At 43.1% G+C, this 288,358-nt stretch overlaps 4 protein-coding genes and 1 pseudogene across 4 annotated transcripts; 2 read left to right on the top strand and 3 right to left on the bottom strand.

Moving 5' to 3' along the window:
* Positions 1–14,516: 14,516 nt before the first annotated feature.
* Positions 14,517–18,197, top strand: LOC135525028 (interleukin-1 receptor-associated kinase 4-like; annotated as a pseudogene).
* LOC135524538 (twinfilin-1-like) lies at positions 18,071–32,624 on the bottom strand. Its single transcript, XM_064952157.1, has 9 exons — positions 32,514–32,624; positions 30,131–30,211; positions 29,745–29,923; positions 25,849–25,944; positions 25,381–25,485; positions 20,333–20,458; positions 19,784–19,934; positions 19,491–19,612; positions 18,071–19,244 (listed from the first exon to the last, which is right to left on the bottom strand). Exons 1-9 carry the CDS (start codon positions 32,536–32,538, stop codon positions 19,077–19,079), a joined length of 1,053 nt encoding a protein of 350 aa, XP_064808229.1. The 5' UTR covers positions 32,539–32,624; the 3' UTR covers positions 18,071–19,076.
* A 7,797-nt stretch (positions 32,625–40,421) lies between these two features.
* On the top strand, positions 40,422–129,476 carry LOC135525302 (transmembrane protein 117-like). Its single transcript, XM_064953010.1, has 8 exons — positions 40,422–40,693; positions 43,820–44,126; positions 82,264–82,396; positions 106,325–106,424; positions 116,950–117,047; positions 119,108–119,267; positions 124,452–124,581; positions 126,735–129,476. Exons 1-8 carry the CDS (start codon positions 40,604–40,606, stop codon positions 127,412–127,414), a joined length of 1,698 nt encoding a protein of 565 aa, XP_064809082.1. The 5' UTR covers positions 40,422–40,603; the 3' UTR covers positions 127,415–129,476.
* On the bottom strand, positions 67,378–75,001 carry LOC135524862 (P2Y purinoceptor 1-like). Its single transcript, XM_064952719.1, has 2 exons — positions 74,542–75,001; positions 67,378–68,384 (listed from the first exon to the last, which is right to left on the bottom strand). Exons 1-2 carry the CDS (start codon positions 74,999–75,001, stop codon positions 67,378–67,380), a joined length of 1,467 nt encoding a protein of 488 aa, XP_064808791.1.
* A 7,502-nt stretch (positions 129,477–136,978) lies between the features above and the next one.
* On the bottom strand, positions 136,979–241,491 carry LOC135524539 (protein kinase C-binding protein NELL2a-like). Its single transcript, XM_064952158.1, has 20 exons — positions 241,148–241,491; positions 240,714–240,842; positions 228,157–228,307; positions 226,151–226,324; positions 224,389–224,485; positions 222,269–222,341; positions 221,975–222,057; positions 217,809–217,937; positions 212,287–212,389; positions 205,050–205,141; positions 198,347–198,452; positions 197,823–197,951; positions 190,069–190,194; positions 180,215–180,337; positions 179,794–179,889; positions 146,038–146,178; positions 145,075–145,268; positions 144,169–144,345; positions 137,688–137,912; positions 136,979–137,478 (listed from the first exon to the last, which is right to left on the bottom strand). The coding sequence occupies exons 1-20, from the start codon at positions 241,194–241,196 to the stop codon at positions 137,437–137,439; spliced, it is 2,439 nt and encodes an 812-aa protein (XP_064808230.1). The 5' UTR covers positions 241,197–241,491; the 3' UTR covers positions 136,979–137,436.
* Positions 241,492–288,358: the final 46,867 nt, after the last annotated feature.

Raw genomic sequence — 288,358 nt, forward strand, 5'->3', positions numbered from 1 at the left:
TTGGGGAGCTACCGTTCCTAACAAAAATAGCACTATACCACTCCTCAGGGGCAAAACATTTTAGTGGCCCCCAATTGACAGCAGAGAGAAACATTTACGTTTTAAAGTACATTTCCTGCAGTTCTACAAATATTGCCATGGGGCATAGAGAAAATCTTGCAATTTTATATCACATTTCATGCAATTCTACACATTTTGCCATGCGGTGTAGAGAACGTTTTTCAGTTTTAAAGCTAATTCACAGCAACTGTCCCCCTGGAGGTCAGGGCCCCTGGACATGTGCCCTGCGTGCCCGCTTGGTACTTGGCTATGATTATTACAAGTTTAGTTGGCTAGACTAATTTACCAATCTAAAAATTGTTAGCTGACATGGATAATTGAGTGACTGTCAGTGACTGACATTAGAGAAAATGCATGATGCACTACCAAACTTGCACCTTGTGTATTCTACTATTCTAACTCTCAACAATAAGTTAAAACCCTGACTGAGTTTCTAAAAAACATATATATTTGTTTTGGGGGGGATCTGGGGCCTAAAGCGACAGCTTTATGCCCAGAGCTAGCCATGGATCTGCACACTCTCACAGCCAGGAGCAATGACAGACAGGGTGTGTCCACTGCCTCAGACAGAGCAGAAGAGCTAAGGGGCTGAAAGACTGACTGGAGGGGCTAGAGCACGACAGGCCATTCAATGCGATTCATCTCCAGTCTACTCTCTGAGGAAATTGGCCCACTGACCATAACTTACACTAACCCACACTTTGAAGTGGTTGTGAATGGCACCATTTACATTCTTGTGACCACGTGTGTAACAACCTCTCAACTTCTGGGAAATGGTAAAACACAGACCATGGTAGTTATGTTGTCTAAACATCACGTGATGAGCATAAAAGATAATGGAGGTGAATCTCCGGTTGACTGCTTCTTTACGGGAATGACAGGAACTGAGACACACAGACGTAGCACAGATTAACTCTAATGAATAGGATTTTTTGGAGACATTCTGACTCACCTATGACAACTTTAACCTATCTTTAGTCCTCCCAGAGGTTTCTCATAACACATCTACAGGAGGACTTGCACCTCATTCAGCTACAGTGATGATATTCTAAGGCCGATTATCTCCTGAACACAGGTATGTTCCCAGCAGTCCTACTGCAGCTCTGTCTCTATACTGGCCTGGCTGACACTTCTGGTACCACTGCTGGCTGTGCTTTTCATCTACTCGTCAATTACAGCACTTCCATGACAAAGATGTTTATTGAAGTTAAAAGCATCCACACTGATAATTTAGCAGCATGCTCTGGGTATTTTAAACATCCTTCTTGTAAAGTATTGGGTTTCGGTTCATTTCTCTACTATAAGAGGAATTATACCACAACTTTACAGAATGGATAAATGGGCAGAAGAACAGTTCAAAGCAGCACCACAGCAGTCAAAAACACCTTGCTCCAAAACACCTCTGGCTTTGAGATGATAGCCAGGCTGTGGAAAATGGGTCCCTTGGTTTGCTCAACTACAAGCCTTTCTTTATGTGCTATGTTTTCCAAAGATGCAAATGTGAACATCTGATTGACTGTTGGCCTATTGAAAGACACTACCCTTTCTCTGGAGACAGCATGGGGTTCAGGTACAGGAAAGCATGGCTGGATTAGAAATCTAAACTTTTATGAAGATTGTGCAAGGGTGATTTTACATATCAGACTGTGAAGAATCCCCCCATGTCAGACAACAAAAGTCTCCTGCTATTAACAAATTGGGGGTGAAAAAGCACATAAGGGCGCCGTTTTCCGGGACCCTGATTAAGCCTATACTTGGACAAAAGAATGCTCAATGGAGAATCCCCGTTGGACATGAGTAGGCTTAATCTGGGTCCAGGAAACCCGAAACCCAAGAAGATTAATGTGCATACTGTACTGTACTACCACATGGACCACAACCATGCTGGCCACCATTGTGTAGATTAATCCATAGACGTAGAGGTGTGTTAAATCCTCCATATCATCATAAGACCACCATTATATTCCAGTCTATACTGATTTCCCCTCCACCACAAATGTGCCCATTAAGAGAGTGTTTTGTATGGAGAAGGATCAGCGTTGGTTGGGATTAGGTCGACTCAGCAACGTGGTGCTGACGAGACTTTGGGCGGCCGGCGTTAACGATAAGCATTAACGATACGCAAGAGAAGGCTTTGGTGTTTGGAATCAGCCAGGATGTAAACACTCGGACACGGCTGGTTTAGCGTCATAATCTCTTCCGTGGTACATAGAAACTCAAGAGCCATGCCCCATGCTGTGGTTGACACGTCACTTCTCTACATCTGTGTCAAGTATCTTTTAAACCTGAATAATACACAAGACAAGGCCATTTGACAGAGAAATTATACAGTATGTGTGCTGTATGGTGATTATACAGTATGTGTGCAGTATGTGTGCTGTATAGTAAGGTACAGTAAATAGATGTGTTCCTAAATCCTTTCCCTCCTACCCACATTAGTGCACCAGATGGACACAACACAACTCTATGACGAACTCTATGAACTCAATGATGTTTCAACACAATATTTTATGTTGGTTCAGAAAACTCAGTTATGGATGATTGGAATCATTTTTTTGAAAAATAGAAAGCATATCCATGGGAAAAACCATGGGATATTGTTCAACCAATTCATTCTACCTTCATTCTCAAGGTGTGGAAAGAGACCATTAGCCAAACTAAATCCATTTACAGGTTCTGACAGGTTTCCAAGGGAAAGTGAGGAAGAACCAATAATACGGTACATTGTTTTATTGTTTGAAGAATAAACCACCTGTGTCTCTCCTTTGTAATATGTGAGCCCATCATGTTCCTAAGACTGAGGGGCTTGAACCTGCAGCTTTGAAGTCTCAGTCAGAGCCCTATAAGCTAATGGAGGGTAAACCAGTCCAATTCTCCCTGGGATATTTACTCAAGGAAAGATAGGTAACCATCTCCTTTCAAAATGCTACAATTGAGGTGACAATGAAAAGAATGAAAACCGCAGGAACAATAGCTGAAAGGGTAATACCAACAAAATAGTAAGATAAAAAATTATGGAGAGCAATTTAGCTAGACGTTTAGAATGCAAGAAAACAAGTTATTGTAAGGGAGGGAGGTTGACTTTTGAGATGGGAAGGTAGGTTTCCAAGCCCACCTGGAGAAGAAAGCATCTACATAACCTGAGTCAAACATGACCTCACTAAATACGTGTGGGTGTGTGTGCATGCGTGTGTTTGTGACTATGTGTGTGGTGGGGGGTATTTGCATGTGGGTGTGTGTGCATGCGTGTGTTTGTGACTATGTGTGTGGTGGGGGGTATTTGCATGCGTGTGTTTGTGACTATGTGTGTGGTGGGGGATATTTGCATGTGGGTGTGCGTGCATGCGTGTGTTTGTGACTATGTGTGTGGTGGGGGGTATTTGCGTGTGGGTGTGTGTGCATGCGTGTGTTTGTGACTATGTGTGTGATGGGGGATATTTGCGTGTGGGTGTGCGTGCATGCGTGTGTTTGTGACTATGTGTGTGGTGGGGGTATTTGCGTGTGGGTGTGTGTGCATGCGTGTGTTTGTGACTATGTGTGTGGTGGGGGTATTTGCGTGTGGGTGTGTGTGCATGCGTGTGTTTGTGACTATGTGTGTGGTGGGGGGTATTTGCGTGTGGGTGTGTGTGCATGCGTGTGTTTGTGACTATGTGTGTGGTGGGGGGTATTTGCGTGTGGGTGTGTGTGCATGCGTGTGTTTGTGACTATGTGTGTGGTGGGGGATATTTGCGTGTGGGTGTGTGTGCATGCGTGTGTTTGTGACTATGTGTGTGGTGGGGGATATTTGCGTGTGGGTGTGTGTGCATGCGTGTGTTTGTGACTATGTGTGTGGTGGGGGATATTTGCGTGTGGGTGTGTGTGCATGCGTGTGTTTGTGACTATGTGTGTGGTGGGGGGTATTTGCGTGTGGATGTGTGTGCATGCGTGTGTTTGTGACTATGTGTGTGGTGGGGGTATTTGCGTGTGGGTGTGTGTGCATGCGTGTGTTTGTGACTATGTGTGGTGGGGGTATTTGCGTGTGGGTGTGTGTGCATGCGTGTGTTTGTGACTATGTGTGTGATGGGGGATATTTGCGTGTGGGTGTGCGTGCATGCGTGTGTTTGTGACTATGTGTGTGGTGGGGGTATTTGCGTGTGGGTGTGTGTGCATGCGTGTGTTTGTGACTATGTGTGTGGTGGGGGTATTTGCGTGTGGGTGTGTGTGCATGCGTGTGTTTGTGACTATGTGTGTGGTGGGGGTATTTGCGTGTGGGTGTGTGTGCATGCGTGTGTTTGTGACTATGTGTGTGGTGGGGGTATTTGCGTGTGGGTGTGTGTGCATGCGTGTGTTTGTGACTATGTGTGTGGTGGGGGTATTTGCGTGTGGGTGTGTGTGCATGCGTGTGTTTGTGACTATGTGTGTGGTGGGGGATATTTGCGTGTGGGTGTGTGTGCATGCGTGTGTTTGTGACTATGTGTGTGGTGGGGGATATTTGCGTGTGGGTGTGTGTGCATGCGTGTGTTTGTGACTATGTGTGTGGTGGGGGATATTTGCGTGTGGGTGTGTGTGAATGCGTGTGTTTGTGACTATGTGTGTGGTGGGGGGTATTTGCGTGTGGATGTGTGTGCATGCGTGTGTTTGTGACTATGTGTGTGGTGGGGGATATTTGCGTGTGGGTGTGCGTGCATGCGTGTGTTTGTGACTATGTGTGTGGTGGGGGGTATTTGCGTGTGGGTGTGTGTGCATGCGTGTGTTTGTGACTATGTGTGTGGTGGGGGATATTTGCATGTGGGTGTGCGTGCATGCGTGTGTTTGTGACTATGTGTGTGGTGGGGGATATTTGCGTGTGGGTGTGTGTGCATGCGTGTGTTTGTGACTATGTGTGTGGTGGGGGATATTTGCGTGTGGGTGTGTGTGCATGCGTGTGTTTGTGACTATGTGTGTGGTGGGGGATATTTGCGTGTGGGTGTGCGTGCATGCGTGTGTTTGTGACTATGTGTGTGGTGGGGGATATTTGCGTGTGGGTGTGCGTGCGTGTGTTTGTGACTATGTGTGTGGTGGGGGATATTTGCATGTGGGTGTGCGTGCATGCGTGTGTTTGTGACTATGTGTGTGGTGGGGGATATTTGCGTGTGGGTGTGCGTGCGTGTGTTTGTGACTATGTGTGTGGTGGGGGATATTTGCGTGTGGGTGTGCGTGCGTGTGTTTGTGACTATGTGTGTGGTGGGGGATATTTGCGTGTGGGTGTGCGTGCATGCGTGTGTTTGTGACTATGTGTGTGGTGGAAGATATTTGCGTGTGGGTGTGCGTGCATGCGTGTGTTTGTGACTATGTGTGTGGTGGGGGATATTTGCGTGTGGGTGTGTGTGCATGCGTGTGTTTGTGACTATGTGTGTGGTGGGGGATATTTGCGTGTGGGTGTGTGTGCATGCGTGTGTTTGTGACTATGTGTGGTGGGGGATATTTGCGTGTGGGTGTGCGTGCATGCGTGTGTTTGTGACTATGTGTGTGGTGGGGGATATTTGCGTGTGGGTGTGCGTGCATGCGTGTGTTTGTGACTATGTGTGTGGTGGGGGGTATTTGCGTGTGGGTGTGTGTGCATGCGTGTGTTTGTGACTATGTGTGTGGTGGGGGATATTTGCGTGTGAGTGTGCGTGCATGCGTGTGTTTGTGACTATGTGTTAGGTGGGGGGTATTTGCGTGTGGGTGTGCGTGCATGCGTGTGTTTGTGACTATGTATGTGGTGGGGGATATTTGCGTGTGGGTGTGCGTGCATGCGTGTGTTTGTGACTATGTGTGTGGTGGGGGATATTTGCGTGTGGGTGTGCGTGCATGCATTTTTTTTACTCTCTTGCTAACTCATCATCTCTATGGTGGGGGAATGTTGTGTTGGGTAAATGTGTCCCGGGTCTTTGTAACTGGGGAGACCAGGATTAGTATTGACGAGCCCCTGGATTACATGGTCCCCGCTGGGATGTCAAAGAGCCACGCAGGCTCCTTTCACCTCCCCCTCCGAGGAGAAAAGCACCACTGCCAGGGGTCACGTACCATCAAGGACTTGCCTAAGAAAATCAGAAGAGCCTTTGAATGATCTGGGTCGCTGTTGACCTGCCACCCCTAGATTCCCATAGATTACCCTGGCCGAGTCTATATCCTGTCAGGTCCTCCTAATCACTAACTACGAGCCCCAAAAATGGACCCCAAACAAATCTGTCCCTCACAATGGGGGTTATAAATTCAAGCTCCACGAACTACAAAGCACTTTTCTGGAGTTGACCCTCAGGAAGTGGAGCATTGTGGTGGAACAAAGGGATCTGGCAACTGTCATTAAAAAATATTTGTAGGACAAGCTATTGTTGTATCACTTCTTGTCTGTAGTTGTTAATATCGTCTCTCTAGACCCTTTTTTACGTGGTTGACATGATATACTAAAAGGCCTTGTGTGTGTATGACCTTCAAGATGTTTTAACCAATTTGCCCGGCCTTCTCTATGGCTAACGTGTGCCCTCAGAGTAGTGAGGGTGGCAGCCAGGGAGGGAGGGTGACTCGCTTCAATGGACAGATCATTTGGGATCTGAGCCAGAGGTTTAGTGGGAAATATGAGAGGCCAACCTCCTGCAATCATGCAGTGTCGGTGACTACTGGACTGCAACGCACCAGAGAGCTGCCTCTCAATCCCCGGCAACTGTGTCAGAAAGCTTTGGCTGCTTTCTCTGTATTTATCTTTGGTGATTATGAGTTGTAGATGATCTAAATGCTTTGTACTTTTTGGTCAGTCAGTGTTCGAATACAGGTAACATTTATGCAGGCCACTACTGCCCTCTATGTCTACCCTTGACAACTACAATAAGTCATATAAAGCTCTGCTAACAAGAACAAGGCGTGTGTTATTAAAAGAGTCTGTACAGTGTGACAACAATAAACATTTGATAGCACACTAATAAAACACATTTTAATATAAAAACATATCAAATACATCAGTACCTAAGATAATGCAATGTAAAGTTTTCCTAACAGACTTCTAAGTGCCTTTGCATTAAGGTACTGCTTGTACAGTATGTAGCATGACAGCGTAGTAATGCCATTATCAAAACAAGACAACAGAATGGTTTTCAGATTATTATGATAAACAAGAGAGAGAGAGAGAGAGAGAGAGAGAGAGAGAGAGAGAGAGAGAGAGAGAGACCAGGAAACATAGTTGAGGAACTTAAATGTCTGTCAGTGGTATTCTGCCAAGTCCTTCATATGGCCAGACAGTCTTCATACAGACTCCTCTATGGTTCTGACACGGTGTCCTATCCCCTGTTGCTCACTCTCTGTACAAATGAGTCTTTCCATTCAGTTGGCTCATTTACATTATCAGATAAAGGAATTCTGATCCAGCCTATTGACCTGCTACATCGCCTGACATGACTTGATTTCCCTAGATACATAGCCAATGTATACAGTATGTTAAAGCTGTTATATGTCTGGTAAATGTATCTTTAAATCACATGTGTTTGTACAACACCTGATTTCATACGCTAACAAACCAGCATGGTCATAGAGCAATGTAAGGTCAAAGAGTCAAATTCTGTATCTCTATACATGAGAGTAGAGTATCATGGTCCTTCATTATCTTGCTCTATGTACTCTTCATGCTCTGCATGCTCTGTTCAAATGGAGCGAGAGGTGCCAGAAAATGACTGCTATCACAAGGGCCGTGTACGAATACCCATACTTGCGTACTACATACTTAAACTGCACACCATTTACTCATTGTTACATTCTATTTAGCAAGTACTGCTTAGTAAAAATAATGCAGTACGCCAAGGCCGCAACACAGTAGCGGCTCTTGGCTGCCTGAGTAGGTGGGCGGGGTCGAATGCAGGTGGATTTTTCCAAATTCAACAGACATGCATCACATTAACCAGCCTGGCCATTGCTCATTTCCAATCTTTGAAAAGACTCATGCTGGTTATAGGCAGACTATCACATTTATCACACCGTAGTAGAGCATATAGCTCATCTATCCTATTTAAAAAGGACTGGAGACAGAAACGGATCATTTGGTTCCATACACGGGGTGTACAAAACATTAGGAACACAGATCTTTCCATGACATACAGTAGACTGACCAGGTGAATCCAGGTGAAAGCTATGATCCCTTATTGATGTCACTTGTTAAATCCACTTCAATTAATGTAGATGAAGGGGAGGAGACGGGTTAAAGAAGGATTTTAAAGCCTTGAGAAAATTGAGACATGTATTGTGTATGTGTGCTATTCAGAGGGTGAATGGGCAAGACAAAATATTTAAGTGCCTTTGAACGGGGTATGGCAGTAGGTGCCAAGTGCACCGGTTTGAGTGGGTCAAGAACTGCAACGCTGCTGGGTTTTTCACAACAGTTTCCTGGGTGTATCAAGAATGGACATCAAAAGGACATCCAGCCAACTTGACACAACTGTATGGAAGCATTGGGGTCAACATGGGCCAGCATCCCTTTGCTTCCATGTTGCTTTCGACACCTTGTAGTCCATGTTGCTTTCGACACCTTGTAGTCCATGTTGCTTTTGACACCTTGTAGTCCATGTTGCTTTCGACACCTTGTAGGCCATGTTGCTTTCGACACCTTGTAGTCCATGTTGCTTTCGACACCTTGTAGGCCATGTTGCTTTCGACACCTTGTAGTCCATGTTGCTTTCGACACCTTGTAGGCCATGTTGCTTTCGACACCTTGTAGGCCATGTTGCTTTCGACACCTTGTAGTCCATGTTGCTTTCGACACCTTGTAGGCCATGTTGCTTTCGACACCTTGTAGGCCATGTTGCTTTCGACACCTTGTAGGCCATGTTGCTTTCGACACCTTGTAGGCCATGTTGCTTTCGACACCTTGTAGGCCATGTTGCTTTCGACACCTTGTAGGCCATGCCCAGTCGTTCTGAGGGCTAAAGGGGCTGCAACTCAATATTAGGAAGGTGTTTCTAATATTTTGTACACTCAGTGTATTTATTAGTTAAACCACACACCAACATTTTTCAACTCTTCAAATCAAAAGGCTATTGCACAGAAAAACGTGTCTGGTGCGTTGCAAATTCAGAACCGCTGGACAGCACCATAATAAACTAAAGAAATGATCATTGGGAACAACATCAGAATGACTGCTAAGGCTTGATACATACAGTTGAAGTCAGAAGTTAACATACACTTCAGTTGGAGTCAATAAAAATGTTTTTTCAACCACTCCACAAATTCCTTGTTCACAAACTATAGAATTTGGCAAGTCGGTTAGGACATGTACTTTGTACACAACACAAGTAATTTTTTCAACAATTGTTTACTGACAGATTATTGCACTGTATCACAATTACAGTGGGTCAGAAGTTTACATACACTAAGTTGACTTCGCCTTTAAACAGCTTGGAAAATTCCAGAAAAATATGTCATGGCTTTAGAAGCTTCTGATAGGATAATTGACATAATCTGAGTCAATTGGAGGTGTACCTGTGTATTTCAAGGCCTACCTTCAAACTCAGTGCCTCTTTGCTTGACATCATGGGAAAATCAAAATAAATCAGCCAAGGCCTCAGAAAAAAAAATTGTGGACCTCCACAAGTCTGGTTCATCCTTGGGAGCAATTTCCAAATGCCTGAAGGTACCACGTTCATCTGTACAAACAATAGTACGCAAGTATAAACACCATGGGACCACGCAGCCGTCATATCGCTAAGGAAGGAGACGGGTTCTGTCTCCTAAAGATGAATGTACTTTGGTGCGAAAAGTGCAAATCAATCCCAGAACAACAGCAAAGGACCTTGTGAAGATGCTGGAGGAAACAAGTACAAAAGTATCTATATCCACAGTAAAACGAGTCCTATATCGACATAACCTGAAAGGCTGCTCAGCAAGGAAGAAGACACTGCTCAAAAACCACCATAAAAAAGCCAGACTACAGTTTGCAATTGCACATGGGGACAAAAATTGTACTTTTTGGAAAAATGTCCTCTGGTCTGATGAAACAAAAATAGAACTGTTTGGCCATAATGACCATCGTTATGTTTGGAGGAAAAAGGGGGAGGCTTCCAAGCCGAAGAACATCATCCCAACTGTGAAGCACAGGGGTGGCAGCATCATGTTGTGGGGGTGCTTTGCTGCGGGAGGGACTGGCGCGTTTCACAAAATAGATGGCTTCATGAGGTTGGAAAATTATGTGGATATATTGAAGCAACATCTCAAGACATCAGTCAGGAAGTTAAAGCTTGGACGCAAATGGGTCTTTCAAATGGACAGTTACACCAGCTCTGTCAGGAGGAAAGGGCCAAAATTCACTCCACTTATTGTGAGAAGCTTGTGGAAGGCTACCCGAAACTTTTGACCCAAGTTAAACAATTTGAAGGCAATGCTACCAAATACTAACTTCTGACCAACTGGGAATGTGATGAAAGATATAAAAGCTGAAAGAAATAATTCTCTCTACTATTATTCTGACATTTCACATAAAGTGGTGATCCTATTGGTTAGAGCCTTTCATTGTAACCTGTTGTATTCAGCGCACGTGACAAATAAACTTTATTTCATAACTGGCCTAAAACAGGGGATATTTACGAGGATTAAATGTCAGGAATTGTGAAAAACTAAGTTAAAATGTACTTGGCTAAGGTGTATGTAATCATCTGACTTCAAAGACCCCAGCCACCCCGGTCATAGACTGTTCTCTCTACTACCGCATGGCAAGCGGTACCGGAGTGCCAAGTCTAGGACAAAAAGGCTCCTCAACAGTTTTTTCCCCCAAGCCATAAGACTCCTGAACAAGTAACCGAATGGCTACCCGGACTATTTGCATTGTGTACCACCCCCTCCCCCAAATACTACCTCAATTGGGCCAACCGACCAGCCGACCAGCCGACCAACCAGCACATATGCTAACCGGGCTATCTGCATTGTGTCCCGCCACCCGCCACCCGCCACCCACCACCCGCCAACCCCTATTTTACGCTACTGCTGCTCTCTGTCCATCATATATGCATAGTCACTTTAACCATATCTACATGTACATAGTACCTCAATCAGCCTGACTAACCATTGTCTGTATGTAGCCTCGCTACTTTTATAGCATCGCTACTGTATATAGGCTGACTTTTTACTGTTGTTTTATTCCTTTACTAACCTATTGTTCTCCTAACACCTTTTTTGCACTATTGGTTAGAGCCTGTAAGTAAACATAAATGTTTTGTCACACCTGTGGTATACAGTCATAAATACCACAGCTTTTAGCCAATTAGCATTCAGGGCTCGAACCACCCAGTTTATAATCCCAATTAAGAAGCCTAGTTTTGGCGTTGGCTACTTGAAGAGAACTTGGGCCTATCACTCGCAGCCCACCTTTTCCAATGCATTGTGGAAAAAAGAGCCAAAATTAGTATTACATCCTGGCATTTAAATCATACTTGATTTTAGAAATGTCACACACTATTAGACATTACCTTTTTGCATACTGAGAATGTGTCATGCATGATTTCATTGTTTCCTGCTATTCATTGATTTCGGTAGCGCATCTCCATATCTAATTGATCAGCTGTTGTCAAAGCCGAAATTAGTTTGACATCTGGGAATTTAAAGTATACTAGATTTTTGAAATGCCGCACACTATTAAACATACTCAAACGCCTACTATTTAGGACACAAGTATGGGTATTCGGACACAACCAAGGTCTGGGTATGTGACAAACCGTAACCTAGCAACCCTGGCAATGTGGCTCCTTCACCGCTCCTTCACCGCCACAACACACATTTTTTTCACTCATGGAGGTCCTTCCATCACATGACTTAGTATGACCACATTGTACTATAATATATCCTGGGTTGGCACTTCTCTCCTCTGCCCTTGTTCCTAATCAGTAGGAGGTTCCCCTTGTCTCCCTTCAGTTCAATTCGAAGGGGCTTTATTGGTATGGGAAACGTGTTTACATTGCGAAAGCAAGTGAGATAAACAATAAACAAAAGTGAGAAGACACAAAACAACATCAACAAAAGTGATAATTTAACAGTAAATATTGCACTCAAAAAAGGTTTAAAAAAGACAGACATTTCAAGTGTTATGTTATCAGCTATGTACCAGGTTTTATCAATGTGCAAATAGTTGTAGTATGAATAATAGGGGAAGATAAATAAACAGATAAATATTGGTGGTATTTACAATGTTGTTTGTGCTCCACTTGTTGCCCTTTTCTTATGGCAACGGGCCACAAATCTTGCTGCTATGATTGCACAACTGCAATATTTCACCTAACAGAATTGGGAGTTTATCAATGTTTGATTGGTTTTCAATTTCTTTGTTGGTCTGTGTGATCTGTGGGAAATACAGTATGTATCTCTAATGTGGTCATACATTTGGCAGAGGGTTAGGAACTGCAGCTCAGTTTCCATCTCATTTCGTGGGCATTGGGCAGAAAGCCTGTCTGCTGTCAATAACAAGGCTATGCTCATTGCCCCAGAGTCTCCCTCCTCTCTCCTTAGAGTTCCCCCTGTCCTCTCCTCAGGCTTTTGGTCACTGTGAATTAGAACCCTGCTCTGGATCCAGACTGAGTCCCACTACTCTCTCTCTCTCTCTCTCTCTCTCTCTCTCTCTCTCTCTCTCTCTCTCTCTCTCTCTCTCTCTCTGTTGTTTATCTCTTCCTCTCTTCCTTTTTCCCCATTTCTCCCTCTTCCTCTGTCTCTCTCTCTCTCCCTGTCTCCCTCTCTCACTCTGCTACAAGAATTAACACAAAGAAGAAACCAGAGCTGGCCTTACTCCCTGCATCTGGGACTTTGCGTGTGAACGGTAGTGAGATCCTTGGGGAAAAACACAGGAGACAGTAAGGGACTTCAAAGGGGCCCTGTGTGCAGGTGTGAGGGCCGTCTGACACAGAACTCTACTCTGAGGGCCCTGTGTGCAGGTGTGAGGGCCGTCGAACTCAGAGCACTAATCTGAGGGCTGCTTGTCAGTTGCACACCCCTGTCAAACATGGAACTCCTTTGAAGGTCTCTCAGGCATAATGCAATATCTTTACATTCCAAACAACACACCTAGTTGGTTGCACCCTCCAGCTTGCACACACGCACACACACACACACGCACACACACACGCACACGCACACACACACACACACGCACACGCACACACCCGCACAGCAAACACACACACGCTCTTGACTATATATAGTACACAGCAAACAAACCCAGAACAATGAACTCATAAACGTGTTGTATTTTGTCAAGGAAGGCCTCTATGAGAGACCCACATTTTCGGCCTCCGCCATTCTGTTAATGGTTTAAATTATGTTGTTTCATAGAAAATAAAAATAAATAAAAACAATTTTACACATGGATGGTTTGCATTGTTAATTCAGTCCTCATATGAGTTATTGTTGGTAGATGTAATCAGTAGTAGTCTCTATGAGGTGTCGTAGAAATAATTATGGCCCCTGTGGGAACAGATACAAATACAGTGTTGACAACGGAGAGTGTCACTTGGTCCCTTATGCAGGCTTAGTAAACAGAGTAGAGCATGTCAGTATTTCTCTGTCCTATCAGTATGGGTAAAGTACATACATCTTTATTCATAGGTGGCCATGGGTGGCCCTGTGGCCTCAGGGTCACAGTCAAGTTATGATTGTACTTCCACATATCAAATCAACCACAAGGTTCATAACCAGACACTGAGGCTATGAATCATATGCACAGCACAACATCTAATCTATTCCAACTACAGAGTGGACCCTGGGCCTCTCCTTCACTCTCAACCACCCAGTCAGCCATACAACCTACCAGCCAGACCTACCCACCCACAACTCCAGTCATCCATCAAGCCAGCCAGCCACCCTGCCAGGCTACCAGAACCCAGCATCAGCATGTGTAACTGATCATAAATCCTCAACCAACACACTCAGAGCAAAAAGCAACTAGCAGGCCATAAACAGATCAGGTACTGCTTATAAAGAGAGAGATAATTAGTCTCACTAACTTCCAATTGACAATCAAAGAGCAAGCATGCACAGCATTCTGTCATGGTTATTTCATCATAATTGTTGATGTGTAAGTATGCGCCAGACCTCTGGACCTAATCACAACAGCATCTTGACTTGCATGCTTCCAACATTAATATCAGATACAGGAATGGAAAGTCTGTCTTCAATACTATACTGGTGGAGAATAGTGGAACTTTAAAATCCCTGCAGATATTGCAAGATTTCCCACAAGAGGGCACTGATGTTAACCTACATGCTACAGTAATGACGAATGTGAAACCATGTCACATGGTGAGCCTATAATGTTACACTTTAGGGATATTGCTATTTTTTTAAAGAGTACCTCAATGAACAAGGAAATAAATTATTTTGATTTCTACTCCATGAGTTTGCAAAATTGTAACATGACATTGTAACGCTTGCCTTTGAAGTGAACCTTCTCGTGTAAAAAGGAACTGTCCAACCAACATGTGTGATCATTATTTTCCAGGATGAACAATACAATAAAGTCAGCTACATTTATTCGGAACCTCCACTATGGGGTTCAACGAACATTCTCAGACTTCTTGGACCCTCAAGAGAGCTGGAAAGACGTTCTTGTTTCTATACACAAACCCACAGGGGAGCCAAAGTACTCTCAGGTACTCGCATTTAAGGTCATGTGCTGGTCATCTACTGTACTTCACTGATAGGAGTGACACCAAAGTTGTCATCTTTCATGACAAAATTGTAACCTTCTGTTAAAGCTGTCTGTTACATTGCAACATTAGCATTGTAATCATCAGATGCTGGTTTTTGGTTGTTCCGGTCCACGGTCTACTCTATTCTTGAACCTACCTTCAAAGGACAGGAGATTTGAAGCTGGGGGACATCTAACAGCACTGTGGGAGAGGTGGCATCTTGATGAGCCACAGGTTAATGGCTGCAGCCAGTATTCTGCTACCGGGTATGCTACGGTCAACGTGTGTGTTTCATCAAAGAGCTTGTATTGACTGTCTATTCCACTCGCTGGTTTTGATCGTCTTGTATAGATTTCTTAGCTATGATTTCACCCAAACATAAAAAACCTCCGCTCAACCATCCCCCAGCCACATCCCAGCCACCTGTGTCTCCTGGGGGAAAAGAGACAGTAAACAACACTGAAACCAGAACCTTGGGTAGGACAGATGAACAGCCACTTCCAGACAGCACCTCAGAGCAGCAGGAGGTCGAGGAACCCAATGACACTTCAGGTTTGGACCAATGTATGACTTTCATATGAATGTGTTATAAGCACTTAAGGTGTTATGAGCGCCCAAAACATAGTAATACATGGGGTTATATAGATTATAGGTTATTTTACTGGTGGTTTAATTACATAGATGTAGTGACAAGAAGCTATTATAGATTGTGTTGAGTGAAATTTGACTGATCGTTTGATCCTGTTCAGAAATGTGTCGCAATGCACAAAATATCCAGTAGATGGCAGCATTTACCTCAAAAAACGATGGTAGTATACCAAGACTGTCCCTTATGAACAGGTTAATAATCCATTGATTCTCAGGTTTTCTAAGGCTTTCTTTCCACTCACTGGCCTTGGTGAGGGCAGCTTTGGAACGGTCTACAAAGGCCTCATCAATGGTAAATCTGTGGCAGTGAAGAAACTACTCTCAGTAGGTGCCAATATTATCTGTGGCAATAACACTATTCATATTGTACACAGAGTATACAAAACATTAAGAACACCTGCTCTTTCCATGACATACTGACCAGGTGAATCCAGGTGAAAGCTATGATCCCTTGTGCCCAAAATCTCTGACTTTGGGCTGACATGGGCCTCGGCCATGCGGTCGTCTTTGACAGCAAAAAAATCTAATCAAACAGTTTTTGGGTGGTACGTTGTACTTTACACCAACACACATCTATGGAACTAACACAATATGAAGACATTATACAATGTTGTGTGAAAATCCACACCAGCACTGATTTGAATATCACCTGAGTGACACTACATGACTGTCACGCCCTGACCTTAGTTATCTTTGTTTTCTTTATTATTTTGGTTCGGTCAGGGTGTGACGAGGGTGGTTTGTTTAGTTTTGTATTGTCTAGGGGTTTTTGTAAGTCGAGGTGTTTATATGTCTATGGTTGCCTAGATTGGTTCTCAATCACAGGCAGCTGTTTATCATTGTCTGATTGGGGACCATATTTAGGTAGCCATATTCCTTGGGTAGTTTGTGGGTTCTTATTCTATGTTTAGTTGCCTGTCTGCACTAGCCATATTAGCGTCACGGTTCGTTTTATATAGTTTGTTCATTGTTCTTTCCTTCATTAAAGAAGTATGTACGCTTACCAAGCTGCGCCTTGGTCTCCTCCATATGACGACAATGACAAGCAATTGAGACAGCACCTCATGTGGCTACACCCCTAAACATTATGCCATACAGCTCAAGCCTTTCACACTATCACTTTAAATACCTAAATATAACCCAGAAGATACAGTGACAACAATATTGAATTGATGATGAAACTGCAACGTAAGTCAAACTCATAAAACTGAATTGGCAGTTCAGCAGTTTTCCTCAGTGCCAGACTCCAAAACCTACTGACACACAATTGTTGGATCCTTAAGTGAGAATTGTTTTATTTAACTATCCAAGTCAGTTAAGAACTACCCCGGCCAAACCCTCCCCTAACCCGTACGACGCTGAGCCAATTGTGCGCCGCCCTCCCGATCACGTCCAGTTGTGACACGCCTCTAGCACTGCAATAGTGCCTTAGACCACTGTGTCAATCGGGAGAACTGCACTGAAACATGCACCTGTGCCCGTCTACCAGCCAATTAATTTCAAATGAAAGGTTACTGCTCCTCAATGATAAATAAAGAAAAATGTTGATGGAGGCTTATAATGGAAATGTGGGAACAGTACTGCATGACATAAATTATGGACTCTACTGTCAGCAGTCCAATATGAGGTCAGGTCTTCTGTGTGTTGAACTGATTGAACCTCATCATAAACCAACAGCTACTGTCAGTGTTCAGCCTGAACACTGGGAACAGTAGCATACAGTATCTTAGACATAGCCTGCTATATTATTAATGAAGAGTAATAGAGGGCTGTTGTTGGCTAGAGCCAGAGCCAGCCAGGTGGTTAATCTAAGGTCTCTGCATCCACAGGTGTTGCTAGAAATATTGTCTGGAGTCCTGCCAGTTGATGAAAATTGTGATCCTATGTTCCTGGTGAGCAAGCAGAACAATGGAAGCTTTCTCTTTAGTACTCGTCTGTCTTCATCATACAGTGGGTTGAATGCATATGATCTGAAGAAAGAAAATATTTCACTTTTTGTATTTACTATGCAGTGTCAATCAAAAAGCTAATTACGCAGCATTACTTAGTTTCTACTCTTCGCTCCCTGTTCAGCATAAGGCCACATTTGGACAGTATACAGTAGATGGCAGACAGCGTTGTATATCTCATCTGTCAGTGTAGTTACCACTGCAAGCAGTAGCTGAAGGATGTGTAGCTGCTGTTGATTGGTATGATTTGTTATGACTGTCACAGATGAACAGGAAGGATGAGATAGATGAAGAATAAATGGCCCTGAAGAAAAAGAGAATGCTGTCTTAATGACAGAAAGAACAAACAGACACTGACGAAAGAGGTGTGTGATGCCAGTACAGTTGCTAGCACTTTAGTTGACAGTACTGTCTCCACTGGTATATCAATGGGTACTTTGTGCTTCTTAGTTATAGCTGGGAGCCAACGCTTACTACTATGTGCTTAATTGTCTTTATCGCATTGAAATAATGTATATATTTTAATAGGTCCTGACGGAGCTTGAAGATGTTGTCAAAAGCATTTCACTAGAACAGCTGGGGCCTGAGAGGGAAGCAGACAACATGGAAGACGACCCCTTGCCTCACACCTTTTCCTTAAACAAGGTTACTTTGCTCTAGAGCAGTGACCAACATTTTTACAAAGTCTTCTGTATTTTTTTGTTGCTTTAGGAATAAACAGCATTTTATATATATATATATATATGGAAAAACAGAGCATACTGTATGTTTGATGTAAATATTTTTATTTTCCTTTTTAAAAAGCAGCTGTTTTAAGAAAAATAAACAACTTAAGACCAAACAAGACAGTTCTCATGAGAGTGTATTCCCTTGTCCGAAGATGGTGTTAAACTAGTGATTTGCCATACAATAAATCAGTAGACAAGTGACTGTGGCAGAAAGAAATTCCATTTGGAATCACTGTCTCTGGGACTCCCACCTTGCATTCACACCATAGGAGCTGGCACAGTAGCATACTTAGCTTCCTTGAATGCTAATCAGAGCTATGAAATAGTGGAAGCCCCTGTTCTCTCCATTACGTGACCCTCATTGACACTATAGATAGACAGATCAGTACAGACAATACCTTTTCATCACAGACAGAGCAGAACACCTACAACATGTACAGCACTTGCATAGAAAAATACGTTTCTCAGCATATGTGTTTTATGTAAACCACAGTTATCAAAAAAGAAATGTTCCAATATTTTTTTTAAAAGAAGAAAAATGACAGGAGCAAATATTACATCTTTAAGTGGGGTTTGGACCTCTTCAGAACTGTGCCCACATATTGATGGAGACATTTTATCAACTTTAGGTACAGGAAACACATAACAAATTGGCATTGATCTAAGAGGAGTGCAAGGAATGATTGCAAGCATGTGAACTCAACTCATGGAGGATTCGTCACATTGGCACAGTTCACATTAGTCAAACTAACATGTTTTTATTCTCGACAACAGTGTAAAAACATTCCTTACTTAACTTGTTCTAACCTCTGAATAGCTCAGTAAAATACTTTGAATGAATCGCAGGTTACAAATGGACATTCTCAAGTGTGTTTCAGCTCAGTTGTCCATTGGCGTGCATAGTTCAGTCTCTGGGTGAGCTTAGAGGGTTTAGAAGTTTTTTATTTTATTTTTATTTTTTACAAGAGGTTGTTTCAAATAATCTTTCCCTCCATCACTTGGAATGTTCCATTATGGAGCGTGTGGGTGTGTGTGTGGGGGTCTGTTTAGTCATCCTCTTCTCCATCTCCGGGCGGTCTGGTGATGCGGCGTCCTCCCTTCTTCCCAGCGGGGCCCTTGGGCTTGGCAAAGGCCTGCTTGTGTGCGTGCTGCTTGGGATGGACTTCCTCATACAGGAATTCACCAGTCAGCTCTTCCCCACTTTCAATCTCGAGCTATGAACAGTCACACACAAATAGTGAGGCGTTGGACTGTTAACCAAACCAGGGTTGGAGTCAATTCCATATCAATTCAGTCAATTTAGGAAGTAAACGCATTGAGAAAAAAATGTAATAATAGTGTCAGTTTACATCCTGAATTTAAACGAAATTAACCTGAACCAAACCTACTGACTTTTTTAATGAACCCTAAGAACACTTGTATTGGTGTTAACACCAATTGTTTGATCTTTCAGTCCTTACCTTCTTCAAAATGTCAATTTGCATGTTGTTCTCCACCATGTCCACCAGGGGATTTTTGCAACTGGAATAGAGCATCCTCTCTTTGATGCTGCACTTATACCCCGGCATGGAATAAATGAACACTGCAAAAGGCAAAATAACAATGGAGGATGTCTCATCACAATCACAGATATACAATGCAGTAAATATGAAATATGTATTTTGTATATAGGTATGATGACAGCTGTGCTTGGTGTCTCAGTTGGTTCTCTTCTATTGTTCTTTGTGAAAACAGTGAATGTAAATATATTCACCTGTGGACTCCAGGTAGTCTCCCTCGTGGGAATGATTGTAGCGGAAGAAGTGATAGCGAGCAGACTCTGTGGGGATCCTCTTGGGCAGGTCTTTCACCTCGGTTGGTTCAGTGTTAGACAACCTAATGAGTTCTTTGGCAAAGTCTATTTCCTATCGAGAGTAGATATGAAACCGTACTATGAATTAACCAGATATGACAGTCGGACAATTACGCTCTAATAAAATGTCATTTCATCTTTGTGTGATTTATTGAATAGCTCTTTTGATAACATGCCCATTATGAGAAAAAGGCAGAGCCGGTTCGACGTGTCACAATTATGCCTTTGTCCCCAAATGTGATCTTGTGACACAAGCCCTTGAATTTCAATGAGAACTGACACAATGACACTTGGGGAAACAAAGAAGAACCACATCGTACTGTTCTCAATAGAACTCCTGACTCCAAAATTCCTTTGACAGTCTACAGAGAAGCCTGAGGATAAAAGTGGAACAGAACTTGTTCTCAACTGACTCACCTGGAAAAGCGACAGAGGAAGAGAAGTACTTACAAGTTGTACGTAGTTGACTTGCTTATCTCTGAATCGTTTGAGCGCCTCGAACGCGTCTCCATGCATGGGGAACGCCACCCCCTGCAGTGTCTGCTGCTTGGTGTCTACACTGATGTCAGTCTGCACCTGAACACAACACAGAGAAAACAACGTAAGACAACTTAACCTTTACCATAGTCAGCGCACAGCTCGCTAGTGATAGTGCTAGTGATTCCATCAATATTTGATTTAACCAGGAAGTCCCTTTGAGGATAACTGGCCACCTTGAATTAATATGAAGTAGATATGAGGCAAACAAATCCAGAACATTTACTTCCTTACTTCCTCCTGTTCAGATTCTCCACATTGGGGATAATGACTGATGTGGCTGATGTTTCTATTTCTGGATAGGAGAGACAGGAGTGATGATAAAATCACCTTAAAGACTGGAAATGGAAGGGGATGATACTGATGGATTGCACCTATTTTTAGAGCCCTGCTGGTTCCCTCGGAATTAGAAGCACTGTCGTGTACACATGATTGAGCAGCAGTGCACCCACCTCATGGACCAGAAGGATTGTGGGGTTTATCCATCAATTTAGTCAAGGCAGTCTCTCTCTCTCTAGGCACATAAATGATAAATACAGTTGAAGTCGGAAGTTTACATACACCTTAGCCAAATACATTTAAAAACTCAGTTCACAATTCCTGACATTTAATCAGAGTAAAAAAATCCCTGTTTTAGGTCAGTTAGGATCACCACTTTATTTTAAGAATGTGAAATGTCAGAATAATAGTAGAGAGAATGATTAATTTCAGCTTTTATATTTCTTTCATCACATTCCCAGTGGGTCAGAAGTTTACATAGCCTGAATTAGTATTTGGTAGCATTGCCTTTAAATTGTTTAACTTGGGTCAAATGTTTTGGGTAGCCTTCCACAAGCTTAAAACAATAAGTTGGGTGAATTTTGGCCCATTCCTCCTGACAGAGCTGGTGTAACGGAGTCAGGTTTGTAGGCCTCCTTGCTCTCACACGCCTTTTCAGTTCTGCCCACAAATTTTCTATAGGATTGGAGGTCAGGGATTTATGATGGCCACTCCAATACCTTGACTTTGTTGTCCTTAAGCCATTTTTCCACAACTTTGGAAGTATGCTTGGGGTCATTGTCCATTTGAAAGACCCATTTGCGACCAGGCTTTAACTTACTGACTGATGTCTTGAGATGTCGCTTCAATATATCCACATAATTTTCCAACCTCATGATGCCATCTATTTTGTGAAACGCACCAGTCCCTCCTGCAGTAAAGCACCCCCACAACATGATGCTGCCACCCCCGTGTTTCACAGTTGGGATGGTGTTCTTCGGCTTGCAAGCCTCCCCCTTTCTCCTCCAAACATAACGATGGTCATTATGGCCAAACAGTTCTATTTTTGTTTCATCAGACCAGAGGACATTTCTCCAAATAGTCCAATCTTTGTCCCCATGTGCAGTTGAAAACCATAGTCTGGGTTTTTTATGGTGGTTTTGGAGCAGTGGCTTCTTCCTTGCTGAGCAGCCTTTCAGGTTATGTCAATATAGGACTCGTTTTACTGTGGATATAAATACTTTGTACCCGTTTCCTCCAGCATCTTCACTAGGTCCTTTGCTGTTATTCTGGGATTGATTTGCACTTTTCGCACCAAAGTACGTTCATCTCTAGGAGACAGAACGCGTCTCCTTCCTGAGCGGTATGACGGCTGCGTGGTCTCATGGTGTTTATACATGCGTACTATTGTTTGTATAGATGAACGTGTTACCTTCAGGTGTTTGGAAATTGCTCACAAGGATGAACCAGACTTGTGGAGGTCTACAATTTTTTTTCCTGAGGTCTTGGCTGATTTCTTTTGAATTTCCCATGATGTCAAGCAAAGAGGCACTGAGTTTGAAGGTCGGCCTTGAAATAAATTCACAGGTACACCTCCAATTGACTCAAATTATGTCAATTAGCCTATCAGAAGCTTCTAAAGCCATGACACCATTTTCTGGAATTTTCCAAGCTATTTAAAGGCACAGTCAACATAGTGTATGTAAACTTCTGACCCACTATAATTGTGATACAGTGAATTATAAGTGAAATAATCTGTCTGTAAACAATTGTTGGAAAAATTACTTGTGTCATGCACAAAGTAGATGTCCTAATCGACTTGCCAAAACTATAATTTGTTAAGAAATTTATGGGAGAAATGCTTGCCTGTTTTCGCCTGTCTAGCTTTTTATTGGTTGTATTTAGGAGTGTGACTGAATGCTTCTCAGACCACTTCCTTATACAGCAACTAGGTTGTTTCCTCTTTAAGAAGGCTGACTTTGGTTTGGTTGGAATCATGAGCCACTGTGTGTTACTTTCTCTTTGGTTAATCACATCTCACAACTACCAAGAAAAAAGCAAACTTGACAAGCTTCATTGTTAGTAGCAAGTCAAGCACTGGCTATCACATAACAGTTTACCCTGATCTTATCAGTGGAGCCAAACCCAGGCAGTGGTGTGACCTTGTCCAAGTGCTTTCCTGGACAGAATTATTGCAAAGTATCAATGCAAATGAATGATCATTCATCAACTTTCAAAGGTGGCCCCTCGTGTAGGCTGACTATACAGAACATTTTAGTTCAAGACCAGTGTATTTAGTGGGAGATCTCAACAACAACATCCTATTGCTTACAGTGCATTGTGACTTTTTTTTTTTTTTTTTACACACACAAAAAACACCTATTTATATACAGTGCCTTGCGAAAGTATTCGGCCCCCTTGAACTTTGCGACCTTTTGCCACATTTCAGGCTTCAAACATAAAGATATAAAACTGTATTTTTTTGTGAAGAATCAACAACAAGTGGGACACAATCATGTAGTGGAACAACATTTATTGGATATTTCAATCTTTTTTAACAAATCAAAAACTGAAAAATTGGGCGTGCAAAATTATTCATCCCCCTTAAGTTAATACTTTGTAGCGCCACCTTTTGCTGCGATTACAGCTGTAAGTCGCTTGGGGTATGTCTCTATCAGTTTTGCACATCGAGAGACTGAATTTTTTTCCCATTCCTCCTTGCAAAACAGCTCGAGCTCAGTGAAGTTGGATGGAGTGCATTTGTGAACAGCAGTTTTCAGTTCTTTCCACAAATTCTCGATTGGATTCAGGTCTGGACTTTGACTTGGCCATTCTAACACCTGGATATGTTTATTTTTGAACCATTCCATTGTAGATTTTGCTTTATGTTTTGGATCATTGTCTTGTTGGAAGACAAATCTCCGTCCCAGTCTCAGGTCTTTTGCAGACTCCATCAGGTTTTCTTCCAGAATGGTCCTGTATTTGGCTCCATCCATCTTCCCATCAATTTTAACCATCTTCCCTGTCCCTGCTGAAGAAAAGCAGGCCCAAACCATGATGCTGCCACCACCATGTTTGACAGTGGAGATGGTGTGTTCAGGGTGATGATCTGTGTTGCTTTTACGCCAAACATAATGTTTTGCATTGTTGCCAAAAAGTTCAATTTTGGTTTCATCTGACCAGAGCACCTTCTTCCACATGTTTGGTGTGTCTCCCAGGTGGCTTGTGGCAAACTTTAAACAACACTTTTTATGGATATCTTTAAGAAATGGCTTTCTTCTTGCCACTCTTCCATAAAGGCCAGATTTGTGCAATATACGACTGATTGTTGTCCTATGGACAGAGTCTCCCACCTCAGCTGTAGATCTCTGCAGTTCATCCAGAGTGATCATGGGCCTCTTGGCTGCATCTCTGATCAGTCTTCTCCTTGTATGAGCTGAAAGTTTAGAGGGACGGCCAGGTCTTGGTAGATTTGCAGTGGTCTGATACTCCTTCCATTTCAATATTATCGCTTGCACAGTGCTCCTTGGGATGTTTAAAGCTTGGGAAATCTTTTTGTATCCAAATCCGGCTTTAAACTTCTTCACAACAGTATCTCGGACCTGCCTGGTGTGTTCCTTGTTCTTCATGATGCTCTCTGCGCTTTTAACGGACCTCTGAGACTATCACAGTGCAGGTGCATTTATACGGAGACTTGATTACACACAGGTGGATTGTATTTATCATCATTAGTCATTTAGGTCAACATTGGATCATTCAGAGATCCTCACTGAACTTCTGGAGAGAGTTTGCTGCACTGAAAGTAAAGGGGCTGAATAATTTTGCACGCCCAATTTTTCAGTTTTTGATTTGTTAAAAAAGTTTGAAATATCCAATAAATGTCGTTCCACTTCATGATTGTGTCCCACTTGTTGTTGATTCTTCACAAAAAAATACAGTTTTATATCTTTATGTTTGAAGCCTGAAATGTGGCAAAATGTCGCAAAGTTCAAGGGGGCCGAATACTTTCGCAAGGCACTGTAGCTATGAGTCTCGACCCATACAGGGGAAATAGAGAAAGGGGATACCTAGTCAGTTGTACAACTGAATGCATTCAACTAAAATGTGTCTACCGCATTTAAACCAACCCCTCTGAATCAAACAGGTGCGGGGGCTGCCTTAATCGATGTCCGCGTCATCGGAGCCCAGGGAATCGTTTCGGTTGGAGCTAACTGCCTTGCTCGAGGGCAGAAGGGCATTCGAACCAGCAACCTTTCGGTTACTGGCCTAACGCTCTTAACCGCTAGGCTACGTGCTGCGGTTAGTTGTCCATCTGCCAACTTCCTGTAGTTCTAATGAATCACAGCACCTATCCAGTGACTCTTAATGCCAGTTCGGCATTTTGCACAGCTGTATTGCTGACCTTGTGGTCTTATGGGGGTTAGGTATCACCAGCAGTCATTAATATTCAAGACTGTCTTTTGGATTGAACACAATTCAAAGCATATGCTATGAGTTTACCGTACATGTTGCTATGAGTTGCTCAGAATCACTCCCACTATTAAGAGAAATTTGTCTAGATGTATTGGTTTCAAAGCTTAAAGGTTTGAATCGACACCCATTTAACAATGACACTTTCAACCAACAGAATTACTTTTGCACAGAATCACTTTTAAACATCACATGAAGTGTGAATACTGTTCTCTCTGTGTGTGCGTGTGTACCTCACTGAGTTTGATCTGTCTCAGTTCCTCCTCAGCAGCAGTGAGTGGTAGTGGTGCGGCCTTGGTCACCAGGTACTTCTTGTAGCCACTCAGAGACACATCCTCCTGGGGGAGTGGGGATAATCAGGAGGGGAGAGAGGATCACATACCAGTTAGCCTTTTATATACACTATTATAAACTGGGTGGTTCGAGTCCTGAATGCTTATTGGCCGACAGCCATGGTATATCAGACCGTATACCATGGGTATGACAAAACGTTTAGTTTTACTGCCCTAATTACGTTAGTAACCAGTTTATAACAGCAATAAGGCACCTCGGGGGTTTGTGATATAAAATAATTTTCATATTTCCATTACAACAACCTGAATGACAAAGCAGACAGAAAATCTGATCTTCAAAGTTCATTTCAGAAAGGCATAAGAGGATTTCACAACACAATCTAGGCTAATACAGATAATCTAACCAACCTTTGTAGTGCCAAAGAGCTCATCTTTGATAAGCCCCCCACCAAATTCCTTCTTTAGTGTGGCCCTGGTAGCAGCGTATAACATCTTATGTCGCACCTGTTTGAAATAGAATGTATTAGTGAATACACAAAGGGTACTGGAAAAGCAGTCTGTTTACATTTAACTATACTATCCATTTTCTATAACTCAATGACATTCAGTGATTTTTTTCATGTTTTTTATTGATTTCTGATTCTTATCTTGCTGCCGCAACATAAGCCCCCATTCTTTTTCCCCATTGGAGAGTAAACTGTGCCTGGATGAACACTAAATAAATGCATCCCATTTGGATGTTTCAGTGAGTACTTTTACATGCACACTAATCATTTCTATATTAAACTGATTATGGCAGTAGGCAGATTATGCAATAGTAATGTAAACAGTATCTCAAATTGGAGTCAGGTCAAAATCGAAGTAAGCATACGCCGATTAAAATACCTGGTGTTCTGTGAAATCTTGAATTATTAGGACATGTGAACAACTTAATTCACGTTCCAGCGATGTATTTGATCTGCGCATGTGTGAGCAACAACCGAGCGAGCCTCCCTCATTAGCGCGAGTGCAGTGAGTTCAGAACAACTGAACGTATACATTTTAGAAGTAGTTCACACAAACTTTATGTGTCCGAACTCAGAATAAAATTTGCTTCTCAAAAATAGTATGGTCGCTGTGTTATAACATTTATTTTGATTGCCAATTTTCTGCATCAAGTGGCCTGATTTCAGATGTGTCCATGTAAACAGGACTATTAGGGAAATCATTATTCTTGAAAAGCATGTAAACATTTTAATGAAAGTATTATATTAATCTGACTATCCACAATAAATCGGGAGTATTGTGTGCATCAGGGTTTCCGTTATGAAAAGGTGGCACCGGACAATTGAGAAATTTCCCAGACCCATATGCATTGGGTGTGTACCCTGATTTGGGTGTCCACCCATGGTGTTCAGAATGACAGAAATCACCTTTACATTATGGTAATTATTTGTAACAAAACATGCAAATCGAGGATGCAATGGCGTGTCCTTACCGCCCACTTTGAAGATGTTAGAATAACTGTCCACATTCACTTTTCCTCAGCCAACAAGACGAGCAGCGAAGAGTAAAATCACTAGCCTATGCATAGGCGGCGGGTGAGTTCTCTAGTTTAAGGAAGCACATTTTCAGATCCTCTCAAGCTCTGTCAGGTTGGATGGGGATCGTTGCTGCACAGCTATTTTTAGGTCTCTCCAGAGATTTTAGATCGGGTTCAAGTACGGGCTCTGGCTGAGCCACTCAAGGACATTCAGAGACTTGTCCAAAAGCCAGTCCGGCGTTGTCTTGGCTGTGTGCTTAGGGCCATTGTCCTGTTGGAAGGTGGACATTCACCCCAGTCTGAGGTCCTGAGAGCTCTGGAGAAGGTTTTCATCAAGGATCTCTCTGTATTTAGCTCTGTTCATCTTTCCCTCGATCCTGACTAGTCTCCCAGTCCCTGCCGCAGAAAAACATCCCCACAACATGCTGCTGCCACCACCATGCTTCACCGTAGGGATGGTGCCAGATTTCCTCCAGATGTGACGCTTGGAATTCAGGGCCAAATAGTTCAATCTTGGTTTCATCAGACCAGAGAATCTTGTTTCTCATGGTCAAAGTCCTATAGGTGATTTTTGGCAAACTCCAAGCGTGCAGTCATGTGCCTTTAACTGAGGAGTGGCTTCCGTGTGGCCACTCTACCATAAACGCTTGATTGGTGGAGTGCTACAGAGATAGTTGTTCTTCTAGAAGGTTTTCCCATCTCCACAGAGGAACTCTGGAGCTTTGTCAGAGTTACCATCGGGTTCTTGGTCAACTTCCTGACCAAGGCCCTTCTCCCCCGATTGATCAGTTTGGCCGGGCGGCCAGCTCTAGGTAGTTCCAAACTTTTTCCATTTAAGAATGATGGAGGCCACTGTTTTCTTGGGGACCTTCAATGCTGCAGACATTTTTTGGTACCTTTCCCCATATCTGTGCCTCGACACAATCATGTCCAATTGAATTTACCACAGGTGGACTCCCATCAAGTTGTAGAAACATCTCAATGATGTTCAATGGAAACAGGATGCACCTGAGCTCAATTTTGAGTCGCATAGCAAAGGGTCTGAATACCTATGTAAATAAGGTATTTCTGTTTTATTATTTTTAACGAATTTGCACACTTTTTATTTTTATTTTAATCGCTTTGTCATTATGGGGTATTGTGTTTAGATTGGATTAAATAGAAGTTTCCTCATCATTTCAGAATAAGGCTGAATACCTTCAGAATGCACTGTAAATATAACTAAATCACTGTTCGTAAAAAAGACCGGTTTTTGCATGGCTGAGCACTTATAGCGTAGAAGCCTGGACTATAAGCTATATCAGATACATTTCTTATTTCTTTGCATGGGAATTATACATTTCATGCAATGCTACTACACTTTATATGAACAGAGACATTAGCAGAATCTTAATTTCTTAAAACAACAAATTATAGGGTAGCCTACTCTGCTGACACTGACAAACAGACCAATAAAAACCACGTTGTCCATATAATAGGCCTACGAAAAGGGGAGACACGAATAGAATATGACATCCATCTAAACTGGAGGAAATTATTGTCCAAACAGACTTAAGTGCCACTGACTCAACGATAAAGAGTGAATGTGAACTGCGTACTCACTGGAGGTATGACCGATGCTCTCCGCTGGTGCCAATAAGATAGGCTATAGGCCTACTGTTGTTCGCTCAATTAAGTTACAATTTTGATAACTAAAAGACAGATTATAGTATTTTCATTGTCTTCTCTTTAAAGCAATAACTATTTGCTTTCCAAACAATGTTGTTTTCCCACGATTTAAATGAGAAATATTGCGATACACCTGGTTGGGTCTCTACTTTTCACTGACAGTCGCAACTCAGCAATCATCTATTTGGTATTTGCCGCACAAGCTGCCCAAATTGAGCATGCAGCCTTTCCTTCCGACTTTAGGCAATGCGATTTAAAACAACTTATTCATGTTTTAAGGCTAGGGGAAGGTAATGATCCACTGTATCCTAATCATGCTTCAGTAATATGGTTTGAATTATTTTATTTAGCTCTGTATAGACATGAGTAGGCTAATTAGGCTATATAATTTTGGCAATTTAATTAAATTTACTTAGGGAAAGCTCAGTTTCCCCTAGCCTTATGGACATGCTATACGTTTCCAAAGTGGTGTGTGACGCGATGATGAAGTCTGTTTCTTCTCTCAGACAATTGGCCAGAGCCAATATTATTTATCAGCTTTTCAAAAAAAAAACAATCTTCCAAAAGCCAGCTATTGGAAACTCTGGTGTAACTGTACTCAGTTTTAGAACATGTGCAAGTGTTTTGAAACTTCTGCAGCTTTCCAGACAAGCCTGGACCTGTGGCACTCTGTGGAATGTCGAGCCCTGTCTGCTAGAGTAGGATGCAGTCAGTACTCCCTCGGTCTCTAGTCTCTGCCCCATGTTATTCAGCCTGGTACAGCCAGTGTAGGCCAGGGCACATTTCTCTCCTTGTCTGTGCATAATTAATTTATCTTTCTTAATTGTGCCAACTCATTCAATCTGGTAATGCTAAATTCATTTCAGTCTCTGCCATTACATCAATTTGCAACAGTTGTGATGTTATCTGTATCAAGAAGTGGTCAAAAGCTAAATGTCACATTTGCACTTAAGTACAAACTACATATAACCAACAACAATCAGTAATAAACACAAAACATGTTTTCTACGGGTCTGTTGTGAGTCGTGAGCATGAAGAGACTTGTCATTGACATGAACGTCCAACATAATTAGCAAACGGAAGCTGACATCTGTGTGTGAGAGGAGTTGCTTACAGGAGAGTGGTCAGGTGACCAGGCCATGAAGATCCACTCATAGCCCTGGTTGTTGGAGGAGTCCAGTCGGTACAGGATATAAGATGGCAGGTCGTCCTGTAGTAGAGGCAGGACTAACGAGTCATACTCTTGGTCCCATGTCTTTGATGCTTGCCTGGTCTCGCCCAAAGCTAGCTGCTCTGTAACACAAATATTATCAGAATTTAGTGGCTGAAGATTCAAAGTGAAAACATAATTTTGGTGAATAGAATCTCTCTGTGCTTTCCAACATTTCAGAAACCGTTTTAATTCTAAAAAAAAGATCTGTAATATATCCTTGAGAGACAGCCTTAGTGACAAACATTAGATATGTTTATGGTCAGATCAGTAAAACAAACACATCTTACCATCCTCAATCACAATCTTTAAGAGTCGATATTGGTCTCCACACCTCGCACTGGCAAAGATGTCCTTCACGTCGTTACCAGCTAGAAAAACAGTGGGGGAGTGAGTTTGGTATCAGCATAAAACATGCAATGTGTTCGAATATGGATGTTTCATAGTAGAAGCCTCATCACTGAAATTGGGCTTAAAGAAAAATTTCAAGCTGTTAAACCCATGTTAAAACCTTCCAAAGAACAAACCATGTAATTATCTTCAACCTTATCTATTTAAAACAATCTTTGCCACAGAAGTTTGGTCAACATATACAGTTGAAGTCAGAAGTTTACTTACACCTTCGCCAAATATATTTAAACTCAGTTTTTCACAATTCCTGACATTTAATCCTGTCTTTGGTCAGTTAGGATCACCACTTTATTTTAAGAATGTGAAATGCCAGAATAATAGTAGAGAGAATGATTTATTTCAGCTTTTATATTTCTTTCATCACATTCCCAATGGGCCAAAAGTTTAAATACACTCAATTAATATTTGGTAGCATTGCCTTTAAATTGTTTAACTTGGGTCAAACATTTCAGGTAGCTTTCCACAAGCATCCCACAATAAGTTAGGTGAATTTTGGCCCATTCCTCCTGACAGAGCTGGTGTAACTGAGTCAGGTTTGTAGGCTTCCTTGCTCGCAAACACTTTTTCAGTTCTGCCCACAAATGTTCTATAGGATTGAGGCCAGGGCTTTGTGATGGCCACTCCAATACCTTGACTTTGTTGTCTTTATGCAATCTTGCAACAAATTTGGAAGTTTTGGAAGACCCATTTGCGACCAAGCTTTAACTTCCTAACTGATGTCTTGAAATGTTGCTTCAATATATCCACATAATTTTCCATCCTCATGATGCCATCTATTTTGTGAAGTGCACCAGTCCCTACTGCAGCAAAGCACCCGATATAGGACTCGTTTTACTGTGGATATAAATACTCAGTGATCTGAATAGAGATTTCCTCCAGCATCTCCACAAGGTCCTTTGCTGTTGTTCTGGGATTGATTTGCACTTTTCGCACCAAAGTACGTTAATCTCTAGGAGACAGAACGTGTCTCCTTCATGAGCGGAATGACGGTTGTGTGGTCCCATGGTGTTTATACTTGCGTACTATTGTTTGTACAGATGATCATGGTACTTTCAGGCGTTTGGAAATTTCTCATAAGGGGCCACAGTGGCTTGTGGGTCTGCGTACCAACATCCATACCCCCCTTCCCCTCGTGATACATACATTTAGTTTTAACATTCATTTCCTGCAATTTTATAACTAATTTAATGCAATTATACTAATGTTGCTATAGGGTCGAATCAAATGTGTGCCGTTTTTAATTTGACAACTGATGGTCAATGGGCTCCTCCCTGGTTGGTAATTAGACCATGCTTATTACAAGTTCAGATAGCTTGCCGCTAGACTAATTTACCAATCTAAAAATATTTTGCTAACATGGGCTAATTGAGTGACTGCTGATGGACAATCACATTTCTAAATTGCAGCTTGTATATTCTATTATTTTAACTCTTAACAGTATATCACGACCCCGACTGAGTTGCCCATCCCTGGCCTAAGCCTATCCCTCACATAAGTCCATACTGAGCGAATAGTAGGATGAACGCATGCGACCCACAGCAATCTCCTTCCCACTCATAGATTTGAACAATGTGGCACACCGCTATTTTACATGCATGTCGTCAAGTTCACCATATAAACCTTTTAACCCAAGTCGTGTGCGTGTTGCTTGGTGAGTAGGATCCTCACTCATCCATGTTGTCAAAAACACACACACACACACACACACACACACACACACACACACACACACACACACACACACACACACACACACACACACACACACACACACACACACACACACACACACACACTTCAGTATCACTTGCATAAATATTTCAATAATTGTGCAAATGAAAAATACAATATTGGTATCTGTCATTGTGTTGAAAGCACTCAGATACTTTGGTTTACCTATTTCTCAGCTCATTTTTTTAATGTAAATGTCTGTTACATTTGAGTGCCAGATGTTTCAATGAAGGCGTTGCCCAAGCCAAAATGTTATTTTTTTACTCGAGTAGAAGCAGAGACAAACACACACGGTTCTTTTAGGACATCTAGCTACATAACTACCGTTGCTACTTCTTAGCAGAGCATCAAATCAATTATGACAGATAGTTGCTAGCTAGCTACCGTCGCTAGCTAGTACTTAACGTTACTGTACTACAGTACATAAATAGCAAAACATTGCACATCGATTAAAAACAGAATTTTCAATTAAGATGTATACAGTTCAATCATGCTAAGATAGCGACAATATAACTTAAATGAAATAGCTACCTTGTATGCCCGTTTGGTGGGACATTTTGTATTTTTATCGCAAGAAGGGTTGATGAAACAGAGAACCAAGCCAGGATAAGGAAGTAGGAAGCGGACTAGGCTAAATTCATGTGTCGTCATCATCATCATCAGCAAGGTCACGTGGTTCAACGGTGCAGGGGTGACGACGAGGAATACAACAAATCGTATTATTAAATTCCTGCGTTAATTAAATGGTAAACAACAAATGCGCTTTGACCTCGGGAAGTCTATTGACATTCTACACATACACGCTGGACTGGAGGAGCTAGCTATTTTATAGGCTACTACCAATGACTGTATATATGAAGTCTAACGTTACTACTCTGTCTAGCGTGAGGGGATGCCACATTTGTTTCCATTGTTTCCACTCCAGTCTAGACTGAAATGCAATGTTACATTTGTAACTTTAGTAATGTAGCCTATTGTTTGTGATGCAATGCTACCAGGGGCAGACTGAGACAAAAATTCGTCCCGGGCATTTCAGCCACACCAGCCCACATCACACTTCTACATTCATGTGGATGATAACATGATTATGGATAATCTTGAATGAATTGTGAATAATGAATTACAGACATACAAATTATATATGATATGTATGCCTCTATAACTTTCTCAATCATCAATATTCATGATTTTTTTTCAGAATTATCCATAATCAGGGTAGCATCCACATTAATGCATACGTGTTTAGAAACATATTATATTCTTATTTACAATAAAAGTGACACATGACACAATAGATTATTTACCATTAATTTCTATTGGGCACAAAATTATTCGAAAACAACCAAAACAAAAAGCAAATGTATCCAACAAATTTGTAGTCACAAGCTTCATGTCATTATTGTGTGCTTGGAATATGGGACCAAACACAAAACCTTAGACTACTTTAATACACAAATAAGTGAATTTGTCCCAATACATTTGGTTCCATAAACTGGGGGGACTTTGTAGTAACCTCATTGTATCATTTCAAATCCAAAGTGCTGGAGTACGGGGCCAAAACAACAACAAAATATGTCACTGCAAAAAAATGTGGCAAAGAAATGTACTTTTTGTCCTGACTACAAAGCGTTATCTTTGGAGCAAATCCGACACCACACATCACCGAGTACCACTCTTCATATTTTCAAACATGGTGGTGGCTGCATCATGTTATGCATATGCTTGACATCGCAAGGACTATGGAGTATTTTGGGATAAAAAGAAAAGGAATACAGCAGGAAAAATCTGTTAGGAAAACCTTGTTCAGTGTGCTTTCCAACAGAGAGAGGGAGACAAATTCACGTTTCAGCAATAACAGGACAATAACCTAAATCACAAGGCCAAATCTACACTGGAGTTGCTAACCAAGATAACATTGAATGTTCCCGAGTGGTCTAATTACAGTTTTGACTTAAATTGGCTTGAAAATCTATGGCAAGACTTAAAAATGGCTGTCTAGCAATGATAAATTAAATCAAATTGTATTTTTCACATGCGTCGAATGCAACCTTACAGTGAAATGCTTACTTACAACCCTTTAACCAATGATGCAGTCTTAAGAAACTACCTAAAAAATAAAAATTAAGAAAAAGTTAAGAGATAAGAAAAACAAATCATTAAAGAGCAGCAGTGAATAACAATAGCGGAGCTATATACAGGGGGTATTTGTACAGAGTCAGTGTGTCAATGTGCGGGGGCACAGGTGCCGAGGTAATTGAGATAATTATGTACATGCAGGTAGGGTTGTTAAAGTGGCTATGCATAGATACTAACAGAGAGTAGCAGCAGCATGGGGGGTGGGGTAGCAAATAGTCTGGGTAGCTATTTGATTAGCTGTTCAGTAGTCTTATGGCTTGGGGGTAGAAGCTGTTTAGAAGCCTCTTGGACTAATACTTGGCGCTCCGGTACCTCTTGCCGTATGGTAGCAGAGAGTCTATGACTAGGGTGGCTGGAGTCTTTGACGATTTTTAGGGCCTTCCTCTGACACCGCCTGGTATAGAGGTCCTGGATGGCAGGAAGCTTGGCCCCAGTGATGTACTGGGCCGTTCACACTACCCTCTGTTGTGCCTTGCAGACGGATGCCGAGCAGTTGCCATACCAGGCAGTGATGCAACCCTTCAGGATGCTCTTAATGGTGCAGTTGTAGAACCTTTTGAGGATCTGAGGACCTATGCCAAATCTTTTCAGTCTCCTGAGGGGGAATAGGTTTTCTCGTGCCCTCTTCATGACTGTCTTGGTGTGCTTGGACCATGTTAGTCTGTTGTTGATGTGGGTGGACGCCAAGGAACTTGCAGCTCTCAACCTGCTCCACTACAGCCACGTCGATGAGAATGGGGGCGTGCTCGGTCCTCTTTTTCTGTCGTCCACAATCATCTCCTTTGTCTTGATCACGTTGATTGAGGGAAAGGTTGTTGTCCTTGCACCACATGGTCAGGTCTCTGACCTCCTCCCTATAGGCTGTCTCATTATTGTCAGTGATCAGGCCTACCACTGTTGTGTCATCATTGTTGTGGTCTCATTGTCCTGAGACCACATTTTTTTCAGTTGATACTGGCAAATTGGGATACCTTGGATGGCAAAGAGGTACACTTAATTCTTTATTGTAAAGAAGGATAAATCAGAGAGTATATTAGTAATTTTAATATTTTAATGATAAACTTGAATTATAAATACACATGAAATGTATTAAAACATTCTTTAAATCAAATCTAATCAAATTGTGTTGGTCTCATACACGTGAATAGCAGATGTTAGTGCGGGTGTAGCGAAATGCTTGTGTTTCTAGAGCCAACAGTGCAGTAATATCGAACAAGTGATATCTAACAATTTCACAACATTACAAACAATACACACAAACCTAAAGTAAAAGAAATGGAATTAAGAATATATAAATATTTGGACGAGTAATGTCAGAGCGGCATAGACTAAGATACAGTAGAATATAATATAAAACAGTATACATATGAGATGAGTAATGCAAAATATGTAAACACTATTAAAGTGACTAGTATTCCGTTATTAAAGTGGCCAGTGATTTCAAGTCTATGTATATATGGCAGCAACCTCTAAGGTGCTACTGGTGGCTATTTAACAGTCTGATGGCCTTGATATAGAAGCTGTTTTTCAGTCTCTCAGTCCCAGCTTTGATGCACCTTCTAACGGGGTGAACAGGAAGTGGCTCAGGTGGTTGTTGTCCTAAATGATATTTTTGGCATTCCTGTGACATTGGGTGCTGTAGGTGTCCAGGAGTGCAGGTGGTTTTCCCCCGGTGATGCGTTGGGCAGACCGCACCACCCTCTGGTGAGCCCTGCGGTTGCGTGCAGTGGAGTTTCCGTACCAGGCGGTCAGCCCAACAGGATGGTCTCAATTGTGCATCTGTAAAAGATTGTAAGGGTTTTAGGTGACAAGCCAAATTTCTTCAGCCTCCTGAGGTTGAAGATGTTCTGTTGCACCTTCTTCACCACACTGTCTGTGTGGGTTGACCATTTCAGTTTGTCAGTGATGTGTACGCCGAAGAACTTTCCACCTTCTCCACTGCAGTTCCGTCAAAGTGGATAGGGGGGTGCTCCCTCTGCTGTTACCTGAAGTCCACGATCAGCTCCTTTGTTTTGGTGACATTGAGTGAGAGGTTATTTTCCTGGCACCACACTCCCAGGACCCTCACATCCTCCCTGTAGGCTGTCTCATCATTGTTGGTAATCAGGCCTACTACTGTTGTGTCATTTGCAAACTTGATGATTGAGTTGAAGGTGTGCGAGGCCACGCAGTCATGGGTGAACAGAGACTACAGGAGGGGGCTGAGAACGCACCCTTGTGGGGTCTTAGTGTTGATGATCAGCGAAGTGGAGGTGTGGTTTCCTACCTTCACCACCTGAGGGTGGCCCATCAGGATGTCCAGGACCCAGTTGCACAGGGCGGGGTTCAGACCCAGGGCCACGAACTTAATGATGAGCTTGGAGTGTACTATGGTGTTGAATGCTGAGCTAGTGTCAATGAACACCATTCTTACAGTACATAGGCATCCCTCTTGTCCAGATGGGATAGGGCAGTGTGTAGAGCGATGGCAATGGCGATTGTATCGTCTGTGGATCTATTGGGGCAGTAAGCAAATTGAAGTGGGTCTAGGGTGTCAAGGTAGGGTGGAGGTGATATAACCTTGACTCGTCTCTCAAAGCACTTCATGATGACATAAGCGAGTGTTACGGGGCGATAGTCATTTAGTTCAGTTTCTTTTGTTTTTGGTCCACTACTGAAACAATAGTGGACATCTTGAAGCATGTGGAGACAGCAGATTGGGATAAGGAGAGATTGAATATGTCCGTAAACACTCCAGCCAGCTGTTCTGTGCATGCTCTGAGAATGCGGCTAGGGATACCGTCTGGGCCGGCAGCCTTGCGAGAGTTAACACACGTAAATGTCTTACTTACGTCAGACACGGAGAGGAGAGGAGAGCCCACAGTCCTTGGTAGTATGCCATGTCGAAATACGGACTCCACTTTGTCTCTATACTGACGTTTTGCCAATTTGATTGCCTCACGGAGGGAATAACTGCACTATTCGTATTCGGCATATTCCCAGTCACCTTAAATGCAGTGGTTTGCACGTTCAGTTTTGCGCAAATGCTGCCATCTATCCACAGTTTTAGTTAGGGTAGGTTTTAATAGTCACCGTGGGTACGTTCAGTGACTATACACTTCCTGATAAACTTGGTCACCGTATCAGTGTATTCGTCAATGTTATTTATAGCTTCCCTGAACATATCCCAGTCCGCATGATCAAACAATATTGAAGCGTGGACTCCGATTGGTCAGACCAGCGTTGAATATTCCTTAGCACTGGTACTTCCTGTTTGAGTTTCTGCCTATAGAAAGGGAGGAGGAAAATGGAGTCATGACCAGATTTGCCGAAGGGAGGGCAGGGGAGGGCCTGTTCGGTATCCCAGAAGTTGGAGTAGCAGTGGTCAAGTGTTTTAGCAGCACGAGTACTACAGTCAATGTGTTGATAGAACTTCGGTAGCATTTTTCTCAAATTTACTTTGTTAAAATCCCCAGCTACAATAAATGCGGCTTCAGGATATGTGGTTTCCAGTTTGCATAATGTCCAGTGAAGTTCTTTGAAGGCTGTTGTGGTATCGGCTTGAGGGTGAATATGTGACCATAACCGAAGAGAATTCTCTTGGGAGTTAATACGGTCGGAATTTGATTGTGAGGTTGGGTAAACAAGGACTTGAGTTCCTGTATGTTATCACAATCACACCCTAAGTAGTTAATCATGAAACATACACCCCCACCTTCTTCCTGGAGAGATATCTATTCCTGTCTGCGTGATGAACTGAGAACCCAACTGGCTCTACGGACTCAGACAGTATATCCCGAGAGAACCATGTTTCCGGGAAACAAAGTATGTTACAATCCTTGATGTCTCTCTGGAAGGAAATCATTGGCTTGAGCTCGTCAACTTTATTATCCAGAGACTGAACATTAGCGAGTAATATACTCGGAAGCGGATGGTGGTGTGCACGCCTTCTGAGTAGGACTACAAGTCCACTCTGAATACTTCATCACCGGCTGTGTTTTAGATCAGCTTCTGGAATCAGTTCAATTGCCCTCAGGGTTACGAACAGGATCCGATTCGGGAAAGTTGTATTCCTGGTTGTAATGCTGGTGAGTTACCGTCGCTCTGATATCCAAACGTTCTTCCCGGCTGTATGTAATAACAACAAAAATTCTGGGCTAATAATGTAAGAAATAATACATTAAAAAAAACAAAATACTGCAAAGTTGCTTCGGAGCTAGAGGCATGGCTGCCCTATCTGTCTGCGGCAGTTTTTGTGTGTAAATTGTTTGTGGAACATTAAGAATTATAATGTACTATTATTATTATCATTGTTATTATTAGTATTATACTTGATTCTAATTATGATGTAGCCTATGTGTAATTATATATCCTATAAATAAAATAAAATGGGCTTCATCTAGGCCTATCAGCTCAACATTCTCAACACTACACTGTAGAGGACATTTTTTGTTGTTGAATGAAACCAGAAAGACCTCATCCCTCAAAAATGACAATTCATATTTTCACGATGGTCAAATACAGCAAAATAAACTTTTTTAGTCATCATATACCTGTATGGTTATGAATATTGTCAGCTAGGATTTTTATTGTTAGTGAGGTAATATCTTTCTAAGTAAAATGCAGCTATGCTACTATAGCTTTTGCGAGCAAGCTAGCTGACAGCAGATTAGAGAAGAATGACATTTAGCATTTGATCCTATTTAGAAAATGTATTTCATAATCCCTCAAAATATTTTGTTCTGCATTAAAATGGCCTAGAGGAGTGTCCCAGTTTGACAGTAATAGGTTGTCCCAGTTTGACAGTAGTACTGGGACACTGTCAAAATGTCAATATTCTAAAAAGGTGAGAGTAGTAAGAAAACCATTTACAGTCATTTTGATTTACAATTACATCCCATTACACATTACCCTATATATACAAAAGTATGTGGACACCCCTTCAAAGGAGTGGATTTGGCTATAAAATACATGCAATCTCCATAGACAAACATTGGCAGTAGAATGGCCTTACTGAAGAGCTCAGTGACTTTCAACATGGCACCATCATAGGGTGCAACCTTTCCAACAAGTCAGTTCATCAAATTTCTGCCCCTGCTAGAGCTGCCCCAGTCAACTATAAGTGCTGTTTTTGTGAAGTGGAAACATCTAGGAGCAACAATGGCTCAGCCGTGAAGTGGTAGGCCACACAATCTCACAGAAAGGGACCCCCAAGTGCTGAAGCACGTATCTTGTAAAATCGCCCGTCTTTGGTTGTGACACTCACTACCGAGTTCCAAATTGCCTCTGGATGCAATGTCAGCACGTTTGTTGCGAGCTTCATGAAATGGCTTTCCATGGCCGAGCAGCCAGCGTCAGCTGGATGGTGTAAAGCTTGCTGCCATTGGACTCTGGAACAGTGGAAACTTGTTCTCTGGAGTGATGAATCATGCTTCACCATCTGGCAGTCCGACAGACAAATATGGGTTTGGCAGATGCCAGGAGAACGCTACCTGCCGGAATGCATAGTGCCAACTTTATAGTTTGGTGGACCAGGAATAATGGTCTGTGGCTGTTTTTCATGGTCCAGGCCGCTTAGTTCCAGAGATGGGAAATCTTAACGATACAGAATACAATGACATTCTAGACGATTATGTGCTTCCAACTTTGTTGCAACATTTTGGGGAAGGCCTTCATCCCCAACACCTTTGGGAAGAATTGGAACAATGACTGCAAGCCAGCCCTAATCGCCCAACATTAGTGCCAGACCTCACTAATGCTCTTGTGGCTGAATGGAAGTAAGTCCCTGCAGCACTGTGGAGACTGTTATAGTAGCAAAGGTTGGACCAACTCCATATTAATGCCCATGATTTTGGAATATGAGATGTTTGAGGACCAGATGTCCATATTTTGGTAATGTAGTGTATGTTGTATTGAGACGAGGAATATAATTCCTTCGTTTTTTATAACCATAACATTATTTAACTCAGAACCCTACGCAGTGATGCATTTAGTATGTAAATCACCCTAAATTTGCTGGCGTTCTATAAGAACTCCTCGGTGTTCTGCCACCAGCGTGCTTCCTTCGCCCTCGTGCGACAATGTTTGCAAACACAGAAAGGGGTATATGCATTCCCCTCTGGATATAAAAATAAATATTTGTATGCTCTATGAACATCACCCTGCCATCAGTGGGAAACTCAATGTGTTTGTTATATTACAGTTACATTGCAATGCACTGATGGTATGCGCCAGTCATGGGGATAGAAGCATCCAGCCATTGCGCGACTCTCCATCATCATCATCATCATCATCATCATCACACATAGAAAACTGCGAGCCGCTTCGGCGGTGCAAAGCAGCGCCTCGCTGCCCTGCCACGCCGCTGCATGGACAGACAACACAATGGCAGAGGATTTGGGGGTGCATCTGTTTTTAGCAACAACAGATAGCATGGATAATCCAGCCTCAACCGATTCAGCTCTCGTCGTTACGATGATTAGAGCGCCGCTGTCGGCTCGCCGGGCATGATAGGCAGGAGAGAGAGCCGTGCGGGAGCGGGGCTTCTCGTTTTGACAGTACTTTTTGAGAGGGAAACGCAAAGAAGCGTGGAACAGGTAAGTGCGTGGAGTGTGTGTCTGTGTATGTAGGCCTATCCATATCAAAATACAGGGGATGCTTTCATATTAAATCAATATGTAGATGCCGTGCACACACCATTGTGCACTAAGGTAGGTTTCAATTTTGTAATCAGATAATTCCATTCGAGACTGATAAAGCATATGGATAGAGTATTATGTATATAATGCTATGCTAACTTAATTATGCTAATTCAGTTTCCGCGTGGGCGCAGACATCGACTCTATTAACTTGATGAACTGGATACACAGATGCATCTCCCCATCGGCACAACAGCGGTGCTGTGTCTAATGACAGGGCCCATTTAGCCCACCTCAGATAATACTCAATCCCTACTGACTGGAGTGGATTTAACAAGTGACATCAATAAGGGATCATAGCTTTCACCTGGTCAATCTACCTATATCATGGAAAGAGCCGGTGTTCTTAATGTTTTGTATGCTCAGTGTATATGGAAGTAGTTTTGTGCCAAAAAAAGGGGTTAAATACGGGTAAATAATTTCCTGATCTTTCTTATATCGCTCAGATATACACTACATGACCAAAAGTATGTTTTTTCTGCTCTTTTGCACACCAATATTTCTATTTGCACATCCTCATCTGCACATATATCACTCCAGTGTAAATTGCTAAATTGTAATTACTTCTCCACTATTGGCATATTTATTGCCTTACCTCCTTACTTCATTTGTACACACTGTATACAGATTTATCTATTGTACGCTTGTTTATCCCATGTGTAACTCTGTGTTGTTGTTTATGTCGCACTACTTTGCTTTATCTTGGCCAGGTTGCAGTTGAAAATGAGAACTTGTTCTCAACTGGCCTACCTGATTAAATAAAGGTGAAAAATATATATAAATGTGGACAAATGCTTGTCAAACATCTCATTCCAATATCATGGGCATTAATATGGAGTTGGTCCCCCCTTTGCCGCTATAATATCCTCCACTCTTCTGGGAAGGCATTCCACTAGCTGTTGGAACATTGCTGTGAGGACTTACTTCCATTCAGCCACAAGAGCATTAGTGAGTTCGGGCACTGATGTTGGGTGATTAGTCGGCTCACAGTCGGCGTTTCAATTAAACCCAAAGGTGTTCTAGAATGTCATTGTATGCTGTAGTGTTAAGATTTCCCTTCATTGGAACAAAGGGGCCTAACCCGAACCATGAAAAACAGCCCCAGACCATTATTCCTCCTCCACCAAACTTTACAGTTAACACTATGCATTCAGACAGCTTGGGTTCTCCTGGCATCCTCCAAACCCAGATTTGTCAGTTGGACCGCCAGATGGTGAAGCATGATTCATCACTCCAGAGAACGTGCTTCCACTGCTCCAGTCCAATGGCAGCGACGTTTACACCACTCCAGCCGACGCTTGGCATTGCGCATGGTGATCTTAGACTTGTGTGCAGCTGCTCGGCCATAGAAACTCATTTAATGAAGCTCCCGACGAACAGTTCTTGTGCTGACGCTGCTTCCAGAGGCTACAGTATTTGGAACTCGGTAGTGAGTGTTGCAACTGAGGACCGACGATTTTTATGCACTATGTGTATCAGCACTCGGCAGTCCCATTCTGTGAGCTTGTGTTGCCTACCACTTCGCGGCTGAGCCGTTGTTGCTCCAGACATTTTACAAACTGACTTGTTGGAAAGGTGGCATCCTATGACGGTGCCACGTTAAAAGTCACTGAGCTCTTCAGTACGGCCATTCTACTGCCATTGTTTGTCTATGGACATTGCATGGCTGCGTGCTCGATTTTATACATCTGTCAGCAACGGGTGTGGCTGAAATAGCTAAATCCACTCATTTTTTTATTTATTTTACCTTTATTTAACCAGGCAAGTCAGTTAAGAACAAATTCTTATTTTCAATGACGGCCTGGGAATAGTGGGTTAACTGCCTGTTCAAGGGCAGAACGACAGATTTGTACCTTGTCAGCTCAGGGGTTTGAACTCACAACCTTTCGGTTACTAGTCCAACGCTCTAACCACTAGGCTACCCTGCCGCCATTTGAATGGGTGTCCACCTACTTTTGGCCATGTAGTGTAGAACAGACACTTTAAAACAAACTATCTGTTTTTCCATGTCTGAATGTGTTATTCAATGGGCCATGGGCTGATAGCAGTAAGGCCAAATTCAATGTTTCATCATAAAATGTTTTAATATATATTTTATAACTAAAGGGGTCCTAAAATTCTAAATCAAGTAGCTAAAACTTCCTTGGTATGACCATCTTAACAAAATCCATATGTTAACTTATTTGTCATAAACCTCCCCTGAGTCATAACATCAACAACACCTAAGGTGGCACATTATACCAAGACAAACATGATGCTGGTGAAATGTAATATCTACATAGCCCAGTTTGACACTGCTCTATATCTGGGGCTTTACATCATCATACAAATTCCCAGTATGGATATTTTAGGAAACAGGGTCGGAGGAGAAAATATTTGAGACCGCCAAGAATGTGCACGGCAGTGAGTGAGTGACGAGGTGGAGTCCTGGAGTGAATAATTGTCCACAGATTTGAAAATACAGTGGGCTCACTGTCCTGTTGAGAACTGACCCAAGCACTGCCTGGCAGTGGAAAATATCAGCATGATGGAGCTAAATCTGAGGGTGGGAACAAGACAAACAGCTAGGCATTGAATGTGAGGCAGCTCCAAGAGACTGCCTTGTGTGACAGTGTATCTTTAGATAATTTTATTGATTGAGTGAATGGTTTTAGGAAAACCTCTGACGTCAAAGGTCATCCCTGGCGAAATACTAGATTAAAAGGAAGAGAAATGTAAAATAAATACAAATCTGACACCATTTGAGGAGTAGATGACCATAATGATGCTCTTAAACTATACTGTTGACCTGACTGATAGACGTTTTTCAGATAATCTCAGTCTGGATGATAGACCACTTGTCTGTCCTGCTACTCTTAGTGTGGTGATCACGCTACAGAATAATCTGAGTCGTCTGAATTTAGAATAATCTCAGTCTGGAAGGGCGTCTCTAGTTTTTCCTCTGTAATCTCATGAACTCTGTAATATTTCCACTGTAATCTGTTGCAGATTTCACTCAGGCAACAATATTCTCTCCCTCTTCAGGTGGACTGTGGCTTGGGGTCCTTCAAAATGGATATAGATCCCTGTTTGCGGTACTATTTCCAGCACCCCTGGTCTCGTCTGTTTGTGGCCTACCTCGTCACTTTCTGCAACTTCCTTATCTTTGCTGAGGACCCTGTCTCCCACAGCCAGACAGAGGCTCACATGATCGTGGTGGGAAACTGCTTCTCCTTCATAGTGAACAAGTACCCTGGTGGAGGATGGAGCATCCTCAAAGTCATCTCGTGGCTGATGGCCATTGTCACCGGAATGTTTGCCGGGAAGTTCATATTCCACCGCAAGCTCTTTGGTAAGTCAGTCAATTTAATGTATTTATAAAACCCTTTTTACATCAGCAGATGTCACAAAGTGCTTATACAGAACCCAGAGAGCAAGCAATGCAGATGTAGAGCTACGAAGGCTAGGAAAATCTCCCATGAAAGCCAGGAACCTAGGAAGAAACCTAGAGAGGAACCATGCTCTGAAGGGTGGCCAGTCCCCTTCTGGTGAGCCTTAAGGTGGAATACAGCCCTACAAAGACAACTGAAAAGTATTTTGTCATGTTAGGGTAATGGTTAGTGGCAAAGAAAACCATGTGATATGCTAAACACTGACACACACACACACACACACACACACACACACACACACACACACACACACACACACACACACACACACACACACACACACACACACACACACACACACACACAGAGCATAAACAGGATATGAAGGGATTCATGATCCCTGACTCTATTCCATGTGCTGCTCTCTATAAATATTGAATGTTGCAGTCTTCACTTAGGCCAGGAAAGAGAACATGTCTTGAGTGCTATTATGTTTCCTCTATACGGAAGAATAGGTATCTGATAATGTGGCTACTCTGTCCTTGCACATCTTTCAAGCCTTAATCTATTGAATTACCCTATGAATTACCTGGAGGATTCCACCATTTACTTTTAGACTAAAACTAAATGTCAGAGTTTGAAGCCACTCAGCTGTTTCCTTCCTACACAAAAGCAAGTATCTTAATTGCATTTACAGCACTATAGTTGCGTTGATCTTTCATAATTGCTAGGATTCAATTCAATTCTTCAATCGGCACTCAGCTTGTCTTTCCTTTGAAAGTCATGTCAAGCCTAGCTGCTTGTCTGGTTCCCACCCTCAGATTCAGCACCATTATGGCGCATTATTCTAAGGCACTGCATCTCATTGAAAGAGGCATCACTACAGTCCCTGGTTCGAATCCAGGCTGTTTCACATCTGGCTGTGATTGGGAGTCCCATAGAGCAGCGCACAATTGTCTTAGGGTCGTCTGGGTTTGGCCGGGGTAGGCTTTCATTGTAAATAAGAATTTGTTGTTAAATCACTTGCCGAGTTAAATAAAGGTAAAAATAAATGAGGGCAGTCTATTCAGATCAGAGTTTTACACTTAAAGCCCAGAGCTTCAGGGAACATAGCGGGAAAAGAGAGCAGAGTAGACCTCCCATCTCTCTCTCTCTCTCTGGAGCTGGAGCCAGATAGGGCCAATGCATTTCACAGGCCGCAGGACACAGAGTGCAGGAGGAACAGATGGTGTGAGTGTGTGTGCATCTGTGTGTGTGTGGGCTTGGGTGATTGAGTGAGTGTGAGATGGGGAGAAGTGGGGTGAGATACACATGGAGAAATGGAACATGAAGAGCGATGGTGAGCGATAGACAACATTTTTGCAATGGCATTATGTAATCCCAAAAATAAGAAATGAGGAGAATATAGAGCACTCTATAGAGTACTCTGCAGCTCCTCTTCTCTCCTTTACTACATACACTACAACATGGTAGGCATGCACACTTAGTTAATTACAAGTACTTGTATTTATGAAGAATTCTTATGAGAAATTCACAGTGTATTTATAATTGTAATGAGTCATTTGTCCAATAAATGCCAATCCTTTTATCTGGTCACTGATATTTCAACTTATTCTTTGTTTATTTGTTTTATTTTTCCAAATGAAAGCACTTGTCTTTCCTGCGTAATAGATTAAGTTATTCATGCTGCTATTTCCATTTGTGTTCAACTATGTATCAATTTGTAACTAATGGAAACCAGACAATGTGTTGCTTGCTGACGCATTCCGCTGCATCATTTATAATTTATCATGGCCTAGAAAAAAAATCTGAATATCACAACCACTCATTTTACGTTGAATTACACCAACTCATCCCACTGGCGATGTTTCTTTTTCACAGAGAACTATACGCAATACACCATTTACCATGTTTTTGTTAGCAATAACGTTGGCTGCTACCTAGTGGAATGAGTGGAGGTGGATGGAGATCACAGTGGGTTTGGTTTTTATTCTCCGGTAGCACAGCCAGCCACTTATCAGTTTCTCTCAAAGGTGATGGATGGTTCATGACAGACTATGTGGGTTAAGACTACCCAGCCACTAAAGGCTATATGCTCTCCCATTGAGTGGCATGTCTTCTGGTCATTCAGTGAGAGCTTGTCTGTCTCTGTGCCTTTGTTATTACAACAAGGACATGGGGAATTAGATTTGTATGCCCATGTGAGATCGTATTGTATTCCATTTTGTATACTGCGTTTTCTGTGTTGTAAACCAGTAGGCATACAGTACATGCAGCATACCTTCTTCCTTTCCTCCCTGATCCAGCACAGCACTCAGTATTTCATGCTTACAGCCTTCATTGTAAAGTAAAACGCCTTTTCATCAAGGTAATGCAATGGAATCTGCTTCTCATTCCATGTTGTGCTGCACCAGTTTCAGATTAACATAATGTATGCACCTTTGTTTCCTGTGCATTTTCCAAGACTTGTATTCTCAGTGAATGTTTAGCCTGCTAACAGGAGTAGGTATCACATTGACCATCTTTGATTCAGTACTATGAACACAGGGCTTCTTTGCTTTGGTCATCACGGTGGATTTTCCAGCTCACACAGCCGCTCAGAATAGTATACACCCGTTTGAGAAAAGACTGAAATGGGAGACCCAGTTTTTTTGGGAGACTTTGATGGTTAAAGATATTTTGATGTTAACATCAATGCCCTGCTGTGAATGTGTTACTATTGCCTATGGTTGTTCCAGTGTTAAAGCGCTCTCCAATTATGAATGTTCTTGCCTGATCCTGATCCTTGACTGTAGCTGTATCCTCAGAGATGCCATCTGGACTCTGTCACATGTTGTTACAGTAGTGCATTATGGGTATGATGGCTCTGTGCTGTGGGGGCCAAAGGTCAGAGTTTGCTTGAGCGTGTGGGTTTAAGTGTGTGTGTGTTTACTTTGCATACGTGTGTGTTTGGCCGAGTATGGTTCCCAATCAGAGGCAGCTGTCTATCGTTGTCTCTGATTGGGGATCATACTTAGGCAGCCCTTTTTCCCACTTTCTGTGGTGGGATCTTGTTTTTGTTAGTTTCTGGCGCTCCATTACTTTACGTGTCGTTTATCTTTCTTATTTTTTTGGTTTGTTCATTTAATAAATTGAAAATGTACGCCTACAACGCTGCACCTTGGTCTCATTCCGATGACAGCCGTAACAATTGTACTAGTGCCAGGATTCAAATATTTAAGACATGGACCAGCAGACCGGCTGCTGTGTTGAGACGGATGGGTTGTAATGTAATATTGATGTTTGTAGCAGAGATTTGAGCAGAGGGGAATCGGCCACTATCTTAGACAGTAGCTCTTTCTTACATTAGCATGTTGTTGTTTTAGAGGGAATGTTTAAAAAAAAAATGTTTTGCTGTTTGATGCATTAAATATGCTATAATAAATATGCACTAAATACGCTATATTTAGCAGAATCTTAAATGTGTTCATGATCTATTGTGTCCAGGATCAATTGTAAACAGTGAAGTTGTTTATCCACAAGACTACTATTATATTATTATTATATTACTACTTTACACTCAAAACATTAATACAGTAAGTAACCTCCTTTCTTGTCTTGTATTCAGACAATGTATTCAGACAATTAATTTTTATTCATGAAGTAAACTAACTCTAAGCATCTGTCTGCTTTGAATGAAAGATACAATGGTCCAGGTGTTTGCAAAATACAGGGAGAGGGAGAGATTGAGTGTGAGAGAGGAGGCAAACAATAACTTGGGCGAAGGAAATTGCTTGTTTACTTAAGATTGATGAAGTCTTTGGTACATACTCTAGCTCTTACGACTGGGGAAATTATTTAGCAAACCTCTCTGACAGTAATCAGATGTGGCTGTTGAAACAGCCCCAGCTAGACACTGGAACAGCTGCTTTCCATCTCCCATTGGAGGGAGGGAGGGATTCTCGCTCTTACAAGTACGTCTGCCTGTCTGTTTTATTGGGGAGACTTGTAGTTACTATGGGTGCAACTCTGGGGACCCCGGCAATGTTGTCAGGGTAATTCCAATGTTGAGTGTGACGCCTTGGCCACGGTAACACAGCTGGCGATATAATGACATGGAGCAGGGCTCTCTCCTCTCCTATCCAGCCCATCTAGGTTTGTCAGAGGGAAGCAAGTTGTCTGTTCTATATAAATTTATTTATATATTATATAGCCCTTCTTACATCAGCTGATATCTCAAAGTGCTGTACGGAAACCCAGCCGAAAAACCCCAAACAGCAAGCAATGCATGTGTTGAAGCCTGTTGGCTCCCTAGAAAGGCCAAAACCTAGGAAGAAACCTAGAGAGGAACCAGGCTAGGAGGGGGTGGCCAGTCCTCTTCTGTGCCGGGTGGAGATTATAACAGAACATCGCCAAAATGTTCAAATGTTCATAAATGACCAACATGGTCAAATAATAATAATCACAGTAGTTGTCGAGGGTGCAGCAAGTCAGCACCTCAGGAGTAAATGTCAGTTGGCTTTTCATAGCCAATCATTAAGAGTATCTCTACCGCTCCTGTTGTCTCTAGAGAGTTGAAAACAGCAGGTCTGGGACAGGTAGCACATCCAGTGAACAGGTCAGGGTTCCATAGCCGCAGGCAGAACAGTTGAAACTGAAGCAGCAGCATGTTCAGGTCGACGGGGGAGAATTAGAGAGAGCATACTTAAATTCACACAGGACACCGGAGAAGACCGGAGAAGTACTCCAGATATAACAAACTGACCCTAGCCCCCCGACACATAAACTACTGCAGCATAAATACTGGAGGCTGAGCCAGGAGGGGTCAGGAGACACTGTGGCCCCAGCCGATGATACCCCCGGACAGGACCAAACAGGAAGGATATAACCCCACCCACTTTGCCAAAGCACAGCCCCCACACCACTAGATGGATATCTTCAACCACCAACTTACCATCCTGAGACAAGGCCGAGTATAGCCCACAAAGATCCCCGCCACAGCACAACCCCAGGGGGGGAACCAACCCAGACAGGAAGATCACGTCAGTGACTCAACCCACTCAAGTGACGCACCCCTCCTAGGGATGGCATGAAAGAGCACCAGTAAGCCAGTGACTCAGCCCCTGTAATAGGGTTAGAGGCAGAGAATCCCAGTGGAGAGAGGGGAACCGGCCAGGCAGAAGCAGCAAGGGCGGTTCGTTGCTCCAGAGCCTTTCCGTTCACCTTCATACTCCTGGGCCAGACTACACTCAATCATATGACCCACTGAAGAGATGAGTCTTCAGTAAAGGCTTGGTTGAGGTTGAGACCGAGTCTGCGTCTCTCACATGGGTAGGCAGATTATTCCATAAAAATGGAGCTCTATAGGAGAAAGCCCTGTCTCCAGCTGTTTGCTTAGAAATTCTAGGGACAATTAGGAGGCCTGCGTCTTGTGACCGTAGCGTACGTGTAGGTATGTACGGCAGGACCAAATTAGAAAGATAGGTAGGAGCAAGTCCATGTAATGCTTTATAGGTTAGCAGTAAAACCTTGAAATCCCTTGCCTTAACCAAGCCAGTGTAGGGAGGCTAGCACTGGAGTAATATGATCAAATTATTTGGTTCTAGTCAGGATTCTAGCAGCCGTATTTAGCACTAACTGAAGTTTATTTAGTGCTTTAGCCGGAAAGTAAAGCATTGCAGTAGTCTAACCTAGAAGTGACAAAAGCATGGATTAATTTTTCTGCATCATTTTTGGACAAAGTTTCTGATTTCTGCAATGTTACGTAGATGGAAAAAAGCTGTCCTTGAAACAGTCTTGATATGTTTGTCAAAAGAGAGATTAGGGTCCAGAATAACGTTGAGGTCCTTCACAGTTTTATTTGAGACGACTGTACAACCATCAAGATTAATTGTCAGATTCAACAGAAGATCTCTTTTGTTTCTTGGGACCTAAAACAAGTATCTCTGTTTTGTCCGAGTTTAAAAGTAGAACGTGTGCAGCCATCCACTTCCTTATGTCTGAAACGCAGGCTTCTAGCGAGGGCAATTTTGGGGCTTCACCATGTTTAATTGAAATGTACAGCTGTGTGTCATCCGCATAGCAGTGAAAGTTTTAAAATTATGTTTTCCAATGACACCCCCAAGAGGTAAAAAATATAGGGAAAACAATAGTGGTCCTAAAACTGAACCTTGAGGAACACTGACAAACTGATATCTTTCCAACAGATAAGATCTAAACCAGGCCAGAACTTGTCCGTGTAGACCAATTTGGCGTTCCAATCTCTCCAAAAGAATGTGGTGATCGATGGTATCAAAAGCAGCACTAAGGTCTAGGAGCACGAAGACCGATGCAGAGCCTCAGTCTGATGCCATTAAAAGGTAATTTACCACCTTCACAAGTGCAGTCTCAGTGCTATGATGGGGTCTAAAACCAGACTGAAGCATTTCATATACATTGTTTGTCTTCAGGAAGGCAGTGAGTTGCTGCGCAACAGCTTTTTCTAAATTTTTTGAGAGGAATGGAAGATTCGATATATGCCGATCGATTTTTATATTTTCAAGGTTTGGCTTTTTCAAGAGAGGCTTTATTACTGCCACTTTTAGTGAGTTTGGTTCACATATGGTGGATAGAGAGCCGTTTATTATGTTCAACATAGGAGGGCCAAGCACAGGAAGCAGCTCTTTCAGTAGTTTAGTTGGAATATGGTCCAGTATGCAGCTTGAAGATTTAGAGGCTGATTATTTTCATCATTGTGTCAAGAGATATAGTACTAAAACACTTGAATGTCTCTCTTGATCCTAGGTCCTGGCAGAGTTGTGCAGACTCAGGACAACTGAGATTTGGAGGAATACGCAGATTTAAAGAGGAGTCCGTAATTTGCTTTCTAATGATCATGATCTTTTCCTCAAAGAAGTTCATTAATTTACTACTGCTGAAGTGAAAGCCATCCTCACTTGGGGAATGCTGCTTTTTAGTTAGCTTTGCGACAGTATCAAAAATACATTTCGGATTGTTCTTATTTTCCTCAATTAAGTTGGAAAAAAGGATGATCAGGCAGCAGTGAAGGCTCTTCGATACTGCACGGTACTGTCTTTTCAAGCTGGTCGGAAGACTTCCAGTTTGGTGTGGTGCCATTTCTGTTCCAATTTTCTGGAAGCTTGCTTCAGAGCTTGGGTATTTTCTGTATACCAGGGAGCTAGTTTCTTATGACAATTGTTTTTAGTTTTTAGGGGTGCAACTGCATCTTGGTTATTGCGCAAGGTTAAATTGAGTTCCTCAGTTAGGTGGTTAACTGATTTTTGTCCTCTGACGTCCTTGAGTAGGCAGAGGGAGTCTGGAAGGGCATCAAGGAATCTTTGTGTTGTCTGAGAATTTATAGTACGACTTTTGATGCTCCTTGGTTGGGGTCTGAGCAGATTATTTGTTGCGATTGCAAACGTAATAAAATGGTGGTCCGATAGTCCAGGATTATGAGGAAAAACATTAAGATCCACAACATTTATTCCATGGGACAAAACTAGGTCCAGAGTATGACTGTGACAGTGAGTAGGTCCAGAGACATGTTGGACAAAACCCACTGAGTCGATGATGGCTCCGAAAGCCTTTTGGAGTGGGTCTGTGGACTTTTCCATGTGAATATTAAAATCACCAAAAATTAGAATATTATCTGCTATGACTACAAGGTCCGATAGGAATTCAGGGAACTCAGTGAGGAACGCTGTATATGGCCCAGGAGGCCTGTAAACAGTAGCTATAAAAAGTGATTGAGTAGGCTGCATAGATTTCATGACTAGAAGCTCATTTTTTGTAAATTGAAATTTGCTATCGTAAATGTTAGCAACACCTCCCCCTTTGCGGGATGCACTGGAGATATGGTCACTAGTGTAACCAGGAGGTGAGGCCTCATTTAACACAGTAAATTCATCAGGCTTAAGCCATGTTTCAGTCAGGCCAATCACATCAAGATTATGATCAGTGATTAGTTCATTGACGATAACTGCCTTTGAAGTGAGGGATCTAACATTAAGTAGCCCTATTTGGAGATGTGAGGTATCACGATCTATTTCAATAATGGCAGGAATGGAGGAGGTCTTTTATCCTAGTGAGATTGCTAAGGCGAACACCCCCATGTTTAGTTTTGCCCAACCTAGGTCGAGGCACAGACACGGTCTCAATGGGGATAGCTGAGCTGACGACACTGACTGTGCTAGTGGCAGACTCCACTAAGCTGGCAGGCTGGCTAACAGCCTGCTGCCTGGCCTGCACCCTATTTCATTGTGGAGCTAGAGGAGTTAGACAGGGCTCTATGTTGGTAGATAAGATGAGAGCACCCCTCCAGCTAGGATGGAGTCCGTCACTCCTCAGCAGGACAGGCTTGGTCCTGTTTGTGGGTGAGTCCCAGAAAGAGGGCCAATTATCTACAAATTCTATCTTTTGGGAGGGGCAGAAATAAGTTTTCAACCAGCGATTGAGTTGTGAGACTCTGCTGTGGAGCTCATCACTCCCCCTATAACTGGGAGGGGGCCAGATACAATTACTCGATGCCGACACATCTTTCTAGCTGATTTACACGCTGAAGCTATGTTGCGCTTGGTGACCTCTGACTGTTTCATCCTAACAACGTTGGTGCCGACGTGGATAACAATATCTCTATACTCTCTACACTCGCCAGTTTTAGCTTTAGCCAGCACCATCTTCAGATTAGCCTTAACGTCGGTAGCCCTGCCCCCTGGTAAACAGTGTATGATCGCTGGATGATTATTTTTAGGTCTAATACTGCGGGTAATGGAGTCGCCAATGACCTAGCGTTTTCAATTTGTCAGAGCTAATGGGGGGAGGCTTCGGCGTCTCAGACCACCAAGAGAAGGCTCGGCCTCAGACTCTATGCTTAATGGGGAAAACCGGTTGAAAGGTTCTGTCGGCTGAATGAGCGACACCGGTTGAGCATTCCTACAGCATTTCCCTCCAGAAGCCATGAGAAAGTTGTCCGGCTGCGGGGACCCTGCGAGGAGATTTATATTACTATATGTACTTAGCGGTGGCACAGACACTGTTTCATCCTTTCCTACACTCAAATTACCCTTGACAAACAATTGCGTCCGAAGCTGGGCTTGCAGCACAACTATCCTCGCCGTAAAGCGACTGTTCTCCTGTATATTATGAGTACAGTGACTGCAATTTAGATGGCATCATGTTAATGTTACTACTTAGCTTCGGCTGTTGGAGGTCCTGACGAACCATGTCCAGATAAAGCGTCCGGAGGGGAAAAGTTGAAAGAAAAAAAGTTGAGTGAGGGAAAAACTAAAATATAAATGGTAACTAAAAAGAAAAATGTAAAGTTGTCAGGTAGCAAAGTAAGGTTGGCAACAAAACGCACAGTAACACGTAAAACTTTTATGTGTGTGAGTGGACTAACAACCACTTTGATGGTGCAATACCCCAAAACAGGACACCCAGTTATAGACCCAACAGCATGTAAATTAATTGGGTTATTTTCTTTTCTCCCAGTAAGTTAACTGAGAACACATTCTTATTTACAGCAATGACCTGGGGAATAGTTCCAGGGGATGAATGAGCCAATTGTAAACTGGGGATGATTAGGTGACCATGATGGTATGAAGGCCAGATTGGGAATTTAGCCAGGACACCAGGGTTAAAACCCCTACTCTTACAATAGGATCTTTAGTGACCACAGAGTGTCCGGACACCCGTTTAATGTCCCATCTAAAAGACGGCACACGGCAATGTGCCCAATCACTTCCTTGGTGCATTGGGATATATATTTTTGAGACCATAGGAAAGGGTGCCTCCTACTGGCCCTCCAAAACCACTTCCAGCAGCATCTGGTCTCCCATCCAGGGACTGACTAGGACCAACCCTGTCTTAGCTTCAGAAGCAAGCCAGCAGTGAGATACAGGGTGGTATGCTGCTGGCAATATATCATGTGTGGTATAGAAAAGGAGAAGGTGTAACACATGGAGGGTTGGCTATCTGAAGGCTGTATGTATCAATACAGATATCCTCAAGTAAAGTTATCAAATGTTGTTTTTTAAAAGCTCTATTTGATCTCATTGTGCCTAGATTGATTTGACCACTTTTTCCATGTCCAGCTCGGCACCCTGTCACTGCCAGTAAAATATTTCATCAGTTGGTGTTTTTATCCCCCTGGAAGACTGTGGCAATAACAGTCTGTGAATGCAGCAGGTTATTTTGTATTCGTGGAGCTCTGATATTTTTATTTTAAATTTGTTTAATATAACCTTTATTTAACTAGGCAAGTCAGTTAACAACAAATTCTTATTTATAATGACGGCATAGGAACAGTGGGTTAACTGCCTTGTTCAGGGGCAGAACGACAGATTCTTGTCAGCTCGGGGATTCACTCTAGCAACCTTTCGGTTACTGGCCCAACGCCCTAACTAGGTTACCTGCCGCCCCATATTAAAGGATATTGTTGTCCCCCAACTACATAATTACTATTTCTATTTACTGTTTCATCTTGAAGATGTTAAATTCTAGCAAGGGCCCCAGTTTGAACGTCTGTTTTCTGGAATATAATACTTTCAAAAGTGTTTTGACACTGTTCTTTGGCATCAACTCAACTCGCCGTGTTTGGAGGAGGAGGAATGCTGCCTATGACCCCTAGAACACCATCCCCACCGTCACCATCCCCACCGTGAAGGTGGAAACATTATGCTTTGGGGGTGTTTTTATGCTAGGGGGACAGGACAGCTACACCAAACTGTGTTTAAACGTATCTGGCTAAGGTGTATGTAAACTTCTGACTTCAACTGTACATGACGTGTACTAAGTCATGTTTTGCAGAGGGGTCAAATACATATTTCCCTCATTAAAATGCAAATCAATTTATAACATTTTTGACAAGTGTTTTTCTGGATTTTTGAACAGTCTCTCACTGTTCAAATTAACCTACCATTAAAATTATAGAAGGATCATTTCTTTGTCAGTGGGCAAACGTACAAAATCAGCAGGGAATCAAATACTTTTTTACCTCACTGTAGGTATCAATGGCACAATGCATCATCTATCCTGCTCTATAGATAAACACAGACACTTGACAAAGGTAGAATTTCCCCCCTCTCCCTCCTTGCTTGGCATATCTTTTGTGAGAGACAATCTCTCTGAATGACATGGCAATATGTGCATGGCCAGCACCAGAACTAATCAGTTGGACAGGTGTTTGATTTCCATTGGGGCACCTTTTCTTGACAGGACCTCCTACGTGTGCATGCACTGCACAATTACTTTTAAAACGAGAACCGCTGGGCCTCGATGGACCCCCGCTTCAAGCTAATGAGCAGTCATTCTGAATGCAACATTCTAGCAGTGTAATTAATACACGTCATGTACAGTTGAAGTCAGAAGTTTACATACACCTTAGCCAGATACGTTTAAACACAGTTTTTCCAATTGCTGACATTTAATCCAAATAAAAATTCCCTGTCTTAGGTCAGGATCACCACTTTATTTCAAGAATATGAAAAGTCAGAATAATACTAGCGAGAATGATTTATTTCAGCTTTTATATTTCTTTCATCACATTCCCAGTGGGTCAGATGTTTACATACACTCAATTAGTATTTGGTAACATTGCCCTTTAATTGTTTAACTTGGGTATAAACGTTTCGGGTAGCCGTCCACAAGCTTCCCACAATCAGTTGGTGAATTTTGTCCATTACTCCTGACAGAGCTGGTGTAACTGAGTCAGGTTTGTAGGCTTCCTTGCTAGCACACGCTTTTTCAGTTCTGTCCCCACATTTTCTATATGATTGAGGTCAGGGCTTTGTGATGGCCGCTCCAATACCTTGACTTTGTTGTCCTTAAGCCATTTTGCCACAACTTTGGAAGTATGCTTGGGGTCATTGTCCATTTGGAAGACCCATTTGCGACCAAGCTTCAACTTCCTTACTGGTCTTGAGATGTTGCTTCAATATTGTGGGGCAAAAAAGTATTTAGTCAGCTGCCAATTGTGCAAGTTCTCCCACTTAAAAAGATGAGAGGCCTGTAATTTCACAAAATGAGAAAAAAATATATCCAGAAAATCACATTGTAGGATTTTTAATTTATTTGCAAATTATTGTGGATAATAAGTATTTGGTCACCTACAAACAAGCAAGATTTCTGGCTCTCACAGACCTGTAACTTCTTCTTTAAGAGGCTCCTCTGTCCTCCACTCGTTACCTGTATTAATGGCACCAGTTTGAACTTGTTATCAGTGTAAAAGACACCTGTCCACAACCTCAAACAGTCACACTCCAAAATCCATTATGGCCAAGACCAAAGAGCTGCATTCTGCAGCGATACACCATCCCATCTTTTTGCGCTTTTTGGGACTATCATCTGTTTTTCAACAGGACAATGACCCAAAACACACCTCCAGGCTGTGTAAGGGTATTTGACCAAGAAGAGTGATGGAGTGCTGCGTCAGATGACCTGGCCATCACAATCACCTGACCTCAACCAAATTGAGATGGTTTGGGATGAGTTGCACCGCAGAGTGATGGAAAAGCAGCCAACCATTGCTCAGCATATGTGGGAACTCCTTCAAGACTTTTATCAAAATTGGATTTGTTTTCAAATAATTTGTGGGTCTGTGTAATCTGAGGGAAATATGTGTCTCTAATATGGTCATAATGTCACACCCTGATCTGCTTCACCTGTCCTAGTGATTGTCTCCACACCCTCCAGGTGTCGCTTATTTTCCCCAGAATATTTATCCCTGTGTTTCCTGTCTCTCTGTGTCTCTCTAATTTTGCACGCCCAATTTTTCAGTTTTTGATTTGTTAAAAAAGTTTGAAATATCCAATAAATGTCGTTCCACTTCATGATTGTGTCCCACTTGTTGTTGATTCTTCACAAAAAAATACAGTTTTATATCTTTATGTTTGAAGCCTGAAATGTGGCAAAAGGTCGCAAAGTTCAAGGGGGCCGAATACTTTCGCAAGGCACTGTAGATACTTTTGTACCTGCTTCCTCCAGCATCTTCACAAGGTCCTTTGCTGTTGTTCTGGGATTGATTTGCAGTTTTTGCACCAAAGTGATTTCATCTCTAGGAGACAGAACGCGTCTCCTTCCTGAGCGGTATGATGGCTGCGTGGTCCTATGGTGTTTAACTTGCATTCTATTTTTTGTACAAATGAACGTGGTACCTTCAATCATTTGGAAATTGCTCCCAATTGACTTGTGGAAGTCTACAAAAAATGTTCTGAGGACTTTTGATTTTCCCATGATGCCAAGCAAGGAGGCACTGAGTTTGAAGGTTGGCCTTGAAATAAATCCACAGGTTCACCTCCAATTGACTCAAATGATGTCAATTAGCCTATCAGAAGCTTCTGAAGCTATGACATCATTTTCCGGAATTTTCCAAACTGTTTAAATGCACAGTCTACTTAGTGCATGTTAACTTCTGACCACTGGAATAAGTTAAATAATCTGTCTGTAAACAATTGTTGGAAAAATTACTTGCGTCATGCACAAAGTAGATGTCCTAACCAACTTGTCACAACTATAGTTTGTTAACAAGAAATTTGTGGAGTGGTTGAAAAATAGTTTTAATGACTCCAACCAAAGTGTGTGTAAACTTCCGACTTCAACTGTATGTTCAATAGTTTTTTTCATACTAAAAAATAATATAAAATAATGCCACTGAATTCTATGCAAATCTTGTCTGCTAAATGAACCAGTGTAGCCCACAGCCAAACTATATGGCATAGCCAGATCAGGGCCTAACCTATGGATAACTCAGAGTATGCTATTCTGTTCTTCGATAATAGACTACATTTTCTTCAAATCATGTTTCTAGACCTGTCTAAAATAAATTATGGATTTATTGTGATGGTGTAGGCTTTATTTAAATTGATTTATTAGACTTCTTTAAACTTAGATGTTCCAGAGGTCTGCATCAGTGCCTTGTAGGCTATGCGTGGAAGCCAGGAGATGATAAATGTGTTTATTTTGATTAATGGTCAATTACCGTGAGACCGGCAGTTATTTGCTTGACAATCACCGGCTACAAAATTTAATAAGCACTAGTGACATACATGCGATGCTTACATGTTTCACATAAAGAGAACAAGGGTTGAGGGAATAGGAAATGTTTTTCCAAAACAAATTTGGGGTTTTCGGTAACAGAACTTTTCAGAAACAATATTTTTTTGTGGGGGACAGCCCTATATTTCACTGAAACGATTTGTCCGGGAAGTTGTCTCAAAGGGATTTGTTTTGTTGCCTGATGGTTTCAATAGTTTTCTACACTACTTTCCTTCCATCAATAGCATTTCTTAATATTATGCATTAATTTTGGTCTTGATACCTCCTGATTGAGTATTGCTCTGTTCAAGTAAACTGGGAATTTGCTGGTATCTGATAGGGGTGTCAGTGGGCTAACTGTGAATGCACTGGGTTGAGGTGACAAAGTAATCTACAGTATGACAAAGTAATCTACAGTATTGCTGCCAAGGGATGAGCTGTAGGTGTACCAACCCTAGGAGTCCCCTTAAAGCCTACCATTGACTCTGTACAGACCCAGCGTGTGACAGAGCTGTAGGAGTTGTGACCCGTTTTTGTTGTGTCTAGGGGGGCATATTGGCATATTGGGGTGGGAATGCTGTCACCTCCAGGTACAGTGCCTTCAGAAAGCATTCACACCCCTTTACTTTTTCCACATTTGTGGCCAACCGGCTCGATTTGAAGTAGTGTTTTTTTACATTTGATAAAAGTAAAGACTAAAGCTATAAAATGGTATATCATATACTACATTTGAGGAACAATGGGAAAGTAATTCTGCTTTGAAAGTTGATAAACTGGTAACCTCACTTTTGAGAAAATGGCCCTTGAATGTTTTGGTACCTACTGGAGAACTCTAATTGTCTACACCCATTTCATTATCGTTCACACCCTTTTATGCTTTAGCCCCACCCATCTCTTTAAGAATTCACATGTGAGGCTATGTACTAAAAAATCAAATATTTCAAGTCTAAAGGCTGGCTTATACTACGGGTTGGTTCTGGACTTTTCTAAACTCAGAGCGTTGTCAGATTGGCCGTTTGTAAATTCAGAGTGTTTTGCTCTCGGAGCGCACACTGGACACTCTGGCCGAAAAGTCGGGCTGATCTGAGCGTCCTGACCTAATAACAGCAGTCAAGCACCCAAGCTAACTGGCTAATGTTGGCTAGCTACTTCCAGACACAAGTGAGAGAACAGCTCACTCTGACCATTTTACTCGCCCTAGCAGAGCTGGTTTATGTTATCCAGAGCGATGGTGACTGCAGCTGTGCTGCTGGCAAAAATTTAATTACACTTTTTTGCCAATGTTTACTGACACCGGCCATATTCAACGGGTGTTGAGCGTTCGTAATTTGGCAGTTATTATGCGCTCTGGCACACAGACTAGAGTTCTCTGAAATCGGAGAAGATAGACGTAGCTGGTAAATTCGATCTGGCTATTAACAGTTGTCGCAGTGACATCATAAACATTCTATTGAAATGGTTACTTGCATAGTGGAGTCTTTTTGTTTAGACAGGTAGCTAGTTAGTGTTGGGGATTAATCAGAATTAGTTGGGTAACATAGATAAAATGTTTTATTTTCATAATATGCTTGTGCGATACTTGTCATTAGAATGTATCTCTTTGGACTATTGGGTTGGCAGTTTGCAGTTATCCCTTCTCAGCTAGGGCTCAGTTACTTGGGGCCCAGAGAGGGGAGAGGTCAGGCTTGTCGTATCTGTGAATGTTTCTGTAACTATTCCTAAACCATGCGAAGGGATGGCGTGATTAATGGGGAACCAGTTAGTTGGCTCCACAATGTCTGTATGCCAGTCACTCCCTACTTTTCCCATTTGGGGGAAGAGTATGGCAGTGTCTGGAACTATTGTATGTCCACTCTGATGTTGCCCTTCTCTTGACCTAGTATAAGACCTAGAGGCTCACCCTCCTCCTTGAGCTTGTCCAGGAGGGGGTGTATTTGAGATGGGAGTATCTGGAATTGACATATGCCATTGCGGTGGCATGGTAGTGGTTAGAGCGTTGGACGAGTAACCGGAAGGTTGCAAGTTCAAACCCCCGAGCTGGCAAGGTACAAATCTGTCGTTCTGCCCCTGAACAGGCAGTTAACCCACAGTTCCTAGGCCGTCATTGAAAATAAGAATTTGTTCTTAACTGACTTGCCTAGTTAAATAAAGGTAAAATAAATAAAAATTGGATGAGGTAATGTTTTGGTAATATGAAGTACCAAGAACGAGATTAGAACCTTGTCTTAGAGAGCAAATTAAATGATAATTTATAGCTAATGCCATCTGGCTATGGGATACTCCTCTCAAGTAAAAGTCTTCCTTGGTGCAGTTTTCCTAAGACCTGTGATTCGTCATTGTGAGTTGAGAGGGGTGGATCTTTGCTATAAAAGATCTCAGTTGCCATTATGTTGACACTCTCAGAATTCATTTATAGACACTGAATTGATCTGAGTCAAAGGGCTATGGTGAAGCTCATATTATTAAAATATGAAGTTTAAAGTATAACTCTGACTTGTGTGTGGTTTGTAACCTCTCCTTTCACTTAGTAATACAGGAAATTACCACGACATTAGCTAAACAATCAATCATAATCCCAACTCATAATGTTACTAACCTGCATGAATCTGCTAACCAACCAGGTTCAATGTTAGCTAGCTAACATTAGGCTATAACTATCAATTAAAAGGGCACTGAGATACGAATAATATTACAACACAGATCATACATGTAATGTTAGCTAGCTATCCAGCCAGCTAATGTTAGCTAGCTATCTAACAGTAGAATTTCTGACTTTCTGACTAAATTAGAAATGTGTAATATCTGAAAATGTAGCTAGCTAGACTCTCTTACCCGTATACATGGATGGATGCTTCTCCCTCTGTCATGGATGCCATGGTTGTCCTTAGTTTGAAGATGTAATCTGGAGACAGGTGTTTTATACAACACAGCCTTCTGTGTGATCTCTTTTATTTGCAATCAAACGCCACAATTTTCTCCATCTCCTTAGCTATCATACTCTAATTTCACTGATTTCAAAACTCGGTCCTCCAAAAAGTGGAGAGCAATGCTTATGCAGTTCCACTATGTGATATCTTTCAAAAAAAGCTGCTTTAGAAAGGATTACCTACACATACTGGAAAGCTCATATTATAGACAGAAGCCAGCTACATGGCAGACCAATCCGAGCTCATCTCTCGGCATGTCCAGCCTACTCATTATCTCAGCTAATCATGGCTAGCAGGAAGGTTTCTGTCTTTTTCCATGGCTAAACCAACTAGTCTCGTAATTTAACAATTTTATTCGTATTTACAGATGACATACAAGTTTGTTATTAAAGGCAAAGGAAAGTTCACATGTTCCAGAAGGCATTTCTGCCCCAAAAACGTTCATACGTTCAAATGGTGCTCCTGTGATGTAGTGACGCGCGTTTCCTGAAACAATTCACATTTTGGTGTTACAGCTTGAATTTAAAATGGATACAAATTTAGATTTTGTGTCACTGATCTACAATACCCCATAATGTCAAAGTGGAATATTTGTTTGTGTTTTTTCCCCTCTCAACTGAATAAAAAAAACAAACCTGAAATGTCTTCAGTCAAAAAGTATTCAATCCCTTTTTTATGGCAAGCCTAAATAAGTTCAGTAGTAAAAATGTGCTTAACAAATCACATAAGTTGCATGGACTCATTCTGTGTTGAGTAATAGTGGTTAACATTTTTTTTATGATTACCCCATCTCTGTACCCCACACATACAATTGCAGTTAATTCAGAAAATATTCACACCCCTTGATTTTCCCCCTATTTTGTTGTGTTACAGGCTGAATTTAAAATGGATTAAATTGCGATTTTCTGTCAGTGGCCTACACACAATACCCCATAATGTCAAAGCGGAATTATGTTGTTAGAAACTTTTACAAATTAATAAAGCATGGGGATTTGGGGGTTTCCAAAGCTTCACAAAGAAGGGCACCTATTGGTAGATGGGTAATAATAAAAATAGCAGACATTGAATATCCCTTTTGAAGTGAAGTTATTAATTACACTTTGGATGGTGTATCAATACACCCAGTCACTACAAAGATGCAGGCGTCTTTCCTAACTCGGTTGCTGGAGAGGATGGAAACCGGTGATTTTGGCGATGTCACGCCCTGGTCGAAGTATATTGTGTTTGTCTGCATTTATTTGGTCAGGCCAGGGTATGACATGGGTTTTTTGTGGTGTGTTTTGTCTTGGGGGTGTATAGCATAGTCTATGGCTGCCTGAGGCGGTTCTCAATCAGTCAGGTGATTATCGTTGTCTCTGATTGGGAAACATATTTAGGCAGCCATATTCTTTGAGTATTTTGTGGGTGATTGTTCCTGTCTCTGTGTTTGTTGTCACCAGATAGGCTGTATAGGTTTTCACGTTCCGTTTGTTGTTTTTGTATAGTTCGTTTTTTCATTCATTCATTAAACATGTCTCAAAAATACCACGCTGCATTTTGGTCCGCTTCTCTTCCACCAGACGAAAGGCGTTACAGGTGATTTTAAAACATTTACAAGAGCTTAATGGTTGTGATATGAGAAAATTGAGGATAGATCAACAACAATACTAACCTAAATAACAGAGTGAAAAGAGTGAAGCCTGTACTGATGTAAAAAACATGCATCCGGTTTGCAACAAGGCACTAAAGTAATACTGCAAAAAATGTGGCAAAGAAATTAACATTTTGTCCAGAATACAAAGCGTTTGGGTCAAATCCAACACCACACATCACTGAGTACCACTCTTCATATTTTCAAGCATGATAGTGGCTGCATCATGTTGTGGGTTCACTATAACATGATGCAGGATAATAACCCAAATCACTAGGCCAAATATACACTGGAGTTTCTAACCAAGATAACATTGAATATTCCTGAGTGGCCTAGTTACACTTAAATCGCCTTGAAAATATATGGCAAGATTTGAAAATGGCTGTCTAACAACCAACTTGACAAAGCTTGTGTGCAAAGCTCTTAGAGACTTACCCAGATAGACTCACAGCTGTAATAGCTGCCAAAGGTTGATCTTCCCATCTAGGAAGGAGAAGCTGTCATCATTAAAATATGGGGATTCTCTAGGGGGGATATTGGTAGCACACTTGAGGACATTTTGCTCCGTTGAGTTAATTTCCTTATTTATTTCTAGACAGATGTAAAATGCTTCTGTTTTGACTAATTTAATAGAGTGGGTTAGGTCTGATTTATACCAAGTTAGCATACCCCCAGAGTGTAACGGCATTCTTCGTTTGTCGCAAGAAAGTCGGACCGAAATGCAGCGTGTTGGTTACTCATATTTTTTAATGGAACAAACGCGGTACATGAAATAACTGATACAAATACAAAAAACAACAAAACTGAACGTGAAACCTAATTACAGCCTATCTGGTGACACTACACAGAGACAGGAACAATCACCCACGAAATACAAAGTGAAACCCAGGCTACCTAAATATGGTTCCCAATTAGAGACAACGAGAATCACCTGACTCTGATTGAGAACCGCCTCAGGCAGCCAAACCTATGCAACAACCCTACTCAGCCGCAAATCCCAATACCAACAAAACCCCAATACGAAATACAACATAAACCCATGTCACACCCTGGCCTGACCAACAAATAAACTAAAACACAAAAATACTAAGACCAAGGCGTGACAGAATCCCCCCTAAGGTGCGGACTTCCGGATGCACCTCAAAACCATAGGGAGGGTCCGGGTGGGCGTCTGTCCATGGTGGCGGTTCCGGCTCGGGACGTGGACCCCACTCCATAAATGTCATAGTTCCTCCCCTTCGCGTCCTGGGATGATCCACCCTCGCCGCCGACCATGACCTAATAGTCCTCACCCAGAACCCCACTGAACTGAGGAGCAGCTCGGGACTGAGGGGCAGCTCGGGACTGAGGGGCAGCTCGGGACTGAGGGGCAGCTCGGGACTGAGGGGCAGCTCGGGACTGAGGGGCAGCTCGGGACTGAGGGGCAGCTCGGGACTGAGGGGCAGCTCGGGACTGAGGGGCAGCTCGGGACTGAGGGGCAGCTCGGGATTGAGGGGCAGCCCGGGACTGAGGGGCAGCCCAGTACTGAGAGGAAGCCCAGCCAGGCAGTTGAATCCGGCAGATCCTGGCTGACTGGCGGATCTGGAAGAGTCTGGCTGACTGGCGGATCTGGAAGAGTCTGGCTGACTGGCTGGATCTGGAAGGATCTGGAAGAGTCTGGCTGACTGGCGGATCTGGAAGAGTCTGGCTGACTGGCGGATCTGGAAGAGTCTGGCTGACTGGCGGATCTGGAAGAGTCTGGCTGACTGGCGGATCTGGAAGAGTCTGGCTGACTGGCGGATCTGGAAGAGTCTGGCTGACTGGCGGATCTGGAAGAGTCTGGCTGACTGGCGGATCTGGAAGAGTCTGGCTGACTGGCGGATCTGGAAGAGTCTGGCTGACTGGCGGATCTGGAAGAGTCTGGCTGACTGGCGGATCTGGAAGAGTCTGGCTGACTGGCGGATCTGGAAGAGTCTGGCTGACTGGCGAGTCCTGGCAGACTGACGGCTCTGGCTGCTTCATGCTGACTGACGGCTCTGGCTGCTTCATGCTGACTGACGGCTCTGGCTGCTTCATGCTGACTGACGGCTCTGGCTGCTTCATGCTGACTGACGGCTCTGGCTGCTCCATGCAGATTGACGGCTCTGGCGGCTTCTTGCAGACTGACAGCTCTGACTGTTCCATGCAGACTAACAGCTTTGGCAGCTCCTTGCCGACTGGCAGCTCCTTGCAGACTGGCAGCTCCTTGCAGACTGGCAGCTCCTTGCAGACTGGCAACTCCATGCAGACTGGCAGCTCCTTGCAGACTGGCAGCTCCTTGCAGACTGGCAGCTCCTTGCAGACTGGCAGCTCCTTGCAGACTGGCAGCTCCATGCAGACTGGCAGCTCTGGCAGCTCCATGCAGACTGGCAGCTCCTTGCAGACTGGCAGCTCCTTGCAGACTGGCAGCTCCTTGCAGACTGGCAGCTCCTTGCAGACTGGCAGCTCCTTGCAGACTGGCAGCTCCATGCAGACTGGCAGCTCCATGCAGACTGGCAGCTCTGGCTGCTCCAAGCAGACTGACAGCTCTGGCTGCTCCATGCAGACTGGCAGCTCTAGCTGCTCCATGCAGACTGGCAGCTCTAGCTGCTCCATGCAGACTGGCAGCTCTGGCTGCTCCATGCAGACTGGCAGCTCTGGCTGCTCCATGCAGACTGGCAGCTCTGGCTGCTCCATTCAGACTGGCAGCTCTGGCTGCTCCGAACAGGCAGGAGGCTCCGGCAGCGCTGGAGAGGAGAAAGGCTCCGACAGCGCTGAATAGGCAGGAGACTCCAACAGCGCAGGAGAGGGAGAAAGCGCTGGCTGCGCTGAACAGGCGAGGCGCACTGAAGGCCTGGTGCGTGGTACTGGAACTGGTGGTACTGGATCGAGGACATGCACAGGAAGCCTGGTGCGGGGAGCTGCCATCGGAGGACTGGTGTGTGAAGGTGGCACAGGATGGACTGGACCGTGAAGGTGTACTGGAGAGCCTGAGAGCAGGACTGGCACAGGACGTGCAAGGCTAGGTAGGTACACAGGAGGCCTAGTGCGTGAGGCTGGCACATTTTTCACCAGCCGACTAACACGCACCTCAGGACTAGTATGGAGCGCTGACCCAGGTGCCATTAAATCCCCGACACGCTCCGTCGGACGAATCTTGTACCTAAAGCACCAAACTAGCAACTCCCTCATTACTCTCTCCTCCAATTTCCCCATTAACTCCTTCACAGTCTTTGTTTCGCTCACCTCCAACACCGGTTCTGGTCTCCTCCTTGGCTCCTCACGATAAACAGGGAGAGTTGGCTCAGGTATGTCTCCTGACTCAGCCACTCTCCCTCTGAGCCTCCCCCCAAGAAATTTTTGGGGCTGACCTAGGATAGGATAAGTAATCCTTCTCACCCCCCCCCCCCCCTTAAATTATTTAGATGCACTATTGTAAAGTGGCTGTTCCACTGGATGTCAGAAGGTGAATTCACCAATTTGTAAGTCGCTCTGGATAAGAGCGTCTGCTAAATGACTTAAATGTAAATGTAAATGATTTTCGGGTTTCGCTCTCTGCGCCGCCGTGTCTTTCTTTTCGACTCCATTCTCCTATAGCCCTCTTCGCACTGCTCCAGCGAATCCCAGGCGGGCTCCGGCACTCTCTCTGGGTCGGCCGCCCACCTGTCTATTTCTTCCCACGTCGTATACTCCAAGCCTCTGCTGTCCATAACGTCCTCCTTTCGCTGCTCCAGCTGCCTGTTAACACGCTGCTCGGTCCGTGTGTGGTGGGTGATTCTGTAACGGAGTTCTTCATTTTGTCGCAAGAAAGTCGGACCGAAATGCAGCGTGTTGGTTACTCATATTTTTTTAATGGAACAAACGCGGTACATGAAATAACTGATACAAATACAAAAAACAACAAAACGGAACATGAAACCTAATTACAGCCTATCTGGTGAAACTACACAGAGACAGGAACAATCACCCACGAAATACAAAGTGAAACCCAGGCTACCTAAATATGGTTCCCAATCAGAGACAACGAGAATCACCTGACTCTGATTGAGAACCGCCTCAGGCAGCCAAACCTATGCAACAACCCTACTCAGCCGCAAATCCCAATACCAACAAAACCCCAATACGAAATACTACATAAACCCATGTCACACCCTGGCCTGACCAACAAATAAACTAATACACAAAAATACTAAGACCAAGGCATGACACAGTCTCTTCCCTGTTTCACACCTGGTACAGTAGTTTGGTGGATGGGACTACCAGCTCTCTGTAACCTAGATGGCAACCGGTGGGTCCGTCTCCTCTATACCATGTTTATTGTAGGATGACAATGTCTGTATTTCCAATTTATTTGATGAAGTCTGGGTTCCTGCTCTTTCGCCCAATGGTAGATGACCTAAGACCTTGTATATTCCAGGATGAGATAGCAAAAGGACATCATTAAAATAAATGATCAATATTTAAATATTTGATTTGGTTGGCCAAGGAGGTAAGTTAGGTGTGCCAGGCCCACTAACGCCTGCACATAACACCGGCCCTTGATATGTGTCTTATTAAATCATCAAATAAAACGATCAAACTATTTTGTAGTTTACTAAATGTATTGAATTGAATAAAGCTGACTATAATAGAAGGCCCTTTCCGCTGTCACCCCTCCACCTCTACCCTCCTGCTACGCCTGCAGCATAGCGCCCTGTGGTGGCCCCTCCTGAGGGCCTGCAGTCTCCTCTGGAACCTGTCACTGGCCAGGATGTACAGCATGGGGTCCAGGCAGCTACTCACGCTGCACATGGCCTCGAAGAACTCATAGGAGGCATAGAGGACGTGCACGTTGGCGGGAGTTACCTGGTCGTGGATCCTCATGAACACCAGGGTCATGATCATGACGTGGTAGGGCACGAAGGACACCACGAACACCAGCAGGGCAGCGGTGATGAGCAGCAGGGGTTTCCCCACCCACTGACACCCGCCACAACCCCTTCTCTTTCCCCTGGGCATTCCTCGTAACACCCGCACTGTCATCACATAGAAGGCTAGCATGACACTGAACGGCAGGGCGAAGCCCACCAGAGTCCTGATGATGGAAATGGTTTTGACATAGACGAATGGACCCTGGATGTGGTCCATGCACACGGTCACATTCTCCGGTCTTTGGATAGCGAAGTTCAAGAAGAGTTCAGGGATGGAGCCCAGGAAGAGGAAGACCCAGACGCAGGCGGAGCAGAGCTTGGCTTTGCCTACGTCCCACCACCGGCGGGAGCTGATTGGGTGCACGGTGCCGGCGTAGCGATCGAAGCTGATCAGAGTGAGGAAGAGAATACTACCGTAGATGTTGATGTTGAAGAAGATCTTCTTGAGTTGGCAGAAGGTCTGGATGTCCTTGAGGAAGGGCCTCTGGAGGCTGAAGTAGATGGTGAAGGGCAGGGTGAAGATCCAGGCGGAGTCACACATGGCCAGGTTGAGTAGGAACACGTTGCTGGTGGACAGACTACGTGTCCTCATGAAGCAGGTGTAGTTGAACAGCGCCGCCACGTTACCCAGGATGCCCAGGGGCAGGGTGAAGGTGAAGAGAACGAGGAGGACATAGCAGTACCAATGGCCGTTCTTAAACTGGCTGCAGAATGCTTCCGACTGGTTTAGGGGCAGGAACGGTACTGTGGGGGTGGGAAAAGACAATAGACAGTAACTTAAAAACATATTGATTTCAAACAGCTTGCATTTACCCCAAAACATTACCTCTGTTGTTGTGGGATGGGGACATTTACAAGATCACTTAATACAGTATAAAAACATAATCAAGGGTAGCCTTTCATGCCATATATAATTACATGCATTTCAGTTGATCCACATCAAGGTTATTCTAGCCAAGGTTCAGCCAGGATATATCATTATCATTAAATCAGGTCCCCTGCCTGCCTGTCTCCAAACCTTCTCAACCCCATCCACCCCCTCAGTCCTGCTGTGACCAGTCACCAGGAAGTGACAGCCTGGCTATTGTACTGTATGTGCTGAGAATAATGAGCCCTGGATTTCACTGTTGATCTATTACCTTCAATATAGAAACGTGCTGTTTGCTTTCAATCAAGACTGGCCATGCATGCAAAGGTTACATTAACTTTTATCACATTTCAACATAGTGTCTGTGACGCTGAGAGTGACAGGATAGTTTTTTCACTCGATTTTTAGAGATGTAAAGACTAATTCTGAACTTTATACACATGGAATGTCCTAAATGTCTTAAGTATTTTTTGTGGACATTTAGCATTTTCTGTCATCCTTCTCATCACAAAACTTTACAAACATACTGATAAGCATTTAGCAAATTAATACTATACCCATTCAAAAGACCACATTCGGTGCATCAAAGCTGGGACTGAGAGATTGATAAACAGCTTTTATCTCCAGGCCATCAGACTGTTAAACAGTCACCACTAGCCGGCCTCCGTCGAGTACCCTACAGTGAACCTTAGTCACTGATACTAGCCGGCTACCACCCGGTACTCTACGCTGCACCTTAGCGACTGCTGCCCTATGTACATAGTCATCGAACACTGGTCACTTTAATAATGTTTACACTAATTTACCCACTTTATATGTATATACTGTATTCATGCCTCATCATATATAGCTACTTCAGTATACAGCTTTTCTGTTCATATACTGTCCATACGGTCTATACACACCATTATTTGTATATATATTTATATACATTATACAGTATGTATATATATTTATATTCCGGACTCTGACATTAACCGTTCTGATATTTCTTAATATCTTATTTAAAAAAAATCATAATCATTTGGATTATGTGTGTATTGTTTTGTATTGATAGGTATTACTGCACTTGTTTGAGCTAGAAACACAAGCATTTTGCTGCACCTGCGATAACATCTGTAAATCTATGTACGTGACCAAAAAACTACAACACAAATAACACAATAAATAATGTTTTGATGGCCACAAACTACCGTCATTGCTCAAAAATATATGTATGAATGTATCTGTACAGGTATACACCATGATGTATCAGTGAATCATAATGTGGGTGTGAAAGAATGAATGAGGAGCTGTTCTTACCCTGTTTAATAAACAGCGAGTTATTGATGAGCAGTTGTATCATGATGACAGGAGAGACAGTGTTCGGGTCTCAGGTCTCACTCACTCACTCATTCTGTCACTCACTCAATCATTCTGTCACTCACTTAGTTGAACACCTCCACCAGCTGTGTACTTCTCATCAGTCTGGGGCTGAGGCTGGTGACAGGTTGCCTGTCTGTGTGTGCCGCCCATTGTGCGTGTGTGTGTTTTTGATTGATTGCCTGCTCCAGTTTGCCCATGTGTGTTTGTATTTTAGCTGTCTGGCACCAACGTTCCTGCTTGCATGCTTGTTGACAGAAAAAGATTGGAGGGTTTTTTGTCTTTTTCTGTTTTTGTGCCATGACCTTTGTTTAATGTTCATTTATAATTTATTATTCCACTGATTTGCTAGAATTAAACAGGGGTAACCAGCGTGGTCATGCACATATCACGTTTAACGATTTCCACATTTACATGATGGTCAATATTAATTCTGTATAATTAAAAAAGGGGCTCCTTTTCAGTTCTGTTGTACTATCACTATATCACCACTAGATGGAAACAACCACACATTTTAGAATTTTGATGGAAGCTGTCGTGGTCAAGAGTCAGTCTCAAAATTGAATCAAATTATATTTGTCACATGCTTCGTAGACAACAGGTGTAGACCAACAGTGAAATGCTTAGTTACGGATCCTTTTCCAACAATGCAGAGTTAAAGATAAGATAAAAAATAGAAATTGTGACGAGGAATAAATACACAGTGAATAACAAACAAAAATAAGAGTAAAAATAAGATGGCTCTGTAAAGGGAGTACAAGTACCGAGTCGATATGCAGGGGTACGAGGTAATTGAAGTAGCTATGGACGGCTCATAATAATGGCCGGTATGGAGTAAATGGAAGTGTATGGTTTGTTACCATTCTATTCACTCTATTCCAGCCATTAAAATACATTCCAGACATTTTTATGAGCTGTCCTCCCCTCAGCAGCCTCCACTGCTGTACATATAGGTAGGGGTAAAGTGACTAGGCAACAGGATTGATAATAGACAGTAGCAGCAGTGTGTGTGTGTGTGTGTGTGGCGTCAGTATGCAAGTGTGTGCATGTTATGTGTGTGTGGGCGTTAGTAGTATGTGTGTGGTGGGGTGTGGGTAGTGTGTGTCCAGTGTGTGTGCATAGAGTCAGTGAAAGAGAGTTGATGCAAAATAGAGTAAATGCAGGTTGTCCGGGTAGCCATTTAATTAGCTATTTAGAAGTCTTGTTTAGAAGTCTTATGGCTTGGGGTGAGAAGCTGTTCAGGGTCCTGTTGGTTCCAGACTTTATGCACGGGTACTGCTTGCCATATATTATCAGAGAGAACAGTCTGTGGCTTGGGTGGCTGGAGTCTTTGACCATTTTTTGGGCCTTCCTCTAACACTGCCTGATATAGATGTCCTGGATGGCAGGGGGCTCGGTCCCAGTGATTTACTGGGCCATATGCACTATACTCTGTAGCGCCTCGCGGTCGCATGCAAAGCAGTTGCCATACAGTACCAAGCAGTGAACCAGTCTGACTCTTCAAGATGCCCCAGATGGTACAGCTGTAGAACTTTTTGAGGTTCTGAGGGCTGTCATAACTCTCCCGTGTGAATCCAAAGATCAGGTTACAATGGATCAACATCTACCAGATCACTCTCACCTGCAGAGGGGAGGAGGGATTGATGTAGGGGTTTTGTGACACCTCACACCCAGTTGTAAATTGTAAATAAATTGGACTCTTTTTGGTCTTTAGTAGTGGTGATTGGAATGTTCCTTTGTTAAAGAGGCATTTTGCCGACCAAAAACTCTAATGTCCACAAGTGAACACTGGGACAATATTTCTAACATCTGAATGTGGGGAATGATGAGAGATGGTCTATTGAAAACTAATGTTGATTTTGTGATGTCATTAAAAATGGTATAAACATTTTGACAAAATTATTGTAACTTGAACAGTATACACACTGTATATGTCAGGTTTTCGTCCTTACGCGTAGGAAATATCAAGATGATGATCATATTTATGAATTTGATTTTGAGATATGAATTTGATGAATATGAATATGAATTTGATTTTAGTTTTTAAACGAGATCATAGTTTTGATGATACATTGCCCAGTAAATAGCCATGCTCGAGGGAGCTCAAAGAGTGTGTCAGCATGATGGAAACGCCCCCTTTTTGCCAGTGTATAAAGGATGAGTCGAGAATTAACATATCAGACCAGAAGGACTCTAGCTGCAGCCTAGATCTCCATTGGTTAAGACGAGGTGAAGACGGCAAAGTAGCCTCTCTAGCAATCAATGTTACGGCTGAGTAGCTGTTCTAAGTACTGTATCTAAGAATGTGAATTTAAGTAGGACCACCCTATTACTCTCTTCGAATCCTCATCAACTACACTGCTCTCATCACCCCACTGGGGATCATCGACACAGCTGATTAGCTGCGTTCAGAGGACCCCTCTTCCTGGGAATGAAAGTAAACAATACCCTGTTAGTCTGCTTCAGACTACAGGACAAGAACGTTGTGACCTCTTGTGTACAATCAGAGCCTTACACTTAAGAGCTCGGGAGAAGGCCAATGGAACCCTTTTCACGAAGGCATGTGTCCAAAAGAGATAAACGACGAAGGAGACATCCAAACACGTAAATACATTCATTACTTTGTCGTGTCTTTGGCTATGCCGGATTAAGTGATATGATATGCTATTCTATAAAATCCTTTCTCCGTAATTAATATTACCCGATTTGAGCTAATCATGTAAATGTAATTAACTAGAGAGTCGGGGCACCAAGAAATAATATTTATAGAGCTTTTATCTTCCCGAATAAACTCTTAAGGACCTAGTAATATTTTACATCAATAGCAGTCAATATTAATCGTCACCTTAATTCAGTCTCATCTGAAAGCTGTAAATTCTTGGTTATCTTCACGAACCCTGGCTAACAAGATGAATCAGAAATACAAAATTGGGTTTAATTATTTATTTACTAAATACCTACCTAATCACACACAATTACATATACAAAGAATGAATCATACCTTTATTACAAATTACGTCATTAAGGAAAACGTCCCTAGCGGGCGGAACAGATATGACAGCTGGTTACACAAAAGAAAAGGGGATGGGTTTGCGTGAAAGAGCGGGAAGACTGAGGGACAAAGGGAGAAGCTGTGCTATCGTATGCATTCTAAATGACCGCCCATTTGGAAAAGGAAAATGCAATAAATATTTACTCTGAGCTGCGCTTCGGTAGGTTGGTGGTAGATGGAAGGCCGTGTTGCCAAACCGAGTCCTTTGTCCTTTTGAAGAATGTCTCTGGTGGTCAGTTGTATACGTTGTAGTAACGTTGTTGTGTGGTAGAGGGAATACTCTGTCTGTTCTTTCCTAGCCCACGTTTGCAGCTGCTGTTGCTTACTCAACGGCTAGGAGGTATCACTTCTGTAGTGAATAAGAGTTCAAAGTTCATACCATTCGCAACCAAAGCTCAAGCTGAGGTTGGCTTAGTTCTGTCGTTGACATGTTAGTTCTTTTAACGCAGAGGCTGCAGAACTCACATACTTGGAACCGGAGGTTATATTGTCGTCAAGGCTTTATATAGGAAGGGAGAGGAGAGGTGAGGTGTTTGAAAAGTTTTATAAACCATGTTCCTTTACAGGGGCGGGCCACTGATTGAGCAGAGCCCTAACCTTATGAAAACTCAAATCTCTCATTTGGAAGTTAAAATTACATTTCATCTCTTCACCAAAAATTTTATATTCAAACATTTAAATTGAACAACAATTCCATGTGAATCCGATAACTACAATGTGCAGACTTTCCACTGTAGAGTTTGTCATCTTATCATTGATGAGAATGTCTCAGATGACAAACGAACTGACATCATATTCATTAAGTACCACCGCATGTGTTCAATTGGTCGGACTACCAGAAAGTAGTTAATTTACCTCCACCTTCTGATGTTCCCAGAATCTCTATGTTAACCAAGGGGTTTTCAAATTTCACATCAGTAGGTTAGAGAGAGGAAAAAGGGGAGAAGAGGTATTTATGTCTGTCATAAACCTACCCCCAGGCCAACGTCATGACAACTTCTTACCCCAAATGGGCGGTGGTTCGGGGCAAAGATCATGATTACTTTGAGCGTCGTTCCAAGTATATAAGTTTGTCTCTCTTTGATTCTACCTTTGTTCCTCTCTACCCATCCCTCTTTTGATAAACAAGCAATCATGTTGTTGTTAGTCAGCCATCGTATTAAGTTTCTAATCAATAACCTATACCGTGTGTGTATATCCTGTGTTATCATGTAGTTAGGTAGTAAATCAATAATTAAATAGATTTTTGTGGTACGGAATGATCAGTAAAGCTGGGGTTTGTGCATATGCAAGGAGTATGCGACGTTCAGAGTTATGAGACTTTTACCGATATATATCATCTAAAGTTTAATTTGGGAAATTGTAACTCGTTAAACAACTTCTTCAGTGGTGCCCTAAATCCTAATGAGTTAACTGTTACATGATTCATTTAATCGAGTAACAATTAAACCTAGTTAATTGATTTGATACATAAGTCATCAGATGAATGTTTAGTCACGTCACAACAGGGCCCATGCCAATTCTTTTCAGGCTTTTGAAGGGGAAGAGGCATTGTCGTTCCCTCTTCACAACTGTATTGGTGTGTTTGGACCATGATAGGTCTTTAGTGATGTGCACACCGAGGAACTTGAAACTCTTGATCTGCTCCACAACAGCCCTGTCGGTGTGAATGGGGGTGTGCTCGGCCCTCCGTTTCCTGATCGGTTCTTTTGTCTGACTGATATTGAGGGAGAGCTTGTTGTCCTTGCACCACCCTGCCAGGTCTCTGACCTCCTCTCTATAGGCTGTCTCATCATCGTCAGTGACCACAGTTGTGTTTTTGGCAAACTTAATGATGATGTCCACGCGGCCACGCAGTCGTAGTTGAATAGGGAGTACACTGTACGTCTGACGGGCCCCAGTGTTGAGAGCAAGCATGGCGGATGTGTTGTTGCCTACCCTTACCACTTGGGGGTGGCCCAACAGGAAGTCCAGGATACAGTTGCAGAGGGAGGTGTTCAGTCCCAGGGACCTTAGCTTAGTGATGAGCTTCGAGGGCACTATGGTTTTGAATCTTGAGCTGTAGTCAATGAACAGCATTCTCCTGTAGATGTTCCTTTTTCCCAGTGGGAAAGGGCAGTGTGGAGTGCAATAGAGATTGCGTCATCTGTGAATCTATTGGGCGTGGTATGCGATTTGGACTGGGTCCAGGGTGTCTGGGATGATGATGGTGTTGATGTGAGCCATGACCAGCCTTCCAAAGCATTCTATGGCTACAGATGTGAGTGCTACGGGGCGATAAGGGAAAAGGGGATACCTAGTCAGTTTTAGACAGGCTACCTTGGCATTCTTGGGCACAGGGACTATGGTGGTCTGCTTGACACATGTAAGTTAGGGATCATCCACCAGATTCAGCCGTGGGACGAATGTTTCTTGATTGGATGGTCGGGGGGCCAGAACATAATTACAAATAATTTGTAGAAGCCCAAGAAGCCCAAACAGATATAATGTTTGGCTAAAACATAATCATTTTAAACCTTGCTTACATTTGTATATGATCACATGTTCTCTCTATTACAGTATGTATGGAAATACTTGGGAACAGATTTCTTAAATTAGAATAACTTTGAGCTGATTTCCTGGTGTTTGTAGTCTATTATGTCCAACAATAAAAATTAAAATTAGAAACTTGGGGGGCAAAATAAAATCACCCGCGTGTCAAATTCGGCCCAGGGATTTCCATATCCGAGCAGCCATACACAAGCCTAAGATCACCATGTACAATACCAAGCATCGGCTGGACTGGTGTAAAGCTCACCACAATTGGACTCTGGAGCAGAGGATACTCGTTCTCTGGAGTGATGAATCACACTTCCCCATCTGGCAGTCCGACTGCCGAATCTGGGTTTGTCAAATGCCAGGAGAACGCTACCTGCCCAAATCCATAGTGGCAACTGTAGAGGAGGAGTGAAGGAGGAATAAGGGTCTGGGTCTGTTTTTCATGGTTCGGGCTAGGCCCCTTAGTTCCAGTGAAGGGAAATCTTAACGCTACAGCATACAATGACATTCTAGATGATTCTGTGCTTCCAACTTTGTAGCACCAGTTTGGGTGGAGGCCCTTTCCTGTTTCAGCATGACAATGTCCCTGTGCACAAAGCGAGGTCCATACAGAAATAGTTTGTCGAGATCAGAGTGGAATAACTTGTCTGATCTGCACAGTTTCCTGACCTCAACCCCATCAAACGCCTTTGGGATGAATTGGAACACCGACTGCGAGCCAGGCCTAATCGCCCAACATCAAGCAAGTCCCCGCAGCAATGTTCCAACATCTTAGTGGAAAGCCTTCCCAGAAGAGTGGAGGCTGTTATAGCAGCAGAGGGGGGACAACTCCATATTAATGCCGATGATTTTGGAATGAAATGTTCGACAGGCAGACGTCCACATACTTTTGGTCATGTAGTGTAGATCCCAAATTCACAAATCCAGTAAGGCTACATAAGAAACACTTTAAAAAGCAATGAGTCTGATGCAACAGATCAGAACGTTTAGCTTACAATGTCGATAAACTACTATTTCTTCACATTATAAGCGCAGCAATGCGCACAAGGCAGTAGGCTCCTTGCAAATATTCTTTCCATAATGCAATTAGCGGGGCAATGCACATGCGTGTGATTTCATGTGACAGATAAAAATATGTGTCCAAAATTTAGAAAGCGAGGATATCTAATTGGCTACTTTGAAGCAAGTTAATTGGCTACTTTGAACAATTAAGTTTATTTGTTGAAAAGGCATTGCCTACTGCCTCCAGCTTATTGCAAAGTGCTGATGAAGTTTGAGATGCTGCAGCAGCTGCCTTTGCATAGTTTTACAGATTTTCCGCTCAACGTCGCTGTATCTGTATGCTGTACGCGTGTGATAAATAAGATACATAACGGATATGCTTTACCCTACACACATGCCAATTTAATGCCGCCAAATTATGGAAATTAACCTATAGACGGATAAGCATGACCAGTCAAATGTATTTCCATCGACTGGTATTTCAAATCAAATCAAATCAAATTTATTTGTCACATACACATGGTTAGCAGATGTTAATGCGAGTGTAGCGAAATGCTTGTGCTTCTAGTTCCGACAATGCAGTAATAACCAACAAGTAATCTAACTAACAATTCCTAATCTACTGTCTTATACACAGTGTAAGGGGATAAAGAATATGTACATAAGGATATATGAGTGAGTGAGTGGTACAGAGCAGCATAGGCAAGATACAGTAGATGGTATAGAGTACAGTATATACATGTGAGATGAGTATGTAAACAAAGTGGCATAGTTAAAGTGGCTAGTGATACATGTATTACATAAGGATGCAGTCGATGATATAGAGTACAGTATATAGGTATGCATATGAGATGAATGAATAATGTAGGGTAAGTAACATTATATAAGGTAGCATTGTTTAAAGTGGCTAGTGATATATTTACAACATTTCCCGTCAATTCCCATTATTAAAGTGGCTGGAGTTGAGTCAGTGTCAGTGTGTAGGCAGCAGCCACTCAATGTTAGTGGTGGCTGTTTAACAGTCTGATGGCCTTGAGATAGAAGCTGTTTTTCAGTCTCTCAGTCCCAGCTTTGATGCACCTGTACTGACCTCGCCTTCTGGATGATAGCAGGGTGAACAGGCAGTGGCTCGGGTGGTAGATGTCCTTGATGATCTTTATGGCCTTCCTGTAACATCGGGTGGTGTAGGTGTCCTGGAGGGCAGGTAGTTTGCCCCCGATGATGCGTTGTGCAGACCTCACTACCCTCTGGAGAGCCTTACGGTTGAGGGCGGAGCAGTTGCCGTACCAGGCGGTGATACAGCCCGCCAGGATGCTCTCGATTGTGCCTCTGTAGAAGTTTGTGAGTGCTTTTGGTGACAAGCCGAATTTCTTCAGCCTCCTGAGGTTGAAGAGGCGCTGCTGCGCCTTCTTCATGATGCTGTCTGTGTGAGTGGACCAATTCAGTTTGTCTGTGATGTGTATGCCGAGGAACTTAAAACTTGCTACTCTCTCCACTACTGTTCCATCGATGTGGATAGGGGGGTGTTCCCTCTGCTGTTTCCTGAAGTCCACAATCATCTCCTTAGTTTTGTTGACGTTGAGTGTGAGGTTATTTTCCTGACACCACACTCCGAGGGCCCTCATCTCCTCCCTGTAGGCCGTCTCGTCATTGTTGGTAATCAAGCCTACCACTGTTGCGTCGTCCGCAAACTTGATGATTGAGTTGGAGGCGTGCGTGGCCACGCAGTCGTGGGTGAACAGGGAGTACAGGAGAGGGCTCAGAACGCACCCTTGTGGGGCCCCAGTGTTGAGGATCAGCGGGGAGGAGATGTTGTTACCTACCCTCACCACCTGGGGGCGGCCCGTCAGGAAGTCCAGTACCCAGTTGCACAGGGCGGGGTCGAGACCCAGGGTCTCGAGCTTGATGACGAGCTTGGAGGGTACTATGGTGTTGAATGCCGAGCTCCATCGATGAATAGGATAAAAATCGTTATTTCTCAATGGGATTTTGTTTTCTTCTCCCGGACAATTGGCCGGTGCCAATTTTATTAATCGGCTTCTCCATTTTTTTTTATAGGCCAAAAGCCGGCTATTACCGGCTAATGGAAACCCTGTCCTGTATTGACGCTTCGCCTGTTTGTTAATTTGTCGGAGGGCGTAGCGGGATTTCTTATAAGCGTCCGGCTTAGTTTTCCGCTCCTTGAAAGCAGTAGCTTTAGGCTTTAGCTCAATGCAGATATTACCTGTAATCCATGGCATCTGGTTGGGATATGTATGTACGGTCACTGTGGGGATGACGTCGTCAATGCACTTATCAATGCACTCATCAGCCAGTGACTGATGTGGTAAACTCCTCAATGCCATCGGATGAATCCAGGAACATATTCCAGTCTGTGCTAGCAAAACAGTCCTGTAGCTTTAGCCTCCGCTTCATCGGACCACTTCCGAATTGAGCATGTCACCGGTACTTCCTGTTATAGTTTTTGCTTGTAAGCAGGAATCAGGAGGATAGAATTATGGTCAGATTTGCCAAATGGAGGGCGAGGGAGAGCTTTGTATCTGAGTTTTTTTCCCTCTAGTTGCACAGATGACATGCTGGTAGAAATGAAGTAAAACTGAGTTTTCCTGCAGTAAAATCACCGGCCACTAGAAGAACTGCCTCTGGATGAGCGTTTTCTTGTTGGCTTATGGCCCTATATAGCTCGCTGAGTGCGGTCTTAATGTCAGCATTGGTTTATGGTGATAAATAGCCAGCTACTGAAAATTGTTTGCTTGAGTGTGTAGTTCGCTTGAGTGTGTAGGTTTAAGTGTATGTGCCTGTGTGTGTGTCCAGTCTGGCTGAATGGTGTAGAAGGGGTTCATGAATCACTCGTTATCAGGCCTACACTGATTGGCTCCGAGAGGCTTGCCACCGTGTTCGCTGCCTGGGCTGGCCACTTTAAGAGTCAGATCTGCCTATACTATGCAGGCTGCACCTAGATCAGAGCTAGGGCTCACTGGCACTGTAATTAAATTAATCCACACAGACCAATTCCATTATGGAGCTGTGAAGAATCTCAAAAAAACACAATCCACACTAGGTAGGCACCTGCACATCGATTCGTCTGCAACTTTACAACTGTTTGAATGGGGTTGAACACAATTTGGTTTCAGGGAATATAGCAAATTGAATCTCTTCCTTCAGTATAATGGTACAGTATGTCACCACTGCTTTGTTGTATCTTACACAGTACATGGTGCATTGAGTAGTGGAGACCTCAATTTGTCTTCTGTATAAAGGCTGTTTAAGAATGCATTTCAGCATGAAAACCCAAACACACACAGTGTCTGTACACCTGAAGGGAGATAATGGATATCTTTATTATGGATGTAAAACAGCATTGGAGGACTCCATCTCTCTGATGCAGTCTCAGCGGCTTTGGTTTTATTAGGGAGAATGAGGTGAGCGAGCTGAAATTGAACAGCATGTTCGGCACTCGGAGAGAGGGAGCCTTTGGCCTTGTGGTAATGGGAAGATAAACGGAGCATTGGGGTCCTGTCTTTATGGCTTCTACTCCGTCTGGACACAACACTACACTGCAGCTACATAACACTACACTACACAACACAACACCCCTCCCAGGGGCTGCAACTCTTAGGGAGACTGGGGCAGACCAAAATAAAGAGTTGTCTCTGAGAGAAGCAGGCTGCTGGTACTGGGTTGGCACTGGCTGAGGTATCTGAGGAGGAACCAGAAGCCTGCTGTGTGTGTTAGTAACACCTATATTTTAGAGGTGCCTCCCGGTGGGGAGAGAGTACTTGGGGTCAGGGCCACTGACATGGCATTGTACTGTACTGTATGAGCAGTGAGCAGCAGGAGTGAGATCAAAATTGTGGTATACACTAGCCATCTGATTGTACATCCCCAAAGAAAATAACATTTTCTGTTTTGCAGTTTCATTAGCATAAGCCACTACTCATGCAACAGGTTTATGTTCAGAGTTGTCATATGGATTATATTGCCTGGTTTGAATTTATTCATATTATTGCCATGCAACATTTCATCTGAAATAGATGGCTGTCAAAATGATACAAGCCTTTTAGGCTATGCACTTACTTTAGTCTTTTCTGGGCAACGCAATCCATGGATTAGCTAAACAGATGGATTCATTCAAATTCCAAAATAACAATGTTGTAATGGAACTCAGTGTCTTCATAAACTGTGTAGAGGATCTCTGGCACCAGAGGCCAGCTGTGATTATGTATTCTGGGCAGAAGGTGGACTGCCTGAATCAATCTCATGCTCTAGCAGAGAGATATTTCCCAGTAATTGAATTCCCAGCCAGAAGAATGGAAAACACCACAGGTCACAAATATCAGCATAATCTATCTAATCATGCTGAACTGTCCTCATGGAACACAATCAAAGCAGCATCAGAGGCTTGGAACAACAGGGTCTCAGTCAGGTTGCTAAAAATCATGTACCTGTTTAGACCAAAAAGCCAGTGATATACCAAAGAGCACAGACAAGGCATTGTTTCCCCTATATGCATTCAGCAGTGGCACCTTTGCCGCTGCTAAATCGCGGCCACATTATTGAAGATTTATGTTAAAAACATCCTAAAGATTGATTCTATTTATGTTAAAAACATCCAAAAGATTCTATATCGTTTGACATATTTCTACGGACTGTAACGGAACTTTTGGAATACTGGGCTAAATGCACAAACAAAAATGAGGTATTTGGACATAAATGATGGACATTATCGAACAAAACAAACATTTATTGTGGAACTGAGATTCCTGGGAGTGCATTCTGATGAAGATCAACAAAGGTGAAAAGTGAATATTTATAATGCTATTTCTGACTTCTGTTGACTCCAACATGGAGGATATCTGTTTGGCTTGTACTCAGATTATTGCATGGTTTGCTTTTTCCGTCAAGTTTCTTTGAAATCTGACACAACGGTTGCATTAAGGAGAAGTGGATCTAAAATTCCATGCATAACAATGTTTATTATGAGTATTTCTGTAAATTGATGTGGCTCTCTGCAAAATCACCGGATGTTTTGGAACTACTGAACATAACGCGCCAATGTAAACTCAGATTTTACCGAACAAAACATACAAGTATAGTGTAACATGAAGTCCTATGAGTGTCATCTGATGAAGATCATCAAAGGTTAGTGATTCATTTTATCTCTTTTGCTGCTTTTTGTGACTCATCTCTTTGGCTGGAAAAATGGTTGTGTTTTTATGTGACTTGGCTCTGACCTAACAATCGTTTGGTGTGCTTTCGTCGTAAAGCCTTTTTGAAATCGGACACTGTGGCTGGAATTACAACAAGTGTATCTTTAAAATAGTGTAAAATACTTGTATGTTTGAGGAATTTTAATTATGGGATTTCTGTTGTTTTGAATTTGGCGCCTTGCAGTTTCACTGGCTGTTGACGCGGTGGGACGCTAACATCAACTGTTCAGAGGAGACCGTGTGACTATCTATCTAATCTATTCATTTTAAATTGTTGATTACTTCTCCTTGCTATTATCATTCATAGTGCTCCAGAATGGTCTTTTAATGATGATTTCAATTCTTTAAAGGCCGAGTTTCTGACACATGTTTATTTATGTGTATGAACACAGCCTATCATTTCATCCTTGTTAGTTGAGCCCATATTTGCTGGTACAGCAGACACAGGTTGCATCTAAAATGGTAGCCTATTCCCTATATAGTGCACAACTTTTGACTAGTGGTCCAGTACACTGACTGAGAGAATATAATGCCCAGTGAATGGACCCTGCCACTGAAAAGGTTTGTCGTCCTCATGCCCTCCTCCTATAGGTCGATATCTGCGTCTGAAAATGTTCCGTGAGGATCACGGCTCCTGGATGACCATGTTCTTCAGCACCATCCTCTTCCTCTTCATCTTCTCACACATCTACAATGTGATCCTTCTAATGGCAGGAAGCATGGGGTAAGCCACCGCTCAATGTCTCATCCTTCTCTCTCATTCTCTCACTGCTGCTTTCATTTGTTAGAGCCTCTGTCTCTCAGTCCCATCAATCACCTCAAGACTTTAATTCAGGGGTGGAGGAGATGAAGTTGGGGTGGGTGGGTGGGTGGGAGGGCACCTGAAAGATCACCTTCAGCACCAGCATAACTCTTCAATGATGATCAGGGCAGCCATCTTGGTTTATTGACTACATAAAGTCAAGAGTCAAGATAGCTTCCCTTTTACCTGCTGTTCTATTGGTGTACCTACACTCAATGGATAACCAGCTGCAGAGCCGTGTCAGTCACACACATCAAGCCAGTGACAAGAATCCATTTTAGCATTTGATGTTTCAGTCAGAGAGAAGCTCCCCGTTAACAACAAACGTTCCCACAACTTTAGAGAACGTACCCTTAAGAGTCCCATTAGGTCATTAACTAATGTTTTTAAAGGAATGTTCCCGTGATGTGCAAGCAATGTTTCCAAGAGACCATTCCCTTAATGTCATAAGATATTAATGTTCTAGATGTTCTAGATTAAACGAGAACATTGCAAGAACATTCATGTGTCCAGTTTTTTGTGGGTTAGGAAAATATTTCATCAATGTCCCACCAAACATACACAGAACGTGGTTGCCATGTTCTAAGAATATAAGATATAACAATTCTAGACATATATCACGTGTTAGGAGAATATTCCATCAACTTCACATCAAACAAACGCAGAACATGGTTGCTATGTTCTCAGAATATAAGATATTCATGTTTTAGACATGTTTCATGGGAACTGTGCGAGAACATTTGTGTAAAAAAAATGTCATTACACATTACACCTCTTGTTACTGTCATTACATCACTTGTTACTGTTGCTGAGCCAATCCAAGGCTCTGATTTGTGGACCACTGATCCAGTAATAGATATTTGTCTGTTGGCAAGGTTAGGTTTGTTAAAATATTAAATAATTAAATAATTAAATATAATAATCCATTTTGAATTCAGGCTGTAACAATGAAATGTGGAATAAGTCAAGCACACAGTGCTTTTAACATAGTGTTTTCAACTTAGTGCCTTCAGAACATATTCATACCCCTTGACTTATTCCACATTTTGTTGTTACAGCCTGAAAATTTAACTTTTAAATGTATGTTTTTCCTCACCCATCTACACACAGTACCCATAATGACAAAGTTGTAAAAAATGGTTTTATGTTTTACAAATTTTGTGAAAATGAAATACAGAAATACCTCATTTACATACAGTTGAAGTCGGAAGTTTACATACACTTCGGTTGGAGTCATTAAAACTTGTTTTTCAACTACTCCACAAACTTCTTGTTAACAATCTATAGTTTTAGCAAGTCGGTTAGGACATCTATTTTGTGCATGACACACGTAATTTTTCCAACAATTGTTTACAGACAGATTATTTCACTTATAATTCATTGTATCACAATTCCAGTGTGTCAGAAGTTTATATACACTAAGTTGACTGTGCCTTTAAACAGCTTGGAAAATTTAAGATTTTCCAGAGATGTCATGGCTTTAGAAGCTTCTGATAGGCTAATTGACATCATTTGAGTCAAATGGAGGTGTACCTGTGGATGTATTTCAATGCCTACCTTCAAATTCAGTGCCACGTTGCTTGACATCATGGGAAAATCAGCTAAGACCTCAGAAAAGAAGATTGTAGACCTCTGCAAGTTTGGTTCATCCTTGGGAGCAATTTCCAAACGCCTGAAGGTACCGCATCTGTACAAACAATAATGCACAAGTATAAACACCATGGGACCACGCAACCGTCATACCGCTCATAAAGGAGATGCATTCTGTCTCCTACAAATGAACGTACTTTGGTGCGGAAATGCAAATCAATCCCAGAACAACAGCAAAGGACCTTGTGAAGATGCTGGAGGAAACAGGTACAACAGTATCTATATCCACAGTAAAACGAGTCCTATATCGACATAACCTGAAAGGCCGCTCATCAAGGATGAAGCCACTGCTCCAAAACCGCCATAAAAAGTCATATTACAGTTTGTGAATGCACATGGGGACAAAGATCGTACTTTTTGGAAAAATGTCCTCTGGTCTGATTAAACATAAATATAACTGTTTGGCCATAATGACCATCATTATGTTTGGAGGAAAAAGGGGGATGTTTGCAAGCCTAAGAACACCATCCCAACCGTGAAGCATGGGGTGGCAGCATCATGTTGTAGAGGTGCTTTGCTTCAGGAGGGACTGGTGCACTTCATAAAAGAGGGAATCATGAGGTAGGAAAATTATGTGGATATATTGAAGCAACATCTTAAGACACCAGTCATGAATTTGAAGCTTGGTCGTAAATGGGTCTTCCAAATGGACAATGACCCCAAGCATACTTCCAAAGTTGTGGCAAAATGGCTTAAGGACAAAGTCAAGGCATTGGAGTGACCATCACAAATCCCTGACCTCAATCCCATAGATAATTTGTGGGAAGAACTGAAAAAGCGTGTGCAAGCAACGAGGCCTACAAACCTGACTCAGTTACACCAGCTCTGTCAGGAGGAATGGGCCAATATTCACCCAACTTATTCTGGGATGTTTGTGGAAGGCTACCCAAAATGTTTGACCCAAGTTAAACAATTTAAAGGCAATGCTACCAAATACTAATTGAGTGTATGTAAACCACTGACCCACTGGGAATGTGATAAAATTAATAAAAGATTAAATAAATAATTCTCTCTACTTTTTTTTCAGGGAATTATGACTCTGATTAAATGTCAGGATTTGTGAAATACTGAGTTTTAAATGTATTTGGCTAATGTGTATGTAAACTTCTGACTTCAACTGTAAGTAGTCACACCCTTGAGTCAATACTTTGTAGAAGCACCTTTGGCAGGGATTACAGCTGTGAGTCTTTCTGGTTAAGTCTCTTCTGGTTAAGAGCTTTCTACACCTGGATCGTGCAACATTTGCCCATTTATTATTTTCAAAATTCTTCAAGCTCTGTCAAGTTTGTTGATCATTGCTGGACAACCATTTTCAGGTCTTACAATAGATTTAAGTCAAAACTATAAAACTACTCAGGAACATTCACTGTCTCCTTGGTAAGCAACTCCAGTTTAGACTTGGCCTTGTGTTTTAGGTTATTGTCCTGATGAAAGGTGAATTAATCTCCCAGTGTCTGGTGGAAAGCAGACTGAACCAGGTTTTCCTCTACGATTTTGCCTGTGTGTGGAGGCATTCTGGTTATTTTTTTTACGCTGAAAAAACTCCCCAGTCCTTAACAATTACAAGCATATGCATTACATGATGCAGCCATCAGTATACTTGAAAATATGGAGAGTAGTACTCAGTGATGTGCTGTATTGGATTTGCCCCATACATACATAACACATTGTATTCAGGACAAAAAGTCTCCACCTCCCACTATGGAGGTGGAGGCACCAGACGGACCGCTCAACACGGGAATCCTCACGGGCCAGTTTGGGACGGCCCAGTTAGAAGACCCCAACCTCCAGAACATGAGAGGCCAGGTGATTGCGGTGGATGGTGCACTATTACCCGGGGTAAGTGAGTGGCGCAACTCCCACTTTGCCATCAAGCATAATTTATTGTATCAGGTAGTAAAGCACAATGGGGAGTCAAAAGACTTGTTACTCATACCCAGCCAGTATCTTAGGACTGTCTTGCAGCTCGCCCCCACCCCCACCTGCTCGGGACACATGGGGATGTAGAAAACCAGGGAGCGGATCGGGAATCGGTTCCACTGTCCCGGAGTCAAGAGTGCCATTGAGGACTACTGCCGTAACTGCCCGGAGTGCCAGATCACAGATATATTATAGAAACCCTTTGGTTCCCTTGCCCATTATAGGTGTGTTTGAGCGGGTGGAGATGGATCTGGTGGGTCCGTATGTGAAGACCACGAGGGGACACCAAATACATCTTGGTAATCGTAGATTACGCTACCCGATATCCGGAGGCGATCCATTATGCATGGCGGCAGCGGTTGTTATCGCGCGAGAGCTCTTCCATTTATTCAGCCGGGTGGGTATTCCGCAGGAAATTCTGTAGGACCATGTCTCGTGTAATGAAAGTGGTCTGCAATCTTTTACGAATCAACCAAATGAGGACCAGTGTGTACCATCCACAAACGGATGGGCTAGTCGAACACTTCAATAAGTCCCTAAAACAGATGCTGAAGAATGTCATCGAGAGAGACGGGAAGAAACTGGGACCAGCTGCTGCCCTACCTGATGTTATTGGTGCGCGAGGTACCCCTAGTGTCCACTGGGTTCTCCTCATTTGAGCTCCTGTATGGCCATCGGCCCCACGGACTTCTGGATCTAGCCAACGGAGAACAAATTCCTGGCTACGTGGCATGGGCCCTATGATATTGTCGAGCGGGATAAGCAACGTCAATTATAAGGTCTGCCAACCAGGGTGGAGAAAACCCCTCCAACTTTACCATGTGAACCTTCTAAAGAAGTGGCACACACTAGAGGCGCTGTGCGCAATGTGGACCCGGGAACAGAATCCGCCCTCTGTCGAAGTCTCCATGGGGTAAGACCTCAGCCCGACCTAACGACAAGCGCGCTGAGAGTTGGTCCAGCGGAATACGGCCTTGTTCTCCGAGGTGCCAGGGAGCACGGATCTCGTGGAACATCACATCTACACAAAAGTGTGTAAATGGCCATACCGGATACCAGAATTCCGGAGGATGGTGGTCCAGCGGGAAGTGACGATAATGCTAACGATGGGGGTACTGGAGGACTCCCACACTGAGTGGTCTAGCCCCGTCGTGCTGTTACCGAAACCGGACAGAACCGTCCGCTTCTGCAACGACTTCTGGGAACGAGGTCAGTAAATTCGACGCCAACCCCTCGGGTGGACGAACTGATCAACCGCTTGGGGAAGGCAAGATACGTCAGCACCCTGAACCTGACGAAGGGGTAATGACAGGTGCCACTGCCAGCAGTCTCCCGGGAGAAGATGGCTTTCTCACAATTCCTGGAAGCTAAAAATGTCCCCTTTTCTTCCATGGCCTGCATACTGACCAGATGTGTCACCCATTGATCCTGGTTGGGATGCCCTGGATCGACGTGGGTGGATGACAGCGTGTTCCAGTTCCCACCAATAACCAGCAACTTCGCACAGCCATTGAAGAGGAGTGGGACAACATTCCACATACCACAATCAACAGACTGATCAACGCTGCATGGGGCAAATGGTGGTCACACCAGATACTGACTGGTTTTCTGATTCATGCCCCTACTTTTTTAAGGTATCTGTGACCAACAGATGCTAATCTGTATTCCTAGTCATGTGAAATCCATAGATCAGGGCATAATGAATTTATTTGAATTGACTTGAGTTCCTTATATGAACTGTAACTCAGTAAAATCTTTGAAATTGTTGCATGTTGTGTTTATATTTTGTTAAGTGTAAGTGTAGGTTAGTTTTGTGGAGTAACTACAATGTTGTTGATCCATCCTCAGTTTTCTCCTATCACAGCCATTAAATTCAAACTGTTACGTTCACTATTGGCCTCATGGTGAAAACCCTGAGCGGTTTCCATCCTCTCCGGCAACTGTTAGGAAGGATGTCTGTACCTTTGTAGTGACTGGGTATTTTGACACACCATCCAAAGGTTAATTAATAACTTTTTTACCCATCTACCTACATCGCCTCACAGTGGAGGTGTCATAATACGCATAAAACCTAGCCATCAAACAGTGAAATGGTTCCAATCATTTTTCTACCGTTAATTTCCCCCCTTAGGGGATTTTAGAAACACTTTAAATTAGGTCTGTTTCGAGTGGACTTAACCTGGCAGGCCATTTTGATCATGTAAATCTCTCTCAGACAAGGTGACTTTTAACAATATATTCGGCTCTATTTAATCTCAGATTCGAAAATGCTAATTAGCATCAAAGAAGACATCATGCAAAACTACAAATCCCTGCAAGCCCTTACATGTCATCTCTAGCTGACATCTATGCAGTTACAGTAACAGTTAAAACTAGCACAAGACAGTTTACAGAATTGTCCTTTTTTAAGAAATGTTGCCTATTTATTACATTTTTACATTTAAGTCATTTAGCAGACGCTCTTATCCAGAGCGACTTACAAATTGGTGAATTCACCTTCTGACATCCATTTATTCATTACTACATCTGGCTAACATTAGATAGTTAATACAGCGATTCTTACCTTTGCCTCAATTCATTAGTCTCGTCTGGATCATCATGGAATTTGTAGTTCTTTATGATAGTCACATTAGCAGCAAATTAGCATTTCATTTTGGGGGGATAAATACATGTGAATATATTGATAAAAGTCACCCTGTCCTAGAGAGATGTACAAGACGTCATGCCAGGGTAAGCCAACACGAAACACAGCTCTTATTTTAATTGCTTCTAAAATTCCCTATGGGAAAAATGAATGGTGGAAAAAACTATTGGAACCTTTTCCCTGTTTCACCGCTAAGTTTTATGGGTATTATGACTCATACTGTGGTACTCTATAGGTGCCCTTCTTTACGAGGTAAAGAAATGCCTCCTTGGTCTTTGTAGTTGAAACTACAAAGAGAGAGGAAGCTCAGGACTGAGAGGAAGCTCAGGCAGGTTGATGAATCTAGCAGATCCTGGCTGGCTGGTGGTTCCGGCAGATCCTGGCTGACTGGCGGTTCTGGCAGATCCTGGCTGACTGGCGGTTCCGGCATATCCTGGCGGCTCTGGCAGATCCTGGCTGACTGGTGGATCTGGAAGATCCTGGCTGACTGGCGGATCCTGGCAGACTGTCGGCGCTGGGCAGACTGTCGGCGCTGGGCAGACTGGCGGCGCTGGGCAGACTGGCGCCGCTGGGCAGACTGGCGGTTCTGGCGGCGCTGGGCAGACTGGCGGCACTGGCGGCGCTGGGCAGACGGGCAGCTCAGACGGCGCTGGGCAGACGGGTAGCTCAGGCGGCGCTGGGCAGACGGGTAGCTCAGGCGGCGCTGGGCAGACGGGTAGCTCAGGCGGCGCTGGGCAGACGGGTAGCTCAGGCGGCGCTGGGCAGACTGGTAGCTCAGGCGGTGCTGGACCGAGGGGCTCTGGCGCCTCTGGAATGAGGGGCGGGAGCTCTGGCAGCACCGGACAGGCAGGAGACTCCGGCTGCGCTGGAGAGGAGGAAGGCTCCGGCCGCGCTGGACAGAGAAGCTCTGGCGCCTCTGGACTGAGGGGCTCTGGTGCCTCTGGACTGAGGAGCGCTGGCGCCTCTGGACTGAGGAGCGCTGGCGCCTCTGGACTGAGGGTGTCTGGCGCCTCTGGACTGAGGGGCGGAAACTCTGGTAACGCCGGACAGGCGGGAGCACCTGTGTTGATGGGACGGAGAGACAGCCTGGTGCGGGGTGCCGGCACTGGTGGTACCGGGCTGGGGACACACCTCAGGGCGAATGCCTTGCATACTACGCCAAATCAACTGCTCTCTCTCTTCACACTCTCCCAATTCTATTAACACCTCCTCGAGTGTCTCCTCATCTCCCATCCGTTCACTCTCCTCCATTCTGTCCAATAACTCCTCGACCCTCTCAGACTCAGCCCTCAGTTTCGCCGATAGCTCCGATAACATCCATGGCTCCTTACGGTTAACAGGGGGAGTTGGCTCAGGTCTGGCTCCTGACTCTGCCACACTCTCCCTGTGACCCCACCACAAGAAAATTTTGGGGGTGCCTCTCAGGCTTCCAGCCGCTCTGCCGTGCTAGCTCCTCACAATGCCGCCTCTCTGCTTTCGCTGCCTCCAGCACGGCTTTGGGGCGGCAATATTCCCCTGGCTCTGCCCAGGGTCCTTTCCCGTCTAGGATCTCCTCCCAAGTCCATTCTTCCAAATAGTGCAGCCTCTCCCGCTGCTGCTGCTGCTGCTGCTGCTGCTGCTGCTGCTTCTGCTTCTGCCTCTGTTGCTTCTCCTGCTGCGGCTTTTGCTGCTGCTGCTGTTGCTCCTGCTGCACCTGTCACTTCTCCTGCTGCTGCTGTTGCTGCTGCCTCTGTTTACCATGCCGCTTGGTCCTTGGTTGGTGGGTGATTCTGTAATGGTTTTCTTCTGGGGAAAGAGGCGGACCAAATGCAGCGTGGTTAGTTTTGTGCATCTTTAATAAAGATGAAAGTACAACAATCTACAAAACAAGAAACGTGAAAAACCAAAACAGTCCTATCTGGTAACACAAAGACAGGAACAATCACCCACAAAACCCAACACAAAACAGGCTACCCAAATATGGTTCCCAATCAGAGACTGACTAACACCTGCCTCTGATTGAGAACCATATCAGGCCAAACATAGAAATAGACAAACCAGACGCACAACATAGAATGCCCACCCAGCTCACATCCTGACCAACACTAAAACAAGGAAAACACACACGAACGATGGTCAGAACATGACACTGTGCTTGAAATTCTTACAGATAATTGTATGTTTAGGGTACAAAGCTGGGGTAGTTATTCAAAAATCATGTTAACCACTATTATTGAATATGGAATGAGTCCATGCAACTTATTATATGACTTGTTCAGCACACTTTTACTCCTGAACGTATTTAGGTTTGCCATAACAAAGGGGTTGAATACGTATTGACTCAAGATTTCAGCATTTCATTTTTACAAAAAAAATTAAGAGAACAGAATTCCACTTGACATTATGGGGTATTGTGTGTAGGCCAGTGACAAAAAAAATCTAAATTTAATCCATTAAAAATTCAGGATGTGACACAATAAAAAGTGGATAAAGTCAAGGGGTGTGAATACTTTCTGAAGGCACTATTTTTGACACACTTTAACATACAGTGCATTCGGAAAGTATTCAGACCCTTTGACTTTTTTCACATTTTGTTACGTTACAGCCTTATTCTAAAATGTATTAAATAGGTTTCCCGCCCTCATCAATCTACACACAATACCCCATAATGACAAAGCAACAAAAGGTTTTCTTAAATGTGTGAAAATGTGTGTATATATATATATATATATATATATATATATATAAAAAGTATATATATATATATATATATATATATATATATATATATATATATATATATATATATATATGTGTGATATATATATATATATATATATATATACAGTGAGGGAAAAAAGTATTTGATCCCCTGCTGATTTTGAACGTTTGCCCACTTACAAAGAAATGATCCGTCTATAATTTTAATGGTAGGTTTATTTGAACAGTGAGAGATAGAATAACAACAAAAAAATCCAGAAAAACGCATGTCAAAAATGTTATAAATTGATTTGCATTTGGGCTCTGGCTGGGCCACTCAAGGACATTCAGAGAAGCCACTGCTGCATTGTCTTGGCTGTGTGCTTCGGGTCATTGTCCTGTTGGAAGGTGAACCTTTGCCCCAGTCTGAGGTCCTGAGCGCTTTGGAGCAGGTTTTCATCAAGGATCTCTCTGTATTTTGCTCCGTTCATCATTCCCTGGATCCTGACTAGTCTCCCAGTCCTTGCCGCTGAAAAACATCCACACAGCATGACTCTGCCACAACCATGCTTCAACGTAGGGATGGTCCCAGGTTTCCTCCAGATATGACGCTTGGCATTCAGGCCAGAGAATCTTGTTTCTCATGGTCTGGGACACTTTAGGTGCCTTTTTGGCAATTTGCTGTCATGTGCCTTTTACTGAGGAGTGGCTTCCGTCTGGCCACTCTACCGTAACGGCCTGATTGGTGGAGTGCTTCAGAGATGGTTGTTCTTCTGGAAGGTTCTCCCATCTCCACAGAGGAACTCTGGAGCTCTGTCAGAGCGACCATCGGGTTCTTGATCACCTCCCTAACCAAGGCCCTTCTCCCCTGATTGCTCAGTTTGGCGGCCAGCTATAGGAAGAGTCTTGGTAGTTGTAAACTTTTTCTATTTAAGAATACTGAAGGCCACTGTGTTCTTGGGGACCTTCAGTGCTCCAGACATGTTTTCGTACCCTTCACCAGATCTGTGCCTCGACACAATCCTGTCTCTGACCTTTACGGACAATTCCTTCAACCTCATGGCTTTGTTTTTGCTCTGACATGCACTGTCAACTGTGGAACCTTATATAGAAAGGTGTATGCCTTTGCAAATCATGTCCAATCACTTGAATTTACCACAGGTGGACTCCAATCAAGTTGTAAAAACATCTCAAGGATGATCAATGGAAACAGGATGCACCTGAGCTCAATTTTGATTATCATAGAAAAGGGTCTGAATACTTGTGTAAATAAGGTATTTCTGTTTTTGTTTTTTTGTATACATTTGCAAAATAAAAACAATGAACTGTTATTACCTGTTCATTATGGGGTCCTGTGTGTAGATTGATGAGAAAAAGCATTGATTTAATAGAATAAGGCTGTATAAGGCTGTACTTAATAAAATGTGGAAAAAGTCAAGGGGTCAGAATACTTTCCGAATGCACTGTATGTGATTACATTGTGCATGGTCATTTATACCATAATTATTATTCGACATTTTGTCGCCTGGGATTTGAACTCACAACCTCTAAGTTCACGAAGTTCCGATCTTCCAGGTAGTCAGACTGTTCTTTTATCATTTGTTTCATTTACTAATTTTAGATACTTGTACTAATTGTATAACAGGTAATCAGACTGTTCTTTTATCATTTGTTTTATTTACTAATTGTAGATATGTTAGTGCTTTCTGTATAGTTGTCTTATGGTGGGGCATATTAACCTGTTATAATGATAGTCCTGAAAATCTAGTGTATTTTTACCATAGCTGAGATTTACTTCAAATTGCATTCACCCTATTTCTTACTCGTATCAAGTTGTTCCAGATCTACACTAATGCCTAGGGTTAGGGTTGCTTCTAGACAGGGCAAGACTACACTGGCCCGATAAGCACATACACTAGAGATATCCCTTATTGGGTATTGAGTATCCATCCAGCTGCAAGGTCAAGGGCTTGTGATTTACCATTTGTTTGTTTTGGTTGTAAAACATTCAAATTAAATTACGTATTGCAAACATGCTGTCAGTGGAAGTAGACTGGGCAGGCTAATAGCTAGCGGTAAGGTGTTGTTGTTCTATACAGGGGAGGGGAATATGCTTGTATAATCTGTCAAACTGGCCAGAGCTGTGACAGTGACATCCATCATGCCCGCTCTTTCTGTTTGGCAGGAGGAAGGGAAACGCAGAGATGCTGAACGGAGCAGCCGATCCGCTGAGACGATAAATGTTACCCGCTACCACTCTCCCATTTCATGCTTAACCAAAATAGTGCCTGTACTGTCTTCAGCGAATCATATCAAATTGTATTTGTCACATGCACCAAATACAACAGGTATTACAGTGAAATGCTTATTTACAAGCCCTTAACCTACAATGCAGTTTTAAGAAAAAAAAGTGTTAAGTAAAAAATAGATAGGTAAAAAAAACATTTTTGTTAAATTAAAGAGCAGCAGTAAAATAACAGTGGCGAGGCTATATACAGTGAGTACCAGTACAGAGTCAATGTGCGGGGGCACAGGTTAGTCGAGGTAATTGAGGTAATATGTGCATGTAGGTAGAGTTAAAGTGACTATGCATAGATAAACAGAGAGTAGCAGCAGCATTAAAAAGGGGGGGGGGGTAGCCATTTCATTAGCTGTTCAGAAGTCTTATAGCTTGAGGGTAGCAGTTGTTTAGAAGCATTTTGAACTTGGACTTGGTGCTCCGGTACCGCTTCTCGTGCGATCGCAGTAGGAGAACAGTCTATGACTAGGGTGGTTGGGGTCTTTGTCAATTTTTGGTGCCTTCCTCTGATACTGCCTGGTATAGGGGTCCTGGATGGCAGAAAGCTTGGCCCCAGTGATGTACTGGGCCGTACGCACTACCCTTTGTAGTGCCTTGCAGTCGGAGCCCGAGCAGTTGCCATGGTGTTGATGTGAGCCATGACCAGCTTTTCAAAGCACTTCATGGCTACAGACATGAGTGCTACGGGGTGCTATCATTTAGGCAAGTTACCTTAGTGTTCTTTGGCACGGGGACTATGGTGATCTGCTTGAAACATGTAGGTATTACAGACTCAGTTAGGGACAGGTTGAAAGTGTCAGTGAAGACACTTGCCAGTTGTTCAGCGCATGCTCAGAGTACACGTCCTGGTAATCTGTCTGGCCCTGCGGCCTTGTGAATGTTGAGCTCTTTAAAGGTCTTATTCACATCGGCTACCGAGAGTGTAATCACACAGTCGTCTGGAACAGCTGATGCCTTCATGCATGCTTCAGTGATGCTTGCCTCGAAGCGAGCATAGAAGTAATTTAGCTTTCCTGGTAGGCTGGTGTCACTGGGCAGTAGGCGGCTGTTCTTCCCTTTATAGTCTGTAATAGTTTGCAAATCAAATCATATCCAAATATATTGGTCACATACACATGTTTAGCAGAGGTTATTGCAGGTGTAGCGAAATGCATGTGCTTCTTGTTCCGACAGAGCAGCAATATCTAACAAGTAATATCTTACAATTTCACAACATATACCCAGTACACACAAATCTAAGTCATATATACATTAACAATATATAAATATATGTACGAGCAATGTCAGAGCGGCATAGACTAAGATACAGTAGAATAGTATAGAATACAGTATATACAAATGAGATGAGTAATGCAAGATATGTAAACATTATAAGTGACATTATTAAAGTGACTAATGTTCCATTTAATAGAGTGGCCAATGATTTCAAGTCTATGTATATAGGCAGCAGCCTCTCTATGTTAGTGGTGGCTGTTTAACAGTCTGATGGCCTTAAGATAGAAGCTGTTTTTCAGTCTCTCGTTCCCAGCTGTGATGCACCTGTACTGACCTCGCCTCCTGGATGATAGCAGGGTGAACAGGCAGTGGCTCGGGTGGTTGTTATCCTTGATGATATTTCTTCACCACACTGTCTGTGTGGGTGGACGCTGAGGAACTTAAAACTTTCCACATTCTCCAATGCTGTCGCGTCGATGTGGATAGGGGGATGTTCCTTTTGTTTATTGAAGTCCACGATCATCTCCTTTGTTTTGGTTGACGTTGAGTGAGAGGTTATTTTCCTGGCACCACATTCCCAGAGCCCTCACCTCCTCCCTGTAGGGTGTCTCGTTGTTGTTGATAATCAAGCCTACGAATGTTGTCGTCTGTAAACTTGATGATTGAGTTGGAGGCGTGCTTGGCCACGCAGTCATGGGTGAACAGGGAGTACAAGAGGGGGCTGAGTACACACCCTTGTAGGACCCCAGTGTTGAGGATCAGCAAAGTGGAGATGTTGTTTCCTACCTTCACCACCTCTGGGTGGACCTTCAGGAAGTCCAGGACCCAATTGCACAGTGCGGGGTTCAAACCCAGGGCCTCGCGCTTAATGATGAGCTTGGAGGGTACTATGGTGTTGTAGCTATAGTCAATGAACAGCATTCTTACATAGTTATTCCTCTTGTCCAGATGGGAAAGGGCAGTGTGCAGTGTGATGGTGATTGCATCATCTGTGGACCTATTGGGGCGGTAAGAAAATTTAAGTGGGTCTAGGGTGACAGGTAATGTGGAAGTGATCTGATCCTTGACTAGTCTTTCAATGCACTTCATGATGACAGAAGTGAGTGTTACGGGGTGATAGTCATTTAGTTCAGTTACCTTTGCATTCTTGGGTACAGGAACAATGGTGGCCATCTTGAAGCATATGGGGACAGCAGACTTGTATAGGGAGAGATTGAATATATCCTAAAAAACACCAGCCAGCTGGTCTGCACATGCTCTGAGGACGCGGCTAGGGATGTTTTCTGGGCCCGGTAGCCTTGCAAGGTTTAACGTGTTTAAATGTCTTACTCACATTGGCCACGGAGAAGGAGAGCCCACAGCTTAGTGGCGGGCCGTGGCGGTGGCACTGTTTTATCCTCATAGCGGGCAAAGAACGTGTTTCGCTTGTCTGGAAGCAAGACATTGGTGTCTGACGTGGCTGGTTTTCCTTTTGTAGTCCGTGATTTTCTGGATTCCCACATACGTCTCATGTCTGAGCCGTTGAATTGCGACTCAACTTTGTCTCTATACTGACGTTTTGCCTGTTTGATTTACTTGCGGCGGGAATGACTACTCTGTTTGTATTCTGCCATATTACCAGTCACCTTGCCATGGTTAACTGCGGTGGTTTGCGCTTTCAGTTTTGTGCAAATGTTGCCATATATCCATTGTTTCTGGTTAGGGTAGGTTTTAATAGTCACAGTAGGTACAACATCTCCTATACACTTCCTGATAAACTCAGTTACAATTTCAGTGTTTTCGTCAATGTTATTCTCGGAGGCTACCCGGAACATATCCCAGTCTGCGTGATCAAAACAATCTTGAAGCGTGGATTCCCGAATGGTCAGACCTGTGTTAGCACGGGTACTTCCTTTTTGAGTTTCTGCCTATAGTAAGGTAAGGTAGGAGCAAAATGGAGTCAGATTTTCTGAAAGGAAGGTGGGGGAGGGCCTTGTATGCATCCCGGAAGTTGGAGTAACAGTGGTCTAGTGTTTTTGCAGCTCGAGTGCTACATTCGAAATTTAGGCAGCCTTTTCCTCAAATTTGATTAGTTTAAATCCCCAGTTACAGTAAATGCAGCCTCTGGATATTCCAGTTTGCATAACGTCCAGTAAGGTTCCTTGAGGGCCATCGTGGTATCGGTTTTAGGGGGGTGTACACGGCCGTGACTATAATGAAAGAACATTCTCTTGGGAGATAATATGGTCTGCATTTGATTGTGAGGTATTCTAGGTTGGGTGAACAAAAGGACTTGACCTGTATGTAATCACAATTACACCATGAGTCGTTAATCATGAAACATACACCTCCGCCCTTCTTCCTGGAGAGATGTTTTTTCCTGTCGGCGTGATGAACTGAGAATCCAGATGGCTGGACCGACTCTGACTTTATATCCCGAGAGAGCCATGTTTCCGTGAAACAGAGTATGTTACAATCCCTAGTGTCTCACTGGAAAGATACCCTTGCCCTGACCTCGTCAACTTTGTTATCCAGGGACTGAACATTAGCGAGTAATATACTCGGAAGTGGTGGGTGGTGTGCACGCCTCCTAAGTCGGACTAGAAGACCGCTCCGAATTCCTCTTCTCCTCCGGCGTTGTTTTGGTTAGGCCACCGGAATCAGTTAAATTGCCCTGGGTTGTGAGAACAAAGGAACTGCTATGGGAAAGTCATATTCCTGGTTGTAATACTGGTAGTGCTGATGAGTTACCACTGCTTTGATATCCAATAGTTCTTCCCGGCTTTATGCAATAACACATGACATTTTCTGGGCTAACAATGTAAGAAATAATACATAAAAGAGCTAAATACTGCAACATTTCCTAAGAACTAGAAGCAAGGCAGCCCTCTCTGTCAGCGCCTCCTTGAAACGCCCTGCCACATCCGACGAGCGTCGGAGCCGGTGTAGAACTATTCAATCTCAGTCCTATATTGACGCTTCGCCTGTTGGATGGTTTGTCGGGGGGCATAGCGGAATTTCTTATAAGCATCCAGGTTAGAGTCCCACTCCTTGAAAGCGGCAGCTCTACCCTTTAGCTCAGTGCATATGTTGCCAGTGATCCATGGCTTCTGGTTGGAGTATGTACGTACAGTCACTGTGGGGACGACGTCATCGAAGCACTTATTGATGAAGCCAGTGATTGATATGGTGTACTCCTCAATGCCATCAGAAGAATCCCAGAACATTTCCTGTCGGTGCTAGCAAAACAGTCCTGTAGCTTAGCATCTGCAGCATCTGACCACTATTTATTGACCGAGTTACTGGTGCTTCCTGCTTTAGTTTTTGCTTGCAAGCAGGAATCAGGTGAATAGAATCATGGTCAGATTTTCCAAATGGAGGGCGAGGGAGAGCTTTATACACATCTCTGTGTGTGGAGTAAAGGTGGTCTAGAGTTAAATCTGTTTTACCTCATTTCTAAGTTTCCCTGCATTCAAGTCCCTGGCCACTAGGAGCGCCGCCTCTGGATGAGCGTTTGCTTATGTTTGCTTATGGCCGTATACAGCTCATTGAGTGCGGGCTAAGTGCCAGCATCGGTACTCACTACTGGTGTCCCCCAGGGCTCGGATCTCGGCCCTCTCCTCTTCTCTCTCTACACCAAGTCACTTGGCTCCGTCATATTCTCACATGGTCTCTCCTATCATTGCTATGCGGATGACACTCAGCTACTTTTTTTTACTTCTCCCCCTTCTGACACCCAGGTGGCGACACCTGCGTGCCTGACAGACATCTCCACCGAAATTTCAAGCTTGACAAGCCAGAGCTGATCTTCCTCCTGGAGAAGGCCTTTCTCGTTCCAAGACATCTACATCATGGTTGACAACTCCACGGTGTCCCCCTCCCAGAGTGCAAAGAACCTTGGCTTGACCCTGGACAACACCCTGTTGTTCTCTACAAACATCAAAGCAGTGACTTGCTCCTGCAGGTTCATGCTCTACAACAGGTGTATTCAACTCTTACCCTACAAGGTCCAGAGCCTGCTGGTTTTCTGTTCTACCTGATAATGAATTGCAAGTACCTGGTGTCCCAGGTCTAAATCACTAGAGGGGAAGAATGAAAAAAATGTAGTGAAACTGGCTTCGAGGTCCAGAGTTGAGTTTGAAGGTTCTACAACATCCGTAGAGTACAAACCTAACTCACATAATCCAGGCACTTGTCATCTCCTGTCTGGACTTCTGCGTATCGCTGTTGGCTGGGTTCCCCACTTGTGCAATCAAACCCCTCCAACTTATAATGCTGGAGCCCACCATGTCATCCCACTCACACTAAAATTCACTAGTTTCCAGGCGAAGCTCGCATCAACTACAAAACCATGGTATGGCTTTCCCCTGAAGCTAGGACAGCAGAGTTCCAGCCCATCTTTTGAAATGATCTGAAACCCTAGAATATCTTAAATAATCCCACAGCACCCCCTTTCTCAGGAATTCTAAATGAGTGTGACAATAGGAAAAAATAACTGTCTCTATGTATACAAAGAACAAAGATCTTTTAAACTCTGTAACCTTCTGTACTGTTCAGATAAATGTAAAACACGCATACTGTAGGCCTACACGCTCTCTCTTCCTCCCACACACTTACTCCTGCTATCACACACATCCTCTCTCACAAACACGATAATACACACATCACTCTTGCATATGCAGCCTACCTTTTGATGCATCTCTTTGAGTACCCTACTCATTTTCAGTTATTTCTGTGCCATCCATATCTGTGCATAGCCTAGTTAGTGGTTAAGTTATCAGGTTGCTAGCTAGCTAGCTAGTTTTTCAGGTCCCTTAAAAGTGCTGAGAATGTTCCCAAGCCAAGCAACTATCATTCCCAGAAAGTTGTGGGAAGTTTGTATGCAAAATAACAATAGGACAACCATACTCTCACTAAGCTCTAAGAAATGGTTCTCAGAATGTTATTTGCTAGCTGGGTGGAAAATCCTCATGTACTCCTCATCGTGAGAGGTAAACACTAAATGAACAGAAATACAGTGCAGACACAACGAGCCAGGTACTTTCAATTGGTCAACTATATGTCCCAGACATAAAAAAATAATAGTCTCACTTATGTAACACACTGCCTCTGATCTGACAGTTCCAATGACATCACATAGTGAGTGGCAGGGTAGCCTAGTGGTTAGAGCGTTGGACTAGTTACTGGAAGGTTGCAAGTTCATACCCCAGAGCTGACAAGGTATAAAACTGTCATTCTGCCCCTGAACAGGCAGTTAACCCACTGTTCCTAGGCCGTCATTGAAATAAGAATTTGTTCTTAACTGACTTGCCTAGTAAAATAAAATAAAATAAATAGTCATTTCAGGTTGTGTCTTTTCAAATCGATAGATGGTGCTGTTGTAAAGCAAGTGAACGCATCGAGCCAGCAGCCCACCAAGAGGCATTAGGAGCCAGCAACCAGTCTTTTCTCTGCTCTACTCCTGCTTCCTCCCAGCACCTTGTGTCTTGCTCTTTCTCGGTGTCCTCTTAAGGCTGGCGGTCTGCCAGAGATGACTAGTGTTTGCATCTCTGTTCAAGGCAGTGTTCACATTCTACCAGAGAGGGCCAGGACACGCCTCAGAAGAGATGTGTTCGGGTCTCTGATGGCAGCCAATGCAGCAGTTAGCAGAGAGTGGAGGGAGGTAGAGCGGGAGGAGGATGGATGGAGAAGAGAATGGAAGTGTTCCAGCTCTGATGATGCAGTGAAACTTAAGTCTTTTGATCCGTGTCCAAAGCTTTTCTGCATCCATATCCCGCGTTCCTTTACTCAATATGAGGCCGTTGTAATTTTACTGAGGCAAAGCATAAAAGAGAAGTACAATAATATCCCTTTGTGGCAAATAGGATAGGAAGCCTCTGTGTGGGAATTAATTATGTTTTCCTTTTCATTTTTTGTTCAGAGAGGATAAGGCACAGTTATTGCCAAGGCTCTGTAAAGGCCATCTGCTGGTATTGGTTTCCCTCGGAATAATGATGTCTTTGAAAAAACACACCATGATGCCTTGCGCTCGGCATCCAACTGTGATGGAGCGGTGCAGGAGAGGTCCTACTGCTCCCCCCCCACACACACACACACACACAGCACATATTGTTTCCATCTCACACCCCTTTGTAGATGTCTGGCTGTGTCTTGTGTGTGTCTGACTGTGTGTGTCTGACCTGTGTGAGTGTGGCTGAGGGGGAGGTGTGTCTGTCTCCGTGCTCTGACCTGTCACCGTATGCTGTCCCTGACCCAGTGCTCATTGATATGCTTTCATTTTCTTTGACCTTTCAGACTCCACTGAGCTTGATTCAATGACAGGAATTTATATTTTCTCTAGGAATTGCCTAATACTTACTTACTCAAATTAAATTCAGTCAAATATGATAAATGATGAGAGCGACATGTCATTCATTACCTCCATGTTAGATGTGTCCATCAGAATTTAAAGCTGTCCAGACAAAGGACATTGATCAAACATGTAACCATGAGAGCCATTGTTTAGACATAACCCAGGGTCATCAGCTATCAACCAGTTGCCTTCATTCATATGTAACACCAGGAAAGCATCCCTCCATTGTGGCTCCCACAGCACACAGTGTTATCCAGAGCCATACTTGTTACCGGGCGGTTTTCACATCTGGGCCATTTGCATTTTAATGTAAGTGTCAGATTAGGGGGCTTTTGTTTGTGTGAAAGCAGAGGAGTGTGACCGCCCAGGGAGTTTGACGCCCTTCACCGGTGCTCCGTCACGCTGCCGAATCCCATTCTGGCATTTTACAGCACTATTACCTGCAGAAAGAAGCCCCTAATTAGGCAGTGTTATTTAATTAAGAGAGCCCAATGCGTGGCATCGCACATGTTAATCATGACTAATTTAGATGAGGGGGGACTGCTATTACAAGGCTACACTGCAGCATGGGACGGGTGGAGGTAGGGGGCTGCTGCCTGCGTGCCCCATGTCCTCACCCAGTGGCGGGCGGGAGGGAGGGAGGAAGATGACCACAGCCGCCCCTTTGACTGAGCTGGGTTATAGCAGCACATAAGAACATTGTCTCTGTTTACCACCATGCCTCTGTGTTCCTTGTGTGAGAGTCCCTGTCTAGCTGAGCGGGCATAATGCCATAGACTAGCAGATTTAAAAGGCAGAATAAATGGCATGTTGTGGTATTTAGGTTTTCCCTGCCGGAGTACCAAACATAAACATGACCAGGGGTGGAGAGACCATGCTATTTTCTGTAGCTGAGGGTCGATAGTGAGAGAGAGAGAGGAGAGACGGGTCTGTCATTACCTCAGTATCATAAGCCCACCTTCCCCTGCTGTTATCTGGGACAAGGGGGAGAGGCCTCATTGGGAGTTGGCCTCTTACAGGTCATCCTCATGCAGAGACATACAGACAGCTACTATCAACAGCATAGCACATTAACCTTGACAACTCTATGGGGAAGTCCACTGGGAACTGCAGATAGGAAAAAGCCTAACACAGTGTGTGTGTGTGCATACATCTGCATCAGTGGAGGCTGCTGAGCGGAGAACGGCTCATAATAATAGACGGAGCGGAGCAAATGGAATGGTATCTAACACCTGGGAACCATCTGTTTGATGTATTTGATACCATTCCACTTATACTGCTCCCGTCATTACCACAAGTCCGTTCTCCCCAATGAAGGTGCCTCCAACCTCCTGTGGTCTGCATGTGTGAATCTCTCTACCTTTTCATTATGTTTCACACCAGCCAGTCATGTCATTGATAGCATTTCAAAATCTTGCCTTTTAAGGCTACAGTTTTGCAAGCCCTTTACTATAAATTGTTTGTGCTGCTCTGCAGACAATTTGCGATAAAATATGATTTATAAAATGTGTCCTGACATTTCTAAATGCCACACAGTGCAGAACCAATCTTCCCTTGAGGGACATCAAACAACTTGAAACGTGTCTTTTAATCAATATTTTCAAATTTGTAATGCATCTACAAGCAATAATTTTTTATAAAAGCTTACCACAGTTGATTTTGTGTGTGTGTGCACATGCATGTGTGTGTGCCTGCCTGTGTGTTGATGTGTGACTTTTTATGTAAGTACTTAAGCACTTTCCCATCTCGAGAGGAGGTGGAAAGGTAAACTCAGAGCGGGTCTTGACTATCAAGTATAAAGTCATGATCTGGCTATATTTATCCAGTAAGGCAAAGCTACAAAGCCTGTCTCACCCACCTGTTTGTAGCCTTAATTAGCAGGCATATGCCAGCATCTACAAGCAATACTTTTTAGAAAAGCTTATCACGATTGATTTTGTGTGTGTGTGTGCGCGTGTGCCTTTTATCACTTGTGAAATTGTAAAGCCCAAGTCAAGTGGATTTATAAGCTTCTTGGACTTGCAGACTACATTTAAGACTAGTTTAATGGAAGACTGATACAGTGGACAGATACTGGTGCTGGCCTGGAAAGTGCCTGCTGGTTATTCACTCTCACTCACCCCCTGTATGAGCCAGTAGAGTGATAAGAGACTAGAGAACTCTATCTGGAGGAAGTTTAATACAATATGTGGGCTGATGTCGCTCTGACTAAAAAAGAGGGGGATGGATGGAGATAGAGATTTTAAGTTGCCTTGGGAGATGATCTGGTGATAGGAGAGAGGCCCTTCCATGACAGCTTGATGTTCTTCAGTTAACCATTCTCCAGTCCAAAGCTGTGTACACTGTTAAATGTGTGCTCTTATGTACTGTACACACGGAGGACACAGAAAAAATCTCAATGTAGATGACGGAGGATCCAATGCCATGTTCGTGTACTGAAGTAGGCTAGACACCTCCGAGGCTTCAGAGGTTACACACCTGCAGGTTCTTCCACAATCACGGATTGTGAAATTTAGAGTAACTGTTTGCTACAGACATTTTTGTAAGAAGACCGGTTTTCTGGATGTTTCCTGGTCTGACAAAGAGGACTGTAGCTCTGTCACTTTCCAACGCAGATGTGGAAGGCTGACTTAGGCGGATGTGGTGGATTGAGACGCAGCCCATGCAAAAAAAAACATATCTCTATATCTCTCTCTTAAACTGACGGATTTGGATGTATATATGTTAATTAGATTGATGCACGGATGACTCTTAAGGCATCTTAAAAATACAATTTTGTTCCATAGAGAGTGCAGATTTTGGCGTAACTGGTTCACTGCTTTGCGCTACAGGAGCCATTTTGGATCTGATTATTCATGGTAGTGAGTGTACTGATGTTCCACCAGGAGGGAGCCATTTTGGATCGGATTATTCATGACAGCTACTGTACTGATGTTCCACGGCTGATGTGAAGCCTCTCATTAGGACAGAGGGTTCACGGCAGCCGTGGAATCGTTCCCTTTAATCACACTGAGAGAAGAGTCCCCAAACTCTTCCTCTGTGCTCTTCTGCTTTCCAAAGAAAAAAGGGCAAACATTGCTGCTTGGTAGAAGAGGTCCAATGTTTGCCCAATTAGATAACCGTGGAAGAGGTGGAGAGAGGGCAAGTGTTTTCTCTGATACAGCCAGCTATCGGCTAGATTTAAGTCTGAGTTGTGCTGGGCTAGACAGCGTTTCCAGGACTATCGATTATAATTTTGCAGTGGGTACACGACTCCCTGTGGGATCTCCTAGGCAACTGGACCGGGGCCAAGCTGCTGAGCATCTAACTGACTTAATGCAGGTAGGCCTATAAATCCCCATTCTAATCAAGTTTAGTTTGTTTTATTTACTTACAAGGTGTTAAGTCACCTATGCCATGTCCCTCATGTTTCTGTTAATCAAGCCCTTTCACAGCAACCTAATGAATAGAGTATTGATGTCATATGATTTATATTGGAGCCTACCTTTAATGCAGCATCTTAATTGTATTTTTTTTTCTGTTTTCATGACTACAGAGACTGTCTATGTAGGCACAAGAAAACAGGTGCCATTTGGGGTCAATGGGTTCTAGGAGACACTTGAAACAGGACAGTTATATGGTAGCACTTTTACTCTACACTGAGCATGAATGACAAGTCAGACAAAATGATGGGTAGGAGTAAATTATACCAGACCCTATCATATTTAACACATTCATTTTCAAAAGCAGCTAATTTTTATGACTTCAAAGAACATGAAAACAGCAGAAGAAGACAAGTGCCATTTGGGTTCAGTGGTTTGTCATTGCTGATAGCAATTCTGCCCCAGGACCACCTTCAATTCTTTATTATGTTTTGTTACTAAGGGGAATTATGAGTTAATGGGTGAGAAAAAGGAGAGCAATTATCATTAGTTGGAGATGAATACCTATTCAAGTTTAATTTAAACATGCCTAAGCTCTTTAATAGGATTTAATGGATAATCCTGTACCGCTTTGAAAGAGTTGTATTTTCATTCACAAAAGCAATGTTATGTACAGTCATTGTAAACACTAATAACATATCAAATAAATGCATGGGAAAGTAAAACAGGCATGGTTGTCATTTTCTAGATGCCTCTGTCCACATAGCCAACTAAATATTTCATGGTTAATGTGTGTCAGGTTGGAAAACAGCCAAGGAGCCAACAGAAGATGAGTGGAGCTATTGAGTTCAGAAACGACCCGCTGGAAAACCACATTGACCTGTCAGGGTTGGGAGAGGGAGGGAGGGAGGGAGGAGACCGCACCTACTGTACTTACCGCCCCCCAAAGAGAAGAAAAGAAGGATGAGGGAGGGAGGAGGCCCACCTGCTCCACTCAGCCTCTAAGATGCTGCCAGGAGATCAAACCCCTCCCTCCCTCCCTTATCCTTCTTTTTTTCTCTTTGGGGGGCGGTAAGTACAGAAGGTGCGGTTGTCATATAGACCTGGCTTGTAACCCAGTTTCTCCCAGTGTTATTACCAGGATAAGTTGGAAGATTAATGAATACCCTGAACAAAAGGCTCCTGCTCCCATCTCCACCTACACCAGGAAATAGAGGAGGAATAACTAGGACTTCAGCGAATGCATGTCATCTTTTTCCCTGCACCAAAGACAAACTGCATACCACAAATGGTTTCTTCTCCCATGCCCTTTGTATCAGGGATGTTCTGTTAGTTCCAACAACCAACGGAGACATCTCATGCTTTTGGATAATGCTGATTTAAATTCACCTAGACACTGGTACAAATTTGCGAAATGGAAAGATAATTCCCAAACAGTAGGGGGGTAAACAATTTTATGGAAGCTCAGTGTATATTGTTTACAACCCTGAGGGCCCCACGAAGGTAGAGCTGCTTGCCGCACACTGTTTTCACGGGGCTAGTTTGATTTGGATGGGATCTGACAGTTAGCATCAAGACACTTAGCAGCCGCATTGACCATTTTTCCCCCCCTCCCTCCCTCCCTCCCTCCCTCCCTCCCTCCCTCCCTCCCTCCCTCCCTCCCTCCCTCCCTCCCTCCCTCCCTCCCTCCCTCCCTCCCTCCCTCCCTCCCTCCCTCCCTCCCTCCCTCCCTCCCTCTTTCTCTTTCTAGGCCTCACATGGTGACAGAGTACATGGGTATCAGGAACGAGAGCTTCATGAAGATTGCAGCAGTAGGGACGTGGATGGGGGACTTTGCGACTGCATGGATGGTAAGATGGTACTACCCAGTAGTAGCCCAACACGGATTAGAATCAACTAGAATATCAGCACAAAGACAGTGGGATTAGGGTTTATACCCTTAGCACCTGGTCCCAGGCCAGATCAAACAGAAGTAACAGGAACAGAGCAACAGTACGAGGTCACAGGAAACACAGAGAAACATAGCGGCACAGCGAGGCGTGGAGTAGAAGAGAGACAGTGAGGGGTGGAGTAGAGGAAAGGAGAGACAGCGAGGGATAGAGTGGGGGGAGAACCCCGCACTCCCCCTGCCGACACCCTCGCGCCCCACAGTTTGGGAACCACTGGAGTAGAGGAGAAACAACTTGTCACGCTTACTCAGCCGCCATTATTATTCTACTGTACGAGAGGGAGGGAGATAGCTGAATCCAGACATTACTCTGGCTTTTTTTTCTTCTTTTTTTTTTACAGTTGATTAATTCAATAAGGCACTTTCAAGACGACCTCTGTGTGTCTCCTCGACAGAGCAGATATTTTGAATGTGTCATCGGTAGATGAGTGAGCAGGAAATTGGTGTTTTTGCAACACTGCTCATAACAAAAATGATTAAATGATTTTCTCTACTAGGGCTGTGGTGGTCATGAAATATTATCAGCCGGTGATTGTCAAGCAAACAACTGCCAGTCTCACATCAATTGACCGGTAATTAACATAAACACATTTAGCATCTCCTGACTTCCACGCATAGCCTACAAGCCACTGACGCAGACCTTTGGAACATCTACATTTTAAAAAGTCTAATAAATTCATTAAATATATCTTAGACCATCATAATAAATCCATTACTTATTTTAGACAGGTCTAAAGAAACATGATATGAAGAGAATGTAGTTATTTCCGAAGAACAGAATAGCATACTCTGAGTTTTCCTTATGTTAGGCCCTGCCATATGGCTTTGTGCTACAGTAGTTCATTTAGCAGACAAGATTCGCTTATAATTCTATTGCGGTATTTAATATTATTTTATAGTATGAAGAACACAATTGAACATAGCTAAATAAAATAGAAAGGATATTTTCTCCAAACGATTTCCGAGGGAGTGAGCACATGCGGCTATTCTGTGTTGAGCAGTTAACAAAGAAACAGGTCCTCCTATATGCTAAATTTAGTGTTATTTATGCAACATTAGTTGTGATACAAATGTTGGCTGCATGGCTGATTTGAAACAAGTCGCACGAAAGGCATGAACTCTGCTTTGTTTCTTGTGCAGGTTGCACACACTCTCAGTCACAATTGGACAAGCACTTGATAATATTCTCACCAGGCCCAGAATGTCATGGCACCATCCCCCTTGTGTGGCCGTAATGCCCTTGGGCTGAATATAATAATTATAGCCTAATTCCCTTCTCATGGCTGCCAATCTCCGTGCTCCGAGGCACCTCTCGCTCACATGGCTCTCTCAGATATCTCAATTCTTATTTGCTAATACCCGTCACGTGATCGGGTCCTTCTCAAAGGCATCTCAGTTCCGAAGTAGGCTACAAGTGAAGACAGACACATCTGGGACGCAACTGCACGTGTCTTTCTTAACGAATTCTGAGGCGCATACTGTCCACATTGATTTTTTCGTCAACCAACAAGATGAGTTGGCCTAATGAACAGCAAAAGCATTTCCTATGTCAATCTACAGTCTTGGCCAAAAGTTCTGAGAATGACACAAATATTAATTTTCACAAAGTTTGTTGCTTCAGTGTCTTTAGATATTTTTGTCAGATGTTACTATGGTATACTGAAGTATAATTACAAGCATTTCATAAGTGTCAAAGGCTTTTATTGACAATTACATGAAGTTGATGCAAAGAGTCAATATTTGCAGTGTTGACCCTTCTTTTTCAAGACTGCCCTGGCATGCTGTCAATTAACTTCTGGGCCACATCCTGACTGGTGGCAGCCCATTCTTGCATAATCAATGCTTGGAGTTTGTCAGAATTTGTGGATTTTTGTTTGTCCACCCGCCTCTTTAGGATTGACCACAAGTTCTCAATGGGATTAAGGTCTGGGGAGTTTCGTGGCCATAGACCCAAAATATCAATGTTTTGTTCCCCGAGCCACTTAGTTATCACTTTTGCCTTTTGGCAAGTTGCTCCATCATGCTGGAAAAGGCATTGTTCATCACTAAACTGTTCCTGGATGGTTGGGAGAAGTTGCTTTCAGAGGATGTGTTGGTACCATTCTTTATTCATGGCTGTGTTCTTAGGAAAAATGTGAGTGAGCCCACTCACTTGGCTGAGAAGCAACCCCACACATGAATGGTCTCAGGATGCTTTGCTGTTGGCATGACACAGGACTGATGGTAGCGCTCACCTTGTCTTCTCCAGACAAGCTTTTTTCCGTATGCACCAAACAATCGGAAAGGGCATTTATCAGTCCTCAACAGTCCAATCCCTGTACCTTTTGCAGAATATCAGTCTGTCCCTGATGTTTTTCCTGGAGAGAAGTGGCTTCTTTGCTGCCCTTCTTGACACCAGGCCATCCTCCAAAATGATTCGCCTCACTGTGCGTGCAAGCTCTGTACTGGTGGTCCCCCGATCCTGCAGCTGAATCAGCTTTAGGAGACGGTCCTGAGCTTGATGGACTTTCTTGGGCGCCCTGAAGCCGCCTTCACAACAATTTAACCGCTCTCCTTGAAGTTCTTGATGATCCGATAAATGGTTGATTTAGGTGCAATCTTACTGGCAGCAATATCATTGCCTGTGAAGCCCTTTTTGTGCAAAGCAATGATGACGGCACGTGTTTCCTTGCAGGTAACCATGTTTGACAGAGGAAGAACAACGATTCCAAGCACCACCCTCCTTTTGAAGCTTCCAGTCTGTTATTCAAACTCAATCAGCATGACAGAGTGATCTCCAGCATTGTCCTCGTCAACACTCACACCTGTGTTAACGAGAGAATCACTGACATGATGTCAGCTGGTTCTTTTGTGGCAGGGCTGAAATGCAGTGGACATATTTTTGGGGGATTCATTTCATTTGCATGGCAAAGAGGGACTTTGAAATTAATTGCAATTAATCTGATCACTCTTCATAACATTCTGGAGTATATGCAAATTGTCATCATACAAACTGAGGAAGCAGACTTTGTGAAAATTAATATTTGTGTCATTGCCAAATCCCCATAGTACAAAAGTTAACCTATTCTATTGGTCAACTTGTCCTTCTGTGCGAGAAATAAATATTCCAAACAGTTGTGGAGTATTCCAAACAGCTGGCGGAGAAGAGGTACGTGGAGTTTTAGTCCGACTCAGGATGCGCGCACACCACCCACCGCTTCAGAGTATATTACTCGCTAATGTTCAGTCTCTGGATAATAACGTTGACGAGCTGGGGGTGAGGATTTCCTTGCAGAGGAGACATCAGAGATTGTAACATACTCTGTTTCACGGAAACATGGCTCTCTCGGGATTTACTGTCTGAGTACGTACAGCCAGTTGGGTTCTCAGTTCATTGTGTCGACAGGAATAAATATCTCTCCAGGAAGAAGGGCGGGGGTATATGTTACATGATTAGCTACTCATGGTGTGATTGTGATAACATACAGGAGCTCAAGTCCTTTTGTTTACCCGACCTAGAATACCTCACAATCAAATGCCGACCCTATTACCTTCAAAGAGAATTCTCTTTGGTTATTGTCACAGCCATGTATATTCCCCCTCAAGCCGATACCACGACGGCCCTCAAAGAACTTCACTGGACTTTAACCCAACTGGAAACCACATATCCTAAGGCCACATATATTGTAGCTGGGGATTTTAACAAAGCAAATTTGAGGAAAGTGCTATCGAAGTTCTATCAACACATCGACTGTAATACTCGCTTTGCTAAAACTCTCAACCCCTACCACAACTTCCGGGATGCCTACAAGGCCCTCCGTTACCCTCCATTCGGGCAAATCTGATCATGTCTCCATTTTGCTCCTCTCTTCCTGTAGGCAGAAACTCAAAAAGGAAGTACCCGTGCTAAGGACTATTCAACGCTGGTCTGACCAATTAGAATCCACACTTCAAGATTGTTTTGATTATGTGCACTGGGATATGTTCCGGGTAGCCTCCGAGAATAACATTGACAAATACACTGATACGGTGACTGAGTTTTATCAGGAAGTGTGTAGGAGATGTTGTACCCACTGTGACTATTAAAACCTACCCTCACCAGAAACCGTGGATAGATGGCAGCATTCACGCAAAACTGAAAGTGCAAACCACAGCATTTAACCATGGCAAGGTGACTGGGAATATGGCACACAATCCAAACAGTGTAGTTATTCCCTCCGTAAGGCAATCAACGTCAAAAACCTCAATATAGAGACAAAGTGGAGTTGCAATTCAACGCCTCAGACATGAGACGTATGTTGCAGGGTCTACAGACAATCACGGACTACAAAAGGCAAACCAGCCTTGCGCGGACACCTACGTCTTGCTTCCGGACAAGCTAAACACCTCCTTTGCACGATTTGAGGATAACACAGTGCCACCGACGCGGTCCACTACCAAGAACTGTGGGATCTCCTCCTCCATGGCCGACGTGAGTAAGACATTTAGGCGTGTTAACCCTTGCAAAGCAGCCCGGCCCAGACGACATCCCTTGCCGTGTCCTCAGAGCATGGCAGACCAGCTGGCTGTTGTGTTTACGGACATATTCTATCTCTCCCTATCCCAGTCTGCTGTCCAAACATGCTTCAAAATTGCCACCATTGTTCCTGTACCCAAGAAAGCAAAGGTAACTGAACTAAATTACTTTCGCCTCGTAGCACTCACTTCTGTCATCATGAAGTGCTTTGAGAGACTATTCAAGGGTCATATCATCTCTACCTTACCTGACACCCTAGACCCACTAGACCCACTTACATTTGCTTGCCGCCCCAATAGATCCCCAGACGATGCAATTGCATCGCACTGCACACTGCCCTATCCCATCTGGACAAGAGGAATACCTATGTAAGTATGCTGTTCATTGACTATCGCTCAGAATTCAACACCATAGGACCGTCCAAACTCATCATTTGGCTCCCGAGTGGCGCAGTTGTCTAAGGCACTGCGTCTCAGTGCAAGAGGCGTCACTGCAGTACCTGGTTTGTATCCAGGCTGCATCACATCCGGCTGTGATTGGGAGTCCCATAGGGCGGCGCACAATTGGCCCAGCATCGTCCGGGTTTGGCTGGGGTAGGCCGTCATTGTAAATAAGAATTTGTTCTTAACTGGCTTTCCTGGTTAACTTCATGCGACAAGCAATCCCCGTATCCGGGATCCTATTTATAGCCTCAAGCTCATTAGCATAACGCAACATTAACTATTCATGAAAATCGCAAATGAAATGAAATACATATATTTGCTCTCAAGCTTAGACTTTTGTTAACAACACTGTCATCTCAGATTTTCAAAATATGCTATTGAACTATAGCTAAACAAGCATTTGTGTAAGAGTATTGATAGCTAGCATAGCTATAAGCCTAGAATTCAGCCGGCAACATTTTCACAAAAACAAGAAAAGCATTCAAATAAAATAATTTACCTTTGAAGAACTTCAGATGTTTTCAATGAGGAGACTCTGTTAGATAGCAAATGTTCAGTTTTTCAAAAAATATTATTTGTGTAGGACAAATCGCTCCGTTTTGTTCACGTTTGGCTATGAAAAAAACCTGTATCCAGTTATAGCCTCAAGCTCATTAGCATAACGCAACGTTAACTATTCATAAAAATCGCAAATGAAATGAAATAAATATACTAGCTCTCAAGCTTAGCCTTTTCTTAACAACACTGTCATCTCAGATTTTCAAAATATGCTTTTCAACCATAGCAAAACAAGCATTTGTGTAAGAGTATTGATAGCTAGCGTAGCATTTAGCGTAGCATTTAGCAGGCAACATTTTCACAAAAACCAGAAAAGCATTCAAATAAAATAATTTACCTTTGAAGAACTTCGGATGTTTTCAATGAGGAGACTCTCAGTTAGATAGCAAATGTTCAGTTTTTCCTGAAAGATTCTTTGTGTAGGAGAAATCGCTCCGTTTTGTACATCACGTTTGGCTACCAAAAAAAAAACGAAAATTCAGTCACCAAAACGCCAAACTTTTTTCCAAATTAACTCCATAATATCGACTGAAACATGGCAAACGTTGTTTAGAATCAATCCTCAAGGTGTTTTTCACATATCTCTTCATTGATATATCATTCGTGGAAGTCTGCTTTCTCCTCTGAATCACATGGAAAAATACTTGCAGCTGAAGTTTACACACCAATTTCGACGCAGGACACCGGGTGGACACCTGGTAAATGTGGTCTCTTATGGTCAATCTTCCAATGATATGCCTACAAATACGTCACAATGCTGCAGACACCTTGCGGAAACGGCAGAAATTGTAGGCTCGTTCAGGGCGCATTCACAGCCATATAAGGAGACATTGGAAAACAGCGCTTCAGAAATTTTGCTCATTTCCTGTTTGAAGTTTCATCTTGGTTTCGCCTGTAGCATCAGTTCTGTGGCACTCACAGATAATATCTTTGCAGTTTTGGAAACGTCAGAGTGTTTTCTTTCCAAAGCTGTCAATTATATGCATACTCGAGCATCTTTTCGTGACAAAATATCTTGTTTAAAACGGGAACATTTACATTTAAGTCATTTAGCAGACGCTCTTATCCAGAGCGACTTACAAATTGGTGAATTCACCTTCTGACATCCAGTGGAACAGCCACTTTACAATAGTGCATCTAAATCATTTAAGGGGGGGGGTGAGAAGGATTACTTATCCTATCCTAGGTATTCCTTGAAGAGGTGGGGTTTCAGGTGTCTCCGGAAGGTGGTGATTGACTCCGCTGTCCTGGCGTCGTGAGGGAGTTTGTTCCACCATTGGGGGGCCAGAGCAGCGAACAGTTTTGACTGGGCTGAGCGGGAACTGTACTTCCTCAGTGGTAGGGAGGCGAGCAGGCCAGAGGTGGATGAACGCAGTGCCCTTGTTTGGGTGTAGGGCCTGATCAGAGCCTGGAGGTACTGCGGTGCCGTTCCCCTCACAGCTCCGTAGGCAAGCACCATGGTCTTGTAGCGGATGGAACGTTTTTTTATCCAAAAATGAAATACTGTCCCTAGAGTTCCAAGAGGTTAATAACCCGAAGGGGCTACAGGTTCCCAACTGGGAACACCCCCCCCCCCTTCAGCCCAAACGGTGGCGCAGGGAAAGCAAAAATGTTCTTAAAAAATATTTAACCTCCACACATTAACAAGTCCAATAGCTTAAATGAAAGATAAACACCTTGTTCATCTACCCAGCATGTCAGAATTTTAAAATGTTTTACAGCGAAAACATAGCACATATTTATGTTAAACCACCACTAGGAAAGCATACAATATGTAGCCACATTGCTATGCAAAATAGCACAATCACAAACGCAGGATTAAAAGAAAAATAGTTCACTAACCTTTTGAAAATCTTCATCAGATGACAGTAATAGCACATGTTACACAGTACATTTATGTTTTTTTCAATAATATGCAATTTATATCCATAAATCTCTGTTTACATTGAGCCATGTTCAAAAAATGCAGCAGAAATGTCCGGAGAAATTATAAATAGCTCCGGCAGCTAACGCCAGATAACAGCAATAAACATCATAAACTTTGACTAAATATACATGTTCTACATATATTTAGAAAGATACACTTCTTCTTAATGCAAACGCTGTGTTACATTTATTTTTAACGTTACAGAATTCGTTCACTATTCAATAATCTGAGACGGCGCTCAGGCATTAGCATTATTTCTCTACAATGTTGGATTCGACAAAAATACAATTTTATAACATAAATATTCCCTTACCTTTGATGGTCTTCGACAAGAATGTTGTGGAAGGAGTTATACTTACCTAATATAACGTTTGGTTGCTGTTGGTCTGTCTTTGTATTAGCAAACGCTAACATCTTCAGGTGAATTACCCCAAAAAGGACTTCTGATCACGAATATTGCGCATCAAAACTTCAAATTTACATATTATATGTCGACTAAGCTGGTCAAACTAAGTGCAGAATCAAGCTTTAGGATGTTTTTAACGTACAAAACAATTGGCGATTAAATCAAACATAACGAACTCTCCTCAAGCAAGCTGGAAAAAAAATACCCTTTTCACAGAGCGCGCACCTGAAAACTCGTGACACCTCAGTATTTTGCCCGCCAAGCTGTCAAAGCTCGTGCTATTTTCTCCGTTCCTGAAAGACGAGAGCGCGCAGAAGAGATAGAAACTGTTCCCAGATCCGTAGCTGGTTGGGAAGGGTGGGGGCGATGACGTCAAATTTGGAGCAACTTTCTTAGGAGAGAGAGAGAGTTTGGGAGAATGGCTGCCCTGTGAGTTCTGCTTTACATACAGACATAATTTGAACGGTTTTAGAAGCTTTAGAGTGTTTTCTATTCAATAAAATTATTATATGCATATATTAGCAATTTTTGACATTTCTTTTTTGTTTACTTTGGGCACACAATTCATCCAAAGGGGGCAGTATTGTCCCGAGCCTCAAATTGAACAACAATTCCATGTGAATCCGATAACTCTGATGTGTAGACTTTCCACTGTAGAGTTCATGTCATCTTATCATTGATGAGAATGTCTCAGATGACAACCGAACTGACATAATATTCATTAAGTACCACCACATATGTTCCATTGGTCGGATTACCAGAATATAGTTAATTTCCCCCCACCTTCTAATGTTCCCAGAATTTCTATGTTAACCAAGGGTTTTGCAAATGTAACCTCAGTAGGTTAGAGAGAGGAAAAAGGGGGGAAGAGGTATTTATGACTGTCATAAACCTATCCCCCAGGCCTACGTCATGCCAGTGGTGTCAGGAAAACAACCTCTCGCTCAATGTCAATAAAACAAATGAGATGATCGTGGACTTCAGGAAACTGCAGAGGGAGCACCCCCCTATCCACATCGACGGGACAGCAGTGGAGTAGGTGGAAAGTTTTAAGTTCCTCGGCGTACACATCACTGACAAACTTCAATGGTCCATTCACACAGACAGTGTGGTGAAGAAGGTGCAACAGCGCCTCTTCAACCTCAGGAAGCTGAAGAAATTTGTCTTATCACCTAAAACCCACACGAACCTTTACAGATGCACAATCGAGAGCATCCTGTCATTCTGTATCACTGCTTGCTAAGGCAACTGTACCACCGCTTGCTAAGGCAACTGTACCGCCTGCAACTGCAGGGCTTTCCAGATTGTGGTGCGGTCTGCCCAACGCATCACCGGGGGCAAACTACCTGTCCTCCAGGACACATACAGCACCCGATGTCACTGCCTTTTCACCCTGCTATCATCCAGAAAGCGAGGTCAGTACAGGTGCATCAAAGCTGGGACTGAGAGGCTGAAAAACAGCTTCTATCTCAAGGCCATCAGACTGCTAAATAGCCTTCACTAGCACATAGAGGCTGCTGCCTATATACATAGTCTTGAAATGACTGACCACTTTAATAAATGGAACACTAGTCACTTCTACATATATTGCATTACCCATATCGTATGTATATACTTTATCCTATACTATTCTACTGTATCTTATTCTATGCCTCTCTGACATTGCTCGTCCATATTTATTTATATTATAATTCCATTCCTTTAACTAGATCTGTGTGTATATGTTGTGTTATTGTTACATATTACTTGTTATTGTTAGATATTACTGCACTGTCAGAGCTAGAATCACAAGAATTTCGCTACACCTGCAAATAACTTCTGCTAACCATGTGTATGTGACCAATAAAATGTTATTTGATTTGAGCCTATAGAAATGTTGCGCAACATGATCTCATGGGTTTTCATGAAGTGTTTGATTATATTTTCGATTACATTTGCATTGATGTCAGAGTAATCAGAGGGCCAATAGAGTGCTGAGTACCAGGCAGTTAGCAGGTTTGGTAGACTACTAATGACCATCAGCAGCATCAGAGTTCGGAGAAGCCGAGTTACCGTTTGGAATTTGACTCCGGTCATGACTCGTGACCTCCGGTGTGGCGGTAATACGGTCACCATAACACCCCTATTCTCAACATAATCTTTCTCCACTCTCTCTGCCTGAAGTTGTGGCCTGCTGACAAATAACCCTCGCCTCAATGAAATCCCTTCTCCGAAAGTCTGGATTTGCATAGTTGGGTATTACAACCCTTTAAAATCTAAATTAATGTTGATCGAAAATAAATAAACCTAGATTACTTTTAATGATTGACTGCATAGCATAGGAATATAAACAAAGCAATGCCATTTGAATTGATTATGCCATTCCATTGCGGCGTTCCATCGGCAGAATGGCAAATTCTAAACATCCATTTTAACACTGTATTCACAATGAAATAACACAAGCTCAATCCTGTACGAATGTGATTCAATTAATTAATTTTAGCCTCATTCAGAGATCGCTCAGAAATGAATGATTACTGGAAACACCATCTCAGTTTGATGTTAGTTTATTTCTCTCTCACACATGTCACGTGTTAAATTACCCTGTTTTATTCCCAGGTCACTGACATGATGCTCCAGGACCAGCACTACCCAGACTGGGGCAAAGCTGCCAGAAGGTTCTGGAAACAAGGCAACCACAGGATCGTCCTCTTCTGGTATGTTCTATTCTCCAGTCTAATGCATTTACAGTATGCTGCCTCTGAGCACAATCAGTGTATGTGTACATGTGTGTATGCTGGGGATTATGAGTATGTGTGTGTGGGTGCTAGGGTTCATGAGTATGTGTGTGTGGGTGCTAGGGTTCATGAATGTGTGTGTGGGTGCTAGGGTTCATGAGTATGTGTGTGTGGGTGCTAGGGTTCATGAGTATGTGTGTGTGGGTGCTAGGGTTCATGAGTATGTGTGTGTGGGTGCTAGGGTTCATGAGTATGTGTGTGTGGGTGCTAGGGTTCATGAGTATGTGTGTGTGCATTAGTATGCATGTATTCATTCATGTATTGGTATTCAGACAAAGCCCTGTGCTCCTCGTGGGGTTATACACAGTAACACACAGTCAATAGCCCTGTTAATCTTTCACCTTTTAATTAGAAGAACAGGAAGAGGAAATCAATAGACACAGCAAGGTCATGAGGCCAGCTATACCTCTGCCTTTACACACACACACACACACGCACTCATGCGCACGGACACGGACACACACACACACACACACACACACACACACACACACACACACACACACACACACACACACACACACACACACACACACACACACACACACACTGCTGCCTTTACCTCACTGAGCCAGAGCAAGGTCTATGACCCACTCAAACTGTTACACTGTGCCCAATAATGCTTATTACAAAAGAGCAGTCAATGGTCGTTTTAGACCGTCCTGGTCTAAATCTATCTCACGGTCACCTGTGGTCCCAGAGGGTGTCTCTCCACCAGGTCAGCATGAAAATGGTTTGCTACTGCCAGTCAAACATGACAGGTTGATGCCCTTATCTCAAATCAAAGTTTATTGGTTGCGTACACAGTTTAGCAGATGTTATAGCGGGTGCAGCGAAATTCTTGTGTTATTGGCTCCGAACAGTGCAGTAAAAATTTACACAAATAATCAAAAACAAGAAATCAAGAATGTCCAAACTAATCTAATTAACAACCCCAAAAATACTGTATCAGTAATCCAAATGCAATCTATGCTGATAAACTCAAAAATATATATGTACAGCAGTAGATATATTACAGTGAGTTGTGTCAACAATCCAGTATATAAATATGCAGTGTGTATAAACAGTGTAACAGAAATCCAATGTACAGTAGTATATTTATGTCCCTAATGTTGGTTATTGGACAAGACACTAGGGTCACTACTGGGATGGGGATATTTGAGCTTATGTACAAACATCAACATGTGTTGGAGTAGTTTGTTATTATCTGAGCATTTTGATTTGTAAATTACCAATAAATGGAAGTTCAAAGTCACACTCTCCAATGCATTATGTTTCCCATAGAATTGATTGTTCTTCTATTTTAGGATGCAGAATGTCGAGCTTTAGTCTCTGTGGCTCCTCTGGAAGCATTTGTCTTATTAATGAATGCCCCCAATCTGTGGAGAAAGTATGATTTGTAAATCTCAAATACTGGTTGAGAAAGTATGATTAATAAATATGTTGAGGAATGTATCTTGACATTATGCGGCAAAGAATCTGGGTAAATCACAAATGACAGTGGCAAAAATCAGTCATCTGGACTGGAGGGGAAAGAATCCACTTTAGATTTTTAAAATGCAAACTGTGTCTCACAACATTTGAAATATAATATGATGAACTTGGTTTAAGCTACCGGCAACGCAGCCAGTCACCATGGGGATGCAGCAACCCACACAACACCAGTTCAGTGTAATAATTACTGAATGACATTGAAACAAGTACAAAGAGGAGCCAAATATAGTTTGCTAAATCCAAAGTCCATAACACACGGTTAAACATCAAATGATACCTAACAGAATTATTAACCATCATTAATATTTACATAAACCTATAATAACTTCCTGTTATAATTATATTGTTGTTGAGAAATGAGCAGAAGGCAAATGATTGTCGTCTGCCGTAACAAATGGACTACTAAAGTGGTAATTAGTAAATCTGTGGAGTGTCCCAGGTTATTAACAGGAAAGTAATGTGGTTTCACTTCCTGTCTCCTCCAGGACGGTCCTGATCATTCTGACATCGGTGGTTTTGTTGGTCATCAGCACTGACTGGATCAGCTGGGACAACCTGAACCGGGGATTTCTGCCCAGCGACGAGGTCTCCAGGGCCTTCCTGGTATCCTTCATCCTGGTCTTTGACCTGCTCATTGTCATGCAGGTAGGGGCTCCCCCATGGCCAATTAAAAACTAGGTGGACTCCTATACTCTCCCCCACTTTTTCCTCTATCTCTCCCCTTCCTCACCCCTCCCTCAGCCACAGGGGCGGCAGGTAGCCTAGTGGTTAGAGCGTTGGGCCAGTAACTGAAAGGTTGCTAGATCAAATCCCTGAGCTGACAAGGTTTCTGCCCCTGAACAAGGCTGTAAATAAGAATTTGTTCTTAACTGACTTGCCTTAAATAAAGGTTAAATAAAAAAGGGACACTGTGGTACTTGGATGAGAGAGGGAAACATTTAATCCGTCTGAATCTGCATGTCTACAAACCCCTCTTCTTTACCCTTAATCCACCCAGCTATCCAGCAATCAATCCCCCCATCCGGCCAGGCTTCAGGCAAGGGACTACACCCTTTCCTCCTCCGTGAACCCAGGCCTTCCTTAATGATGACTCATAACATTTTATGTTTTCTTTCCTTTTTTCCACCCAATGTTCTACATCCCACAGGAGACTATACATCATGAAGGATTTGTCAGTGGCATATTCATGAATATGCAAATGTTTTGTCTGGGTAGAAAATGCATAACAGTGTTTCAAAGAGAGAAGGCTTTCAACCCAGTAGCTCCAAGCTAAATGCAGACTGGTTGGTTTGTAACGCTGGCCGGATTTAGTTTGGCTTCTGCTAATGTTTAATTAACATACACTATATATGGATACCCCTTCAAATGAGTGGATTTGACTATTTCAGCCACACCCGTTGCTGACAGGTGTATAAAACCAAGCACACAACCATGCAATGTCCATAGACAGTGTCAGTAGAATGGCCTGTACTGAAGAGCTCAGTGACTTTCAACGTGGCACCGTTATACTGTACTTATACTGGATGCCACCTTTCCAACAAGTCAGTTCATCAAATTTTCACCCTGCTAGAGCTGCCCTGGTCTACTGTAAGTGCTGTTATTGTGAAGTGGAACCATCTAGGAGCAACAACGGCTCAGCCGTGAATTGGTATGCCACATAAGCTCACAGAATGGTCGAGCAGCCACACAAGCCTAAGATCACCAGGCACAATGCCAAGCGTCGGCTGAAGTGGTGTAAAGCTCGCCGCCATTGGACTCTGGAGCAGTGGAAACACGTTCACTGGAGTGATGAATCACGCTTCACCATCTGGCAGTGAACACAACCTGCCCGAATGCGAAGTGTCAAATGTAAAGTTTGTTCCCCCATACACAAAGCGAGGTCCATACAGATATTGTTTGTCGAGATCGGTGTGGAAGAACTTGACTGGCCTGCACAGAGCACTGACTTCAACCCCATCAAACATCTTTAGGATGAACACCTTTGGGACGAACCAGACCTAATTGCCCAACCTCACTAATGCTCTTGTGGCTGAATGGAAGTCCCCAAAGCAATGTTCCAGCATCTAGTGGGAAGCCTTCCCAGAAGAGTGGAGGCTGTTATAGCAGCAAAGGGGGGACCAACTCCATATTATTTGCATATGATTTTGGAATGAGATGTTCGATGAGCTAGTGTCCACATACTTTTGGTCATGTAGTGTCTTTCCACAGCTTTGTTGTTTTAAAGGATATGGAGTAGTCTAATCTGTAGTATCCCTTAAATATATGTTTCTACATGATTCATTATTGAAACTACCTAGTACCTGCTCATGGATAAGTGCACAACCTTATTGTGTCAATAATACCTCAGCCTACCTTATTCTGCACACTTGGCACCTGTTGTTACCACACTTTTATTATTAGCTAACACAAATGATTTATCTGTAGCACAATAACTGACAAAAAAAGAACAAATCCAATATAATGTATTTTCAATGCTATTTCATTTGCCTCAGCTCAGCCATTCAATAGTTTTAAAGGATTGTATTACAAGATTACAACTTCTCACAACTTTTTACCATGCCTGCTTTTGTTTGCATAGGCCTCCTTGCTTTTCACCAGGGTCCCTTTCCATCTCAGAAACAGGCACCATCTTGGTCCTGTATGGCTCAGTTGATAGAGCATGTTGTCTGTAATGCCAGAGTTGTAGGTTTGATTCCTGTGGCCACCCATTTGTAAAATGTGTGCATGCATGACTGTAAGTGACTTTGGATTTAAGTGTCTGTTAAATGGCATATATTATTATTATTATTATTCAAATCAAATCCAAGTTTATTTGTCACGTGCGCCGAATACAACAGGTACCTTACATTCAGCATGCTGTCAGTTTCAGCTCTCATCTCCTGCCTCATGACTACAGCAGTCTCTATAGTATGACATCCCTATTTTGACTCCATGGCCCCAGCCAGTACCCAACTACCCACCAATCACATCACCCCTGCATCATTCATGATTGCTGTTGTTGTTTATGATTGCTAGCATCTTCTCGTTTTCTGCTCTGTGTACAGCAAGCATGTTTACTACGGTTATTTATGATTTCAATCAGTCCCCGCCGGTAGTGCTCACATGGATCTGAGGCTGGCTGTCCATGCACTTTACTCTGGTAGTCAACAAACACTCCTCTACTCAGCCTCAGTCACAGCCTTTGAAATGGCTTCATTCACCTTCATATGTATGTGTTCTGTCTGGTATAGTCTCAAAAATGTTGGGTTGTTTGGATGACCCAACTGCAGGGTGCAGGCATTGGGCCACTTAGTTGGGTTGTTTTCTAAAAAGAGCAAGGTTGTTAGTGCTGGGTTATTGATGCTGGGGTATTGAGATATGACCCAGCGGGTTAGATCAGAAGACTGGAGGTGTGGCTTAGTAGAGTTGTGGTTTTTAGATAGTTATATTTGGCCATTGTTTTCACATGGTAAGGTTGAACACAGACACTTTTGAAGCTTTTCTGAAGATAACGGAGTTCCTTAAAAGCCTATACAAATCTCACATTGCATCACTTTGTTGCAATGTGTAAAAAAATCCTGTTATTAATATTATAATAGAATATGTCATGTGTAAAAATATTTAAGGAACATTTTTATTTGCAGTGTACAAACTTAAAGTGGCACTCCAGTATCCTTTTCACATCATGTCATCTGATTTACAAAAGGCACATCTCAATAGGTGGTCCAGGTAAGTCATGAACTAGCACAAGTGAGGGGGGTGGGCCTTTCCTATTTTGTTCTGTTGTTCCTCTATTGTTCCTCAAGTGAGAGGCAAGGCCGATGACATCATGACTTCCCATCAAACCAACTCTTTGAATGCCCTACTCCTTGAAGTTTGCAGTTGTCTAACCACTATTTTTCTCAAAACATTTTTTTTTTTACCTTTTAGTGTGTGTACTGTATTTATACTTGAGATAAAGAAAAGTAAAAAACATGATGAACATGAATGACATTTACTCTCACGGATGGCCAAAAATAACTGTCGGAAGTCACACCCCTAATAAGCCACAGCTCCTGAAAAGAATCTGAGGATTATGTTAAAAAGACCCAGCTGCTGGGTCAACCCAGCAGGAAAAGGAAAAAAAAACAACTGATGGTTAAATTAACCCATGTTCGGGTTATCCCAACACTTAACAATACATGAATTGCACCATAACGGCGACAAGCGATGCCCAGAAACTGTTAGGGCTGACATAAAGATGTCCCAACAGCACAATGGAGTAAATTCTTACCACCGCACACCTGGCTATCAGCAGAGCCTTGGCTGGCAGTGAAACAATTCATTCAGCCTTGTTTACTGCCTTACTGCCTCTTTGTTTTAAACAAAGCTGATATGGCTGACCATATCTCCCTGGCATATTACATCTTATAAGACATTTTTGGACTCACCTTGTTGTGCGCGGCGGTCCGTCAAAACTTATTATTTCAGTCTGACTTCCCAGTTGCAATGCCTGCGGATAGCCACTGTCACCGATTCCTTCCAAACAACTCCAACTTGTTGTGTAATGTTTATGTCCAATGGCCGATGAGCACCAATACGTTTTATCTATAATTTCTCTTCATTATTTATCTTCATAAGACAAGGGTTACAAATATTGTCGACTTGATTTATGATGATGACTGCTAACTAAGATTTTGAAAGTAAGATGTTGTCCAATCAAAGCTACTGTAGATATCACGTGATTAGACATACTTTTATCTGTGGCCAATGACATTGAGCTTTCTTGGAAGGGCACTTCTAATGCAACTCTATGGCAACACCCAAAGGGCTCACATTCTAGATGTCTACCTTTACTAAAGGCGGGTGACGTAGTGTCCCCATGAGTGACAGAACACTGAACACAGCCAATGTGTGAGTGTCTCTTCCAAAGAATCCATTGTGACCTAGCAAGCTTGTAATTGTTTTGTGTGTTTTTGTGTGTGTGTGCATGCATGTGTGCGTGTGTGCACTGTTTACTACAGTATGTCCTAGAGACTCATTATTTGTTGTGAGGGGGGCACATGACTTAAATGTCAAGCTTATTAGTATCAAGAAACGAAGTACAGTTGAGTAGGTGGAAGGTCTAATTAATATCAAGGGGGAAATTCCTTCTCATATTTTTCCATATGAACATTCATACATATGGATTCTTCATTCACCCTAACATCTTAAAATGTATAGAATTGAATAGCATTAGAAATGGCTGCTGGCTAGGTACGTAACTAGACTGTTAGAATCTGAGGAAAATGCAGCTATTCATAAAAAGATAGAAAGATCTCAGTGTGCTTTTGTTGTCTAAAATGAACAGTATGTCCCTCTATCTGTTCAACATCACATTCTTCCCAGACACCTGTTTGTTTCAGTCGATGTTCCGCCATCTTATATCTATACGATATTGAGTCTGTATTGACTATTCCAAAGCAAAGACTGAGACACAGAGGGCAACTTATAGATGTCTGTGAGTGATTCCTGAGGTGTTTTGACATGAGAAAACCTCAATGCACACAGGCACAATACAAGGCCATGTAAACACACACTATGCACTGCAGCTCACAGTTAAGGCATTTGACCCCTGTGGAACTTACCCATCAATGAACAACAATGAATCCCTAGTTAGTATCATTTTATATATTCAAATAAATCCCTGCTACACACGCACCATTAGACTTTGGAGCCGGTTCAGATTCTTCTTTTGTCTTTGCTTTTATGCTAGGTGTTACATGATGTGTGTTGTTTACTTCAGTAAAAGCTGTCACTATCAGTAAATGATTTTGATGGCCTGATGTATTTTGTATTTGCATTGTTTGATCATATGTTTGATGTCATTAGGATTGGGATTTTCCTCAGTTCATGGGCGACCTGGATATGAACCTGCCTGGCATGTCCACCACTCAGCTCAAGTTCAAACTTCCTGTCTGCAAGAGCATCTTCAAAGAGGAATACCACATCCATATCACAGGTACATATATTAGCAGGCATACTATATAAGTAAACATACTATCCCAATTGATTTAGGTGGTATAGAGGGTTACCACTATTACTTCAATATTTTCACATTCCATCTGACTAGCTGTGTTTTGATGGTTACACCATGACACTGGCCTAAGATGAATACAGATCAGACATACCTGCTCTGACATGTCTTCTTCATCCTACCAGTGTTGCTTGTTTCTGCCCTCCCCCTTCACCTAGCATCCCTGCTGCGTCAGACAGAAAGGTGTATAAGCATATGAGAGTTAACTCTTCCATTTAAACAATCACCCAGGTTTCATTCTGTTCCACAGCATTCCCCAAGTATTGATATTATTAAATGTGTTGCACTTGTTTTCTTTCATTTGAAGTAATTTGGTAAACTCATGTGGGGCGACAGGTAGCCTAGAGGTTAAGAGCATTGGGCCGGTAACTGAAAGGTCACTGGTTCAAGTCTCTAAGCTGACTAGGTGAAATATCTGTGGATGTGCCCTTGAGCAAGGCACTTAACCCTAATTGTTCCTGTAAATCACTCTGGATTAGAGCATCTGCTAAAGTGTAAATGTGACAACCATTAAGGGGGAGAGAAACTAATGTTCCCACGCTAGATGTTAAAATGTTCAAACGCTCCCTGATTTGCACTTGGTTGTTAACCCTAATGCATCGCACATCCATTTAGCATTATGTTAATATTCTTGATTGATACGTGATTGCTTTGACTAAAAGCTTGTTAACGGTGGTGCGTCTCAGGAAAGGGAAGGAATTGTGTCACATGTACAGATGAAGCTATCTGCCTTTAGATCAGTAAACCTGGAGAGATTGCTACCATTAATATTATGACCTCATTTCATTAAGTGTCAATGTTGGACCTGATACCTGCAAATATATTATCATATGCCTTAACACCCTGCCTGCCTGCCTGCCTGCCTGCCTGCCTGCCTGCCTGCCTGCCTGCCTGCCTGCCTGCCTGCCTGCCTGCCTGCCTGCCTGCCTGCCTGCCTGCCTGCCTGCCTGCCTGCCTGCCTGCCTGCCTGCCTGCCTGCCTGCCTGCCTGCCTGCCTGCCTGCCTGCCTGCCTGCCTGCCTGCCTGCCTGCCTGCCTGCCTGCCTGCCTGCCTGCCTGCCTGCCTGCCTGCCTGCCTGCCTGCCTGCCTGCCTGCCTGCCTGCCTGCCTGCCTGCCTGCCTGCCTGCCTGCCTGCCTGCCTGCCTGCCTGCCTGCCTGCCTGCCTGCCTGCCTGCCTGCCTGCCTGCCTGCCTGCCTGCCTGCCTGCCTGCCTGCCTGCCTGCCTGCCTGCCTGCCTGCCTGCCTGCCTGCCTGCCTGCCTGCCTGCCTGCCTGCCTGCCTGCCTGCCTGCCTGCCTGCCTGCCTGCCTGCCTGCCTGCCTGCCTGCCTGCCTGCCTGCCTGCCTGCCTGCCTGCCTGCCTGCCTGCCTGCCTGCCTGCCTGCCTGCCTGCCTGCCTGCCTGCCTGCCTGCCTGCCTGCCTGCCTGCCTGCCTGCCTGCCTGCCTGCCTGCCTGCCTGCCTGCCTGCCTGCCTGCCTGCCTGCCTGCCTGCCTGCCTGCCTGCCTGCCTGCCTGCCTGCCTGCCTGCCTGCCTGCCTGCCTGCCTGCCTGCCTGCCTGCCTGCCTGCCTGCCTGCCTGCCTGCCTGCCTGCCTGCCTGCCTGCCTGCCTGCCTGCCTGCCTGCCTGCCTGCCTGCCTGCCTGCCTGCCTGCCTGCCTGCCTGCCTGCCTGCCTGCCTGCCTGCCTGCCTGCCTGCCTGCCTGCCTGCCTGCCTGCCTGCCTGCCTGCCTGCCTGCCTGCCTGCCTGCCTGCCTGCCTGCCTGCCTGCCTGCCTGCCTGCCTGCCTGCCTGCCTGCCTGCCTGCCTGCCTGCCTGCCTGCCTGCCTGCCTGCCTGCCTGCCTGCCTGCCTGCCTGCCTGCCTGCCTGCCTGCCTGCCTGCCTGCCTGCCTGCCTGCCAGCCAGCCAGCCAGCCAGCCAGTTGATTACCTTAAATTAATTTGATTCATAAAAGCTTTACTACAGAAATCAGTGAATTAAAGAGCATGTCAACGTCAGCTTGGGCACAACAAATACTTTAAAACTGGATTTTGACATCTAGAAATTACCCTAACTGCCCTCCATATTGTTTGTCCCTGCAGGTAAGTGGTTCAACTACGGCATCATCTTCCTGGTGTTAATCCTGGACCTGAACATGTGGAAGAACCAGATCTTCTACAAGCCCTACGAGTACGGCCAGTACGTTGGTCCAGGGGAGAAGATCTTCACTGTGGAGGAGCCCAACACACTGGGCGACTTCAACCGCAGCACGCTCACCTACAAGTGGCGCTCCAGCCACGTGGACCCGCTGACCAACCGCTCGTATGTCCATCGGGACATGTTCCTGCATAGCCGCTATGTGGGTGCCAGCCTGGAAGTCAAGTGCCTGGCCTTCATCCCCAGCCTGGCTGCCTTTGTCCTCTTCGGCTTCTTCATCTGGCTGCTGGGACGTTTTCAGGACAGCGAGACCTTCCCGGAGGGCCAGGTGGACAAGACATATGAGAGGATCAAGAGGAAGTCTCCATCTGAGTATAGTAAGGACATGGGACTCACGCCAGAGGAGGTGCACATCTCTATGAGCGAGGCGCTCAAACGTTCCGGAACCCCCATGCTGCTATCAGTGGACGGGCATCATTTTGCTCTGCACTCTGCCACCTCCACCAACTCCACTTCGCCTGTTTCCATGGAGACCCAGGAGACGCATCCCAGCATTGTCATCGAAGGCACGGAGCCAAGAGAGCCGGCAGTTTCCTTTGATGTTGGCAAACTGTCACCGCCCTGACCTTACTGCCCTGAGGGGAAGTACTGTTATGCTTCTACTGACAGACACACAGCCTGGAGGGAGGAGAGGAGACACAGGAGAGAGACCAAACTGAAACTCAATTTCAGTCTAGATCTTTTTCAGTCTGGGTAGATTTTGACCCCAACACTGATTATTCCTGGAGCAGGAGGATGTAGCTACAATGGCCACTTTGTTTTGCTACTGTGATTATTTTATTATTATTATTTATTTGAATTGTAAAACCTCTAAGCTGACACCAACTCAATGAAAAACAGCTTATTTTAACCTCCCTCACTGTAAAGTTCTATTGTCAACATGGTGCTCTCGCTAGATTTGACGTTTTTACAATATCAAGATGTTTTCTCTTTTATCGTGACATATTTTGGTGCCTATGTGGGGAACTATTTCTACAGTCGATGTTTGACACAATGGTCATGGCTAGTTTATATTGTACAACTTGAGTATTACAGTTGAAGAGGTGCCTTGATAAACCCACGCCCACTAAAGGACAGCAACATAGTCTATACCATAGGCAGCAAAACAGAAGACGTCTGTAACGCTTTTCTTTTGGTGAAGGAGAGGCGGACCAAAACACAGCGTGGTTCTTATTCATGGTACTTTAATACAGAGACGAAACATGAATAGACTAACAAAACAATAAATGTGGAAAAACCAAACCAGCCCTATCTAGTGCAAACACAGAGACAGGAACAATCACCCACAAAACCCAACACCAAACAGGCTACCTAAATATGGTTCCCAATCAGAGACAATGACTAACACCTGCCTCTGATTGAGAACGATATCAGGCCAGACATAGAAATAGACAAACAAGACATCCAACATAGAATGCCCACTCAGATCACACCCTGACCAAACAAAACATAGAAACATACAAAGCAAACTATGGTCAGGGTGTGACAGCGTCTGATAATGTGTGTCTGTCTTGTTTATTTCAATGTTCCACTTCACAATGTTGGACAATGTTTACCCTTTCAGACTTTATCACAGGTTTTTGAATTCATTTGCTATCTTGATAATTCTTACATATCCCATCTTCACGTGCCTCTTCTCTTGTAGTCATAGAAATGACTAGATTGCTAAACATCGTTACGATGATGATAATACTATGACCACCTCTTCATTTTTTGGTTGTATTATCAAATGCAAGATAAAAGGCATAAGCTATTTTCAAATAACATTAAAAAGTCACCTCATGATCGCTTATCTGGTCAAAATACTCAGATATAATGCCAATTAGGTCAGAAAGGTGATTTGCCCTTGGCAGGGTAAATGTGCTTTTGTTATAGAAGGAGAGAGAAGAACACCAAATCTAACTGATGCACCTTACCCATATCATATCCCCCAGCAGTATATGTACCACAAGTACGTCCTTGGTTCGAAGCCAATATTGGGGTACGGATTGGTTTGAGAGAACACATAGAGAATGTGACCTCTTACAGCTGACAAGCAAAAGAGAGTGGGAGTTTTTAGTATTTATGAGAGTTATGAGTGTTATTATATCACATACGTTAAGTGTGCAACTGCTGTATACCAATGCTCTGTTATTGAAGTGTTTTCTAACAGTGTTGTGCGTTTGAGTTTGTGCGTGCGTGCGTGCGTATGTATCAGAGACAGCAAGAGCTGACAATTCTGTGAAGAGGTCAATGTAGTTCATGTAAGTGGCGTATGGTCCTTGGTTCAGTGATCCCCCTTCTACACTTTACAGGTCAGAGTCCTCATTACAGCTCAACTTATTTCATTTTGGAGATACGGCTTCGCAACAAGGCAACAAATTGCTAAATGTATGGGGCAATGGCTAAATGAGTGTGTTTATCTCACTAGAAGTGATCTAGTGATATGTTTGTAAAATATTCTGCTTTGGTTGGAACTGAATGTTCACCCTGCTGTTATACATGGTATTGTGTTGCATAACTGACAGCTATTTTGCATTCTTGTGTGTGTGTGGTTTTTAAACAAAGGATATCTCTTTTTAACATGTTGACGCAATAAATGTCTGCCGAGTAATGGTATCAATAAAATGAATACATTTTGCTACATACTAGGTTGCCGGTGCCCTTATGAACTGATATACTTTGTGGGATTGAAGAATATCAGTGTGAGATAGAATGAGGTGCCTATCTGTTACATAACCTCAATGCTGAAACTAGTTCATATTTTATATACAGTAGATGTAGCACGCATTGACACTGTTGCCAAGCAACTCCTCAGGTCAACTTCATACAGCTGCTGACCCAATTACATGGAATATGTAAGATTACTGTTGCATTGTCAAGAGGGAACCTGCAAGTAAACATTTCATTGGATGGTGTAGACCAGGTGTATCCTGTACATATAACTAATACAACTTGGAAAATGAGAGAGCTAGTATAATTATAGTAGTACTGTATTTACACAAGGTAAGATATGAAAGATATTATCTACACTTAAACATAGCCCTGTTCGTGCCGTTGGGCCATGATTAGCCCTCTTGGTTCAACTTCATGTCTGTGAACTGTGAGTCACCTCTGAATCCACCAGTCAGGACAGAGGCAGGGTGGTTTCTGAAGACAGTCTGTCTGTCAGCTGTGAATCCACCAGTCAGGACAGAGGCAGGGTGGTTTCTGAAGACAGTCTGTCTGTCAGCTGTGTCTGGCGCTGTGGATGATGATGTTATCCCTGCCTGATTCCTACTGTGAGACAGGGGGCTCAGATTAGTCCCTGGGTAGCCTATATCCAGTCACTCGCTTGGAAGAGAGATTGACGGACAACAAAAAAAGTTATTACTCCGATTTGATTTTCTTCTGCTTCCTTTTCTTTGGAATAGAGAGGTGGCAAGAGTTCATTTTTATCAGCGAGGATGAAGTGCTTTGAGTTAAGCAATGGTGGTTGCACACTGGAACTAATACCTGCACATATACTGTATGGCTATGCAGCGGAGGTGGTTTCTCAGCTCGTATAGCCTTGAGTGTTGACACCTCCCTTAATTTACTTGCTGATGCAATACACACTTGTTGGGAGAATCAAAAATAAGTGACTGCAGCTTTAGTGCATTCAACCAACTATTTTGCCAAATAAGCACATACTGCATGTCATATCTAGTTAAATGTAGGCTAAATCTGGACATATAGTGATAATTGGAGGCTTTGCTATACATAGTCAGCACTGTCTTGGATTTACATATGAACAAATTTGCCAATTAATAAAGAGTTGAGGTTGAGTCTCTGCTGCTCCCTCTAACACACAGAGATTATGAACCAGGTCCCCTACAGAGGAATCAAGCTACTGTAGCATTCTACACTGTACGTCCAAGATCTATGAAAGGGTTCAATAATGTCTGATGACTGACCCCCAATACATTACTCTTCTGATGCCTTGAGAGTTGTCAATGCCAACTAACACGCATGTTGTAAACTAATGGTTTATGAAGACTACAGTGTTTACAGATCTCCACGTAAAACTATTGCGCTGCTCCACAGCCTTAGTCCTCCTGCCAATGCCAAACCCAATAATATGAGTGTCCATTAGTAATGAACACAGGACAGGCAGTAATGTGGGTGGAGACATCTGTTGCGGTGAGTTCAACTTACCCCACCATGGAAAATTGGACATTTAGGAGCCAGCTGGACAACCACTCTGCCCCGCTGTGCCACTACCCCTGTGCCTCTGGCAAGGAGCCACCACCAGCTAGGAGCCACTACCAGCAAGGAGCCACCACCGGCTAGGAGCCACCACCGGCTAGGAGCCACCACCGGCTAGGAGTCACCACCGGCTAGGAGCCACCACCGGCTAGGAGCCACCACCGGCTAGGATCCTCCACCGGCAAGGAGCCACCACCGGCAAGGAGCCACCACCGGCTAGGAGCCACCACCAGCAAGGAGCCACCACCGGCTAGGAGCCACCACCGGCTAGGAGCCACCACCGGCTAGGAGTCACCACCGGCTAGGAGCCACCACCGGCTAGGAGCCACCACCGGCTAGGATCCACCACCGGCAAGGAGCCACCACCGGCAAGGAGCCACCACCGGCTAGGAGCCACCACCGGCTAGGAGCCACCACCGGCTAGGAGCCACCACCGGCTAGGAGCCACCACCGGCTAGGAGCCACCACCAGCTAGGAGTCACCACCGGCTTGCAGTCACTGGATCAAAGCCTGCCAGATGGTGCCCTTGCCAGTGTGCTTCCAGCCACTGCGGACGCACATATACACACACACAAACCAGACACGCTCGTATGCGCACACACGCACACTTTCATATTGCAGTCAGGCACACATTCACAGTAGTCTATATTCATCATTTGACAGGTATAACACGTTTTGAAGGAGAGAGAGATGGCAAATGTTCCACTGAGGGAGGAGGAAATGGTAGAATACCAATGTGCTCCATGATTCGGTTCTGCTTTGTTTTTGTTCATGTAAGAAGCTGCTGCTAGGGAGACCCAGGGAATTAGTTGGTGAGTCTTCGGCAGGTACAACTCATTCCTCCAAGCCAGCCTGTATATTGATATACTAATTCTTTTAGGAGTTTTAAGCACTGAACTCTGAATCATACAAGTATTACCATTACCTCTGGAACCAGTGTAAGGAAGCAAAGCAAACCAATTGGGACATTGTATATACTGTATCACAGTATACACAAATGAGATGCTCAATGTATTGAACAAATGAAAGTTCTCAATCAAATCCAGTACTCAATCAAGTACTGTGTGCGTATTGACAAACCCTTAAAATGCTTAAAATCCTAAACTTCAAACACCTTCCAATTATCTGAATCGCCGTTTCCCCAGCCAGCCCATCCACTCACTGGACCCATATTTACTTTCAATCTCTTTTCGATTTTTAATTTGATTATACCTTCCGGTAACCTGCCTCACCCAATGTGATACGGAATCGCTATTATTTTTAGAACACATTCAAGAACCTCCAGAAGCCATAACCAGCTAACTAGCTACAAGCTATTTAGTCATTGTTAGCCACTGCTAGCTGCTTTTACCTTCTGCACAGCCAGCCAGTTTTTTTAGCCTGGATAATACTCGTCAGTCTAGCTTCCCTGTCCCATCCACCGCTGCCCCCTGGACACTGTGATCACTTTTCTACATAGCTGATGCCTGCTGGAATGTCCATTAATCACAGTACTCCATTCTGTTTGTTTATGATTTATCTGTCGGCCCCAGCCGCACTCAGGCTCTGTGTGTAGTTAATCCGACCCTCTCTGCCAAGTCAACGCCATTTTACCTGCTGTTGTTGTGCTAGCTGATTAGCTGTTGTTGTCTCACCTACTGGTTTAGCTAGCTCTCCCAATCAACACCTGTGATTTTTTTTTAAACCTTTATTTTACTAGGCAAGTCAGTTAAGAACAAATTCTTATTTTCAACAACGGCCTAGGAACAGTGGGTTAACTGCCTGTTCAGGGGCAGAACGACAGATTTTGTACCTTGTCAGCTCGGGGATTTGAACTTGCAACCTTTCGGTTACTAGTCCAATGCTCTAACCACTAGGCTACACTGCCAATTACTGTATGCCTCGCTGTATGTCTCTCTCAAATGTCAATATGCCTTGTATACTGTTGTTCAGGTTAGTTATCATTGTTTTAGTTTACAATGGAGCCCCTAGTTCCACTCTTCATACCCCTGATACCTCCTTTGTCCCACCTCCCACACATGCGGTGACCTCACCCATTACAACCATCATGTCCAGAGAGACAACCTATCTTATCATCACCCAGTGCCTGGGCTTACCTCCGCTGTACCCGCACCCCACCATACCCCTGTCTGCGCATTATGCCCTGAATATATTCTACGATGCCCAGAAATCTGTTCCTTTTATTCTTTGTCCCCAACGCTCTAGGCGACCAGTTTTGATAGCCTTTAGCCACACCCTCATACTACTCCTCCTCTGATCCGCGGGTGATGTGGAGGTAAACCCAGGCCCTGCATGTCCACAGGCACCCTCATTTGTTGACTTCTGTGATCGAAAAAGCCTTGGTTTCATGCATGTCAACATCAGAAGCCTCCTCCCTAAGTTTGTTTTACTCACTGCTTTAGCACACTCTGCTAACCCTGATGTCCTTGCCGTGTCTGAATCCTGGCTCAGGAAGGCCACCAAAATTTCTGAGATTTCCATACCCAACTATAACATTTCCCGTCAAGATAGAACTGCCAAAGGGGGAGGAGTTGCAGTCTACTGCAGAGATAGCCTGCAAAGTAATGTCATACTTTCCAGGTCCATACCCAAACAGTTCGAACTACTAATTTTAAAAATTACTCTCTCCAGAAATAAGTCTCTCACTGTTGCCGCCTGCTACCGACCCCCCTCAGCTCCCAGCTGTGCCCTGGACACCATTTGTGAATTGATTGCCCCCATCTAACTTCAGAGTTTGTTCTGTTAGGTGACCTAAACTGGGATATGCTTTACACCCCGGCAGTCCTACAATCTAAGATGCCCTCAATCTCACACAAATCATCAAGGAACCCACCAGGTACTACCCTAAATCTGTAAACAAGGGCACCCTCATAGACGTCATCCTGACCAACTGGCCCTCCAAATACACTTCCGCTGTCTTCAACCAGGATCTCAGCGATCACTGCCTCATTGCCTGTATCCGCTACGGATCCGCAGTCAAAGGAACACCCCTCATCACTGTCAAACGCTCCATAAAACACTTCTGTGAGCAGGCCTTTCCAATCAACCTGGCCCGGATATCCTGAAAGGACATTGACCTCATCCCGTCAGTTGAGGATGCCTGGTCATTCTTTAAAAGTACCTTCCTCACCATTTTAGATAAGCATGCTCCGTTCAAAAAATGCAGAACTAAGAACAGATATAGCCCTTGGTTCACTCCAGACCTGACTGCCCTCGACCAGCACAAAAACATCCTGTGGCGGACTGCAATAGCATCGAATAGTCCCTGCGATATGCAACTGTTCAGGGAAGTCAGGAACCAATACACGCAGTCAGTCAGGAAAGCAAAGGCCAGCTTCTTCAGCCAGAAATTTGCATCCTGTAGCTCTAACACCAAAAAGTTCTGGGACACTGTGAAGTCCATGGAGAACAAGAGCACCTCCTCCCAGCTGCCCACTTCACTGAGGCTAGGTAACACGGTCACCACCGATAAATCCATGATTATTGAAAACTTCAACAAGCATTTCTCAATGGCCCCCCCCGCCGCAGCTACTCGCCCAAGCCTCTCCAGGTTCTCCTTTACCCAAATCCAGATAGCAGATGTTCTGAAAGAGCTGCAAAACCTGGACCCGTACAAATCAGCTTGGCTTGACAATCTGGACCCTCTATTTCTGAAACTATCCGCCGCCATTGTCGCAACCCCTATTACCAGCCTGTTCAACCTCTCTTTCATATCGTCTGAGATCCCCAAGGATTGGAAAGCTGCCGCAGACATCCCCCTCTTCAAAGGGGGAGACACCCTGGACCCAAACTGTTACAGAACTAAATCCATCCTGCCCTGCCCTTCTAAGGTCTTTGAATGTCAAGTTAATAAACAGATCACTGACTATTTAGAATCCCACCGTACCTTCTCCGCTGTGCAATCTGGTTTCCGAGCCGGTCATGGGTGCACCTCAGCCACGCTCAAGGTACTAAACGATATCATAACCGCTATCGATAAAAGACAGTACTGTGCAGCCGTCTTCATCGACCTTGCCAAGGCTTTCGACTCTGTCAATCACCATATTCTTATCGGCAGACTCATTAGCCTCTGTTTTTCTGATGACTGCCTTGCCTGGTTCACCAACTACTTTGCAGACAGAGTTCAGTGTGTCAAATTGGAGGGCATGCTGTCCGGTCCTCTGGCAGTCTCCATGGGGGTGCCACAGGGTTCAATTCTCGGGCCTACTCTTTTCTCTGTATAATGATGTTGCTCTTGCTGCGGGCGATTCCCTGATCCACCTCTACGCAGATGACACCATTCTGTATACTTCCGGCCCGTCCTTGGACACTGTGCTATCTAACCTCCAAACGAGCTTCAATGCCATACAACACCCCTTCCGTGGCCTCCAACTGCTCTTAAACGCTAGTAAAACCAAATGCATGCTTTTCAACCGTTTGCTGCCTGCACCCGCACGCCCGACTAGCATCACCACCCTGTATGGTTCCGACCTAGAATATGTGGACATCTATAAGTACCTAGGTGTCTGGCTCGACTGTAAACTCTCCTTCCAGACTCATATCAAACATCTCTAATCTAAAATCAAATCTAGAGTCGGCTTTCTATTCCGCAACAAAGCCCCCTTCACTCACGCCGCCAAACTTACCCTAGTAAAACTGACTATCCTACCGATCCTCGACTTCAGCGATGTCATCTACAAAATAGCTTCCAACACTCTACTAAGCAAACTGGATGCAGTTTATCACAGTGCCATCCGTTTTGTTACTAAAGCACCTTATACCACCCACCACTGCGACCTGTATGCTCTAGTCGGCTGGCCCTCGCTACATATTCGTTGCCAGACCCACTGGCTCCAGGTCATCTACAAGTCCATGCTAGGTAAAGCTCTGCCTTATCTCAGTTCACTGGTCACGATGGCATCACCCACCCGTAGCACACGCTCCAGCAGGTGTATCTCACTGACCATCCCTAAAGTCAACACCTCATTTGGCTGCCTTTCGTTCCAGTTCTCTGCTGCCTGTGACTGGAACGAATTGCAAAAATAGCTGAAGTTGTAGACTTTTATCTCCCTCACCAACTTCAAACATCTGATACCTGAGCAGCTAACCGATCGCTGCAGCTGTACATAGTCTATTGGTAAATAGTCCACCCAATTTTACCTACCTCATCCCCATACTGTTTATATTTATTTACTTTTCTGCTCTTTTGCACACCAATATCTCTACCTGTACATGACCATCTGATCATTTATCACTCCAGTGTTAATCTGCAAAATTGTAATTATTCGCCTACCTCCTCATGCCTTTTGCACACAATGTATATAGACTCTATTTTTTTCTACTGTGTTATTGACTTGTTAATTGTTTACTCCATGTGTAACTCTGCGTTGTCTGTTCACACTGCTATGCCTTATCTTGGCCTGGTCGCAGTTGCAAATGAGAACTTGTAAACTAGCCTACCTGGTTAAATAAAGGTGAAAAGAAATCCATTCAAAATCAGACTGATCTGGATGGTTCTTGATCCTGCACTGTACTATGTAATCATCACCAGCACCATGTACACCGGCAGCAGTGCAGACAGAGGAAGTCCACCTGCTCAATGAATATTTGATGTGAAAGGTCAGGCGTGATGATGTGTAGGTGCCACTGATAGGCTGTGATTGCTGGTGTCAGGCTGAGTTTCCTCTCCTCTTTTCTGCTCTAAAACACACTGTCACACAAACATGTGTTCTGACATGAACTAACTCTCACCTCGCTATCCTCTTCACAGGAAGTGGGGAGGTCTGGGAAGGCACAGCTCAAGTGATTTCTCATCTGTGTTGATTGAATTTTCGGGTACACGAGACCTGAGAGGATGGGTTTTTGACTTCAAATGAATACAGAGATCGATGGTTTCCAATGACCAATACACAACATCTTAATAAAGACAAGCTCAAACAATTAATGTAAATTGAAATACTTTATTCACCATTACACATTAACAAGCTTGGAAATAAATGTAAAAGATGAATAGAAAATAATGCTAGAGGACCACAAAATATTGACAACTTTAATAGTGTAGCAAATGAAACTTACACTAAAACAACCACTATCTAGGATATCATTGACATTTAAAGAGTTTAGAAATTAGCTAAATGTTTCTACATCGAGCACATTCATGCCAGTATAATAGTATTTTACAGCGTCATGTTGCAGATGATTTGGGGGTGTTCCTCAATGCACACAGGTCACCCTGATTGGTGAGGCTGAACACAGAGGGGGCTTGTGGGTACTGTAGTCCATCTGTGTTCTATGATACATATTTTGTATTTGGTATAAAGAAGTTGGGCTGGAGGGTGGAAAACACTGGTTGTTTTTACATGGATAACACTGTACATGGAGGTGCCTTCAGAGCTTCAGGAACTAAAGGCACATGGGGTCCACTGAGCAACAGATATGTCCATTCTGAAAGAGAGGAGGAGGAGAGAGAGACTTCAGAGTGGGTCACTGTTAGACAAACCAGAATGGTTTTGTTATTATGTTCTGTTATTTCTCACTGAAAGGCTAACTTGGTTTGACATTTAGAATTTCGATAGTCATGGAGTGTTTAGCGCCAACATGGGGTATGGTTGGCTTAAGTCTGCATAGATATAATGAAAATCCATGGCTGTTACCTTGCACAGGCAGAGGGTGCACTCGGTGCTGTGTTTGACCCATGAGGACCCGCTGAAGCGCTGGATGCCGTGCTCGTCCATGCACGTCTTGGTGATGTTGTTGCGTATGGTGTCGGCCTGGCAGGGATCAGTGACGCAGCGGGCACAGCATTCGCCCTCGGGCACCACCGTGAATTCACAGTCCACATGGGGGCACAACAGGGGCCAGCAGTCCACCTGTCCCTGCTGTGGATGGGCGAGACAGAAAGACAGACTGGAGTCATATCACTGGGACAATACAATGATACATACCCATGGAGGCTGCTGAGGGGAGGACGGATCATAATAATGGCTGGAATGGAGCCAATGGAATTGTATTAACCATGTGTTTGATACCATTCCATTGACTCCATTCCAGACATTATTAAGAGCTGTCCTCACCTTAGTAGCCTCCACTGGTATGTGCAGCCCATCACCCCTACAATTGTATTGAATAGATCCTGTCCCTTGCCAAATGTTTAGGCATACTTCTATACCACCCTGATGCAGTCATTATCATGTAAACATAGACATTTTGTCCTGATACATCATAGATGTACAGTACATGGGGCTAAGAATATGTTGTTGTGTAGGAGTAGCAGTATCAGAAGAAAGACATTTTCAGACACTGGTCTAAATGTTCTGTGTTTCCTAATGGAGTTGTTTTGGTCACCCGTTCATTCTCCCTCTTATATGAATCACTACACAGTTGCAGTAGAGAACGCCTTATTGGATTTCTCCAGCAGTCGTTTCAATAAGCCAGTGAATACATGACATATATTCTGGCCAACTTTATAGATCCTGGTTAAGCTATGATTCTGCATGACCTAGTTCTGTTAACATTTTCATCCCTGAGCTTTTGTGGTTTACACCTCCTTGGAAAAAGAGCACACACACACACACACACACACACACAGTATTCATTAGTCGGATTCCATTGTAAAACATTTCATCTGTTGCAAAACGTTTTGCAAAGGAAACCGTTCACTCAAAACGGAAAACGTTTTGCAATGAAAACAAGAGCTTCTATTGGACAAATGCAGGTAGGTCTCTCCATGGGTGGCAGACTGAAATTCGGGGTTCCCCAAAAATGTTTGAAACAATTAAATGTGACGAACAGAACAACAATTTTTATTAGGTTTTTCCATAATAAATTATATTGAACTCAAGTACTCATAAAAAAACACATGGCCAGAAATGTTTTTGCTCATTTATCTATAAGCCAACAATGCCTAACACATCAGCGGAGTCAATCACCACCTTCCGGAGACACCTGAAACCCCACCTCTTCAAGGAATACCTAGGATAGGATAAAGCAATCCTTCTTACCCCCCCTTAAATGATTTAGATGCACTATTGTAAAGTGGCTGTTCCACTGATGTCAGAAGGTGAATTCACCAATTTGTAAGTCGCTCTGGATAAGAGCGTCTGCTGAATGACTTAAATGTAAAATGTAATATCATAGCCATTAACAGATAACAAATCCTAATTGCTAAATTGCCCATATACACTGAGTGTACAAAACATTATGCTCTTTCCATGACATAGACTGACCAGGTGAATCCAGGTGATAGCTATGATCCCTTATTGATGTCACTTGTTAAATCCACTTCAATTAGTGTAGATGAAAGGGAAGAGACAGGTTAAAGAAGGATGTTCACGCCTTGAGACAATTGAGACATACAGTGCCTTGCGAAAGTATTCGGCCCCCTTGAACTTTGCGACCTTTTGCCACATTTCAGGCTTCAAACATAAAGATATAAAACTGTATTTTTTTGTGAAGAATCAACAACAAGTGGGACACAATCATGAAGTGGAACGACATTTATTGGATATTTCAAACTTTTTTAACAATTCAAAAACTGAAAAATTGGGCGTGCAAAATTATTCAGCCCCCTTAAGTTAATACTTTGTAGCGCCACCTTTTGCTGCGATTACAGCTGTAAGTCGCTTGGGGTATGTCTCTATCAGTTTTGAACATCGAGAGACTGACATTTTTTCCCATTCCTCCTTGCAAAACAGCTCGAGCTCAGTGAGGTTGGATGGAGAGCATTTGTGAACAGCAGTTTTCAGTTCTTTCCACAGATTCTCAATTGGATTCAGGTCTGGACTTTGACTTGTCCATTCTAACACCTGGATATGTTTATTTTTGAACCATTCCATTGTAGATTTGGCTTTATGTTTTGGATCATTGTCTTGTTGGAAGACAGATCTCCATCCCAGTCTCAGGTCTTTTGCAGACTCCATCAGGTTCTTCAGATTCTTCCAGAATGGTCCTGTATTTGGCTCCATCCATCTTCCCATCAATTTTAACCATCTTCCCTGTCCCTGCTGAAGAAAAGCAGGCCCAAACCATGATGCTGCCACCACCATGTTTGGTGTGTTCAGGGTGATGAGCTGTGTTGCTTTTACGCCAATCATAACGTTTTGCATTGTTGCCAAAAAGTTCAATTTTGGTTTCATCTGACCAGAGCACCTTCTTCCACATGTTTGGTGTGTCTCCCAGGTGGCTTGTGGCAAACTTTAAACACTTTTTATGGATATCTTTAAGAAATGGCTTTCTTCTTGCCACTCTTCCATAAAGGCCAGATTTGTGCAATATACGACTGATTGTTGTCCTATGGACAGAGTCTCCCACCTCAGCTGTAGATCTCTGCAGTTCATCCAGAGTGATCATGGGCCTCTTGGCTGCATCTCTGATCAGTCTTCTCCTTGTATGAGCTGAAAGTTTAGAGGGACAGCCAGGTCTTGGTAGAGATGCAGTGGTCTGATACTCCTTCCATTTCAATATTATCGCTTGCACAGTGCTCCTTGGGATGTTTAAAGCTTGGGAAATCTTTTTGTATCCAAATCCGGCTTTAAACTTCTTCACAACAGTATCTCGGACCTGCCTGGTGTGTTCCTTGTTCTTCATGATGCTCTCTGCGCTTTTAACGGACCTCTGAGACAATCACAGTGCAGGTGCATTTATACGGAGACTTGATTACACACAGGTGGATTGTATTTATCATCATTAGTCATTTAGGTCAACATTGGATCATTCAGAGATCCTCACTGAACTTCTGGAGAGAGTTTCCTGCACTGAAAGTAAAGGGGCTGAATAATTTTGCACGCCCAATTTTTCAGTTTTTGATTTGTTAAAAAAAGTTTGAAATATCCAATAAATGTCGTTCCACTTCATGATTGTGTCCCACTTGTTGTTGATTCTTCACAAAAAAATACAGTTTTATATCTTTATGTTTGAAGCCTGAAATGTGGCAAAAGGTCGCAAAGTTCAAGGGGGCCGAATACTTTCGCAAGGCACTGTAGATGGTGTATGTGTGCCATTCAGAGGGTGAATGGGCAAGACAAAATACTGAAGTGCCTTTGAACGGCAGGTTATCATATTAGGTGACAGGCGCACCAGTTTGTGTCCAGAACTGCAACGCTGCTGGGTTTTTCACACTCAACATTTTCCCATGTGTATCAAGAATGGTCCACCCCCAAAAGGACATCCAGCCAACTTCACAACTGTTGGAAGCATTGGAGTCAACAGGGCCAGCATCTCTGTGGAACGCTTTTGACACCTTGTAGAGCCCATGCCGACAATTTGATTTGATGAAACCATAATATCAACTGGTTATATTATCGTGGTACACCATCTTCAAAAAGGCAGTAACCTCAGCAATGGCCCTTGCTTGTGGAAGCCAATGGCTGCGCAATGGCACAGCCTTGTTTTGTTAATTTAGCAGACAAGATACTTATTTCCCGAGCCCAGTTCACAGTCAAGACTCACCTATTTTATAGTACAAAACATGACGTAATATAACAGAATAAAATATGACAGAATATTTTTCCAGATGCGCATCTTGCTTTTGGAGCAGTTATTCTCAGAGGGATCAATTGAAAAGGGGGTCAATTTGGCGAGTTGAAAGACCATTTTTCCAGGGTTACAAACCAAAATCGCTCTTCTTTTTGATATAAAGACCTTCAATCTACACTGAACAAAAATATAAACTCAACATTCAACAATTTCAATGATTTTACTGAGTTACAGTTCATATAAGGAAATCAGTCAACTGAAATAAATTCATTAGGCCCTAATCTATGGATTTCACATGACTGGGAATAGAGATATGCATCTGTTGGTCACAAACACCTTCAAAAAATAGAGGTAGAGACGTGGATCATAAAACCAGTCAATATCTGGTGAGAGCACCATTTGCTTCATGCAGCACAGCATATCTTGATCAGTTGATCAGGCTGTTGATGGTGGCCTGTTGAATGTTGTCCCACTTCTCTTCAACGGCGTGCAAAGTTGCTGGATATTGGCGGGAACTGGAACACGCTGTTGTTCACGTTGATCCATAACATCCCAAACATGCTCGATGGGTAAAATGTGCCCTGAGTATGCAGGCCATGGAAGAACTGGGACATTTTCAGCTTCCAGAAATTGTGTACAGATAATCATGCTGAAACATGAGGTGATGGCGGCGGATAAATGGCATAACAATGGGCCTCAGGATCGCGTCACGGTTTCTCTGTGCATTCAAATTGCCATCGATAAAATGCAATTGTGTTCATTGTCCAAAGCTTATGCCTGCCCATACCATAACCCCACCGCCACCATAGGGTACTCTGTTCACAATGTAGGAAATCAGAAAACCGCTCGCCCACACGACGCCTTACACACGGTCTGCCATCTCCCTGGTACAGTTGAAACCAGGATTAATCCGCGAATCAGCGTGCCAGTGACGATCAAAGGTGAGAATTTCCCCACTGAAGTCGGCTCCGAACTGCAGTCTGTGTAACATGATAGAGCAGGAGCTCCTGTCCTGTAGATTTTCACTTTAACACTAATCTAGCACACCTGATTCTAATAATTAGCTGGTTGATAAGCTGAATGACATCAGTCAAAACTGGGGTTGGAGCAAAAACCCACAGGAGGGTAGCTCTCCAGGAACAGGGTTGAAGAACCCCGTGATAGAGTATGTGATGTCCTTCAATCACCTTCACATGAGCCCTGGCAGTTGGGTAAATTTCTAAATAGGCCACTCTTTCTCTTAAAAATAATCATGCTTTTAGATCTCAGTACGCTTTACAGAAGATGGTCCTATAAAAATGCATAAATGTTGCAGCATGTTTCAGGAGAATTTCATTTACCGGTGACTTACATTTGGTTTAGGGAGCTTTGCCAGAAATGTTCCTTGGTTAGACAACAGCGTGGCGAACAACAACCATGTTTCAATCCTCCAAATCTAAGGCGAAAATAGTATCCTATACCCATTACGTCTAATACCTATAGTAGCAACTCAGAGATACATACGTCAAAGAGCCATATTCTGTCATTCAAATATTCACAAAAATGCATGTAATTTAAAAGGGAATTTGTATCTTTGTCTTAGAGAATTGCTTGTCCGTTTCCCTGCTGAGCAGAGCAGGGCAGGTATGGTTCTGGCTCTGCTAACTGTTTCAGCATTCAAGGTTCATTTCACGTCGCGGTCACGCTTCTAGATCCCACGCGTATCTCTCGCCATTCTCCTTCACTCCTCTCTTTCGTGTGCTGCTGTTTATACCATTTTGGCTGGTAGCTGTGTTTGTATGTGTGTGTGTGCAACATGATGTATGTGTGTGCATGCATATGTTAATTACAGAAGGAGAGTAAGGTGGGAAGGCTGTATGTGTGGCTACAACATTCTGTTTGATCTGAGGGGAAAAAGAACCAACGGTAATGCCACTCCTCCGAGGGAACGGGCAGGCGGGGGAGAGCTGGCAGAACAACAAAGCTAAAGATGATTTATGGGTCGACGCAAAGGCAGATTGACACAAATGCAGCTAAGTGTTACTTTTATCTGGGAGTGGAATGGCCAGGGTGAATGCCAAGTGTGACATTTGCATTTAATAAACATATGGCTGGTGGTGAAGAGCGTCTGAAAGGCTTATTGAAGGCGGTAGGATGTGATGTTCTGTCAGATTTAGTATGAAATCCTCGTAAAAAAGCCTTCCTGTTGTTTGAACAGCAGGGATGCGGGAACCTAGGAAAAGGTCAACAGTGGAGAGAGTCAATGTAAACAGTGCGCATTTCTCTGAGTAGATTCAATAGAGAACGCTCTTGACACATCGTAATTCAGTTATATATATTGCAGGGCATAGAGACCTGTGGACATAGAAACCTGTATACAGTACACACACACACAGTATCTCCCATACGTGAATCATGAAAGTACTGGTACTGGTATTCCCTGTATATACTGTAGCTCCATTCTTGCGTATTTTATTTTATTCCTCTTGTGTTAGATACTATTTATTATTCTTTTTTTTAAAACTCTGCATTGTTTGGAAAAGTTCATAAGCAAGAAATTCACTGTAAAGTCTACACCAGTGGTATTCAGCGCATGTGATAAATACAATTTGATTTGATTTAAAGCAGAGTCCAGTACACTGTGTTCTATCTATGTATAGGGGGTGTATTATTGGTACTCACCAGACATTGGCACTGCTGGCAGTTCTCCACCCAGGTGTCTCCACTGCCATAGGTCAGCAGCCCGTTCTGGTGCAGACACTGGCTGCTGAGGCGAGGGTCACACTCTGGACAGCAGAACAGGTCAGCTGTCGGGTTCTCACAGTCACACACCATCCTCCTGCACATCACTCGGCCAGTCTGCACAGAGGGGAGGGGGGCGATACACTGTCTGTCAATCAACTGTCAGTAACTTACTTTTTTAAAACTCTGCATTGTTGGTTAAGGGCTCGTAAGTAAGCATTTCTTGTTAAGGTCTACACCTGTTGTATTCAGCGCATGTGACAAATACAATTTGATTTGAACAACTATTGTAAAGTACATAACCCAAACTCAATATTTGCTAGTTGTTGACCTTGGTTATTGGTTGATTACACACACTGAACATTACAAAACAATAACATGTTTACACATTTAACTGTTTGCTCAGATGTTCAATACTACTAATTCTGACAGGCAGGTTCTCAATTTCTCCAATCAATTAAAATGACTAATTTCATTAAAGCTTAATTTCTGCCCTCCTCTTCAATCAAATGAATAATATGATGCTTGATTGTTAAATACCCATACTAATCCTCTATAATCACCTGCAAGCATTCCCATACACCAGACATTATCCAGAAGTAAACGCTAAATGACTAAACATGACAAGACTGTAGCCTAATAATGATTAGATAAATGTTAGGTTTTTTGCTTAATTAAAAACGAAGTTTTCCAAATAACTGGTTCTAGACACATCTAAATTCTTCAGACCTGTATTAATCATATAACTAACTGAATTAATAAAGTCATCATAATGCTTTACATCAACCAATAGGTCGCCCCTGACCTGATCATAGTTTTTTTCACCCATCATCCTCTCTGTCTCACCTGACAAGAGCAGACTGAGCACCTATCATTGTCCAGCACCCAGATCTGTCCATTGTGTTTGACTTTGTTGTCATGAATACAGTCTCCGGTGCAGTTCCTCCCGTGGGGGCACCTGCAGTCATAGCCCCCCTCTAAGTTGAAGCACACCGTGTCATTGGCACAGGTGTTCCTCCCTGTCTTGCATTCATTGATATCTGTAGGGAGCCAGAGAGATGACTTCAGGCATATGCTCAACAGAGGTCAAATGCTGTAGGTCATGCTTAAATTCACATGCATCTTCCTGCTTTAAAAAATACAAAGGAAGCACATGTATTATATTCTAACAGCTCTCAGCCTCAGTAAACTAAAGTGGGCTTTCTTGTCAAAACACTTCGTAATTTCGTCCCCCCAGAGACCATTTTTCATCAAATTAAAACTGCAGTTGGCTTTGTTCTTCACAATATGTTCACCTCTCTGACAGTCTCTGATGTGCTCTGTGTGGATCGGCTAGACTTGACAGGTAACATTTGTCTATAGCGCAGACAGACAGACACAGAGCTGTAGTACGGTCACTACTGAGGCGTAACTGCATAAGGGTTTCCCTCCATTTTGACATGTGACAAGCTCTTGGCAGGCAGCTTCAGAGAATGTTCCAGAAAGATTGAATGAGCAGTAAAACGCAGACAGGGATTTTGAGGAAAATGTAATGGCATGTCCAGTCCAAACATATTGTTACCCACACCCGACAGCAAAAACAACTGGTCAAAAGAAGACCAAGGACATTTCTAGTTCTGCAATGGTTAGATGTGCTGCTATGATCAATGTTAGAATACACTAGACTAGAATCATGGAAAAACAAACTAGTTTGTAGGTATACTCTATGTGATATCAATATAAATTATCATATGTGACAAGGTGAATAAAGATTGCCTACAACCGCAATGTTTCTTTTGGTCTTGTGATGAAAGGAGTGAATCAACTCACCTATGCACGACTCCCCATTAGTAGAGAACAAGCCGTTGTCGTGGTAGCCATCCAGACACTCGCAGTGGTACCACCCGGGCAAGTTGACACAGATGGCTTTGTCATCACACTCCACGAAACCATGAAAACACTCATCGATGTCTGTCAGAGGGAGGGGGGGGGGATGGGGGGGAGAGAGAGCAGTGAGGACTAGAACTCATCTCCCTAAGTTTGGAACAGCGTATCGAATTTAGCTTCATTCTTGCCTGACAGGCATTTTCAACATTGACCGTGACAATTTATATAGACTACTTGACCATCCATTTATTACAAAGGAATGAGGTGCAAATAAATTAAACATCTCAAATCAACTGGATTTATGTGAGTACTGAAAAAGAAGATGCCCTAATATTTCAACAAATATTTAATTAGACTGGCTTGGCCAGATGAGAGAAGCTTAGCTAGTGATTACAGGATTGGGGCTAAATGTAAGGGCCCAGGTTGCAGAGTGATTAAATGTGTCTGTGTAGGCACGGATGGATTTTTTATGATTGTGTGCGTGTGTGATGCATTATCAGAGTCCCTCATTATGATAATTGCCCTGTACTATCAGTGACCTTCCCATTCAATTCCCCCAGAGTCCAGACAGAATAGAACCCATCAGGATCCCCTGGAGGGCCCAGGTCAGGCCTCCTCGTCCCCTCATCCACTCCTCTACTCCTTCCCTCCATTCTCCTTTCCTTTCCTCTCTGCTCTTCCCCTTACTCCCCTCCCCTTCCGTCTCCTCTCCCTTCCTCTACTCTTGTCCTCTCCCTCTGCCACAGCAGTAATAGGATTAAGATCTATTGGCTAATGAGCATTCACCCGTTTAAAATCATTTAACCAGCAGAAATGTTGTGGATATTAGGCACTTATCAGGGATAATTAACCCAAATTACATATTGGTTTCCTTACACTGTAAGCAGTCTATGGACACGGTTTGACAGCAATCCAGGATTTTGGTTTACTTTGTTTCCAAATGCTAATGTTTTAGGATTTGTGGCAAACATCTCATCCAAGTCTTGGTACATGTTATCGTGTCCAAATCTTCAAAAAGTATCTAAAATTGATTGTGAAACTCAGTCACTTACAGTGCATTTGGATAGTATTCTGACCCCTTGACTCTTTCCATATTGTGTTACATTACAGATTTATTCTAAAATGTATTATATTCCTCTACAGACAATACCCCATAATAACAAAGCAAAAACAGGTTTAGACATTTAAGCAAATGTATAACAAATAAAAAACTTTAATATTACATTTGCATAAGTATTCCGACTATTTACTCAGTACTTTTTTGAAGCACCTTTGGCAGCTATTATAGCCTCGGGTCTTCTTGGTTATGACACTTCAAGCTTGATACACCTGTATTTGGGGAGTTTCTCCCATTCTTCTCTGCAGATCCTCTCAAGTTCTGTCAGGTTGGTTGAGGAGCGTCGCGGCACAGCTATTATCAGGTCTCTCCTGAGATGTTCAGGTGGGTTCAGGTCTAGGCTCTGGCTGGGCCACTCAAGGACAGAGACCTGTAACAAAGCAACTCCCGCATTGCCTTGGATTTGTGCTTAGGGCCGTTGTCCTGTTGGAAGGTGAACCTTCACCCCAGTCTGAGGTCCAAAGGGCTCTGGAGCAGGTTTTAATCAAGGATCTCTCTGTACTTTGCTCTGTTCATCTTTCCAACGATCATGACTATTCTCCCAGACCCTGTGGCTGAAAAACATCCCCACAGCATGATGATGCTGCCATCACCATGCTTCACCGTAGGGATGGTGCCAGGTTTCCTCCAGACGTGACACTTGGCATTCAGGCCAAAGAATTCAATCTTGGTTTCACCAGACCAGATAATCTTGTTTCTCATGGTCTGAGAGTCCTTTAGGTGCCTTTTGGAAAACTCCAAGCTGACTGTCATGTGCCTTTTACTGAGGAGTGGCTTTCGTCTGGCCACTCTACAATAAAGGCCTGATTGGTGGAGTGCTGCAGAGATGGTCGTGCTTCTGGAAGGTTCTCCCATCCCCACAGAGGAGGTCTGGAGTTCTGTCAGAATGACCCCTCTCCCCCGATTGCTCACTTTGGCCGGGCGGCCAGCTCTAGGAAGAGTCCTGGTTGTTCCAAACTTCTTCCATTTTAAGAATGATGGAGGCCACTGTGTTCTTGGGGACCTTCAATGCTGCAGAAATGCTTTGGTACCCTTCCCCAGATCTGTGCCTCGACACAATGCTGTCTCGGATGCTCTACCGAGGATTCCTTCGACCTCATGGCTTGGTTATATAGACAGGTGCGTGCCTTTCCAAATCATGTCCAATCAATTGAATTTACCACAGGTGGACTCCAATCAAGTTGTAGAAACATCTCAAGGATAATGGAAACAGGATGCACCTGAGTCTCATAGCAAAGGGTCTGAATACTTATGTAAATAAGGTATCTGTTTTTTAGATACATTTGCAAACAATATTTTATCAATTTTTGAAAGAAGTGTGGAAAAAAGTGGAAAAAGTCAAGGGGTCTGAATACTTTCCGATTGCACTGTATAGATGATTTGATCTGTGTGTGCGAAAAATGCTAATATCGGCACCATGAATTGGATTTGTGTCACAATGTAGGAAAAAGGCATGTACAGTAAGACAAACTATGTTGAGAATACAGTATGTATATACACTGCTCAAAAAAATAAAGGAAACACTAAAATAACACAATCTAGATCTGAATGAATGAAATATTCTTATTAAATACATTTTTCTTTACATAGTTGAATGTGCTGACAACAAAATCACACAAAAAATTATCAATGGAAATCAAATTTATCAACCCATGGAGGTCTGGATTTGGAGTCACACTCAAAATTAAAGTGGAAAACCACACTACAGGCTGATCCAACTTTGATGTAATGTCCTTAAAACAAGTCAAAATGAGGCCCAGTAGTGTGTGTGGCCTCCACGTGCCTGTATGACCTCCCTACAATGCCTGGGCATGCTCCTGATGAGGTGGCGGATGGTCTCCTGAGGGATCTCTTCCCAGACCTGGACTAAAGCATCCGCCAACTCCTGGACAGTCTGTGGTGCAACGTGGCGTTGGTGGATGGAGCGAGATATGATGTCCCAGATGTGCTCAATTGGATTCAGGTCTGGGGAACGGGCGGGCCAGTCCATAGCATCAATGCCTTCCTCTTGCAGGAACTGCTGACACATTCCAGCCACATGAGGTCTAGCATTGTCTTGCATTAGGAGGAACCCAGGGCCAAGCGCACCAGCATATGGTCTCACAAGGGGTCTGAGGATCTCATCTCGGGTACCTAATGGCAGTCAGGCTACCTCTGGTGAGCACATGGAGGGCTGTGCGGCCCCCCAAAGAAATGCCACCCCACACCATGACTGACCCACCGCCAAACCGGTCATGCTGGAGGTTGTTGCAGGCAGCAGAACGTTCTCCACGGCGTCTCCAGACTCTGTCACGTCTGTCACATGTGCTCAGTGTGAACCTGCTTTCATATGTGAAGAGCACAGGGCGCCAGTGTCGAATTTGCCAATCTTGTTGTTCTCTGGTAAATGCCAAACGTCCTGCACGGTGTTGGGCTGTAGGCACAACCCCCACCTGTGGACGTCGGGCCCTCATACCACCCTCATGGAGTCTGTTTCTGACCGTTTGAGCAGACACATGCACATTTGTGGCCTGCTGGAGGTCATTTTGCAGGGCTCTAGCAGTGCTCCTCCTGCTCCTCCTTGCACAAAGGCGGAGGTAGCGGTCCTGCTGCTGGGTTGTTGCCCTCCTACGGCCTCCATGTCTCCTGATGTACTGGCCTGTCTCCTGGTAGTGCCTCCATGCTCTGGACACTACACTTACAGACACAGCAAACCTTCTTGCCACAGCTCGCATTGATGTGCCATCCTGGATGAGCTGCACTACCTGGGCCACTTGTGTGGGTTGTAGTCTCCGTCTCATGCTATCACTAGAGTGAAAGCACCGCCAGCATTCAAAAGTGACCAAAACATCAGCCAGGAAACATAGGAACTGAGAAATAGTCTGGTCACCACCTGCAGAACCACTCCTTTATTGGGGGTGTCTTGCTAAATGCCTATCATTTCCACCTGTTGTCTATTCCATTTGCACAACAGCATGTGAAATTTCTTGTCAATCAGTGTTGCTTCCTAAGTGGACAGTTTGATTTCACAGAAGTGTGATTGACTTGGAGTTACATTGTGTTGTTTAAGTGTTCCCTTTATTTTTTTGAGCAGTGTATAAAGTAAATAATCAAATAGTTATTTTTCAGAGATCATTTACATTTTAACAGAATAATGATGCAGGAATGCAAATCTCATCTGTTCCTAACTACAGAAACGATTTCAGAAAAATAAACATTACGTAGACATTATTAAAGTGACCAGTGTTCAATGACTCTGTACATAGGGTAGGAGTCTCTAAGGTGCAGGGCGGGGTACTGGGCGGAGGCCGGATACTGATGACTGTTTAACAGTCTGATGGCCTGGAGATAGAAGCTGTTTTCCTTCTCTCTGTCCCAGTTTTGATGCACCTGTACTGTCTCCGCCTGCTACATGGTAGCAGGGTGAACAGGCCATGGCTCGGGTAGCTGAAGTCCTTGATGATCTTCTTGGGCTTTCTTTGACACCAGGTGCTGTAGATGTCCTGTAGGGCAGGGAGTGTGTCCCTGGTGATGCGTTGGGCGGACCACACTACCCTCAGGAGAGCCCTGCGGTTGCGGACAGTGCAGTTGCCGTACCAGGCCATGATACAGCCTGACAGAATGCTCTCGACGATGCATCTGTAGAAGTCTTTGCCGAATTTCTTCAGCCTCTTGAGTTTGAAGAGGCTCTATGGCACCGCCTTCACCACAGTGTCAGGATGGGGGGACTATTTTAGTTTCCCAGTGATGTGCACACAGAGGAATTCGAAGCTTTTGACCCTCTCCACTGCGGCCCAGTCCCTAGCATAAGACTGCCAAGGCTCTCACCTCCTCCCTGTAGGCTTTCTCATCTTTGTTGGTAAACAGGCTGTTGTGTTGTCAGCAAACTTGATGATTGAGTTGGTGACGTGCGTTTCCATGCGGTCATGACCGAACAGTGAGTACAGGAGGAAGCTGACCACGCACCTCTGTGGGGCCCCCATGTTGAGGATCAGTGTGGCGGTGTTGCTGCCAAACTTCACCACCTGGGGTCATCTAGTCACGAAGTCTAGGACCCAGTTGCAAAGAGAGGGGTTCAGATCCAGGGCCCTGAGCTTAGTGATGCGCTTGGAGGGCAGTGTGCAGTCCAATGGCGATTGCATCGTCCGTAGATCTGTTGGGGCGGTATGGAAATTGTAGTGAGTCTAGGGTGTCAGATAAGGTGGAGGTTATATGTTCCTTAACTAGCCTCTCAAAGCACTTCATTATGACAGAAGTGAGTGCTTCCGGGCGATAGTCATTTAGTTAAGTTACCTTTGCTTTCTTGGGAACAGGAACAATGGTGGACATCTTGAAGCAAGTGGGGACAACATACTGGGATAGGAAGAGATTGAATATGTATGTAAACACTCCAGCCAGCTGTACTGTCGTTTTGCATCTTTGATTTCCTCACGGAGGTCCTCGCTGGTCTGTTTGTACATGTCCATGTTGCCAGTCACCTTCTGGTGGATAAATGTGGTGGTTTACGATTTCAGTTTTGCCAAATGCTGCCATCTATCCACGTTGTTTGGTTTGGATAAGTTCTAAATGTCACAGTAAGAATAACATCTTCTATGCACTTCTTGATGAATCCAGTCACTGAGTCAGTGTATACATTGATACTATTCCCAGAGGCAACCAGTGATCAAAACAATCCTGAAGCATAGATACCGATTGTTCAGACCAAGTAGAACAAGACCTTACCACGGGTGCTTCCTGTTTAAGCTTCTGCTTATAGGCGGGGCAGAGCAGGATAGAGGCGTGATTTGATTTGCCGCATGGGAGGGCCTTGCAGTTGTCCCGGAAGTGAGAGTAACAATGGTCAAGCGTGTTGGTAGAAATTTGGGAGTGTTTTCCTCAGATTTCCTTTATCAAAGACCCCAGCTACAATAAATGTGGCCTCAGGAATTGCGGTTTCCAGTTTGCACAAAGTCAAATCAATCAAATTGTATTGTATTTGTCACATTCTTCGTAAATAACAGGTGTAGACTAATAGTGAAATGCTTACTTACGGCTCCTTTTCCAACAATGCAGCGTGAAAGATAATATACAGTACCATTCAAATGTTCGGATACACCTACTCATTCTAGCATTTTTCTTTATTTGGACTATTTTCTACATTGTAGAATAATATTGAAGACATCAAAACTATGAAATAATATGGAATCATGTAGTACTGAAAAAAAGTGTTAAATCAAAATATATTTTATATTTGAGATTCTTCAAAGAAGCCACCCTTTGCCTTAAAGACATCTTTGAACACAACCCTGGGGTTTTGGGCGGTGCAGTTGCCGTACCAGGTGGTGATACAGTCCGACAGCATGCTCTCAATTGTGCATCTGTAAACGTTTTAGGTGACAAGCCACATTTCTTCAGTGTTTTGAGGTTGAAGAGGTGCTGTTGTGCCTTCTTCACCACACTGTCTGTGTGAGGAGGACCATTTTAGTTTGTCCGTGATGTGCCGAGGAACTTAAACCTTTCTACCTTCTCCACTGCTGTCCTGTCGATGTGGATAGGGGAGTGCTCCCTCTGCTGTTTCCTGAAGTCCATGATCATCTGTTTTGTTGACGTTGAGTGAGAGGTTGTTTTCCTGACACCACACTCCGAGTGCCCTCACCTCCTCCCTATAGGCTGTCTCGTCATTGTTGGTAATCAAGCCTACTATAGCTGTGTCATCTGCAAACTTGATGATTGAGTTGGAGGAGTGCATGGCCAAGCAGTCATGGGTGAACAGGGAGTACAGGAGAGCGTTGAGCACGCACCCTTGTGGGGCCCCAGTGTTATTTCACCTTTATTTCAACAAGGAACACAGCCTGAGACCAAGGTCTCCTTTACAGCTGGGCCCGGCGTATACATATACAGTTTAAGTACAATGATTAAGAAATTACACAAGACAAACAAAACGATCACAGATAACACAAAACAAATACAGCAGTAGATTGTTACATTTATACCTAGGTTATTCTCCTAATAGCACAAGAACTTGTATTCCCCAAAGAAGTTACAATACAAAAATAAAACTCCTCCAATAACTGTTTAAAATGGGCAAGGGGGACAAGAGTCTCAAGTTTAAATTTGGTCTGCAAGCTATTCTATAAGCAAGGAGTGTAACAGGAAAAGGCAGCCAACTCTGTGGAGATCACAGGGGCCTCAAGTGTAATCCATGCTTGAGACCTGGTTTTATGGATTATAATTATAATGTTGATGAGTGATGATAAATAAGAAGGTAGTTTATTCAGAAGTGCTTTATAGTCAAAAAGGAGAGCATGTTGTTCTCATCTCATGGACAGCGAAGTCCAACTCACAATTGGTCATGTCCCAGTCCGTGTGATCAAAACAATCTTGAAGTGTGGACTCCGTGGTGAGTTCTGTAGCTAGCACCCATAATAAACCTAAGTGTGCAATTTTATTTTACTAGGCAAGTCAGTTAAGAACAAATTCTTATTTTCAATGATGGCCTAGGAACAGTGGGTTAAACTGTCTGTTCAGGGGCAGAACGACAGATTTGTACCTTTTCAGCTTGGGGGTTTGAACTTGCAACCTTCTGGTTACTAGTCCAACGCTCTAACCACTGGGCTACCCTACCGCTCCAAAATGATAAGTAGCATCCAGCAGTTTCAGTGTGGATGCCGTAGCATGCATGTAGATAATATCCCCACAATCTGTAACAGACAAAAGTAGCTTGAGGATCAGCAAGGTGGAGATGTTGTTTCCTACCTTCACCACCTGGGGGCGGCCCATAAGGAAGTCCAGGACCCAATTGCACAGGGCGGGGTTGAGACCCATGGCCTCAAGCTTAATGATGAGCTTGGCGGGTACTATGCTGGTGTTGAATGCCGAGCTGTTGTCAATGAACAGCATTCTTACATAGATATTCCTCTTGTTCAGATGGGATAAGGCAGTGTGCAGTGTTTTGGCAATTGCATCTTCTGTGGACCTATCGGGGCAGTACGCAAATTGAAGTGGGTCTAGGGTGATAGGTAAGGTGGAGGTGATATTATCCTTGACTAGTTACCTTTGCCTTCTTGGGTACAGTAACAATGGTGGCCATATTGAAGCTTGTGGGGACAGCAGACTGGGATAGGGAGAGATTGAATATGTCCGTAAACAAAACAGCCAGCTGGTTTGTGCATGCTCTGAGAACGTGGCTAGGGATGCCGTGCGGGCAGGCAGCCTTGCAAGGGTTAACACATTTAAAATGTCTTACTTCGGCCAGGGAGAAGAAGAGCCCACAGTCCGTGTTAGCGGGCCGCATCAGTGGCACTGTATTCTCCTCAAAGCGGGAAAATGTGTTTAGTTTTTCTGGAAGCAAGACATCGGTGTCTATGACGTGGCTGGTTTTCTTTTTGTAGTCGGCGATTTTCTGTAGACCCTGCCATACACGTCTCGTGTCTGAGCTATTGAATTGGGACTCCACTTTGTCTCTATACTAACATTTCGCTTATTTGATTGCCTTGCAGAAGGAATAAGTACACCGTTTGTATTCATCCATATTCCCAGTCACCTTTCCATGGTTAAATGTGGTGGTTCGCGCTTTCAGTTTTGCGCAAATGCCGCCATCTGTCCACGGTTTCTGGTTAGGGTAGGTTTTAATAGTCACAGTGGGTACAACATCTCCTATGCACTTCTTTAAACTCACTCACTGAATCAGCGTATAAATCAATATTATTCTCTGAGGCTACCTCCGGGCATGTCCCAGTCCGTGTGATCAAAACAATCTTGAAGTGTGGATTCTGATTGGTCAGCCCAGTGTAGCATAGTCCTTAGCACGGGTACGTCTTGTTTGAGTTTCTGCCAATAGGAAGGGAGGAGCAAAATGGAGTCTTGGTCAGATTTGCCAAAAGGAGGGCGGGGGAGGGCCTTTTATGCATCATGGAAGTAGCAGGGATCCAGTTTTATGCCAGCGCTACAATCAATATGCTGATAGAATTTAGGTAGCCTTGTTCTCAAATGTGGTTTGTTAAAATCCCCAGCTACAATAAATGCAGCCTCAGGACATATGGTTTCCAGTTTGCATAAAGTCCATTGAAGTTCCTTGAGGGCCATCGTGGTATCGGCTTGAGGGGGGTATATACACGGATGTGACAATAACCGAAGAGAATTCTCTTGTGAGATAATACGGTCAGCATTTGATTTTCAGGGATTCTAGGTCAGGTGAACAAAAGGACTTGAGTTCCTGTATTTTGTTACAATTACACCATGAGTCGTTAATCATGAAACATACATCCCGCCCTTCTTCTTCCTGGAGAGATGTTTACTCCTGTCGGCACGATGCACTGAGAATCCCGGTGAATGTACTGACTCCGACAACATATCACGATAGAGCCATGTTTCTGTGAAACATAGTATGTTACAATCCCTGATGTCTCTCTGGAAAGCAACCCTAGCCCTAATTTTGTCTATCTTGTTATCTAGAGACTGGACATTAGTGGGTAATATACTCGGAAGCTTTGGGTGGTGTGCGAAAACTGCAAAATTCGCTATGAACTCATAGCGAGGTGGCACTCTCTGTCGGCGCCATCTTGGTTAGTGCCTGGTATGGCAACTGCTCACCCCCCGACCGCAAGGCACTACAAAAGGTAGTGCATACGGCCCAGTACATCACTGGGGCCAAGCTTCCTGCCGTACAGGACCTCTACACCAGGCGGTGTCAGAGGAAGGCCCAAAAATTGTCAAAGACTCCAACCACCCTGGACATAGACTGTTCTCTCTGCTACCGCACGACAAGCGGTACCGGAGCACCATGTCTAGGGGTGTGCTTTGCTGGTGACACTGTCAGTGATTTATTTAGAATTCAAGGCACACTTAAACAGCATGGCTACCACAGCATTCTGCATCGATACGCCATTCCATCTGGTTTGTGCTTAGTGGGACTATCATTTGTTTTTCAACAGGACAATAACCTAAAACACCTCCAGGCTGTGTAAGTGCTATTTGACCAAGAAGGAGAGTGATGGAGTGCTGCGTCAGACGACCTGGCCTCCACAATCACCTGACCTAAACCCAATTGAGATGGTTTGGGATGAGTTGGACTGCAGAGTGAAGGAAAAGCATCCAACAAGTGCTCAGAATATGTGGAACTCCTTTGAGACTGTTGGAAAAGCATTCCAAATGAAGCTGGTTGAGAGAATGCCAAGAGTGTGCAAAGCTGTCAAGGCAAAGGGTGACTACTTTTAAGAATCTCAAATATAAAATATATATTTTGATTTGTACGACATGATTTGATGTGTGTTATTTCATAGTTTTGATGTCTTCACTATTATTCTACAATGTAGAAAATAGTTTTTAAAAAGAAACCATTGAATCAGTAGATTTGTCCAACCATTTGACTGGTTCTGTATATAAAATGAATAAATATACAGTGAAAAACGAATAACGATCACTAAATTAAAATGGTTATATACAGGGAGTACCAGAACCGAATCGATGCGAAGGGGTACGAGGTAATTGAGGTTGCTTTGTACATATAGGTAGGAGTAAAGTGACTAGGCAACATGATAGATAATAGACAGTAGTAGCAGCGTATGTGGTGAGTGTGAAAGTGTGTGTGTGGCATTAGTATGCATGTGTTACCAGTATGTAGTGTGTGTGTGTGTGTGTGTGTGTTTCGCTGTCATTGTAAGTATGTGTGAGTTTGTGGGTAGAGTCCAGTGTGTGTGCATAGAGTCAGTACCTTCCTCTGACAGCACTTGGTATGGAGCTCCTGGATGGTAGGAAGCTCGGCCCCTGTGATGTACTAGGTGGTACTCACCACCGCAGCGCCTTGCCTTGCAGTTGCCATACCAAGCGGTGATGCAGGCAGTCAAGATACTCTCAATGGTGCAGCTGTAGAACTTTGAGGATCTGAGGGTCCATGCCAAATCTTTTCAGCCTCCTGAGTGGGAAGAGGCACATCTTCACAGCGATGTGGGTTTGTGTGCACCATGTTAATTCCTTAGTAACGTGGACACCATGGAACTTGGATCTCTTGACACGCTCCAATACGGGCACCATCAATGTGGATGGGGGTGTGCTCGGCCCTCCGTTTCCTGTAGTCCATAATCAGCTCCTTTGTCTTGCTGACGTTGAAGTCCAGTGTAATGATTCCGTAAAACAGAGTATGCTACAGTCCCTTATGTCTCAATGAAGAGATCCTTGCCCTGAGCTTGTCTGCATTATTGTCCAGGGACTGAACGTTTGCGAGTACTATACTTGGAAGCGGTGGGTTGTTTGCTCGCTGCCTGACTAGAACCACACTTCTCCTCCCTTTTCTCTGGCGTCAACATTTGGGTGGAGCACCCAGGATGAATGGGGCTGCCTCGGGAAGTCCAAACAAAGGATTCAGATCAGGGAAGTAAAATTTCTGGTCGAATTTCTCGAGTGACCTCCAAACTAATGTCCAAACATTATTTTTAGTTGTAGGACATAATACGTAACATTCTGAGCAAATAATTTAAGAAATAACAAAAAAAGCTAACTACAGCACCTTGCCACTGTTACGTTCCCCAGTTTATGTGTTGTAGTTTGTGTATTTGCATGTGTTTATTTTAGGAAATGGCTTCCTGAAATCCCTCAAGCAGCTGATTGGTCGACTCCATGGCTAATTGGAGAGCTGACCCCACCCCCTCGTCAAGACGCAGCTGTCTCCAATTACCCATTCGTTCTGAAGCTATATAAATGCCAGTGTTCTGTTCAGGAGAGAGAGATTTGCTGGGAGTTCATTGCAGAGATTTTGCTGGGAGTTCTTTGCTGAGAGTTGGTATGTTTTGTGAGTTTGTTGCTCAGATAGAGCTTATTTCATGTCCTTTGTTTCTTAGTTTGTTTGTGAAATTGTTTAATATTGTGTTTCATTTGTTCCCAGGGGGGAAGGGGAAGGCACCTAGGGAGTGCTTAGGCAAGAGGCCCGCGGGCATACATATACCCGTAGCTGTCTAGGCACACTAGGTAAGACCTGGGCGGACCACCCCCTTGTACTTTGGTTAGGGCACCAGGTGGTGCTAAATTAGGTAAGTAGTGGGTAGGCAGGTAAGATAGGAGAGGGGGGCTTTGAGATTTACTTTCTTTGCTTTGTTTCCGTCCAGCCCCTTTTCCCCATATTACCGTGTGAAGGAATAAAGTCCTGGTAAACGGTACCACATTCTGCCTGTTGTCATTCTTTCTTGCACCTACAGTCCATACCTTTTTCACTTCACAGAGAGTTTAGTTGTAGCAGGGTGTTGCGTTCCCTCTTCTTAGAGGAGTGCATAACATAATGGGGGCTCATCCGGGATTTTTCCATTAAACCCACCGGACCCTGCTGCTCTGAGCTCTCTGTGGTTAGTGATTGAGGTGTGATGGTAGGTTGTGAGTTTGGATGACTTGTTTAGTTAGTGTGTTCAGGAGACAGCATTGTATAAGATGGCTGCCTCAGCCATCTCCAAGTTTTTTGAAGTGCCCTCTATTGATTGTTTGGTGAGGTTTTGTAAAGTATACCTTATAGCTATAGCTAACCATTATGGATTTTTTGTCCCTGAGAAAGCCCTAAAGACTGAGCTTTTGGTGCTAGTCAGGGAGGGTTTAGTGAGAGAACAGATTCTCTCATTGCAAGGAGAGGAGACGGGTAGACCATCTGATGCCAAGTCGGAGGACAGGGCGGAGGAAGGGGTTCCTCGTACGCCTTTTACATTGCCCCGATTTGATCCTTTATCTTCTGCTTCGGGTCGTTCAGATGGGACTGCTAGGCTGAAGGTGAGGCTGGCTCGGTTAGAAATGGAGCAAAAAGATAAAGAGAGACAGATGAATTTTGACCTTGAAATTAGGAAAATAGTAGCTGACAAGGAGGTGAGGATCCGACAACTGGAGCTAGACGCTGCCTCCAGTGCGACTCCACAAGCTGCTCATCATCAAGCCCACTTCGATGTGAGTAAAAACATAGCTTTAGTCCCTCCATTCCGAGAGACGGAAGTTGATTCTTATTTCTCTGCGTTTGAGCGTGTGGCCGCTGCGCTGCATTGGCCACTTGAGGTTTGGCCGCTCCTGTTACAATGTAAATTGTCTGGGAAAGCCCAGGAAGTAGTAGCTGCTCTCTCCCTGGAAGACAGTTTACACTACGATACAGTTAAAACTACCGTGTTGCGGGCTTATGAGTTGGTGCCTGAAGCTTATAGGCAGCGCTTCAGGAACCACAAAAACATCTCACCGTACATTTGTTGAATTTGCTAGGGACAAAGAGTCTCTGTTTAGTCGTTGGTGTTCAGCCAGCAAAGCTAACACCTTTGCTGATATTCGGGAGTTGGTGCTGTTGGAGGACTTTAAAAGCAACCTCCCAGATAGAATTGCAGTTCATTTAACTTCTTGCGTCGAGCAATCCCGGATCCGGGATTCTATTTATAGCCTCAACCTCATTAGCATAACGCAACGTTAACTATTCATGAAAATCGCAAATGAAATGAAATAAATATATTTGCTCTCAAGCTTAGACTTTTGTTAACAACACTGTCATGTCAGATTTTCAAAATATGCTTTTCAACCATAGCTAAACAAGCATTTGAGTATTGATAGCTAGCATAGCTATTATCCTAGAATTCAGCCAGCAACATTTTCACAAAAACAAGAAAATCATTCAAATAAAATCATTTACCTTTGAAGAACTTCAGATGTTTTCAATGAGGAGACTCTCAGTTAGATAGCAAATGTTCAGTTTTTCAAAAAAACATTATTTGTGTAGGACAAATCGCTCCGTTTTGTTCACGTTTGGCTATGAAAAAAACCTGTATCCAGTTATAGCCTCAAGCTCATTAGCATAACGTAACGTTAACTATTTATGAAAATCGCAAAAGAAATGAAATGAATGTGCTAGCTCTCAAACTTAGCCTTTTCTTAACAACACTGTCATCTCAGATTTTCAAAATATGCTTTTGAACCATAGCAAATCAAGCATTTGTGTAAGAGTATTGCAAGCTAGCTTAGCATTTTGCGCAGCATTTAGCACGCAACATTTTCACAAAAACCAGATAACCAAATAAATAAAATCATTTACCTTTGAAGAACTTTGGATGTTTTCAATGAGGAGACTCTCAGTTACATAGCAAATGTTCAGTTTTTCCTGAAAGAATCTTTGTGTAGGAGAAATCACTCCGTTTTGTACATCACATTTGGCTACCGAAACTTCAGTCACCAAAACGTCAAACTTTTTACGAATTAACTCCATAATATCGACCGAAACATGGCAAACGTTGTTTAGAATCAATCCTCAAGGTGTTTTTCACATATCTCTTCATTGATATGCCGTTCGTGGAAGCCTGCTTTCCCCTCAGAATCCCATGGAAAAATACCAGCAGCTGAAAATGACGCACCAATTTCGACGGAGGACACCGGGCGGACACCTGGAAAGTGTAGTCTCTTATGGTCAATCTTCCAATGATATGCCTACAAATGTCACAATGCTGCAGACACCTTGGGAAAACGATAGATAGGGCAGGCTCATTCCTGTCGCATTCACAGCCATATAAGGAGACAATGGAAAACAGAGCCTCAAAAATCCTGCTCATTTCCTGGTTGCCGTTTCATCTTGGTTTTGCCTGTAGCTCCTGTTCTAGGGCACTCACAGACAATATCTTTGCAGTTCTGGAAAATTCAGAGTGTTTTCTTTCCAAAGCTATCAATTATATGCATAGTCGAGCATCATTTTGTGACAAAATATCTTGTTTAAAACGGGAACGTTTTTCATCCAAAAATGAAATGGCGCCCCCAGAGTTTCAAGAGGTTAAATGAACAGAAAGTGGCGACATTGGCCCAAGCAGCAGTGTTGGCAGATGAGTACGCTTTGACACACAAGACTGTCTTTGATGCACGTTTTGAAGGCCGGACGATTACGTCATCAGTTCCTCGTTCAGATCGCTTTTCCTCTAACAACCCTAAGCCTTTTCATGAAATCCGTGAATGTTTTTACTGTCACCAAAAGGGTCACGTGATTGCGGACTGCCCAGTTTTGAAAAATAAACCGCAACAGTCCCAGTCACCGTCCCCAAAAATGAAAAGTTTGGGTTTAGTCAAGTCTTTGGCTCGTCCCTTGGATTGAGTTATTGATTCAGCATTTGAGAAACCGGATCCTGTCTATGCTCCGTTTATCTCTGCCGGTTGTGTTTCCTTAACAGGAGAACAAGCTGATCAAAAGTCTATCCAGATCCTGCGAGACGCCGGGGAGGCACAGTCAGTGATCGTTGCTGATGCTTTACCCTGGTCTCCTGAAACGTATTGTGGCTCGCATGTCATATTACAGGGGATAGAGAGACAAACCGTACCTGTACCATTACACTGGGTCCACTTAGTGTCAGACTTGGTATCAGGACGTTTCCGTGTTGGTGTAGTGTCTACACTGCCAGTATCAGGAGTCAAATTGCTACTAGGGAATGATATTGCTGGTGGTAATGTCACTCCTGCGTTAGAGGTAGTAGACAACCCAGAAATGAGAACTACAGATGAGAAATTGGTTCAAGCATTTCCACATGTTTTTCCTGCTTGTGTGTTAACGAGGGCACAATCTCGCAAGCTAGGAGATGTGGTGGATTTGGCTAGTTCCATGTTTGAGAACGTTGAGGTAGAAGACAATGCCCCGAGTATGCCTTCTGCAATGCCGACAGTTTTTACCCCCGTAAAAACTAAGGCAGGGGAAAACGAAATCGCACCCCAATTACATGACATTCTTTTGTCTGTCACCCCCGAGAAGGTGATTGAATGTCAAAAAGAAGACACCAGTCTTCGCAAGTGTTTTGCTTCGGTAATTTCCATTGAGGAAGCTAAAACTTGAGAGACCGCCTACTTTATGGAAGCAGGAGTTTTGATGCCCATTTCCGCATCTCATGACACCATTGATGACTGGAGTGAGGTGTGTCGGGTGGTTGTTCCTGCGCCGTTCCGACAGCAGGTGCTGTCGCTCGCCCATGACCAGGCGTGGTCTGGACATTTGGGGATCACGGGGACTTGTGTCCAGGTCCTTCGTCATTTCTTCTTGCCAGGTTTGGAGTCTGACGTGGCCCAATTTTGTGGGGCATGTCACATGTGTCGGCTCGCTGGGAGGGTGAGTCGAACGGTTCTGCGAGCGCTGCTCTGCCCGATTTCTGTGGTGGGGGAATCGTTTGAAGGAGTGATGATTGGTTGTGTGGGTCCATTGCCGAGGGCCAGGTCAGGTAACCAGTTCCTACTAACAATAATGTGCAGTGCTACTCGATACCCAGAGGCTATTCCTCGCCGTACTATAACGGCTAAGACTGTGGTGAAGGCACTAGTGAAGTTCTTCTCTACGTTTGGACTCCCTAAAGTAATCCAAACTGATCAGGGATCTAACTTCATGTCTAAACTTTTTTCAAATGTGTTAAAGACATTGTGTATTTTCCATCAGGTCAGGTAACCATTTCCTACTAACAATAATGTGCAGTGCTACTCGATACCCAGAGGCTATTCCTCGCCGTACTATAACGGCTAAGACTGTGGTGAAGGCACTAGTGAAGTTCTTCTCTACGTTTGGACTCCCTAAAGTAATCCAAACTGATCAGGGATCTAACTTCATGTCTAAACTTTTTTCAAATGTGTTAAAGACATTGTGTATTTTCCATCAGGTCTCCAGTCCCTATCATCCAGAGAGTCAAGGGGCTCTAGAACGCTGGCATCAGACACTGAAGGCAATGCTACGCAAGTATTGTATGGATACCAGTACTGATTGGGATGAGGGGGTGCCCTTTGTCCTATTTGCTATAAGGGAAACGATACACGAGTTCTTAGGGTTCAGCCCTGCTGACCTTGTGTTTGGACACACCCCACGGGGTCCGCTGAAAGTTTTGAAGGAGCATATCTTATCTCCTACACCCAGTAGTGCCCCTAAAAATGTTTTGGATTATGTCAGTAAGATGCGGGAGAGACTGCACGCCGCATGTGCATTAGCCCAAAAGTCTCTCTCAAAAACACATGAAGTTGCATTATGACAAAAAGGCTGTTGGCCGTTCATTTGCACCAGGGGATCAAGTTTTAGTTTTGTTGCCAATCCCTGGCTCATCTCTGTCAGCATGTTTTTCTGGACCATATCTGGTGGAAAAGAAACTCAATGACACCAATTATGTGATAAAGACACCAGATCGAAGGCGTTCTTCCTGTGTGTCATGTTAACATGCTGAAAACATATTATGTGCGTGATTCTCCCGACAGCTCCTCAAGTAAGCCGGTCCAGCCCGCCGTCTCCAGTGTGGCTGCGGTGGTGCTGAAGCCTGGCTGGGACCTAGATGAGGATAAGGAGGACGGGTTGGAGTTACGCCATACGTTACAGCAAGGTGAACGCCTATGTAATTCAGAGATGCTGAAGAAGTTACCCTCTCAAATGGAATATTTGGATAATGATCAAACTAAGGATCTTATCCTATTGATAAACAGTTTTCTCAGTGTGTTTCAGGACATTCCAAGTCACACATCCATCTTGGAACATGATGTGGGGAACGCTGTTCCCATATGTCAGCATCCGTACCGGGTTAATGCTAAGAAAAGGGAGGTAATGAAAAGTGAGGTAACTTATTTATTACAGAATGACATGGCAAAACCCAGTAACAGCTCCTGGAGTTCCCCATGTATTCTTGTTCCTAAGCCTGACGGTACGTCTCGCTTATGTACGGACTATCGTCGCGTAAATGCAGTTACAAAGTCTGATTCTTTTCCTCTACCTCGCTTAGATGACTGTATTGATAGAATAGGCTCTGCTGCTTACATTAGTAAGTTAGATTTGCTAAAAGGTTATTGGCAGGTGCCTCTGACCTCTCGAGCTTCTGACATATCGGCTTTTGTTACGCCAGATAACTTTGTACAATACACTGATGCCCTTTGGCATGTGTAATGCACCTGCTACTTTTCAGCGGCTAGTTAACATTGTGTTTGCAGATGTGCCAAATTGTACTGCTTACCTTGACGATGTGGTGATTCATTCGTCTACTTGGTCTGATCATCTCTCCACTTTGAAAAGTGTGTTTCAGCGGTTGGAGAAGGCTTCTTTAACCCTCAATTTGGCCAAGTGGTGAGTTTGGGAAGGCTACAGTGACTTACTTAGGGAAACAAGCGGGACGAGTTCAAGTGCGCCCAGTAACTGGTAAAGTGGAAGCAATTGTTGCTTTTCCTGCTCCCACTACTCGCCGCCAGTTGCGCAGATTCCTGGGGATGGTAGGGTACTATCGTACCTTCTGTAAGAATTTCTCAACGGTAGTAGCTCCCCTTTCATCTCTGCTTAGTCCCAAGGTACCATTCAAGTGGTCCAAGGACAGTAACTACGCTTTTGAGTCCGCTAAAGCGCTACTTTGTAGTACCCCAGTGCTTGCCTCCCCCAACTTTGAAAAAACTTAAGTTGGAGGTAGATGCTAGTATAGTGGGGGTGGGTGCGGTTCTCTTACAGGAAGATGAAGACTGAGTGGATCGGCCCGTCAGTTTCCTCTCCCGTAAGTTCAACTCGTGTCAGTCAAGGTACTCTACAATTGAACAAGAGACGCTGGCTTTATTGCTTGCCTTACAGTTCTTTGAGGTATATGTGGGCTCCAGTGCCTTGCCTGTAATGGTCTTCACGGACCATAACCCATTGGTGTTCTTGAAACAAATGTACAACCAGAACCGCCGCCTTATGCGGTGGGCTCTGATTGTACAAGGATATAATGTACAGATAGCTTATGTGAAGGGCTCGGCGAATGTAGTTGCTGACGCTCTATCACGGGTTTACTAACTGGGGATGCGTTGGCTTTTGTTATTGCAAAACTAGGTTTGCAATTTTTGTGGTGGGCGTGTTACGTTCCCCAGTTTGTGTTGTAGTTTGTGTATTTGCATGTGTTTATTTTAGGAAATGGCTTCCTGAAATCCCTCAAGCAGCTGATTGGTTGACTCCATGGCTAATTGGAGAGCTGACCCCACCCCCTCGTCAAGACGCAGCTGTCTCCAATTACCCATTCATTCTGAAGCTATATAAATGCCAGTGTTCTGTTCAGGAGAGAGAGATTTGCTGGGAGGTCATTGCTGAGAGTTGGTATGTTTTGTGAGTTTGTTGCTCAGAGCTTATTTCATGTCCTTTGTTTCTTAGTTTGTTTGTGAAATTGTTTAATATTCTGTTTCATTTGTTCCCAGGGGGGAAGGGGAAGGCACCTAGGGAGTGCTTAGGCAAGAGGCCCGCGGGCATACAGATACCCGTAGCATATTCGCTGTCTAGGCACACTAGGTAAGACCTGGGCGGACCACCCCCTTGTATTTTGGTTAGGGCACCAGGTGGTGTTAAATTAGGTAAGTAGTAGGTAGGCAGGTAAGATAGGAGAGGGGGGCTTTGAGATTTACTTTCTTTGCTTTGGTTCCGTCCTGCCCCTTTTCCCCATATTACCGTGTGAAGGAATAAAGTCCTGGTAAACGGTACCACATTCTGCCTGTTGTCAGTCTTTCTTGCACCTACAGTCCATACCTTTTTCACTTCACAGAGTTTAGTTGTAGCAGGGTGTTGCGTTCCCTCTTCTTAGAGGCGTGCGTAACAGCCACTATAATGAATACTCAGGGAGAAAAAAGTGGAGATTCACACGCAGAGTGCGGCAGGTGGTTATTTCACCTTTGCAGAAGGCAAGACTCTTGGTCACAGGCAGACAATGGTCATACACAGGTAGGCAAACAGGCAGGTGAATCAGAACTAGGACTGAAGGCTATAACTGGTTCTCACAAACGAGCTAGGAAAAGGCTTCGAGTTCAAATACCACAAAGGCACAAACAGAATGAACTGAACTAAATAAGGAGCTGATGAGACCTGATGAGTAACTAAACACCGGTGAGATCAATGAACAAAAATGAAAGACAGGGCTACGTTCAAGAACACAACACACGGTTGACTAAGAAAATAAATGCAGACCCTTACAGCCACCTTGTCACCTAAAATCATATGGTAACACCAAAAATAATAACCAGCCTTGGAATTAATCATATTCTCTCGTCTCTCATGATCTTTGCTGCCAGTGAATTTCCGTTGACAGAGCTTGGCATGCTTTGAAACAGAGAAGCGGCATGTGGTCTCAAGCCAGGATGGGGAAGGGGGAAAAAAGAATCTATTGAAATGATATTTTCTCCAATCTAACTGTATGAAATTGTTCAAAGAAAGATGGAGTTACTATTTATAACCAACCTAGAGGGAATGCAGTTCTAAATATACACAAATTGAACTAATTTCAGCATATATTCATTCAAACTGTTCTGTTGCTATGCCCAAATGCCCTGCAATGGTGACAGGAGGTCACGCTTTCAATTAAACGTTTCACCTTCTACTTCCTTTATGTGACACCACAGCTGTCGATCACAATTACAACAAAGCACTTCCGAGGCCTTTGTAAAATTGATGTTGGGTCTAAATATACCTTCTTAAACGACTGCTTCCTGTCACGTCTGAATTAGACTTATCGCGAATGCACGGCACATGTGTAAATTCCCCCTTACATTCTACAATTCTTAATATACCATCAAGAGCAATAACAATATGGGCATTTCATGTGAAACTTACCTATTCCTGGTGAGAGGAAGGAAATGAAATGTATATGAAATGTATATGAATGCATGAGGTAGAATCACTATAAGCAGTGGCAGTGCCTGACTCAAGTCTGTGAATCATATTTTATTACATCTTGGCCATAAATGGTATATTTTATTTTCAGTGAAAAACAATGGCTACCGAAAGAGAGAGTGATAGCGATGGAGACAGAAACAGGGGGAGAGAAAGAGAAACAAAGATGGAAAGAAAGAACAAACGATGGAACAACGATGGAGGGAGGGAGGTGGAGGGAGAGAGCTGAAGGGACAGCAGACATGGTTATTTCTCTCGTTATGGTGAGCGACAGGCTTGAAACAAAGTCTCTATTTAAACAGCACTCAACTACTTGGTTGATGTTTTCTCTTACCTTTCCTCCTATTTGTTACACTGGCACTTCCTCCTTCTCAACCGGATGGACAATTACTGAGGATGGTAGCGGACTATATTGTCACTCCTATTTCCCATTAATTCTAAGCCTACGGGAAAGTGTGTGCCCTCAGGCCGGGAGGAAAGCAAACACTGGGCGTAAAGGGTCCATATATCTTTACAGGACAAGTTTTTGATATTGTAGAGAATACAGACCATTTCCAATGCATATTTTGAGTTTTGTAGATATGCACCTTATCCTGACAAATTCTGAATCCAGATGTATCTTTTACTCTGAATATCACATATTGACATTTCCTATGGCCGGATATGGACTCATTCAATATCGCGAGACATGACATCCTATTTTCTCTCTTCATGTTAACAAATACTGACTGTATACATCCAACCTGGTCTCAGAGCATTTTGTATTATTCTGTACAAGACACTCCATTTATACTGATAAAAAATATAAAACGCAACATGCAACTATTTCAGCCGTGAGTCTTCTTGGATATGATGCAATAAGCTTTGCACACCTGTAATTGGGTAGTTTCTCCCATTCTTCTCTGCAGATCTTCTCAAGCTCTGTCAGGTTGGATGGGGAGCGTTGCTGCACAGCTATTATCAGGTCTCTCCAGAGATGTTCGATCAGGTTTAAGTCCGGGCTCTGGCTGGGCCACTCAATGATATTCAGACTTGTCCTAAATCCACTTCTGCGTTGTCTTGGCTGAGTGCTTAGGGTCGTTGTCCTGTTGGAAAGTGAACCTTCACCCGAGTCTGATATCCAGAGCGCTTTGGAGCAGGGTTTCATCAAGGATCTCTCTGTACTTTGCTCTGTTCATCTTTCACTCAGTCATAACTAGTTTACCAGTCCTTGCCACTGATAAAAATCCCCACAGCATGATGCTGCAACCACCATGCTTCACTGTAGGGATGGTGCTCAGTTCCCTCCAGGCGTGAAGCTTGGTATTCAGGCCAAAGAGTTCAATCTTGGTTTCATCAGACCAGAGTATATTGTTACTCATGGTCTAATCCTTAGGAAACTTTGTCGGTATTTGTTTTTTATTATGTATTATTTCTTACATTGTCATCCCAGAAAATCTTAAGTGTTATTACATACAGCCGGGAAGAACTGATTCCTGAGGCTGACCCAAAACAACGCCGGCGGAGGAGAGAGAGTAGGAACGGTCTTCTAGTCAAACTTCAGAGGCTCACACCACCCACCGCTTCCAAGTATATTACTCGCTAATGTCCAGTCCCTAGATAACAAAGTTGACAAAATCAGAGTAAGGGTTGCTTTCCAGAGAGACATCGGAGATTGTAACATACTCTCATGGAAACATGTCTCTCTCGGGATATGTTGTTGAGTCAGTACAGCCATCGGGATTCTCAGTGCATCGCGCCGACAGGAGTAAACATCTCTCCAGGAAGAAGACGGGCGGGGGATGTATGTTTCATGATTAATGACTCATGGTGTAATTGTAACAACAAACAGGAACTCAAGTCCTTTAATTCACCTGACCTAGAATTCCTGAAAATCAAATGCCGACCGTAATATCTCCCAAGGGAATTCTCTTTGGTTATTGTCACAGCCATGTATATCCCACCTCAAGCCGATACCACAACTGCCCTCAAGCAACTTCACTGGATGTTATGCAAACTGGAAACCATATGTCCTGAGGCTGCATTTTTGTAGTTGGGGATTTTAGCAAAGCTAATTTGAGGAAAAGACTAGCTAAATTATATCAGCATATCGACTGTAGCACTCGCGCTGGAAAAACACTGGACCATTGTTACTCCAACTTTCGCGATGCATACAAGGCTCTCCCCTGCCCTCCTTTCAGCAAATCTGACCGACTCCATTTTGCTCCTCCCTTCCTATAGGCAGAAACTCAAACAGGATGTACCCGTGCTAAAGACTATTCAACACTGGTCTGACCAATCATAATCCATGCTTCAAGATTGTTTTGATCACATGTTCTGGGTAGCCTCAGAATAATATTGACGTATATGCTGATTTGGTGAGTGAGTTTATAAGGAAGTGTATAGAAGAGGTTGTACCCACTGCGACTATTAAAACCTACCCTAAACAGAAACCGTGGATAGATGGCAGCATTCGCTCAAAACTGGAAGCGCGTATCATCTCATTTAACCATGGCAAAGTGACTGGGAATATGGCAGAATACAAACAGAGGAGTCATGGGGCGGCAGGGTAGCCTAGTGGTTAGAGCGTTGGACTAGTAACCGAAAGGTCAGCTCTGGGATTTGAACTTGCAATAAGGTACAAATCTGTCGTTCTGCCCCTGAACAGGCAGTTAACCCACTGTTCCTAGGCCGTCATTGAAAATAAGAACTTGTTCTTAACTGACTTGCATAGTTAAATAAAGGTGAAAAATAAAAAATTCCCTCCGCAAGGCAATTAAACAAGCAAAATGTCAGTATACAGACAAAGTAGTCGCAAGTCAAAGACTCAGACACGAGACGTATGTGGTAGGATCTACAGACAATCACGGACTACAACAGGAAAACAAGCCACTTCGCAGACACCGATGTCTTGCTTCCAGACAAACTAAACACCTTCTTTGGCCGATTTGAGGATAATACAGTGCCACCGACGCGGCCCGCTACTAAGGACTGTGGGCTCTCCTTCTTCATGGCTGACATGAGTAAGACATTTAAACGTGTTAACTCCCACAAGGCTGCCGACCCAGACGGCACCCCTAGTCGCATGCGCAGACCAGCTGGCTGGTGTGTTTATGGACATATTCAATCTCTCCCTATCCCAGTCTGTTGAACCACATGGTTCAATATGACCGTTGTTCCTGTACACAAGAATGCAAAGGTATTTGAACTAAATGACCATCGCCCATAGCACTCACTTCTGTCATCATTAAGTGCTTTGAGAAACTAGTCAAAGATAATATCACCTCCACCTTACCTGTCACCCTAGATCCACTTCAATTTTCTTACCGCCCCAATTGCATCGCACATCTGGACAAGAGGAATACCTATGTAAGAATGCTGTTCATTGACTATAGCTCAGCATTCAACACCATAGTACCTTCCAAGCTCATCATTAAGTTTGAGGCCCTGGGTCTGAACCCCGCCCTGTGCAATTGGGTCCTAGAATTCCTGACGGGCCGCCACCAGATGGTGAAGGTAGTAAACAACATCTCCACTTTGCTGATCCTCAACCCTGGGGCCCCACAAGGGTGCGCACTCAGCCCTCTCCTGTACTCCATGTTCACGCATGATTGCGTGGCCATGCACGCCTACAACTCAATCCTCAAGTTTGCAGACGACACAACAGTAGTAGGCTTGATTACCAACAATGACGAGAAAGCCTTCAAGGAGGTGGTCAGGGCTCTCAGATTGTGGTGTCAGGAATATAACCTCTCACTCAACGTTAACAAAACAACGGAGATGATCATAGACTTCAGGAAACAGCAGAGGGGGCAGCCCCCTATACACATTGACGGGACAGCATTGGAGAAGGTGGAAAGTTCCTCGGAGTACATATCACTGACAAACTTCAATGGTCCACCTCACACAGACGGTGTGGTGAAGAAGGCACAGTAGCGCCTCTTCAACCTTAAGAGGATGAAGAAATTTGGCTTGTCAACTAAACCCCTCACAAACTTTTACAGATGCACAATTGAGAGCATCCTGTCGGGCTGTATCACGGCCTGGTATGGCAACTGCACCGCCTGCAACCGCAGGGCTCTCCAGAGGGTTTGCGGTCTGTACAATGCGTCACCGGGGGCAAACTACCTGCCCTCCAGGACACCTACAACACTCAATGTCACCGGAAAGGCCAAAAAGATCATCAGGTACAACAACCAGCTGAGCCACTTCCTGTTCACCCCGCTACTATCCAGAAGGTGAGGTCAATACAGGTGCATCAAAGCTGGGACCAAGAGACTGAAAAACAGCTTCTATCTCAAGGCCATCAAACTGTTAAACAGTCATCACTAGCACAGTGAGGCTGCTGTCGACATACAGACTTGTAATCTCTGCCCACTTTAATAAATGTTTACATAGCTTGCATTTCTCATCTCATATGTACACTACTGTTCAAAAGTTTGGGGTCACTTACAAATGTCCTCGTTTTTTAAAGAAAAGCACATTCTTTGTCCATTAAAAAAACATACAATTGATCAGAAATACAGTGTAGACATTGTTAATGTTGTAAATTACTATTGTAGCTGGAAACGTCTGATTTTTAATGGAAAAGGCCATATCTCAGACGGGCCAATGAAAATAAAAGATTAAGATGGGCAAAAGAACACAGACACTGGACAGACTAACTCTGTGCTATTTATATGTATAAATTCTTATTCCATTCTTTACTTAGATGTGTGTATTAGGTATTTGTTGTGGAATTGTTAGATATTACTTGTTAGATATGGCTGCACTGTCGCAACGAGAAGCACAAGCATTTCTCTACACTTGCAATAACATCTGCTAACTATGTGTATGTGACCAATAACATTTGATTTGATTTGAGTCTTTTAGGTGCCTTTTGGCAAACTCCAAGAGTGTTGTCATGTGCCGTTTACTGAGGGGTGGCTTCCATCTGGCCACTCTACCATAAAGACCTGATTGATGGTGTGCTGGAAAGATGGTTGTCCTTCTGGAAGGTTCTCCCATCTCCACAGAGGAACTCTGGAGCTCTGTCAGAGCGACCATTGGGTTCTTGGTCACCTCTCTGACCAAGGCCCCTCTTCCCCCGATTGCTCAGTTTGGCTGGGAGTCTTGGTGGTTCCAAACTTATTCCATTTAAGAATGATAGAGGCCACTGTGTTCTTGGACCTTCAATGATGCAGAAATATTTTTCTAACCTTCCCCAGATCTGTGCCTAGACACAATCCCGTCTCGGCACTCTACTGACAATTTCTTCGACCTCATGGCTTGATTTTTGCTCTGACATGCACTGTCAACTGTGGGACCTTATATAGACAGGTGTGAGCCTATCCAAATCATGTCCAATCAATTGAATTTACCACAGGTGGACTCCAAGTTGTAGAAACATGTCAAGGATGGTCAATGGAAACAGGATGCACCTGAGCTCAATTTTGTGTCTCATAGCAAAGGGTCTAAATACTTATGTAAATAAGGTATCTGTTTTTTTTTATGAATTTGCAAACATAAAAAAAAACAGTTTTAGCTTCGTCATTATGGAGTATTGTGTGTAGATTAATGAGGAAAACATTTTATTTAATCAATTTATAATAAGGCTGTAACATAACAAAATATGGAAAGGATCTCATCACAGTATCTCTGTGCATTCAAATTGCCATTGATAAAATACAGTTGTGTTTGTTGTCCGTTGCTTATGCATTCCCATACTATAAACCCACCACCACAGGGCAGTCTGTTCACAACGTTGACATCAGCAAACCACTCGCCCACACGACGCCAAACACATGGTCTGCAGGTTGTGAGGCCGGTTGGACATACTGTCAAACCTTTAACTACAGTGGGCTAAATCAATGTCACACAGTGTTTCTTGGTAGTCTTAAATAAATTAACTTTGAAACAAAAGTATACACCTCACACATATGGTTATGGGCTTAAAAAAGACACCTGTACCATGTCAAATATAGAGTTTAAATGTATTCAATATTACACTTCATAAACATCACAGAAGACTTCAATTTAAAAAAAATGTTAGACATAAAAAATAATTACTAGGGTGTTTCTATGTTCATTAATTATGAAATTGTGATAAATATGAATAAAATTCCACCCATGAGGCCACTAGAGGGCTCTTTGGTCATTCGACTGCAGGAGAGGGCTACATAAACATTTATTTTTTGCAAAGATTTGCCTACATTTGCAATTTTGTGATGGGAGCTCTGGATTTGCTGTGCTGCATATTTTAAACAGAAATAGCAAAGATGTGCTTTGGAAATAGCAACTTGGATTAAATATGATGTTCACCTTTCTGTGCTTTGTAAAACCTACTACTGAATATGGTGCAAACGTATGCTCAGATATGTCACCATCATATGTGAAGAAGCATGATGATTTTTGGCACCTGAACAGGTAAAATCATTTGGTCACTGGGCATTTAATAAGTTGGATTTAGCCCTTTTTCAATCAGACATGTGAGGATGAATATTACATATAATTTAAGGATATCTATTGAAGAAATTCAGTATTAAAAAAACATACACATAAATGATCAGGTAATGACTAAAGATATGATACATTTCTGAAAATATGTAAGCGGGTGCACGCGCATCAGGTGTGTGTCTTGAACATATCTCACCTCAGATATCTCTCTGGACTCATACGGTAGCAGGGAGATTTCTGAAGTCCAGAGTGGACGCATGTAGAAACTGTCCCATTAAGGAGAATATCCTAGCTCTGTATATGAAAGGACATGAGTATCTGGAGCATGTCTATCTATATATTTCTGGATATCTAACATGTTATTAAATATATCCCCTGATAAGACCGTTTGAGCCCAGTGAAAAGTAATTATACAACCAAAAAATACCAAAGAGCCCTTTACTCGTTCAAACAGCCGACCAAAGCAGCCTGCTACCGACCTTCACTAAACCTTTTAACCAGATACAATGCTATTTTACAGTAAATGTGTTAACTGACAAGGTAAAAATCTGTCATTCTGCCCATGAACAAGGCACTGTTCCTAGGCTGTCATTGTAAATAAGAATTGGTTCTTAACTGACATGCCTAGTTAAATAAAGGTTAAATAAATACAAAATACAAATGGGTTGGTTGATTAGCAACAAAACTGATGCGTGCGCAACTATGGGGAAAAACAGACGGATGGCTCAGATTACATGTTAAAAACAAACTATATTTAGTCTACAATGTTTAAAAAAAACAGAACTAAAGTTCCACAATGAGCACTCAAATACATATTTACAGCTGTTGGTTAACTAGCTAGCTAGCAGATGTTAGTCATATTTGCATAGACGCGATCAGTCAAAACACCTCAAAATGAGACATGGCATCAAGAACAAGATCAAATGAGCTGAAATGAGCCACTTACGATTCCCCACATGGAAGTTTCTTGTCATTGTTGCTAACTATCTGGCCGCTTTGAAGCGTGCACATCGTTTTCATGACATTGACAGCTAACTCAACATGTACGCCACTGACACAAATGACTGATGGATTGGCTAAAATAAGAAGATTGTGGAAGCAGTTATGTTAGACTTCAGTGCAGCTTTTGACATTTTTGATCTTAGAAAATACCTTGTCATGGCTTCACATCCTCTGCCATATTGTGGATCGAGAGTTACCTATCTAACAGAACACAGAGAGTGTTCTTTAATAGAAGCCTCTCCAACATAATCCAGGTAGAATCAGGAATTCCTAATGTAAACCAGGTAGAGTCTTGGCCCCTTACTTTTTATTTTTTTAAGCTAATGACCTACCACTAGCTTTGAGTAAAGCCTGTGTGTCTATGTACACTGATGCATCAACATTATACACATCAGCTACCACAGCAAGTAAAATCACTGCAACACTTAACAAAGAGCTGTAGTCAGTTCCAGAATGGGTGGCTAGTTTTACGATAGTCCTAAATATATCAAAAACTAAACGCATAGTATTTGGGACAAATTATTAGCTAAACCCTAATCCTCATTGTTACCGACTTTGGTTTTCAAGGTTGGTTCTATTCAGGTGTGGACATTCATTCTCATTGGTCAGGATGTGTTGCACCTGTCGCCTCATTAGTCAGTCGTTAGTCTCACCTGTTGAGGAGACTAAACTGCTTAGTATAACACAAGATTGTAAACTGACAGAGTCAAAACATTTTTGATGTAACAGTAAGATGGGAAGTGGTCTGTCCGTGATAAAGAGTTGCTCTGCTTTCTTGACATCACAATCAACAAAACATTTCCTTCAGGCCTTAGTTTTAACACACCTGGACGACTGCCCAGTTAAATGGCCAAGTGCCAAAAAGAAGGACATAGGCAAATTACATTTGGCCCAGAACAGAGAAGTGTACACAGAGGGCTAATTTCAATAACATGCATGTCAATCTCTCCTAGCTCAAAGTAGAGAATTTCATCACTTGTTGTGTTTGTGAGAGGTATCAACGTGTTGAAAGCACTGAACTGTCTGTTCAAACAGCTAAAACACAGCTGAGACATACATTCCCCACAAGACTTGCCACCAGGAGTCTCTTCACAGTCCCCAAGTCCAGAACAGACTCTGGGAAACACAGTACTACATAGAGCCATGAGTACATGGAACACCTCACGGCACAAAGTGGACAGTGAAGAGACACACACGCACACATTTTATACTGTAAATTTGTAGTAATGGAGCAATGCCAATATGTATAATACCCAATTTGTAGTTTGATGTACTGTTTTATTTATGATGTAGACTATTGTTTTATTCCTGTTTGGACCCCAGAGAGAGTCTCTCCCTCTCTCTCTCTCTCGATCGCAAAACATCAGGGCCTGGACAGTCAGATCTTACATACAGTACAATATGAATACAGTATTTCCATTTTCACAGGAAAATTAACTATAATCCTGATCTGCTCCTCTTATTTATAACACTTCCTAATCCTATTTCAAATACGATTCTGGTGTCCTCTCCTGTATACATGCTTTGGCGTTAAGTGGATTTATGACAGAATACTGATCCTGGGGGTGTGTCTGGGGAATAGAGGAGTGTGTTAAAATACTCTGTACACATTAAATGAACATTAGCATGTACAGTAACAATACAACATGGTAGAGAACGAACAGTGAGTCACTTGGAAACAGGAGAAGTATGGAGACGTGAAGTAATAATCATTGTGATTAAAAAACCACTAGATCAACTGGGCCGCATATATATGAGAGAGAGAGAGAGACTTCATGGGGGCTGTTGAGGGAGGAAAAGCAATCACTGCAATACTATTCAAACACTCACTCCCTACTTCAGACTATGTAAGGAGACAGTTATGTGAATAGAAGAGAGAGCATTTCGCTACACTCACATTAAAATTTGCTAACCATGTGTATGTGTGGAAAAAAAATGATTTGACAAGATGTCTCCTCCAGCTACCGTCCGTCCGTCCGTCCGTCCGTCCGTCCTCCATGTTAATGAGGTCTGTAGTAACAAACTGTTTGTCTGCATCCGTCCACCCATCCACCCTCCTGGTCGATGTGTCAGAGTGACCCCTGGGCTCCGACTCTTCTGCTGTCTGGTTTGTAACAGAACTGTGCTGCATCCTCTCTGCTCTTTCTCTAGTCAGGCAACCACTCTCATTTAATAGAGCCTAAAAAAAGCCTAAAATATGAAGTTACCTGAGGATGTTGAAAGGTTCATCAAGCATGTTTAAGACCTTCCGGACCTTTCTTAAATGTAGAAAGGCGAGTATATAAATCTGAGCATGTAACTACTGTAATAGTACAAAAATAACGAGCCTTGAATAGTTACAAGCTTTTCAAAGCTTTCCACCAGGTTGTTCTCCATATTTCAAGCAGAGTTGTTTCGAAAGCACATCAATAACATCTAACACAAGCCCCTTTCTTTATCTTGGTCCTCGAAGAACAATTTTAGTGTAAAGATGAGTCAAACATAGGGAGTGAGAAAACACCAAGATCACTCTTGTTTTGGCTGCTTTCATTGTCTTATTGTAACCACAGATAACTGCCGCCAAGGGCAACAACGGGTTGCCATTAGCGACTGAAGGCACAGTGGGCTATCAGAGTGGAGGAAAAAAAACAATAAAGCATAACAAGCTTGGAATGGCTTTGAATATAAAGGGAGACGATAATGAGCTAAAAACAAAATAAATATGAAGTGTGTGTGTATCTTCGCTCTGTGTTTTAGGACCTCACTCTCAGGGGGGCGGGTTCTAAAAGCAGCACGGTGGGTTGGTTAGGGGAGTGGGCCTCTGAAAGTTTTTCCATGTTGGATCTCTCTCTCTCTCGCCTCATGGGGTTCCCAGTCGCGGCCGGCTGCGACACAGCCTGGGATTATGGACGCCCATGGACGTTAGTTTCTTCTCCTCAATGAGTCTGGATCTGAGTACCACCAGACTATTTCCAGAAGCCGATGGGTTTCATACGTGGGTAAAGAAGCGTTTAGAAAATGTGTCATTGGTGGGGCCCCCGAGTGGCGCGTAACTATAGACCCGGGTTTAATCCCAGGCTGTGTCGCAGCCGGCCGCAACTGGGAACCCCATGAGGCGGTGCACAATTGGCCCAGCATCATCCGGGTTAGGGGAGGGTTTGGCCGGCTGGGATGTCCTTGTCACATTGCACTTTAGCCACTCCTTGTGGTGGGCCAGGCGCATGCACGCCGACTTCGGTCGCCAGTTGTACGGTGTTTCCTCCGACACATTGCTGCGGCTTGGCAGTGTCGTTTGGCTCTCGACCTTTGCCTCCACCGAGTCCGTATGGGAGTTGCAGCGATGGGACAAGACTGTAACCACCAATTGGATACCACAAAAAAGGGTGTAAAAAAGAATGCGCCATTTGCTTTGATACTCTGATTGGTTAGAGATGATCCAATCGCTGATGTTTTGTGCAACATCCCTAATTTTGACGTCACCACAAATGACTTCAACTATGGCGTCTCAGACTGAAGTATGTAGTGTACTTAGAGCAGCGGAAGAATTCAGTTTGAGTCGTCAGGCAACTCCAGAGGTGGCTCCAGCTATTTGTTGAGGGCACAATGGGCACGTGAAGACAGGAGCTGTCACAAGCCTGACGGGGCTGGAGACAGAGTGGAAGGAGGAGAAGACTCTCAGAGGGGAAAGGAGGAGAAGACTCTCAGAGGGGAAAGGAGGAGAGAAACAGATGCAGAGGTAGTGACAAAAGCCTTGTCACCTGAGGCACCCTCTCTGGGAATCTGTTTGAGTGTGTGTGTGTGTGTGAATTAAAATCAACGTTGATGATTAACTGTTGGGAAGGAAGGAGCCCAAAATTAACAGAGGCCTGAGCTCCACATCATCATCATTACTGTTTTCCCTCATTTAGTGATTAGATTGACAAAGTTACTCTGCACCACAACTATTTGTTTGTCACTAATTAGGCTTTAAGCATTCTGTTCTAAACTGTCCTATTAAACAGAAAATACATTCTCACAATTCCATGTCCTCTGCTACTCACTATTGCTAGATCTACAGAACAGAAAATTCCAGATTCTACAGAGAAAACCTAGTGAAGGCAAAGCCCAGACTAGTGAAGGTAATTAAATGGTTGAGGGCTCTGGCCATATCTTTACTCGGGTACATGGTCATCAGAGCTGGTCTACTGCAGAGAGCAGGTGGAGTGATAAGAGATCGTGGTTATTATGCTCATAACACCAGCCAGCTTTCTAGCCTTCCCTTCAGCTGTCCTCAGCATCACAAAACAGGACAGAACAGCACCTTGAGAAAAGCAATTTGCTTTAAGACAGGCAGTAAAAGGTACGCCTCATAAAGGTCCTTTATGTGCAATCAATACCTGCACCAATGAGTAGGCAGCGGCTCAGCTCAGCAGATCTCGGTTTCTGTTCTGTCTGCCCTGTCTGGGAGCCTAAAGACAGTCTCAAACTGTAAGGGCCCTGTTTTTTTATTAGCTTTCCATGTTGCCTTGTCCTGACAGCTATTCTCTATGTACAATAGGCTGAGACCAAAGCATCTGTTGTATAGATCAGGGATAAGGAGTGTTAAGCTGCTACATGAGCAGCTACACGCTGTTTCAACCTCTCCCCATGATGCTTACATATACACCACCGCAGATGGAAATTTATACAAAAAACAGATCACAAAAGATAGACATCAATATAGGATGAGTTTGATGTATAGTGGTAAATCTACAGTATAATGCTTGATGCACTATAATGCACAGCGAATCAGTGTTTGTGTGCTATTGTCATTTGAAAGTGAGAAAGTTTAAAGCCCTGTAAAAGAAAATGCCATACTGAATAATATCTGGTGATATTAATAACAGATTACTATCTTATTAGTCACCACAGAACATAATACATAGGTAATGAAGGAGAATGAACAGGGGAAATGGGGAAACCATGTATTTATGGATAATGGTTCTGGAGAAACTGAAGACGGGTGCTTTTTGTGAATAGTTTCAAGTTTTAATGTCAGAAGTACAGTGAAATGCCTTTCTTGCAAGCTCCAAATACCTCAGCTGGGGTATAGTGAAAATACCACATGCCATTTGTACTGTCAGAGTAAATAAAGACAGTCACTAATACAGTCAGGGCCAGGTCAACACTTAAAATGGACAACAGTCTCATTTGATTGTCTCAGTCAAATGTATTCCAATTGAACACAAGACATTGGTTTTATTTTAAACAAGGATGCAGATGACTTAATGGGCTCTTTCTGGTATGTCTAGAGAATGAAATAAACTCTGGCACCAAAGCGATGATAACACTGAAAGTATCCTCTTAAGATTTCAGCAAGAGTGACTACTTCAGCAAGAGTGACTACTTTAACACTTATTTTTCTTAACTTCTTAAAGCATTGTTGGTTAAGGGCTTGTAAGTAAGCATTTCACTGCAAGGTCTACAGCTGTTGTATTCGGCGCATGTGACTAACATTTGGTTTGATTTGATTTAAAAAATCATATTTGATCCTTTGACATGCAAATCAAAGTAAACTCCACACTTCACCTCTTCCCTCATACGTTCTATTCTGTAGTCTTGATGCAGTGTTTAAATCAGAGGACTGCCGACTGGACAAAGGAAGTCTTACCTGTCTCACACCTCTTCCCTGTGAAGCCTAGCTGGCAGATGCAGTTATTAGGGGAGATGCAGGTTCCTCCATTCTGGCACAGGCCATCACACATCGCTAGAGGAAGAACACAGGTACCAAAGTCAGTATTCAACATTAATTTAGCTCGATTAACATTTTATTTAGGCCTAGAAAAAAAAGGGTTACAAAAAGGTTTCTTCAGCTGTCCCCATAGGAGAACCATTTTTGGTTCCAAGTAAAACCATTTTGGGTTCCATGTAGAACCCTCTGTAGAAGGAATTCTACCTGGAACCAAAAGTGTTCTATCTGGAACCAAAAAGGGTTCTCCTATGGGGACAGCTGACGAAACCTTTAAGGTACTAGAATGAAAAATGACCCTATCTGTACTGTATCTGTGTGGGTCTGGTCAGTAGGATCTCACCTTTGCAGATGGTACCATTGCCAGTGTATCCCGGCTTACAAGAGCAGCTGTGTCCCCCCACCGTATTGAAACAGAGGGCATTCTGGGCGCAGCTGTGTAGTCCGCTCACACACTCATCATGCTCTGGAACAGCAAAACAAACACAGATCAATCATCCCATAACCGCACCTTTAAGACCAGAACTAAACGTCACCTCACACAGGTCAATCATACCATAACAGCACCTTTAAGACCTGAACAAAACTTCACCTTACACAGGTCAATCACACCTTAGCCACAGGAAGCAGAGAGAGGCAGACACACACTATCATCAGTACCAAGCAGAACACCGGGAGATCTTTATCCCAGACACGCAGGAATAAATATATTCTGTGTGGACCGTTCCAGAGGGTTCAATTTTATTGGTCGCATACACATATTTAGCAAGGTTATTGTGGGTGTAGCGAACTACTACTTTGTGATAAGTATTTGCTTACTGTGTACACTTAAGGAAGTTTTTTACTAAACTTTTGGTGTTGCGTTGTGACCTTCCAAAAATGACTGGAAACTTCCTGTGTACCTTTTTATAGAAGCAAAACAAAACTTCAGTTATGACTCAGTATCTAGAATGACACAAAAAGTCAGGTCCCAAAGGACCCAAACCTGCCATTGGTTATCAAACTATCTAACTCATTTTGGCAGAGAGAATAATTCTAGTCCTATGGTGCATAACATTGTATTGCTCATCTCTGGATAACACTACCATTTGTGTTAGTGGATTTCTGGGCCATCCTAAGCCTGGCATCAAGTCCTCTTTGCTGTGCTCACACATGTTCATACACCAACCTACTAGCTCTCAGGAGTCTTACTACACAATAACAAAGTATAGTATTAATATATTGTGCTTTTCTCCTAATTAGTGGAAGTATTTTTTCTGTAGTTGTTGGACTTCTATTGTTTAATACAGCAAAAATCAAACGTCCCTCAAACTGAACATCTTACTATCTGAGAACAAGGATGTATCTGAATGAGAATTCCTTGCTACGGGAGAGACCTAAGCTACATCCATTTCATTGTAATCATCCCATCCATTACATTTCCTGAACAGTATCAGGCTCAAACAAATTGAAAGTGATGTGGCGTTGAGCTTCTCCTTTGAGGGTATGATGTCTATATGACAGAGTCAAGAACATGGAGGAACACCGGTCCTGCTGCTCTATCACACCTGCTGATGTCCTGCATTAAAACCTGCTCTGAGTCCCCACTGAGGCAGCATATATGATGTGTCCCAAATGGCACCCTTTTCCCTACAACGTGCACTAGTTTTGACCAGAACCCTATGGGACCTGGTCAAAAGTAGTGCACTTTATAGGGAACAGGGTGTCGTATGAGATGCAGATAGCATATAAAACCAACGGAAGAGGAGAGTAAAAACAGAGGAGATTTGCCCAAGGTCACATCTGTCTATGCCTGCCGGGGAGTTGTATGCCATCACTCTGAATCGACAGGATGGAGAAATTGGCAGACTAGGTGCGTGTGTGTGTGTGTGTCTGCAAAGAGGTTATCCTTTGTGTGTGTGTGTGTGTGTGTGTGTGTGTGTGTGTGTGTGTGTGTGTGCGCGTACAGTACATGTGTCTGCGTGCGTCCATCTGTGTATGTGTGTGCCTTTGCGTCCTGTGTAGGGGTTTTTCTTCTTGACGAGTGCTGCTCATGCTACAGACAGATAAACAATCAATTATGTACAGGCTGTCACTAGGGAGCCCTCTGTAGCGTGCTACAGCAGACTGACTGACTGGAGCCTCAGCCCAGCCTGGAGCCAACTCCGCCTTTGTCCAACAATTTGACCGACACACTGTAACTAAAACTGCATTAGGCCGTGGTAATACAGTCACTGTATCAGTTAATACAGTCACTGCATCTAGAACTACTTATAAACTCATGGAGAACGCACTGATCTTTATGCAAAATGGAGACATTCTGGGTCTTCACAGGCATATCATAATAACTGTTCTAAATGTGAAGGCTGTGTTGAAATAGCAGTGTCTGTTTTCCATCTTTGGGAGAGTATCAACGTCATAATAAGATGCAATATCTGAGATAAAGGGAGATATAATAGAGTGGGAAAAAAACATGAAAGGATGGGGAGGAGACGGGGGTCAAGGCCCACTGTTTTCCCATAATCCTCTATACATGCCAGGCCCTTTGACTTCACACAGTGGAAGTTATCCTTTCTAATCCCCACTGCCCCACCGCCGCCCTCCCTTCAAATACACCTCCGCCCTCCCTTCATATACACCTCCGCCTTCACTTCAAATCCACCTCCGCCCTCCCTTCAAATACACCTCCGCCCTCCCTTCAAATACACCTCCGCCCTCCCTTCATCACCACCTCCGCCCTCCCTTCATCACCACCTCTGCCCTCCCTTCATCACCACCTCCGCCCTCCCTTCATCACCACCTCCGCCCTCCCTTCAAATACACCTCTGCCCTCCCTTCATATACACCTCCGCCTTCACTTCAAATCCACCTCCGCCCTCCCTTCAAATACACCTCCGCCCTCCCTTCAAATACACCTCCGCCCTCCCTTCATCACCACCTCCGCCCTCCCTTCATCACCACCTCCGCCCTCCCTTCATCACCACCTCCGCCCTCCCTTCATCACCACCTCCGCCCTCCCTTTCACCTTCCCTCCCTCCTTTCCTACTACCTCTGAGACCAAGGTCGGATTGGTTATCATCGGATAAGAGCGGGGTCACACACCTCACATCTCAGGACAGCAGCCCTCTAATAAACATTCAAAGGCAACCCATCTCTAGGAGTGAGGAGCGGCAGGGTAGCCTAGTGGTTAGAGCGTTGGGCTAGTAACCGGAAGGTTGCAAGTTCAAATCCCCGAGCTGACAAGGTACAAATCTGTCATTCTGCCCCTGAACAGGCAGTTAACCCACTGTTCCTAGGCCATCATTGAAAATAAGAATTTGTTCTTAACTGACTTGCCTAGTTAAATAAAGGTAAAAAAAAGGAGCGCACTTTCCTTCAAGATCAAGGCTAAAATGATAGTCAGAGAGCAGGGGAAAGTTGGGTTGCTCCTTTCTGTCCTGACTCTATTTGACATTGACCAGCTGGGATGTTAAATAGTGACCCCTTTCACTGTGGGGTGTTTTATGTAAATACCATGTTCACTTGAACCCAGAACCTCATGATGTTACTATAGAAAATCTCTCAGGGGTAAGCCTTTTAATCCAGAATTACTGTTAGAATACACTTATTTAATTGAGTAACTCTATCTTAAATCACTATACGTACTAGTACAGATACATGCACTTATGAAAAAGCAATATAATTAGGCTACCTGTGCATTATTTCTGCTGAGGTTTGCAATCTAGTAATTGCTCGAATCCACGGAGAATAATAAAGATCCTCATGTTGAATGAGTTATTCTAATGGACATGGGAGATATTATATTTTGTGTTTTGTTGAGCTGGTGCTATATTTCCTATCTAAGCCATTTGGGGAATAGCCCATTCCCTCTGGACCCTGTTCAAACAGAAACAGATGTTTGATTGCTATTAATAATGAATAGAACCCCATGGCAAGCTTAGCACAGGGCCCCTATCGCTAACATATCACAGTGCAACAGGAATGGGCGAGATGGCATACTCTGGAAATAAACATTGAATCTTGTCGGAGGCAGTGCCTTGTGTATGTGCTCTAATAAGATTATGTCGGTTTGATTTGATTTAGCCACATATGGGTCCATCGGACAAGTTTTGAATTAAGTACAATTTAACCATAATTTATCTTTTTAATATCAGATAAGAGGTGGAGTGTGGCTCTATATGAGCGATTCTATATCATGCGCTGAGGCAATGATTGTGAATATACACTGATAGTCCAATAACTCAGAGAGAGATTACGACAGTAATTTGACTGTACTGTAGCAGGCAGAAAGTCATTACATCAGGCCCCCTGAATACGCCTCGGTTTAATCAGGATGCATAACAGAGGTGTGCATGGCTCTGACTTGAAGGCATTTTAATAAGATTCTATGTAAAATACAGAGACACAACTTAATCCACTGGGCTGCAGTATTAATCTTCATTGTAAAATCGGTGAAACTAATGGGTTGCAGGATAGGAGACAAATGAATAGGAGACTGCATCCGGCTCTAAGATGCATAGAAATATAACTGAGGGGAATGTGATTCAGGGTGTGTCTAAGGAGAACTAACACTAGAGAAAAAGACTGAGTACGCAAGGTGTGTCTTTTCTTCACTGAATAAATAAGAAAACAAAAAATGTGAGATGAGTGAGAATTCTCATGATTATTCCTTCTGAAACATTCCTAAAATACCTACTGACAGCCTCACCACCTTCCATTCCCATATCCTATTTTCTTTCCTGTTCCCATCAACAAGGGGAAACCCACCATGGGCATAGTTGTGGCAGTCAGGAAATGTAAAAATCTGCTGTGTTGTTGCATTGTCTTGGTGGGTCTTATAGACTCTTACTGCTTTAATTCAAACCCAGAAGCTCAGAGGGGAGGGAGGGAGGGGGAGGAAAGCAGCGTTGCAGCAGGCCCGAATCCTTTCTCTGGCTATGTCCTAAATGCACCATATTCCCTATATAGTGCACTACTTTTGGCCAGAGCCCTATGGGCCCTCCCTACGGGCCCTGGTCAAAAGTAGTGCACTATAAAGAGAATAGTGTGCCATTTGGGATGCAACCCCTCTTTCTGGCACATCTCAGCCAGGCAGGCTGCTCCTTTACTCTGCATTCTACCTCCTCTCCTCTCCTCAGTGCTGAGTTAGTTTGAATTAGTGGTAATTGCTTTTTTAATTACAGAAGAAGAGGAAATGTTTTGTGTCCCGATCAGAGACGACACACACAGGGATCTACTTAGCCTCATAACTCTCAATGTAATGCACTCACAGCGAACATGACGACCATGCTACATACTGTATCTATGGGTATACCATCGAGTCATCTTTACAACTGGAAGGAGACATGGGCTTGCTGTTCAGTAACAATATTAGTCATGATGTTAATTTAAATATTTGATTTCTTTCTTTATCTTTGTGATATTGTTTATTGTGAAGAGTAAGACTGATTAAAATGACTAATGGAACAATGGTTGTTCGTCAACAGTTTGTGGGTCATCAAGAAGTCAGGGCCATAATCAAATGATCGTCATTAAAGCCTGAGTGTAGTCACAAAGGTCTACTCAAGTTCAAGTAGTGTATTTGCTATTTATCTATTCAAGGTCTGCACCTACATATGACATCCACGGTAAAAACATGGACTATAGAAGAAATTGTAAGCTTTTTAGCTGCAGTATCATTCTCTTCTTATAACCACAAACTTTATTGATGCAAACTTAACTTAGTAAATCTTTCCCGAAGTCTGTTTCTTCAACTCACTACCTGAAACAATCTAAGGGAACACAACTCTGCCTCCCAAGTGGGTGAGCCTATACCTTCTAAGGGAACAAAACTCTGCCTCCCAAGTGGGTGAGCCTATACCTTCTAAGGGAACACAACTCTGCCTCCCAAATGGGTGAGCCTATACCTTCTAAGGGAACACAACTCTGCCTCCCAAATGGGTGAGCCTATACCTTCTAAGGGAACACAACTCTGCCTCCCAAGTGGGTGAGCCTATACCTTCTAAGGGAACACAACTCTGCCTCCCAAGTGGGTGAGCCTATACCTTCTAAGGGAACACAACTCTGCCTCCCAAGTGGGTGAGCCTATACCTTCTAGGGGAACACAACTCTGCCTCCCAAATGGGTGAGCCTATACCTTTTAAGGGAACACAACTCTGCCTCCCAAATGGGTGAGCCTATACCTTCTAAGGGAACACAACTCTGCCTCCCAAATGGGTGAGCCTATACCTTCTAAGGGAACACAACTCTGCCTCCCAAGTGGGTGAGCCTATACCTTCTAAGGGAACACAACTCTGCCTCCCAAGTGGGTGAGCCTATACCTTCTAAGGGAACACAACTCTGCCTCCCAAGTGGGTGAGCCTATACCTTCTAAGGGAACACAACTCTGCCTCCCAAATGGGTGAGCCTATACCTTCTAAGGGAACACAACTCTGCCTGCCAAATGGGTGAGCCTATACCTTCTAAGGGAACACAACTCTGCCTCCCAAATGGGTGAGCCTATACCTTCTAAGGGAACACAACTCTGCCTCCCAAATGGGTGAGCCTATACCTTCTAAGGGAACACAACTCTGCCTCCCAAGTGGGTGAGCCTATACCTTCTAAGGGAACACAACTCTGCCTCCCAAGTGGGTGAGCCTATACCTTCTAAGGGAACACAACTCTGCCTGCCAAGTGGGTGAGCCTATACCTTCTAAGGGAACACAACTCTAAGGGTAGCTCTACAGAAAAAGAGTGCTTGTGTCAGTAGTAACTGTGTCACCATGTGGCATTTCAATCTGGTGTGAGGAGAACTGGCTGACCTGAACATGGAGGGCTACAGTACTGCTGATAGAGAAACAGAACAGGGGAGAACAGAGAATAACAGAGGAGAAGAAAGACGAGGAATCTTGCTTGCAGTCTTTTTATATTGAACAAAAATATATATTAATTTTTTATTTTTTTAGTTGATTTATTTCACCTTTATTTAACCAGGTAGGCAAGTTGAGAACAAGTTCTCATTTACAATTGCTACCTGGCCAAGGTAAAGCAAAGCAGTTCGACACTCACAACAGAGTTACACATGGAGTAAAACAAACATACAGTCAATAATACAGTAGAAAAATAAGTCTATATACAATGTGAGCAAGTGAGGTGAGAGAAGGGAGGTAAAGGCAAAAAAAAGGCCATGGTGGAGAAGTAAATACAATATAGCAAGTAAAACACTGCAATGGTTGATTTGCAGTGGAAGAATATGCAGAGTAGAGATAGAAATAATGGGTGCAAAGGAGCAAAATAAATAAATACAGTAGGGAAAGAGGTAGTAGTTTCGGCTAAATTATAGATGGGCTATGTACAGGTGCAGTAATCTGTGAGCTGCTCTGACAGCTGGTGCTTAAAGCTAGTGAGGGAGATAAGTGTTTCCAGTTTCAGAGATTTTTGTAGTTCGTTCCAGTCATTGGCAGCAGAGAACTGGAAGGAGAGGCGGCCAAAGGAAGAATTGGTTTTGGGGGTGACCAGAGAGATATACCTGCTGGAGCGTGTGCTACAGGTGGGTGCTGCTATGGTGACCAGCGAGCTGAGATAAGGGGGGACTTTACCTAGCAGGGTCTTGTAGATGACCTGGAGCCAGTGGGTTTGGCGACGAGTATGAAGCGAGGGCCAGCCAACGAGAGCGTACAGGTCGCAGTGGTGGGTAGTATATGGGGCTTTGGTGACAAAACGGATGGCACTGTGATAGACTGCATCCCAATTTATTGAGTAGGGTATTGGAGGCTATTGGAGGCTATAAATATATTAAAAGTGTTGGTTCCATCTGTCATGAGCTGAAATAAAAGATCCCAGAAATGTTCCATACGCACAAAAAAAAAGTTTACATCCGTGTTGGTGAGCATTTCCCCTTTGCCAAGATAATCCATCCACTTGACAGGTATGGCATAGGTCATGCAGTTTTGTCACACAACACAATGCCACAGATGTCACAAGTTGAGGGAGCGTGCAATTGGCATGCTGTCTGCAGTAATGTCCACCAGAGATGAATTTAATGTTAATTTCTCTACCATAAGCCACCTCCAATGTCGTTTTAGAGAATTTGGCGTAGAGTATGTCCAACTGGCCTCACAACTGCAGACCACTTTCAACCACGCCAGCCCAGGACCTCCACATCCGGCTTCTTCACCTGCGGGATCATCTAAGACCAGCCACCTGGACCGCTGATGGAAATGAGGAGTATTTCTGTCTGTAAAAAAGCCCTTTTGTGGGGAAAAACTCATTCTGATTGGCTGGGCCTTGCTCCCCAATGGGTGGGCCTGGCTCCCAAGTAGGTGAGCCTATACCTTCCCAAGCCAACCCATGGCTGTGCCCTTGCCCAATCCTGTGACATCCATAGATTACGGCCTAATTTATTTATTTGAATTGACTGATTTCCTTACATGAACTGTAACTCAGTAAAATCGTGGAAATTGTTGCATGTTGTGTTTATATTGTTGTTCAGTATAGATTGACTTGGCTGCCTCTTCTCCCTCCCCACTCTGTCACATGCACGCCCTGCCTGCTCTAATTTGTTCAACTGATATAGCGCTTTCAAAGAATTCAAGATTCAAGATTCAAGTCACATGCGCCAAGTCACATGCTCCGAATACAACAGGTGTAGACCTTACAATGAAATGCTTACTTACGAGCCCCTAACCACCAATGCAGTTAAAAAAAATACAGATAAGAATAAGAGATAACAGTAAGCAAGTAATTAAATAGCAGCAGTGAAATAACAATAGCGAAACTATATACAGGGGGTACTGATACAGAGTCAATGTGCGGGTGCACTGGTTATTTGAGGTTGTATGTACAAGTTGGAAGTTTACAAACACTTAGGTTGGAGTCATTAAAACTAGTTTTTCTTGTTAACAAACTATAGTTTTGGCAAGTCGGTTAGGACATCTACTTTGTGCATGGTCTACCTTCAAACTCAGTGCCTCTTTGCTTGACATCATGGGAAAATCAAAAGAAATCAGCCAAGACCTCATAAAAAAATGTTTTGACCTCCACAAGTCTGGTTCATCCTAGGGAGCAATTTCCAAACCTTAAGGTACCACGTTCATCTGTACAAACAATAGTACGCAAGCAGCCGTCATATCGCTCAGGAAGGTGCACTTCACAAAATAGATGGCGTCATGAGGATGGAAAATTATATGGAAAATTATATGGATATTTGGATTATATGGATATATTAAGGCAACATCTCAAGACATCAGTCAAGAAGTTAAAGCCTGGTATAATTGGGCTATATGTTTAGATTTTTTTATTCATTCTAAGGCTGCATCATGTGACTAATGATGATTTGTTTTAAGTTGCATGGAAAGCATGAGCTCTGCTTTGTTTTTGTGGAGGCTGCACACCTTTTCTCTGTCTCTCATTCAAAATTTGACAAGCACTTGATAATCCCTTGAATTTGAGGTGGCATCCCCTTTGTGTGGCCGTAATGCCCTCTAAAAAAATGCAGGCCTTTTGCGGCCAGTGTCCGTTGTGCCCTTGGGCTGAATATAACAATTATAATTCCCTTCTCCCGGCTGCGTGCTCCGAAGCACCTCTCACTCACATGGCTCTCTCAGATATCTCAATTCTTATTATGCTACCAAATACTAAATTGAGTGTATGTAAACTTCTGACCCACTGGGAATGTGATGAAAGAAATAAAACTGTACATGGCTATGCAGTGTTTGAAGTGGTTTCATCATATGATGATATTTCTGGAAATGTTTTAAAAAGGCTCACAAGCATGAGTCACAATTGCGGGCACACACTGACACACACACAAACGCTGACACACACACTGAGCACAGCTAAGTTACCTTATTAAATAATATCCCTTCCAATAACTTCTGTTGAAAAGGCAAGTCTGCAGCTTTCAACGGGTTAGTCCGAAGTCATAAACATGAAACAAGTACAGTATGCTGCCCTACCAAGCAAAAAGGCAGTAACTGCTCATATCGTGGAACTAAGAAAAATGGCTTTTATTAACGTGGTTTCACAATAACTTTATGCAGTTACTGCTGACATGACCCCCATTTTCTCCAAGAAAAAATAGTGGAAGGACACTTGTCCACATTATTAAGCATGTATTTCACGTAGCAAAAATGACATGAACTCTTTTTCAAATGAGCAGTTACTGCCTTTTTGCTTGGTAGGGCAGTATGGGTCTCTCCTGTTAGCAGCTATAAGAGTCTGCCAGAAGAAAGGACTCACCTGTGCAGCAGTAGTCATCGATCCTGATGTAACCCGTGTGGCAGACACACATGAAGGAGCCGGGGGTGTTGACACACATGGTGTTCTCCCTGCAGTAGTGCTTCCCCTCTGCACACTCATCGATATCTGGGGAGAGGTGTAAAGACAGGACAGCTGGTCATGCATGGCCAACCCTAGGATCCTCTACTAAAGACAAGGGCCCCAGATTAGCTTTAAGACCTCATACAAAGCTAGGGAAGGAGGGAGAGCTCAAGTGTAGTTTTTCTTCATCAGTGGAGACCCTGAGGAGATGGAGGGGAACACTGGAGGCTGTGCGTCTAGGTCTTCCATGTACTCAAAGAACAACATCCTTTACTCATACTTTAGGTTAGGGATGGGCAACTTTGATGGGGGTGGGGGCCATCAAAAATCTTGAAGGGCGACAGTTGCTCGCAGGTCTGCATACCCACATGTGCGTACCTCTCCCCCACCACCACATTACAAGCAAAACATTTTAGCAGCCCACTTTTGACAGAAGATACATTTTTTACATTTTAGAGTTAATTTCGTGCCATGGGGCGAAGAGAAAATGTTGCTGTTTAAACAGCAAATTTCCTGCAATTCTACATATTTTCCAATAGGGTGGAGAGAAATGTTTGCAGGTTTTAATATGATATCTGAGTGAGATAGTCATGTAGTCAACTTCACAGAACTGTCTATATATTTTCTTTATGCGTAACGACTCACTACAAGGCAGTAGATTCAATCTTTTATAAATGTATTCCTAACCCCATTAGCTAATATAATAAATAATAATTAGGTGGTGCTTATATAGTCCTGTTTCACTGTATGTTTAAGTGGGTAACCTGTACAGGTGTGAGGTGTGAAATGGGTTTCCCCTGAGAGACCCTTGGAGAGTGGTCACAGCAACTCTTTGTGAAGTACACAAACAAAAGAAAACAGTCAAAAGGATTATACACAACATGCAGAATCTCAAAAAACTGTTGGGGTAAATAAAATGCTCATATTGTGATTCAACGCAGTGCAATGCAAACAGAGCTCAACCAACAACCAGCGATCTACTGTATACATTGAATTCGAAAAGTACTCAGACCCCTTCACTTTTTCCACATTCAACAAAGTACTGAGTAAATGGTCTGAATGATTATGTAAATGTGAAATTTGTTTTTGCTTTGTCATTGTAAGTTATTGTGTGTAGAAAATTGTTACATTACAGCCTCATTCTAAAATGTATAAAATATTGTTTCCCCCTCATCAATCTACACACAATAACCTATAATGATAAAGCAAAAGCAAAAACAAAAATCACATTTACATAATCATTCAGAACATTTACTCAGTACTTTGTTGAAGCACCTTCGGTGAACGGAGCAAGAGTATATAGATAGGCTATTCTGTTTGGAGAGTTTTTAGACATTTCTGTCTTTCAGACAATTCAGTAGGTGCCACTGCTTTCCGTATGAATTATATGTTTTTAAATGATTCTACATATTACAATAAAAAAATAGTTCCTCAATAGGTTTCTCTCTAGGCAGCACTCCACTTACTGTGATGCTACATGTTAATTGTCTATGTATTTGTGATGGAAAACGCTATGTTGGTGCTTTTCTATTTACCAATTTCTATGTTCTATGTTTGTGTTTCTCTATAAACCAATTTCTGTGTTCATGCAAGTGACTGATTTAACGAGTCCTCACACATAGAGCCTTGTTTAGAGATATCTCCGTTTTAAGGTCTCCGCTCAGAGAGAAGAAGCCTTGTGAGGTATTGGTCTGTCACATGCATGACCCAGTATTGGTCGGTCACATGAATGAAGCAAACAATGATTAATGAATTATGAAAGGGAAAAGGGGATACCTAGTCAGTTGTGCAACTGAATGCCTTCAACTGAAATGTGTCTTCAGCATTTAACCCAACCCCTCTGAATCAGAGAGGTGCGGGGGGCTGCCTTAATCGACATCCACGTCTTCGGCGCTCGGGGAACAGTGAATAAGCTAAATCATGCAAATATGACTTGTCAGTATAAAAGGGAACTAACGGGACTGCCCCGTTCGAGCTTCTGACAGACGTTCACTATAGGGAATTAACTTTGTTGGAACCTCTCAAGCATGCTGACAATAAACAATGATTCATTTAAGATTGACTTTGAGTGTCTCTGTGTAAGAATTTCCACAATATATTGCTTAGGTCGAAGGAGGCAGAGCATGGTATATTAGGAGGGAGAATAAATGCAACTCAATTTCCTTCATTCAGCAGAGTCTGCAGCTGTAATTGATAGAGGAAAAATAGCTGTCTCCTTTATGTTAAAATCCCAAGAGTCTCCGATTATTTTCAAGCTACATGTTATAATCACTCTACGCAAACAGGCCTCTCAGTAAAACAACTAGGAAGCCATTAGTATCTCTTCAGAACAATTGCCTAAACATTGGTGGGGAGATTATGCGCTTTGTTGATTGTGTTTTAATGGGCGAGAGACAATGCTCAACATCTTTTCATCTATTTCAAAAACCAGTCAATGAGTAATCTTTAAAAAGACCAAAACAAACATGGAAAAGCATCAAACTGTTTTGGAAAGCGAAACAATTAACACAATGGAGTGAAAAGAAGCACATTAGGATGCAACAACAATTCTGTCTCAATTCTGTTTAAAAAGCAGTACAGTCATTGTCTCTTTTCAAGGCAACAACCAGAAGTGATAAATCATAGCGAGAATGAAGTGAGAGGAATCATACCGCTACAGTACCTGAGTTTAGAATAATGGACTGGTATGAATGAACTCCGCAGACACTGAGGAATGCAGTGTGTGTGTGTGTGTGTGTGTGTGTGTGTGTGTGTGTGTGTGTGTGTGTGTGTGTGTGTGTGTGTGTGTGTGTGTGTGTGTGTGTGCACATGCGTGCGTGTGTGTCATGACAAGCTACTGTATATGAATGCTAATGTATTTTACGGAATAAACTCCTTGCTATGCTATCAAGCATGTAAGGAAATGATGGGGGATTTGTCTGAGGGAGTGAGTGGGCTTACGCTCCTTCACGACACTCATTAATCTTAAGGAATCTTGCCTCTTTGAATGAATCACCATCATCTATCAACCTTCTCTCTGAATAACAGGTGCTAGTAGTTGTAGCTGTCTCTAATGCTGCCTGACAAACACAGGGGAAGTGTCTCTGGTGATGAAGGATACAGTAGGAGTGCGGTTGCTGTCATATGCTGTTGCTATTTACAGACTGGCCTGGTTTCAGCACCACAGGGTGTTTGTCAGCAGTCTTGGCGTTTGCACGCTGTGTGGGTCAGGCTCATCCCAGCAGTGATTGCGTTGGGGAGTGAGCTGTGCCCCTCAGTCAACACCAATTAGCCTCCCTCCACCTTGTGACATTAAAACACGCTGGAAAACACACCGGCCAGGTCACAATGCACTGGATGGTACACAACCGCTATCCTTCTGTACACACACAGTCCCTCTGAATGGTAATAACACACTAGATAAATCTCGTGAGGTTTGCAATGTGCAAATGCCGATAGTTGACTAAATTACTGTGTACTTCAAAATAGAGACGCATTTCAAATTGTCCTTTTGAGGTATAAAAAGAAAAGTGATACTACAGTAATTTTCAGAGACCCAGAAAATAATGATTTCCGTATGAGAAAAACCTACACGATCTGCCCCTTGTCTTTTCTCCTGTGGTAAGAATACTAATAATGAGACTAGCTTCAACCTTTAGAGCGCTTTACTGATGCCTCAATTTAGAGCCAATCACACAGTCCATCACATAGCCACAGCAGCTTGGCTCTTACTCTAACATTGATGTTTAATACACCCCAACACATGAAGCTGTGTTGGAAAATACAAATCAAAATAGGTCATATGCGCCAAATTTCACTTTACCTTGAAATGCTTACTTACGAGCCCATTCCCAACAATGCAGAGTTGAAAAATATTTGCAAAATAAAAAAATGTCATAAAAGGAAAAAGCAACAATAAAATAGCAATGCCATACAAGGAGTACTGGTAACGAGTCAATGTGCAGGGGTACGAGGTAGTTGAGGTAATATGTACATGTAAGTAAGGGTAAAAGTGGCTAGGCAAACAGGATAGATAAACTGAGTAGCAGCAACATATGTGAAGAGTGTGAAGGAGTGTGAAAGTGTGTCTATGTGCGAGTGAGTGTGTGTGGCGTCAAAATGCATGTGTGTGTGTGTGAATGTGTTTGTGGGCATATGTAGTGTGTGTGTATGTATGTGTGTGTTGGAGGTTCAGTGTAGTATGTGTGAGTGTGTGGGTAGAGTCTACAGTGTTCATACAGCCAGTGCAAACAAAATAAATAAATAAATAAATAATAATAATAAAAAGGGGTCAATGTCAATAGTCTGGGTGGCAAATTTGATTAACTGTTCAGCAGTCTTATGGCTTGGGGGTAAAAGCTGTTCAGGATCCTTCTTAATGGGTCCCTTCGCCTTCTGAGGGACTGAGAATGCATCCCAAATGGTACCCTATTCCCTATGTAGTGCACTACTTTGAACAGGTACCATAGGGCTCTGGTCAAAAAGTAGTGCACTATATAGGGAACACAGTGCCATTTGGGACACATCCTTAGATATGGGTTCTGGTGCTTTTCTGTCAGAGAGAACAGCACTTTATCTCACAGAGCAGAGAGAGGAGTGTATCTCCCCCTTTGTCTCTGCTACCATTGCTTCTATGAAACATTTACACAGGAGTGATCTCATATGCTATTTTCAGCACATCAGTGACCTAGGACTGTTTTAAAGAGCTAACGTTAGTGTCTGTCTTATCCTCCAGACAGAGATATACCTAGTCCTATCTGACTCCTGCCTGATGGGTGTAGGGAACTGTATTGGGGTATTTTGTATGTACTTTATGTATTGTGTACTGTATGTACATTGTGTGCAGCAAGACTGTCTATCAGAGTCCATCTCATCTCTTCTGCGATCTGATAATGAAGCTAACAAACATTTGGAACCTGCCAATTTCAATGTCTGTGTGCATCTGTCTACTGACATATACCAACCCTCAACAGCAAAATGGCATAACTACCTTTGTCCAGACTATTATCTAACAACATTCTCTCATACACTCACTCAAAACAACTACAGTGTAAGTTTACGGGTCCACTTATTTTAGCAGGGCACATTACTCAAAATCTAAGTGACTTCCAGAAGCACCCCCAAAAATACATGTATTTTGTGAGAGTTACTATAGTCAATTTGGTTCCTATGCAATTTCAGATGCAAATGCAGTTTTCAGATCACACCCCTATCCAATTTCATACAGAGACCTGGGTCACTCTCGAGGTGAGTGGGCCGGTCCATGCATCAATATCTAGGTCTATGAATGTAAGAGTGATTACATTCTTCCAGCCGCATCCCTCAGCTTTTACCGAAACAGTGGCGGGGAATCGCTTTGTTGTCGTTTTAACTGCCGATTGCCCCTTTGATGGAATGGCTGTTCTGAGTCAATCAGTGAACAATTGAATACAGTCATGAATATGGTCAATTTCCAAACATACCACAACACCAAGATAAAGCAAAATAAAAAACACACAAAAAAATAATATGGCTCAATTCTAAATTGAAATATACACACCTAATTTGAACCTTCACGTTCATAACACAATAGGTGTGCAAAATCATTGGACACGTCTTCCTCACAGATTTTGCAAAGCGGAGGGAGGTCACAATCTATTTCAGTGCGTGGAGGTGGTGCCGTGTGGCAAGAGCTTAACCTGAAGCCCAGAGACCATACACTCCATTAATTTGAGACCGGGGGCTGATGTCATCTTCAATTATGCAGATTCCCAGAGATGCAGAGAATATGACCAACTGGTCATATTCAGCATATTAAAACCGACTGACATGAGGTCAGGAATAACTGTTCTCTTTCTCACACACATGCCTTTCCCTCCTTGGTTATCTCTGTCAGCGCCAACGAACTTGTAGCCAAAGACATCCCACTGATCTTGGTGAAGGTGACAGAAGAGAGAAGTTGGAGGGAATTTTTCAGCTTGCTAAAAGTAGGGCATGCATGCACACAGGCACGGAGTGAAGCAGTGAGGAAGAAAGTGATATGGAGCCAACATTTAATGGCTTATTTGCACTAGTCATCAACGTCATGTTTCGATTTAGCTCCCGGAATCCCACATGTATTAATATGAGTTGGGGTAAACACTGTAGATGTTATAGCATGACATCACTGCAGATGAAGCAGTCATCTCGTCTTTGATCATCCCAGGAAGATTCTGTATAGTAAGAAGCATACATGTACTGTATGTGGGAAGTTCCACAGAGGGAGGAGGAGGGGCGAAGACATCTATATTCACAGTGTATGTTATATAGCATTTACGAGCATGTATTTTAGCAGGCAACCCATGTGAAATTATAATGCCCTTGATGTATTAACACTTTTTTTGCAATCTTCAAAAGTGGAGGGCCAAATCACCTCGCCTTGTGCACAGGGGCATTGTCATGCTGAAACAGGAAAGGGAATTCCCAAAACTGTTGCCAAATGTTGGAAGTACAGAATTGTCTAGAATTTCTCTTCACTAGAACTAAGGCGCCTAGCCGGGACCATGAATAACCAGACCATTATTCCTCATCCACCAAACCTTACAGTTTGCACTATGCATTGGGGCAGGTAGCGTTCTCCAGTCATCTGCCAAACCCAGATTTGTCCTTTGTACTGCCAGATGGTGAAGCGTGATTCATCACTCCAGAGAACACGTTTCCACTACTTTAGAATCCAATGGCGGTGAGCTTTACACCACTCCAGCCGACGCTTGGCATTATGATCTTAGGCTTGTGTGCGGCTGCTCAGCCATGGAAACCCATTTCATGGAGCCTCCAACTAACAGTTCTTGAGCTGACGTTGCTTCCAGAGGCAGTTTGGAACTCGGTGTTGCAACAGAGGACAGACAATTTATACGTGCTACAGCACTCGGTGGTCCCATTCTGTGAGCTGGTGTGGCCTACCACTTCACGGCTGAGCAGTTGTTGTTCCTAGATGTTTCCACTTCACAATAACAGCACTTACAGCTGATCGGGGCAGCTCTAACAGGGCAGATATTTGACGAACTGACTTGTTGGAAAGGTGGCATCCTATGACGGTGCCAAGTTGAAAGTCACTGAGGTCTTCAGTACAGGCTATTCTACTGTCAATGTTTGTCTATGGAGATTGCATGGCTGTGTGCTCGATTTTATACACCTGTTAGCAACGGTTGTGGCTGAAATAGCCGAATACACTCATTTGAATGGGTGTCCATATACTTTTGTATATATAGAGTAACACTACTTACATGACAGCACTACTTATGAGCATCTCTGCTCATATAATATCACTGATGCATTCTTGACAGTGATACAATAAACAAAGCTAGGGAGCATTCTGTATTTTCATACCAATGGACAGTAGAGACTGACCACAAGCAGACAAAGGGACAAGAGTGGTGTGAGAATGTCAGTGAAAGTAAGTCCTTGGATCGGACACTGTACGTATGTCTAATACCTCCACACAAATCCCAGCAGACAGTCTGTTTAACAGTATGTCATCTCTCAAAGTGTTGAAAATGTAGTTATGTTGCAAAATAAGAATTATGCTGTTACAAGTACCTCACAGTTCAACCAAAGTGCACAAAAGGAAAAGCAAACTGGATCTACAAAATAAATTAACCTGTAGGAAAACAGTAGATCAATGGAAGGTGTTTGTTATCAATTCTATTATTATTTTATTAGAATCCTTTATGTACCTTCACAGTATGCGTTGTCATCTCGGAGCGGGCGGAAGCCGTCCTTGCAGCTGCAGCAGGCCCCAGCCTCCAGGTTGATACAGTCAGAGTGCTCCACACAGCCGTGGCCCTCCGCACAGAAGTCGTGACCTAGGGCACAGAGGTTACTATAGATAGAGGACTCATGGATGTAAGCCGTTTTAGCATGGACATTGCTTTAAAATGGTGGAAGCTATCAATGGCAATCAACTGCGTGGGGATTCTTATGACTTGGGAGCAATCAGCCAATGAAGAATAAGAAAATTGACTACTTTAAAATGGAGATAGCATCTTTTACAGCATGGGCAGCGCCATTGAGGCTATAACAATACAGATACAAGGATTAATCCTCTATCCATCTCTATGGAGGTTACACACAGGTCACTCCTCTCAGATTGGGTCTAACAGTCCAGGTGGGTTTCTTGCAATGGTTCCAATCATGATTTGCAGATTATTTTAAGTTTTACATCTGTAGAATATAGGTAGGTGAATGTATTTTCCAATACCTCTGCAGACTTTGCAGCACCTGTTGGTGAGGGTGACCTGCTCGGACTCTGGACAGTTAAGTTCAGGACAGGGGCTAGTCATGACGACCCGATGCATGGTCCTCTCCTAGTAACAGGGAACCAATGAGAAACAATATGAGACACAACCCAGTGGAGGGTTAGATTAGCTCAGCTGCTAGTTTCCCACAGATTTAATAAGGCTTGAATTTAATTAGAGGCAATTAGCCATCCATTGTGTGCCTCCTTCCTCACTGTGCACATCTTCCCAACTAAAGTGACATAATGGGTCAATAGCAGTAAGGTCTACATATTTCAGGTTAGTGTTTAGCGATGTAGTAAACTCTGCACGTCGATTCTCTTACCTATAGATGGATTGGCTGACAACGTCACAAAAATTATGCACTCGCATCGATGAGGTAGAAGGCAGTGTGACGTTATGATTCTGAATGGTCAGATAGCTAGAAACAATGACAAGATGCTGTCATGTGGAGAATTGGAGGTGTATCGTTTCAGCTCGTTGTAGCTATGCTAATAAGGCAAAAAATTCCCTAGCTAGCTAACTAACAACTGTAACTATGCATTTGAGCAACAACAAGTGCTCATTGTGCAAAATTATTTATGTTTTTAATCAACATTTGGAGAGGAAATATAGCTCATAAGCCAAACCTTTCTGTTTTGCTCCATAGTTGTGCACGAGTCGGTTTTGATGCTAAACAACCAACCTGTCTTTGAAGATTCATGATGAGTATGAGCATGAGCATGATATCCAATTGAACAGAGCTCATTGGATAGGATATGAAACCAATGTATTTGTCCCCAATTGTATGATTATACAGTAACGTTATAAGGGGGCTCCCTCTCCCACCATCAAATGAAATCAAATTTTATTTGTCACATACACATGGTTAGCAGATGTTAATGCGAGTGTAGCGAAATGCTTGTGCTTCCAGTTCCGACAATGCAGTAATAACCAACAAGTAATCTAACTAACAATTCCAAAACTAATATCTTATACACAGTGTAAGGGGATAAAGAATATGTACATAAAGATATGAATGAGTGATGGTGCAGAGCAGCATAGGCAAGATACAGTAGATGATATCGAGTACAGTATATACACATAAGATGAGTATGTAAACAAAGTGGCTAGTGATACATGTATTACATAAGGATGCAGTAGATGATAGAGTACAGTATGTACGTATACATATGAGATGAATAATGTAGGGTATGTAAACATTATATTAGGCTAGCATTGTTTAAAGTGGCTAGTGATATATTTTACATCCTTTCCTATCAATTCCCATTATTGAAGTGGCTGGAGTTGAGTCAGTGTGTTGGCAGCAGCCACTCAATGTTAGTGGTGGCTGTTTAACAGTCTGATGGCCTTGAGATAGAAGCTGTTTTTCAGTCTCTCGGTCCCAGCTTTGATGCACCTGTACTGACCTCGCCTTCTGGATGATAGCGTGGTGAACAGGCAGTGGCTCGGGTGGGTGTTGTCCTTAATGATCTTTATGGCCTTCCTGTAACATCGGGTGGTGTAGGTGTCCTGGAGGGCAGGTAGTTTGCCCCCGGTAATACGTTGTGCAGACCTCACTACCCTCTGGAGAGCCTTACGGTTGTGGGCGGAGCAGTTGCCGTACCAGGCGGTGATACAGCCCGCCAGGATGCTCTCGATTGTGCATCTGTAGAAGTTTGTGAGTGTTTTTGGTGACAAGCCAAATTTCTTCAGCCTCTTGAGGTTGAAGAGGCTCTGCTGCGCCTTATTCACGATGCTGTCTGTGTGAGTGGACCAATTTAGTTTGTCTGTGATGTGTATGCCGAGGAACTTAAAACTTACTACCCTCTCCACTACTGTTGTTTCCTGAAGTCCACAATCATCTCCTTAGTTTTGTTGACGTTGAGTGTGAGGTTATTGTCCTGACACCACACTCCGAGGGCCCTTACCTCCTCCCTGTAGGCCGTCTCGTCGTTGTTGGTAATCAAGCCTACCACTGTTGTGTCGTCTGCAAACTTGATGATTGAGTTGGAGGCGTGCGTTGCCGCGCAGTCGTGGGTGAACAGGGAGTACAGGAGAGGGCTCAGAACGCACCCTTGTGGGGCCCCAGTGTTGAGGATCACCGGGGTGGAGATGTTGTTGCCTACCCTCACCACCTGGGGGCGGCCCGTCAGGAAGTCCAGTTCCCCAGTTGCACAGGGCGGGGTCGAGACCCAGGGTCTCGAGCTTGATGACGAGCTTGGAGGGTACTATGGTGTTAAATGCCGAGCTGTAGTCGATGAACAGCATTCTCACATAGGTATTCCTCTTGTCCAGATGGGTTAGGGCAGTGTGCAGTGTGGTTGAGATTGCGTCGTCTGTGGACCTATTTGGGCGGTAAGCAAATTGGAGTGGGTCTAGGGTGTCAGGTAGGGTGGAGGTGATATGGTCCTTGACTAGTCTCTCAAAGCACTTCATGATGACGGAAGTGAGTGCTACGGGGCGGTAGTCGTTTAGCTCAGTTACCTTAGCTTTCTTGGGAACAGGAACAATGGTGGCCCTCTTGAAGCATTTGGGAACAGCAGACTGGTATAGGGATTGATTGAATATGTCCGTAAACACACCAGCCAGCTGGTCTGCGCATGCTCTGAGGGCGCTGCTGGGGATGCCGTCTGGGCCTGCAGCCTTGCGAGGGTTAACACGTTTAAATGTTTTACTCACCTCGGCTGCAGTGAAGGAGAGACCACATGTTTCCGTTGCAGGCCGTGTCAGTGGCACTGTATTGTCCTCAAAGCGGGCAAAAAAGTTATTTAGTCTGCCTGGGAGCAAGACATCCTGGTCCATGACTGGGCTGGATTTCTTCTTGTAGTCCGTGATTGACTGTAGACCCTGCCACATACCTCGTGTCTGAGCCGTTGAATTGAGATTCTACTTTGTCTCTATACTGCCGCTTAGCTTGTTTGATAGCCTTACGGAGGGAATAGCTGCACTGTTTATATTCGGTCATGTTACCAGTCACCTTGCTCTGATTAAAAGCAGTGGTTCGCGCTTTCAGTTTCACGCGAATGCTGCCATCAATCCACGGTTTCTGGTTAGGGAATGTTTTAATCGTTGCTATGGGAACGACATTTTCAACGCACGTTCTAATGAACTCGCACACCGAATCAGCGTATTCGTCAATGTTGTTGCCTGACGCAATACGAAGCATGTCCCAGTCCATGTGATGGAAGCAGTCTTGGAGTGTGGAATCAGCTTGGTCGGACCAGCGTTGGACAGACCTCAGCGTGGGAGCTTCTTGTTTTAGTTTTTGTCTGTAGGCAGGGATCAGCAAAATGGAGTCATGGTCAGCTTTTCCGAAAGGGGGGCGGGGCAGGCCCTTATATGCGTCGCGGAAGTTAGAATAACAGTGATCCAAGGTTTTGCCCGCCCTGGTGGCGCAATCGATATGCTGATACACATAGGGAGTCTTGTTTTCAGATTAGCCTTGTTAAAATCCCCAGCAACAATGAATGCAGCCTCAGGATGTGTGGATTCCAGTTTGCAAAGAGTCAAATAAAGTTCGTTCAGAGCCATCGATGTGTCTGCTTGGGGGGGAATATATACGGCTGTGATTATAATCGAAGAGAATTCTCTTGGTAGATAATGCGGTCTACATTTGATTGTGAGGAATTCTAAATCAGGTGAACAGAAGGATTTGAGTTCCTGTATGTTTCTGTGATCACACCACGTCTCGTTAGCCATAAGGCATACGCCCCCACCACTCTTCTTACCAGAAAGGTGTTTGTTTCTGTCGGCACGATGTGTGGAGAAACCCGCTGGCTGCACCGCATCCGAGAGCGTCTCCCCAGTGAGCCATGTTTCCGTGAAGCAAAGAACATTACAGTCTCTGATGTCCCTCTGGAATGCTACCCTTCCTCGGATTTCATCAACCTTGTTGTCAAGAGACTGGACATTGGCGAGAAGAATGCTAGGAAGTGGGGCACGATGTGCCCGTCTCCGTAGTCTGACCAGAAGACCGCCTCGTTTCCCTCTTTTACGAAGTCATTTTTTTCGGTCGCCGGCTGGGATCCATTCCGTTGTCATGGTTGAACGGCAGAACACGGGATCCGCTTCGCGAAAGTCATATTCTTGGTCGTACTGATGGTGAGTTGACGCTGATCTTATATTCAGTAGTTCTTCTCGACTGTATGTAATGAAACCTAAGATGATCTGGGGTGCTAATGTAAGAAATAACACGTAAAAAAAAAAAACTGCATAGTTTCCTAGGAACGCGAAGCGAGGCAGCTATCTCTGTCGGCGCCGGCTCCGCTCCTCTCCGCTCTGTCTACCTGACTGATGCCAAAATAGAGATAAATCTAATAGTTGTCTCTCTATGTTAGTCACTCTCTCCCCAGAAACCTCCTTCAACCAGCAGCAGTCAGACATGAGATCAGAGACACAAGACATGCCAGGTAGCTGTCACCAGTAGTCAGATGGCCACCTGTCTGAGACTGGAGGACCAGGATGACTATTGTCATCACCCAGTCCTTTCATCTGCAGCTTCTGTCTGTAGCTTGTGTCTATGTCTGTGTCTGTCTGAGTCTGTATCTTTATCTATTGTAGGTCTACATCTGTGTCTGTAACTGTGTCTTTATCTATGACTCTCTCGGAGTCTGTCTGTCTGTAGCTGTATCTTTATCCATGTCTGTATCTGTGCTGTCAGAATGCAGGGGCCGTCAGTGGGCCAGGTGAGTGACCTCACCATACACTCTCAGGTTCTAAAAGGGTTCTTCGTGGAGGGATAGGGTTCTACCAATAATTGTTTTGATCAGAAAAAACTTTCTGGAAGACAAGGGTTATTTTTTTAAGGCAAAAGGTTCTACCTAGAACCTTTAACATCATAATAAACTTTATTGGGAAAAAAAATGGTTCTTTGAAAGGCAAGAAGGGTTCTACATTGAACCATATATAATATTTCCCAGCATGCTCTATTGCAGGAAGATTTTCAGAACTGGTTGTTTTACTGTAATATCTGTTTGTGCATGTACATTGATTGGTTGATACATGTTATGCTACACAATGATTAATAACATACGGTTTTCTTAACTAATCCAATCTGTTGGATTTATTACACCAGTTACTGAGATGGCTGTTCCAGTTTAGATGATTGTAGGTCGTCTCAGTAGTTAATCTTTCCTACCCTGGCAGTCACCCTGAATGCAGGTCAAGGGTGATTAACAATTGCACTTCTTGGATATCCTAACTCTGGCTTGATTTCAATAGAATTACACATCACATTTGCAAGCCAGCATAATGTGACTTGTAGGCCATATGTGGCCTCTCAACCAGGAGATTCCTAACACTGCCGTGTTAGGGTATAACTGTAACAATCTTCTTCATCTGATGAGGAGTATGAAAGATCGGACCAAAATGCAGGGTGGTAAGTGTCCATTTTAATGAAATATAACTGAACACTGAATACAAAATAACCAAAGTGAAACAATAAAAATCGAAACAGTTCTGTATGGTGAAACACAGACACAGAAAACAACTACCCACAACCCATAGTGGGAAAACAGGCTGCCTAAAAATGGTTCTCAATCATAGCAAAGATTGACAGCTGGCTCTGATTGGGAACCATACCAGGCCAAACACATAGAAATCTAACACACAGAACAAAACATAGAATGCCCACCCCAACTCACGCCCTGACCAAACTAAAATAGAGACATAAAAAAGGAACTTCAGGACGTGACAATAACTAGGCCTTAAAAAAGGCCTCATGAGATATGTAATGTATTATCTTAAATTATACATGTTAAAGGCTAATAACGTTGGTGGAACCATTCATAAAGGGTTCTAGGAAGAACCCACCAAAGATAAAAGGGTTCTCGGTAGAACCCTTCATAGACGGTATTAGGTAGAACCTTTAGATAATAAACTGGTTCTTGGTAAAAACCTTTCAGAAGGTTCTAGGCAAAACCCTTCATAGAGGGTTCTAGGTACAACTATATACAGGTGGTTCTTTGAAAAACCCTATATAGAGGGATCTAGATAGAACCCTTTGCAAAGGGTTCTACACAGAACCAAAAAGGTTTCCCCTATGGGGACAACCAGAAGAACCCTGCATGGTTGTACAGTACTTAGCACCTTTTTTCTAAGAGTGTACATCCATCAGTCTCAAATCAAATCTTAATTGTCAAAAGCTTCGTAAACAACAGGTGTAGACTAACAGTGAAATGTTTACTTACGTGCACTTCCCAACAATGCAGAATATATGTATTTTTTTAAATAAAATCTATAGGGCCATGCATGAATCCACAGGATGTATATTTGATGAGGATGGATCAAAACCCTGGAGTGATTGACATGCTGTGACAGTTTGGTACCCTTATGGAAACTCAATTACTCAGTTCTGCCCATTTACTTTCCCCTTAGAGAGCAATAGATAAAAATGGAGAGTTGACAACCAACGGATCAATACATTTAGCTGATGTTGACGGCCCACCACAGTCTCTCATTCAGGCCTGATTTAGCCCCTGGCCTGAGGAGCGCAGCTCCAGTCAGGAATCAGTATTTAATGAGGCTGTCATACACATCAAGATGAAAATGAAAACACTGAAATACACTTTTAGCGCTTGTTTGCTTGAATTATTGTATTTTTTCAGAAGAGTTGAAGGAGTTTTAAGCAAGCAGTACTGTAGAAAAACAGTTGTATGTTTTTATTAGGGCTGTCGTGTTACTTACCCTGCACTCAGACAGCTGGCATCTGCCAGAGTTATAATGCACCGCTTTCTGATCTCCCTCCACCAACTCTTCTTCTCCGAAATGGCATACAGCTGAAAATAGACACACACCATGCACACACACACACACACACACACACACACACACACACACACACTTTTCAGTATGGCAGTCTGTGACAACCTTTGGTGGTGTGGAGACACACTGGGATCAGGTATGGCAATCTTTATTATCAGAAAATAGAATTGGAGCATTGGACTTCAATGTCACTCTTACTTGGGCAGAACATCATATTAAATGTGTCAGTTTGATGTGAAGGTTTGAGTGGATAGGCTACCTGGTTATCAGAATTATTGGCGGCAGGGTAGCCTAGTGGTTAGAGTGTTGGACTATTAACCGAAAGGTTGCAAATTCAAATCCCCGAGCTGACAAGGAACAAATCTGTCGTTCTGCCCCTGAGCAGGCAGTTAACCCACTGTTCCTAGGCCGTCATTGAAAATAAGAATTTGTTCTTAACTGACTTGCCTAGTAAAATAAAAAAATAATAATAATAATAATTGGAGGAAAGCACCATAGGACTAGCATTAAGCCACTTCACACTTCAATCAAACTGTGAATTTCTACATCTGCACAAGAACTACAGTAGTAAAACTGAATAAACTGATACATCACATCCAGTATGTTAGAATGGTGATTACAAGTAAAATCAATGATGAACTTTTGACAATGCAATTAAACATTGTGTTTGACAAGTCATCAGAACCTAGCTCCTTGCCTCCCGCTCCGTGGAGGAGGATACTGTACAATATGTCAACAGATAAGGTTTTAATTTGGAGGGAGCTGTGTCTTTGTGTCTAACACTAAAGCGAGCTCAATAAACCCTATGTTTGTCTACCTAAGTGAGATAAGCGCTGTACACAGAGACACGGTAGAGACACACTAGCAGGAGGATTAATACCAGTGTGTTGATGTCAGATTAGGGTGTTTACAGGCCTTATGACCCACTCCCCCAACGCAGTGCAGTTGGGTATAAAGTGGGTATGGAGTGAGAGTGTTTACATCAACACAGCCTGATTAGCTAGCTAAGCTAATGGAGCTTTTGTAGAGTGTGAGTTTGAAGTGAATTCAATTTACATGTGAGAGTATGTATGTACTGTTTAACCCACCCAGGCCTCATATACACTACCATTCAAAAGTTTGCGGTCACTTAGAAATGTCCTTGTTTTTAAAGAAAAGCTATTTTTTTTGTCCATTAAAATAACATCAAATTGATCAGAAATACACAGTGTAAACATTGTTAATGTTGTGAATGACTATTGTAGCTGGAAACGGTTGATTTCTTTTATGGAATATCTACATAGGCGTACAGAGGCCCATTATCAGCAACCATCACTCCTGTGTTCCAATGGCACGTTGTGTTAGCTAATCCAATTTGATCATTTTAAAAAGGCTCATTAGAAAACCCTTTTACAATTATGTTAGCACAGCTGAAAACTGTTGTCCTGATTAAAGAAGCAATAAAACTGTCCTTCTTTAGACGAGTTGAGTATCTGGAGCATCAGCATTTGTGGGTTCGATTTACAGGCTCAAATGGCCAGAAACGAATAACTTTCATCGGAAACTCGTCAGTCTATTCTTGTAGAAATGAAAGAAACAGATGCCTCACAAGTTCTCAACTGGCAGCTTCCTTAAATAGTACCCGCAAAACACCAGTCTCAACGTCCGTGAAGAGTGAAGTGAACAGTGAAGAGGCGACTCCGGGATGCTGGCCTTCTAGTCAGAGTTCTTCTGTCCAGTGTCTGTGTTCTTTTGCCCATCTCAATCTTTTCTTTTGATTGGTCAGTCTGAGATATGGCTTTTTCTTTGCAACTCTTGCCTAGGAGTGGAGTCGCCTCTTCACTGTTGATGTTGAGACTGGTATTTTGTGGGTACTAACCCACTTTTGACTGGTACAGTATATATAAGGTATAGGTAGCCACAAAAGAGACAAATACAAGAGCCATGTCTTATTGAGAGCAAACAAAGTTGAGAGAACCTTTGAATGTGACATACAGCATGTACAGATATTGGATCCTAATTTGAGCCAGTTTGCTACAGCAGGAAAATAATTCCTCAGTAGAAGGAAACGTGAATTATTATGTGGATTATAATTAATCAACATTTTTGTAGGGGTTGATACATTTTGTCAGGGAAAATCAAGTGGAAATGTGGAAAGTGGAAACTCAAATCAAAATTTATTTGTCACATACACATGGTTAGCAGATGTTAATGCGAGTGTAGCGAAATGCTTGTGCTTCTAGTTCCGACAATGCAGTAATAACCAACAAGTAATCTAACTAACAATTCCTAAACTACTGTCTTATACACAGTGTAAGGGGATAAAGAATATGTACATAAGGATATATGAATGAGTGATGGTACAGAGCAGCATAGGCAAGATACAGTAGATGGTATTGAGTACAGTATATACATATGAGATGAGTATGTAAACAAAGTGGCATAGTTAAAGTGGCTAGTGATACATGTATTACATAAGGATGCAGTCGATGATATAGAGTACAGTATATACGTATGCATATGAGATGAATAATGTAGGGTAAGTAACATTATATAAGGTAGCATTGTTTAAAGTGGCTAGTGATATATTTACATCATTTACCATCAATTCCCATTATTAAAGTGGCTGGAGTTGGTAATCAAGCCTACCATTGTTGTGTCGTCCGCAAACTTGATGATTGAGTTGGAGGCGTGCGTGGCCACGCAGTCGTGGGTGAACAGGGAGTACAGGAGAGGGCTCAGAACGCACCCTTGTGGGGCCCCAGTGTTGAGGATCAGCGGGGAGGAGATGTTGTTACCTACCCTCACCACCTGGGGGCGGCCCGTCAGGAAGTCCAGTACCCAGTTGCACAGGGCGGGGTCGAGACCCAGGGTCTCGAGCTTGATGACGAGCTTGGAGGGTACTATGGTGTTGAATGCCGAGCTGTAGTCGATGAACAGCATTCTCACATAGGTATTCCTCTTGTCCAGATGGGTTAGGGCAGTGTGCAGTGTGGTTGAGATTGCATCGTCTGTGGACCTATTTGAGCGGTAAGCAAATTGGAGTGGGTCTAGGGTGTCAGGTAGGGTGGAGGTGATATGGTCCTTGACTAGTCTCTCAAAGCACTTCATGATGACGGAAGTGAGTGCTACGGGGCGGTAGTCGTTTAGCTCAGTTACCTTAGCTTTCTTGGGAACAGGAACAATGGTGGCCCTCTTGAAGCATGTGGGAACAGCAGACTGGTATAGGGATTGATTGAATATGTCCGTAAACACACCAGCCAGCTGGTCTGCGCATGCTCTGAGGGCGCGGCTGGGGATGCCGTCTGGGCCTGCAGCCTTGCGAGGGTTAACACGTTTAAATGTTTTACTCACCTCGGCTGCAGTGAAGGAGAGACCGCATTTTTCGTTGCAGGCAGTGTCAGTGGCACTGTATTGTCCTCAAAGCGGGCAAAAAAGTTATTTAGTCTGCCTGGGAGCAAGACATCCTGGTCCGTGACTGGGCTGGATTTCTTCCTGTAGTCCGTGATTGACTGTAGACCCTGCCACAAGCCTCTTGTGTCTGAGCCGTTGAATTGGGATTCAACAAACTTCAGAAGCAGTGATACGTTCGTCTGAATGAATGGACCAAGGTGCAACATGGTAGGCATACATTTTTATTTTATTAAAAATGACACCAAAAAAACAACAAAATATAAACAAATGTCAAATTCTGCTGGGCTAACAGCAACTGTGCAAAAACAAGATCCCACAACAGAAAGTGGGAAAAAGGTCTGCCAAAGTATGATTCCCAATCAGAGACAACGATAGACAGCTGCCTCTGATTGGGAACCATACTCGGCCAAAAACAAAGAAAGACAACATAGAATGCCCACCCCAAATCACACCCCTGACCTAACCAAATAGAGAAATAAAACGGCTCTCTAAGGTCAGGGCGTGACAGTACCCCCCCCCCCAAAGGTGCGGACTCCCGGCTGCAAGCCTGAACCTATAGGGGAGGGTCCGGGTGGGCATCTACCCCCAGTGGCGGCTCCGGTTCGGGATGTAGCCTCCGCTCCCTACGCTGATCCCTCCGCTTCTGTGTAGCCGGACTGGGTTCCGTCGCCGGAGGCTCCTTGCCCTGGATTTTCACTGCAGGCTCCGGGCCATGGATCATCACTGGAGGCTTCGTGCCATGGATTATCACTGGAGGCTTCGTGCCATGGATCATCACTTCAGGCTCCGGGCCATGGATCATCACTGGAGGCTTCGTGCCATTGATCATCACTACAGGCTCCGGGCCATGGATCATCACTGGAGGCTTCGTGCCATGGATCATCACTAGAGGCTTCGAACATGGAGCCGGAACAGGTCTCACAGGACTGAGGAGACGTACTGGAGGCCTGGTGTGTGGAGCTGCCACAGGGCTTACCAGGTTGGGGAGACATACTGGAGGCCTGGTACGTGGAACTGGAACAGGTCTCACCGGATTGAGGAGACGTACTGGAAGCCTGGCTGAGGAGACTGTTACGTTCCCCAGTTTCTGTGTTGTAGTTTGTGTATTTGAGTGTGTTTCAGGAGATGGCTTGCTGAAATCCCCCAGCAGCTGATTGGTCGACTTCACGATTAATTCAAATCAAATCAAATTTATTTGTCACATACACATGGTTAGCAGATGTTAATGCGAGTGTAGCGAAATGCTTGTGCTTCTAGTTCCGACAATGCAGTAATAACCAACGAGTAATCTAACTATCAATTCCAAAACTACTACCTTATACACACAAGTGTAAAGGGATAAAGAATAAAGAATATGTACATAAAGATATGAATGAGTGATGGTACAGAGCGGCATAGGCAAGATGCAGTAGATGGTATCGAGTACAGTATATATATGATATGAGTAATGTAGGTTATGTAAACAAAGTGGCATAGTTTAAAGTGGCTAGTGATACATGTATTACATAAAGATGCAGTAGATTATAGAGTACAGTATATACGTATACAAATGAGATGAATAATGTAGGGTATGTAAACATTATATTAGGTAGCATTGTTTAAAGTGGCTAGTGATATATTTTACATCAATTCCCATCAATTCCCATTATTAAAGTGGCTGGAGTTGAATTGGAGGGCTGACCCCGCCCCCTCGTCAGGACACAGCGGTCTCCAATGCCTTCTGAAGCTATAAAAGCCAGTGTTATATTGTTCAGGAGAGAGATTGATTGTGATATAGATCATTGCTGAGAGAGGAGGTTGATGGCTGAGGGTTATAGCATATTGGTTGTTGTTATCCACTATGTGAGTTGTTGTTGGTAGCAGCTTTGGTATGTTCTGTGTTTGTTGCTTTGTCAGAGCTTCTTTAATGGCCTGAGTTAGTTTTTTCTCAGTTTTGTAGTGAAGTGGATTGTTTGTTATTCTGTTTAATTTGTACCCAGGGGGAAGGGGAAGGCACCTAGGGAGTGCTTAGGCAAGAGGCCCGCGGGCATACATATACCCGTAGTATATTCACTGTCTAGGCACACTAGGTAAGACCTGGGCGGACCACCCCCTGTATTTTGGTTAGCGCACCAGATGGTGCTAAGTTAGATAGGTAGTGGGTAGACAGGTTAGGTAGGAGAGGGGGCTTTGAGATTTACTTTCTTTGCTTTGGTTCCGGTCAGCCTCTTTTCCCCATATTACCGTGTGAAGGAATAAATTCCTAGTAACGGTAAATTCTCTGCATTTTGTCATCCTTACTCACACCTACAGTCCATAACTCTTTCACTTCACGGAGCGTTGAGTTGTAGCAGGGTGTTGCGTTCCCTCTTTACAGAGGCGTGCGTAACAGAGACATACTGGAGGCCTGGTACGTGGAACAGGTCTCACCGGACTGGGGAGACAGGCACCGGATACACTGGGCTGTGGAGGCGCACTGGAGGTCTCAAGCGTAGAGCTGGCACAACCCGTCCTGGCTGGATGCCCACTTCAGTCCGGCAAATGAGGTGCGCTGGCACAGAGCGCACAGGCCTGTGAATGCTCACTTGAGACACTGTGCGCATCACCACATAACACGGTGCCTGACCAGTCACACGCTCCCCACGGGAAGCACGGGGAGTTGGCTCAGGTTTAAACCCTGACATCGCCAATCTCCTCTTGTGCCTACCCCCCAAAATGTTTTTTGGGGCTGCCTCTCATGCTGGTATAACTCCTCGTAATGTCGCCATTCTGCTTTCGCTGCCTCCATCTCCTCCTTCGGACGGTGATACTCCCCGGCCCTTGTCCAGGGTCCTGCTCCCTCCAGGATTTCCTCCCAGGTCCAGTCCTCCTGACCACGCTGCTTGGTCCGTTGGTGGTGGGATCTTCTGTTACGTTCGTCTGAATGAATGGACCAAGGTGCAGCGTGGTAGGCGTACATTTTTATTTTATTAAAAATGACACCAAAAAACAACCAAATATAAACTAACGTAAAGTTCTGCAGGGCTAACAGCAACTGTGCAAAAACAAGATCCCACAACAGAAAGTGGAAAAAAGGGCTGCCTAAATATGACTCCCAATTAGAGACAAAGACAGACAGCTGCCTCTGATTGGGAACTCGGCCAAAAACAAAGAAATAAACATAGAATGCCACCCCAAATCACACCCTGACCGAACCAAATAGAAAAATAAAATGGCTCTCTAAGGTCAGGGCGTGACAAGCAGTTGTAAACCTCAAATTCACAACACGTTTTAGCGTATATAGCAAACGGCTATTGATCAAATACAAAACACACAGACATGTATCTTAAATGTTTCATAGTCCACTCAGCCAGACACAAGGATACTCCAACAGTTTCTAACTTCCATTTCATAATTTTACATTTTTCTTAGAAAGAAAACTCAATGAAAGTCCTTGGACGAGTTCCCGGCTCATAGCATCATCCTGTCTATTGTAAACAGGAACTAGTTCATCGCACATCCTGCGACCCCTGAATTCTATTTCCCATTTGTGTCAATGTGGCCACCCCTGTTGAGAAGCTGGCTGTTGAATAATTGATTGGTCCATGTATATGCAAAAGTATGGAGCATCTCAAGAGGTGTGTTGGGGAGCAGCTTAGCAACGCAGATCAGTTGCCAGGCAGCCGTTGTGGAGGCGTGCTGTGTGTGTCTCTGGTGTTTCTGTGTTGAGTGTGTGAGAAGAGGAGTGTTTGTGTGTGTGCATACGTGTGTCCATCTGTGCGTGTTTATGTTAAAACACTTCACTCACGTTGGCACTCCATGCAGCAGGCACCCTTCACATACGCAGGCGTGGTGTCCGCTTGGCACTGAGGGGGAGGGCAGGAGATAGTCTCACACTGCACCGTGCCGTTCTGTAGGAGAGAGAAAAGACTGGAAGTCACAGGCAACCCCAAAATAATTGCTTGCGGGTGGTCCCGGAGTTCAACATTTGGATAATAAAACATTTTAAGGCTGACAGTGGTTGATTTTCAGTTTAAATATACGTTTTTTCAAGATGGTTGATGAGAAAAGTATCGTCCAACCCATCTCACTGCACCCTTACATGCCATGTCTTGAAATATGCAGACAGACGGATTAAAAGTTCATTTTCATTGTAATACTGACAGCCACATCTCTAACTCACTGTTTAACTTTCGGACTTCATAACATTCTCCGAAGGCATGGATTATTATAACCTAACGAAAAATGAATTTGGCAATCTAATTGTATTTATGCAGGCCTAAGACCTATGGGTTTAACCTTCTGAATGAATGATTATATTGAAGGTAGGTGGTTTTTCTATGTTGCGTTTTGTGTTTGGCCTGGTATGGTTCTCAATCAGAGGCAGGTGTCGTTAGTTGTCTCGGAGAATCATACTTAGGTAGCCTTATCCGACCTGTGTTTCGTGGGTGATTGTTTCCTGTTTTGTTGTTTGTGTCACCATTCAGGACTGTTTTGGTTTTCATTTCCATTCACTTTGTTATTTTTGTATTGAGTCGTGTTCAATTATTATTAAAGTATCATGGACACTTACCACGCTGCGTATTGGTCCGATCCTTGCTACTTCTCCTCAGACGAAGAGGAGGAAAGCCGTTACAGAATCACCCACCAAAAAAGGACCAAGCAGCGTGCAGAAATCTCTGGACTCATGGACATGGGAGGAGATTCTGTATGGAGAAGGACCCTGGGCACGGGGAATATCGCTGGCAAGGCAGAGCTGAGCGGCGGAGGTATGAGGAGGCAGCATGGCAGCGCGGCTGGGACAAGAGGCAGCCCCGAAAATGTATTGGGGGCGGCACACGGGGAGTGTGGCTAAGTCAGGTAGGAGACTTGAGCCAACTCCCCATGCTTACCGTGGAGAGAGGTGGACCGGGCAGGCACCGTGTTAAGCCGTGAAGCGCACGTTGTCCCCAGTGCGCAGGCATAGCCCAGTGCGTTACATCGCAGCGCCTCATATCGGCCGGGCTAGAGTGGGCATCGAGCCAGGTGCCATGAAGCCGACTCAGCGCATCTGGTCTCCAGTGCGTCTCCTTGGGCCTACAGAGGTCCTGGATGGCAGGAAGCTTGGCCCCAGTGATGTACTGGGCCGTACACACTACCTTCTGTAGTGCCTTGTGGTTGTAGGCTGAGCAGTTGCCATACCAGGCAGTGATGCAACCCGCCAGGATGCTCTCAACTGTGCAGCCGTAGAACCTTTTGAAGATCTGAGGACCCATGCCAAATCTTTTCAGTCTCCTTAGGGGGAATAGGTTTTGTTGTGCCCTATCCACGACTGTTTTGGTGTGCTTGGATCACGTTAGTTTGTTGGTGATGTGGACACCAAGGAACATGAAGCTCTCAATCTGCTCCACTACAGTCCCGTTGATGAGAATGGAGGCGTGATCGGTCCTCTTTTTCCTGTTGTACACAATCATCTCCTTAGTCTTGATCACGTTGAGGGAGAGGTTGCTGTCCTTGCACCACGCTGTCAGGCCTCTGACCTCCACTCTATAGGCTGTCTTGTTGTTGTCGGTGGTCAGGCCTATCACTGTTGTGTCATCGGCAAACTTAACGATGGTGTTGGAGTCGTGCCTGGCCGTGCAGCCATGAGTGAACAGGGACTACAGGAGGGAACTGAGCACACACCCCTGAGGGGCCCCTGTGTTGTGGATCAGCGTGGCGGATTGTTACCTACCCTTACCACCTGGTGGCGGCCCGTCATAAAGTCCAGGATTCAGGTGCAGAGGGAGGTGTTTAGTCCAAGGATCCTTAGCTTAGTGATGAGCTTTGAGGGCCCTATACTGTTGGACACTGAACTGTAGTCAATAAATAAGATTCTCACATAAGTGTTCCTTTTGTCCAGGTGGGAAAGGACAGTGTGGAGTGCAATAGAGATTGTATCATCTGTGGATCTGTTAGGACGGTATGCAAATTGGAGTGTGTCTAGGGTTTCTGGGATAATGGTGTTTATGTGAGCCATGACCAGCCTTTCAAAGCACTTCATGGCTACAGACGTGAGTGCTACGGGTTAGTAGTCTTTTAGGCAGGTTACCTTGGTGTTCTTGGGCACAGGGACTATGGTGGTCTACTTGAAACAAGTTGGCATTACAGACTCAGACAGGGAGAGATTGGAAATGTCAGTGAAGACACTTTCCAGTTGGTCAGTGCATGCTCGGAGTGCACATCCTGGTAATCTATTTGAATGTTGACCTGTTTAAAATGTCTTACATCGGCTGCGGAGAGCGTGATAACACAGTCGTCCGGAACAGGTGATGCTCTCATGCATGTTTCAGTGTTATTTGCCTCGAAGCAAGCAAATAAGTAATTTAGCTCGTCTGGTAGGCTCGTGTCACTGGGCAGCTCACGCTGTGCTTCCCTTTGTAGTCTATAATAGTTTGCAAGCCCTGCCACAATCCAATGAGCGTCAGAGCCGGTGTAGTACAATCTTAGTCCTATATTGACACTTTGCCTGTTTGATGGTTCATCGGAGGGCATAGTGGGATTTCTATAAGCTTCCGGTTTAGAGTCTCACTCCTTGAAAGCGGCAGCTCTACGGATGTCGCCTGTAATTCATGGCTTCTGGTTGGGGTATGTACGTACAGTCACTGTACGTACATGAAGCCATTGACTGATGTGGCTTCATGTGATGTGGTGTAGGACGTGAGGGTTTATGTTTCCTCCTGCTCGATGTGCGCCCAGTGCAAGGCCTCTAGTCACCTGCCCAGAGGGAAGTTACAGCCCTTACCCATTCCACAATGGCCGTGGTGGCACCTATTGGTGGACTTCCTCCCGGATCTTTCTCCCTCACAGGATAACACCACGATCCTTAGACGTTCTCTAAGTCCTTCCGTCTACTTCCTTTGCCCAGTCTCCCTATGGCCCTACAGACTGCGGAGGCCCTGTTTACACACGTCTTCCGGCACTACGGGGTGTCTGAGGATATAGTGTCTGATTGAGGTCCCCAGTTCACGTCAAGGGTCTGGAGGGCGTTCATGAAACATCTGGGGTTTTCACCCTGAGGGTAACGGGCAGGTGGAGAGAGTAAACCAGGATGTGGGTAGGTTTCTGCGGTCTTATTGCCAGGACCGGCCGGGGGAGTCGGCGGTGTTCATCCCCTGGGCAGAGATGGCCCAAAACTCGCTCCGCCACTCCTCCACTAACCTCTCCCCCTTCCAGTGCGTACTGGGGTATCTGCCGGTTCTGGCACTTGGCATCAGAGCCAGATCAAGGCTCCTGCGGTGGACGAATGTTTTAAGCGCTCAGAGGAGACCTGGGACGCCGCTCACCGCCACCGCAGTGGCGGTGAGCGGCTCTCAACCCGAAACCTGCCCCTCCACCTGCCCTGCCGGAAGCTGGGCCCGTGGTTTGTGGGGCCATTCAAAGTCCTGAGGAGACTGAACGAGGTTTGCTACAGTTTACAGCTTCCCCCCAATTACCGTATTAACCCCTCCTTCCATGTGTCTCTCGTTATTGTGGGCTCGGCATTTACAACATGTTATTGTAATATTTGAGTAAGGTTACTTGTGTTACTCATCTCTGCTGTCCTGCGCCTGACTCCTCTGCACCAGCTACACCCAGACCATTACAGTATGCTGTGTGATGACACGCACAAATGAATGATTGATTGATATACTTTATATTGAAGTAGGCCTGTATGCCAATAAGTAAGTTACGCTAAAATAGCTACAGTAAACAGGACACTTAGGTCTACAGCTCCATGTCATTTCAATAACTCACCTTCTCAAAGATGCTCTCTGGTGGTCAAACTAAAATGAACTAGCATTAATGGAGACAATGGCTGAGAGTAAAATACTATGACGTCATGCACTCCAACGTGCCATACCATTATGCAGCACCCTGCAAGCTGTGCTGCAGTATGATGCAACTTTTAAAGGAAGAACCACTGTATGTGACTGATCCACCATAATTGATAACATCTTAATGCTGTGACCTTTGAGTTTCAAAGGTCGCGGCTAATTGCCACACATAAGGTAACGAACACGTCTATCTAATGGCGTAATTGCAGTCTGCATCAGAGAAGTGACACGTCGATGAGCACCGATGATTCATTAGACAAACGGGGCGGAACGAATCGCAGACGATAATTATCATCTGTCGAGAGTAATTAGGTGCAATATAGTGAGAGATGTGATTTACTCACATTATACCAATGTAATGTACTGAGAAATATGTGATGTCCTCAGTTTATCTCAGCTGCAGGTGCTAAGCCACAGATCCACCCCATTGGCTCATTTCAGGAGTCCAGTGGCATAGAACGTAATGCATGACCTATAGCTGGGAGAGTGACAGAGGTGAAATCTCTTTTGTTGTGGTAAATAATCCCAGCACTCTCATAAGCATTTACGCTCCTTTGACATACTTGTTGAAGAGGAAAGTAGACCCTTGAGAGGGTCTGTCCAGCATAGCTGAGTCCTGGTGCTCTGTTTAATCCTAGCTACTGTGTATGTTTTCTATTATTCCTCTGTGTTTCTGTCCTGTTTTCTTTAAATATCTAGGACAACTCTCCTCTCAAACCAATGAAGTAATGAGAACATGAGCCATCAACAATGGAGTACTGCACCCCCCCCCCCCCCAACAATTGGATTGGTCAACAATGGGATTTAATCACTCACACATACACGTTTGTTTTATTATCTTTGTGGGGACCAAAAAAATAGATTCCCATTCAAAATACTATTTTCCCTAACCATAACCACAATCACTAAAATAGCCTTTTTCCTTATGGGGACCTGTGAAATGTCAGCACTTGTACAGATTTTCCTTGAGGACTTCTGAAGCCCACAAGGATAGTACAACCAAATGCGTGCGCACACATACACACACAAGTTATATACAATGAGTGTACAAAACATTAAGAACACCTTCCTAATATTGAGTGTACCCCCGCCCCGTTTGCCCTTCGAACAGCCTCAATTTATTGGGGCAGGGACTTTACAATGTGGCAAAAGCATTCCACAGATGTGTCAACTTGGCTGGATGTCTTTTGGTTGGTGAACCATTCTTGATACACACGGACAACTTTTGACTTGCCCATTTACCCTCTGAATGGCACACATACACAATCCATGTCTCTATTGTCTAAAGGCTTAAAAATCCTTCTTTAACCGGTCTGCTTCCCTAAATCTACACTGATTCAAGTGGATTTAACAAGTGACATCAATAATCCAAGCATTCACCTGGACTACCCTGGTCAGTCTATTTCATGGAAAGAGCAGGTGTTCATAATATTTTGTACAGTCAGTGTACACGTACTGTACACACACACAGTACACACACACTGATATAGCCCACCGTGCATGTGCAGTTCCTGCAGCCATCTGTCAATGATTCGTCCTCTCTGTAGACGACCCCCTTGACGCTGCAGGTCCTCTCACAGTAGCATCCATCCAGACTATTCATCATCTCCTCTGCTCTGGACAGCTGGCCAAGCCAGGCCCAGATACAAAGGGAGGGACGGGGATGGAGGGAGGGAGAGGGTCTCAGATCGGTGCATATAATCCATCTATATCAGTGGTCACCAACCTGTTGATCTCCAAGGCATTCCTAGTCGATCACCAAACATTTCTGTAAAAACCCAACAATAAAGCCTTGCGTTCCTATGTTTTTTATTTGTTTGGTGCTGTTGGCTGGAGCTGTACTTGTTTCAGCAGCCCTAGCCCCGGAAAGGCAAAGTGTTCCCATTCTTAACCATTTCATGTGTCTGAGGGTAGAACTCCGCCTACCGGGCAGGCCCAGAGGAGATCAAGTGAATCTATAGGCTTACCGCTGACCAATCAGATAGCTCAGACCACTGTGTCTGCACGGTTTCCTTGGGCCATAGACTGTAAAAATAAATCTTGAACGCACAACAAAACTTAAAACCATGACTAGAGAGAGGCAACACATACAGCAAACGGCTGCTGTTTTTAAAAGTATGTTCATGTTTAAATTGTTGTTCAGCACTGTCAACACTTTGTTCAACACTTTTATAAGGCATAAAATGCACGTTCTCGCTACTTCCACTCACAATACAACCAGCACTGCAATGAATGAGTATAGCAAATTATTTCCGATAAGCTTGCATTGTTATTATTATGCTCTCTCAGCTGTGCCTCATAAGTAATACAACAAATGATCTATTACCAGTGTGATCATACACCTACATTTTGTAAATATAATTTCAAAATGATCTGAGAAGAACAACAATGGCAAGGCAATTCAAGATTAGCCAATATGAAATGATAATGTATTGGGTCTATAGCCTACTGCACAAATGTCATTGCTACAGAACTGTTTTTGATTGGTTAATGTTGCATAGGCTTACATTTTTTCTAAGTCATTCAAAAAAAATCTGAGTGGTAGATCTCAGCTTGCATTTTGACTCAGAAAGCGATCTTGACTCAGAAAAGGTTGGTGACCACTGATCTATATACACATGAAATGCCTTCTACTACAAGTGTTCACTAAAGGAGATCTACAGTGTATGACATCATCAAAGTAGATTCATATACTGTACATTGCCCTTGGAAAGTATTCAGTTCCCTTGACTTTTTCCACATTTTTTTAGGTTACAGCCTTGTTCTAAAACTGAACCCCCCCCAAAAAAGTGTATCAATCTACACACAATACCCCATAATGACAAAGCAAAAACAGGTTATTAGGAATTTTTGCTAATTTATTTAAAATACCAAACTAAAATATCACATTTACATAAGTATTCAGGCCCTTTACTCAGTAATTTGTTGAAGCACCTTTGGCAGCGATTACAGCCTCAAGTCTTCTTGGGTATGACGCTACAAGCTTGGCACACCTGTACTTGGGGAGTTTCTCACATTTTTCTCTGCAGATTCTCTCAAGCTCTGTCAGGTTGGATGGGAGAGTTGCTGCCCAGCTATTTTCAGGGTCTCTCCAGAGATGTTCCTTCTGTTTCAAGTCCAGGCTCTGAAGTCCAGGCTCTGGCTGGGCCACTCAAGGACATTCAAAGACTTGACCCGAAGCCACTCCTGTGTTGTCTTGGCTGTGTGCTTAGGGTTGTTGACCTGTTGGAAGGTGGACATTCACCCCAGTCGGAAGTCCTGAGTGGAGTGGGTTTTCATTAAAGATCTCTGTACTTTGCACTGTTCATCTTTGCCTCGATTCTGACTAATCTCCCAGTCCCTGCTGCTGAAAAAACATCCCTAGAGCATGATGCTGCCACCACCATGCTGAGTCTTTAGGTGCCTTTTTGGAAAACTCCAAGTGGGCTGTCATGTGCCTCTTACTGAGGAGTGGCTTCTGTCTGGTCACTCTACCATAAAGGCCTGATTGGTGGAGTGCTACAGAGATGGTTGTCCTTCTGGAAGGTTCTCCCATCTCCACAGAGAAACTCTAGTGCTCTGTCAGAGTGAACATCGGGTTCTTGGTTCCCTCCCTGACAAAGGCCCTTCTCCCCCGATTGCTCAGTTTGGCTGGGCGGCCAGCTCTAGGAATAGTCTTGGAGTTCCAAACTTCTTCCATTTAAGAATGATGTAGGCCACTGTGTTCTTGGGGGCCTTCAACGCTTGAGAAATGTTTTGGTCCCCTTCCCCAGATCTGTGCCTCGACACAATCCTGTCTCAAAGCTCTACGGACAATTCTTGGTTTTTGCTCTGACATGCACTGTCAACTGTGGAACCTTATATAGACAGGTGTGTGCCTTTCCAAATCATGTCCAATAAATTGAATTTACCACAGGAGGACTCCAATCAAGTTGAAGAAACATTTCAAGAATGATCAATGGAAACAATTTTGAGTCTTATACCAAGGGGTCTGAATACTTATGTAAATAAGGTATTTCTGTTTCTAAAGTGGAGTTTCTAAAGTTTCATTGTGGAGTATTGTGTGTACATTTGTCATGACGTTGGCCTCTTTGGGTATAGCAAACCCATCTCCCTCTCCCTGCCTCCCCCTTGCCTCCTTCAACTAGGCTTCTGTGGTCAGCGGTCGTAAATTCCTGAGAGGACCTCATGGACACACAGTTATAGAGAGTAGTTTTTCATGGAGACAAAGGAAATCCTTCTACCTCACAGAACTTGAGGTACAAACAAATTTCATGTTCCGGAGAAAGTGTAAAAGATCGGTGAAGAATCCAGCTACGAACTGGTCCGTTTGTCACAACTTGGGAAGCACATTGGAAACGGTGTGGCCACATCACCATAACGCGGTTTATATAATAGCCCCAGATATAAGGTTTACATCTAATTGTTGTATAAGATGAATGAGTGAGTATGATACTGTTTACACAATTTTACAATGTGATTTTGGACTGTTTAATGAAGGAAAACTCAAAAAGGGAATTGGATTTGAACTAGGACCGCTCTTGAGCCAAGTTAGGGTCAGACATTCTGGAACATTCCAAATAAAACCCAACTTTGAGAAATTATCACCAGACCGAGCGTACCTCAATTACGAGATGGCTAAAGGTTGCAGAATCTTTTAACCATACCACGTGGTTAAACTCTTAGACTATCGATACCGACAGAATGAGAACAAGTCTTTGATATTAATTACTAGTCTGCAGCTAGGAATTCGGTATCATTGAACGTGAAGAACGACAACCGCCGAAAAATCCATTCTATAGCGAATGTCACTTTGAACTATCCCCTCTAACCAAGACAGAGAGAGAGAGGGAGAGAGACGGACAATTCTACGAAATAAACTTTTCTCCAGCGATCAAGACGACACACTGAGTGTAAATATATATATTGATTGCAATTGTTCCCGAATGAGTGAGCGTTCATGTGTAAAGGATTAGCATTTCAATTGTTATAAATCATTAACTGTAGTGACTTCTTAGTTGACCCCCACTCCCCCTCATGTCTAACAAGCCGCCATGTTGGTTCAGCCCACTGGGGCACATTCTCCTATCATTACATGTAACCACATTTACCATGTTTGTTTGTTTGCTTGTTTATGCATTTCTGTGAATTACTTAGTTATAAATAAATCTTTTAAGACAATTGATGCATGGATGACTCAGTGAAGACTGGGTTCGTGCAGATAACCAACAATTTGGAATAAGACCTTTGGAATGAGACCAACGTGTGGTACAGTAAATAATTCATTAATTCGAAGACTAATTGATCATATAAAATATCTGCAAAGTTATTTTAGGAAATAACTTTGTAATCTGAATATTTTTCCTTGGTGCCCCGACTTCCTAGTTAATGAGTTACGTGATTAATCAGTTGATCGCACAGTAACTAATTACAGAGAATCTTTGATAAAAACTATCAGTCTTCAGTTAATGATAGTAAAGACGACACATTGCTGAGGATTATTATTATTTGTAAATCCATTTTAGAATAAGGCTGTAACGTATCAAAATATTGAATACTTTCCAAAGGGACTGTAGGTAGACCATAGATGAACTTTGATGGTGAATGAAACTTGTTGAAACAGAAATGAATAGCCTGAGGTATCAGCCTTGACAACAAAGGTTTATGATCAGGAGACAGTACCTTGCTGGATGTTTTGGCTAAGATATCCTGCAGTTCCATGATCTTCTGCACCAGTCCGTGGAAGTCATTGCAGGTTGGGCAAGCTAGAAAAGAACAGACCGCAGAGACAACATGTTTACACAACTTTGTTACAGATGAATAACATTTTTATATGACTGCACCAATAAGTAGTGGAATGGTATCAAATAGATCAAACAAATGATTTCCAGGTGTTTGATACCATTCCATTTGCTCCGTTCCGGCAATTATTATGAGCTGTTCTCTCCTCAGCATCCTCCTACGGTGTGGACTTACTCCGGTTGAGATCTGGGCACTGGGAGATGAATCCCTGAGGCATGACTAATATCTGAACGTCCTGCATTACACCCTGCAGACACACATAGAAAAAAACACTGGCTTAGTTACAGCCAGCACAGAGCGTACTGTCTCGTCTGACTAAACGTGTCCTACTTGATCACAGATAGCACCCCTAAATGAGAGGATAGCCGTCATCACAGTGCCGTGGATGGTGTTATATAAAGAGAAGCTAGGACAACTACATGTGCAATAGGTAGAAAATAGATAAGAGAGATGGTCTAATATTCTTCACACACACACCTCAAGTCCCACACAAAGCCCAATAAATACTGTGCTATAAGTAAACAACTGTATTAAATATTTAGTGGAAACTGTTACTGGAAATGTATGTTTCGATAGAAGGGAGGGAGTCTGACAAGTTTACTCTGAGTTAATGTGTTCTCTGGACTGGTACAGCCTGATGTCCGTTGAGTTAATTGGACTGAAATGGAATGTAAATTGAACCAATAATGAATGTAATCTCAATTTCTGTTTTCTTCTGATTCCCTTTGATAAGCATAGCTATGAGATACACATTACATTTGATTCATAGGTATCCTCATTGTATAGCCTATCATCGTGTGGTCGAAGCACACATCCAGACACTCAGTAACCATGGAAACCTGGCCCATCTCATTCCTTGAGTGCATGTACTTCTCTTACAGAAGTGGATCCACGCAACTTATGATATTTTTTATATTTTCTATTGTCTTGCCACTTTAATTTACTGGCCATGAATTCAAATCCAAAGAAACCAATTAGCTGATTTCTCATGGCAACATCATGCGAGATTGAAGCAGGCATGAGTCATGTTTTGTTAAACATGTTTCCATCTCCTGGTAATTTAGACTAACTCAGTGGAAGGCTGAAAAACCATTAGACTAGGGACGATAATGCATGTATGTATCACTGATGAATGTGTGCATTTAGTGTGAAAGGTTATTGATTGTATGATTACAAACTAGCCACTTTCCAGATGTAGACTACAGCTGTAAACCACACACAGTGTCTTTTAATGAAAGATGAAGATCTAAATGCTACTAAATTGGTAATCAATTGTGAATAAATCATCTTATGGACTTCTACTTCACACACATCAAGGTATATTATACATGTAGGATGCTATAATATCGAACTGCTGAATGGGTATCATCCCATCTCTGTGATAAAAGTGTTTGCCACTATACTGCTGGGGATGCAATTTTTGCTTCCTCTAAACCCCCATCCAAACCGAGAGAAAGAATGTCTGATTGTTAATGAAGGGGTTTTCCTTTAGATGAGATGTGGCTTTCCTTTCCCAGCACTAATCAGGGCTTCAGAGGCACAAAAGGGGGAGGTGTGGTGGGCACACGTCAAGATTAGTGGGTGACCTCCAAGTCTTCTTTCATCTGCCAATTAATGCAGAGTAAATGCAACAGCCAGGAGCGTCACACAAAATTATACACACGCAGTTCAACACACAGACACACATGCACGTTCTGCCCAACAGCAAACACAAAGTAGTACCAGTGTGGTTAAAATAGGTAAAATCCGACATTAAAGCTGACATTATATCAATATGGGAAGGATGTTCCCATGTGGATTAAACCGCTGTGAGGGGTGATACATGTCTTCATGTCTGATAAACAATGGACCATGTTTAATGAGCATGGTCCAGAGAGTTTAATGATTTCTCCCAAATCAGTGTTAGTGGGATAATTACGGCGGAAATGCATAGAGCAGCAGACTAGGGGGGAAACAATTTATGGGACAAAATTGTAAATGTATTCTTAGCAGTGAGGGAGAGAAACGAGAAAGAATGCACAAATTACATTGGCAGTCTTGAGAAAATGCAAGCAATTAAATTCCCAGCCATAATAAATAAAACAAGTCCAGGGCTAAACAACCGAGGATGGGAAGGGGGGTGCGGGGTACGTACCAGGGTGGCATGTGGGAAAACAACGTCCATGAGCCAACGCGCTTCATTTCCTCTTCAATTATTTGAATAATTTATTAAGCAGCATCAGCATCGTTTATGCCACACCGTCAAACCTAAGCCACCATGAAGAGTCTTCAGCTTTACAAAACGTAATATTTACCTTGAAAAAGCCATGGGCGCTGCTCCGCTGCCCTAACCAGAAGGTTGTGTCCTCAGGGATGTCCATGAATGGGATCTCTACCACCCTCTCATAGATCCTACAGAGACAGAAAGACAGGAACGGGTCCACAAAACATGATTACTGCTCATCATAATACATACTGTATTTGCCAACCACACCACACCTTCTAATACTACTACCACTAAAGCTTGTAACAGTAATAATATGTGACCCGTTTCAGGAAACTACGCATATGTCGCAAGTCATGACTTCACAGGAGAGCCATTCTTTAAATTTTTTTTATCAAAATGTATTTTTTGGTAGAAATGCCTTCTGGAACATGTGAACTTTCATGTACCGTAATAAGAAACGTATATGCCATCTGTAAATACGAATACAACTTTACAGTTATGAGCCTTGTTGGTTAAGCCACAGAAAAAGTCAGCAACCTTTCCACTAGCCATGATTGGCTGAGATAATGAGTGGGCTAGACATGCCGAAAGAAGAGTTTGGATTGGTCTGCCATACAGAGGGCTTCTGTCTATTGGAGTTGGTCAGTCTGTGTTGGTAATCCTGTTGAACGAGGATTTTTTTTAAATGTATTGTGTCGTGGAGCTGCGTAAGTGTTGCTCACCACTTTCTGGAGGATCGAGTTTTGAAATCAGTGGAATTGGAGTGTGATAGCTAAAGAGATGGAGAAAACACCGGATTACATCTTCAAACTAAGGGGAACCGTGGCATGGCATCCGTGACAGGGAGACCCATCCATCATGCATGATGATGTATACGGGTAAGATAGTCTAGCTAGCTACAGTTTCAGATATTACAAGTTTCTGATTTTGTCAGTGTTTTAATTTCAAGCTAAAGTGTACTGCTAGCTAGCTAGCTAACGTTAGCTGGCTGGCTCCCTAGCTAACGTTACGTGTATAACGTTATTATTCGTATCCCAGAGTCGTTTGCTTTGCAAGTTAGAGCCTAATGTTAGCTAGTTAACATTGAACCTGGTTGGTTAGCTCCCAGCAGATTCATGCAGGGTATTAGTGACATGATTTGGCATGATGTTCATTGTTGTTTAACTAGCTAACGTTAGCTGGCTGGCTCGTTAGCTAACGTTACATGACGTGTGTGATCTTATACGTTCTTTACCTAGCTAGGTTCATTGTTTACCTAGCTAGCTAGCTACATGTCTTAAGCTAAAGTGTAAAACACCCATTGAATATGGCCGGTGTCAGTAAACGTTGGCAAAAAAGAGTCATGAAATTGTTGCCAGCAGAGCTGGTTAGGTTGTTTTCATGCTATCCAGAGGTAAACAAATCATCAAGAGCGTCAAGTGTGCACTTTGAACGCTCCGAGAGCGAAACGAGATGGGTGGGGCTCAAGCTTAAGAGGGTGTCAACGATGCTGAATGGGTGTAGACAAAGAAGAGCTCTTCACTAGATACCAAAATATTCAGAAAACATTCTAAAAAGTGAGTTTACAAGTTCATCAACTTCCAAAGCATAATTACTTTCCCATTATTACTTAGAAATGCAGTGTATGATATACCATTTTGTAGCTCTCTCTACTTTTATCCAATGTAAAAAAACAAGACCAAATCCAGGTGGTGAGTCACATATTTGATTCAATTGATTGGTAATAATGCCTGTAACACTAAAATACACCCTCTTCAGTCATCCTATTCCCTACTTATTATAGGTTGTTTATACTGGGAATAATACTGGATTAAATGAAACAGGTTTATATCTCAGTACATTTAGCCTACCTGTTGCAGTCAACGTGCAGTATGATGTGGGAGGCACTGACAGCCACAGAAACCTTGTGCCACTGTCCGTCTGCCAGGCTGTAGGGAAACACCTCAGTGTGGGCCTTCTGACCCTTGGTGCGGTAGTGGAGACGCACCTCATTGCGCTGCCCACTGCTCTCCAACTCCAGGAACCTGAAGGGATGAGCAGACAGAATATGGATGGAGAGAGGAATTGATATGGACACAAGTTTGTCTAAAGTGAATCCTGAAATAATGAGCAGATGGAATATGGAAAGAGAAAATGCTACACACATACACTACATGGCTAAAAGTATGTGGAAAACTGTTCGTCGAACATCTCATTCCAAAATCATGGGCTTTAATATGGAGTTGGTCCCCCCTTTACTGATATAACAGCCTCCACTCTTCTGGGAAGATTTTCCATTAGATAGAAAATTTTTACGCACTACGTGCTTCAGCACTCGCCAGTCCCCTTCTGTGAGTTTGTGTGGCCTACCTATTCACGTCTGAGCAGTTGTTGTTCCTAGACATTTCCACTTCACAATAAAGGCACTTACAGTTGACAGGGGCAGCTCTAGCAGGACAGAAATTTGACAAACTGACTTGTTGGAAAGGTGGCATCCTATGACGGTGCCAAGTTGAAAGTCACTGAGGTCTTCAGTACAGGCCATTCTACTGCCAATGTTGGTCTATGCCGATTGCATGGCTGTGTGCTCGATATTATACACCTGTCACTGTCAGTAACGGCTGTGGCTGAAGGAGCCGAATCCACCAATTTGAAGGGGTGTCCACATACTTTCAGCCATGTAGTGCATGTGCACACTACCCAATTCAACCACAACATCACTAACAGAGGTAAAAAGGCAGTAAAACTGAGGACAGACCACACCCATAACTCTACAGATAGCTGAACATTTCCTGTTCATTCTCTGAATCAGAATCCTTCCAGTAAAGTGGATTGTGCACCGTACTCACCCCATGGTAAATTATAAATGCTTCACCCTGTTTCAGAGAATCATGACACATTCCTCTGTAGATCTGCAAACCCTTTCAAGATCCAATCACTTGAAGTGCAAGCTTAATGCTACACAACGGCTGTCAAGGACAGCTTCAGCGAGACAACACTAATGCATATGTGTAATGTGAGTGAGAGGAGTAAACTCATTGGTACATTGGTATTCCAGGAAACCCCTGCCTTCCTTCTGTCTAGTCCGTTGAGATTCCCCATGTGAAGTAGCGACACTAATGGAAAGAGCTGACAGAGTTGCCAATACAGATTCATCAGCTCTGGCTTTAAAGACTTCTACTCACTTCAAAGCATTATTCAAAAGAAAAACAGCCATTTAGAAGAACTGTAGCGGTGGAGTGGATTTATCTACAAACCAAATCTAATGAGTTATTGTCCTCCAGCCATGCACAATATACCAGCTGCACAAATCCAGTAACACTGTCTGCCGAGATCCCCCAACAACCCATTTCTAAACCAAATGAAACAATGGTTCTGTAGAGTGAACACACATCCTGCACACAGTCTGGCTCAGCTAATCAGAGCTGGGGAAAGTCATTAACGTCGCTATGAGGTCTTTACTCTGCGCTGACTTTAATATACACAGTTCAATCAACACATTATGTGGCATCCTGACTGGAAAACAGATCAGCATACTAGCTAACTAACTGTTCACAATCACCACGGTTTTGTGTATAGTTTGGTGATGTACTAGGAATAAAGGGTTGGTGTAATTTGCTTTTTCTGTACAGCATTGTTTAGTCTGTTTTGTCATCTGATTCCTGCAGCACTAACAGATGTACAAAAATACTGTATGTACCCTCAACACATTTTACGCACAGATGACAATCCCATTTTTTTATGGACTTCACTGCAAAGGTGAGCCATTCATTCTCTGACGAGTATGTTTTATGTGGACTCTGGCATTGTGGTCAGTGGGTATTGTGAGGACTCTAGCATTGTATTCAGTACGTATTTGTAATGGCTCTGGCCATACCTCTGTTCAGAGTGGTGGATGGATAGGATGACCCCAGAGTTGAAGTGCTCCTGTTTCAGGGTGACCACAACAGTGAACTCCCTCCGGCCCCTCAGCTTCTGGAGCATCCGCTCAGACACATCCCCAGGAGCCTTCACCTCCCTGGACGAACCTGGGGAAAGGATGGTTGGCAGTTTGGTCATTAAAAAGGCAATATTGTAGTAGCACTTGAGCATTCAAATGCCTACGTAAATAATGCTAATGTATTTCATTTGCATGTGTTTTTATTCATTACAGGTTATCATTGTGGCAAAATACAAAGGATATTCATGATTGTTCAACCATAGTGCCATATTAGAAATTAAGGATGATTTCAACCAGTATAATGTGTTTAGATTAATAACAGGGAGATCAGTGTTACACTGTGGCTCTGGATAAGAGTGTCTGCTAAATTACTAAAATGTAAATGTGTCTCAACTGAAGCCAAACAGAGCCAAAACAGACAAACAAACCCCCGTTAGCGTGATTCACAAATGCCTCAGTTGTTGGTACAGACAGTTAAAATAAGTATTTCAACACAGCTTGAAACTATCCAAATTTCAGCAGAACACATTTGGCTGTTATAGAGAATACAAACAAAAGACGTCAGCTCCTATGAAGCTGAACAATCTCCGACAAGCAGCTTCAGAGCTGCACCTTTTGAGCTCAGCTTGAAGAAGAAAGAAAATGGAAGGAAGAAATAATAATAATAATAAGAAAGATTGAAGAAGAAGAAAAAATAAGGAATAAGTGCGGTGGAAATTCAGATCTCTGTGTTGCCTGGCTAGTCTGTAGCTCCTGTTCTGCAGCTAGTCTTCTGTAGCTAGTCTTTTGTTCTCCAGTCCCACTAGTGTGCCACCTTCTCCCCCTAACTCCACCCAGACATCTATGCTACTTTAATGGAAGCATCAATAAATGATGATGTTTCTCAGAAGCAAATCACAAAGGGTTCACTCCCAGCCAGGGGATGCATGCATGATGCCATGGCACACTTTAGAGCTACAGGAAGCTAAGCTAGCATCGCTGCCTCTCTTGTCGTCAGCGCATAAACATTTTACTTCCAGCTGGTGGGAGTAGCCAATTAACACAATGTAATATGAAAATGCTAAAAAGGCCATGATGAAGCCTGGCACTGTGCAGGATGAGCACACAGAGTAGAGACATGTGCAATGCATGTGACTGGAGAGAAGCACGTTATACAGTCTTCAGAGAAGGAGTGTAGTGTGTGCTGCTAGCATTAGCATCTGTCTGATCCTGGCTAGGCTACTCCATGGGGAGGCCATGTTTTGAGTCATTTCTGTCAGAACAAAAAGGTTGTCTGGTTTTTAGGTCAACTAGACAGATACAGTGCTTGAGTACATCCTCAACAGAGCTACTATCATTAAAGTGTTATTGGCTGAGGTGGGTCAGATGGTGTGATGACATGTACCAGAGTAGTCTGCTAAAGCAATAACCTGCACTGCAAAAAGGGAAATATAAGCAAGCCTAAATATCTTATATTGTGATAATTCACTTAGTGTCTATAACCATGCTAAATTACCTAACGTCATTGGTAGATACCTGTGCTTATTTTACACCCCCCCCCATTTTTGCCAATGAGATTAGATAATTTTAGTTTGGTGAGGATTTATTTTAAAAAGTGAATTATCACTCAAAATATATTTAGGCTTGTCTAGATTCACTTTTAGCAGTTATGATGGTAGCAACAGAAAGCCTCTGAATGAATAATTAAATATAAGTGACCACTTTTCATAATAAATGTAGGACATTGGTGGAAATGATTAATGCTTTGAAGTGTCTTAGTAGACCGCCTCATTAAATCACAATTACAGATCAAATAGACTGACCCATAAAGGGTTTGGTGCATTTTTTCCCTTTGGAAAAATTATACAATTGCAGTCAGATCCCGTGGAATTTTCTACAACAGAAATACAATAAGCCATTTGTCAGACTTGAAACAAAACTAAACTCAAGCAAAAGACTTCATCCCAAATATGGTAGAGTGCAGTGCTGGTCAGTCATGTGCCAGACCTAAGCATGGCGAGTGTGACTGGGAAAGGAAAGGGGAGGACCACAGTGATACCTCAATCCCAGACACAATGGTTAGGGGGCAGTTTGGGCCGAGGGACCTTGGGACTAAGCCCCAACACAGGGCTCCACAGAAAGTCATCAGCCTTTGATCTGTTAGTAGCTTCTCTTCTCCAAGACACAGCCTGCCTCCCCACGGTGGATGGGGAGACGCCCAAGTGGGAGGAGGGGCAGGGTGGGGCTCACCGGAACCCTTTCTAGGACTGCATGATAAGCACGGCTGTCCTTGGAGAAGCCTGCATTTAAAGCACAGAGATAGGACCCCTGCATCAGTGCTGCTCACTCATGGCATAAGCTTACCACCAGACAGTAGTACCCTACCAGTAAACCTCCCAAAAACCCTCCACATAAAAAAGGAGTGGATGAGACTCTGCTCTGATAAGAGCCCCCCCCCCACCAAATCAATACCAATTAATTCACATCGGCATACCTTATCTCATATCGGCAGCGCTTTCAATGTTTCATTAAAACTAATGCACACAGATAATTATTGAAAAAAACAAAGATTTACATTTTCAGGAATCAAGAAATGCATTGACAGAGTGAGAAGTCTAAAGTCTCAGAGAGTGTTCCTGGGAAGCACAGCCTTGTGTTTGCCTTTTCGGCACACTAATCTTATCTGCAGGATCCAGTATAAACAGCTTTAAATGGTTTCATACCAGGCGATAGTCTCCATCATAGGGATTGACTCTAATCTGTCACTGAGTAATAATACCTTATTTTGTCGGTCTGAACTCTTAAGTCCGTGCACAGCGGTGAATGCTTCCCTACCATTGCAAAATAAATACTGCCAATCTAATCAATGGTTCATATGTTTAGTATTTAGATCAGGTGCCTTTAAAAGCTCCCTTTGAAAAGCTGCCCTACAGTACATTAACCTAACTATCACAATCCTTTCTGCTCCCATATCGTCCTGTCTTTTCAGAGTGACTTCTTTACTGTATACTGTACAGGGAATAACTTAGTTTATTGAGATGTAAACAGCCTCTCAAGGACGATATGAATTCACTGGGAAACATTTCAATTCATTTTGGCCCTGGTTTCAAATTATGAAGATGCCTGACTTTACCCATAACAAAGCAACAACAGCAAGTAAAAGATGACAGCGGTGTTCTGATCGAAATAACACTGGTCAGGTTTATAACACTCCTCTCCAACATTTCATGCCATCTCTCTCAAAATGCAACTGTGTGTAACCCAGGTCAAAACAATGGGTGAAATATGTATGTAAATGTGAACAAACAACCCAATTAGATTATCACCCAATCAGAAGTGCGCAAATCCTTTAGGTCTCACCTTTGACAGTTCAATCGTTGCAATGTCGAGCAAGCCATGAAGAGGAAGCGTCATTTATAGCACATTCTCTCCTATGCTCTAAAGCAAAAATAATGAGTAAAACATGGATATATTTTCAGAAAAACGCTGATAATTGATGCTCTATTCATTGCAACATCTTGAAGTGGTTGAATGTATTTGTGGACCATTTACTTGATGAGTTTTATTTTCATTAATGAAGCTATTGATTTAGCGCCACGTAAGCGGGCCAAAACTAACTTTTCTATATGTTAGTGAATGTAAATGGTGTTACTTATGCTAATTGCTAAGCAAACTTTTGTAGCAGTAATAATAATATTCCAAAGTGAACAATATATCAAACGGATGCATTTGGTGTCAGTTATATATTGTAGAAAAGTCAACTTATTGGTACTTTGTTCAAAGTTATTTGTTAGTTGAGTGACACATTGAAATGTACATATCACTAGCTAATGCAGGCAGTCAGATGCCATTTCACGGTAACTTTTGAGATGCACATGTTGTGTAATCATAGAGAAGACATTTTAATAGCAGTATATTCTATTTGTACATTTATTTATTTATTATTATTGTGGAAAACTAGATCCAAAGATTAAGGCAGAGACTATTTAATTGGATAATAGAAAACATCTTTAATGCATATGAGCAGCTGCAAGGTAGATCAGTCTCTGATCGCAGTCAGGGAAGGAAATCGAAGAGTAAATCAAATCTAATTTTATTGCTCACATACACATTTTTAGCAGATGTTATTGCGGGTGTAGCGAAATGCTTGCGTCCCGAGCTCCAGCAGTAGTATCTAACAATTCGAAACAATATACACAAATCTAAAAGTAAAAGAATGGAATTAAGAAATATATAAATATTAGGTTGAACAATGTCGGAGTAGCATTGACTAAAATACAGTAGAATAGAATACATATATACAGTTGAAGTCGGAAGTTTACATACACCTTAGCCAAATACATAAAAACTCAGTTTTTCACAATTCCTGACATTTAATCCTAGTAAAAATTCCCTGTCTTAGGTCAGTTAGGATCACCACTTTATTTTAAGAATTTGAAATGTCAGAATAATAGTAGAGAGAATTATTTATTTCAGTTTTTATTACTTTCATCACATTCCCAGTGGTTCAGAAGTTTACATACACTCAATTAGTATTTGGTAGCATTGCCTTTAAATTGTTTAACTTGGGTCAAACATTTTGGGTAGCCTTCCACAAGCTTCCCACAATAAGTTGGGTGAATTTTGGCCCATTCCTCCCGACAGAGCTGGTGGAACTGAGTCAGGTTTGTAGGCCTCCTTGCTTGCAAAAGCTTTTTCAGTTCTGCCCACAAATTTTCTATGGGATTGAGGTCAGGGCTTTATGATGGCCACTCCAATACCTTGACTTTGTTGTCCTTAAGCTATTTTGCCACAACTTTGGAAATATGCTTGGGTTCATTGTCCATTTGGAAGAACCATTTGTGACCAAGCTTTAACTTCCTGACTGATGTCTTGAGATGTTGCTCCAATATATCCACAATTTTCTTTCCTTATGATACCATCTATTTTGTGAAGTGCACCAGTCCCTCCTGCAGCAAAGCACCCCCACAACATGATGCTGCCACCCCCATGCTTCACGGTTGGGATGATGTTCGTTGGCTTGCAAGCCTCGCCCTTTCTCCTCCAAGCATAAATGGTCAATATGGCCAAACAGTTCTACTTTTGTTTAATCAGACCAGAGGACATTTCTCCAAAAAGTACGATCTTTGTCCCCATGTGCAGTTGCAAACCGTAGTCAGTTTTTTATGGCAGTTTTGGAGCAATGGCTTCTTCCTTGCTGAGCAGCCTTTCAGGTTATGTCGAATATAGGACTCGTTTTACTGTGGATATAGATACTTTTATACCCGTTTCCTCCAGCATCTTCACAAGGTCCTTTGCTGTTGTTCTGGGATTGATTTGCACTTCTCGCACCAAAGTACTTTCATCTCTAGGGGACAGAACGCGTCCCCTTCCTGAGCGGTATGACGGCTGCATGGTCCCATGGTGTTTATACTTGCGTACTATTGTTTGTACAGATGAACGTGGTACCTTCAGGCATTTGGAAATTGCTCCCAGGGATGACCCAGGCTTGTGGAGGTCTACACCAATTGTTTTCTGAGGTCTTGGCTGAATTCTTTTGATTTTCCCATGAAGCAAAGAGGTACTGAGTTTGAAGGTAGGCATTTAGCCCATTCTAAAATTCATACTTTTACTTTGAAGGCAAACCACAAATTCCACTATTGTGCCTAATCCTTATTGTGGCTAGCTTCACAACACAAAACCCAGTAGGGTCGAGCCTCACTAGCCAGATGAAGCTAGCAGTCTGCTTATAATGTTAGCTTTGGGCAATAGGGTTAAGTAGCTGGCTAGCTATTTATTTTCATCAACTGAAATTCAATTTCAATAGGCGAATAACAAGTGGCAACCTAGCTTATACTTACTCACAAGGATTCCTAAATCATTGCTAAGAATAATGAAAATGACTGCAGTTTCTACTGGTTATTGTTTTCAGGCTGGTTGTATTGGTGCTAGCTAGGTACCAAGCTAAAGCTAGCTACCCCAGAAGTTGCAGTCGAACAAATTACACTTTATCACCAATGCGGTATGGGGCGAAGCCCCCTTTTGGAGCCAAGTACAGTTTATTAATCCATAGTATGCATGAGTGGACGTTTTGGCCTGCTTATTCAACACGCAGGTCAGGTTTTTTGATGCCGTTTGAGTCTTCTTGGATGGCGAGCCTACCCAGAGAGAACGACATCTTCCATTGCATGCAAAGAAAGAAGACATCTGAAGAAATCTTTTCAAGAGGACCTTTTCTTGAAGTACACTATTCTGCACAGCTCTACTGTGTTTGTCTCATTTGAACTTCTCTCATCAACTAACTGTCGGCCCCACAGGACTGCTGGTGACTGGATGTTTTGTTTTGTTTGTCGCCCAATTCTCTGTAAACCCTTGACACTGTTGTGTGAAAATCACAGGAAGGCAGCTGTTTCCAAGATACCGGATCATACCACAGTCATACCACGGATCATACCACATTCATATTCACTTAAGTCACTCGTTGAGCACATTCTAAAATTCAATTGAACAGTCACTGATCACCCCATGTTATGTCGTAAGACTGAAATACTGTATCTGTATTTGAATATAATTTTCTGAATTGAACTGTACTGGTGATACTTGATACTATAGAAGGGAGAACGTGATTTTACCTGAGGTATTGAAATAGATTATTTAACCCAGGGAATTTGTTTATTATGAAATGCTATTATTGTGAGCTGCATAAATATTCTTGGCACAGAATGACCAAGTGGGACCAGTCAGTCCAAACATAAACAAAATCCTAAACGGCCATATTAGAGAATAAATAATATATCACAAATTAGAGCTCTGCATGGGCATTAATTTTTAGCCCGACCTCTACCCATGCCTGCGACATTCAGGCCCTACCCTACCCAGGCCCGATTCCTTCTGCCAAGTTTAAAGTCCAGGCCTGCCTGAAATCAGAAATAACTTCCTCAGTTATTAAATACAAATCGTGGCTAGAAGGGATCCAGCTTTTGTAAAATGATTGTCAAAAGTTAATTTGTTTAGCCAATAACAACCCTCAGCCTTTTCTTAACCTAATTCACGTAACCTGCTACGAAAAGTCAAATCTGAAGGTAATTTGACAAAAGCTGTATTTCTTCTAGCCATGACCGTAAATCTATTAGCCGCTCCTCTCTGTTGGTCACTGGCTCCCTGTGCACAGGAGGCTCGCTCTGCATGCATTCTGCTCATGGCGGCTCTGAGTCTGTGAGTAACCATAGCAACAGCTCCGCTTGGGCCTCTCTGCTCAATGACGAGACAGAGCAGTGAGCTGTTAACTACTTTTCATCACTCTAAACCCAGACAAAACTCAAGGAACATTATTATTTTCTGTGAAATAATCTCTCCTGTCTTATATTTGACGAGGTTGAAGCATTTCTGACAGCATGTTTTGATCTTAGTAAGATATGACTGTACTGGCTCAGCTTCAAAATGTTAGTGATCAATTTAATGATGCCCGAGCCCTACCTATATTCTAGTTATTGATGGAAGAAAACAGGCCCTACCCAATGTATAATGTTGGGGCCCATCAGGCTCGGCTAGCAGAGCTCTACCACAGGTAGACGATAAAAATATTCATGACTCACTCAATATTGCGTAACACTGCCAGTTAGAAAATGACATAGCATTTTTTCAAAACACTGCTTTAAACATCGGTACTGAGGCTGAGACATCTGCGTGGGAGGGTTGGGCTTGAGAACCTCTCTCTAGGGGGATTACATTAATAATAAACTCAACAGCAACTCGAAACCCTCACGTAGCCCCCTTTTGGCTAGCCTACACCCTGAATATTCCAATACCAGCTCCAGCTCCGGCTGGCTCAGGAAATCTGCATTCGGAGGATGGTCTCTGCCTCCACTGTGTGTCCGCTCTACTGGAACAAATACTAAACCAAGCCAAGGGCACCTCCAGGACTGCTGGGGCAGCACTCTCTCCTAAATTCTCTGATCGACTCAGCCACTGGCTGTCTGACATTCAGAGTCTTTGAGCTGGTGTCAGCCACTAGTCCTAAATCTATGGTGGCGGCAGGTCGCCTGCTGGTTAGAGCGTTGGGATAGTAACCGAAAGGTTGCTAGATTGAATCACTGAGCTGACAAGGTAAAAATCTGTTGTTCTGCCTCTGAACAAGGCAGTTTGCCCACTGTTCCTAGGCAATCATTGTAAATAAGAATTTGCTCTTAACTGACTTTCCTAGTTAACCTTTTATTTAAGTGTAAACACTCTATTTATGGTGGCCTGGAGATGACACAAATATCACTCAACCACCATAAGCAATTCTGGAATAAAGGATTTGGTTGGACTAAGAGGGCTAACACCTGGATTCCAAGTTACTGTTACAAGTCCTACCACAGAATCAGTCAGAAAGGAATGCAGTGTTTTTGCCAGAATAGCTTTGTTAGCTGGCATTGGTGGCTATAGCCCCAGAGGTTAGCCCATTAGTTGCCTCCTATTTGGTTGACACACACACAGGGAGCGCAGCTGTATAACAAATGAGTCTCTTCCATCCCTCTACCTTCCAGGGCAGTTGCAGTTAGGAGCATAACCACCACCAGATACACAGAAACACTTCACCGGCAGTGCTGCTCAGTGCTCAAACACTCAACAAGAACGAATGCCTTTCTGACACTGGTGATGACATAAAATCAGCACGTGGGTCTCTGGGCTCACATGCATGCAGCTGTGTAGATAGGATACTGCTCATTGGCTGCTTGCTGTCGTGACCATGGTAGGCTCCTCTCCCAGGATCAGTTAGGACAGAGTCTGATCCTAGTTCAGTGCTCTGGTTGTGGCCGTCTGTTTCATATGTAGCACAGGGACATTCCTTCCTCCAGCTTTATCATATCAGTCCGAGGCCTACCTCTGTATATCTACAGTACTGCCACTCACTGTACGGCTGACAGGTAATTTCAAAGGCAATCTGCAGCAGGTGAGAAGTTCTAAAATGTAATCCCCACCTTCCCAGCTCTCTCACAAACACACACACACATAGTTCATACAAGCCAGTGCACAGAAACGTATCCTTCTTCTCCCCCCTCCTAGAGATGCCATCAATCCCCATGGGCAATCAGGCACCCAGCTAGCAACAAACGTTCACACAACTTTAAGAATTAAACAACTTTAGAGAACGTTCTCTTAAGAGTCTCATTAGGTCATTACCTAATGTTTTCATAGGAATGTTCCAGTGACATGCAAGGACCGTTTCCAAGAGACCATTCCCTTAATGTCAAACATAACTTACCCGGAATTGGTTACCATGTTCTCAGAATATTCAATATTAATGTTCTAGACACGGTTCATGGGAATGTTGCAAGAACATTCCTGTGTATCAGTGTTCAGGATGTTGCCTGATGGTCGCCAAAGATGTTTGTTTCATCATTACACATCACCCCTTGTTACTGTTGCCAAGCCCATCAAGGCTGATTGGTGAACAACCGCTCTTTATTTGTTGGCGAGTTTAGATACACTCAAACAATGCTTTTAACAGTGTTTTCAACTTACATTTGACATCAATTATTATATTGTGCATCTTCATTAATACAATTATTATTATTAAAAATATCCAGCCCTGGGATTTGAACTCTCACCCTTTAGGTTCACCGCAGTTTGATCATCCTGCTAACCCACCATGTCTGTATCAGTTAATGAACAGTTTCTCATCATAACCCTGTTTAAATATTACTCCTGAATCACTATGATCAATAAAATCTGTTTTCCTGTGTACTTTTAACAGAGCTGAGATTTACTTCAAAGTTAATTTGCCCTATTGCTTATATCTACCCAGTTTCATATCTACACAAGTGTCTAGGGAGAAGGAGTTAGGGTTGGCTTCAGGACAGGACCTAACTATTTTGGCCCAATAAGCACATACTGTACACTCTAGGGACATCCCTTATTGGGAGAGTGGCTAAGGTGTTCTTCATTGGTGCTGGTGGCCTGGGTTTGAGACCCACATGGGGAGTCACACTACTCTCACTTTCTAAGCAATATATGTTAATGTCATTATTTGGTAACATATACAACACCCATAAAATAAAATCAGTTTATCATTAAAAGAAGTGAATCATGTAAGATTACCCCTTGAGCACAAATGACATTTCCACTACCTCTCATAATTTATGAGTATTTATTAATTATATATAGCTGAGCATCTCTCTGTCATCTTCTTGAAACACACTTTGAAGTAAATCTCAGCTCTGTTTAAAAATATACACAATAACAACTATTTCATTGTTCATAGGGAATCAGGAGTAACAATAAAACAGGGTAAAATGCCCCACCAACACTAAAATAGCTGAAATAAGAAAATCAAATCAATGAGAAATAGTCAGATTAACTGATAACTGACAGACATGGTGGCGTAGCAGAAAGATTGGAATGCTGTGAACCAAGAGGTACTGAGTTCAAATCCCAATTGAGGACATGCTGAAAAATAATTACTTTAAATGAACATGAGCAATGTAATTATGTATGTCAACAGAACACACTGTTAAAAGCACCATGTGTGTCCCTAACATTGCCAACTGACAAAGAGCTGTGAATAGATCAGAGGTAAATTAATCAGGTCCTTGACGTGCTCGGCAACAGTAACAATGTGTAATGAAAAAAGATTTTGGGGAGAATGTTTCTTTGGGACCATCAGGTGACGTTCTGACAACTGATACACAGAAATGTTCTTGCAACATTCCCTTGAAATGTGTCTAGACCATTCATATCTTATGTTCTGAGAACATGGCAACTGTGGTCTGTGTATGTTTGCTGGGATGTTGATGGAATATTCTCCTAACCCCCAGAAAACTGAACACAGGAATGTTCTTGCACAGTTCCCATGAAACGTGTCTAGAACATTAATTTCTTATATTCTGAGAACATGGCAACCACGTTCTGGGTAATTTCTGTTTGACATTTAAGGAATGTTCTCCTGACTCAGACAGCTCCCCTCGCTCTCGACAGCCTGCTCAGTGACTACACTACACAGAGGCCCAGTGACTACACTACACAGAGGCCCAGTGACTACACTACACAGAGGCTCAGTGACTACACTACACAGAGGCCCAGTGACTACACTACACAGAGGCCCAGTGACTACACTACACAGAGGCTCAGTGACTACACTACACAGAGGCCCAGTGACTACACTACACAGAGGCCCAGTGACTACACTACACAGAGGCCCAGTGACTACACTACACAGAGGCCCAGTGACTACACTACACAGAGGCCCAGTGACTACACTACACAGAGGCCAGCAGGTTTGACTGCCGCTCCGCTCCTCGCCTCCACCCAGCATGACTTACTTAACAGAGACATCCTAAATGAAATAAGGGGTAACGCTGAAGAATGTATGGGGATGTCTGAGTCATGATTCCATTGTGTGACATTAATGGCAAACTGAAGGAGAGAGAGGGCGGGTGGAACCCCGCCTAGGTGGAATGCATAAGCGTTGGAGTAGAGGACGGGACATCATGTCCCCCTATCTTCAAAGAGGAAGAGGGGCTCCAGCTGCACTATACATACAGTAACTGTGCTGGCGTCGCTACAGAGGAGTATGTGTGAGGATAGGCAGGAGAAGATACCAGGTACACGTAGAACAATTTGGAAATGAGTTATTCCTATAACAATGTTATTTACTTTTATATAGAATGATGTGCTATAAGATGGCAAATGTTCCTTTTGATGCCATAACTCATTATTTTGTATACATCGATCTGGAGGCTTACTGCTTCAGGTGCCAATTTGTCCAGGTTGAAATTCTTCTCCAGAGAATTTATCCATGGAAACACTATGTATCATGTAGTGATATTCTGAGAGGTGCTTGTCCAAGGGCAGAGCAATAGAATGTACAACTAGAGCATAGAATTACATTTTACTAGACTCTCTCATCCAGAGCAATTTACAGTAGTGAGTGCATACATTTTCATACAGGTCCTCTGTTGGAATCGCCAACAACAGGTTCAGGCTAGACAACCCATAGACCTCAGACCTAGGATGGCCATTAAAGGTCCAGTCTGGCTGGGGCCTGGAGAGTGGCTCATTCAACATCAACCACACTCCATACATCGCCATGAGCCTGGGGTTTTGTTTGCTGACTTCTCATTATGCCCAATCGTTCCATAATTCTTTGCATGTCTGTGTCCCCCTCTCTCTTATGGGAACACTGTTATTTGCTTTGGGCAGGTGGCATCCCAGGGCAGAGAGAAAATGACAACACTAGGATAAGTATGTCAAAATAAAATGGTTATGCAAACAAACAGGTTATATTGTGGACAATATGTATAAATGGAATGTTTTCCTTTTATGTGAGAGCTTCCAAAAGCATCAACACCCATTCACCATGCATGACAGTCAATCTAATATTACATGGAAAGAAACACGTTTTTTCCATTGCCATGAGTTTTTGAACTCATAATGCCTGCTGTTTTGTTGTCTCATTCTGACGAGGAAAAAACTGCAACTAACCATTCTTGCCCTCTCGCCTTCAACATACCACATAGCAAAGCCTATTAGGTTTCTTTATGGGAGCGTCTTACCTTGAAAGTGGAACGCCCGAGACTCGCTGTGGAAGCCCTGGACTTGAGTAACTCCATCAAAACCCTCTCCAAGCGTCAATTCATCGAAAACATTGATGCATAGAGCAGGATCAACCCCGAAACCTAAAACTTAAGTGACAGAAACAAACACAGTACGCATGGACACAATTCATTGCATCAATTCGGTGACCTGTTTCTGAACGGCTATAAGGTGCTAGGTAGATGCGCATCAAAGTGTACAGAATTCCAGCTGATATTTAAACCGGCAATTTGGAAAAATACGTGAAAATTGATAGGATAAACACTAATCTACAGGACAATAACAATGCCGTTTTATGAAAGCCTATACCATACTTTATTGTAAAATGGGTGTCTCAAGTCATTTACATTTGTATCTACAATACATTATGATCAATGGCAAATGTGTGTCCTACCTGAGGTGACGCAGAATAAACCGAGGAAAATAAATAGTTTTAATCCCATTGTGAATAAAAAATTAACAGTAGTCCATCTTTTGATCACTTCCAAGAGTCAATCCTGCTCAATCGGTTTACATGCGAACGATGTCACACCAGCGCAGTGTTACAAATCCCACACTTGTGAAAACCGCATCAGATTCAGAACTTGGACGCCAGAGATATTATTCCATTCAGTACAAACTCCGTTACAGGTCTGTTACACAGGCATCGGTCCGTCGGTAACACACAAGTGGGTAGGCAATAGTCTAGAGGTTGTAACAAAACAAGTTTTACCAGTCCCCGAGACGCTCTGTTCAGCAGTATGCACGAGCGCGTCGGAGGAGAGCGAGGGTACCCGCTTCAAGGTGGGAAGGAAAGGCGAATAGAGCCAATGAAATAGGACCAATAAGCCACCTTGTGGTCTTCTGCTGAAAATGCCTTGAACTGGCCTTAATCCAAAACGCGCATTAAGGTGTACAAAACATTAGGAGCACCTTCCTAATATCCAGTTGCATCCCATTTTGCCCTCAGAACAGCCTCAATTCGTTGGGCATGGACTCTAAGGTGATGAAAGCCTTCCACAGGAATGCTGGCCCATGTTGACTTCAATGCTTCCCACAGTTCCCACACTCAAACCAGTGTGCATGGCACCTACAGTACTACCATACCCAATTCAAAGGCAGTATTGTAGTATTGCCCAGTTACCCTCTGAATGGCACACATGGGGTGGCAAATAGCCTAGTGGTTATAATGTTGGACTAGCAACCGAAAGGTTGCAAGATTGAATACCCGAGCTGACGAGGTAAAAATCTGTCGTTCTGCCCCTGAACATGGCAGTTAACTCACTGTTCCTAGGCCATCATTGAAAATAAGAATTTGTTCTTAACTGACTTGACTAGTAAAATGTAAAAAATTACACATACATGATCTATTTCTCATTCTTTATGATCTCGTTTGGGGATCGCATCCTAATTTTAGGTGCATTCACCGTCACCTACTGTGCTGGAGTGTGATGCCAGTCATGGCCTACTTACATACAATTTCAGTAATAGAAAATAGAAAAAATGGTAAAGGAAAATGAACCTTTCAACTAATAGCCCTCACTAAAAAACCCACCACCCACTCCACTATTTAACTCTGTATAATCCTACTCTAGGCCAATGGTCTGGGAGGACAGAACACTGCCCCTCAACACCCCCTGCAAATGTTCTGCAGTAAAACCTTGCAATCCCAAGTACTCTCTGCAGCTACCACTGCAACCTCTGTTTTCTGTGACTTACGTTCCATTTCTGCATTCAATTGACAAACATGACTATGAATGCTAAGACACCCACCTTGCTGAAGCACATATTATTCCCATCCCTCTATATTGGTCTCTGCCTACTCACAGGAATCCTCTTAGGATCCCTCACCCTTTCTTTCTCTACCACTCTCTTCACTCCTTCAGCATACAACCCTTTCTGTATGACTCTGACCCTGGTAGCCACAACCTGCCTTTCTCTCATAGGACACCTCCGATCTCCAGCCCCATGGGCACTCCCACAGCTAACTCACAACTTTCTCCACCAATACTACACATTCCTTTGTTTCATTCCCTACTGTACACGTCTCACATCTACGAATCCATCTCCTACACACTGGTGCAACATTACCATAAGCTTGACATCTAAAATACTGTAGTATTATTGGAACAAAAGCTCTCACGGCATAACTGGCAAAGCCTAACTTGACCTTGTCGGGCAAAGACTCAAAACTTGCATCAAAACAAAGCAAGACAGACAATGTCTTCTCCGTTTCACCACCAAACGGCGGGCATCACAGACACCAGGAATCTTCCATTTCAGCTGATACTCAACATTTAATGCCACTCCAGGTATCACTCCTGTCAAAGGCGCCCTAATCTGGTGAGCAAAGCAAGTAAATTCTTGTCCCTAGTCCCGTGGTTTTGGAGCACTCTGGATGGAAGACAGAATAAATCACCAAAAGTCCACTTCCCAAACTCTTCTCCACTCAACCTGACATCACATATGAATCAGCCAGAATACAAGGATCCATTCTCTCCCCCAAGCTCACCCGCACTGTGCCAGAATCCTTCTTATCATTGGGATGAGGCTTGAACTCGGCGGTCCTCAACGCAGGTACTTCTTCCTTACTCTCGTCAGGTTCAATCTCTGAGCTACTGGAGGACGTATCCCTCTTTTTGTACTTGACACAAACCCTCCTCACCACACCACTTCCCTATACACTTAGCTCCTTCTAGGTGGTCATCACTTCACCTGCCACCGCATTTAATTCATCCCCATACTCATCATGTTTAAGTTCCTTCTCTTGCTCTTCCAAACATTCTGTGTGATCCTCCATTCCATATTCACTCAAAAGTCACTTATTTTTTTTACCTTGTCCGCCATCTTCTCCTCCATTAGATCTTCCAAAAGGCTTGTGCAATCCCACACTCCATATTTACTCATACTCTCTTCCACTTTCCTTCTTTTTTTCTTGTCCACCATCATCCACCTAGTGTTTGCAGAATGTTCAAACCACTAGGAACATACCCAGCCCTAGAGTTAGCTACAGGTCCAACTTTCTCTTCTGTCTACAAGGAAGAGGCGACTCCGGGATGCTGGCCTTCTAGGTAGTTCCTCTGTCCAGTGTCTGTGTTCTTTTGCCGATCTTCATCTTTTCTCTTTATTGACCAGTCTGACATATGGCTTTTTCTTTGCAACTCTGCCTAGAAGGCCAGCATCCCGGAGTCGCCTCTTCACTGTTAACGGTGAGACACAGTGTTTTGCGGGTACTATTTAATGAAGCCGCCAGTTGAGGACTTGTGAGGCATCTGTTTGTCAAACTAGACACTCTAATATACTTGTCCTCTTGCTCAGTTGGCCACCGGGGCCTCCCCCTCCTCTTTATATTCTGGTCCTGGTTAGAGCCAGGTTGCGCTGTTCTGTGAAGAGAGTAGTGCACAGTGTTGTACCAGATCTTCAGTTTCTTTGCAATTTCTCACATGGAATAGCCTTTTCTAATGTTCAGTTAGCCTTTTAAACTTGGATTAGCTAACACAATGTGCCATTGGAAGACAGGCGTGATGGTTGCTGATAATGGGCCTCTGTACGCCTATGTAGATATTCCATTACAATCAGCCATTTCCAGCTACAATAGTCATTTACAACATTAACAATGTCTACACTGTATTTCTGACCAATTTGATGTTGTTTTAATGGACAAAAAATGAGCTTTTCTTTCAAAAACAAGAACGTTTCTAAGCGACACCAAACTTTTGAACAGTAGTGTAAATACACATATATAGAGGACATACACATACAGTGCATTCGGGAAAGTATTCAGACCCCTTGACATTTTCCACATTTTGTTACGTTACAGCTTTATTCCAAAATGTATCAAATTAATTATTTCAGACACTTTGCTATGAGACTCGAAATTGAGCTCAGGTGCATCATGTTTCCATTGATCATCCTTGACATATTTCAACAACTTGATTGGATTCCACTTGTGGTAAATTCAATTGATTGGAAGGCACACCTGTCATTTTAAGGTCCCACAGTTGACAGTGCATGTCAGAGCAAAAACCAAGCCATGAGGTCAAAGGAATTGTCCTTAGAGCTCCGAGACAGGATTGTGTCGAGGAACAGATCTGGGGAAGGGTACCATAAAATGTCTGCAAAATTGAAGGTCCCCCAAAACACATTGGCCTCCATCCTTCTTAAATGGAAGAAGTTTGGAACCACCAAGAATCTTCATAGAGCAGGCCGCCCAGCCAAACTGAGCAATCGGGGGAGAAGGGCCTTGGTCAGGGAGGTGACAGAGCTCCAGAGTTCCTCTGTGAAGATGGGAGAACGTTCCAGAAAGACAACCATCTCTGCAGCACTCCACCAATCAGGCCTTTATGGTCGAGTGGCCAGATGGAAGCCACTCCTCAGTAAGAGGCACACAACAGCCCGCTTGGAGCTTGCCAAAAGGTACCTGAAGGAAACTCAGACCATGAGAAACCAGATTCTCTGGTCTGATGAAATCAAGATTGAACTGTTTGGCCGGAATGCCAAGTGTCACGTCTGGAGGAAACGTGGCACCATCCCTATGGTGAAGCAGGGTAGTGGCAGCATCATGCTGTGTGGATGTTTTTCAGCGGTAGGGACTGGGAAACTAGTCAGGATCGAGGCAAAAATCAATGGAGCAAATTGAATTTTTCCACATTTTATTACGTTACCGCTTTACCAAAAAAGTGTTAAACAAATCAAAATAGATGTTTTATTTTAGATTATTCAAAGTAGCAACCCTTTGCCTTGATGACAGCTTTGCACACTCTTGGCATTCTCTCAACCAGCTTCATGAGGTAGTCACCTGGAATGCATTTCAATTAACAGGTGTGCCTTCTTAAATATTAATTTGTGGAATTTATTTCCTTCAACATGTGTTTGAGCCAATCAGTTGTGTTGTGACAAGGTAAGGGTGGTAACAGAAGACCACATAACAAAGAGAATGGAAACAAAAACCGAAACAGTCCTGAATGGTGACACAAACAACAAAACAGGAAACATTCACTCACAAAACACAGGTGGGAAAAGGCTACCTAAGTATGATTCTCAATCAGAGACAACGAACGACACCTGCCTCTGATTGAGAACCATACCAGACCAAACACATAAACACAACCTCGAAAAACGAACATAGACTGCCCACCCCAACTCACGCCTACTAACACAAAGACAAAATAAAGGAACTAGTGTCAGAATGTGACAACAAATAAACATTGAAAATTTAAACTTGATCCAGCTCTTCCCAACATAGTGGCATCCTTATTTGGTTGAATTGAGTTGCGGAAAAATTATTATTTAATAACAAACTATTTAGTTTAGTGCAATTGCAATAAATGCATTTTAGGTTATATCTTAGTTTAATATTTTCCTGGTTGTAAAAAATATCACTCAATTATTAGATTCTGAGCTCTGTTGTGAAGCTATGACAAATATTCTACATACCCCAACTTCTTGTTGTGTATCTTCAACGGATATATCTACTCTTCAATCTAGCCCTGGGCGGCCATTGTCAATAAAACCAAGTTGTTGTTTCCTGTATGACTACTGTTCCAAGGAAGCACATCTGCTGAGAGAGCCTCCAACTCTCAATTCATTATTAATGCTGAATCTCATCTGGGCCGAGGCACAAGAAATGTAATTACTTTGTATTGCCCACAAGTCATAATTTCCTAAAGTGCCATTAGGAAAATAAAGTCATTCAAACATGATATTCTTCCAAGTAGACAGATGGAGGATGCATATATAGTCTAACCATCCTCTTTGGAATTCACCCCCTCGCTATAATGTTGGCAACTAGCAATACTAATATCAAAGAGGCTACAGCATTAAGCAGTCATAGTCAGTGTTGGTAGCTACCTCGCAGTATTTGTGTCAAAATGGAAACTAGCTGAAGAAAATGGCTAATCTCTGTCCCCAAAGCTCCTCTCAGTTTCTCTGGGATATTTAAGTGATAACGCCAGAGAAGCCGGTGTTTGGAGGATATATTGGCACGGGTGTTGTTAGGCCCGAGAAGAAAGTCGAGGGCCGGCAAACTGTGCTAATATATCCTCCAAACACCAGCTTTGATGGCATTATCCATTTTATACAATGGGTTACCAACATACTCAAATAATGATTGACATATTTTTTAATTAAAAACATTATTTTGACTAATTTATTCATACAAATGAATCCTTCCACAAGATATCGTCCCGACACAATTCTAGGGTTGCTACCCAAGCTGGCTGGTCATTCGTTCTATCGGTTTGGTTGCCAGAGACGCGACCGAGTCGTTCAGTCTTTTTCTTCTGTATCTATGGACGCTACCCAGTCGTGTGTTCTAAATGTTCCATTGCCATACTGGCTGGCAACGTTTTTATCTCTTGCTTGCTAGCTAGCCTACTACGGCTAACTTACATCAAAAGTGCAGCCAGAATAATAGCAAAGTAGCTGCATTTGCTTTGGTTTACTCTGTTTTCTAGTGACATTTATTTGGATACATCCAAAACAATGAGTTAATGACATGTACATATTTCCTCAATTACCTTGCTGCCTTGCTGCTGTTATTTTATTGTTGCTCATGAAATATTTCTTATTTTCTATTTTTCTTATACATTTTTTATTTTATACATTTTTTACTTCAGTTTCTTTTAGTAAATACTTTCTTATAACACTTTTTTTTCTTAAAACTGCACTGTTGGTTAAGGGCTTGTAAGCATTTCACTGTAAGGTCTACACCGGTTATATTTGACAAATCAAATTTGATTTAATGCATAATTTTGCCTGGCAAAAAATGTTCTCTCTTGTCAGGACACTGTTGTTCAGAGGAGCTAGCCAACAACACAACAAACACAATCACTTCAAACTGAAGCTGGAAAGACAGCAAACTAGCTGCACTTCGTTTCGTTTGACTTGTTTTCTCTCCATAGTTTTGTATACATCCTTCGAAGTTATGCTGATTCATGATTTCAACTAGCTGAGAAAAGCTGTCTGTCTGTCTCGTCCTAATTCCCGACACATTCATTACTACGGGACAGCTGGAGATCGAATTTGAATATTGAAACAATGTTTCAAATGTCGGAGAGAGAGAGAGAGATACAAATCTCCACTGTTGAAAACTAAATTTTAGTCTAAAAGAAATGAGATAATGTCTAGATGCTTTTTATAGTGGAGATCAAGTTCAGAAATTGCCTGGCTGGGCTGATGAGACAGTGGATTGCACAGTCAGATGGAACAGAGTAAATAGGAATTTTAATGTCATTGATTTAGCAGGTGGTAACTTGTGGAATAGACACTGTTCCACAAGTTTTTAACCAATCAGTATTCAGGATTAGACCCACCCGTATAAAATACTGTGACATAATGCTGTACAAGCCTCATAGTGACAGTTCTCCTTGAGTGTCGAATAAGTCACTTGAAATAATAGACTTGTTGTCATTATACAATCTTCATTTGTCCTTTGCAGGAGCCATGACAATTGACTGTATTTTAATCATTGGGATATGACTTATGATTTCAAGAAGGAAGCATTCCCGGTCTGTCATGATCCAAATATCACATAAATACAGACAATGTACCTACTGTTAATTAATAGTATGGTGAATTATTGATAAGTTTATGGACTTTTTACCCACAGCTTAACGGTAACACATCCTGCTTTTGAAATGGCAAGCACTTGATATTGATTAGATTTATTGTTTTTGGTGCCATCTAGTGAGCACCGTTGGGAATTACAGTGATTTGATCAATATATTAGTAGCGGTACTAAATCAGAACAAGTGGTGTAGCTGTGGTTCCACTGTATGGAGGCTGGGGAGACAGTTGACACTACTATCAGTATAAGTATATTTCTACATTCAGTAATATATTTTTCATAACGGCTAGTTTTTCAGTTTAGAGAGATTATAAACCTAAGAATAAAAGTGTTCGATTTATAAACCTCACTCAAGACAGTATTTTGAAAATGTTGATTTGTCTGATCCACAAAAGCTGTTTTCACACTGCACTAAGCCCAGGGCTAACATGTAGAGGCTTTATAGAGATAAAAAGAGAACATCAAATAAATAAAAAGTTGAGTTCTCCCACAGCTTTTTGCAGCGTCAGGAACTTAGAGACATGGTGGTGGAATAGAAAATAGAGCTGACCAACATGGAGGCCAGACTGAAAGACAGTGACGAGCAACTTTTTGACCAGGCAGACGAGCAACGGTTTGAGCTTAGGCTGACCAAGAAGGAGATGGAGGAGCTGAAGACCGAGAATACAGCCAAAGCAGCTGAATTATCAGGCATGGGGGCCAAAGTGACAGCCAGTGAGATGTAGATGGAGCGGAAAAAGGAGGTGAGCATCACTAAGATTGAACTGCAGTTCCAAAATAACAAAGTGGATGAGCTGGAGAGAGATAATGCAGCCCTGAAAGCCAGAGTCACAGCCTGTGAGAGAGATTGAGGAGCAGAAGACGGAGAACACAGCCAGACCAAAGGTGGCCTTCTTCTGCTAGTTTGGCTAATTTAGGATATGTAGAAGTGGCGTAGGCAGAAATCCATTGATGGCATGGCCAGCAAAGATTTATGTGTGACAAAATTTAGACACTTAAATTATCATTAAATTATCAAAAGAACATAACCTACCCTAAACATACTGTTATCGATTGCACACAACAAACCATCTCATGTGATTTCGCATTGAAGACCAAAATAGTCGTAAGCCTACGTTAATCCATTAGTATTGCATTTAACATGTGACTCATATAGACCTATACATAAACCATAGGCCGATATACACCGTGTACAAAACACGGCCCATGTTGACTTCCATGTTTCTCACGGTTGTGGCTGGATGTCTTTTGAGTGTTGGACCATTTGACAGAGAGGGGAAACTGTTGAGTATGAAAAACCCAGCAGCGTTGCAGTTCTTGACACTTTCAAACCGGTGTGCCTGGCACTTCAAAGACACTTAAATATTTTGTCTTGCCCATTCACCCTAATGGCACACATCAACAATCTATGTCTCAATTGTCTCAAGGCTTAAAAATCCTTCTTTAACCTGTCTCTTCCCTTTCATCTATACTGATTGAAGTGGATTTAACAGGTGACATCAATAAGGGATCATAGCTTTCACCTGGATTCACCTGGTCATTCTATGTCATGGAAAGAGCAGGTGTTCCTAATGTTTTGTACACTTAGTGTATCTTAATTAATAGACTATGAGACTAGAACATAATGCCCTGATAGGAAAGTATTAATCACAATACCGGACTGCTTTGCTAGCGCTGACTCCACCTCTGTCACCGGCTTCACAAGGAAATGCATCGGGAACGTTGTCCCAATAGTGAAGGTTAGCAACCTCTCCAATCATAGGCCCTGGATTAACAATGTTGACGGCGGCACTCAGCTGAAGGACTACCACACACAGGGCTGTCGCAGACAACCCTCAGGCTACAGCTGAGTACGACCTCCACAGTCATCAAATGAGCAAAAGGACAATATCGGAATAAGATGCAATCAGCTTACACAGGCTCAACTGCCTGCTGCATATGGCAGGGGCTACTGTCCATTACTGAATACAAAGGAAGATCCAGCAGTGATCGACCCAACGATGCCTCTCTCCAGACAAACTCAACGCTTTGACAATAACAACACCGTACCATGCGCGAGGGCCCTCACAGACACAGAGCACTGGGTGATCTGGCTCTCTGAGGCCGACGTTTTTAACTTTTTTTTTATTTAACCTTTGTTTAACTAGGTAGGCCAGTTGAGAACAAGTTCCCATTTACAACTGCGACCTGGTCAAGATAAAGCAAAGCAGTGCGACACAAACAGCAAAGAGTTACATATGGGATAAACAATGGTACAGTCAATAACACAATAGAAAAATCTATATACAGTGTGTGCAAATGTAGTAAGATTCGGGAGATAAGGCAGTGAATAGGCCATAGTGGCGAAATAATTACAATTTAGCAATAGATCAGTGTAATCTTCATGGAGAGATGGAAGGAAACCTTCATCTCTGAAGTGTTGGAACTCTGTCCAACTTTTAAGCTAAAACTGTTCTACAGCCATAATTTGTTATTGTTATTGTCTACCACTGGAGTGGTAGATGTGCAGAAGATGAATGTGCAAGTAGAGATACTGGGTTGCAAAGGAGCAAAAAATAAATAACAATATTGGGATGAGATAGTTGGGTGGGCTATTTACAGATGGGCTGTGTACAGGTGCAATGATCGGTATGCTGCTCTGACAGCTGATGCTTAAAGTTAGAGAGGGAGATACAAGACTCCAGCTTCAGTGATTTTTGTAATTCATTCCAGTCATTAGCAGCAGAGAAGTAGAAGGAAAGGCAGAAAAAGGAGGAGTTGGCTTTGGGGATGACCAGTGAAATATACCTGCTGGAGCACGTGCTATGGGTGGGTACTGCTTTGGTGACCAGTGAGCTGAGATAAGGCAGGGCTTTACCTAGCAAAGACTTATAGATGACCTGGAGCCAGTGGGTTTGGCAACGAATATGTAGCGAGGGCCAGCCAACGAGGGCATACAGGTCACAGTGGTGGGTAGTATATGGGGCTTTGGTGACAAAACGGATGGCACTGTGATCGACTACATCCAATTTATTTTCTGAGTAGACTTTGAGGCTATTTTGTAAATTACATCACCGAAGTCAAGGATCGGTAGGATAGTCAGTTTTACGAGGGTATGTTTGGCAGCACGAGGGAAGGATGCTTTGATGCTAAGTAGGAAGCCGATTCTAGATTTAATTTTGGATTGGAGATGCTTAATATGAGTCTGGAATGAGAGTTTACAGTCTAACCAGACACCTAGGTATGTGTAGTTGTCCACATACATAGTCATAAGATGTGAAAAAGATCTTTATTCAGATCAACACTCGCAAGACCGCGGGGCCAGACGTTATTCCAGGGTGTGTTCTCAGAGTATGTGCAGATCAGCAGATAACATGCACACACATTTATACTGACACTACACACATGCACACACACTCACATACAGTCATAATTTACGCTGTTGATACTCTATTTCTCACATGTCCTGACACCTGTTTACCTTACCCCTATACATATCTACCTCTATCACTCCAGTATCCCTGCACATTGTAAATTACCCTGTATATACAATAGCCTCTTACTTTCTCATGTTCTTCTTATTTCTTATTTTTATTTCATGTGTTTTTGTTCCATCTTATGTTATTTTTAGTGCTACATTGATATTAACTACTGCATTGTTGGGTTTGGAGCTGCAAGAAAGGCATTTCACTGTACATGTGCACGTGACATTAAAACTTGACATTTGAAACAATAGGTTTGTCAACCTCTCAGATCACTGGCTCAACAACCAGGAGATAGTAGGCTAGGCGGCCACAAATGTAACCATAACACTAGGTGAGCCGAGAGAGTCATATGGACTCAAAATGAATGTACTTTTTAAATTACTCTGCCATTTCTAAATGTAGTCATTTGTTCCCCATGCAACCGCTTGCGCAGCTGATGATGGCCCATCTAAACCTCACCCAAACTATATCGAAACTATACTGAACAAAATGATAAACGCAACATTTAAAGTTTTCATGAGCTGAAATAAATTATCCCAGAAAAATATTTCCGTACAAACAAAAAGTTTACTTCTCTCAGATTTTGTGCACACATTTGTTTACATCCCTGTTAGTGAGCATTTCTCCTTTGCCTTGATAATCCATCCACTTGACAAGTATGGCTTATCAAGAAGCTGATTAAACAGCATGATCATTACACATGTGCACATTGTGCTGGGGACAATAAAAGGCCACTAAAATGTGCAGTTTTGCCACACAACACAATGCCACAGATACCTTTGAGGGAGCGTGCAATTGGCATGCTGACTACAGGAATGTCCAACAGAGCTGATGCCAGAGAATTGACTGTTAATTTATCAACCATAATCCGCCTCCAACATCGTTTTAGAGAATATGGCAGTACATCTAACTGGCCTTATAACCGCAGACCATGAGTAATCACGCCAGCCCAGGACCTTCACATCTGGCTTCTTCAACTGTGGGATTGTCTGAGGAGGGGACAGGGGGGTGGCTGGGCCTGGCTCCCCAGTGGGTGGACCTGGCTCCCATGTGGGTGGGCCTGTGCCCCTGCCCAGTCATGTGAAATCTACAGATTAGGGCCTAATTAATTTATTTCAATTGACTGACTTCCTTCTATGAACTGTAACTCAGTAAAAATGTTGAAATTGTTGTGCATGTTAGGTTCGTAGTTTTGTTCAGGATCATTTCACACATATAATAATAGAGTTAGTCTAACAACCAGATTCAATTGACAATAGTCTGATGTGTGAGAATATTATTAATTGTTAAATTGTACACTACGTATACAAAACATTAAGAACACCTGCCTTTTCCATGACATAGACTGACCAGGTGAATCCAGGTGAAAGCAGTGGTGTAAAGTACGTAACTAAAAATACACAAAAACTACTTAAGTAGTTATTTAAAGTATCTGTACTTTGCTATTTATACTTCTACTTTAACTTTACAACATTCCGAAAGAAAATTATTTACTTTTCACTCCATACATTTTCCCGGACACCAAAATTACTCTGTTACATTTTGAATGCTGAGCAGGACAGAAAATGGTTCAATTCAAACACTTATCAAGAGATCATCCCTGGTCATCCCTACTGCCTCTGATCTGGCAGACTGACTTAACACAAATGCTTAGTTTGTAAATGATGTCTGAGTGTTGGAGTGTGCCCCTGCCTATTCTTAAAATAAGAAATTTGAAATTATTCATACTTTTACTTTTTGTTTCAAATATTTTTTATTAAACACACAAGAATGGTGTATAGGTATACACGACAGGTATACAATTCTTATCTAAACATAAAAGAGCATTCAGGAACAACAAGACCCAGAGCACTGGGTGCAAAACAAATAATACAAAACACGACATACAAAACAAGGACATGTAGAAAGAAAGAGGGAAGATGTCCCCCCTATCCCCCCCCCACCCACCCCCAACTGCTCGGGTGGCAGGGCCAGCACATGCTGCCCAAAGGTAGATTAAAATATTACAATCGAGAGTGCGTTAATAAGTACAAATTCACAGCGCCGACTCATCCAAGTAGGAGAAGAAAGGCTGCCAGATTTGATCAAATGTTGATAATTTATTGTTCAGAATATATCTAATTCTTTCTAAGTGTACAGTGTTTGCCAATTCACTGAGCCATAATTTGGTAGAGGGTGCTTCCCTCCTTTTCCAAAACAACAAGATGAGTTTTTTTGCCGAAATGAGACCGTACGAGATTAGTTGTTTTTGGGGGTTGGTTAATCCGTTTAGGGACTCAGATACTCCCATGATTATCAGAAGCGGGTCTGGATCTATTGAAGTCTCCAAAACTTCAGAGAGGATCCCAAAAATTCCACACCAATAACCATGCAAGCGAGAGCATAGGGCAAAGCAGTGGAGTAGTGTACCCTGCGCAGCCTGACATTTATCACACAGGGGAGGTATCAGGAAATATCCTATGCAGTTTAGTTTTGGAATAGTGTAATCTGTGTAATACCTTGAATTGTATGAGACGATGTCTGGAATTAATGGAGCATGTGTGGATATACTCCAAGCTCTCTTCCCAATCTGCCACAGAAATGTCAGTCCCTAGTTCTTCCTCCCATTTTGCCTTGATGGCATCTGTAGAAGGTGTGCTAACAGATTGAAAAGCATCATATAGACGTGATATCAGTTTATCTGAGGTGGGGCATATTTTTATGCATCAGTCAAACATGGAAGGTTCAGCATTCCCAAATGTTGGAAGGTGTTTTCTAACGTAGTCTCTAATTTGTAGGTATCTGAAAAAATTACTTCTGGGAGGATTATAAGTTTCCCTCCGCAACTCAAAGGAAGCAAAGGTCCCTTCTATGTATAAATCCCCTATGGTACTTATCCCCAGCTCTCCCCATCGCTCAAAGGTGTTATCAAGGTTAGAAGGGGCAAAGGAGGGATTCCTGGCGACAGGGAGCATGAATGACATTGGTCTAAGCTCAAAGTGGACTTTAATTTGCTTCCAGATTCGGACTGTGCTATGTATAATAGGATTGTTACAATAAAGTGACATCTCCAGATTGACAGGCGACAAAATCACAGCGCCAATAGAGAAGGGGTGACACTCCTCACGCTCCATACTAAGCCAGCTGGATGCCGGAAGTGCGTCATCCAGCAGAAACGTAACAACGCGGAGGTTAGCGTCCCAGTAATAAAATATACAATTTGGGAGAGACAGTCCTCCTTCCATCTTGGATTTACAGAGGTGTTTTTTACCTATCCTGTGTGTTTTATAATCCCAGATGAAAGAATTGATAATTGAGACCAGTTGTTTATTAAAGGATTTAGGTATGAATACCGGGACCCCCTGATATAGGTAGAGCAGTATTGGGAGGAAGACCATTTTAATGGTATTAATTCTTCCAAGCAGAGAAATTGGGAGAGTTCTCCAAAATAGTATGTTTGCTTTGAGTTTTTGTATCAGAGAGGGGAAATTCTCTAAATAGTAAGGAGTATTGTTTGGTAACCACAATTCCTAGGTAGGTACATTTTTCTGAAGATAACTTAAATGGGAGATGTTCTAGCCAGGAGGTGTTTTGCGACCGTATGGTCATTAATTCACTCTTGTTCCAATTTATTCTGTATCCCGAGAAGGTACCAAACAAATTGATCACATCAAGAATAGCTGGGATACTAGCCTGGGGTTCTGTTACATAGAGGAGGATGTCATCTGCGTATAGGGAAATCTTATTTAGAGTATCTTTAGTATTATAGCCGTGTATTGCTGCATGAGATCTAATCGTATGAGAGAGGGGTTCGATAATTAGGGCGAAGAGCATAGGCGACAGCGCACAACCCTGCCTTGTCCCTCTGTTAAGGTTAAGTCGGGGCGACAATGATTGGTTAGTGAGTATTCTGGCACAGGGGTTCCTATATAAAAGCTGGATCCAATTTATGAACTCCTCTCCAATATTACATTTCTGTAGGACCTTGAATAGATAGGGCCACTCAACTTGGTCAAAGGCCTTTTCAGCGTCAAGAGATATGACGGCAAGGTCCACGTTGGGTAACCTCTGAGAATACATAATATTGAAGAGGCGCCTGAGATTGAAGAATGAGTTTCTGTTAGGGATAAAGCCGGTCTGATCCGAGTGGACCAATTTGCCAATTAAAGTGCTAAGCCTGTTAGCCAGAGTTTTTGCTAAAATCTTTTGGTCTGTATTAAGGAGAGATATTGGTCTGTATGACCCTACCTCTTCTGGATCTTTACCCTTCTTATGTTTAACTATAATGAACGCTTCGTCCAAAGTAGAAGGGAGAGCTCCATCCTCATTGGCCTGAACCAACATTTTGTGCAGGTAGGGAGAGAGCATGTTGCTGAATGTTTTATAGAATTCACCAGGGTATGCATCTGGGCCCGGGGTCTTGCCACTCTTTAGAGATTGAATTGTTTCTCGAATTTCATCAAGAGATATTTCCTTATTCAGGAAATACAGTCCTCCAAAAATGTTTGCATAATTAAGGGGTTAGGATCCGCTTTAGATGTATATAGAGTCTCATAAAACTGCCGGAATCTGTCATTGATGTCTTTGGGGGAAGAGAGTAATTCCCCAGATGCAGATTTAACTTTGTGAATCATTCGGTCACACACATTTTTTCGAAGTTGTCTGGCGAGTAATTTGTGTGGTTTGTCACCAAACTCAAAATATTTTTGCCTGGCATAGAGAAAAGATTTAGCAATTTTATCTGAGAGAATCTGATTATATTCAAATTTTAAAGAGGTAATTTTTTATGTTTCTCCATAGATGGGTGGCTAGCATTCTCCCTATCCAGTAAGTGAATTTGTCCCTCCAGTTCTTCCAGTTTTCCTCTGTTTTGCCTACTCCTGGCAGCCTGAAAGGAGATGATACAGCCTCTCAGATAAGCCTTCAGTGTTTCCCACAATAATGCTGGGGAGGTCTCTGTGTTGTCGTTGGTATCACAGAAAAAATGTAATTTGGTCTTTAAGATAATCACAGAATGTTGGTTCTGTGAGGAGCTGAGGATTCAACCTCCAGACCCTCTCGCTTGGTACAATGTCACCCAATCTCAGGGAGAAGGTGAGTGGACTGTGGTCCGAGATTATAATAGCATGATACCTCACATTACAGGTATAGGGGAGTCGTCTAGCATCCAACAAAAAGTAGTCAATTCGAGTGTAAACATTGTGAACATGAGAGTAAAAGGAATATTCCCTACCCGTATGGTTAGCGATCCTCCATATATCAAATAAGTTAGAATTTTTTATGTAGGTATTCAAGAATTCGCTTGAATAGGAGGTAGGGGTTCGCCGGGTAGAGGATCTATCCAAATACTGGTCTAGCACACAGTTAAGGTCCCCTCCAATGACCAAGGTTAGTATGGGAGACATCTGGAATCAGGGCAAGGACTCTTTTGAAAAAAGAGGGGTTATCAATTTTTGGCCCATAGATATTTAGTAGAGTTACTGAGGTAGAGTGGATTTCTCCTATCACGATCACATACCGACCCTCTTTATCCGCAAGGGTGGTTTTATGTAGAAAGGGATTTCCTTTCCGTACCAGAATCACTGTGCCTCTCATTTTGGCAGAGAAGTTAGAGTGATACACTTGCCCCACTCACCTACACTTAAGTCTGCTATGAGAGTTATTCTTCAGATGGGTTTCTTGCAAAAATATAATATCACACGAGAGTGCTTTCAGGTGGGCTAGGACCTTGCCCCTCTTAATTGGTTCGTTTAAACCCTTGACATTCCAGGAAGTGAATGTAAGCCCCGCCCTCCTCTCGTTTGTAGTTCCTATGGTGGCCTGCATACCATGTAACTTGATAAAAAGTTAAGAAAGCGCACCAAACCATCACGATCAGCATATGTAGCACCTTCACCCGAGCAGTATCCAACCCACCCCTCCCCCCCTGCAAGCACCTTTACTTCCCACCCTGTCCCCCTAATTTCCCCAACACCTACCCCCCCCATCAACCCATATTTAACAGGCATGCACAAACAGGAAAAAAAAGGAAAAATAAAAATAATAAACACATTGTCTGGCCGATGCCAAAAAAGCACGGCGCGACCTCGAACAAGAGGTAAAACAAAAATAAAATCCCAACTATACGTTCACCTCTCACTATCCTAGAACTTCTACTAACATATGAACTGAGGAGGCTCCCACGAATAAAGTGTTCAGTTGGCATCTAATAAACCTAAACAGAATAAGTTGCAACTTAAACATATTGCGCATTTAAGCGTCATCCTGGGTCAATCCCAGAGATAAGCAAGATATAGCCTCAAGATTATATTGCTAAGCACTGCCGGTCCAAAAATAAACCATCCGCAACCAACATAGTCAGCCGTACCTTTACATACTGTGGGTCAGGAGATCGGAACAAGGATTTGCTAAATTAAACGTTCCCCCCATTTAATTTAAAAAAAAATAGAAAATCAAATAGAAAAAATAAAAATTCTATATATATACACATACATACATACATACATACATACATACATACATACATACATACATACATACATACATACATACATACATATATATACACACACACACATACATACATACATACCCACAAAAAAAATCGTATATAAAAATATATATTTAAAGAATATGTATATACATCCATATGCACATATATACATACAAACATTCATACCCCAGTATAACAATATACACTGATTTAAAATATACACATACATAATACTAAAATGCTAAGAGAAAATAGTAATAAAGTACAAATAGTAATTATATGTACGCACACCTACACAGCCATAAGCACTAAAGAGGGCTGGTGGGACTCTAGTCGGGAGAGCGGCCCACGGCTAGACAAAGGCAGAACAGCACGAAGCATCAACTTGCTAACCAGGTGTCTGCGTCTGCCCCTTCCCAACCATCAACCCCAGTCCCCTGCAAGCAATAAATAAATGGTATGGTAGTAAGAATAATGTAAGGATTGTAAAATAAATAACGAAACAAAACAAAAGTGGGGGAATATAAGTATATCCATCCTGTAACGGGTTTCTTCTAACTCCTCCTCTGATGAAGGGGTGGAACAAGGATCAGACCAAAATGCAGCGTGGTTAGTTAGATACATCTTTAATGAAGATGAAACACGAACAATACAAAAACAACAAACGTGGAAAACCGAAACAGCCCTATCTGGTGCAACAAACACAGAGACAGGAACAATCACCCACAAACACACAGTGAAACCCAGGCTACCTAAATATGGTTCCCAATCAGAGACAATGACTAACACCTGCCTCTGATTGAGAACCATATCAGGCCAGACATAGAAATAGACAAACAAGAATAGAATGCCCACTCAGATCACACCCTGACCAACCAAAACATAGAAACATACAAATAAACTATGGTCAGGGTGTGACACATCCGAAAGTGTCAAGTGATCAAACCTAAAAGTAAAAATATGCATCGCTCTGAGCACAGCCGGGATGAAAGTGAATTTAACGTTAAATGAGAGCTCCGACCGCCATCCATTGGTCGGCTCAGCGTCTTACATGTTCGGTAGCCCATGTTGAGCCCGTTTAATACGGTTTCACCCAATATGGTATAGTATGGATTCAAGTCCATGAGCAGGCCCTAACACGCAATGACAAGGCACTCTAACCTGTACGGGGGATTGGTGTATATCCCCGGGTGAACTTCTCTGCGTCCAAAACCGAGGAGAGCCAAATCTTCTCACCGGAAGGCGGGGTAATTCTTAGTCTTGCAGGGAAGAGCAAGGCTGTGCGAAGATGGAGTTTGTAGAGTTTGGTCATGACATCTCTGTAGTCGGCGCGATGCTTTGCCACATCGGGCGCATAATCCTCATATACACGGAATGGATGCCCTTTATGTGACAGGTTGCCCCTCATTCAAGCTTCACACAAGATAAGATCCTTGGTCTTGAAACTGTGACAACAGATGATTACTGGGCGAGGACGTTGGCCCGGTCCAGGCACTGGGACAAGGGAGCGATGTGCACGGTCCAGGTGGGGATCCGAATCCAAAACATCCATTGCATCCTTCAATAGCTTGGCGAAGAAGTCGGTGGGGCGAGAGCCCGCCTCTACCCCCTCTGCCAGACCAACAACGCGAAAGTTATTACGTCTGGATCGGCCCTCCAGGTCTACCACTTTCACAGAAAGCCTCTGCACACTATCCTGCAATGACGTGCATAGCTTCTCTAACTCGTCGATCCTACCAGCGTTGAATTCAGAAGCTTTCTCAAGGTCCACAATACTCTGGCCATGCGAAGCGACCGTTCGAATGATGCTCTCGATTTTGGTGTCCAGTTCAGCAATAGTGGCCTTAAGATCCTCAGCTATAGCAACACGTAGCTCCCCCAAAGCCCGGGTAAGTTCTGTAAGTGTCACGTTGTTGCAGATCCCTCCCGCCATGTCTGTCTCGTTGTTTAGTGGGGAGTAGGCCACCGCTGTGGATTTATTGTCCTTTGGTCGCTTATTACTCGGCATTTTCATATAAAAAGTTACAATCTTGTATTAGAAAGAAACGTTTGTTGTAAAAAGTGCCATAAAGTAGGTTAAATTAGATTATTTCGCAAAAAAGTTGCAGGAGCCTCTCACGCACAACCGTTCACTCCAACATGCTAGCTCCGCCCCCATACTTTTACTTTTGATACTTGTTACGATAAACTAGGAGTGGTGGGTGGAATCAGGCGCAGTGAGCAGGGTTCAGTCGTTTGTCAATTTATTTCACCGGCGCAACAAAAACGGTCACGCCAACACACAGGGCGTGTACAAGTTCTCAGTCCAAACAACAGGACAAAATAGTTTGGAGAATAAAGACACAAAAAATAACACCATCCAAACAGAGTAACAAGAAACAAGCCCGCACAAATAGCCAGCAAGCCTAGTGCCCTTAAATAGTCTACAAACAAACCCTAACACAAAACAGGTGTACCCAATTACCCAATAATCAAAACAAACGGAAAGGGAATCGATGGCAGCTAATAGGCCGGAGACGACGACCGCCAAGCACCGCCCGAAGAGGAAGAAGCACCATCTTCGGCGAGGTTCGTGACAATACTTAAGTATATTTTAGCAATTACATTTACTTTTGAAATGTAAGTATATTTAAAACAAAATACTTTTACTTTTACTCAATAACTATTTTACTGGGTGCCTTTCGTTTTTATTTGAGTAATTTAAAATTAAGGTATCTTTACTTCTACTCAAGTATGACAATTGAATTGGGTAATTTTTCCACCACTGGGTGAAAGCTATGATCCCTTATTGATGTCATTTGTTAAATTCACTTCAATCAACGTAGATGAAGGGGAGGAGACAGGTTAAAGAATGATTTTTAAGCTTTGAGACAATTAAGACATGGATTGTATATGTGTGCCATTCAAAGGGTGAATGGGCAAGACAAAATATTTAAGTGCCTTTGAACGGGGTATGGTAGTAGGTGCCAGGTGCAACAGTTTGTGTTAAGAACTGCAACGCTTTTGGATTTTTCACGCTCAACAGAATTATCCACCACCCAAAGGACATTCAGCCAACTTGACATAACTGTGGGAAGCATTGGAGTCAACATGGGCCAGCATCCCCGTGGAACACTTTTGACACCTCGTAGAGGGGTGGTTGCAACTCAATATTCGGAAGGTGTTCATAATATTTTATATATTAAGTGTATATTAATAGTTTGATGAACAGCACAGCTTGGAATTGACACAGATACAGAGAAACAAATTGAATGTCAAAAATAACTTTTGCTAATTGTCCTACGGAGTCACAAGCAGGTTAGTGAAACATTATTAAAGTTTAGATAAATCTAAATATATTCATGTCACCAAAAAACAGATTAAAACAGCCTTAACAGCACTCTGTAGGTTAGCACCATAGTGTACATAGTTAGCACCTCTGGGTACATTTACTTCAACACAAAATCTAGGATGTTCAAGATTCTCACCCCCTTCCAAGGACTTACACAGTAATTATGACGACTTCCGGAGGACATCCTCCAACTTATCAGAGCTCTTGCAGCATGAACTGACATGTTGTCCATCCAATCAAAGGATCAGAGAATGAATCTAGTACTGAAAGCATAAGCTACAGCTAGCTAGCACTGCAGTGCATAAAATTGGTAGGCAGTTGACTCAAAGAGAAAGACAACAGTTTTGAACAAATTAATTTCTTCTAAAAATTAAGGAGAACTAAGCAGTGTGACGGTTCTCATTCCTGTCACCATTTATTAGAAATTATCACGAATTACAAGGTACTATTTAATTGTTTATTGAGGACTAGTGTGTAAGGTGCAGCATACCGCCGTATGCACAAGGTGTTGGGAGCTGGGGGAAGACATAGTGGGCACACAGCAATCTGTAACAGAACATAAACATTTTAGCAATCTTTTCTGTATATGAATATCTGTTCGCTAACTGAGTTTGCATTTCAGAAGCTGAGCTGTGCACTTACAGTGATGTGCCTTCCATTCGCTTCGTCTCATCTTGTGTTTTGTAAAGGAAGTGACGGCGCATTCAGACCATTTTTATGAATGGGTTCCCACCATTGTTGACGGTGGACGAGTCCAAGTCAGTAGTGAAAAGTGATTCACTACTATGTGTATTTCTAGACTTAATTGATGGTCATTATGTTTTATTGATAGAAGAATTTGTATGTTTAAGATAATGACTAAAGTATTCCACCCTGAAACCATAAAATTGTATGAAATGTGTTAGAGCCATAATCCAATAATGTGTGTGATGAGACTCTTTAAGACTAGGCCATTGTGTTAATATTTTGCAATATGAGCAGGGTATAGTTGAGACATTCAAGGACAACCGAACTGTCGACTTGTGATAACGGTGAAAGTAATAACTGGAAAGAGGCCTCCCCACCCTAGGGAGGAGAAAAACTGTTAGAAATGGCTTGCAGAAGATAAGGAAACATGTTGCAGAAGTGAGATAAACAATGTATGTGTACTAGAGGTCGACCGATTAATCGGAGCTATTTCGGCTACAAAATTTTTTTTTATGGAAAAAAGGAACATTTGCTATCTAACTGGGAGTCTCGTGAGTGAAAACATCCGAAGCTCATCAAAGGTAAACAATTTAATTTGATTGCTTTTCTGATTTTCGTTACCAAGCTGCTTGCTGCTAGCTGGGCATAATGCTATGCTAGGCTATCGAAAAACTTACACAAATGCTTGTTTTGCTTTGGCTGTACAGCATAATTTCAAAATCTGAGACTACAGGGTGATTAACAAAAGGCTAAGCTGTGTTTCAATATATTTAACTTGTGATTTCATGAATATGAATATTTTCTAGTAATATTTTTTGTCCGTTGCGTTATGCTAATTGGTGTCAGTTGATGACAATTCTCCTGTATCCGGGAGCGGTAGGTTAAACCTCTTAGAACTACCCCTCCCGGATCCGGGAGAATTGTCATCAACTGACATTAATTAGCATAACACAACGGACAAAGAATATTATTAGAAACTATTCATATTCATGAAATCACAAGTGAAATATATTGAAGCACAGCTTAGCCTTTTGTTAAACAGCCACCACTAACATTGAGTGGCTGCTGCCAACACACTGACTTAACTCCAGCCACTTTAATAATGGGAATTGATGTAAAATATATCACTAGTCACTTTAAACAATGCCACTTAATATAATGTTTACATACCCTACATTTTTCATCTCATATGTATATGTATATACTGTACTATATATCATCTACTGCATCTTTATGTAATACATGTATCACTAGCCACTTTAAACTATGCCACTTTGTTTACATACCCTACATTACTCATCTCATATGTATATACTGTACTCGATACCATCTACTGCATCTTGCCTATGCCATTCTGTACCATCACTCATTCATATCTTTATGTACATATTCTTTATCCCTTTACACTTGTGTGTATAAGGTAGTAGTTTTGGAATTGTTAGAATAGATTACTCGTTGGTTATTACTGCATTGTCGGAACTAGAAGCACAAGCATTTTGCTACACTCACATTAACATCTGCTAACCATGTGTATGTGACAAATAAATTTGATTTGAGTGTAACAAATGTTCACCGCATCGCTGGGGCTGGGTGCTAACATTTAAACACAGAGCAAAGAACTGAGGAAAACTAAGGGTTTAAATACATTCAAGGGAAACGAGGCACAGGTGCAAATAATAATCTGGAAACAGGGGAAAACAAAAGGGTCAAAAAAGCACAATGGGGGCATCTAGTGGCCAAAACCGGAACAATCCTGGCCAAATCCTGACAAATACATGTATTGGTTTGGTTTATACTTGTATAACATTTATGTTTCCATATAGTGCTTGATATATCAGTGTGTATTATTTAGTCATTAAGGGTGGATTGATAAAATAATGTATATGTTGAAAGATAATGATAAAATAATTTGACTCTGAAACCTCATAATTGCATAAAATTGATTAGAATCATAAATGTATAATCTGGTGTGTAGTTTTAGTCAGAATTAGATCAAACAATGCATTTGTATAGTGGAAAAACACAGACTGTCTGAGCAAGGCATAGCTTGGGATTTGAACTTGTATGTGTGTGCCGAAGAAAAATACAGAGAACAGTTAAACTGTGTTTGGACTGACCTGGCTAGACCTCTGAGGAACCTATGATAATATAGAGAGTACTTGTCAAAGTTTCCTTAATCTCGGGGGATGGAACTGTCAGCTGAGCAGTGATACACAGTGGTGAGAACTATAGAGAAGGATAAAACCCACCTACTATTTGTGTGGAAGTATGTGCGTAGGATACCTACTGTTTGTGTGGAGGTATGTGCGTAGGATACCTACTGTTTGTGTGGAAAAAATATTGTCTACCCTCATTTAAATGGATATTGTGATTTATCATAGTAACAAACCCCCACCTTGCAAACAAGAAATGGTTACACCCCTCTTGTTGGCAGAGAGGAAAAAATATCAGTTTTAAATCTAATTTCCTGCAATTTGATACATTTTACATGTCTTCTAGTTTACATGTCACTGAGTGTATACACTGAGTGGTCAGCCCCACAATTCAGATGAAACTGAATGGTGGGGGTCGGCCAATTACTTAACACCTGACTTATTGGGCATCTCCCTCCTCAGACCCCTGGGTGGTGATGACCCTCACAAGGGTGGAGGCTGCAGTTCCGACGCCAACCCCCACCATTCTCTAGGGTCAGAGTTGATCTCAGTCACAGACCCCATAAAAGCTATCGCCCTTAGCCAGGAGATGACATCTGTCCTGGAGAAAGGAGCAGTCACAAGAGTAAAAGCATCAGAACAGCAATATTACTTTTACTCAAACTGTTTCCCAAAGAAAGACGGTGTCACGTTTGTCATATGAGTGAGACCAAGGCGCAGCGTGAGTAGAGATCCACATATTTTTTTTTATAAACTGAAAACTCACCAAAACAATAAAGCACAACCGAACCGTGCCACTATACAAACTAGTGTTGACAGGAAACTGAATCCCACAAACACAAAAGGGAAATGGCTACCTAAATATGATCCCCAATCAGAGACAATGATAAACAGCTGTCTCTGATTGGGAACCATATCAAGCCAACATAAACATACAAAAACCCTAGATGACCCACCCTAGTCACTATCATGCCCCAACCAACACAGAGAAAAAACAGCTTACAATGGTCAGGGCGTGACAGACGGAGGCTTCAGTCCAGTTCTGGATTTAAAACGGTTAAATGTTTTCCTAAAAGTTCTCCCCTTTTACATGTTGCGGATGCTCAATGTTCTCCAGATCGTAGCCACAGGGGAATGGTAGACTTAAAGGACGCTTACTTTCAAATAAAATAAAATCAAATACAATGCTATTTGTTACTTACACATGGTTAGGAGATGTTATTGAGAGGGTAGTGAAATGATTATGCTTCTAGATCTGACAGTGCAGCAGTATCTAACAAGTAATATCTAATAATTGCACAACAAAACCTAATATCTAACAAATTCCACAACAAAACCAAATGCAGACAATATAGTAAAAGAATGGGATGAGAACATGTAAGTATAAAATATATGGATGAGCAGTCACTAAGCAGCTGCTAAGATGCAATAGATAGTGAAGGATATAGTATACAGTATATACATATGAGATGAGTAATGCGAGATATGTAAATATTCTTAAAGTGGCACTAATAAAGTGACTCGTGTTCCATTTATTAAAGTGGCCAGTGATATCAAGGCTGTAGGTAGGCAGCTGCCTCTCTGTGCTAGTGGTGGCTGTTTAACAATCTGATGGCCTTGAGATAGAAGCTGTTTTTCAATCTCTCTTTCCTAGCTCTGATGCACCTGTACGGACCTCGCCTTCTGGATGGTAGCGGGGGGAACAGGTAGTGGCTTGGGTGGTTATTGTCCTTCACATTCCTGTCTTACCGGAACACAGGCGTTTTCTACAGTTCCCCTTCCAAGGCCAGGCATACCAGTTGGTGGTATTACCCTTCGGCCTCTCCCTGGCTCCTCATGTCTTCACAAGATGTGTGATTGCAGCCCTGAGCATCCTCCACCTACAGGGGATCAAGATCCTTCCTTACCTCAATGACTGGTTCATCTGGGCCCACTCTCGCGAGAGTGTGGCCGAGAGCACAGCACTGACACTGACCCACGTCACTGTCTTACCTTGACAAACGAAAAGAGCGTGTATATAGCTCCTCGGCGCATGGACAGCATTCTTCATCTTCTGCAACAATTCCAGTTGAACGTGTTGGTGAAAGTACAAGTGTTCTGCAACTGACGGGCATGTTCGCTGCGGCCTCCTCATGACACTGTTAGGCCTGCTATCTTTAAGACCACTAAAAGAAGAGAGGGCTGAGGTGCCAAGGTGGGACAGACTATTAGTAAGGGGGCAGGACAGACTGGTGAGGGAAGGGGCAAAGATGCTTCAGCTTCCAAATCCCGCTGGATGGAGACTCTGAGTCAGGAGAAGAAAACCAGCAAACTGAAGCTACCAGGTACCTCACATAAAACCATATTGACAAAAGCAGGAAGAAATAAAGGATCAATGGCTAAAAAGAACAAAACTCTGAAAAACCAAGCACCAACTTTGGCAGCTGCAAACAAAAAGCACACTATCCCAGCTGCACCGGATGCTGCTGCTCCTGTGCCTATTAAAAACGCCAAAGCGAAGGGGAATGCCTCGAAGGAGCTGGCTCCTGAGTTGTAAGAGGCCGAGGCCAGGAGCTGGCTGAGCAGAAGGAGTGGGAGAGGAAGGCCGAGGCCCGGGAGCTGGCTGAGCTGAATGACCGGGAGAGGAAGGTCGAGGCCAAGGCCCGGGAGCTGGCTGAGGCGGAGGAGCTAGAGACAAAGCTCAACCAATGGGCTGTTGGCCAACTCTGAGCACATGCAGGACAACAGCAAGGCCAGTGTGTACGGGGATGTCCAGCGTAGTGTGCGCAGCTACCTAGAGGTCTGTGTGTGGTGTGAGAACATCGACCGAGCCCATTGCTTCCTGTTCAGCCACCACCGTATCAGCCGGCGCCACATAGGTTTGTACAACATCATGATAAGAGTCTGGGCCAAGAATGTAAGTGCTGCTCACTTTTGTATTTCTATACCATGTGGAAATATCCTAGAATGATCTGGTATTTTAGAGACTTAGAAATTAGAAATTATGCATGACCTCCTTATATATCCATCCAAGGCCTGTCTGTCATGTGGTGTGTTCACTAATGCATTACACATAATAGAGAATAAGATAGAGAATTGTCCTGAGTTTCTCTCTTCTTGTTGAATTGTAGGGCTCTTTGAACCAGATTGGGTGAATCTAGTAGAAGAGGCAGGTCTGAGGCCTACATTTGGCTCCGAATGGGCTGCTCTAGAGTGTATGGGCTGGACCTCTAATTGTTCTCTATAGCTAATCAACAGGTAGGCTAACCCACAGACATAGCCATTTACAGCTTGGAAATCATACTGTAACGCTAGGTAACAGTATATGCGTTTTACAAGTGTAGCCTGAGTTTGCCACTAGATGTCAGGCTCCTAGTAGCTTTGCTGTTCTTGTTTCTCTGTCTATTTATTCCAGCCACTTCTGGGATTCGGTGTTAGAGTAGGTCTAGACAAGCTGCTGGAATTCACAAAAGCCTGCATTTATTTATAGTATTACGATGCCTTGAAGCATGTAGCCCATGTAAACAACTACATACCCTTGACCAAACTGTAAACAGACCTCCTCAGATGTTTTCTCTTTTGGTAGATAGGCCTATTTGACGATACTCTGATTCTGAAAGAAGACAGTTTATTTTCCAAATAACTTTATAAGTAATACCCCCCCCCCCCTTTATTTTATACTATGGCTTGCCCTTGCCCACTTTCAGAGCAATATATGTTGTGGAGTGGGGCATTGTGGGCTATTGTTGAGGGCTGTGGAGAGGTGTTATGAGTGCCAGTGAAGCGTCTTTCCTGAAAGTGAGGTGGCAGGACATGTGCTATAGGTCCTCCTACCTGACCCATCATTTCTTGCTTTCCTCCATCACTGACTATGGACCTATTGTGGTCGCCACAGAAACCAAGTGGAGGAAACTGTTTTCAAGTGGACTGGTTATTATCTGCACGTTGTTTTGTAAATGGTCAATTTATCCTCCTGACATATCTTTCTATGTTGTGTTTTTAATTGTCGACTCTTGGCCAACCGAACTGGAGCTTAGGAAGTTGTGAACACTGTAGCAGAGTAGCTATAGAGAAGCTAGTTGATGTGTATCAGGATAGCAAACTGACTAGTGTCAATAAAGGACACAGTTACTGACTCATTCCAACATTTTCTCCTCAAGGACACAATCACACAGCAGAATGGATGGTGATCAATAAGTAGGGCATCCTGGTTGAGAAATCACCATTGAGTGATATTAATTTAATTTAAGCCAGAGACTGTGTGCTGCCTCCAGGCATAGATTAATTGCATGACATTTAGCATGGATCCACACATTAAGCATCGTGACACTGTTCACCTCTAGCTCCCCTAGGACTAAATCTATCATAATGAATGTCTCTCATGTAGGCCAGGCCAGTCTGCTGACTGACTATACAGAGACCGTGCCAAATGCATTTCAGTCAGCCCAAATGGATTGTGATTGATACTGCATGTTTTTTGTTTCTTAACAACCTGCTGTTAGTAATTTGATTGTGCTCATTGGACAAGTACATTTTACAGATTGTTTGGAAGCTTGGTGAAACTCAATTTGTCAATGTCAATATGCTGAATAGAACGTTACGCTGACTAGAACGTCAGGCTAATTGATTCAAAACGAGGGGCGGGGGGGGGAGGGGGGGGGTTCTGCAAAAACCATCCGGTATTAAGGTACGAGTATTCATAATAACAGAACTGCAACTTGCTTGAACACAGAGTCACGGCAGAGAATCTGTTGACCCGTTGTCAATCTGCGGTTGTGGTGAGCAGTTGTTCAGACTATCAGGCTGACCCTCTTGTCTCCAGCTCTCCCTCCCTACTCTATATTGTCCCCTGAGGATGTCACCTTATGCAGTGCGGCCACTGACAGGTTGCAGAGCATCGATCACTGTGTAAGGTGATACCAATGACATTGTTGTTCTGCGGTGTTGCTCTCTTGCTCACTCTTCAGCCAGTATATATTTTTCTCACACTCTATTCTTCCTCCCCTTTCCCAGGCCTAATCCCCTCTTTGTTCAAGTGACGCTCACATTGCTCTGAGAAAATGACAGTACAGGGAGAAGAATTTAAATCCTATCCAATGTGTCGTTCCCGTCGATTCCCAACACATGCAAAGAAATCAGGGTGACGTAAAAAAAGGAGGATTCCGTTTGGGTCTGTGAATGCCTAAAGAGTTGGAGTGGTGGCAGTGTGGGCAGCTGCTAATTGATGAGGGACTGCCTGGTGTTTAAGCAGGATTTTCAGCAGAAGGTATTTAATCACTGTCATGCAGAAAGGTGTGGAGAGTAAAGGAAAGCTCCCTCATTGTCTGAGACTGATGACAAATCTTACCCCTTCCCATCCCTTTGTCTTTGGTACAGTATTCTGTTTTACTCCACTAGAGGGGAGTACTAACACATAATCCCACCAGGGCCCTCGGTCTCTGGGTTACATGAAGTGTTACACATCACATTCCACATCCTGCGCTACCTCCCTGAAGCATTCATACAGTGCTCTGAAAAGTCACATATTGGAGCAGTTTAAGAGCAGACATACAGGTTGACTAAGGTTTGTCGTACACTTCAGCTTTGTCTCTTGTTTGGTTCACTAAGGCTCCAACGGTTATCCAGGGGTCTGCTTTAAAATATCCAGGCCTTAGTTTCTTCCCTTCCAAACTAAATCAAATTGCATTTGTCACATGCTTCGTAAACAACAGGTATAGACCAGCAGGGAAATGCTTACGGGTCCTTTTCGAACAATGCAGAGTTAAAGATTAAAAAGTGACACGAGGAATAAATACACAGTGAAAAACTAATAACAATTATGAGTAAAAATAGCATGGCTATATGCAGGGAGTACCAATACCAAGTTGTTGTGCAGGGGTACGAGGTAATTGAGGTAGCTATGTACATATAGGTAGGGTTAAATTGATTAGGCAACAGGATAGATAATAGATAGTAGCAGCAGAGGGTGGCTTGGGTTATAAGCTGTTCAGTGTCTTGTTGGTTCCAGACTTGGTGCACTGGTACCGCTTGCCATGCGGCAGCAGAGAGAACCATCTATGGCTTGGCTGGCTGGAGTCTTTGACAAAAAAATCTGCCTTCCTCTTAACACTGCTTGGTACAGAGTTCCTGGATGGCAAGGAGCTCTGCCCCAGTGATTTACTAGGTCGTACCCACCACCCTTTGTACAACCTTGTGGTCGGGTGCCTTGCAGTTGTCTTTTTTAGCTTCAGTTGTTGCTCCATACACTACCATCTGTATTCCACTGGCTGTGTGCACATTGCTGTCTCCTGAATTGAGCAGTCTAGTAATGTCAGGTGTGGAGTCTCTGTATGATATAATTTGAATAAACATAACATCAACGTGCTCCGTGACCATCTGTCTGTGGACTGCCTGATTTTTCCAATAAGTCTGAAAGCACAGTATCAATGCAAATATTATGTTTGTTGGCATTGGCTGCTGGCATTGGCATAATTACGCCATGCATAATGAAATCGGAGGTGCTTTTAATTTAATTAAGTCAACATGGGGCCGCAATTAACTATATCAGACACTTGACCCTATTTACGGTTGACTTCTATGTTTTTAAACTGATGTAAATTAATTCCAAAGTTTTTACTTCAAGCAAATAAGATAATATTACCTACATATTGTTATCAACACTTGTAATTAATCCATTGTAATCAATGGATATTTGAAAGAAATCTGGCAAAATTCTACTTTTTAGGGAATACTAAGATATTTTCTATCTTGTCACTGACCTTGTGTTTCCAGTTCTTTCCTTAGGGTCCTGTATCAGATGGAGGAGCACGGCCTGCCTGTGGAAGAGCTGTTCAGTCTCTGTGTGTTCAGGCAGGATGAGTAGGACATGGTGCTCAGGGCCATCCACACCATGGAACCAGACCTTCAGCCCAGCGCCAACACTGTCCTGCTTACCTGCTCCTCACCACTGGTCAAATATTACAGAGTTAGGACACACGTCAACCTGAGTAGAGTAGAGTAGATACACTACTTGACCAAAAGTATGTGGACACCTGCTCGTCGAACATCTCATTCCAAAATCATGGGCATTAACTGACAGCCTCCACTCTTCTGGGAAGGCTTTCCACTAGCTGTTGGAACATTGCTAAAGGGACTTGCTTCCATTTGCTTGCTTCCAGCCACAAGAGCATTAGTGAGGTCGGGTACAGATGTTGGGCAGTTAGGCCTGGCTAGCAGTCGGCATTCTAATTTATCCCAAAGGTGTTCGATGCGGTTGAGATCAGGGCTCTGTGCAGGCCAGTAAATTTCTTCCACGCTGATCTCAACAAACCATTTCTGTATGGACCTTGCTTTGTGCACAGGGGAATTGTCATGCTGAAACAGGAAAGAGCATTCCCCAAACTGTTGCCACAGAATCTAAGTGGTTGAAGTATCTTCTCTACTGATGGGTTGAGGCGTCCGCTCTACTCTACTCAGTATTTGAGGTGTCTACTCTACTGGCACACAGCCATTAAAGAGCACACAGCAGAATGTCATTGTATGCTGTAGCGTTAAGATTCCCCTTCACTGGAACTAAGGGGCCTAGCCCGAACCATGAAAAACAGCCCAGACCATTATACCTCCTACACCAAACTTTACAGTTGGCACTATGTATTGGGGCAGGTAGCGTTCTCCTGGCATCCGCCAAACCCAGATTTGTCCGTCGGCCTGGTGAAGCGTGATTCATCACTTCAGAGAAGGTGTTTCCACTGCTCCAAAGGCCAATGGCGGCAAGCTTTACACCACTCCAGCCGACACTTGGCATTGTGCATGGTGATCTTAGGCCTGTGTGCAGCTGTTCGGCCATGGAAACCCATTTCATAAAGCTCCCGACGAACAGTTATTGTGCTGACGTGGCTTCCAGATGCAGTTTGGAACTTGGTAGTGAGTGTTGCAACTGAGGACAGATGATTTTTACACACTACACGCTTTAACACTCAGCAGTCCCGTTCTGTGAGCTGGTGTGGCCTACAACTCCGCGGCTGAGCCATTGTTGTTCCTAGATGTTTCCACTTCACAATAAGAGCACTTACAGTTGACCGGGGCACCTCGAACAGAGCAGAGATTTGACAAACTGACTTGTTGGAAAGATGGTATCCTATGACGGGGCCATGTTGATACTCACTGAGCTCTTCAATAAGGACATTCTGCTGCCAATGTTTGTCTATGGAGACTGTATGGGTGTGTGCCAGTAGAGTAGACACCTCAACCACTGGATAGAGTAGAGTGGACACATCAACCCATCAGTAGAGTAGATACTTCAACCACTTAGTAGAGTAGACACCTCAACCCATACGCAGATACCTCAGAGTAGATTAGACACATCAACCCATGGGTAGAGTAGAGTAGATAACTCAACCCACGAGTAAAGTACAGCAGAGTGGACACCTCAACCCATGAGTTGAGTAAACACCTCAACTAATGAAAAGAGTAGACACCTCAACCCTTGAGTAGAGTAGACACCTCAACCCTTGAGTAGAGTAGACACCTCAACCAATGAGTAGAGTAGAGTAGACACCTTAACCCATGAGAAGCATTAACACCTCAACCCATAGGTAGAGTAGATACCTCAACCCATGAGTAGAGTAGAAACCTCAATCAATGAGTAGAGTAGACACCTCAACCCATGAGTTGAGTAGACACCTCAACCCATGAGTTGAGTAGACACCTCAACCCATGAGTAGAGTAGACAGCTCAATCCATGAGTAGAGTAGACACCTCAACCCATGAGTTGAGTAGACACCTCAACCAATGAAAAGAGTAGTTACCTCAACCCATGAGTAGAGTGGAGTGGAGACCTCAACCCATGAGTAGCGTTGACACCTCAACCAATGAGTTGGGTAGACACTTCAACCAATGAAAGGAGTAGATACCTCAACCAATAAGTAGAGTAGAGTAGAGACCTCAACCAATAAGTAGCATTGACACCTCAACCCATGGGTAGAATTGACACCTCAACCCATGAGTAGAGTAGACTCCTCAACCAATGAGTAGAGTAGACACCTCATCCCATGAGTAAAGTAGACACCTAAACCCATGAGTTGAGTAGACACCTCAACCAATGAAAAGAGCAGTTACCTCAACCCATGACTAGAGTAGAGCAGAGTAGACACCTCAACCCATAAGTAGCGTTAACACCTCAACCCATGGGTAGAGTAGACACCTCAATCCATGAGTAGAGTAGACACCTCAACCCATGAGTTGAGCAGACACCTCAACCAATGAAAAGAGTAGTTACCTCAACCCATGAGTAGAGTAGAGTGGAGAACTCAACCCATGTGTAGCGTTGACACCTCAACCCATGAGTTGAGCAGACACCTCAACCCATGAGTAGTGTTGACACCTCAACCCATGAGTTGAGCAGACACCTCAACCCATGAGTAGCGTTGACACCTCAACCCATGAGTTGAGTAGACACTTCAACCAATGAAAAGAGTAGTTACCTCAACCGATGAGTTGAGTAGACATCTCAAATCATGAGTAGAGTAGACACCTCAACACATGAGTAGAGTAGAGACCTCAACCCATGAGTAGAGTAGAGTAGACACCTTAACCCATGAGAAGCATTAACACCTCAACCCATAGGTAGAGTAGATACCTCAACCCATGAGTAGAGTAGAAACCTCAATCAATGAGTAGAGTAGACACCTCAACCCATGAGTTGAGTAGACACCTCAACCCATGAGTTGAGTAGACACCTCAACCCATGAGTAGAGTAGACAGCTCAATCCATGAGTAGAGTAGACACCTCAACCCATGAGTTGAGTAGACACCTCAACCAATGAAAAGAGTAGTTACCTCAACCCATGAGTAGAGTGGAGTGGAGACCTCAACCCATGAGTAGCGTTGACACCTCAACCCATGAGTTGGGTAGACACTTCAACCAATGAAAGGAGTAGATACCTCAACCAATAAGTAGAGTAGAGTAGAGACCTCAACCAATAAGTAGCATTGACACCTCAACCCATGGGTAGAATTGACACCTCAACCCATGAGTAGAGTAGACTCCTCAACCAATGAGTAGAGTAGACACCTCATCCCATGAGTAAAGTAGACACCTAAACCCATGAGTTGAGTAGACACCTCAACCAATGAAAAGAGCAGTTACCTCAACCCATGACTAGAGTAGAGCAGAGTAGACACCTCAACCCATAAGTAGCGTTAACACCTCAACCCATGGGTAGAGTAGACACCTCAATCCATGAGTAGAGTAGACACCTCAACCCATGAGTTGAGCAGACACCTCAACCAATGAAAAGAGTAGTTACCTCAACCCATGAGTAGAGTAGGAGTGGAGAACTCAACCCATGTGTAGCGTTGACACCTCAACCCATGAGTTGAGCAGACACCTCAACCCATGAGTAGTGTTGACACCTCAACCCATGAGTTGAGCAGACACCTCAACCCATGAGTAGCGTTGACACCTCAACCCATGAGTTGAGTAGACACTTCAACCAATGAAAAGAGTAGTTACCTCAACCGATGAGTTGAGTAGACATCTCAAATCATGAGTAGAGTAGACACCTCAACACATGAGTAGAGTAGAGACCTCAACCCATGAGTAGAGTAGAGCAGAGTAGACACCTCAACCCATGAGTAGCATTGACACCTCAATCCATGGGTAGAGTGGTGTGGGGGCTGTGCTTTGGCAAAGTGGGTGGGGTTATATCCTTCCTGTTTGGCCCTGTCCGGGGGTGTCCTCGGATGGGGCCACAGTATCTCCTGACCCCTCCTGTCTCAGCCTCCAGTATTTATGCTGCAGTAGTTTATGTGTCGGGGGGTTAGGGTCAGTTTGTTATATCTGGAGTACTTCTCCTGTCCTATTCGGTGTCCTGTGTGAATTTAAGTGTGCTCTCTCTAATTTTCTCTTTCTTTCTCTCTCTCGGAGGACCTGAGCCCTAGGACCATGCCTCAGGACTACCTGACATGATGACTCCTTGCTGTCCCTAGTCCACCTGGCCGTGCTGCTGCTCCAGTTTCAACTGTTCTGCCTTATTATTATTGGACCATGCGGGTCATTTATGAACATTTGAACATCTTGGCCATGTTCTGTTATAATCTCCACCTGCCACAGCCAGAAGAGAACTGGCCACCCCACATAGCCTGGTTCCTCTCTAGGTTTCTTCCTAAATTTTGGCCTTTCTAGGGAGTTTTTCCTAGCCACTGTGCTTCTACACCTGCATTGCTTGCTGTTTGGGGTTTTAGGCTAGGTTTCTGTACAGCACTTTGAGATATCAGCTGATGTACGAAGGGCTATATAAATAAATGTGATTTGATTTGATTTAGAGTAGACACCTCAACCAATGAGTAGAGTAGACACCACTACCAATGAGTAGACACCTCAACCAATGAGTAAAGTAGACACCTCAACCCATGAGTAGAGTAGACACCTCAACCCATGAGTAGAGTAGACACCTCAACCCATGAGTAGAGTAAACACCTCAACCCATGAGTAGAGTAGACACCTCAACCCATGAGTAGAGTAGACACCTCAACCCATGAGCAGAGTAGACACCTCAACCCATGAGTAGAGTAAACACCTCAACCCATGAGTAGAGTAGAGTAACACCTCAATACATGAGTAGAGTAAAGTAGACATCTCAATCCATGAGTAAACTCCTCAGTCAATGAGTAGAGTAGAGTAACCATTTCAATTAATGAGTAGAGTACATATCTCAAACCATGAGTAGAGTAGACACCTCAACCCATGAGTAGAGTAGAGTAACACCTCAATACATGAGTAGAGTAGACACCTCATTCAGAGTAGATTAGAGTAGACACCTTAATCAATGAGTAGAGTAGAGTAGAAACTTCAACTCACGAGGAGAGTAAAATATAATCATTCTCAAATCTATAGTAACTAGAATGGACTAAAATAAAACACAATAGAGTAGAACTCTTCCTCCATTGTTGGATTCTTCTCAGGCCAGGCCTGGATGTCTTTCTGAATGCATTGGTTGGACTGTGTCCTGTAGACCATGGTGGAAAAAGTCCCATATTGTCATACTTGAGTAAAAGTTGATTCCATAGAAAGTTACTCAAGTAAAAGTGAAAGTCACCCAGTAAAATATTACTTGAGCAAAAGTCTAAAAGTATTTTGTTCTAAATATACTTAAGTATAAAAAGTAAATGTAATTTCTAAAATACACTTATGTATCAAAAGTTTAAAACAAATTATAATTCCTTATATTGAGCAAAGCAGAAGGCACAATTATCTTGTTTTTAAAATGTTCGCATTGCCAGGGACACACTCCAACACAACATAATTTACAAATGAAGCATGTGTGTTTAGTAAGTCCAACAGATCAGCGGCAGTAGGGATAATCATGTGTTCTCTTGATAAGTGCATGAATTTGACAATTATCCTGTCCTGCTTAGCATTCAAAATGTAACGAGTACTCTTTGGTGTCAGGGAAAATACATTTGATTTTCTTTAGGAATGTAGTGAAGTAAAAATGGTCAAAAATATAAATAGTAAAGCACAGAAACCCCACAAACCTACTTAAGTACTTTAAAGTATTTTTACTTAAGTACACCACTGCCTATAACAATCTCAATCATGGCGTTTTTTTGTTAACATACAGAGTCCAACAATCTGTTGGTAGAGCAAAGAAAAACAACATTTGGGAACAGCGAAAACTTGATGAATTTATTAATGATGACGTTGTCCTAGAAAAACAGCAACTGACAAAGCTGGATTCTAGGACTAATGATGAACTGGGTGTTAAATAAATGCTGAGTTGGGCTGACTGTGTAGAGTTATTAATGTCCTAAAGTAAGAAGCAGCGTTGTGAAGGAGGAATGTGCCAGCCAGAAGGCACCAGCACTAGCAGTATGACTATGAATGATATTGTCACTCCTCCTTTCAGACCGGTATCCTGGTATCCATTTTTAGACGTGATGGCAAAACGCTGCTCTATAACCGGAGGTGTTGCTCTGCTCTGCTTCCTCACATGATTCATTTACAGCCTTTTTGCCTCACAGGGTTGTATTTTTAGCAGTGCTTGCACCACGTTCATTCTCTTTTTTGACAGCCTGACATATTGCAGCGTGCCATGTCACTGATGATATGTCTGGCTCTCTCCCTGTGTAACTAACTGTGCTGTGTGGGTGTACCAGGAGCAAAAGGTAGCCTAGTGGTTAAGAGCATTGGGCCAGTAACCCAAATTGTCGCTGGTTCAAATCCATGAGCCGTTCTGCCCTTGAGCAAGGCAGTTAACCGCCAACAACAACTGCTGATGATATTGCTTAAGGTAGACCCACACCTCTCTGATTCATAGGAGTTGGGTTAAATGTGGAAGGCATATTTCAGTTGAATGCAGTAAATGGACTAGGTATACCCTTTCCCAGGAGAGCATCCTGGAAAGCTCAATAGAACACTGTGCTACATGCAAAACAGGCCAAATGAGATATGCTATATGTACCAAATGGCAACCTATAAGTAGTGCACCATATACAGTGGGGCAGTACTTAGTCAGCCACCAATTGTGCAAGTTCTCCCACTTAAAAAGATGAGAGAGGCCTGAAATGTTCATCATAGGTACAGTTCAACTATGACAGACAAAATGAGGAAAAAAAATCCAGAAATTCACATTGTAGGATTTTTAATGAATTTATTTGCAAATTATGGTGGAAAACAAGTATTTGATCACCTACAAACAAGCAAGATTTCTGGCTCTCACAGACCTGTAACTTCTTCTTTAAGTGGCTCCTCTGTCCTCCACTCGTTACCTGTATTAATGGCACCTGTTTGAACTTGTTATCAGTCACACTAAACTATGGCCAAGACACTGTCAAAGGACACCAGAAACAAAATGTCCACAACCTCAAACAGTCACACAATTATTAGGAAATGGAGGACATACAAACCACTCAAAATCCCAGAAAAAATCCCAGAAGCACACGGGGGGGACCTAGTGAATGACCTGCAGAGAGCTGGGACCAAAGTAACAAAGCCTACCATCAGTAACACACTACGCCGCCAGGGACTCAAATCCTGCAGTGCCAGACGTGTCCCCCTGCTTAAGCCAGTACATGTCCAGGCCCGTCTGAAGTTTTCTAGAGAGAATTTGGATGATCCAGAAGAAGATTAGGAGAATGCCATATGGTCAGATGAAACCAAAATATTACTTTTTGATAAAAACTCAACTCGTCGTGTTTGGAGGACAAAGAATGCTGAGTTGCATCCAAAGAACACCATACCTACTGTGAAGCATGGGGGTGGGAACATCATGCTTTGGGGCTGTTTTTCTGCAAAGGGACCAGGACGTCTGATCCGTGTAAAGGAAAGAATGAATGGGGCCATGTGTCGTGAGATTTTGAGTGAAAACCTCCTTCCATCAGCAAGGGCATTGAAGATGAAACGTGGCTGGGTCTTTCAGCATGACAATCATCCCAAACACACCGCCCGGGCAACGAAGGAGTGGCTTCGTAAGAAGTATTTCAAGGTCCTGGAGTGGCCTAGCCAGTCTCCAGATCTCAACCCCATATAAAATTTTAGAGGGAGTTGAAAGTCCGTGTTGCCCAGCAAAAGCCCCAAAACATCAGTGCTCTATAGGAGATCTGCATGGAGGAATGGGCCAAAATACCAGCAACAGTGTATGAAAACCTTGTGAAGACTTACAGAAAACGTTTGACCTCTGTCATTGCCAACAAAGGGTATATAACAAAGTATTGAGATAAACTTTTGTTATTGACCAAATACTTATTTTCCACCATAATTTGCAAATTAATTAATTAAAAATCATACAATATGATTTTCTGGATTTGTTTTTCTTATTTTGTCTGTCATAGTTGAAGTGTATCTATGATGAAAATTACAGGCCTCTCTCATCTTTTTAAGTGGGAGAACTTGCACAATTGGTGGCTGACTAAATACTTTTTTGCCCCACTGTATAGAATAGGCTAGGGTGCCATTGCAGACATACCCTAGATCTGCAACATTTACAATCTGCTTTCATAACTGTTTATGCAGTGCCAGGGTTTCATAACACTGATCTCATGAGAAGTCTCCATTTCTGACTGTCAGCACAAGCTCATTAGAATATTGTTTGTGAATGTACTATTTGTAAATTTGATGAAGTTGTAAGAAATGCAGTTTGATCTAGTATTTGGAGATTGTGTTATTTTTTCTTTCTTGCTTTACTTTTGATTTGATTAGATGGGACTTCCATGTACAGTATGTACTGTGTTCTCCTGTCAGAGTGATATTTAATTTATATTCTTATGAGCATACTACTCTTAGAGTGGTCATTCATTTTGGTGCCCTGTCCTGCCCTGGGCCACAGTTTAGCTGACCGTTCTGCCTTTGCCAGGGGCCCTAGAAGACAGAGATAGTGAGGATGAGGAGAGGAGAAGAACAGAAGGAAAGGGCGAGAGGCGTGGCTGTTGTCCCATTCCGGCCAATGCTGATAGCCGGCCATCGCATGGCACTGTTCCCTCTCTGGACAATCTCACAGCACCCTGGGCAGCAACAAGCATCTGACACACTTCTCCACACGCAAACAACAATACACATGAACAAATGCTTATTATGTAGTCCTCTCTCATGCACCAACATGAACTGTCATAGACTCTCTGAAAGAGAATGTCTGAGACCTACATGCAGATTCCAAATAAATCAGTATACTGTAGTTGCTACACTGTAGTTCCTCAGCAGCAAAGCTTGCTAAGAGCCCATCTATTCCACAGAGGTAGTATTGTGCATGCACTGCCATGCTGTAGTGCGTAACCTTTAGGTTTGTTTTGGCTGCTGTCCAATAGCGTACACGCAGTCTCCTCTCCTTTGAGGACAGATTTACTGTGTCTCTTCCTGTGTCTCCTGGGTTAATAAAGTGTCACACTGTTCATCAAACCCTCTGTGATGTGTTTACTGATAATACCAACATGTCCTTGCATAAGCCACGGATGCCCTCTTTCAGTAATAAATTATGGCACACAGGCCCTCTCAGTATGTAGGCCTAATCAGTACCCTTCCTGCTGGACCACTTAGCCAGCTGTGTAATTATATAATGAGAAGTATACACTGAGTGTACAAAACACTTAATATTGAGTTGCACCCCTGCCCTTTTTCCCTCAGAACAGCCTCAATGTTGACTCCAATGCTTCCCACAGTTGTGTCAAGTTGACTGAATGTCTTTTGCATGGTGGATCATTCTTGATACACACGGGTAACTGTTGAGCGTGAAAACCCCAGCAGCATTGCAGTTCTTGACTCAAACCGGTGCACCTGGAACCTACTACCATACCCCATTCAAAGGCACTTAACTATCTTGTCTTGCCCATTCACCCTCTGAATGGCACACATACACAATCTGTCTCAATTGTCTCAAGGCTCAAATAACAAGTGACATCAATAAGGGATCACAGCTTTCATCTAAGTTCCCTTGGTCAGTCTATGTCATGGAAAGAGCAGGTGTTCTTAATGTTTTGTACACTCAGTGTATAAGCACCGCCACTTTCTATAAGCTTTTTAATTGGGTGCCAGTCAGACCTTAGGTGCGGGTAAAGCTTAAAGCAGCAGCACGTAAAGATATAAGCGTACTTCTTTTTTAATTAGCCACGGGAGGGAAGTTCATTTGCATATCTACTGGCTGATAATTGAGACTGTGTGAGTTCAGTTTGTGCCCTCATGTCCTCCTTATTTCTCTCTTAGTCAGGTGACTGCAGGCAAAGGGGGAATGGTGGAATGGGCCAGCCTTATTCCATTTAGTGCCTTCACTCCAAACACTGCAAACACACACACAATCTCACAGAGAGAGTGCTACACTGACCTTCAATGTGTTGCCATCCAATTATATATGTAAACATGAATATCCATACTCCTATGTAAAGACATATCATTCGATTTTCAGAAATGAAATGCCAATCGGTCAAGGTACCAGCCCACAGTAATACAATTTGATGGAGCACACAGGATGCAACTACACCTTATTATGCAGAGCATAAAGAGCTTTTTGTTTGCTTTACAGTCTTGTGGAGCTGAGCATCGAGTGATTAATGCTGGGTAATGCTCTGTGTGTTTACAGCAGACGAAGATCTGTCTGCTTCTCCCTCGATCAGCTCAGCACCCTGACCTCACAGAACCCTCCCCATCACCACTCATATTATTCAGAACACACACACAAACACCTGCTGTCTTTGACTAGGACTGTACACACACGGCCTGGACACACATGCTCGAATTTGCACACACGCATTCCAAAATGTATCAAAGCTTTGTGTGTATTCTCCACAAGGAACCATTAATAGACCAGAATGTATCTAATATTGACTCTACTAATATTCATAAGGTTTAATGTATGCTTCTTTCCAGTGTTGTCTCTACTGTGATGCCGTATGCAAGGTAATAGTCTGTCCCTGGAGACCCAGACTGTTAATGGCACGTCTAGACCCTTTGATCTGTGTGTTTTTGTTTCAGAGGGCGGATGCTAAATACCCCAAGCTGGCCTTCAGCCTGGAGGAGCTTCGAGAGAAATTCAGCCGTCATTTGAGTATGGACCAGGCCAGCACATCACACATGGTCAAGATGGTAAACAGACTGACCACCTACATGTATAGTCAGGCCACGTCTGGAGTAACACCAAAATATACTATTATAGTAAACAGTATGGAATAGAGACACACTGAAATATACTATAATAATACATAATGGAATAGTGACACACTGAAATATGCTTTATTAATACAGTATGGAATAGTGACACACTGAAATATACTATATTAATACAGTATAGAATATGACACTGAAATATACTATAATAATACATTATTGAATAGTGACACTCAAATATACTATATTAATACAGTATGGAATAGTGACACACTGAAATACACTATAATAATACATTATTGAATAGTAACACTGAAATATACTATATTAATACAGTATGGAATAGTGACAAACTGAAATATACTATATTAATACAGTATAGAATAGTGACACACTGAAATATACTATATTAATACAGTATAGAATATGACACTGAAATATACTATAATAATACATTATTGAATAGTGACACTCAAATATACTATATTAATACAGTATGGAATAGAGACACACTGAAATATACTATAATAATACATAATGGAATAGTGACACACTGAAATATGCTTTATTAATACAGTATGGAATAGTGACACACTGAAATATACTATATTAATACAGTATAGAATATGACACTGAAATATACTATAATAATACATTATTGAATAGTGACACTCAAATATACTATATTAATACAGTATGGAATAGTGACACACTGAAATATACTATAATAATACATTATTGAATAGTAAAACTGAAATATACTATATTAATACAGTATGGAATAGTGACACACTGAAATGTACTATAATAATACATTATTGAATAGTGACACACTGAAATATACTATATTAATACAGTATGGAATAGTGACACACTGAAATATACTATAATAATACATTATTGAATAGTAAAACTGAAATATACTATATTAATACATTATTGAATAGTGACACACTGAAATATACTATATCAATACAGTATGGAATAGTGACAAACTGAAATATACTTTAGTCAATCAGCATGGAATAGTGACTCTGAAATATAATATAGTCATTCAGTATGGAATAGTGACACACTGAAATACACTATAGTAATACACTTGTGATGCACTGAAATACAACCATAGTTTATATCATCATAAATTATACTGAAATGAAAATGGATTGGATTTGTATAGTGTTTTTTCTAGATCTCAAATCGCTTTACATTGTTTTGGGGGAATGCACCATGTGCCATGGAATTCCCAGCGATTTTCAAACCTGATTGGCGCAGCTTTCAAATGTTTTGTCCTCTAATGAAACTGGTGTATTTTTCTATTTATGCCAATCTTTTTCAGCCTGTTTTAGTCTATAATATATGGCAGACAAACAAGTTTCCCACCTTCTCCCCCTGTATTTAACCTTATTTTAACTAGGCAAGTCAGTTTTAAGAACAAATTCTCATTTACAATGATGGCCTACCCCGGCCAAACCCGTATGACGCTGGGCAAATTGTGCACTGCCCTATGGGACTCCCAATCACGGCCGGATGTCATACAGCCTGGATTCAAACCAGGAACTGTAGTGACACCTCTTGCACTGGGATGCAGTGCCTTAGACAGCTGCGCCATTTGGGAGCCCGATTGAGCAAACGTTCCCATTTATTTTCGAATGCTGCATGTGTGACATAACTCCAGCATTCCTATTCATAATATCATTCATAAGTATAATTTTTTTTTTAAATCCTCTCTCCCCTAAATAATGTTTTTTTGTATCAATCAGTATATTTGAGTTTAACCATAATATTATTGTTTTTTGGAGGATATTGAAATTTTAACCAGCTTTGTATAGCTTGTTTAAGAAAGGGCAATACTTTTACCGAAAATGAGAGATTGTAATCTGTATAAAGGCAAAAAGGCCATTTCTGAACAAAGGATGAGCCTTTCTTAGTAATATACTGGAGAACTAGTTTGGGTTTAAGTATAACTTATGTATGAGTGAAGCTTTTAGTGAGAGCTTTAATGCTTTAAAATTTAATAATTTCAGCCCCACAAACTCATATCATTATAAAAATAGGCACATTTAAATGTATCTGGAATAGTGTTCCAAATAAAGTGAAATTTGTTTTGCTCATACGATTTAAGAAATGAGTCGTCTGGTGTAGGCTTCCTCTTTCAAAATATAATTTGGTGAATCATTGAAGACTCCTCTCCTTGTTCGGGTGGCGCGGCGTTCCCTAATCATACTACATGTATTTATTCCTCTGTTCCCCCCATAACCTTATGTGTCTCACGCCCTGACCTTGGAGATCCTTTTTATGTCTCTATTTTGGTTTGGTCAGGACGTGAGTTGGGGTGGGCATTTCTATGTTGTGTTTCTATCTCTATGTTTTGGCCGGGTATGGTTCTCAATCAGAGACAGCTGTCTGTCGTTGTCTCTGATTGGGAACCATACTTAGGTAGCCCGTTTTTCCTTCTTTCATTGTGGGAAGTTGACTTTGTTTAGGGCACATAGCCTTTAGCTTCACGGTTTGTTTGTAGTGGTTATTGTTTTTGTCAGCATCATCGTAAAGAAAGAAAATGTACGCTCACCACGCTGCACCTTGGTCCTCCTCTTTCATCAGCCGTGACAGTGTGGAATTGTTTTTGTTTCGTGTTACATGCCAGGCCGGTTTTCCCCTGTATTCTGTGGTATTTCACAAAGGAGGTTTAATTGTTATACATTTGCTTATTTTTGTGACTGTTTCGCGCCTTGCACTTTTTACCTTTGGCTGGAGGTTTTGACGCAGTGGCGTCTGTCTGTTTAATTGCCTCTGCCTAAATAAAGTGTGCGCCTGTTCACAACTCTGCTCTCCTGCACCTGACTTCTCCACCAGTAGCGCACAACCTTGACAGAATTCCACACCATCCATGGAGTCAGCAGGAGCAGGTACCCCAGGCATTTTTGTAACATTTTCATCCAGTTCACTTAATTTTAGTAATCAATTACACTTGATTGTTCATGAATAAGTTCGTCCAGTTCTTTTTGTTTTTCCTTATTCTGTGCCTCATAGTAAAAATTGCTATCTACTGTACCTTTTCTGTTACTTCCTCTATTTTCTTTATTAGTCTAATCTCTTTTGACCGAAACTACTTTCGTTTTTGAGTATTGAATTGTAGGTCTGTAAAGGTACATTTGAAAGTGTCCCATAGAATAAGGGGATCTGTGTACCTATGTTGTGCCGGAAAAATTATGTGATAAATTATTTTGTCTTAGATAAGAACAAATTGTCAACCAGTAGGCTTTGATTCAATTTCCAATATCCCTGTCCACATTGAAATGTTGTAGGAATTATGTGGAGGCCAATTAGATGGTGGTCCGATCGCATCGTCTCCTATCAATACTTTTTAAAACTTTTGGTGCCAGCGAGAATGACACAAGAAAATAGTCAAGACAGCTAGCTTGATTAAGCCTCCTCCATATATATCTCACTAGGTCAGTTTTTTGTGTTTAAAAAAAATATTTTACCCCTTTTTCGTGGTCTCCAATTGTTTTAGTAGCTACTATCTTGTCTCATCTACAACTCCCGTATGGGCTCAGGAGGGACGAAGGTTGAAAGTCATGCGTCCTCCCATACACAACCCAACCAAGCAACCCAACCAACCAAGCCGCACTGCTTCTTAACACAGCATGCACCAATGTGTCAGAGGAAACACCATGCACCTGGCAACCTTGGTTATAACAGGATAATTTGTTGCTTGTGAACTCTGTAGATTGTTCCACAAAACGTAACCTATAGATGTAGAGTGAGTTTCCTGTACAGTGCATTTCGGAAAGTATTCCACTTTTTGTTAAATAATCCTTACTTTTTCCTGATTGTAAAAGGGATGAAATAAAATCCTCATCAATCTACACACAATATCTGTCACAAAGTCCACCGAAGGTGGCTCCTCTCCCTGTTCGTGTGGCGCTCAGCGGTCGTCGTCGCTGGTCTACTAGCTGCCACCGAGCCCTTTTCTTTTTGATTGGTTTTGTCTGTCTTGTTGTGCACCTGTGTATAGTTTAGGTTATTAGTGGGGTTATTTAATCTTGCCCTACCCTCTTGGTTTTGTGCAGGATTGTTCGTGTAGTTGTCATTTGTTTGGGTTGCGTTTTGGTTTGTTCTGTAGAACAGGTGTTTTTTTTCAGGACGACGTTCCTGTTGTTTTGTGGCTACTGTTGTGGTCCTGTTCCTGTTCTTTGGACTTGTAAATGAAATGCCCTTTCTTGCAATTCGCGCTCTCCTGCGCCTGACTCCACACTCACCTCTCCTAGAGAGAAACTGACAATATCCCATAATGTTAAAGCGAAAACCAGGTTTTTAGACATTTTTTGCCAATGTATTGCAAATAAAAAGCAGATACTTTACTTAAGTATTCAGACCCTTTGCTATGAGACTCGAAAATTGAGCTCAGGTGCATCCTGTTTAAATGGATCATCCTTGAGATGTTTCTACAACTTGATTGGAGTCCACCTGTAGTAAATTAAATTGATTGGGCAGGATCTGGAAAGGCACACACCTGTCTATATAAGGTCCCACAGTTGACAGAGCAAAAACCAAGCCATGAGGTCAAAGGAATTGTCCGCAGAGATCCGAGACAGGATCTGGGGAAGGGAACCAAAACATTTCTGCAGCATTGAAGGTACCAAAGGACACAGTGGCCTCCATCATTCTTAAATGGAAGAAGTTTGGAACCAACAATACTCTTCACAGAGCTGGCTGCCTGGCCAAACTGAGCAATCAGGGCAGAAGGGCCTTGGTCAGGGAGGTGACCAAGAACCTGATGGTCACTCTGACAGAGGTCCATAGTCCCTCTGTGGAGATGGGAATACCTTCCAGAAGGACAACCATCTCTACAGCACTCCACCAATCAGGCCATTATGGTAGAGTGGCCACTCCTCAGTAATAGGCACATGACAGCTCACTTGGAGTTTCCCAAAAGGCACCTAAAGGATTCTCAGACCATGAGAAACAAGATTCTCTGGTCTGATAAAACCAAAATTGAACACTTTGGCCTGAATGCCAAGCGTCACGTCTGGAGGGAACCAGGCATTGTTCATCCCCTGGCCAAACCATCCTTACCACCCTTTGGTGCGGCAGCGTAGACTAGTGGTTAGAGCGTTGGACTAGTAACCGACTAGTAAGGTTGCAAGTTCAAACCCCCGAGCAGACAAGGTACAAATCTGTCGTTCTGCCCCTGAACAAGGCAGTTAACCCACTGTTCCTAGGCCGTCATTGAAAATAAAAATTTGTTCTTGACTGACTTGCCTAGTTAAATAAAGGTAAAACACCTGCTCCAGAGCACTCAGGACAGACTGGGGCGAGGGTTCACCTTACAACAGGACAATGACCCTAAACATGCAGCCAAGACAACACAGGAGTGGGTTTGGGACTTGTCTTGAGTGGCCCAGCCAGAGCCTGGACTTGAACCCAATCGAACATCTCTGGAGAGACCTGAAAATTGCTGTGTAGCTATTCAACCTGACAGAGCTTGAGAGGATCTGCATAGGAGAAACTCCCCAAATACAGGTATTTCAAGCTTGTAGTGTCATACCAAGAAAACTTGAGGATGTAATCGCTGCCAAAGGTGCTTCAACAAAGTACTGAGTAAAGGGTCTGAATACTTATGTCATATTTCAGTCTTTTTCTTTTAACTGTTTTTGCTTTGTCATTATGGGGTATTGTGTGTAGAATAATGAGATGAAAAAAAACATATTTTAAAATAAGGCTAATGTAACAAAATATGGAAACCGTCAAGGGGTCATAATATTTTAGATATATAGATATATAGATATTATTTTCCTTCTCTTTTAGCCAGCTAATGATTGATCGTATTTTCTTATTATCTGCTAAACCATTACAATTATATCTAGCTTTACTTATTTCACCACTTACCATGAATTTCAGGTATTCTTACCATAATCCATGCCTGTAAAATTACTACCAAAAAGTACCATGATGATCAAGCTGCTATACTTAGCTGTACCTGAGATTTACAAGGCATATCTTGCTTATGGAACATAGTTCATCATGTTTTCATACACCAGAATCACACAGTGCACTCTTAGGGTCCAGGTAAAACCCTTTTTGGTTGCAGGTAGAGCTCTATTGGGTTCCATGTAGAACCCTATGTCAAAAGGGTCTTACATTAAACTCAAAAGGGTTCTAGCTGGAACCAAAATAGTTTTACCTGGAACCGAAAAGGGATCTTCAAAGGGTTCTCCGACGGGGACAGCCAAATACCCGTTTTAGGTCCTAGATTGCATCTTTTTCTAAGAGCGTACCATACAGTTTTAGAGTGAGAACGTTCTGCCGGTGGTGTATGTGACTGTTTCAGAGGGATCTACTGGTCGGAGCAGAGGTTAGTGTGAGACAAAACCCTGATTGGGGCCCTGAGGAAGAGCATG

Source organism: Oncorhynchus masou, chromosome 31 (assembly GCF_036934945.1).
Source record: "Oncorhynchus masou masou isolate Uvic2021 chromosome 31, UVic_Omas_1.1, whole genome shotgun sequence".
NCBI classification, from domain to species: domain Eukaryota; kingdom Metazoa; phylum Chordata; class Actinopteri; order Salmoniformes; family Salmonidae; genus Oncorhynchus; species Oncorhynchus masou.

Coding starts and splice junctions, on each gene's coding strand:
- LOC135524538 (XM_064952157.1), bottom strand. CDS start 32,538: ATGTCCCACCAAACGGGCATACAAG. Junction 29,924..30,130: donor AAAGATTGTGATTGAGGATG/GTAAGATGTGTT, acceptor TTTGTGTTACAG/AGCAGCTAGCTTTGGGCGAG. Junction 19,935..20,332: donor AAGTCAACTACGTACAACTT/GTAAGTACTTCT, acceptor TACTCTCGATAG/GAAATAGACTTTGCCAAAGA.
- LOC135525302 (XM_064953010.1), top strand. CDS start 40,604: ATGATAGGCAGGAGAGAGAGCCGTGCGGGAGCGGGGCTTCTCGTTTTG. Junction 82,397..106,324: donor CTAATGGCAGGAAGCATGGG/GTAAGCCACCGC, acceptor TTCTCTTTCTAG/GCCTCACATGGTGACAGAGT. Junction 119,268..124,451: donor ACCTGCTCATTGTCATGCAG/GTAGGGGCTCCC, acceptor TGATGTCATTAG/GATTGGGATTTTCCTCAGTT.
- LOC135524862 (XM_064952719.1), bottom strand. CDS start 75,001: ATGCTGTTCATTGACTACAGCTCAAGATTCAAAACCATAGTGCCCTCG. Junction 68,385..74,541: donor CAAGAGTTTCAAGTTCCTCG/GTGTGCACATCA, acceptor CCACCCCCACAG/TACCGTTCCTGCCCCTAAAC.
- LOC135524539 (XM_064952158.1), bottom strand. CDS start 241,196: ATGGGATTAAAACTATTTATTTTCCTCGGTTTATTCTGCGTCACCTCA. Junction 212,390..217,808: donor GCAGGAACTGCACATGCACG/GTGGGCTATATC, acceptor TCTCTCCTACAG/AACGGCACGGTGCAGTGTGA. Junction 146,179..179,793: donor AGGGAAGAGGTGTGAGACAG/GTAAGACTTCCT, acceptor TCCCTCTGACAG/ACATCGATGAGTGTTTTCAT.